General features: G+C 49.9%; 3 protein-coding genes and 2 non-coding genes across 25 annotated transcripts; all 5 read left to right on the top strand.

Annotated features, from left to right (window-relative positions):
• The first annotated feature begins 14,175 nt into the window (after positions 1–14,175).
• Positions 14,176–14,313, top strand: LOC114807490. The gene has a single exon (XR_003755551.1). It is a non-coding gene; the product is annotated as a small nucleolar RNA SNORA7 (small nucleolar RNA).
• Positions 14,314–61,252: 46,939 nt separating this feature from the next.
• LOC114807470 lies at positions 61,253–61,390 on the top strand. The gene has a single exon (XR_003755531.1). It is a non-coding gene; the product is annotated as a small nucleolar RNA SNORA7 (small nucleolar RNA).
• An 11,255-nt stretch (positions 61,391–72,645) lies between these two features.
• TCF3 (transcription factor 3) lies at positions 72,646–210,055 on the top strand. 17 transcript variants are annotated; one of them, XM_029052591.2, is made up of 20 exons: positions 72,646–72,719; positions 101,917–102,033; positions 108,210–108,282; positions 161,350–161,423; positions 163,742–163,838; positions 178,224–178,291; positions 180,612–180,741; positions 182,339–182,388; positions 192,135–192,237; positions 193,522–193,661; positions 194,585–194,711; positions 196,664–196,722; positions 197,942–198,020; positions 199,573–199,646; positions 199,836–200,018; positions 200,495–200,618; positions 201,327–201,474; positions 202,057–202,295; positions 207,237–207,381; positions 209,229–210,055. In XM_029052591.2, the coding sequence occupies exons 2-19, from the start codon at positions 101,944–101,946 to the stop codon at positions 207,377–207,379; spliced, it is 2,001 nt and encodes a 666-aa protein (XP_028908424.1). In that variant the 5' UTR covers positions 72,646–72,719; positions 101,917–101,943; the 3' UTR covers positions 207,380–207,381; positions 209,229–210,055. The 17 variants fall into 17 exon arrangements, with proteins under 17 accessions (XP_028908424.1, XP_028908423.1, XP_028908425.1 ...); XM_029052590.2 differs by lacking the exon at positions 72,646–72,719 and adding an exon at positions 99,288–99,384; XM_029052592.2 differs by lacking the exon at positions 72,646–72,719 and adding an exon at positions 99,696–99,762.
• A 21,008-nt stretch (positions 210,056–231,063) lies between these two features.
• On the top strand, positions 231,064–243,160 carry UQCR11 (ubiquinol-cytochrome c reductase, complex III subunit XI). The gene is given in 3 exon segments (NM_001190803.1): positions 231,064–231,200; positions 236,873–237,013; positions 243,004–243,160. Coding segments are annotated over 2 exon segments (171 nt in total). The 5' UTR covers positions 231,064–231,150; the 3' UTR covers positions 236,994–237,013; positions 243,004–243,160.
• A 12,319-nt stretch (positions 243,161–255,479) lies between these two features.
• Positions 255,480–277,808, top strand: MBD3 (methyl-CpG binding domain protein 3). 5 transcript variants are annotated; one of them, XM_029052776.2, is made up of 7 exons: positions 255,485–255,647; positions 261,764–261,922; positions 269,850–269,988; positions 271,638–271,728; positions 272,387–272,564; positions 275,353–275,559; positions 276,743–276,826. In XM_029052776.2, the coding sequence occupies exons 1-6, from the start codon at positions 255,508–255,510 to the stop codon at positions 275,552–275,554; spliced, it is 909 nt and encodes a 302-aa protein (XP_028908609.1). In that variant the 5' UTR covers positions 255,485–255,507; the 3' UTR covers positions 275,555–275,559; positions 276,743–276,826. The 5 variants fall into 5 exon arrangements, with proteins under 5 accessions (XP_039766395.1, XP_028908609.1, XP_028908613.1 ...); XM_029052780.2 differs by lacking the exon at positions 255,485–255,647 and adding an exon at positions 255,833–255,854; XM_029052777.2 differs by lacking the exon at positions 255,485–255,647 and adding an exon at positions 256,646–256,929.
• The last annotated feature ends 6,651 nt before the right edge of the window (positions 277,809–284,459 follow it).

The following is a 284,459-nucleotide window of genomic DNA, read 5'->3' as shown; positions in this document are numbered from 1 at the left end:
TCGTACTTAGACTGTGAGCCCTACCTGGGAGAGGGACTGTGTCCAACCTTATTAACTTAGAACAGTGCTTGACAAGTAGTAAGCATTTAACAAATACAACAATAATAATAATAATAATAATACTATTAGTGTTGACTTGGAGAATGGAGAAGCTTTTCTATGAAGAGAGACTGAGATTAGGACTCTTTCATCAGAAAAGACAAAGGTTGAGCGGGGATGAGACAGACATTTACGAAATCGTGGAGGGAGTAAAATTCATGGCCACAGGAAGTTGTCCTGGCCACAGGTATCTGTGGGTTCAAGTGATTGGACAAGAAGTTCATCATTGGTTACCAGAGGGGAAAGGGAGGAATATTAGCGGTATTCCCACTGGGGCATGGAGTACAGTGAGTAAGGAGGTGGGTAGAGGGGCAGCACATTGTGAAATGAACACCAAGGATGTTTTTTACCTGCGGGATCTATTTATGGCTGAAGAGTGTCCTTGCTGTGCTGTAGTGCCATGACCCAGCAGGTAGTTGCCATGGTAGCTGCTGCGGTCTCTGCCGCCCACATCAGCCAGCTATTTGTCAGGGTTCCTGTTGGGCCTGTCCACCCTGCAGAAGGCCCTAGGTGATTCTTCAGCCAGAAACCCTTATCACTGATGGCAGAGCCCCAGCAGGCAGAACCGGAACTAGAACCCAGCTCTCCTAATTCCCAGAGCAGGGCTCTTGCCACTGGACAAACTGCAGGGCTTGGGACAGTACAGAGGAAGCACAAGACATTTCTCTGCCCAAAAGGAGCTTACACTCTAATGGGAAAGACATACCCACACAATATTTACAAATGTGGGAACAATTGAAAGAACAAGATCTGACCCAGGCCAGTACCCAAAGACCCCCAGGATCGCTTGCAAAATGGGGAGTGTAATTTGGAGCTTCTTGTGGTCCTGCCTAACAAAGATGATGAATTCTGCCAGTCCTGAACAACATCTCTCAACACCTCAGACAATATACTCAGACATGACTCAGGGAAAAGGGAGGCTTACAGAAAACTATATCCTAACATGCAAATCCAGTTAAAGGACATGAAGGAGAGGTGGGAAATTCCAGAGTGGAAAAGATCCAAGGCAGGGCAGACCATCACCAAGCCTAGAGCATGCACACATGGCTAAAGAAGTTATAGGGCTCACTAGGTGCCATCACAGCCCCTCTGGAGAATAGAGATGGCTCCAGCCTCATCACAGACAAGGTGGGAATCCTGAAGCGATGGCAATAGCACGTCAATATTCTCTTAAACAATCCCTCTAGGATTCAAGGTGAGGCCCTGCAGAGCATAGAAAATCTTCCAACGTGCAAAGACATGGTGGCACAACCCAATTACTGAACAGTGAAAGATCAGGCCTTGACAAAGAGTGAGGCATCTCATAAATTTCCATTGCTGGCAGGATCCTAGACAGAATTCTTCAAGACTGGCTACCGAAGGGCATTGTTTACCACCTGCTCTCAGAACCCCAGCATGACTTCAGAGAACAGCATGACACAGTAGACATAATATTTGCAGTCCATCAGATAAAGGAAAAGTGAAGGGAGCAGCATCAAGATCACCATAAAGTTTCCATAGACTTTGGACACCAGCAGTATATCTAGGCCCTGGAAATTGTTCAGTAAATTTGGGGCCCTGGGAAGTTCATTAAGTTTATGGGACTTAAACTAGCCACGTGGCCTAGTGGAAAGAGTGAAAGCTTGGGAAACAGGGGACCTGCTTTCTAATCCCATCTCTATCACTTGCATGCTATGTGACCTTGGAAAAGTCAATTCACTCCTCTAGACTGTTAAGGGCAGTTTTGGGCAGGGAATGTATTTACCAACTCTGTTATATTGTGCTCTTCCAAGTACTTAGTACAGTGCTCTGTACACAGTAAGTGCTCAATAAATACAATGGATCGATTGATTCTTGTGCCTCAGTTTCCTCATCTGTAAAATGGGGATTTAATACCTGTTTTCCCTCCTACTTCCATTGTGAGCTCCATGTGGGACAGGGACTGTGTCCGACTTGATTATCTTATATCCATCCCAGCACTTAGAACAGTGCACGCCCCATAATAAGTGCTTAACAATGCCATTATCATTATTATTATTATTATTGCTAATATTATTACTTTATTATAGCATGGCTAATCATGTCAAAACTAGGGATGCCATGTCCAATTCATTCCCCACTGCCACTGGGGCAAAGTAGGAAAGTGTATGAGGCCCAGTCCTATTCAGTTCATTTTACCCAGCTGTAGCTTAAACTGTGACTTAGTTTGGAGGAAGTTGGGATTGGAGACGGTTTTCACTTGGATCAGCAAAAAACACTTCATGTTGGATTCACAATCAAGACCACAACCGACAAAACATTCAATTGGATCCCAAGAGGAATCAACAGTCACATGATGGTGCTGTCTGAGTCTACCTTCCTCAGTAGTGACGTTTCGGAAAGCATTCCTATGAGGAACCAAATGGGCAATACCGAAGGGCAGCTCATTATTCTAGGTGATTTTCACGTTAACCTGTGTTGAGATTTTGAGGCCTGGGACAAATTCTTAGTTAGGCATAGTGTAACTAAAGCAAACAAATACGAGTGGTGGTGACAGCTGCTGAGTTCAAACTCTGTATTCCAACTGTCAACAAAACACAAAAAACTATGTGGATGCACCCACACTTCCATCCCTGATATTTGCTAGATTATGGCATTGTAAGGCAGCTTGATAGACAGGGTATTATGGTTATATGCTCAATGAGAGAAACATCCGTGCTGGCTGGCCATCCTCTTGTGGCCCAGCGACTGAGATTTGAGCTGGCATCTTCAGGGTACAGCCACAGGAAGCCACCTAAGCCCTCTTGGCCACCTCGCAAGAGATCTCCTGCCTACTAATGAAATTTACCCCCTCCATCTGCCCCTCAGACTCCATCAGTTTGCAGCTTCTAAAAATGCATATGCCCATTCTTCTTCCCTCCCTGATGGCCATCATCAACCATTCACTCTCTGACAGTTCCTTCCCCTTTGCCTTCAAACATGACCACGACTCTTCTACCTTAAAAAATCTTCCTCTGGGCCCCACTGCACTATCCAGCTACCACCCCATCTCCCTTCTCCCATTCCTGTCAAAATTCCATGGAAGGAGACACTTGCATTCCCTGGCTCCACTTCCTCTCTTCTAACTCCCTCCACTGGTTGCCCTTTCTCCTCCGCATCATACAGAAACTCCTTATGATTGGCAAGCCATCAGCTCTCCCCACCAATACTTATCCTTGCTCCTCTCCCACTATACCCCAGTTCTCAGGCTTCACTCTTCTCAGGCCAACTTACTCACTGCACTTTGCTCTTGTGTCTCTCACCTTCAACCTCTTGCTCACTTCCTCCCTTTTACCTGGAATTCCCACTTCCTCCACATCCAGCAAACCGCTGGTCTCCCCATCCTCAAAGCCCTTCAGAAATCACATCTCCTCCAAGAGGCCTTCCCCTTATTAACCTCTCATCTCCCTACCCTATTTCCCCCCAACTCCTACCACTCTAGCACTTCTGGGTCACTAAAGCACTTGAGTACTTATCTCCTCACATCTCCTATAAGCACTTGCATACATATTTTTAGATTCTGTTCCATTCCCCTGAGTATCTGTCTCCCACTCCACACTGAGGGCAGGGAGTGTGCCTCTTAAAATTCTATTGTAATAATCATTATTATCATTAGGATATTTGTTAAGTGCTTACTATCTGCCAAGCACTGTACTAAGTGCTGGGATAGTTACAAGCTAGCCACGTTGGTCACAGTCTCTATCCCACATGGTTCTCACGGTCTAGAGTCACTCAATAAACAACACTGATTGATTGATATCAAGATAGCTTTGACTCTGTGTGAACTCTGACTCTGGCTACTAAACTCTGAGACCTAGCCAAAAGAATGGATCTGACTCTTGACTCACGCTCAGATTCCAACTGCACACCTCTTGAAACAGCATGATCAGTATTCAAGGGTGCCATGGATAAATTGGCTGCAGATGTTCTAGGTTTCATCAAGAGAAAACACCAAGATTAGTTCAAAGAAGCAGTGTGGTCTTGTGGAAAGAGCCCAGGCCTGGGAGTCAGAGGACCTGGGTTTTAATCCCAGTTCATCCACCTGTCTGCTGTGTGACCTTGGGCAAGTCGATTGATCAATCAATTACTTTTATTGGGTGCTTACTGTGTGCAGAGCACTGTGCTAAGCACTTGGGAAATGTTCCCTAACTTCTCTGTGCCTCAGTTACCTCATCTGTAAAATGGGGATTAAATCCCCCTTCCTCTGACTTAGACTGTGAGCCCCACGTGAGACAGGGACTGTGTCCAACCCGATTAGCTTGTATCTACCCCAGCTCTTAATACAGTGCCTGGCACATAGTAAGCACTTAACAAGTACCATAAAAAAGGAAGATTATAGCAAGAGCAAGTAGCTGCTGGAGACCATGTCTAATCAATATCGAGCATGGATCAACCACAAGAACTGCACTGGAAAAAAAAGTTACCTATGAGCACACTAAGCAGGTGGCATGAACAGCTATTAGGCAGCTACATCAGATGAAGGAGAAGTTGTGGGGGGGTGAAAGCTGAGGAGCTGCAGATGGTAGCTGACCACAAAGACAGCAAGAAGTTTTTCAAAGTGCTCCATGCAGGCTACGGACTGAAGTCCAGCAGCACTAATCCCATCCTAAACAGTGATGAGTTCCAACTGCTGATTGATAGTGTGCAGTCCTGGAGAGGTGGGATGAACCCTTCAACCAAGTTCTTGATTGCCCATCATCGGTCTCAGATGCTACTCTAGATGATCTGGAGAAATTTCCTACAACTAACCGACATGCATTTCTGCCATCCATGCCCTAAGTGCTCAAGCTTTGGATGGAAAATTTGAGGAGAGGCATACAAGTATAGTGGGTACAAGCTTACCAGAAACCTTTACAATCTCCTGCACAGAAAATGAGAAGGGAAAGAAGTGCCAGAGGTATTCAAAAATGTTTCCCCTGACACCCCAAAAGGAATTCAGGCACAGGTTGGAGGGGAGGGGGCGCAAGGAGTAAGACCAGAGACCACCATGAAAAAAAAGAGTGGGTGGAGTGAAGAGAGAAGCAGGAGATGGAAAGGAAGGAGTCAAAGTAAGTGAGAGGAAGGAGCGCAGGAATGGAATGTAGGGCAGTGCTTTCAGGTTTACAAAGATTATGCGAAGGCTTCAAGCTCAAGATTAGATAGAGAAACGCAGGATCATAAATTTGGGGGCTACAGCCACCATGAAAGAGATCAACAAAATAAGATCTAAAAGCAAGTTGCCTGAGATTTCAGGGTTTGTGTTTGGAGGGTAAGATGTCTTGAAAGAAAATCGGGAAGGGAAGCTGGAGGAGACCCTAAGATAGACAAAACCCTGAGAGATGTGGAAGTTGTCAACCAACAACAGAGTGAGGCTAATTAAGCAGTTTTTAATCATAGTGTGTTTACATGTTAGCTATTTATGGTTGACTTTTCAAGCAATTGTTTAAGACCTTTTCAGACATTATGGGAAAGCAGGATAGATATTATCAAAAAAGAGATTACATACCTGGACTTGAAGGAAGGGGTAGAGGGCTGGGCATGTTAAACTGATTTTTATGCATTTTAACCTGTGGAAGGCAGTGAGAGAGGTAGCATGGGAAGGGAGTTTTAAAGGACATCTCTCACAACAGGACAAATGGTGGGAAAGCTCTCTGTCCCACAAAAGTGGGATGGGAAGAAGCTGTGATGGCACTGGCAGAGAAGTCACCCAGCCTATGAAGAAATGGGGGCTATCAGGGCTGACTTGGAAAAGAAAGAAAATATGGAGAGAATATTAAGCAAACAGCAAGTACCAGATGCAGTGTGACAGGTATAAGGAGGAAGAAATTAAAGATTATTTCCACGTTTTGAGTAAGTGAATCACTTTGAATCTAGTGGGAGGCAAGGAAACATAGTATTATTGGAAGCTAAGAGTTTGAAAGAGTATGGAAGTAGGAAACATCAAAGGATTGCATAGGATGAGAAACACAATCACATCTGTTCCCTGAATGTCATGTGGAAAGAGTGGTTGGGCTGACCAATTTGGGGACCCAGGGTTGGGAGTCTGAATGTACAAGGAAAAGGTACATGATCCAAGGTGGCTGGAATGAGGAAGTTAGTAGAAGCAACTGTGTGGGAAGCAGCAGGGCTTAGTGGAAAGAACACAGACCTGGATATCAGGAGACCTGGGTGTTAATCCTGGCTCTACCACTTGCCTCCTCTGAGTCCTTGAGTAAGTCTCTGTGTTTTCATTTCATCTGAAAAATGGGGATAAGACACCTGTTCTCCTTTCCCCTTTGACTAAATATCCCACATAGAACAGGGATTGTGTCTGATCTGCTTAGATTCTATCTATCCCAGTGCTCAGCCCAGTGCTCAGGATTTAGAGTTTAACAAATAGCACAGTTATTAAGTGTGAAGATAAGTGTTAAGTAATGAAGAAAGTCCTAGAAAATTATAAATAGAAGATATGAAGAACTCATGTTGCTCTTTTAAGTATTTTAGTGTAATGTTTTTATGAACTGTTTTTAATGGCAGAATTTTGTGTCCATCAATAGAAAAAAAAATTTCTTGGGGCTTAACCCTAATTCCTTCAACCACCACCCTTTTCCATCCCTTAAAATCATTCCTCCAATTCCTCCACATCCATTTTAAAGTATGATAATTAAAACTAGACACAATATTTGAAGGTGAGAGGTCTGACCACTGCAGGGTAAAGCATCTGGACTCTACTCTTTCATGTTCTATACTTTTGCAATTAACCAGGAAACCGCACTACAAGAGATGAAGGACACCAAAAATTAAGCCTAATGAGGAAAAGTGAAAGAACTGATTCTGTGTAGCCAGGGAAGAGGAAAATTGAACTGGGACAAGAAGGTAGAGATCAGAAGGTAGGCAGAACTTCGGTTAGCTAATCTGAAAGTCTGGACCACATTACCAAGGTACTGATGGGTGGAGTCTCCTATCGGGAATGACAAATAAGCCTCAATCCTGTGACTGAGAACCTGCACTGCGGAATTGATTCTAGTGCTAGTGGTTTGCTCAGTGCTGCTCACGCTGTCTCATCCCTGCCAGTCTTGTTTCCACTAAGGCACGAAATGCAATAAGCAAGTAGGCAAGCAGGGCAGAGCGTGTAGTCCTCATCCATAAGAGCCAGCTACAGGCAGAACAGGGCCCCAAACCAAGGTCCCTTGATTCCCAGAGCAGCAAGGGCTCTTTTCATTGTATGAGCAGCAGATCTACCAAGGTAAGGAAAAGTCTTTTCAATCACTCAATCAATCAATGGTATTTATTTAGCATTTACTGTGTGCAGAGCACTGTGCTAAGTGCTTGGAAAAAGTATAGTGCAATAATGAACAGTGAAAATCCCAGCCCAAAACGAGCTAACAGTCTGGGTCGGGGTGGGAGTGGGGGGTAAACAGACATCAGTACAAATAAACAGACATCAATACAAATAAATAAAATTACAGATATATACATAAGCCTTGTGGGGCTGTGGGAGGTATGGGGGAGAGAGAGTAAAAGGAGCAAGTCAGGGTGACACAGAATGGAGTGGGAGATGAGATGTGAAGGAGATGAATCTTGAGGTGATTGAGAAAATGCTACGACCAAGAAAGTGACTGAAAAGGTAGTAGAATAATTCAGTGGGGGGATAAATCAGGGAATGCCTCCTGGAGAAGGTGACCGTATCACAGGTTTTTGAAGGAACCTAGTTCCTACTTAGACTGTGAGCCCCATGTGGGAGAGGGACTGCATCCAACCTAATTATCTTGTCTCTATCCAAGCACTTAGTACATTGGTTGGCACATAGTAAGCACTTAACAAATACCATTATTAAAAAAAAGAAAACATAGTTGAGGGACATCACTGAATTAAGCTGAAGGGGGAAGGCATTCCAGGCTGGAAAAGGAGCTCTAGCTTGGTTTCTAACTGGAGAATCTGGGGTTTACAGAGGGTCTTAGGCCACCCACAGTAGGATTAGGGAACAGGGCAGCGTCCAGGCTCCTTCATTCTGCACTCAAAGGTCATGATCCCCTAGAGACCTGGAAAGTCTTCCACTCATCATTTGGCAGTCAGGATGGGACATCAAACCTCTCTGACAAAGTAGTATGGTAATCATCCAAAGGCCAGAAAAGCAGAAATGGGGAGTGCCCATTTCCTTTTCAAAGCTTACCCATTAATTACCCCCAAACTCCCAAATCGTAAGGCAGATGGCAAAATCATAAACTATTTAGCACTGAAGGTCAAGCATTAACACATCCACTTATGGAAAATTGAACACCCAGCACATCACAAAACAGCCAAATCAATTTTCCACTTCTAGTCTTATCCCTAATCTAAAATTATAAAGTTAGCCCAAGCCCTAACCTTAGTCATGAAACTAACCAGAATCCTAACTCTAATTCTAGCCTTAGCTCTGGAAGGGACCTAGATTGGTCTGTAGTTATTTTGACAACTGAATTTATGCTTCAGATGCCAATTTTCTTGGCCTTTTGGAATGAGGCTTTTGACAAGTCATCTGAAGGCAAATTGTGGATTCCATGGAGACCCCGGCCAAATCAAGTTACAGTCAGAAGCCCGAAATGAATCAGTGGTATAGATTGTAGACTGCAATCACTGTGGGCAGTGCACTCCCAAGGGCTTATTACAGTGCTCTGCACACATTAAGTGTTCAATAAATACTATGGATTGATTAATTGACTGAGTGCTGACTGTGCACAGAGCATGGTAAGCTCCTTGTCGGCAAGGATCATGGCTACTAATTCTACTGGACTCTGCCAACTGCTCAGTAATAATAATAATAATTATTATTATTATTATTATGGTGTTTGTTAAGCACTTACTATGCACCAAGCACTGTTCTAAGCACTGGGGTAGATACAAGGTAATCGGGTTGTCTCACCTGGGGTTCACAGTCTTTATCCCCATTTTACAGATGAGCTAACTGAGGCACAGGGAAATTAAGTGGCTTGACCAAGGTCATACAGCAAACAAACTGAGATTAGAGCTGGGATTAGGACCCACGTCCTCTGACTCCCAAGTCCATGCTCTTGCCACTAAGCCACGTTGCTTCAGTACAGTGCCTTGCACAGGGTACGAGCTCGGTGAACATGAATGATTGATCAAGTGATTAGAGGCGTCCAGTTGGGAGATTTCCTTGGTCAAATTCCTGCTTCCCAGCCGAAGCCACCTTGGAGACGGAAGCCAGGGTGAGCCGTCATGTTCATCAAGAGCCAGAAGATGGCATCACGGGCTCTAGCATGGGATTCTCGGGGGCTAGTTCTGTTTTTAGAGCTGCAGTCAATGAGTTCCTCCCGCCTGGGTCTCCCTTGAACCAGAGAGGCCCAAAGGGCAGTAGTAGCACAAAGATGGGCCCTGTGCCAAAATCCAGAATTCCCGCCCACATCTCTCTGTTCTTAGATTGCTACCCGAAGTGAAAACACCTCCCACCCCATCTTCAGGGGTTCAACTGTTGGAAAGGGAGGGCCCTTGACATCGAAGATGGTGGATATTTGGACAGGGAGATTCAAGCTGTGTGGCATTGCAAATTATTATGCAGCCTGGCACACAGTAAGCGCTTAAAGAATACCATTATTATTATTATTCAGACTAATACAGCGAGATGCCAACATACTTCCCCCGACAGGGTTTACAAGGGCAACTCAGGCAATGCAAATCCGGTATCAGCCCCTCTCTCCTTCTCATCAACTTCCTGCTCCAGGCCGTTTGTCCAGCTGCTTTGGCCCAGAGTTCTGGTGGCTTCCGCCACCTCTGCTAAGCCAGGAAAAGACCTTGAACTTCCTGTCTGCTGCCTGTTTAACCCTTTCTCTGGTCCTGACCCAAGCCCCAAGCTTTAATTCATCCAGATGGAGAGGTCCTCTCCTGTGGGCCTTTCTGGGTTTTCTTTCGCCAACATCACTTTGCTTTGAAACAGGCAGGAACGAAGTCCCTGCAGAATGGCAAAATCACCTCAACTCAGGACCCTGGGAATTAGCGGAAAGAGGCAGAGTGGGCTAGTGGCACTCACACAGGTCCGGATGTCAGAAGACCCAGTTTCTAGTCCCTGTTCTGCCAATGGCTTGTTGTGTGACCTCAAGCAAGTCTCATAACCTCTGGGGGCCTTAATTCCTTATCTAGAAAATGAGGAAAATAATATCTGCCTCTTATTACTTCCCAAGAAGTTTGGGAGGGTAAAATGAAGTAATTGATGGCAGGATTTAAAGTGTTTTACATTGAAAGTGGATCCATAATTCTAAGTTATTAACTTTCCCCTGGCAGTTTCAGGGACAATAAAACATAAGGCATACAGTATATGGAAAATATCTTGGCCAGAGACAAGACCAAATTGTAAAGGAAATGCCTTGGCCCATTCCTCCCAGCCAGCCCAGAGAATACCTGTGGCCTGGGGTGCCAGCCAGTCTCTAGCACTGGCTTTGGGGTGGGATGCAGGCACTAGGAGGGCTGAAGCCCTGGGGAATGGTTCTTGCCCTTCAGGCTCCACCTCCAGCTTCTGTAACAGAGGTGCTTCTAATCCTGAAATCCTTGTGGCCTTTCCCTCTGGGCCCAGATTTGGTGATACTTTCCTTGGGCCTCTCTTGCAATAAAGAGAACAAGGTGGTTCTTGTACCTACTTTAGAACAGATGCCTGGAAGCATATGCTGACCTTCTTCACTCTGAGGCAGGAGGGATGGGGGGAGAGGGGAGGGGGGGAGGGGGGGGCGGCGCCGAGAGGAGGGACGGGGAAGGGATGGTTGCAAGGACCCCCTGGTCACACCTCTCAAAAGACTGCTGTTCTCTGACCCATTTATCATATTTGATGGTGCAGGAGAGTGTAATTCAGAAGGACTCCCGCTATGGTGATTATCTCTTTAATCACAAAATATTAGAGGAGGATTTTCAACAGAAGGGCATATTATACTCTGGAAAATTTAATGCTAACCACTTCACCTGATTGACAGGCTGGTGAGTAAGGGGTGAGTATCCCAATTCGATTGGGATAGTCAAGTTTTGGGGGTTCTTTCCTGAACAGGCCTTAGGTGAATTCCACTAAAGATCCCGCTTTAGGCTGGAATAATAAATCAGAACACTCTGGCTGCCAAGGGTGTGGCAGAGCCAGAAGCAGTGCTGTTGCTGCTGCTGAAGGAAAAGAGGAAAAATCCCTCTCCTCCATGGCTGCCTTCTACACTGCTTCCTTCTCACTTATTCAGCTGCGGCAGCTTCAAGCCACCACCGTCACTGCCCCCCGCCACCCGGCCCTCCAGGATGTGAAGAGGAGTTTTTGGGGAGACCAGATATGATGGATGTCAGGGAGCAGTTGAAAATACAGTTCCAAGCATGGAGGGCCAGTTAGACAGAGTGAGGTGTCCACAAATACCGCTATCCCCCTGCCACCGTCCCCAGCCCTCGTCATCTCCCACTGCTATCGCCAACTCAGGCAGAAGCACGAGGGCCAGGTGGTTGGCAACAGAGTTTGGAGGAATTTGATGGCAGTCGGCAGCAAGGAATAATGGACACAGTGGAGGAAAATGTCCCCCTTAGCCCCACCAACCCCCCTCCCTGATGCCATCTCTACCTCTCCCTGTTTTCCCCTTATTGCCCCTCTCCTCCCCCCCACCCCTTTGTCCTGTCTCTCGGTAGCCTCTCAATCAGTCATTGTTACTGTGTGCAGAGCACTGTACTTAGGGAGAATACAGTAAAACAGAGTTAGTAGACACGTCCCCTGCCCACAGTGAGCTTATATACTCCTTTCTCCTTTTCCCACTCCCCACTGTCTTCTCTTTCTCCTCTTCCCTTCTCTCTGCCCCATCTGGTCCCACCACTTCTGGGGTCACAAAATCTCTGGATCCCACTCTTGTTCCCTTTGAGGTCAAAACATTCTGGTCACCTTCGTGATGAACCTCCTATGCTTCATATCCCACAGCCTGCTCTTGGGAGCCCCACTAGTAAAGTGGGGCTAATGGAAAACCCTAGAGGCATAGAGGCCTAATGGAAAGAGCAGGGGCCTGGGAGTCAGGAGGCCTGGGCTTTAATCCTGGTTCTGCCATGAGCCTGCTCTGGGGCCTTGGGCAAATCACTTAACCTATCTGTGCCTCAGTTTCCTCATCTATAAAATGGAGGTAAAAGTAATTGCTCTTCCTAACCCATAGACTGAGAGTCTTATCTGGGGCAAGGACTGAGCCTCATCTGATTATCTTGCACCTACACCAGAACTTGGCACACAGTGAGGGTTCATAAATGCCATCATTCTTATTATGATCACACAGTAGAAGAGCCATCTATGTCCCAGGCTGTGGGCTTTCCCTTGATTCCTTAACGCATTGGCTTCTGGTTAGATCATGTCTACAGTCTGATCTCTCTCCACAATCCCTGGGCTCTTGGCAACTGAGAGGAGCCCAAACTGGCCATGTCCTGAGCCCCCTCTGCTTTGGATAAATCTGTATTCTTTCCCACCTCATGTCCACCTCAAGCCCATCTTGCCTTGGCTTACTCCTCCTCCCCACTCCTGCCCCCACCCCTCAAGAGAAGCCATGGCAACAGCAGAACCCCATCTCCAGATTCCAGCAGATCCTTTTGGTTTGGAACATGGAGTCTCTTGAGCTGAACATATAGCCTAGTCTTTCCCTTATTCTCTGGGGCTGCAGTTTGGGGATCATGTCTCTGCACCCCCTTCCCACTTGGCCCCCACTCCGCTGAGGTTCCCAGAAGCTGGAGAATGTAGTAGGTCACCTGCAATTTTACTGTGCACCCCATCACCCCACCCAGCTCTGTGACATGGCAGACCCATTTCAACAGAGACTCATCCCAGAGTAGAACATCTGGAACAGCAAATGAAAACAGGGGTCAGGCCTCTTCTGGAGTCTCTGGGAATTCCCCACTCCCACCTCTGACTCCAAGCACTGCTTAGGAGAGAGAAGCCTTGTTCATCTCCATGGAGGCCATTTTACTTAAGCCAACTCAGAAAGATGTTTATTTCTCTTATTCTTCAAGCTATTTCCCACTCTAGTCTTTAATCTCCTGGTGGGAAGGGAATGTGTCTTCCAACTCTGTTGCACTGTCCTCTCATTCATTCATTCATTCAATAGTATTTATTGAGCGCTTACTATGTGCAGAGCACTGTACTAAGCGCTTGGGATGAACAAGTCGGCAACAGATAGAGACGGTCCCTGCCGTTTGACGGGCTTACGGTCTAATCGGGGGAGACGGACAGACAAGAACAATGGCACTAAACAGCGTCAAGGGGAAGAACATCTCATAAAAACAATGGCAACTAAATAGAATCAAGGCGATGTACAATTCATTAACAAAATAAATAGGGTAACGAAAATATATACAGTTGAGCGGACGGGTACAGTGCTGTGGGGATGGGAAGGGAGAGGTGGAGGAGCAGAGGGAAAAGGGGAAAATGAGGCTTTAGCTGCGGAGAGGTAAAGGGGGGATGGCAGAGGGAGTAGAGGGGGAAGAGGAGCTCAGTCTGGGAAGGCCTCTTGGAGGAGGTGATTTTTAAGTAAGGTTTTGAAGAGGGAAAGCACTCTCCCAAGTGCTTAATAATAATAATAATTATGGTATTTGTTAAACACTTACTATGTACCAGGCACTGTACTAAACACTGTGGTGGGTACAAGCAAATTGGGTGGGACACAGTCCCTGTCCCACACTGGGTCTCCCAGTCTCAATCCCCATTTCACAGATGAGGTTACTGAGGCACAGAGAAATGAAGCAACTTGCCCATGGTCACACAGCAGACAAGTGGCAGAGCTGGAATTAGAACTTACAACCTTCTGACTCCCAGGCCTGTGTTCTATCCACTAAATCATGCTGCTTCTCTTGTATAGTGTTCCACACATAGAAAGTGCTTAATAAGCAGCATGATCTAGTGGAAAGAGCACAGGTCTTGGAGTCAGGGGACCAGGGTTCTAATCCTGGCTCCACCACATACCTACTGGGTGACCTTAGGTAAGTCACTTAACTTCTCTCTGCCTCAGTTCCCTCATCTGTAAAATGGAGATTCAGTACCCATTTCCCCTAAGTTTCGCTTAGACTGTGAGCCCCTTGTGGGACCTGATGATCTTGTGTCTTCCCCCACACTTAGTATGGTGTTTGGCACATAGTGAGCCCTTATCTTCCCTTTCAGCATCACACCTGGAGAGTTTCCAATACTCTACCAGTCTCGACTATGGGAGGGAGAGTCAAGCAGAGGCATACTCATTCCATTCCTGGTTCAACCAGTGGCTAGCGAGTGGAAGGCGACCTGCTACAAGTCAAAACCTTCCTGTGCGGGGCAACCGCAGCATGGGAGAGAGTCGAGGGCAGAGACTCAAGTTTACTGCCCGGAAGGAAGCAATGGTAAATGACTTCCAGATTTTTACCAAGAAAACTCTATGGATACACTACCAGAAAGATAGCAAATGGAGGTGGGGCGTTCTGAGAGAGATCTGTTCATGTTGTTGCTGTGGGATGGTGGCGACTCAATGGCATAAGACAAGACAAGCCCTTAACAAATGCCATTATTATCATCATCATTATTGTTATCATTATTATTGTCATCAATGCTAATAATAATGATCATAATAATAATGAATACCATTGGTTGATCTCCAGAGAGGGTGATGCCAAATCTCCTTCAGCCACCCATTCCAGAGACCAACATCCTTCTGCATGCCTTACCTCTTATTTCATTTTAAGCCCCCTATCCCTTGCCCTAAAAAGCTCATAAACTTAACTTGGGTGAAGGGGAGGGGGTGGGGAGGGAGAAGAGAGATGCACAGGGCTCCTGTGCTGTCTCTGCTGCTCTCAGTACAGGCATAGAGCCCAACAACCTTTTCATCTGCTCGATTCTGTTAAACACAGCTTATTTGCTAGGACACCGGATGCATTTGGTTATTGCTTGTGACTCCTGTTTTGATTTCCCTGGACTCCTTCCAACTTGGGCGAGCATCCTCAATATTCCAGCGAGTAAGAGGGATTCTCTGGCTCTTCTGCCCTACTTCCAACCCAACTTCACCTTCCTTCCCCTATTTTGGGCCCCACTTTGGGCCCTACCTGCAGCACTCTGTCAGGGACAGGCCATGGAAACAGGACTTTTGTCCAGAAGGGGTATCTTCTTCACTGCAAAACAAGACATGTAGGTTGCCAGGTTAAGCCAGACAAAGAATGAAATCCAAAAGGGATCCTGACTGATTATGATTTCTGAGGTCTTCTCAGCCAGGCTGAGCCAATTTTTGGACCCTTTCTAGAGAAGGAGACTAAGTGGGACCTTTCAAAATGGTGGCCAACTCAGATCTTCCCAAGATGGTGATTATCCAGGTGCAACATCAGAAGGGACAGGACTAGCATGCAAGCTTATTTACATGCAGTCCCGGAGTCCCCATCTTTCCCCTTCCCCCTCTAATCCAATCCTGAAATTCTTACACTCTGGCTCTCTCTTTCCCCTGCTTTCTATACCGTTTCTCAGTTTTGAATGAGGTTCTCCGTTCTCCCAGGCGGCCCCTGCAGCTGACGTTTGTTTTTTCACCATTTATTTCCAAGCACTCAACACTTTGCTTTTGTGTATAATTGGTCATGTGTCTCGGCTTTTTGCCCCATCAGGTTGCAAACGCTTCAAGAGCAGGGACGTCTGTTCTATGCTCCCAAGTACACTGCCCCTGTATATATCACCAGAGCTCATGGGATGGGCAGAATGGAGGAGCCTTGGTGGCCACAATGAAGAAAAATCCAGAAGATTTTAAGAAAATCAAAGCCAGAGAGGAAAAGCAAAAGCAGCAAAGAAATTGAAGAGAATTAGGATTGAGGACTGTCTCTTGGGCTATACCAGAAAGAGACCATTAAAGAAGGGCTATTTCTGCAGAGAGGAGGAGAGAAAGGGGAGAGGTAGGGACATCTAATTGAAGGGAGGGTTTACTGAAAATTGATTTTAAATCCAATATCGTGTCAGTAAAATCAAGACCTGATAAGGTTTCGAGGAGGAGGGAATGATCCATGGTAGCAAAAGCAGCCAAGAGGTGAAGAAGGAGAGGATAGAATAAAGCCCATTGGATTGGGCTTCAAGGCAGTTAATGGCAACTTGAGAGAGTGCAGTCCCTGTGAAGTGCAGGGGTCAGACATCCGAGATGCCCTCACCACTGATGGACTTGGCCTGGGGGAAGGAGACATTTGATCTTGTGTCTGCACGACCCACCCACAACCAAAGTTCTTCTCTCAAGCCTTATCCCCGTCCCTCAGCTGCCCCAGAGAACTAGGGGACCTTGAGGGGTTCTTTGCAAACAGACCAGGATCAGGCTCTCGTAATAAGCAAGCTTCCCTCCATCCTACCCTCAATCTTATCGCAAAAGGCAAAAACAGGAACTGGGGAGGCAGCCAACATGATGGCACAGGTGGGAAACAGGCAGGCAGGCAGGAAAGGTCCTAGCAGAGAGTGGCCTTGGGGGTAGGCTTGGGTACCAGAATGGCCAATTGGCCACAGGAGGTGGCCATGGAGCCTGGGGGAGACCTGCTGCTCACTTTGGGGACAAACAAAGAGAAAGAGAAAAGCAGAGAGATGGAGCCAAAGGCACCTCAAGGTAAAGAGCAGGGTTCCTGTGCCTTTAAGAGAATGCAGCAAAATTAACAGTTCTGCAGTCATTAATATGCAAAAATGCAAATCAGGAGATAATTAAGCCACAGTCCTCTGGAGGATATTTCCATCATAATGAATTCTATTGTCAGAGAAAGAGCAGCCAGGCAGATTTATGTTGCTTACATGAATATGAAGTATGAACATCAAAGAGTTGTCCTTGCTACCCGCTCCAACTGCACGAGCCCTAGTGGTAAGAGTGATGAGTGGAGAAGGTGGCAGGCACCATCCCCACCAGGCCACAGGCCACAGGCCGAGCCACTGAACCCAATGGCCATGTAACAGCAGGTCCCAGCAAGGAAAAACATTTTGTGGCTTCTATCCACCCCCGCCCCGACCCCTCCCAGTCCCACCTCCAGCAGCAGACATTCCCAGAAAAGAAAAATAAATAAATGAATTAGTAAACAAAACCTTTAGTGATTGCTTTTCACCACCCATGTCTTCCTTTCCTCCCCACTGAGGCATCAGATGGAGAAGCCAGCCTGAGGCATTCTCGCTGCATTCTCTAAGTAGGGATCCAGGCTGGGAGGCCCAATGGGACCTGAGGTTGTCGGGGCATGGTGGGACGAGGGAGGTGGGCAGAGAGAGAATAAGCTAGAGGACAAGGTGAACTACTCCTCTTCTCTCAAAATCACTGAGTCTGCCTCCCCAACTCCTTGCTCAAACCCAGGAGCCATGTGGAATAAATTTAAGGACTGAGTCAAGATGAAGCCTCCCTCAATTGCTGCCAACTTTCCACTTCCTGAGCCCGAAAGACCCTTATGCCCTCCATGCTATTCTGTCCCTCCCCCCACTCCCTGGAGGCTAGATTTCCTCACTGAGGTGAGGAAGCTAGTTCCCTCTCAGTGGTGCTTGGCCACGTAGGAGGTTGCGGAGGGGTCGTGAGGCCTTCAAGCAGCCTGGCGTAGTGGATAGAGCACAGGCCTGGGAACCAGAAAGTCATGGGGTTCTAATCCCAGCTCTCCCACTTGTCTGCTGTGTGACCTGGGGCAAGTCAATTCACTTTTCTGTGCCTCAATTATCTCATCTGTAAAATGGTGGATTGAAACTGAATCTCAAGTGGGATAGGGGCTGTGTCCAACCTGATTTGCTTGTAACCACCCAAGCACTTAGTACAGTCCCTGGCTCATAGTAAGCGCTTAACTAATTATTATTATCATTATTGTTAAGGAAAGGAAGGAGGTAGAAGCCAGGCAGAGAGAAGGAGGAGGCTGGGGCCTAAACAGCCCCTCTCCCTCTCCTCCAATGGCCTCTGGGGTATTTAACCCAGGAAAGGGAACTGAAAGGAGCAGCCAGCCAGGCCAGAATCTTGGGAACCTGAAAACTCTAGGAGGTCTTTCCCTGCGATCTTGTTTATTTTGGCTGGGGCTCCTCTGGGGGCTGGAGGAGCTGAGCAGGCCTCAGAGTCCAAGGCTGAGGGTGCGCTGCTCCTCTTCTTGATGACAGTGAGGCAGCAAATGAGAAGGCAAGCAGGAGCACAGCCCACTGTGAAGTGTACGCAAGAATCTTACAAACAAAAACTGTGCCTGCTCAAAGTCACCACAGCATAATGCTAACGCTGTGCCATAGGGCTATATAACTGCAGGCAGGGGCCAGGGTAACCCTCTTGTTAGCCATTGCCATCTTCATGCCAACAATAGCCAGGTATTTTCAGGATTCTTGCTGAGCCTGTCCACCATGCCAGACATCCTAGGTGGTTTTTGGGTCAGAAACGTGCACCACTGATGGCAGAGGCCGAGCAGGCAATCCCTTCCTATTTCTGGCTGTTTCACCCCACCACTGTAGTCAGGTGGTGGGGTGGCGTAAGCTCGCCTCATAAATATATGTGGCTTCTCCACATAGGCTCAGTGTCCCATTCTGCCAAACCTCAACACCCTACAGCCCTGCCTCCCCGAACCCAGCTTGCAACAGAGCCCGGGTCCAAGTGGCAGCAGCAGAGGATGCAGGTTAGTAAAATAGACAAAAGGCCCCATTGCAGGGCTTTCCAGGACCCCGAACAAGTGCCCTAAAATGCCAGTGAGTGGGCCAAAACAGATTCCTTCTACAACTTGGAACTGAAACAGCTCAAGCAAAAGTCCTTGTGTTGTTGGGGGGGTGGTGGGGTGGCAGCGGCAGGGAGAATGTTAAAAAAAAAAGCTACTTAGAGGAGAGGAATGAGCTTTGCAGGTAGGGGAGAAGAAATGGATTATAAATGCTTCCCCTCCTCCCGGGGTAGAGTGCTAATTCTGTCCTGGATGGAAGAAAGAAGAGAAAAGAGGGACAGAGGAAGGAGCTGTCAGAGGCTGTGCTGAATGTTCAGTAGTCCTCCACATTGTGAATCCAGTTAGTAGCCTCTCAGCCCCTAGAACTAACCCCAGATCCCAATTCCTGCTGTCGATTTCCTGATTCATGGGTATAAATCTCTTAGTCACTGACTCCTTAGTTTCCCAATTTTTCTGGGTTCTATTCCTGCCTCTCTCTTTTCCTAACCAGGCAATCAACAGTAGCAGCAAATTGCCCTTTCCCATCTTTCCCACCAACCCAAGGAACCAGAGAAAGGAGAGAAAAGAGCTCTCTCCTGAGTAAGTGTGTTCTGATACTGGTGAGGCTTTGCCACCATCAGATCCAGCCCCACACAGTGGCTGAACTGATCCTAGGAGTGGAGTGGAGGCAGAAAAACTACCTCTGAAGGCAAGTGCCAGAACAGAAAACTCCCCACCAGAGTAAATTCCAGAGTCTGGACACTGACCTGCCTGTGAAGGCAGGAAAAGCTCCTACCAGCTTGGATGTATCATACTCTCCTAAGTTTTTCATACGGTGCTCTGCACACATTCAGCACTCAATAAATACCATTAATGATGATGATCTGCTGGGAAGGAAGTCAGAAGATGATCTCTGCTCCGATTTCCCTGAGCCATTCCTGTTTGAGAATCCTGGTGTCGTTTGCATACCCCTATCCTAGGGGTTGAAGCTAGATCCGCTGGCCCCAGGACCTATACTACTAAACCATATCCCCTTACTCTTCTCCTTCTGGAAACTCCACAGGAAAGAGGGGAAGGTGTTCTGTATGAAGTGGGTTGTTTCGTTTAGACTGTGAGTCCATCATTGGGCAAGGATTGTCTCTGTTGCCCAATTGCACATTCCAAGCACTTAGTACAATGCTCCACACATAGTAAGTGCTCAATAAATACTATTGAATGAATGAATGGAAGATGAAAACAAAACTGAATCAATCATATTTATTGAGTGTTTATTGTGGGCAGTGCACTGTAATAGACACTTGGGAGAGCATAATATAGCAGAGTTGGTAGACATGTTCCCTTCCCACAACCAGCTTACGGTCTAGAGGGGAAGGACCGAAGAAGTGAACCTGATGAAGCGTGGAAGAATAGTTATAAATAACCAACAGCAGTGGAGCACTAACTCTTAGTCAAGTCTACTTCCTTCTTCCTATGACTCCACATCAGTGTCGTCTACTAACTAGATCCAGTGCTAGGCTCTCCAAAGGTACTTTCCCTGAATCTGTCCCACATCTAGACTATTCAGTTGCTAATTTCTCCACAACATTCCCCAGATCCATCCCTTTCTCTCCACCCCAATAGTTACCATGGTTAGGCTGTTGAATCTACTTCCTCCCTGGTCTCCCTGCCTCCAGCCTTTCACCCCTTCAGTCCACACAACCGGCGGCTGTCCGGATCATCTTTTTGAAACACTGCTCGATACACATCACTCCAGTCCTCAAAAGCCTCCGATTGCTACTCATCTCCCTTCACGTCAAGCCAAACTTCCTTATATTTGGCTTGGTGACTCTCCACCACCTTTCCCCATCTTACAGACCAGTTCTTTTAACCTGCTACTCCCCAGCTCATCTTATAACTAGTCAGTCAATCAGTCAGTAAGTCAATCATATTTATTGAATGCTTACTGCATGCAGAGAACTGCACTAAGCCCTTGGGAGAGCACAACATAATGATATAACAAACACATTCCCTGCCCACAATGACTTTATAGTTTAGAGGCGGGGACAGACATTAATATGAGTAAATAAAATTACAGATATGTACATAAGTGCTATGGGGCTGGGAGGGGGGATAAATGAGCTAACTTTCTTCCCTCCCAAACCCTGTCCTCTCCCTGACTTTTTCATCACTGTGGACGGCACAACCATCCTTCCCGTCTCACAAGCCCGCGACCTTGGCGTCATCCTTGACTCCACTCTCTCATTCACCCCACATAACCAATCTATCACCAAATCCTGCCGGTCTCACCTTCACAACATCGTCAAGATCTGCCCTTTCCTCTCCATCCAAACTGCTTCCACGTTAGTACAATCACTCAACCTAACCCAACTGGATTACTGCATCAGCCTCCTTTTTGACCTCCCAACTTCCTGTCTCTCCTCACTTCAGTCCATACTTCACTCTGGTGCCCAGATTATCTTTCTACAGAAACTGTCTGAGTGTGTCATCCCCCTCCTCAAAAATCTCCAGTGGTTGCCTATCAACCTCCGTATCAAACAAAAACTCCTCACTATTGGCTTCAAAGCTCTATATCACCTTGCCTTTTCTAACCTCACCTCCCTTCTCTCCTACATCCCAGCCCGCACACTCCACTCTTCTGGTGCTAACCTCTCTGTGCCTTGTTCTTGCCTATCCCGCTGTTAACCCTTGGCCCACATCTTACCTCTGGCCTAGAACGCCCTCTCTCCTCAAATCCACCAAACAATCACACTTCCCCCCTTCAAAGCCCTCCTGAAGGCTCACCTCCTCCAAGAGGCCTTCCTAGACTAAGTCCCCCTTTTCCTCAACTCCCCCTCCCCTCTGCATCACCCCAACTCGCTCCCTTTACTCTACCCCCCCTCCTCTCCCCACAGCACTTGTGTATATATGTACATATCTATAATTCTATTTCTTTATATTGATGCCTGTTTACTTGATTTGATGTCTGTCTCCCCCCTTCTAGATTATAAGCCCGGTGTGGGCAGGGATTGTCTCTCGTTATTGTTGAAATGTGCTTTCTAAGCACTTAGTACAGAGCTCTGCACACAGTAAGTGCTCGATAAATACGATTTAATGAATGAATGAATGAATATAGAGAGCAAGTGTAGGTGTCACAGAAAGGAGTGGGAGATGAGGAAAGGCGGGCTTAGTCAGAGAAGGCCTCTTGGAGGAGATGTGCCTTCAATAAGGCTTTAAAGGAGAGGAGAGTAACTGTCTGATGGATATGAAGAGGGAGGGTGTTCCAGGGCGGAGGCAGGAAGTGGGCAAGAGGCCAGCGATGAGATAGATGAGAAAGTTGAGATAGATGAGATACAGTGAGAAAGTCAGCATTAGAGGTGCGAAGCGTTTGGGCTAGGTTATAGTAGGAGAGAAGTGAGGTGAGGTAGGAGGGGGCAGAGTGATTGAGTGCTTTGAAGCCGATGATAAGGAGGTTCTGTTTGATGTAAAGGTGGATGGTCAACCACTGGAAGTTCTTGAGGAGTGGGGGAACGTGGCCTGAATGCTTTTGTAGAAAAATGATTTGGGCAGCAGAGTGAAGTATGGACTGGAGTGGGGAAAGACAGGAGGCAGGGAGGTCAGCAAGGAGGCTGATACAGAAATCGAGGCAGGATAGAATGAGTTCTTGGATAAATATGGTAAGAGTTTGGATGGAAAGGAAAGGATGGATTTTAGCAATGTTGTGAAGGTTGAACCAACAGGATTTAGTGATGGATTGAAAACATGGTTTGAATAGGAAAGGGGACTCCAGCCACAGTTTTCTTCATTAAAAAAAAAACCCCAGTCGGCAACTCACCGTGCCCTACAAACCGGGGCATGTCAGGGGCTTTCCCCGCAGCAACTGCGAGCCTGCACCACGAGCTCCAGGCCCACCCCCTTCTACCCTGACATGCTCCCTTAGGAGACTAGACCCGCAGGCCAACTTTTTGGTCAAAGCCCTCCAAGGACTTGGCTTCGTTCCCCCTCGAAGGTCCCAAATCAGGGCGGCCGATACAGGGGCAGGATGCCTCTTTAAAGCCCTACTGAGAGGTCACCTCTTCCAGGAGGCCTTCCCAGACTGAGCTCCCGCCTTTCCCTCTACTCCCCCTCCTCCCACCCTCTGCTCTTCCCCCTTCCCCTCCCCTCAGCATTGTGCTCATTTGTATATTTTATTACCCTATTTATTTTGTTAATAAGGTGTATATCTCCTTAATTCTATTTATCTTGATGATGTTGCCTTGTTTTTATTTTGTTCTGTTTTGTTTTACTGTCTGTCTCCCCCGTTTAGACTGTGAGCCCATCCTGGGGCAGGGATTGCCTCTGTTGCTGAATTGTATATTCCAAGCGCTTAGTACAGTGCTCTGCACATAGTAAGCACTCAATAAATACTATTGAATGAATGAGTAAGAGAGAGGAGTCAAGGATAACGCCAAGGTCATGGGGGTGTGAGGCAGGAAGGATGGTGGTGCCGTCTACAGTGATGGGAAAGTCAGGGAAAAGGTATGGTGGGAAGATAAGGAGTTCTGTTCTAGACAAATTAGCTTTGAGGTGAAGGTGGGACACCGAAGTAGAGATGTCTTGAAGGCAGGAGGAAATGTGAGACTGCAGAGAGGGAGAGAGAGATTGGGGTTGGAGGACAAATCTCTCACTTGCTCTCTCTCTCTCTCTCTCTCATTGTCATCCCCCATTTCCCACACACACACATCCCACCACCACCAGTCACTCTTTCTTCTCTCACCCTCCCTTATCTTTCCTAGGGTCAAGCAGTGCAAGGCCGCCATGCTTAACAGTAAGAGCCCTGAGTCAGCTCATTGGACCAATTTCAGATGTTTGGGGAGTGGGTATAAGTGCCATGCCGTAACTAGAGGGCGCCAAGCTAGAAATGGTCTGGAAGCAGCATGGCCTAGTGGATAGAGCACAGGCCTAGAAGTCAGAAGGATGTGGGTTCTAATCCTAGCTCTGCCACTTATCTACCGTGTGACCTTGCACAAGTAACTTAACTTCTCTGAGCCGCAGTTACATCAGCTGTAAAATGGAGATTAAGATAGTGAACCCCATGTGGGACAGGGATTGTGTCCAACCCGATTTGCTTGAATCCACCCCAGCATTTAGAACAGTGCCTGGTACCTAGTAAGCACTTAGCAAATGCCACAGTTTAATTTAATTTTAATTTTTCAAATGGCCCCTTTCAACTGTCCCCCAGTTGCAGTAGTTCTGCCTATGCCCTTGTAGTCCCTTGGCCTGCTGAAAGTCCCAGAGGTCCATGGGGCTATTCTGCACATACCCAGCACTGGTGCTTGGAAATGAGGCTCAGGCTCTCTTCCAGTCACAACTGGAGCCAGGCCATCTGAGAGGGCCATGGTCTGGGTCTCTGCTCAGGCTAGGATAGGAAGGGATCCCGTGTGGTTGGTTGGACTGGGGCCCTGGATTTCTAGCTTTGTAAAGCTCTAGATGTCAGGCCTTTTCAGCGGGCCAAGCCAGGCTGTAGTAGAAAGAGACAGTTCTCACTTGAGGAATGGATTGCCTGAGGGGCCAAGTTTGGGGCTTGGACTCTAAAACCCTAGGTAGGGGAGGGAGGCCTCCGGCTGGGCAGAACATGTGTGAAATGCAACAGCTGCACCCTCCCCTCCTTAGCTCCTGCTCTCTTTTTTTCTTTTATTCCTCTCCCCCAGCAACGGATCTCTGCCCAACTTGAGTTCTCACCACTCTGCTCCATCCACCTCATCTCTACCACCCCTCCCCCGAAAAGTCCACCTCAATTGTGACAGTAACAGCTGCAAGAGCCACAGATTTTCCCCTCCTAACCTCTGGTCCTTTTCCTCCCCCCTAACCATGACTCTCCCTAGACCCTGAGTACCTCTCAGTGGCTGAGGGCCTCGTCCGACATTTCGGAAATGGGAAGCGGCAGCTGCAGGGTGGCACGGGGCCAATTTCTTCATTTTTGGTGAGATTTTTCTTCTCTGCTGGGGATTAAAACAAAAAAAAAAGAAGAAGAACATGGAAGTTCCTGGGACCGAAAGGAAAGAAAGCTTGAGAGCCAGCCCTCACCCCTCCCAGACCCCATCTCAGCCTAGGAAGAAGAGCATGGTTCCCAGTCTGTCTTTCCTGGCCCTGAAATCATTCTCAACACTGATATCCATTGAGCACCTATTAAGTGCAAAGCACTGTACTAAGTGGTTGGGAGAGGACAGGAGAAGCAAGACCCATGATCAAAGTCCTTCAGGAGCTTACAATCTAATGGGGTGGATGGACAAAAATGATTTGAGAAGCAGCATGGCTTAGTGGAAAGAGCACAGGCTTGGGAATCGGAGGTCAAGTGTTCTAATCCCAACTCTGCCACTTGTCAGCTGTGGGACTTTGGGCAAGTCACTTAACTTCTCCGTGCCTCAGTTACCTCATCTGTAAAATGGGATTAAGACTCTGAGCCTCACGTGGGACAACCTGATTACCTTGTATCTACCCCAGTGCTTAGAAAAGTGCTTAGCACATAGTAAGTGCTTAACAAATACCATTATTATTGTTATTATTATTATTTGCAAATATATAGTCAGGAGCAGGAGGAATAACATAGAACAGGAGCTAATACAGATGTATCAGGAAGAAGTAGCTGAATCAAAAGTTGAATCTACAAATAAGTATGTGTGTGTGTCCATAAGTGTTGAGAATAGTAGTAGTAATAATATTTTATTATACACTTATTGTGTGCAAAGCACTGCACTAAGAAAGGCTACATGCATGAGGAATTAGTCACAATCCCTGGCCCACAGGGGTCTCCCAATTTAAGTATAAGGGTGGGAGGGTGAGGTTGGCAACTGGCACAGAAGGAAAGATGAAATAATAAGAACACAAAACATCAAGGGCAGGGATAAATACAAAAGCAGGAATAAAATACACGGGCTAAGGGTGGTGTTGGGTGGAAGCCACTGGAGTGTGATGAATTAATCAGGGAAGACTTTCCAAAGGAAGTGGGATTTTAGAAGGGTTTTGAAAGATGGGGAGACCTGTGGTGTGTTGGATATTGACGGGGAGGATGTTCCAGGCTGGAGTCAGAGGTGTGAGAGTCAAAGGCGAGGCCTAGACTTTTACAACATTGCTAAAATCCACACTACCGCGTTAATCCATGTACTCATCTTATCCTGCCTTGATTTCTGTAACAGCCTCCTTGCTGACTTCCCTGCCTCCTGTCTCTCCCAACTCCAGTCCAGACTTCACTCTGCTACCAGGATCATTTTTCTAAAGAAATGTTCAGGCCCCATTTCCCCACTCCTCAAGAACCTCCAGTGGGTGCCCATCCATCTCAGCATTAAACAGAAACTCCTCGCCATTGGCTTCATAGCACTCAATCTCTTCGACCCCTCCTACCTCACCTCACTGCTCTCCTACTACAACCTAGCCAGCCCACTTCACTCACATAATGCCAAACTTCTCACTGTACCTCAATCTTGTATATCTCATGTCCCACCTCTCACCCATGTCCTGCCTCTGGCCTGGAATGTCCTCCCTCTTCTTATCCGACAGTTACTCTCCTCTCCTCCAAAGTCTTACTGAAGGCACATCTCCTCCAAGAGGCCTCCCCTGACTAAGTCCTCCTTTCCTCCTCTCCCACTTCCTTCTGTGACACCTTGACTTGCTCCCTTTATTCATCCCCACTCCCAGCCCCACAGCATGTACGTACATATCTGTAATTTTATTTGTCTATATTAATGTCTCTTTCCCCCTCTAGACTTTAAGTTCACTGTGGGCAGGGAATATGTCTGTTACACTGTTATATTGTACTCTTGCTTAGTACAGTGCTCTGCTCACAGTAAGCTCTCAATACATACAATTGATTGATGGATGGAACTTCCAGTCATAAATGATGAACAAGCCTCTTCCAGTTTTGAAGACTCCTTAATAAGAAGGGTTGCTCTTTGAGGGCAGAAAACATGTGTCTTGCCACTTTTGTACTCTCCAACTACTTAGTATGTTGTCTAGTACTCAGTAGGCACTCAATAAATTTCATTGTTGATTGATTGCCCAAGAACCTACACAGAAGAATTGATTAGAGAAGCAGCGTGGCTTAGTAGAAAAAGCACGGGCTTGGGAGTCAGAGGTTGCGGGTTCTAATCCCGGTTCCACCACTTGTCTGTTGTGTGACTTTGGCCAAGTCATTTAACTTCTCTGGGTCTCAGTTACCTCATCTGTAAAATGGGGATGAAGACTGTGAGCCCCACGTGGGACAAACTGATTACCTTGTATCTACCCCAGTGCTTAGAACAGTGCTTGGTACATAGTAAGTGCTTAACAAATACCAGCAGTATTATTATTATTATTCTAGTGTTAGTGGCTTGTCAAGGACCACTCATCCTCTCATCCCTGGCAGTTACATTCTTGCTGGGGCTTGGAGTACAGTGAGTGAGTAGGTGGGCCAGGGTGGAAGGCACTGTGCACCGTGGGCCTCCCATGACCGTGTTGCGGATCTCTCCACCAGAAAGCTGCTTGTCACCACTGATACCTGCCTTCCCCCATCGCAGCTCCCGGGACCCTTGCCATCCCCCCGACGCTGGACCGCCACAGTGGTTCTCCAGGATGCCACACCGGCTCTCCTCCATGCTACCCAGGATCTGCCGCCCCAGTCGGCCTTCAAACACCCAGGCAGGATGGAAAGAAGCAGCCGTAGCCTGACATTGCCTCCACAGAACCCGGAAAGAGCAGGCGGCTGCTGCTGCTGTTGCTGGAGCAGTCATTCATTCATTCAGTTGTATTTATTGAGTGCTTACAGTGTGCAGAGCACCATGCTAAGTGCTTGGGAGAGTACAATACGACAATAAACAGACTCATTCCCTGCCCAAAATGAGCGGTCGCTGCAGCCATGGCCGTGACTGTGGATTCCGAGCCGTGACCAGCCCCAAATTCTGCACCTCCAGCCACACTGCCCCACTGACCTTTAGTTTTGTCTTTATGTTCTCTTAGTGTTTTCTTTCATCTCTCCTTAAATGTCTGTCTCCAGTTTCCTCTGCCCCCCTTTTCATTTTAGAAGGTGAGCGCCTGAGGGCCAGGGACTATTTCTAATTCCATCTATATATTCTTTTCCAGCGCTTAGTACAGTGCTCTGCACACAGTAAGGACTTAATAAATACCATTACTACTACTATAATCCTTTCCTTCCTCAAATCTGCCAAACTCCATCTCTCCCTACCTTCCAGACCCTCACACTTTCAGCTCCTCCAAAAGGCATTCCACAATCAATTACCACCTGTCAATCACCTTAATTTGTACATCTGACTATGCATTTCATTTATCATCTACTTTTATTTTTATCATTTGATTCTATGGTCTTTATTGTATGCTTACAATTTGTGTCCTCGGGTCTCCCCCATTTGATCACAAGAGATGTGGCCGGAAACCTGTCTCTTGCTTCCATTTTATGTTTCCAAGTGCCTAGAACGGTGCTCTGCACCAGTAGGTACTCAGTGAATATGGAAGAGGAGGAGGAGGAAGTGGAGGAAGAGGAGGATGAAGAGGAGGAGGAGGAGGAAGTGGAGGAGGAGGAGGAAGAGAAAAAGAAAGAGGAGGAGGCAGAGGAGGAGGCAAGGATGACGATGATAATGACAATGAAAGGGAAGGGTTTGGAAGTTGAAGGTCAAGGAAGTCTATGAGGGTGAGACCTGGGAGAAGACTGGAAGGTGGGAATGAGATGAGCAGATGAAGAGACATGAGAAGACATGCTTGAGCAGAGCAAGTGGGGATGGAAAGGAGCAGGTAGAGACAAGGGGAGAAACTTGGCACCAAGAAGCCACTGTAGGCCTCACCCCAGGGAACTCAAGACATTGTACTGACATTGGTTTGCTTTATTGAGGAATATAATTTGATTTATAAAACAGACCTGAGTCATCAATTCACACACCAGGACACAAGTACTAATTTAAAATCCTTCCTAGAATGCATAAACCAAATCCAACCAGTGAAACCAGCCTTTTATTTTAAAAGTCCCTACCTCCATCAGGAAAAGCTGATTGAGCAAGGAAGGTCAGGCAGGGCTCCCCAAGGATATCCATATGCTTCTAGACTATTATTTTCCCGATTATTAATTGATTTTAATGTCTCTTTCTCCCCCATTGACTGTCAGCTCCTTCTAACAGTGCTTGGCACATAGTAAGAGTTTAACAAATACCATCATTATTACCAACTCTATTGGGTTGAACTCTCCCAAGAGCTTAGTCGAGGGCTCTGCACACAGTAAACGTTCAATAAATACCACTGATTGACTGAGTGATGGAGCTGATGTAGTCCAGGGCCTTCAGGATGCCAGTCTGACTACATCAGCTCCATCACTCAGTCAATCAGTAGTATTTAATCTTCACCTGGGTCTGGACAACCCCTTGTCTTGTGCCCAAACCTTTCCATGTCCTTCTTTCTCTTCAAGTCCAGTCAGCAGGATAGATTGCATGGCTGGTCTTGGCTGTCATGATGGTGACAAGAAAAGCGGGTAATCGTTAGGCAAATCTCTTCCATCCTCTCAATATCACAGAAGGTGGAGAGGAGCTGGGATGAGCCTGCTCATCTGAGAGCTGAAGAAACATGTCCAGAAAAGACAAGCAGGTTGTCCAGGGTCATAGACCAAGTCAGGAGAATTAAGAATTGAGAATTGAGTTTGAATCCACACTGCTTGTCCCATCCAAACCATCACTGCTATGGAGCAAGCCATGGTGTGTCTATGGCTCTGGTGCTGTGGAAGTGAATGGTTGTGGGGAAGGTGGGGGCCGGATGGGGCCATGTTTATATACAGTGACTTGCAGGTCACCCTCCCCCCCACCAACACCCAACACTCCCCCTTCCGTAGGCCCACAGTGCTGCCTGTGGTTTGAGGTGAGGCAGACACGGAGACATCTGGTACAGCAGCTCAGTCTATGAGCACAGGTAAGAGAAACCACAGAGATAGCAAGTGGAGTGGAAGGGAATGGGGATAGGAGGAGTTGGGAAGCAAATTGCTCCTGGCTCACCAACTCCAATCAGTTGAGGTTGGGGGGAGGGAGAGGAATGGGGGCGGGGGGTGGCAGGGAGGCAAATTTCCAATCTCTCAGTTGGTCTGGTGAAACCGGTTCCGGCTGCCTTTCATGCATTCCAGTACGATGACACCACCTGCAGGATCCTGATCTCACCAAGTGGACCCAGGAGTCCTAACTCCAGCTATCTATAATGGGGCCCATCCCCATAAACTGGAAATATAGACACCCCCCCCCCGACACACATACACACTCACACACACTACCAATCCATTGCCAGTGGTGAAGTGCCTTTCTCTAGCCTTCCTTGGCTGGGGTCTAGAGTCCAAGCTCTCTTGAGAAGGGCAAGGACGTCACAATGGTCTAGTTACAGGTAGGTGGAAGAGCAGGGCAGAAGGGAACCTATTGATCCTTATGTTCTTGATGATGATGAGACAGTACTGCAAATATTAACTCTTGGCTCACTCAAAGAGCTCTCATTTAGGTGATCTTTGCTGGATGAAAAAGAAAACCGAGGAGCTGGTGAGACACATGTGCTTTAGAGACCAGGGATCTTGGGACACTGGGGCCTGCAGAGTTCAGGGAGCGGTTTCCTCCTCCGTCAGGGCTCGGGGAAGTCTGGGGCTTGGAGCAGAGGTGACAAAGAGGACCTTTTCAGATGTAAGATCAGAATCTCCCAGCTGCCAGCTCTGCCTTCGTTCTCCATCTTGCTGCCATGTTTCCTCCCCAGGACCCACCCTCATCCCATACCCCTGCAGGGGTTGTGATTTTTGGTCAGTGGTGTCAGTAAGAGGGCCTCAGAACAGCCATTTGAACAGCTCCTGTGGATATTTCTCAGGACCACAGGCCCATGCGCAGGACAGTGGAGTTTCAAAAGGAATTTATAGAACACTCAGTTATGGCAGCCTTGGAAGCAGGTGTGAGTAAAATGCTAAGACCTAGAGCCACGATAGTGAGTAATATCTGGTTATCTCACTGCCCTCTTTGTTCTTTCTCTCCCTGGCTGCTGCACAAAACCACAGACCCTTTTTTGTTGCGCCATTCATGGCAATAAAAGGAAGATGGTAAATAACGTTTGCATCTTTCCATTTTTCACATAATCCCTACCAGCACAACAATAATAATAATAATAATAATAATGTTGGTATTTGTTAAGCGCTTACTATGTGCTGAGCACTGTTCTAAGCGCTGGGGTAGACATAGGGGAATCAGGTTGTCCCACGTGGGGCTCACAGTCTTAATCCCCATTTTACAGATGAGGGAACTGAGGCACAGAGAAGTTAAGTGACTTGCCCACAGTCACACAGCCGACAAGTGGCAGAGCTGGGATTCGAACTCATGAGCCCTGACTCCAAAGCCCGTGCTCATTCCACTGAGCCATGCTGCTTTGATTAAATGGCGGAAGGACTCCCACTCAAAATTGTCCGTGGTCCCCCAGCTCTTGGGTCAGGAAGGCAGGAAGTCCTGAAGGGCAGAAGGGAAGTAACTAATCAGCTGGATGGGTGCTGGTCAGGGCAAGATCAACACAGAGGCTCACCAGGCTTAGGGATGCCCCCTACGATGCCACCCCCAGAGACACTGCTGTCAGTCAGGTTCCTCTTGACCCTACCAACATGGTTGCTGGTGACGGCACTCATAATAGATCTTCCCCATATGACCATTATGCATGGGCAACAGCAGAAACAGTGAGCTGGCCCAGGCATTGGCCTGCAGTCCCTGCTGCCTGGCCCTCCCTCCCCCAACCCCTTTCTACCCTCTGATGTTGCAAATTGGAAGGCAGCCATTTTCAATTTCTCATCTCTGGAAAGGAGAGGGAGGCTGATGGAGAAGCCAGTGGAAGGGAGACCTGGTGAAATTGCAAGCTCGGAGCTCAGCTCCAGCCCACGGGCACAGTTTGGGTCTATCCTAGCTCCCTCACCTTCTCCCTGCTGAGCACAGAGTCAGAGTCAAGGTGGCTTGCACTGGGTAGTACAACCGCCCATCTGCCCGAGCCCCAGCATTCGGCTTGGCTGACTCTTAAAGGGCATGCTCCCCTTTGAGCAAGCCCCCCTCATCTTTGCCCTGTCCCACCCCCTGTAATTGAACTGCAATAATTCCATGCTTACCTAGCCTGGAGTCAGTAGACAAGCTTCGACTGTGGAATCTCCTTAGCTTCCCCTCCCCAACTTGGGTCCCAGTAAAATCTGTCAGAAGTGGAGGGGAGGCCAAGAGGATCCCACAGTCAAACCTCATCTTCTGACTCTGGGCCTGTCATGGGAGCCAACCGAGGTGGGGAGGAGGAAAGGAGCACCAGGAAATATCCCTGGGTTAAGGCAGGAACAGGACAGTGCCCCCACCTTTCCCTTTTCCCCTCAGCACAAGAGTCCTCTCAGCTCCTGCCCCTCTTGTGGACCATCCAGATAGACAGAAGCCTGTTGACACAAGCTGTCCAGCTGGGCACTTGCAGAAATCCTAGGCCGCTCTCAACTCCCTTCTCCCCACCCTCCACCACTGCTCTGGCTAGAGAGGTGCAGCATTATGTGCAAGGAGACATATTAAGTCACACTACGCCTGATGTCGTCTGTGTGACGAATCACATGAGAGGCCTCGCAAAAAGCAAGGCAAAGGATGGTCCATCCCCACACCCTGGCTTCAGTTATTGCAACTCCGGGGTACCAACACAAATTCTGACAAAGGATGGGACTTCTTCAGAGGCCAGTGGGGCCAGAGAGGCATGGGTCAGAAACTCACACCTGTGGTTTCTGGTGTCAAATTTCCAGGACCTGCCTAAGGTTATGTTACCCGCGACCATTGTGGTTCATACATGTGGTCTGTCCCTCAGCCACCTTCCCAGGCCTTATAGGTTGTGGCATGTGTAGAGTTGCCCAACTTCTTGTAAACATAGGTCTGTCCCCCAGTCCATTGCTCCATCCCATTTTCTCAGAAACATCTTGTCAGGAGAGAATGCACAATTGATCTGGATCTGAGTGATACAAGTCCCACCTGTCTGCAGGAGCCAAGGGCAGGTGAAGCCAGACTGCAACTAGGGTCGCAAATTCTCAGAGCTGAAATGTGGCCAACCCAAACATGTGGTCCCTTGAGAGGAGCCGGGGACACGTGACAACCTCCAGATGACACCAAAGTGGCCATTCAAAACTCAGTTAGGAGTGTAGAGGTTTGCTCTCTGATCCCTCCCATACTTTCTAGAGTTCATACCTGGATTTGGAGGTGGGCCTGGATAATCAAGGGTATGGATAGTCAAGTGTTGGAATAGTCAAGGGTACAGAGACATAGGAGGCAACGAGGCTACTTTCTCAAGCGTAACAGTGTCTCAAGGGCAGTGAAGGGAAAGGAGCAGAGGTTAGGGGCCTCAGGGGTTTCTGTGCACTGTGGCATCAAATGTAAATACTATGCAAAAGAATGTGCAAACTATAGCCTCTTATTTTTGAGGTTGTGGCTCTGGGATCCGGTATTGTTCCTTCCAACTAAGGAAATCCTGGGAAGGGAGGTGACATCACGGATGTTTCATCATAGCTGTTGCTTACCAGGCAAGCACAGCCAAGCTCCACCTCCTACGAATCCCCACCTACTCCAGACAGGGGAATGTCTATGAACTGTCAAGGGTCCTGGCACGCTGTCTTCACCTTTCTCCCATGCCATTCTGCTTCCAACATCCTGGTCTCTACCAGGGGGCTACAGCTTAGGTGTCAATTCTGTGGGGGTGGAAGGGGCTGTGGCCCCCTGGGTTTCCAGCTGTGGTATGAAGCTAGTTTTTGCCCCTACTTGTTTGGGCTCAACTCCCAGCTTTGCTCAATCCAGGCCTCTGACAAGATCTTTCAAGCAGGGCTGAAAAGGTTCAAAATCAGGTCTCTCTGGCCCAATAGCCCATTGAAGTCTGCCCTTATTCTCAAGCCTCATATTGCTTGGCCTGCCTTCCTAAAGCTCAACCATCTTTTCCAACTCCCTGCTCTCACAATAAGAGAGAATCTCTGGGACCCAATCTTGTAGCCCCCTTCTTCTTCCCCTCTTTCCCCATCCCCAGCCCCCAACTCCCCTAAGAGACAGAAACCCAGTCTAAAGACCTTGAGGAAGGAATTAGTTTGGATCAATCACTCACTCAGTAGTATTTATTGAGCATTTACTGTGGCCAGAGCATGGTACAAAGTGCTTGAGAGAGCACAACAGAGTAAATAGACATGATCCCAGCCCTCAAGGAGCTTACCATTTAACAGGGAGAGACAGACATTAAAATAAATCACAAGTAGAGGAAACAGAATATAAAGGTATGTACATAAATGCTGATGGGGAGATGGGAGATTAGTCAGGGAAGACTTCCTGGAGGGGATGTCATTTTAGTACAGCTTTGAAGATGGGGAGACTGGGAAGATGGGGTGGTCTTTCAGCTCTGCCTAGACTCTAAGCTCATTGTGGGCAGGGAATTTGTCTGTTTATTGTTGTGTTGTACTCTCCCAAGTGCTTAGTACAGTGCTCTGCACACAGTAAGCGTTCAATAAATATAATTGAATGAATGAATGGATGGATGAAGGCAGCAAGAGAGACAAAATCAAGACAGAGTTTGAGGAGTGAAACGTGCAGGTTGAGCTGTAGTGGGAGAGGAGTGAGGTGAGATAGGAGGGAGAGAGCTGCCTGAGTGCCTTAAAGCCTATAGGGGGTAAATTCTGTTGAATGTGGAAATGGATTGGCAGCCGTTGGAGGGTTTTGAGGAGTGAAGAGACGTGCCACCAGTTGGTGTTTTAGATAAACGAGCTGGGCAGTGAAGTATGGAGAGGGGTGAGGCTGGAGGCTAGGAGGTCAGTGAGGGAACTGTTGAGCCTCTGAGCTAGTTAGACGAGCCACCTGGCATAAAGAAGTCAAATCCCTCCCACCCAGCACCAATCCTTTCTGCTGTCAATTCTTAATGAACTTCTTAGGAAGAGTTTTACAGTCAGTCCAACCCTTAGTTATGCCCTTTCCCCCAACCCTTCTCTTAACCTTCCTCAATGCAACCTTCCCAGATTTACCTTCCAATCACTCTGGCTTCCTGCTGGCACTTATTGAGTTCCCAAGACATGATTAGAGCAGAGGATCTCTCAGGTATATCTCATAGTTCTCCTGGATGAAGCCATCAATGGAGAAGTGCAGAGTCTGAGATAAATCTGCCCAGGCAGGGCCACCTACATAACCTTCTCTGTCCCTGGCATCTTTCTGGGAGGAGTCTAAGCTACCCCCAGTTGAGCCTCCTCCCTGCCTGGCTGCTCCCCATAACACTTGTGTATACATGTACATTTTTATCATTCTATTTATTCATATTAATGATGTGCATATATCTATAATTCTATTTATTTATATTGATGCTACTGATGCCTGTTTACTTGTTTTGATGTCAGTCTCCTCCCCTTCTAGACTGTGAACCCATTGTGGGCAGGGATTGTCTCTATTTGTTGCTGAATTGTGCTTTCCGAGTGCTTAGTACAGTGCTCTGCACACAGTAAATACTCAATAAATACGATTGAATGAATGAGATAGTAGTAGTACTGGGATTTACAGACCACCTGCTATGTACTAAGCGTATGGTACTAAGTGCTGGGGTGATTTCAGTCACCCTGTCCCTCAAGGAGGTCACAATTTCAGTGATCCATCAGCAAATCTCATTGGTTCTTCCTCCACAAAACTTTCAAAATCTGCCCCCTTGTTCTCCATCCAAAGTGCCACCCCCCTGGTCCAGGTGTCTGTCATATCCCTGCTCAACTTCTGCATCAGACTCCTTGCTGACTCTCCTTCCTCAAACATCTGTCCCCTTTCCATTCCATATTCTGTACATTTTTCTACAGAAATCTCCTCTGCCTGTTTCCCCACTCCTCAAAAACCTCCAACGGTGGTCTATCCATCTCCTCAGTGACCAGAAAATCCTCACTATTAGATTTAAGCCACTCATTTAGTTCTTTCCTTCCTACCTAGACTGGCTCCTTTCCCTTTACATTCCAGCTTGCACTCCCTGGGCCTCGAGATTGCAGGTCCTCACAGTTCCTGATTTCAACAATCAGGGGAGGGTGAGAGACCTGGGCTCCTGCAGTGACTGGTTGGTGGAAAGAGGCTGTTCAGGGACCTGAGGAGGCCCATGCAGAGGCCAGAGCACATGATGACATGGCAGCACAGTGACTGTAGGTCTCCAAGTGGACATCTGTGCCAATGAGAGTTTCCCTCTGGAGGATCAACCCTGCTCCTCCCTGGCAGGTCCCTGAAAGCGAAGAGATGACAGAGAGCGTAAGGCCCGGGATGAATGCCCTGACAGACCATCCCTGAAGGATGACCTGGCTTCCCACCCTGTGGAAGTGGGTTAATGGCATAGAGAAAAACTAACATGTTCTCTGCTGCAGTGACTTCCCTACTGTGTGCCCCCTGCCCACCTCCTCCCCCCTCCCCCACACAAGGAGGAAGATGAGGCAACAAGTCCATGAGGATAAAGGGATCTTGGTGAACTGTACCTCTGAATGGGTGTCAGTCTGGCCTTTTTAACTACACCTATCCAACTCAACAAAACATCGTGTCCTGATCAGAGGTTACTCAATTCTGTTTGTTGGTGGTGGCACTGATGAGGAAGTAAGCTGTCCCGGTCTCTCAGCTAATGTGTGGCGACCTAGAAAAGAAGACTCAGGAGTCAGGAGTTCCCGCTACCCTGCAATCAATTCCACAGGTTGGTCCCACTGGTCACCCACCCAGGCTGCAAGCCTCCACTGCCCCCTCCCACTCCCAAGCTACTTGAAGAGGCCAGGAGCCCCTCATGAGAGAAAGAGAGAATGAGAGAGAGGGAGAGAGAGGGAAAGAGAAGGCGGGGGGCGGGGGGAAGGGGGTAGTGGAGGGGGGTGGTGGGGGGGAGAGAAAGCCGATTGGAGGTGCAGAGAACAAACACACATGTGTGGGCAGGTAAGCACAGGGGAGTTCTCCCGCCCCCAGGGAGGCCTTTTCTGCTGCTACTGCTTCTCTGTTGTGCTGAGCTGAGGTGACATGAAACTGTGGGGTTGCCGAAGTCTAACTATAAAGTCAGGGTTGTGTGGTTAACTCCCCCACCCACTCAGTACCCTCCGCCTGACAGGGAAGCGAGAAGTCTGGGTGGGCAAAGAGGGGCAGATGAAGAGGACACTGGGGAGCGGGCAGGAATACCACCTGGTCAATGGACCCTGGATTTCCCCCACAGGCTATTCTGCTCCTTCTCCTCAGCCTCCGCCCCCCCCCACCTCTATGATTCCTCTCTCCCCCATCAGTGCCCCTCTCACCCCATTTCCACAGCCAGCCCTCTGTCTCTGCTCATCCCCCACCTTCCACAGGGCAAACAGGGCAGGGTTGGTGAACCACTGGGTCTTGGGAGAGAATCAGGGATTAGAGCAGCTGCCTTCCTAGCCAGTCAACTCAAGCTTCAAATTTGCCTCATCTCATCCTCCCCATCTTGATTTTGAGGGAGAGCTCCTGGAAGGCAGGTTTGTTTAATGTAACACCCACAGCATTTCTTTGGGTGTAACAAATGAGGGATAACAAGGAACTGATGATCATGATAATAATCATAACAATAAGAAGAATAACAAGAGCACCAATTCCCTCCAGGAAGTTGGAGGGTTGGGAGCCTGCTCAAGAATGCTGACTGCTTCACAGTTAGGAGATATAAATTCTAATCCTGGCCTGACCCACGATCTACTTGGTGATCTCAAACAGGATCACCAATGAATGTGAAAGCAGCGTGGGAAGCAACGTGGCCTAGTGGATAAAGCATGGGCCTGGGAGTCGGAGGACCCGGGTTCTAATTCTGGCTCCACCACTTGTCCGCTGTGTGTGACCTTGGGCAAGTCACTTCACTTCTCTGTGCCTCAGTTTCCCAATGGCAAAATAGGGATTCAATACCTGTTCTCCCTCCTACTTAGCCTGTGAGCCCCGTGTGGTACAGGGATTGTAACCAGCCTGATTAACTTGTATCTATCTCAATGTTTAGAACAGTGCATGACACCACGGTAAGCCCTTAACAAATAACATTTAAAAAAATCTTTCCCACCTGGGTCCCTCAATCAATCACTCAGTTAATTCACAGCATTTACTGTGGTCCTATTGATGTGTGCAAGAGGTTGGGGGCAGACAAGATGAGAACGAAGTACAGTGAGAGGGAAGAAGCATGGGCTAGTGAAAAGAGCCTGGGCCTGAAAGTCAGAGGACCTGGGTTCTACTCTCAGCTCTGCCATTTACCTGCTCTGTGACCTTGGGCAAGTCACTTAACTTCTCTGTGCTTCAAGTTACCTCATCTATCAAATGGGAATTCAATACCTGGGAGCCTGTTAGACCATAGACTGTGAGCCCTAAGTTGGACTGTATCCAATGTGATTATCTTCTACCTACCTCAGGGCTTAGAACAGTGTTTGGGAGTTAGTAACAAATCCATCATCATTATTATTATTATTATTATTATTATTAATACCATCATCATTATGAGGAATACAGATTGCAGGGCGAGATGTAATGGAGAAGACAATGGATGATTAGGAGGTAGAAAACTGACTGAATGCCTTAAAGCCTTAAGTCAGGAATTTCTGTTTGAAGCAGAAAGCCCTGAGCAACGTTTATAATTTTTTGAGAAGAGGGGATTGGAGATTTTTTGAAAAATGATCTGGGCAGCAGAGTGATGTAAGAACTGAAGATGGGAGAGATTGGAGGCAGGGAGACCAGCAAGCAAGAAGGTTCATACAATAGTCGAGCCAGGATTTGACAAGTGTTTGGACTAGCGAGGTGGCAGTTTGGATGGAGAGGAAGGGGCAGATTCTGGAGATGTTGGGTAGAAAGAACCAGCAGGATTTGATGACAACTGAATGGAAGAGTTAAAAGAGAGGGAGGAGTCATGGATAACATTAAGGTTGTGGACATTCAATAGTATTTATTGAGAGCATACTATGTGCAGAGCACTGTACTAAGCACTTGGAATGTACAAATCAGTAACAGATAGAGACAGTCCCTGCCCATTGATGGGCTTACAGTCTAATCGGGGGAGACAGACAGACAAAACAATAGCAATAAATAGAATCAAGGTCATGTACAACTCATTAACAAAATAAATAGGGTAATAAAGATATATACAATTGAGCGGTAAAGCACAGTGCTGAGGGGAGGGGAAGGGAGAGGGGGAGGAGCAGAGGGAAAGGGGGGAAAAGAGGGCTTAGCTGAGGGGAGGTGAAGGGCGGGTAGAAGGGGAGCAGAGGGAGCAGAGGGAAAAGGGGAAGCTCAGTCTGGAAGGCCTCTTGGAGGAGATGAGCTCTAAGTAAGGTTTTGAAGAGGGGAAGAGAATTAGTTTGGCGGAGGTGAGGAAGGAGGGCATTCCAGGACAGCGGGAGGACGTGGCCCAGGGGTCGACGGCGGGATAGGCGAGAATGGGGGATGGGGAGGAGGTGGGCGGCAGAGGAGTGGAGCGTGTGGGGTGGGCAGTGGAAAGAGAGAAGGGAAGAGAGGTAGGAGGGGGCAAGGTGATGGAGAGCCTTGAAGCCTAGAGTGAGAAGTTTTTGTTTTGTGCGGAGGTCAATAGGCAACCACTGGAGGTTTTTAAGAAGGAGAGTGACATGCTCAGAGCATTTCTGCAGGAAGATGAGCCGGGCAGCAGAATGAAGAATAGACTGGAGAGGGGAAAGACAGGAGGAAGGGAGGTCAGAGAGAAGGCTGACACAATAATCCAGCCGGGATATTATGAGAGCCTGTACCACCAGTAAGATAGCCATTTGGGTGGAGAGGAAAGGGCGGATCTTGGCGATATTATAAAGGTGAGACCGTCAGGTTTTGGTGACGGATCGGATGTGTGGGGTGAATGAGAGAGCTGAGTCAAAAATGACACCAAGGTTGCGGGCCTGAGAGACGGGAAGGATGGTCGTACCATCCACAGTGATAGTGAAGTCAGGAAGAGGACAGGGCTTGGGAGGGAAGATGAGGAACTCAGTTTTGGACATGTTGCTCAGTTTTGGACCACTACTCTCCCCGCCCCCCAAAGCATTATTAAGGTGTCCTCCAAGCAGCCTTCCCTGATTAAGCCCTCTTTTCCCCAGCTCCCTCTGCCTTCTGAATCATCTATTCACTTGGATCTGTGACCTTTGGGCATTTAATGCACTTGGATTTGCTCTTTTTTCACCTCTCTCTCAACTCCTCAGCACTTAGGTATTCACCCATAATTTATTTATTTATATCAGTGTCTGTCTCCCCCTCTAGACTGCAAAATCGTTGTGAGCAGGGAGTGTCGACCAACTCTGTTACACTGTATTCTCCCAAGCACTTAGAACAGTGCTCTGCCCAAAGTAAGTGCTCAATAAATATGATTGATTGATGTTCACTCCATCAACCCCATATTATTTTAAATCATATATTATAAATTATTTCTTTCTAATAACGTCTGTCTCCCCATGTAGGCTGCATGCTCACTGTGGGCAGGGAACGTGTCTGCCGACTCTACGGTACTCTCCCAATTGCTTAGTACATTGCTCTGCACATAGTATGAGCTCAATAAATACCATTGATTGATGGATAGAATGCATATGCTCTCTGTTCCTAGGAAATTCACTCTAATGCACATCCCTTGGCCCATGTATGAAGAGAAGTAGCATGGCCTATTGGTTAGATCATGGGCCTGGTAGCCAGAAGGACCTGGGTTCTAATCCTGACTCCACCACTCATCGGCTGTATGACCTTGGGCAAGTCCCTTCACCTCTCCATGCCCCAGTTATCTCATCTGCAAAATGGGGGTGAAGACTGGTAGGAAGGGGATGTTGGAAAAATAGGTGGTGGAGAAGATTTGGGAGAGAAGATGAGGAATTTGGCTTTGGACATGTTGACCTTGAGGTGCCAATGGGACATCTATGAAGCAATGTCCTGGATGCAGAAGGATACACAAGACTGTGGAGAAGGAGAGAGTTTGCACATAGCAAAAGTGGATTTGAGAGCATAAAGGTGGTAGTTAAAGCAATGGAAGTGGACGAGCTCCTCAAGGGAATAAGTGTAGAGTGAGAAAAGACAGGGACAGGGACAGACTCCCACAGGTAGGGAATGGGAGACAGAAGAAGAGCCAAGAAAATATATTGAGAAGGATCATCCAGAGAAGAAGAGATCCAGGGGAGAACTGTGTCAGGAAAACCAAGGTGGTCCACAGTGCCAAAGGCAGTGGAGAGGTCCAATTGTAGGTAGGTCGGAGGAGAAAACAATTAGATTGAGCAAGAAGGTAATCGGTGACTTTGGAAAGAGCAATCTCTGGTAGAAATCAGGTTGTAGAGGGTTAAGAAGGGAGGTGGAGGAGAGGAAATGGAGGCAGCAGATGTATATAGTCCATTGGAGTAGTTCGGACAAGAATGGGGGGAGGGAGACGGGACCATAGCTGGATGGTGCTGTGGGATCTAGGGGAGGTATTTTTAGGATAGGGGAGACATGGGTGAGTTTGAAAGCAGAGAGACAGGAGCCATCAGAGAGTGAGCAGTTGAAGATGGTGGTCAGGGTGGGAAGAAGCGTGGACACAGGTGTTTTTAGAAGGTGAGAAGGGATGGGGTCCGAGGCACATGTAAAGGGTGTCAATTTTGAAAGCGGGCAAGAGACTTCCTCTTCCTCATCTCTCTCAGACAGCACTCTTCCCTTGTAAGGTGTGATGTTAAGGGGATTGATGAATGAGGTAGAAATTAGAAAACAATTTCAAGACCCTCCATTAGCTGGTTCCCTCTTAACTATTGACTCTCTTCTCCTACTGCTCTTCATGCCTCCCATACAAATTTTCTATCTGTACCCTGTTCACAGCTCTTCCATTCACAATCCACAGCTCACTGCTTCCTCCTGCCTGGAGCATCTTCCCCACTCAGCTTAACCTAATCACATCCCTCCCCTCCTTCAAAGCTCCTCTAAAAAATCACTTTTTTCCAGAAGAAACTCCCTCACTAAACCACCACCACCCCCTCCCCTCCACAATGGCCTAGTGGCAGGAGTACGGGTTTGGGAGTCATAGGACGTGGGTTCTAATTCCAGCTCCACCACTTGTCTGCTGGGTGACCTTGGGCAAGTCACTTCACTTCTCTGGGCCTCATCCATGAAATAGGGATTAAGTCTATGAGTCTCATGTGGGACAGGGACTGTGTCCAACCTTGTGTCTACCCCAGTGCTTAGAACAGTGCTTGGCACATAGTAAGCACTTCTGTTCTCCATATTATCTCACTCCCTCGGTGAACTCATACACTCTCGCGGCTTCAACTATCATCTCTATGCAGATGACACATAGATCTACATCTCTGCCCCATCCTCTCCCCCTCCCTTCAGGCTCATATCTCCTCCTGCCTCCAAGAGGTCTCTACCTGGATGTCTGTCCGACACCTAAAACTCAACATGACCAAAACTGAGCTCCTCATCTTCCCTCCCAAGCTCTGTCCTCTTCCTGACTTCCCTATCACTGTGAATGGTATAACCATCCTTCCTGTCTCTCAGGCCCGCAACCTCAGTGTCGTCTTTGACTCGGCTCTCTCGTTCACCCAACACATCCAATCCATCACCAAAACCTGCCAGTCTACCTTTATAATATCGCCAAGATCCGCCCTTTCCTCTCCACCCAAATGGCTATCTTACTGCTACGGGCTCTTGTAGTATCCCGGCTAGATTACTGAGTCAGCCTGCTCTCTGAACTCCCTTCCTCCTCTATCTCCCTGCTCCAGTCTATTCTTCACTCCGCTGCCCGGCTCATCTTCCTGCAGAAACGCTCTGGGCATGTCACTCCCCTTCTTAAAAACCTCCAGTGGTTGCCTATCAACCTTCGCACAAAACAAAAACGTCTCCACTCTAGGCTTCAAGGCTCTCCATCACCTTGCCCCTTCCTACCTCTCCTCCCTTCTCTCTTTCTACTGCCCACGCCGCACGCTCCGCTCCTCTGCCGCCCACCTCCTCACCGTCCCCCGTTCTTGCCTATCCCGCCATCGACCTCTGGGCCACGTATTTGTTAAGTGCTTACTATGTGCCAAACACTGTTCTAAGCACTGGGGTAGATACAGGGTAATCAGGTTGTCCCACGTGAGGCTCACAGTTAATCCCCATTTTACAGATGAGGGAACTGAGGCACAGAGAAGTTAAGTGACTTGCCCACAGTCACACAGCTGACAAGAGGCAGAGCCAGGATTCGAACCCATGCCCTCAGACTCCCAAGCCCGGACTCTTTCCACTGAGCCACGCTGCTTCACATCCTCCCGCTGTCCTGGAATGCCCTCCCTCCTCACCTCCACCAAACTAATTCTCTTCCCCTCTTCAAAACCCTACTTAAAGCTCACCTCCTCCAAGAGGCGTTCCCAGACTGAGCTCCCCTTTTCCCTCTGCTCCCTCTACCCCCCTCTTCACCTCTCCGCAGCTAAACCCTCTTCTCCCCCCCTCCCTCTGCTCCTCCCCCTCTTCCATCCCATCCCCTCAGCACTGTACTCGTCCACTCAACTGTATATATCTTCATTACCCTATTCATTTTGTTAATAAGATGTACATCACCTTGATTCTATTTATTTGCTATTGTTTTAATGAGATGTTCTTCCCCTTGATTCTATTTATTGCCATTGTTCTTGTCTGTCCGTCTCCCCCAGTTAGACTGTAAGCCCGTCAAAAGGCAGGGACTGTCTCTATCTGTTACCGATTTGTACATTCCAAGCGCTTCTCTTGAAGACAGTAGTAATGGAGGGGAGAAGAATGGGAGTGAATGCTTTAGGAGGTGAGAGAGGTTGGGGTCAGGGTAGAGGAAGAATAGACAGGCGATTTTCTCTTAGGAGCCAGCCTGGAAGGAGAAGAAAGAGGAGGGGTAGCAGAGCAATGAGAAAGTGAGTGAGGGACTGTGATCAGTTCACACCTGATGCTTCAGTTTTATCTACAAAGTACTTGGCAAGGTCATCAGAGATTAGCGAGGGTAATGGTGCACTGGGAGCTTCAGGAGGCGGTTGAGAAACAGTGCGGTTTGGTGGAAAGAGCAGGGGCCTGAGAGGCAGAAGACCTGGATTCTAATTCTGGCTCTGCCAGCTGCCTGCTGTGAGACTTTGGGCAAGGCACTTCACTTCCCTGTGCCACAGTTACCTCATGTGTAAAATAGGGAATAAACCTGTGAGCCCCATGTGGGACATGGACCCTGTCCAACCCGATTAGCTTGTATCTACCCTAGCGCTTAGTGCAATGTCTAGCACACAGTAAGCACTTAACAAATACCATTTTTAAAAAAAGTTTAAACTTTAGAAGAGTTGGTGTGGGTTGTGACTGTAGAAGTCACTGAGGGAGGAGTAAAAGAGATGCCAAGCAGGAGACCTTAAGCACACTGTGGTTTCCCAACTCTGTTACACTCTCCCAAGTGCTTAATACAGCCCTCTACACACAGTAACACTCAATAACTATGATCGATTGATTGGCTGCTGAATGTGGCAGGAGAGAATGAATCTGAAGGGGCCAAAGCAGGCTGGCTCTTTGTCTTGCTGCCAGCTGCATTCAGCTCCAAGAAGGCAGATGAGGAGGAAGCAGACCCCGAGGGTGATCTACAGTTGGGGGGTCATTGGTGCGAGAGCATCAGATTTGAGTTGGGAGGGTGTTCCAGGCAAGGGGAAAGATGTGACAAATGGATCAGAGGCAGACTCTGCCCTCCCGCTGACTTTCCCATCACTGTAGACAGTACCACCATGCTTCCTGTCTCACAAGCCCATTACCTTAAGCGTTATCCTTGACTCCTCTCTCTCACTCAGTTCACATATTCAATCCATTACTAAATCCTGTCGGTCCCACCTTCACAACATTTTCCGCCCTTTCCTCTTCATCCAAACTGCTACCACAGTAATACAATCACTCATCCTATCTCACCTGTATTACTGCATCAGCTTCCTTACTGACGCCCCCAACCTTCCTCCCTCTCCCCACTTCAGTCCATACATCACTTTGCTGCCCAGATCATTTTTCTACAAAAATGTTCAGGACATGTCACCCCACTCCTCAAAAAACTCTAGTGGTTGCCCTTTCACCTCCACAACAAACAAAAACCCCTCACCATTGGCTTTATAGCACTCCATCACCTTTCTCCCTCCTACCTTAACTCGGTTCTCTCCTTCTACAACCCAGCCCACATACTTCGCTCCTCTAATGCTAACCTTCTCCTCACTGTGCCTCGATCTCACCTATCTCGCCACCAACCCCTCACCCACATCCTGCTTCTGGCCTGGAACGCCTTCCCTCCTCAAATCTGAAAGACAATTACTCTCCCCACCTTCAAAGCCTTATTGAAGGCACATCTCCTCCAGGAGGCCTTCCCTGACTAAGCCCCCGCTTTCCTCTTCTCCCACTCCCTTCTGCATTGCCCTGATTTGCTTCCTTTGTTCTACCCCACTCCCAGCTCCACAACACTAACGTACATATCTGTAATTTGCTCATTTATATTGATGTCCGTCTCCCTCCCTCTAGACTGTAAGCTCTTTGTGGGCAGGCAACGAATCTGTTTATTGTTGCAGTGTACTCTCCCAAGCACTTAGTACAGTGCTCTGCACATAGTAAGCACTCAATAAATGTGATTGAATGAATGGCTGACTGATTGAAAGTGAAGCAAATAGATAAAAAGCAAAGATTGAAACTTGAAGTCAATGGTTGATAGTTTTTGTCTTAGGAGAAAAGCATCCTTGGACTCCTCAGTGTAGGGAGTCCAAGGAGAAGCAGAATGGCCTAGTGGAAAGAGCATGAGCCTGGGGGTCAGAGGACCTGGGTTCTAATCCCAGACAGTTGCCTGCTGGGTGACCTTGGGCAAAGCACTTCACTTCTCAGTGCGCCATCAGTTTCCTCATCAGTAAAATGGTGATTCAATGCCAGTTCTCCCTCCCACTTAGATTGTGAGCCCCATGTTGGACAGGGACTGTGTCCAACCTGATTAATTTGTACCCATACTAGAGCTTAGGACAGTACTTGACTTAACAGTGAGCACTTAAATACCATAATAATAATATTAATCATATTCGTGCAGAGAAGCAGCCAGGCCTTTCCGATGTTTCTGTGTCTCAGTCTCAAGCATTTAAATATGTTCCTTCCATGGTTCCCCTTTGTGCACATCATCAGGGCAGGCAGTCCAGAAAGGAACACTTGTGACTTTTGGGTAACAGCAGCTGGAGCTTCTCTTCTTTCTTCCTCCTACTCCTGCTGTTCCTCTTTGTGCTGCGGGGTTCCTAGTGGAGCCAGGCAGCAAACAGAGCAGCAGTGGCAGGAGCGGGAAAGAAGAGAAACTACAGCTGTTGTCATCACTGCCTCTCCCCGCAGTGGGGAACTATGTCAGCTTCGGTGAGTACGTGTCTCTCTGTTCCTGTGACTGGCTCTGTTGCCCTCTTCCTAACCCCATCAAAGCCCAGTCAATTCATGCCAGTAAGGCCAATAAATGTTATGTCTTACCCCTACCCCCACCCCATTAAATTGGATGCTCTCTGAGTAGTAAAAGAATTTAGAAGTCAAGCGCCTACTGGAAGCAGAGCACCGTGGTAAGCCCTGGGAAATAATACACAAGTGGGAACTAGTCTTGGTCTCTGGCCTTCAAAAGGCTCACAAGCTAAGAACACAAGGAAGGAGAGAGGACTGGCAACAGACATATAAGGAGAGATGAAACAATCAGATACTAAAACATCATAAATGTCTAGGACAAATACAAAAAGGCTCAGTAGGGTACTGTGGCTAGAGGAGCAGAATTTCAGACTCCTTGTGGCTCAGAGTCCAACAGTCACAACCGTAGCCACAAGTGACCACTCCAGCAGCCACCACAGCCTTTCAATCAATCAATCAGTGGTATTTTTGGAGTGCTGAGGTTCGGGGTGATGTCTTTTGCTCTCCTTTTAGGTCACTTTGATTCCTTACTCTGAACTGTGACTAGATTGGACAGTCACTGGCTAGGAGAGTCAGAGAAAAGGGAAATTGACAGACAAAGACAAAGACATCATGGAGGAAGAGGTGGGTGGATTTGAGCATTTTTCTGGCACGGCTCAATCACTTGCCTGGGATTCAGTGATGTCTGGGTCTCTCTCCTCTAACTCTACTCATCTACCTCTCTTTCATCTCTCACAGCCCAGATTCAGCAGAGAGGCCAGTCATCAGGGTGGGAAGCAGATAGGAGAGGCGGATGCACTGACACTTATAAACTGGGCTGCCAACTCCTGACTGCACTTGATGTGCAAGTTTGATCATTAATCAAGACCTTGGAGAACATTCCCACCTGCTTAGGTTTTGGGCCAAACTGGGCTGACAATGCTGCTTTTAGATCAGGCAGGTCTCCTTCATTTTCATCCAATAAGAAATGTCCCAGGAATTCACTGTTGGGAATCAATACTTGGTGTCCAGTCCTTAGGAAAGTGATTAAGTCAGTGACATTTTAAAAAGGAAAATTACCTCTCCATTACCTCTATAGGGAATCCATCTCTCTCCCAGTGGGTGTGCGGGTGGCTCCCTCTCTTGTTCCTTTCCTATTGGGATGGGTGTCTCTTCCTCACTTCTGCTTCTTTCTCTCTCTCTCTCTCTCTCTCTCTCTCTCTCCCTCTCTCTCTCTCTGTGTCTGTGACTCCCTCCCACCTCTTCTTTCTTTCTTCTCTGTCCAGAGCACACCTTGTTCCCTTAGCCAGGCCTCAGGCAGTCACTCACTCAGACCCTGGTGTGATTTTGTGATTTTTCTCTGATTTGACTTCTTGCCTTTCTTCTACCTAGGTTTGTGTCTCACTCTCCCCTGGGGGTGAGAAGGGAGGAGAAACCAAAACAGAGAGAGGAGCAGTGAAGGAGCAGTAAGAGAGAGAGGCAGAGAGAGAGAGAGACTATGTATTATCTCCCCTCAGCCTCCTTCTGGTTCCTGAGCTCCTCTCTGCTTTAAGCTCCTGCAGCTCTCTTTAACCATTTCAAGCCCAGATCTTGTTTCCACAGAGCAAATTGAGGCCCAGAGGGATGGTGCCCTAGATAGTCCAAGAAGTTGGGGTGAAGGGGGTAAGGGGGTGCCCCCGGCTAACCACACTGCAGGTTGTGAAGCCATCAACCATTGATGAACAGGAAACCCTGTTCTCTCAAATTACAGAGGGGGCAAGAAAGGAATCTCCTCTCAGTGGAAAACGCCCCCCCTCCCACCCCTAGTCTGTGATTGGAAGAAAAGCCCAGGTGGGGGTTTTTCTATTCTACATTTGGGGTCAGGGGGCTCATACTGCCTAGGCAGGGACGCCTAAGGGCAGAGCAGAGCTGAGTAGCTCAATCTCCTCTGCCATGAGAGAAATAGCACTCATTAGATCCTAGGTTTGCCCAGCCCTCTGGGACACCTAAACAGCAAGCAGGGTTAAAGGTCTCCTCTGCAAGAGAACTGATGCACCACAAACTGGGGGCAGTGAAGAGGAGGAGCACAGAAGAGTTCTTTCCGCTGAGATACGATGCCCCTGCCTGCCCGCTCTGTAGTTTGTGAGAAAGGATCAGAAGGGTTTCCTGTTCATCAGTGTTTTCTCCAGCTGTCCCACTCCTAGTGTCAATGGAGCAACAGAGGGGAACTCCCTCAGGTCACAATAAAGGACAGGGACACCCTCCCAGTCAGCTCTGAGCAACCCCCTGGGGGTGGGGTGGGGAGAGAGTGCAGTGGAAGGAGCCAGGGCTGAGGCAGAGGAAGCAGAGGAGTTCAAACCAAGTGACACTCACCCCAGCAGAATTTCACTCTGAGACGTCTGGGGGCTGAGCGGAGGTTCCCACTCTCTGAAGTGGATGAGGACGTGCCCAGGTTACCGAACAGAGAAGATCACGAGATTACGCGACTAAACTCTGGACCCCTGGAAGTGCGTGACCTGGCCCTGTTGTAAAAGCTGGTAGCTGATATTAAACTCAGGTGAGTGACTATTAAGTTCCCAAGAACCTAGCCCAGCGAGGGCCTTAATACTTTAAAAAAGAGAAAAAGAAGAAACAAATGGCCCAGTTTCCCAGTTTCCTTTTGACTCCTGAAGTCCTCTATCTCTCTCCCTCTCTCAAAAAGGTGCGGGTCCTTAGGAGTCAGACACCTAGCCATTAGAAAATCCGATGCCTTTTCCCCTTCCCCCTAGGCTAATTTTCATACATTTCACGCCCTTGAGCTCTGTTCTCCTTCCTGGTTCCTCCTGATCTACCCCCTCTTTCCTGCCTCAGAGGGAACTGTCCCATCCCAGGTGTGGGTTGGGTGCCCCACGGGGACCCAAAGGGGGATTGGGTCTGTAAATCAATCAATCAATGGCATTTATCGTGCACTTGCTCTGTGCAAAGCACTGGACTGAGCATTCAGGAGAGTACAGCGCAATAGCGTGGCTGGATGTGATCATTATCCTCAAGGAGCTGCCAGCCTAGAGGAGGAAGGGATGTGTGTGGGAAGGACAGAGGTAATGGAGTGGGTCCAACTCAAGCTCCACTGTGAGCAGGGGAATCCAACCCGACTGGGCTCCTTGAGGTAGCAATCACGTCTACATACTTTATGGTGCACTCTCCTGAGCGTTTAAGTCCAGTGCTCTCTCTCCATCCTCAGTTTGGTCCGATGGATCTCCTGGCTGCAATGAGGCCTCAGGCTGTGCCTCAACTCCAAGCGCTCAACTGGGTAGGCGGTGGATTCTGAAATCCTTCCATCCCTGCAGCCTTTAGGGGAAACTAGGCAGGGCGGGGAGTGGAGGGGACACCAGAGGAGGAAATCCAACTGCAGAGGAGGATGGGGGAGAAGGGCAAGGGAAGTAGGTGTTGCCGTTCTGCACAGACAACCTAGAAAAAGTTCACTGTGGGTAGGGATCATGCCTACCATGTTGATGCTCTGGGGCTGGAAATACAGTGCTCTGCACACAGTAAGCGCTCAGTAAATAGGATTGATTGATTGATTGACTGATTGAAAAGAAGCCCTGGTCCACATACCCTGGGCCTAAGAGAAATTATGACAAGGTCCAATGGCAATCGGGTAGAGGGCCAAATACATATCAGAAAGAAGGCCGAAAAGGAATGTATCATCTTCTGCTTCTCCTTTTCCATACCTACCCTTTGGTGTTGTTTGTATGGGAGTTGGTGCCTAAGGGGTCTTGTGGGTGTTTGTTGCAAGGAGACATTTGATCTCTTTGGGCCTGGGCTCCCTGGGAGTAGAAGAAGGAGGCAGAAGAGGAGGTCATGATTCGGTGGGTGGGGAGATTGGGAAATACATTTACTCTGGTAGAATAGACTTTTTGTTGCCTAACTCTTTTGAAGGGTGGTAAATCAAGTACACTGGAATGTCTCCCTCTCCTCATCATCGGTGGAGTGGAGAGGAGGCCTGCGCAGGGCCCTGCTGGTGGATCCCCCGCCCCAGACAGCTTGTCTCCCATTTGGGGCTGTGACACAGCAGCCGGGCACCACCCAACCAGAAGGGCCCAGGACTGGCTTCCAGGGGACTGCTCTATTTCGAGCTCTGGGCCGGACTGCCCACCAGCAGGGCTGCGGAGGCCTGGGTTGAGCTCCAGCTTGCCAACCCAAGCTGGTTTCTTTCATCCAGGAGAAGTGGAAGCACTGAGAGCAATTTTCTCCCAGCCCTGGCAGAAGGCTGGGGCGGCGCACGGGTTTGTGTTTGAGTGCCCAATAGCTCAGGGGCAGGCAGGCCACATGCAGGTCCCTGTACTCGGGTCTGTGCGCATGAATGTTGTATGCACATCTACATGCGTAGGTGAGCTTGAGGGTGTCTTTATCCATGTGCAGGCTTGCTTGGAGGGGGAAGAGAAGGGTGGGTCCTGCACTCTTACTGACCACCTGATCAGCAGAGAGAGTTGCATTACCTAGATCCCACCCAGAGACGAGCTTTTATTTCTGACCCTTCCCCAGCCCCCACATTAATCCCCTACCCTGTTCACCCAGCCCCAGTTTCCCCCACCCCCCACCCCAGTTTCCATGCCACAGTGCTCCTCACCTACTGCCACATTTTAGCCTGGGCTACAATTAGCATGTTGAGAACATCTGGGAGCTTCCGGAGCTCCTCCCATTCCTCTCTTTTATCTGTCTCCTCTGATCCCTGCCTCTTCCTCTCCCAGCCCCAGATTTCCTGCCCCAGTCTCCTGTGGACACTGTAGCCTACCCAATTGGCAATGGTGTGTGGAGAAAGCTAGGCAACTGAACAGCCCCAGTGGGAAGACCCAGCCTAGGGCTGGGCATTATAATGGGCCAATGGGCAAATGTGGGTGGCATTAAGCACAGTAAAGGAGCTGCACAGGCCCTTCTGTCTGCACAGGTCCCGAGCGGCACCCAGTCCAGAGGGTTGTCTCAGTGGCCATGGAAGTTCCACTTCTGGCTAGGTCAAGGGGTGGGCGGTGTCCCCTGGGGATCTGATGCAACTCTTCTTCCCTTCCTCACAGCAGTACGGGGCAGTCCCTATGCCGGGCTCCCTGCTGCTCGGACTGGAGGAAGCTCCACTTCTCTCCTCCCTCTGCAAGCAAGACCTGAGGGTCACGAGTCCCATCACCTAGGCCTGAGCATTCACTGCTCCCTGCTCACTCAAATCCAGAACTGAAGGGGGAAATACCTTTGGCCCCACCGAAGAGTCTCCCCAAATCAGATTTTGCCCTAGGTGTGGAGATGACCCTAGAGCAGGGAAGGAAGAAGAACTCAGGCCCCCGGATGAATCTAAGTATTGAATAGAAGTAAATGACTGGGGAGAGGCGGTGGTGCTGAGAGGGAGGGGAAGGAGGAGGTGGGGGAGGAGGAGGGGAAGGAGGAAAAAGGGGAAGGAGTAGGGTGGAGAGGTAGGGGAAAGGGAGGTCAAGCTAGGGAGAAGGGGGTAGTGAGAAGGATGGGGGAGAGAGGGGACAGTCCCCTGAATAAGCGGTTTCCATCTCAGCCCAAGGGGTGGAGTTACCCAAAAAAGCTTCTGACTCTGGGTGGTTAGGGGGTAGAGAGGGGAAGCAGAGGGTGAAGCGGAGGACCGTGGACTCTCACAGCCTCCAAGATTCCCACAGGTGCACCTCATATCCATTTCTACATTCAGTCCTCAGTGGCATTGGAGAACTGTTGGCTAGTTGCAGAAACAAAAAGACCATGATTAGGCTGTCTCAGTCCTCTCTTCTCTGAGATGAACAACACAGTTCCTTTTTCATAGGGTTGACTTTCTAATCCTTTAATCAAGAGTGTGTGTTCTTGTTGCACCTGGAGGAGTTTAGTTTTGGCAGGAGGGAGAAGGATCAGGTTAGCTGACGTTCCACCCTGCCAGGATCCACTCAACTCAATGGCTGCAATTATGCTATTGATTAAGCACTTACTCTCTGCCAAGCGCTGGGGAAGATGCAAGCCATTCAGGTCAAACACACCACTATTCCATTCAGGGCTCAATCAGTCAATCAATCAATGTTATTTACTGAGCACTTATTGGGTGCAGAGCACTGTACTAAGCTCTGGTTTTGAGCCCCAACAGCCTCTGCCCTTCTTCCACTCAGTGGTGTCATTCATTCATTTCATTCAATAGTATTTATTGAGCGCTTACTATGTGCAGAGCACTGTACTAAGCGCTTGGAATGAACAAGTCGGCAACAGATAGAGACAGTCCCTGCCGTTTGACGGGCTTACAGTCTAATCGGGGGAGACGGACAGACAAGAACAATGGCACTAAACAGCGTCAAGGGGAAGAACATCTCATAAAAACAATGGCAACTAAATAGAATCAAGGCGATGTACAATTCATTAACAAAATAAATAGGGTAACGAAAATATATACAGTTGAGCGGACAAGTACAGTGCTGTGGGGATGGGAAGGGAGAGGTGGAGGAGCAGAGGGAAAAGGGGAAAATGAGGCTTTAGCTGCAGAGAGGTAAAGGGGGGATGGCAGAGGGAGTAGAGGGGGAAGAGGAGCTCAGTCTGGGAACGCCTCTTGGAGGAGGTGATTTTTAAGTAAGGTTTTGAAGAGGGAAAGAGAATCAGTTTGGCGGAGGTGAGGAGGGAGGGCGTTCCAGGACCGCGGGAGGACGTGACCCAGGGGTCGACGGCGGGATAGGCGAGAACGAGGGACGGTGAGGAGGTGGGCGGCAGAGGAGCGGAGCGTGCGGGGTGGGCGGTAGAAAGAGAGAAGGGAGGAGAGGTAGGAAGGGGCAAGGTGATGGAGAGCCTTGAAGCCTAGAGTGAGGAGTTTTTGTTTGGAGCGGAGGTCGATAGGCAACCACTGGAGTTGTTTAAGAAGGGGAGTGACATGCCCAGATCGTTTCTGCAGGAAGATGAGCCGGGCAGCGGAGTGAAGAATAGACCGGAGCGGGGCGAGAGAGGAGGAAGGGAGGTCAGAGAGAAGGCTGACACAGTAGTCTAGCCGGGATATAACGAGAGCCCGTAATAGTAAGGTAGCCGTTTGGGTGGAGAGGAAAGGGCGGATCTTGGCGATATTGTAGAGGTGAAACCGGCAGGTCTTGGTAACGGATAGGATGTGTGGGGTGAACGAGAGGGACGAGTCAAGGATGACACCGAGATTGCGGGCCTGCGGGACGGGAAGGATGGTCGTGCCATCCACGGTGATGGAGAAGTCTGGGAGCGGACCGGGCTTGGGAGGGAAGATGAGGAGCTCAGTCTTGCTCATGTTGAGTTTTAGGTGACGGGCCGACATCCAGGTGGAGACGTCCCGGAGGCAGGAGGAGATGCGAGCCTGAAGGGAGGGGGAGAGGACAGGGGCGGAGATGTAGATCTGCGTGTCATCTGCGTAGAGATGGTAGTCAAAGCCGTGAGAGCGGATGAGTTCACCGAGGGAGTGAGTGTAAATGGAGAACAGAAGAGGGCCAAGAACTGACCCTTGAGGAACTCCAACAGTTAAAGGATGGGAGGGGGAGGAGGCTCCAGCGTAGGAGACCGAGAATGATCGGCCAGAGAGGTAAGAGGAGAACCAGGAGAGGACAGAGTCCGTGAAGCCAAGGTGAGATAAGGTATGGAGGAGGAGGGGATGGTCGACAGTGTCAAAGGCAGCAGAGAGGTCAAGGAGGATCAGAATGGAGTAGGAGCCATTGGATTTGGCAAGAAGGAGGTCATGGGTGACCTTAGAGAGAGCAGTCTCGGTAGAGTGGAGGGGACGGAAGCCAGATTGGAGGGGGTCTAGGAGAGAATGGGAGTTAAGGAATTCTAGGCATCGATTGTAGACGACTCGTTCTAAGATTTTGGAAAGGAAGGGTAGTAGGGAGATAGGACGATAACTGGAGGGGGAAGTGGGGTCAAGAGCGGGTTTTTTTAGGAAGGGGGAGACGTGGGCATGTTTGAAGGCAGAGGGGAAGGAGTCCTTGGAGATTGAGTGGTTAAAAATAGAAGTTAAGGAAGGGAGGAGGGCAGGGGCGATGGTTTTAAGAAGGTGAGAGGGAATGGGGTCCGAGGCGCAGGTGGAGGGGGTGGCACTTGCGAGGAGGGAGGAGATCTCCTCTGAGGATACTGCAGGGAAGGATGGGAAAGTAGGGGAGGGGGTTGTTGGGGGGGAGGGGAGCCCATGCCCTGCAGATGTGCTGTTGCTGAATCATTGGCTTTTCTTGTCATTTGGGCCCCCCTCCCCTGGGGGGCCAGGGGGACATGTAGAAAATCCTGAATAAAACTGATTATAAAGAGAGAGTGAAACAAATCACCCAGTGTCAGCCCTGGGGAGGGGAGAGAGACTAGGGCCTCCTCAGGGTCTGGTGGCAGGGGTGGGAGGGTGGGGGGGGAATGTAGATGGGGAGGGTACCAAGCAAGAGCTTGGGTTTGGGAGTCAGAGGATGTGGGTTCTAATCCCAGCTCTGCCACTTGTTTGTTGTGTGACCTCGGGCAAGTCACTTCATTTTTCTGTGCCTCAGTTATTGCATCTCTAAAATGGGGATTAAGACTGTGAGACCCACGTGGGACAACCTGATTACCTTGTATCTACCCCAGAACTTAGAACAGTTCTTGGCACATAGTAAGTGCTTAACAAATACCATAATTATAATAGTTATTATTATTACAATACAACAGAGTTGGTAGACACATTCCCTGCCCACAATGAGTTTACAGCCTAGAAGCTCCCAGTCTAAGATGGAGGAAGAGCTAGGATTTTAGCCTCCTTTTTACAGCTGAGAAGACTGAGGCCCAGAAAGATTAAGTGACCTGCCCAGAATCCCTCAGCAGCTCAGTAGCAGTGCTGGGATTAGGACCCACATCTTCTGACTCCCAGTCCCATGTTCATGGCACCTTCCCTCTGCCCAGCTACTACACCAATAGAGAAGGCCAGCCTTAGCTTTGCATAAATAACGGCGCCTAGCTGACGCAAGGGTGGCACCCATGCTGAAGAGGGGAGAGATGGATTCAAAGAGAGATCAGTCAAGGAAGAGGCTGATAGGTCTGATCAGACAAAAGGAGGTAACAGGTAGGAAGCTCAATGCTCTCCTCCCACTCCCCCAGCTCCCCAAAGTCATCAGTCAGTCAGTTATTGAGCACTTACTGTGTGCAGAGCACTGTACTAAACACTTGAGAGAGTACAATACAGTACATTCCCCACCCACACCGAGCTTACAGTCTAGAGGAGGAGAAAGATTAATATAAATAAATGAATTACAGATATGTACATAAGTACTGTGGGGCTGGGACGGGGGATAAATAAAGGGAGCAAGTCAGGGTGATGCAGAAGGAAGCGGGAGAAGAGGAAAGGAAGACTTAGTCTGGACCTACTGGGCACCCATAGGGGTGCCAGGCAAAGTAGCGGACACTCTGTGGAAAATGGGCCACATAAGTGTGGAATCTGACACACCTGGAAAGAGCCTGAAGAAACTTTTCTTTGCTTGTAATTGCAAAAGGCTTCCATTAAAAACAGCTTCTACCAACGTAATTCCTTTAAAATCAAACAATGCCATTTTTTCGTTTCTACTCTCTTTGCAAATTTACCATCACTTTCTTCATCACCACGTAGCCACCTTCAGGTTTGTCTCTAAAAGCTTCTTTGTTCCAGCTCTTGGTTTTTCCTTATACATTCAAACTCACAACTCTGGGTCCTCCAAAAGTCTCTCACCATATGACATTCAGGGAACAGAGCTTCTTTTGTCTCTGATCCTCCACACTTTTTCTTGGCCAGGACCATTCCATGTTTCCCACCTTCATATTCTTGGATCTGTATCCTTTGAATACTTTGATTCTCACCCTACCCCAGCACCACAATGCTTATGTACATTTCTGTAATTTATTTATATTAATGGCTGTCTCCCCCTCTAGACTATAAGCTCCCTGTGGGAAAGGAATGTGTCTACCAACTCTGTTATAGTGTACTCTCCCAAGCGCTTAGTACAGTACTCTGCATGCAATAAATGCTCAATAAATATCATTGATCGATCCATCGATTGATTCTTTCGAACGCTTAGCTTCCAACTATGCTATATATCAACCTCCCACTTAGATTCAGCTTAGTAAAGTTATGGAAAGTTTCTTTTATTTCTCCCTCCTCATACCCTTCCCACTGTCCTGCATCTGGTACTGCTGTTCGCTTAAAATCTCTCCATATAAACAAGCCCTTCCTTAACATTCTAAGTCAGCCCTGGATAGCCCCCATTTCCTTAGCCACTGGACAGCGCATCCGTAGCAGTAAGAACGTTTACTGTGTACTCACTGGGTGCAGTACACTGTATTAAGCATTTGTAAAGTTCAAAACCTAGAAGCGTCACATTCCCTGTCCACTAGGAGCTTACACGGTAATGAGACAGACAGAGAAATATTTACAGGGTAATCCAAACAAATAATTGAATAAACATGAACACATAAAACTGCTGATAGGTATAAGTACATAAGTGCTAAAGTCAGTCAATCTTATTGATGTACACACTTTCTGTGTACAGAGAACTGTACTAAGCCCTTGGGAGAATATAATATAAAAATATAACAGACACATTCCCTGCCCACAATGAGCGTACAGTCTAAAGACAGCTGATAAGTTTCTGAGTCAGGGAGGGCCAGTGGGAATTCATTGTGAAAGACTTGCTAGAGGAGATGGGATTTCAGGAAAGCTTTGAATATGGAGAGGGCTGTGGTCTCTTGGATTTGAGGAGGGAAGCAATTCTAGGTTTGTGAAAGAGCGGGGTTGAGGAGAGAGGCAGGAGAGTTAAGAGTGAGGTAATAATAATAATAATAATGATGGTATTTTTTTAAGCACTTACTATGTGCCAAGCACTGTTCTAAGCAATGGGGGGGATACAAGGTAATCAGGTTGTCCCACATGGGGCTCACAGTCATAATCCCCATTTTACAGATGAGTTAACTGAGGCACAGAAAAGTGACTTGCCCGAAGTCACACAGCTGACAAGTGACAGAGCTGGGACTAGAACCCATGACCTCTGACTCCCAAGCCCTTGCTCTTTCCACTGAGCCACACTGCTTCTGCAATTAGAATTAGGTACAATTAGGTACAATAATTGGACAGCTATCCAGGGAAGAATGAGGAGAGTGGGTCTGGGAATAGAGGGCGAAAAGAGCAAAAATGTTAGGTGTAGAGTGAACTAGTGGGGAGCCCAGAAGCCAATTGTCAGCAGCATGGTCTAGTGGAAAGAGTACGAGTCAGGAAGTTAGAGGTCCTGGGTTCTAATCCCTGCTCTGCCAGGTGCTCTGCCAATTGTTTGCTGTATGACCTTGGACAAGTCACTTAAATTCTCCATTCCTCAGTTTCCTCAACTGTAAAATGGAGATTCAATACCTGTTCTCCCTCCTACTTAGACTGTGAGCCCCAAGCAGGACAGGGACTGTGTCCAACCTAATTAACTTAACCTCACCACTTTGAACAGTGTTTGACACATAGTAAGCGCTTAACAAATACCATTAAAAAAAAAGTTTTTGTCTGACATGGAGGGACATGGAAAATCAGTGGAGGGTTTTTGAGGAGCAAATTGAACTTGCTTGCCAAGCGATGCTTTAGGAAGATAATCCATGGAGCAGTGTATAATAGTAATAGGGATTATAGTATTTATTACATGATTATTATATGTTAAGCCTTGGGGTAGATATAAAATGATCAAATTGAACACAGTCCCTGTCGCACAATGGGCTCACAATCTCAAAGGTTGCAAGAGCAGATAACATCCCCATTTGACAGATGAGGAAATTATAGCACAGAAAGGTTAAGTGATTTGCCCAACATGACAGAGCGGGCCTGATTCTAGTCCTGGGTCTACTGACTTCCAGTCCTGGGCTTTTTCCACCAGGCATGAGAAGCAGAGTAGAAAGAGCACGGACATGGTATTCAGAGGTCCTGGGTTCTAATGCTGGCTCCGCCACTTTCCTGCTCTGTGACTTTGGGCAAGTCACTTCACTTCTCTGTGCTTCAGTTCCCACTTCTGCAAGATGGAGATCCAATACTTATCCTCCCTCCTACTTAGACTGTGAGTACCATGTGGGTCCTTGTCTCTACACCAGTGCTTAGTACAGTGCTTGGCAGATAGTACTTAAATATCAAAATTATCATTGTTATTATTGTTATTATTATCAGGCCACCCTGCCTCCCAGGGAATATAGATTGGAGCAGGGAAAGGTTGGAGACAGGGTGGCCAGCGAGGAGGTCGACACAATAGTTTAGTCACGTTTTGACCACAGTTCATACCAGAGTGGTAGCTGTTTGAATGGAGAGGATTGGAAGGATATTGGAGACGATGAGTAGAAAGAACAAGCAGGAGTTGAAGGACAAAAGGAGTCAGAGATGATGCCAAGATTTCAGGCTTAAGGGACAGGGACGTTAGTGGTGTTATAGATTAAAATGAAAAACTTAGAAGTAGGAATTACAAGGTAATATAACTAGTTCAATTGTAGGCATGCTAACTTTGAGGTAAATGTGCTGATGTAACAATTGCCACAAAAATACAAATTGTCAACTCTAAGGTGTTTCCAGTGACAATGTATGGATCCGAAAGCTGGACTGTGAAAAAACAGGATAGAAAGAACATCAATTCTTTTGAAATATAGTGTTGGAGAAGGCTTATGAGAATATCACGGACTGCCCGAAAAGCAAACAAATGGATTTTGGAGCTAATTAAACCAAAGCGGTCTTTGGAAGGCCAAATGACTCGACTTATATGAGCTTATTTTGGACATAGAGTCAGGAGGACTAATTCTCTGGAGAATAATAATAATAATGTTGGTATTTGTTAAGCGCTTACTATATGCCGAGCACTGTTCTAAGCACTGGGGTAAACACAGGGGAATCAGGATGTCCCACGTGGGGTTCACAGTCTTAATCCCCATTTTACAGATGAGGGAACTGAGGCACCGAGAAGTTAAGTGACTTGCCCAAAGTCACACAGCTGACAAGTGGTCCAGACGGGATTCAAACCCATGACCTCTGACTCCAAAGTCCGGGTTCTTGCCACTGAGCCACGCTGCTTCTCCTGGCTCACTAATTAGAAAACACTAATGCTAGGAAAAGTCCAGGGAAAATGTGGAAGAGGCCGACTGGCAGCTAGATGGATAGAGACCATAACAACGATAATGGAAGAACCATTAGAAAGGTTGCGGATTATGGCAGAGGACAGGAGGTTCTGGAGAAAGTATATCCCTGGAGTCGCTATGAATCGGAAATGACTTGACGGCACTTAATAATAAAAAACTTGGAGGTGCCAGTGAGATGTTCTAGGAACAAGAGATGTGGGATTGCAGGTTAGAATGAGCGGTAGGTCTGAGAATCGTCCTCAGGTGAAGGGATGAGCTCCCTGAGAGAGTGGGTATAGAGCGAGAAGACTAAGGGACCCGAAACAGCCTTGTTGGGTGCCCACAGTAAGATGAGAGGTAGAAAAGGAGCCAACAAACAAACCTGAGAAGGAGCAGTCAGAGAAGCAGGTAGAGATCAATTGAGTATCGTGTCGGTAAAATTCAATGGTATTTATTGAGTGCTTACTGTGTGCAGAGCACTGTACTAAGCACTTGGGAGAGTACAATACAACAATAAACAGACACGCTCCTTGCCCACAACATCCACTCTTTATCCCTGTAAAGCATAAAAACAATCTTTTAAAAGTTGCATAGAAACAGGTCCAGAGACCAGTCAGTCATGACTGACATTTAAAACCATTGGACAAAAACTGCTCAATCTGTGGTCCACCAGCCGTTTCCATTTCCTCCATGGCTTTGTCCGTCTTTGGACTTCACTCCCCAGTTCTCATTTGCCTTATCTTGCCTTCTGAACACAGGCTCCTAAAACCATGGCTGGCTCACTTTCAGTTCTTATCCTTCTGATATCTTCCATGCCCCAAGCTAGCAATTTAGCATGGCTCTGCATTCAGCCTGGGGCCCGGCCCCCTCTCATCATCTTTGTACTCCTCAATGCGGGACCCCCTTCTGCTCCTCCACTAGCTTTGGGACATTGTCTGCATAGGCCAGGACCGGCTCCAAGTGGTATTTGGTCCTGCTCCCCTCCTCCTCCTCATAATAATGATAATAATGATGATAGTATTTGTTAAGCACTTACTATGTGCCAGGCACTGTACTAAGCACTGGGGTGGAAACAAGCAAATTGGGTTGGACATAGTCCCTGTCCCACATAGGACTCTCAGTCTCAATCCCCATTTTACAGATGAGGGAACTGAGGCCCAGAGAAGTGAAGTGACTTACTCAAGGTCACAAAGCAGATAAGTGGCGGAGCCGGGAGCTTTATGCCCTCCTCCCACCAGGATCGGTGGCCAAACCTATGGCTGAGGCAGGGGGGTGCCCACCTCTCCCCCACTTCACCATGATCTATTCCCCGATCTGCCCATTCAGCTTGGAGAAGCTCAAAATGTCTTTATATACTGAGGCTGCAAGTCTGCCCATTCCCTCTGGCATGCCGTAGGCCTCCAATAACTTAATCTATCGAAAGCCTTCTCCCAATCCAGGCTCACAAGGTACTGCTCCACTTCCCTTTCTTCTCCAGGGCAAAGACGGCCCTAATGTCCCCCAGGCAGTCCACGGTCTCCCTTCCTTGGCCCACCCAACCCTGTGTTCCGTAGGACAGCTTGTCCGCCAGTACCTCCAGCCTCCGCGGTACGATGCCCACAGAGATCTACCTTATGGTCTGTGCTCATCCGAGCCAGCTGCCTTCGGCTCCTAAAGTCATCCTTGTCACCCTTTTTGTGCAGGAGAGGGAGGATGCCTCCATTTTACCCTCCCTCCAGACCCCATTCAAACTCTGGCCAGCAGTTGCAGGAAACTTCGGTGCACCCTGAATAAAATTCTACCCTTGGTCCATGTGAACCTGGGACATGGTTGCATTAAACTCCTTTCCCACACCAGCCCTGCTGTTTCTGCGATCTCTCCTTCTCATCCAGCAGTTTAGCTTGGGAAAGATGCCTTCCCAGCCCACCCTGCGGCAGCGCCCCCTCATTATAAAGTTTCACATAAAAACCAGTGATGCTGCTCACGGCCTCCTTCCTGTCTCTCTTCACCTGCTCTTGGTCCTCCAGGACCGCCATCTTTCTTCCTTCTCCAAGGTCATTCTCAAATATGGTGCAGTCAGCCCTTCCCTCTTTGCTCTTGGCCTCCTTCTATTCCCTTTGTAGACCACCCTCAGTTGTTTCTTGAGGTCACTTATCTGGTGGCCTTATAGCATCCAGTATCTGTTTCCTTATAAATACATATTTACACTTTCCCTTAAAATGCCTAGTTTCTTCTCTCCCTTGGATGAACTTCCGAACCTCCTTTAAAATCAATCAACCATTCAGCCGGCTTCTAATGCTTTAATAAAAACCCTCTGCCCTTTTGTCAGTCCTACTTCATTCATTCCCCTCTCAGGGTCTCTCCTGGAGAGTTTCAAGTATTCTATCAGTCTTGGCTATGGGATGGAGAGTCAAGCAGAGGCATACCCATTCCATTCCTAGCTTGGGCAGTGGCTAGGGAGCGGAAGGCAATCTGCTACAAGTCAAAACTCACCCATGCTGGGCAGCAGTGGCATGGGAGAGAGTCGACGGAGGAGACTCGAGTTTACTGCGTGGAAGGTAGCAGTGGTAAACCACTTCCAGATTTTTACCACGAAAACTCTATGAATACCTTACCGGAATGAATGCATATGGAGAGCGGAGTGTTCTGGGAGAGATGTGTCTGTGGTGTAGCTATGGGTCGGAAACGACTCGACGGCATAAGACAAGACTTCATTCATTCATTCAATCACATTTATTGAGTGCTTACTGTGTGCAGAGCACTGTACTAAGTGCTTGGAAAGTACAATACAGCAATAAAGAGCGACAATCCTTGTCCACAGTGGGTTTACAGCCTAGAGGGAGAGGACAGTGTCATTGAAGCCAAGGTTAGATAGTGTTTCTAGGAGAGGGAGATGGTCTTCAGTGTCGAAGGCAGCTGAGGGGTCGAGGAGGATTAGTTTGAAGTAGAACCCATTGAATTTGGAAAGAAGGGCTTCATTGGTGACCTTTGGGAGGACCATTTCCACTGGGTGAAGGGGACGGAAGCCAAATTTCAGGGGGACAAGGAGAGAACTGGAGGAGAGGAAATGGAGGCAGCAGGCCCTTGAGGAGTTTGGAGAGGAATGGTAGGAAGGAGATTGGGTCAAGGAGGGAGATGCAATATAGTGTCTGTACTCATCCTCTACATCTGTCTCCCAAACGTAGAGGCATCCCCAAAGCTTATGGAGACTGCCACTATCTAATGGTTGGAGAGAAGTTTTCTCTCTCCTCCTGCTTGATGACAGTCACTCTCTCCTAGTTATATATTCCCTCAGTCCTATTGGTCCATTTGTCCTTTTCCTTTTCCTTTGTCAGTCAGTCAATCGCATTTATTGAGTGCTTACTGTGTGCAGAGAACTGTACTAAGCGCTTGGGAGAGTACAATATAACATGTCAACCCCCTCTTAAAAAATCTCCAGTGGTTTCCTATCAACCTCCATATCAAGCAAAAACTCCTCACTATTGACTTCAAAGCTCTCCATCACCTTGCCCCCTCTTACCTCACCTACCTTCTCTCCCTTCTACATCCCAGCCCGCACACTCCACTCTTCTGGTGCTAACCTTCTCACTGTACCTCGTTCTCACCTATCCCGCCATCGACCCCTGGCCCACGTCCTACCTCTGGCTCAGAATGCCCTCCCTCCTCAAATTCACCAATCACACTTCCCCCCTTCAAAGCCCTACTGAAGGCTTACCTCCTCCAAGAGACCTTCTCAGACTAAGCCCTCCCTTTTCCTCAGCTCCCCTGTTATCAACCCGACTCTGTCCCTTTGCTCTACCCCCCTCCTTGCCCCACAGCACTTGTGTATATATGTACAAATCTATAATTCTATTTATATTAATGCCTGTTTACTTGTTTTGATGTGCATATATCTATAATTCTATTTATTTATATTGGTGCTATTGATGCCTGTTTACTTGTCTTGATGTCTGTTTTCCCCCTTCTAGACTGTAAGCCCACTGTGGGCAGTGATTGTCTCTCTTTAATGCTAAATTGTACTTTCCAAGTGCCTAGTACAGTGTTCTGCACACATTAAGCACTCAATAAATACAATAGAATAAATGAAAATAACACACATTCCCTTCCCACAACGAGCTTACAGTCTAGACGGAGACAGACATTAATATAAATAAATTACAGATATGTAAGTAAATGCCATGGGGCTGGGAGGGGGGATGAATAAAGGGAGCGAGTCAGGGTGGCACAGAAAGGAGGGAGAGAAGAGGAAAGGAGGGCTTAGTTGGGGAAGGCCTCCTGGAGGAGCGGTGCCTTCAATAAGGCTTTGAAGGAGGAGAGAGTAATTGTCTGTTGGATATGAACAGGGAGAGCAACCTAGGCCAGAGGCAGGATGGGGGCGAGATGCTGGCAGTGAGATAGGTGAGGTGGAGGTACAGTGAGTAGGTTAGCATTAGAGGAGCAAACTGTGCAGATTGGGTTGTAGTAGGAGGGTAGCAAGATGAGGAGGGAGGGGGCAAGGTGATTGAGTGCTTTAAAGCTGATGGTAGGGCGTTTCTGTTTGATGTGGAGGTGGATGGGAAAGAGCACGGGCTTGAGAGTCAGTGGTCATGGGTTCTAATAGCAGCTCCGTCACTTGTCAGCTGTGTGACTTTGGGCAAGTCACTTAACTTCTCTGTGCCTCAGTTACCTCATCTGTAAAATGGGAATGAAGACTGTGAGCCTCATGTGGGACAACCTGATTACCTTGTATCCCCCAGCACTTAGAACAGTGCTTGGCACATAGTAAGCGCTTAACTAATACCATTATTATTATTAATAATAATAATTAATTGGATAAATAAAGAAATGAATAAAGAAATTGCAGATATATGCATTTGTGCTGTAGGGATAGGAGGGAGGATGAATGAAGGAGCAAGTAAGAGCAGCACAAAAGGGAGTGGGAGAAGTGGAGAGGAGGGCTTAGTCAAGGAAGGTTTCTTGGAGGAGATGGGCCTTTGATAGACTTTGAAATGGGGGAGAGCAATTATCTGTTTGATATGAGGAGAGTGAGCATTCCAGGCCAGAGGTAGGATGTGGGTGAATGGCTGGAAGTGAGATAGACAAGACTGAGGTACAGTGAGAAGGTTAGCATTAGAGGAACGAAGTGTGCGGGCTGGGTTGTAGTAGGAGAGTAGTGAAGTGAGGTAGGAAGGGGCAAGGTGATTAACTGGTTTAAAGCCAATGATGAGTTTTTGTCTGATACAGATGTGGATAGGCATGGTATGGCATGGTATGAAAGTTTTTGAAGGAAAATGATTCGGCCTGGAGATTGGAGTATGGACTGGAGGGGGGAGAGACTGGAGGTAGGGAGGTCAGCAAGGAGGCTGATACAATAATCAAGGAGATATAGGATAATGTTACCGGCTTGTGAGACAGGAAGGATGATGATGCCGTTTACAGGATTGGGAAAATCAGGGGAAGGACAAGGTTTGGGTGGGACGGGTTTTAGACATGTTAAGTTTGAGGTGTCAGTGGGTCATCCAAGTAGAGGTGTCTTGAAGGCAGCAGGAAATGTGAAACTGGGTGAGAGATCAGGGCTGAAGATATAGATTTATCCACCACTGTCTTTTAAAAGTGTCTTTTAGTCCTGTTTACAGCAAATTCCCTCCAGCATCTTTGTGGACCTTCAATGGTGTGATTTTGATTGTTGATGGTGCAATAAAAGTTGTGACCCATGCAAGCCTCCCCCTTGCATCCATAAAAAGGGATATTCCACTTTAAAATGTCCACATGTCCCTCTACAGGTCTGCAGTACATACAAGTTTGTAATGGTATTTGTTAAGCGTGTACTGTGTGCCAAGCACTGTCCTAAGCATTAGGGGAGATTCAAGATCCATTTATAACCATGGGTCACCTCCCCACTCCAAAGCTATTAAAACGTCTAATTCTCATTTGTGTAGTCTCCTCAAGTGCTTAGTACAGCGCTTTCCTCACAGTAAGCACTTAATACTGTTTCTACTATTACCATTTAAAGTCTTCTCCCAGACCAGTTTCACTATCCTCTTCACTTTGAGAGAATGTGTCTTAAAAAGCAGCCCCACATTGTCATAATTCTCTTCCCCCATTGACCATCATGGCACCCCTCCCCCTCCAAACCCTCTTCCTCTCCTAGATCTCCAATCCCATTTCTCCTTTATCATGCTCCTTTTTCATGCTCCATCTGCCATGGCTCACACCTGTCTGGATCTAATCTGGATCTGCATTTATCGTACCAATTTGCAAGTTTGGCCAAATCCATTTCTGGTGTTAATTTTCCTCCTTTCTCTCACTTACTTTAACCTCTGTCCTCTTCCTTTCCCTCTCCTGCTTCTCTCCTCACTCTCTCCCTCACTCTCCTCACTCTCTCCCTCACTCTCCTCACTCACTCCTCACTCTCTCCCTCCCTTTCTTTCTTTCAGGGTGGCCTCTGATCTTACTCCCCAAACTGTGCCTGAACTTCTTCTGGGGTGGGAGGGGGCAGGAATGTCTCAGCACCTCATCCCTCTCCTCTCCTTTCCTTTTTCCTCTTGATCCTTTCCTATATGATTTTTGTTGGCTTTATTAGCCTCCACTTTAATGAACTCCTCCTCACCCTTTTACTCCCTTTCAGGTCATTTTAGCTCCTTCTGCCTTCTTCTTTATCCTCTGTTCCCCTTGCCCTGTTGTCTTAAGTGCTACCTCCTCCTTCTCTTGCATTTCCTCCTCCCCACCCTCTCAGCTGGAGTTCTCTAATTGGGGCCTCTCCCAGCTGCAAGTCATCCTCCTCTCTCTGCTTCTTTCCTCCCTCTAGGTGTTGCTCTCTCTCTCCCTCTCTCTCTCCCTCCACCCTCCTCCCTCCATTTCCTCCCTTTTCTCCCTCTCCCACTCCCCCTATCTTCCTCTGGCCTTTGCTTCTGGAGTTCCCCATCCCTGCTCTTCTCCATCCCCATCCCCTTCATCACCAGGAACCCATTGTAACCAGACTGTGGACACTCCCTATAGACATGGCTGGTCTCCCCAACAGAGGTGGCAGCAGACTGAATGGCTGCATTCTGGGCTTTCATGCTCCTTCCCCCCACATCTCTAATCCATGACTATATTACATTCATATCATTACATTCTCCTCTTATCCCTCTGGCCATTCATTTTCAGTCTCCTTCGCGGGCTTCTCTGCCTCCACACCCTAACTGTGGGGGTCCCTCGTGGTTCAGTTCTGTTTCCCCTTCTATTCTCCATCTATACCTATCTATCCATCTATCTATCCATCTATCTATCCATCTCTCTCTATATATATAGGTAGATATATCCATCTATCTATATATCTATACACCTGTCTATCCATCTACATCCAATCCCTTGGAGAGCTCATTCACTCCCATGGATTCAACTACCACCTCTATGAGGATGATACCCAAATCTACATCTCCAGCCCTGATCTCTCTCCCTCTCTCCAGTCTCTTCCCGCCTTCAAGAATATCTACTTGGATGCCCTTCCATCACCTCAAGCTTAAATATGTCCAAAACAGAGCTCCTTATCTTCCCACCCAAACCCTGTCCTCCCCCTGACATTCCCATCACAAGCCCTTAACCGTGGTGTTATCCTTGACTCCTCTCTCTCATTCAACCCACATATTCAATCCATCACTAAATCCTGTCGGTCCCACTTTCACAACACTGCTAAAATCCACCCTTTCCTCTCCATCCTACTACGTTAATACAATCACTTATCCTTTCTCATCTGGATTATTGCAACAGCCTCCTTGCTGATCTCCCAACCTCCTGTCTCTCCTCACCCCAGTCTGGATCATTTTTCTTCAAAAACATTCAGGACAAATCACCCCATTCCTCAAAAAACTGCAATGGTTGCCCATCCACCTCCGCATCAAAAACTCCTCACCAATGTTTTTAAAGCATTCCATCACCTTGCCCCCTCCTACCTCACCTCACTCCACTCCTTCTACAACCCAGCCTTCACATGCTAGTGCTAACCTCACTGTGCCTCGATCTCATCTATCTCACTGCTGACCTCTAGCCCACCTCCTGCCTCAGGCCTGGAACATCCTCCCTCCTCAAATCTGTTAGACAATTACTCTCCCCCCCTTCAAAGTCTTATTGAAGGCACATCTCCTCCAAGAGGCCTTCCCAGACCAAGCCTCTCTTTTCCTCAACTCCCACTCCCTTCTGCATCTCCCTGACTTCCTCCCTTTGCTCTTTCCCTCTCCCAGCCCCATAGTACCTGTGTACATATCTGTAATTTTATTTTATTCATTAGTAGTGATCTCTATCTCCCCTCCCAGACTATAAGCTCATTGTGGGGAGGGAATGTGACTGTTCATTGTTATAATGTACTCTCCCAAGAGTTTAGTACAGTGCTCTGTTGTTTATCAACATATTTACATTCGACCCACACTTGAAGCCTATCAGTGGCTGCCCCCAGGTCTTACAGCCCACCTTTCTGTCCCCAGACAAAACCCACCAAAGAGAAGCATAAGCTCACTGTGGGCAGGAATCGTGTCTACCAACTATGTTGTATTCTACTCTCCCAAACAGTACAGGGGCACCCCCTTTCCACCTCAGGTCATCCTCTCCCCATGTGCTGATCTCTATTTCTTCCATCCTCAATTCATTAATCAATAGTATTTATTTAGACTATGAGCCCCATGTGGGACAGGGACTGAGTCCAACCTGATGAATCTGATCTATCCCCATGCTGAGACCATTGCTTGACACATAGTAAATGTTTAACAAATACTATAATCATCATTATCATCCCACTTGGAGAAGAGAAACCCGAGCAGCAACTTAAACAACAGCTCTCAAATCCAAGAAGGGTTACCCTACTGAGGATGGTGAACAGCTTTTCCAGCTCGACTGAGGACAAGACGGAAGGACATAACATTAGACACCAAGAAGAACTGTCTGACACAAAGTGTTATTAAACTGTAAAATGGAAGTCTGTGAAGTGGTAGTCTAGAATCTCTTTTCCTGGAGACCCTGAAGGACAGAATGGCCTCACCTATCTGCCCAGGATGATTTAAAAGCTTCCTGTGCAGAGGTAGAAGGATGTCCTAAATCACTTCTTGAGCCTTCTTCCAAGCCCCAGATTCTGGAGAAGGACCCAGGGGAGCCAAGCAGAGGGAGGTATAGAAGAGAGAGGAGAAAAATGAGGTAGGAGAGAGTTACTCCCCGCCCCCCCCCCCAAACCGCCCTTTCCCATGCTCCTTATCTCAGTCCAGGATTCAGACAGAAGAAAGTTGCTCTTATCTATGAATGGGCTGAGGCTGGTCATCAGTAGGAGGAGGAAGGAGAGAGTGAAGGGGGAGATGTGAAAGGAAAATCCAAATGCAAGGTTTTAAGACTCAGGTCTATCAGCCTTATTGCATGCTGGCTTTAAGGAGAGATTCAGTGTCATGATTCATTTGGTAGTATTATAATAATCTCAAGCTATATATATATCTGTAAATTATTTATTTATATTAATGTGTGTATCCCCTTCTAGACCATAGGCTTGTTGCGGGAAGGGAATGTGTTTGCCAACTCTGTTAAATTGTACTCTCCCAAACACTCTGCCCACAGTAAGAACTCAATAAATACAATTGATTGATTGATACTCTCCCAATTGCTTAGTATAGTGCTCTGCACATAGAAAGCACTCAGTAAATACCACTGATCGATTGATTGGAGGAGCTTCCTATATGGCAGTGTTTGGTGATATAAACAAACAGTACCCAGTGGAGGCCCCCGCTGAGCCAGTCCAGCTATCACTCCTGGAAAATGCTCCTCATGATGCCACCTCCCCTTCTGCCTTCTGCCATTCCCAGTGCAAAATTGTCCATCCCCATCCCAGGAGGAAACAGAGCTGTCTCAATCAATCAATGATATTTATCAATTGTAAATTGATTGTAAGCTCGCCTCTAGACTGTAAGCTCATTGTGGGCAAGGAATGCATCTGTTTATTGTTGCTGTGTACTCTCCCAAGTGTTTAGTACATTGCTCTGCACACAGTAAGTGCTCAATAAATATGATTGAGTGAATGAATATTTACTGAGCACCTAATGTGTGCAGAACACTATATTAAGTGCTTGGGGGAGAAGAATTGAGTAAGACATGTGGATTCTGTCCTCCAGGAGCTTGCAGTCTAATGGGGGAGACTGATAGACATAAGCCATTTACAGACACTACAGCTGTTGATAGAAAAGGTTCAGGTGGATGAACAGATAAACAAGTGTAAATTAATCTTAGTCCATCCTATGTAAAAATTTTAAGGTGTATAAATGGAAGGGCTACGGGCAGCTACTGGATGATCTGGGAAAGTGGGCTTAATATGGGAAGGCCTCCTGGAGGAACTGGATTTCTTGGAAAGCTTTGAAGTTAGGGAGAGCTGTAGACTGGCATTTTAGAAGGGAAAGGGAGTTTCAGGCAGGATGAATGGCTTTAGCAAGTAGTCGGAAGCCAAAGAGTCGAGAACAAGGCACATGATGAGAGGCTGATCTAGCCAAGAATGAAAAATGTAATGTAATGTTGGGGTGTGGTGGGAGAAGAGAGCTGATAAATTGTGAAATAAAATGTTGGGAAGGAAAAAAACAGCAAGATTTAGTGACAGTGTGATCACTGAAAGACAGCGAGGGGTCAATGATAACACCAAGGTTGTGGGCTTCTGGAACAGGGAGCAGCAGAAAGAGCATGGGGCTGGGAGCCAGAGGACGTGTGTTCTAATCCCAGCTCTGCTACATTTCTGGTGTGTGGGTCCAGTGAAGGGAGTAGGTCCAAAGCGTCAAAGGCGGCCAAGAGGTCGAAAAAGATTAAGATGAATTTTGCAAGGAGGAAGTCACTCGTGACCTTGGAGATAGCACTCTCAGAGGAGTGAAGGGGGAAGAAACTAGACTGAGGTAAATCCAGAAAGGGAGCTGAAGGAAAGGAAGCAGAAGCAGTAGCCATATACAAACCCATTGAGGAGTTTGGACAGGAATGGGAGCAGAGAGATGAGACGAAGCTAGAGAGGGTTTTTTTAAGTATAAGGGAAACCTGAGCATGTTTGAAGGCAGAGAGGAAGAAGCCATCAGAAAATTAGGGTTTGAAGATGGAGGTTAGGAAAGGAAAAATGATGGAAGTGAGTGCTTTCAGAAGGTTGTGGGGGTGACACAATCACTCAAGCACTCAATCAACTCACCCCCTCATATCTTACCTTGCTGATTTCCTACTACAACCCAGCATGCTCACTTCATTCCTCTAATGCCAACCTACTCACTGTATCTCAATCTCATATATCTTACTGCTGACTCCTCACCCATGTCCTGCCTCTGGCCTGGAACTCCCTCCCTCTTCATATCTGACAGACCACCACTCTCCCCATCTTCAAAGCCTTTTGAAAATCCCTTCTCCTCCAAGAGGGCTTCTCCAACTAAGCCCTTATTTCCCCTACTTCCTCTCCCTCCTACTTTGCCCTTGAACTGAGCTCTGTACCCATTACTCACCCCACCCTCAGTCCCGCAGAACTTAGATACATAACAGTAATTTATTTTAATGTCTGTCTCCCCCTCTAGACTTTAAACTCCTTGTGCCCAGGAAAGATTTTTTTGTTTGTTTGTTTTTGTATTTAAGTGCTTACCACGTGTCAGGCACTGTACTAAATGCTGGGGTAGATAGAAGTTAATTAGCTGGACACAGTCCATGTCCCACATGGGGCTCACATTCTTAATTCCCATTTTACAAATGAGGTAACTGAGCCACAGAGAAGTTAAGTGACTTGCCCAAAGTCACCCAGGAGACAAGTGGTGGGGCCGGGACTAGAATCCAGGTCCTCCTGACTTCCAGGCCCATACTCTATGTTATATTGTCCTCTCCCAAATGCTTAGTATAGTGCTCTGCACACAGTAAGTGCTCAATATATATGATTGATTAATGATTAAAATAACGATGATGTACAGTGCTGCTTGGCACACAGTAAGTATCCAACAAACCCCCCAACTATCATTATAATTATTATTAGTATCATTACCCCTATGCTCCTACAAAAACCAAATACACACATGCATACACATGCCCTCTCACCCACTCACTCATCCACACATAGATCTATCTGCTTCAGACATCCCAGGAAGTTGAAAGTGTGAATGAAGGGATTAAGCCAGCAGCCAGGTCAACCAGACACCAAGTGACACTCCTAACTACTTTGAGACCACGAGAGTGAAAAACCCTACGTTCTCTCTCCCTGGAATCAGAATTCCAGTTATTAAAACCCCATATTCATGTGGAGTCAAACAACATTTAGATGAAACAAGACATGGTACCTGCCTATGAAGTTCTCAGCAAACGATATAGAGATTATGAGACCTGGATGCCTACAGAGCAGGACATCCAAGATCTCAAATCTGGGACTGGGTTTGAAGCGATACAAGAAGGGACTGGATATCAAGCCCCCAGCTGGCAGCAGAGAATCTGACAAAAGAAGGTGGATCCTCTCCTGACCCAACAGGCTTTGAAGCACAGGGACTAATGGGAGGGACTTCTCTCTGCTCCTCTCACAGCTTCTCTCTGCTCCTCTCCCAACACCAGAGGTAGTTCCCTGAGGAGAGAACAGCTGCAGGGAAGGAACAGAGCTCCCCAGATAGGAGGATGAGGAAGAGGAGGAAGAGGAGGAGGAGAAGGAGGAGGATGACAAGGAGGAGGAAGACAAGGAGGGCAAGGAGGAGGAGGAGGAGCAGCAGCAGCATTTACTGAACACCTACTTCATGTGGTGCACTGAAAAAAGCAGTTGGGAAGTGCAGATTGATAATATGACATGCTACCTGCCCACGAGGAGCTTACAATCTAACTGGGGAGACAAACATAAAAATATTTACAGTTGAGTAGACATGCCCAAGAAGAGACCATTCCTTTTGCAGGAAGGACTGAATCACAGGGCTGGAATCAAGCCAATGTAAGAAAAAGCCCCAGAACAGTTGGTCTAGGGTGTTTTTTTTGGGGGGGGGGGTGGTAGGTAGTGGGTTGGGAGGAGCCACAGTAGTGGTGTCCCTTCCCCCATCCATCCCCCAGAAAGCCCACTCACAGCCAGCATGCAGTGGGGATTTATTTTTTACTTCCAGCACAACTGAATCCTGATCCTCACCTGCTTCCATTCACCTCTCCCTTGCAGCCCTCCAAAAGTCTACCCTGGACATTCTTTCCTTCTTTGTTTTTTTTTTTTTTTATTTCCCTGTGATTCGTGGATTTGAAAAAATACAATTGCCTGCTGGAAGATAAAAAGTCAGAGCTGAAGCATTTCAGCAGCCTAGTCTTGGAATGTGTGACTCACAGCCAAAACTGAATGCAAATATTAACTCTCTAGCATACATCAGGGCTCTCCACACAGAGGGTCAGTGTGAACCTATTACCTTGAGCACACCCAGCTCCTCAGGACTGGGAAGGTTTCCTTCTAAGAATAGAGTACAGCTCCTTCTTCCCTCCCGCTGGCCTCAAAGCCACTTCACTCCCTACCGCCCACATATCCCTCCCCACCCTTCACCAACTCTTGCCAGGTTCCAGGACATTTAACCTGCCGGGGTTACACACTGTCCTTGGGCTTTAGACACAATTGGTTCCTGAACACTGCATCAAGTCAAAACGCTGTGAGTAGGAACTAATTTTTTCATAGGAACATTGGTATAAATAGGTGCTTGGCTCCTGAACTCGTCAGTTACCCTCTTTTTCCAAAAGTATCCAGAACTGGGTATGCAGTCAATTGGAGAATTGTAATAGCTCTATATTGAGTCAGAGAGGTTCCACGAGAGGGTAGCTGACTTTTACTTCCTTGGAAGTCAAATAAGCCTGTGGACCCTCCCTGGTGACCCCACTCAGGTAATTCCCCTACTTCCTGCCCACCACCTCCCCCCAGCCTCTTCTGCTCCCTACCCACAACCTTTTTAAACTTTCCTTCCTTTTCTTCCTCCAGTCACATCCCCATTACCCCAAAGCTCTCTTGTGCTTCCTCACTCCTGTGCCTTAAATCTGCTCCCTTATTCCCATGGTCCCCTGTGTGCCCTCCCCACAACCGCCCCACTTCTCGTGTCCCATCTGGAGCAATTTGATTGTTTTTTTAAAATTGTTTCACGACCTGGTAGGTCCCTTCCCCAGCTGGCCCTCTCCCCTACCCCCTACCCTCAGGATCACTACAGTCACATGGCCTGGGCCAGCCTGGCTAGAGTGAGGAAGGAGGCCTAGGAGGGGACCTCCACCACTTTCTCCTAAGGCTGTGGTGGTCTCCGGGCTGGAAGTAGAGAAGAGGGGGAAGGACAGTGGCAGTGGTGGTCCCCTGATAGGTCTCCACCCTCACCCCAGTTAGTCTGCCTCAGCCTAGTCCATGCGGGGACCCAGTGAAAGCGAGATGGCAGCTGGAGAAGGATCCAGACCGGCCAAGAAACAAGTATGTGCTGTAAAGAGAAAACTCAAAAGGTGGCACTGGGGTGGAGGCGAGAGGGGAGAATCACAGGAATGAGGCAGGGCATGGGACTGGGAGTCAGGAAACCCAGGTTCAAGTTCCAAAGCTCTGCCACTGGCCTCCTGTGTGACCTTGGGCAGGTAACTTAACCTCTCTGAGCCGCAGTTTCTGCCTCTGTAAAATGAGATAAGATTACTTGTGAGCACTGGGAGGGACAAGGGACTGAGTCCAATCTCATAGCCTCATATCTATCCCAGACCTTAGCACATACTGAGCCTTTAATAATACTAGAATTACTATTATCACGTGCAGTGGATAGAGTATGGGCCTGGGAGTCTCAAGGTCATGGGTTCTAATCCTGGCTCTGCTACTTGCCTTTGTGTGACCTTGAGCAAGTCACTTCCTTCCTCCATACCTCTGTTACCTCACCTGCAAAATGGGGATTGAGGCTGTGAGCCCTACATGGGACCGGGACTGTGTCCAACCTGATTTGCTTGTATCCACCCCAGTGCTTAGAACAGTGCCTGGCCCATAGTAAGCACTTAACAAATACCATGATTTTATTATTATTATTATTGATGAGGTGGATTTGGAGGCGTGGGGGTGTTCAGGAACTGCAGGAAAATGCTGAAACAATTTGAGGGGAACAAGGAGGGAATGCTTCAAGAGAGACGGGGTATAGAATGGGAGATTCTGGGGAGTGAAAAGAGTGTGGGGAAAGGATGGGGTTTTCTGATTTGGGGGTGGAGTATTCAGGGTGGGTTAACATGTCCGTCTTACCTCTGACGAAGTACTATAAGGTGGGCAGTAAATAGAGCCAGTGCCATAAAGGAGGCCAGTGTTGTATAGTTGAAAGCAGTGCACTGTAAAGCTGAAAAAGGGTATCTTTAGAGCTGTTGCCAGTCGAGATCTGCCTGTGTATGCTGGGTGGGGGAATGGGATGCCCCACAACTAATTCCCACACACCAGGAAATGGGACCCTAACTTGGTCATGAGGAGAGATTTTCATGTGGTTTGTTCCATTTCCTAAAGGGATCTCAGCCCAAGTGACATACAGACCTCTCTTCTTGATAGCCTGCAAATGATTGGTCTGAGTTAGCACCAGCTACTATCAGACCGGGGCCCCTGCTTATATCTAGCTGTCTACTGGGCAAGGCTGATTTAGCCATTTGGCCGCCCTGAGGCAGGAAAAAATTTGCCATCCCCACCCATTCCTATGACGTCATACCCAACATGCTGCAGAAATCCGTGGGAAGAGGGTTTGTTATACTGTTGCATTTCTTACCCACGGTGCCTGGTAGTTTTCATTTCTTCTCTCTGTGTTGTGATCTTCCTGAAGTCTCTGCTCCAAGGCAGCCACTCCACTTCTACTTCCTGCATACCAGATTAATTTGTCTTCTGCTGCTGTCTCCCAACTGTCCGTGGTTATGCCACACTGAGGTTTTCATTCATTGGCTTTGTTCTGTCCTCCCTGTTGCTCTTTTCAGCTCTCCTGAGGGCAGTTGCTTGGGTCTTCTGCCATCATCCATTCTACTCACATGTCCTTATGCATCCTGCCCAGTGAAAGTGAGATGTGATGAACACTGTTTGAATGCTCCTGGACTGATTGCGTTCCAGGACCTCATTTTGGGGGATCGTGTCTTGCCATTTGAGGTTAGAAGTGTTGCACGTAGGTGGCATTTGGAGGAACTGCGTGAGAAGTCAGATGTGGTGACTGTGGTAGGTCCAGATCTCGCAGTCGTAAAAGAAGTCGAATGCTACAATTGCTCTGTAGACATTCAGTGTGGTTGATAAGTTGGAGTGAGTGGTGCCTTGAATTCAATGGTTAGGAGTTTCCATTTAATGTGGAAAGGTATGGGCAATTCTTGGAGGTTCTTGAGGAATGGAGAAACATATGCTTTAATGACTTTATAGAAAAATGATCCAAGTAATAAAGTGAAGTAGGGACTGGAGAGGGAAGAGGCTGAAGGCAGGAAAACCAGTGAGGAGGCTGATGCAGCAGTTGAGTCAGGAGAGAGCAAGAACCGGGACCAGAGTAGCGACTGTTGGAGTGGAGAGAAAGGGGTAGATCCAAGAAACGCTGTAAAGGAGAAACAGGCAGAATTTAGCAACAGGCTGAATGACAGTGAGGAGTTAAGGATGAATAAAGGGTAGTGGGCTTCTGAGGCTGGAAGGATGGTGCCACTGTCGACCATGATGTGGGAAAGTTAGGAGAAGTGGACTGGGGAGGGAAGTTGAGTTGAGTTATAGCTACGTTGAATTTAAAGCACCAGAGAGCCATCGCTGTGGCAATACCTTGGAGGCAGGAGGAGACACAAGATTTTAAGGCAGTGAGAAGTTGGAGATGGGAGTATAAATTTGGGGAGCCATCTTTCTAGAGAGTAAGTGAAACCATGTGAGTGGATGAGCAGCTCAGGGGAGTTCCTGGACTATGTCCCTATAGCTGGAATATCAGGATGGCCTAAGTGATAAATAACATCACTGTTCACTAGAGCCAAAAAATGGCCCCGAGAGATCTGAGTTCTCTGGGGTCAAGTCAAACCGGAACCTCGCCAAAATGGGCTGGCTTCAGAGAACATCTACTGGTTCTTATTTCCAGGACAGAACATTGTTTTCTCCCAATGACTGCCACTCAGTCCATCAGTGGTATCGATCGAGCACTTACGGTGTGCAAGAGCACTGTACTTGCAAAAGTGCGAACTCTGCCCACGAGGAGAGATCTACATGGGGAGACAGACATTAAAATGAATTACAGCTAGGGGAAATAGTAGAATAGAAGGATATTTACTTAAGTGCTGTAGGGCTGGGGTGAGTATCAAAGTGCTTTAAGGGGTATGTTCCTCTCCCCCATATCTCTGAGGCCCTCAGAGAGGTTGCCGATACCTCTGGAGGAGATCGGACAAGGAGCACCCTTCAGGCTAATCCGTTGGCTGGCTTCATTCCCCATCTCCAGACCTGGAGGTGCTGAACAGGTGAAAATTTTCCACGAGGTGCTACTGAGCTCCACCCCACCAGCCTTTTGTCCAAGTCCCAGTGACTGTGGCTCTGCAGGCTGACTAGGTGGCTTCTGGGATACAGAAACCCTTTAAGGCCAGCCAGGAGGAGGCCCGCCCCAGCTGGAGGGGGAGACTGCAGAAGAAGTGTGGGGAGGCAGGATGGGCTGGTGCTGGTTGGAATTTCGACCTGGACACCGCAGCAATTATCATTATCATCATCATCATCATCATCATCATCATCATTATAACTATTGCTCCCATTAACAAAGCCAAGATAACAGTAATAAAAGCTCCTTGTATTCACATCCATATTCTCACAAAGAACCCAAGGAAAACAGGAAGGCAGATGTGGAGGGTGTGGGGGGGGAGGATTGGCACACAGAGGGGACCTTCCCTTTCTGTTCCTGGCCCCCGCGGCCATTTCCAAAGGAGGCAGGCAAGAGACTGAGCTGTTGCCACCCAGATCCAATCTTGGTCAGCTCTTCCATGCCAACCCCTGGCCCTTGGGCCTCCCACTGGCCTAGATTCCTCCTGGGGGCATGCCAGCAGAGAGCCAGGCAGGAAAGTTATTTTCCAAAACCTCTCACTGTTGCTTTACAAATGAATTTTTCCCAACAGTCCAGGAAGGTGAGTTGAGGGCAACTGGGAGGACTAGAGAGTTTTAAGGGACCCTTGGTCTCCAAAGTTCTCCTATGAGTCGATGGCAGTGGCCCCGGTGTCTCAATTCTGCTCAGTGATCGCTTCAAAGACACCCCAACTTAGGCGGGTGAGGAGGGGGCAGAGAGAGAGAAGGGGAGAACAAGAGAGAAAGAAACTCATCTACCCCTTCCTGGCAGTCTTCCTGGAAGGCCCCTCCATCCAAGTGTTAATACAGTCCAGCTCAGCTTGGGGGAAGATGGGAGATAGCCAGGCCTGGGAAGAGGAAGTGCCTGAGACATGATTTAAGCATATTTCAACTGCACTTTCAAGGACATCATGGTTTCTGTTTCTATTTAGTGAAAAATTCAGGGGGAGAATTTGAAGGGGGTGGGGGGGTGCCAAAATCCCCACACAGTCCTCAATTCCTAAAAGAGAGGTGATTCCTAGCACCATTGTCCTTCCACACTACTCACCACAAAGTCAGTCGATAATACTTAACGAGCACTTACTGTGTGCAGCACACTATGCTAAGCACTTGGGCGAGTACAATACAACAGAGGTGGTAAACATGATCCCTGCCCAGAAGGAGTCGACAGCCTAGAAGGGGAGCTTACAGTCTATAGGGGGAGACAGATATTAAAATAAATTACAGATATGTACATAAGTGCTGTGGAGCTGAGGGTGGGCTGTCTATCAAATGCTTAAAGAGTACAAATTCAAGTGCAAAGGTGATGCAGAAGGGAGAGGGAGTACCGGAAATGAGGGCTAGATCGGGGAAAGGTCTCTTGGAGGAGATGTGTCTTCAATAAGGCTTTGAAGGTGGGGAGAGTAATCGTCCGTCAGATATGAAGGGGGAGGGGGATCCGGGGCAGAGGGAGGATGTGGGCAAGGGGTTAGCAGTGAGAAAGATGAGATGGAGGTACAGTGAGTAGGTTGGCATTAGAGAAGTGAAGTGAGTAGACTGGGTTGTAGTAGGATATCGGTGAGGTAAGGTAGGAGGGGGCAAGGTGATTGAGTACTTTAAAGCCGACGGTAAGGAGTTTCTATTTGATTGGCATTAGAGGAGTGAAGTGAGTAGGCTGGGTTGTAGTAGGAAATCAGTGAGAAAAGGTAGGAAGGGGCAAGGTGATTGAGTGCTTTAAAGCCGACGGTAAGGAGTTTCTATCTGATGCAGAGGTGGATGGGCAACCACTGGAGGTTCTTGAGGAGCGGGGAAACACGGATTGAACGGTTTTGTAGAAAATGATCTGAGCAGCAGAGAGAAGTATCAACTGGAGTGGGGATAGACAGGAGGCAGAGAGGTCAGTGAGGAGGTTGATGCAGTAGTCAAGATAATAATAATGATGGTATTTGTTTAGCGCTTACTATGTGCCAAGCATTGTTCTAAGTGCTGGGGTAGATACAAGGTAATCAGGTTGTCCCACGTGGGGCTCACAGTCTTAATCCCCATGTTACAGATGAGGTAACTGGGGCATAGAGAAGTTAAGTCGCTTGCCCAAAGTCACACAGCTGAGGAGTGGCGGAGCCGAGATTAGAATCCACGACTCCCAAGCCCACGCTCTTGCTACTAAGCCATGCTGCTTCTTTGGGATAGGAAAGGATAGGATAGATAGAGAAAATGCTTGGATCAACCTAGGAGCAGCTTGGATGGAGAGGAAAGGGCAGATTTTAGTAACGTTGTGAAAATAAAACTGCAGGATTTGGTAACTAAATATGTGGGTTGAATGAAAGAGATGAGTTGAGGATAATAATGACAAGGTGATGGGCCTATGGGAAGGGAAGATAGTGGTGTTGTCTACAGTGATGGGAAAGACAGGGAGAGGACAGGGTTTGGAAGGAAAGATGAGGATTTCTGTGCTGTTAAATTTAAGATGTTGGTGGGACATCTAAGTAGAGATGTACTGAAGGCAGGAGGAAATGTGACACTGCAGAGAAGGAGAGAGGCCAGGGCTGGAGATGTAGACTTGGTAATCATCCGTAGAAAGATAGATGATAGTTGGAACTGTGAGAGTGAATGAATTTGCCAGGGGAATGGGTGTAGATGGAGAATAGAAGGGGATCCAGAACTGAGCCTTGAGAGACTCCCACAGCTAGGGAGTAGGAGGCAGGGGAGGAGCCCACAAAAAGCAGCTGAGAAAGGGTGGCCAGAGAGATAGGAGGAGATCCAGGAGAGGACAGTGGCAATAAAGCCAAGGTTGGATAACGTTTCCAGGAGAAGGGGGTGGTCCACAGTGTCAAAGGCAGCTGAGAGTTTAAGGAGAATTAGGATGGAGAAGAGGCCATTGGATTTGGCATGAAGGAGCTGAGGTAAACAGGCAAGGAATCAGAAACCAGGATCCGAATGACTTGTTGATGAGCAGGCCTGTCTTTTTTTCTCCTCAGAACTCTCACTGGTCCTCCCAATGAGCTGAGCCTCTGGTTTTCTTCTCACTTTCCCAGTGGGAATTCTGAGACTAGTCAGTGGTGGGGATGAGACTGGAGCCAGTTCCCCTGATTCTCTGCCTCTCAACTTCTCCATTCCCATATGGTTCTTTAATGGGTTAAGTTGCACCTCTGATTGGTGGGGCCCCCTAGACTTCTATTGGCCATGAGTCACCTTCAGATCTGACTTGGGAGTGGGGCTTCAAGATCATGCTCAGCAGCCATCTCTTCCTAATAAAACCTGAGAACAGGAAGTGGATAGAGAATGGTTTAGAGGCAAGGCTCAAGCCCATCACTTATCTGAGGCTCTTACCTTTTCTAACCTGTGGAAGCCTCTTGGGAAAAGCACCATGGCTATGGGCCATGGCCATGGGCCTGAGGGTCAGAGGACCTGGGTTCTAATCTCAGCTCTGCCACTTATCTCCTGTATGACCTCGGGTAACTACAGCGCTAAACATCTAGTACACTGCTTTGCACACAGTAAGCCCTCAATAAGTACAATTGAATAAATAAATTTAACTTCTCTGTGCTTCAGTTACCTCATCTGTAAAATGGGAATTAAATCCTCCTCCCTCCTACTTAGACAGTGAGCCCTATGTGGGACAGGGACTGTGTCCAACCTGATTGTCTTGTCGCTACCCCAGCCCTTAGTACAGTGCCTGGCACATAGCAAGCATTTAACCAATACCGTTAAAAAAACTCAGCTATTCTAAGGGTTGAGGTAATGGGGTATATACAAGCTAGTTAGGTTGGACACCATCCATGTCCCACATTCATTCATTCAATAGTGTTTATTGAACGCTTACTATGTGCAGAGCACTGTACTAAGCGCTTGGAATGAACAAGTCGGCAACAGATAGAGACAGTCCCTGCCGTTTGACGGGCTTACAGTCTAATCGGGGGAGACAGACAGACAAGAACAATGGCAATAAATAGAGTCAAGGGGAAGAACATCTCATAAAAACAATGTCAACTAAATAGAATCAAGGTGATGTACATTTCATTAAAAAAATAAATAGGGTAATGAAAATATATACAGATGAGCATACAAGTACAGTGCTGAGGGGATGGGAAGGGAGAGGGGGAGGAGCAGAGGGAAATGGGGGGAAAAGAGGGTTAAGCTGCGGAAAGGTGGGGGGGGTGGTAGAGGGAGTAGAGGGAGAAGAGGAGCTCAGTCTGGGAAGGCCTCTTGGAGGAGGTGAGTTTTAAGTAGGGTTTTGAAGAGGGGAAGAGAATCAGTTTGGAGGAGGTGAGGAGGGAGGGCATTCCAGGACCGCGGGAGGATGTGGCCCAGGGGTCGACAGCGGGATAGGCGAGACCGAGGGACGGTGAGGAGGTGGGCGGCAGAGGAGCGGAGCGTGCAGGGTGGGCGGTAGAAAGAGAGAAGGGAGGAGAGGTAGGAAGGGGCAAGGTGATGTAGAGCCTTGAAGCCTAGAGTGAGGAGTTTTTGTTTGGAGTGGAGGTTGATAGGCAACCAATGGAGTTGTTTAAGAAGGGGAGCAACATGCCCAGATCGTTTCTGCGGGAAGATGAGCTGGGCAGCGGAGTGAAGAATAGACTGGAGCGGGGCGAGAGAGGAGGAAGGGAGGTCAGAGAGAAGGCTGACACAGTAGTCTAGCTGGGATATAACGAGAGCCCGCAGCAGTAGGGTAGCCATTTGGGTGGAGAGGAAAGGGCGGATCTTGGCGATATTGTAAAGGTGAAACCGGCAGGTCTTGGTAACGGATAGGATGTGTGGGGTGAACAAGAGAGATGAGTCAAGGATGACACCGAGATTGCGGGCCTGAGAGACGGGAAGGATGGTCGTGCCATCCACGGTGATAGGGAAGTCTGGGAGCGGACCGGGTTTGGGAGGGAAGATGAGGAGCTCAGTCTTGCTCATGTTGAGTTTTAGGTGGTGGGCCAACATCCAGGTGGAGACATCCTGGAGGCAGGAGGAGATGCGAGCCTGAAGGGAGGGGGAGAGGACAGGGGCGGAGATGTAGATCTGCGTGTCATCTGCGTAGAGATGATAGTCAAAGCCGTGAGAGTGAATGAGTTCACCAAGGGAGTGAGTGTAAATGGAGAACAGAAGAGGGCCAAGAACTGACCCTTGAGGAACTCCAACAGTTAAAGGATGGGAGGGGGAGGAGGCGCCAGCGAAAGAGACTGAGAATGACCGGCCAGAGAGGTAAGAGGAGAACCGGGAGAGGACGGAGTCTGTGAAGCCAAGGTGAGATAAGGTATGGAGGAGGAGGGGATGATTGACAGTGTCAAAGGCAGCAGAGAGGTCAAGGAGGATTAGAATGGAGTAGGAGCCATTGGATTTGGCAAGAAGGAGGTCATGGGTGACCTTAGAGAGAGCAGTCTCGGTAGAGTGGAGGGGACAGAAGCCAGATTGGAGGGGGTCTAGGAGAGAATGGGAGTTAAGGAATTCTAAGCATCGGTTGTAGACGACTCGTTCTAGGATTTTGGAAAGGAAGGGTAGTAGGGAGATAGGGCGATAATTGGAGGGGGAGGTGGGGTCAAGAGAGGGTTTTTTTAGGATGGGGGAGACGTGGGCATGTTTGAAGGCAGCGGGGAAGGAGCCATTGGAGATTGAGTGGTTAAAAATAGAAGTTAAGGAAGGGAGGAGGGCAGGGGCGATGGTTTTAATAAGGTGAGGGAATGGGGTCCGAGGCGCAGGTGGAGGGGGTGGCACTTGCGAGGAGGGAGGAGATCTCCTCTGAGGATACTGCAGGGAAGGATGAGAAAGTAGGGGAGAGGGTTGGTGGGGGGAGGGGAGAGGCTGAGGGGTGACTTTGGGGAGCTCAGACCTGATTGTGTTGATTTTCGTGAGGAAATAGGTGGCCAGATCACTGGGGGTGAGAGATGGAGGAGGGGGAGGAACAGGGGGGCCTAAGGAGAGAGTTAAAGGTCCGGAACAATCGGCGGCGGTGACGGACATGGGTGTCGATGAGGGAGGAGAAGAAGTTTTGCCTGGCGGAGGAGAGGGCAGAGTTAAGGCAGGAAAGGATAAATTTGAAGTGTGTGAGGTCGGCTTGGTGCTTGGACTTTCACCAGCAGCGGTCAGTAGCTCGAGCATAGGAGCGTAGGAGGCGGACAGAGGAGGTGATCCAGGGCTGTGGGTTAGTGGAGCGAGAGCGGCGGAGGGAAAGGGGGGCGAGAGATTCGAGATGAGTAGAGAGGGTAGAGTTGAGAGCGGAGACCTGATCATCAAGAATGGGAAGTGAGGACAGGGCGGCAAGGTGAGGAGAGATGCTTTTGGAAAGACGGATGGGATCAAGAGAGCGGAGGTCTCTGTGGGGCAGTAGCGAAGAATTGCAGGGGGAGGGAGTGTGAGAGATGAGGCAGGTGAGAAGGTTATGGTCAGAGAGAGGGATTTCAGAGTTGGTGAGGAAGGAGATAGTGCAGCGGTAGGAGATGACGAGATCAAGGGTGTGACCAAGTCGGTGAGTGGGTGCGGTATGGTGGAGGAGGAGGTTGGCAGAGTCGAGGAGGGATAGCAGGCGGGCGGCAGAGGAGTCATCGGGTACATCCATATGGATGTTGAAGTCTCTGAGGATCAGAGTGGGCAGAGAGAAGGAGAGAAGGAAGGTGAGAAAGGGGTCAAGGTGGTTGAAGAAGTTGGAGGTGGGACCAGGAGGGCAGTAGATGACAGCGACAAGTATCTGGAGGGGGTGGTAGAGGCGAATGATATGGGCTTCGAAGGAGGGGAAGGAGAGGGAGGGGGGAGGAGGGATAGTGCGGAAGCGGCAACGGGGTGAGAGGAGGAAGCCGACACCTCCTCCCTTACTGGTGAGTCTGGGGGAGTGGGAGAAGGAGAGGCCTCCGCCGGAGAGAGCAGCGGCGGAGACCGTGTCTTCAGGAGTGAGCCACGTTTCTGAAAGGGCGAGGAGGAGGAGAGAGCGGGAGAGGAAAAGGTCATGGACGAAAGGTAGCTTACCTGTAATAGAGCGGGGGTTCCAGAGGCCACACTTGAAAGTAGCTGTGGGTGCAAGGGGGGGGAGGGGGGAGAGGGCGGGGGGAGGGGAGGGTTTGGATGGGAAGGAGGTGGCGAGCCCCTGGACGGGGAGAGGGGAATGAGGGGTAGCGGTGGGACAGGAGGACCGGGATGGGGCGTGGGTGGGGAAGAGAGAAGGGGGGAGGGGGTGAGGAGGGGGTTTGGTGGGGGGGAGAGTAGGGGGAGGGGGAAGAGGGGTAGTGCTGGTAAAGTGGGGTTCTAGGGCGGGGGAGGGGAGAGGGGAGGAGGCAGAGGAGAGAGCGGGAAAGAGCTGAGCGAGAGAGGGGAAGGGGAAGGGGAGGATAGGAAGGGGCGGGAGGGAGGAGGGGGGAGGAGGGATATGGTGAGGCCGGAGAGGTGGGTGGCAGCACTGACAACAATAAACAGTAACAAACGAAATCGGTAATGTAGCAACATGATACAGTATGATACAATACAGTAGTGTTAATAAACGGGCGATGACCAAGGTCGGGGTAGGCTCGATTAAGGGGCGACCTGATCAAACTCAAAGTCAGGCGGCTGGTGAGGCCAGAGAGGTGGGGGGCAGCACTGACGACAATAAACAATAGCAAGCGAAATCGCTTATATAGCAACATGGTACAGTAAGACACAATACAATAGTGTTAATAAGCAGGCAATGACCAGGGTCGGGGGACAACCCGACCCTACCCGATCAGACTCAAAGTCAAGCAGCCAGTGGCCGAGAGAGTCCCAGAGCTCATGACCAAATGTCCCTGTGGCGGCGGGGGGGACCCCGAGGTTGTCCGGGATGGGTTGTGGCCATAGGCAGCGGCTAAGGTAAGGTGCAGCCATGTGCAGCCACATGGGGCTCAAGATCTGAATCCCCATTTTACAGATGAGGTAACTGAGGCACAGAGAAATGAAGTGACTTGTCCAAGGTCACAGAGCAGACAAGTGGTGGAGCCGGGACACTTGGTAACAAATATCAATTTAAAAAACAATTTCCTTCCAGTCCCTTCCCCCACCTACTGTTTCCCACTTTGCAGGGTCGGGAGTAAAAAGAGGTCTCTGCTCTGTAGAGTACCGTAGTTCAGAAAACCTAGCTGGGCCCTCGGAAATGTAAGGGTCTCACCACACCCCTGGAACCTGATGGGAGTTGGAGTGAAAACTTCTGCCTTTCCTTTGATCCCCTCACCACACTCCTTTCCTCTCATTTACTTCCCCGCTTAGCCTGTCCGCCATTGTCATTTCTCTTCCTTTCCCCACCTCCACCCTAAAGCACCATGAATCCAAGCAAAGAGCAAAAACGGTTCCAGGTATGTGTGTACTATAGACTCCTCCCCTCCTCCACCTGACAAATGTCTCTCTGGGATCTGGACCATCCATTTGAAGTCCTGAGTAGCTAAAGGGCTGGGTAGCACTCTTTTCCTGCAAGCCCAGCAGAGAGCTAGTCTGAATCCCCTGTCCTTGCTTCCACAGAAGCAAAGTCAGTTTGAGAGGTAAACCTGGAGGGAACCAATGCCTAGAAGAGAGACCCAACTAGAGATGAGTTTACGCTATGGCTGTGACTCCACCCTGACCTGGAAGCAGAAGCTTCTGGAGTTGAAAAGAGGCCAGTGCCTCCTGGTCATATCTGTTCATCAGGCTCTTAGTGACTGGAACACAGGACGACAGGAAGCTGGCCACTCATTCCTGAAAGGTCACTGACACTCTCTGATGGAATGTTCTCTGGCTGCTCTTGACCTGGCCTGGATTCCACCTTGGGTGTTGCTTCCAATCTGCTCTAAGTCCAGTAGCAAAATGCTCTCACTTCTCGGTGCCACAGTTTACCCCTCTGACAAAGGGGAACAGGAGGCAGAGTCGAAAGGTCCTCTGTTGAAGTCGCTCAAGTGTTTAGTACAGTGCTCTGCCAAGAGCAAGCACTCGATAAATACCATTGATTGATCGCTCAATCGATGGGTCGATTGATTCATTGGACCTACTTTGCCTCCACGAATCAGAAATCCCAAGATGAAACCCCCATTGTCTAGAAATGGTGACAACATCAAGTTCTTCTTCATGTCCCTTTCCATGAAGATGCAGCCAAGCTACTCTGGATGTCACAAAGTGGAGAGAGGAGAAGATTTATTTTTCTCTTTTGAGCCTGTCAAGGGAGTTTGAGAAGCCAAAGTCAGCCTTTTGGCCGGAAGTGTGTATTTCCTCAATGCTGCCAAAGCCCTTGCCTCCACCCAGACGGAAGCTTCAGTTTCCAGACTTTTGGAAGCCATTGGGTGCGTCTGTAGCTACAGGGATGTCCTCTCACACAAACTGTGAAGCAGCCAGAACAATATAAAATGGCTCAGTTCCTTCTTCTGGAATTTCTGCAGAATAGATCTGGGTTTGAACCAACAGCAAAACCTGTCCATGAGCCTTGGCTGGTGGAAAGCGACCTAGACCTTGGGGAGGCTTATTTTATGTTAGAACAGTTTGCAGTCCTGATTTTTGCTCTGGCACCTTTGTTTCCAGTGAGGTTTATGCTCTATCTGTTTAGTGCCATTGTATCTGTTTGCCTTCGCCCGGCTCAGGACAGCACTGGATTTATTTACGTCTTATTGCTTTGACTTCCTATTGCTGGAAGCTGCCCACGTGAAACTGTGTTAAAGGCTCAGGTGGGAAGATAGAGGACAAAATCCATCTGGCACAAGCAGATTTTCTTCCTTTGGTGGAGGTAGGGTGGTTGACTAGGGCCACTGATCCTCCCTGTAGACTGGAGAGCATAGAGCCAGGGAATTGGGTATCCCTAGTCCTGACTTCCCTTCTCCTGCTTACCAGGCCTGGACCTCAGTTTCTTCCTCTGCCCAAGGAGAGAAAACACTCAGGGGCGGCCTATGCAGCAGCATCCTTAGTGGAGCGTGGGGGGCCTGTCATTCCAGGAGAGGGATTGGCTTAGCCAAAGTTCAGCCCTTAAACCTCCCCCAAGCAGCGTGGCTCAGTGGAAAGAGCATGGGCTTTGCAGTCAGGGCTCATGAGTTCGAATCCCAGCTCTGCCACTTGTCGGCTGTGTGACTGTGGGCAAGTCACTTAACTTCTCTGTGCCTCAGTTCCCTCATCTGTAAAATGGGGATTAAGACTGTGAGCCCCACGTGGGACAACCTGATTCCCCATGTCTACCCCAGCGCTTAGAACAGTGCTCGGCACATAGTAAGCGCTTAACAAATACCAACATTATTATTATTATTAACACTGAGACATCGCTTCCCATCCCTACTGTTGAGATTCAAGAGGGTCCTGGGCCCTGCTCGCTAAAAGGCCCTTGCCCCTCCTGGTGAGTGGGATCCTGGAGAGCTGCCCCTGGACTGGCTGGGTCGAGCCAGGGGTGGGTATTGGCCAGGCATCGATAATGTGGGGGAGGGGCGGGGGGGTTGAGTTAGGACCTGCTCCTGACCTGACCTCCGCACACCAGACAGTTGAGAGAGGGAAGACTCTAGGGTGGGGGGGGGGGGGGAGGTCTAGGGCAATCACCCCAGTAGATTCAATCCTAGAGACAGTCTAGGGGAATGTGAGTACCTACCTGTAGGGTCCTTCAGGGGGGACATCCCTGGACAGAAACTGTGTCCCCTTATGGGAAAAGCCTCATCACCAAGAGGATTTCCCTCTTCCCCACCCAGCCAGCCTCGACCCGCCCCACCCCCCCTCCCCACCCCCCCCACCCCCTACCCCCAGTCACACATTCTGCCTGCACCAAAAAGTATACAGGCCTAGGGGAAAGAAACAGAGGCCACTCTTTGGAGTACCGTCCATGCATCCTTGTGCCTGTGTGTGCCTGTGCCAGAAGGTGGGTGTATGGGTGTGTGCGGCTGTCCCTCTGCCCGCGTGGCAGTGGAGGCTTCTGTGTTTTGTGTGTGTGGCGGTAACTTTGTGGGCAGGTGTGTGGGTGTCTTGTTTTTCTTGTGTATTGTGCTTGAAATTTTATTTGTGTGGCCAATTGTACAGGTGCCAGGGGTGTTGGGTGGGGCTGCCCCAGCCCTTCTCTCTGCTTGGGAGTGTGTGTGCCTTTGTATTCGGGGCCTGGCTTGGGTAGGGGTGTGGGACCCAGGATTTAGAGAGCAGGGCTAGGGTCCCCCAATCAGATCTTGGCTCTATTGTTGCCAGGCTGTGTGCCCTGGGGCAAATTGCATCACCTCACTAAGCCACAGATTCCTCCCCGCTAAAGCCAGGAGAACAATGCCGGCTTGTAAGGTGCTTTGAGATCCTCCAGGCTGTGAAATCAGCCGGCAGGAGGCTTACAGAGGCTAGGGTCTTTCAGGATCTCAGATCCCACACTTTCTCCTTGGGGGCAATGAGGAGGAGAGGCTGGGAAATGGGCCGAAAGGCAGCCCAGGGAGGAAGATCTGGAGTCTTTTAGCTCAATTTCTCCAGGAGGCCTTCCCAGACTAAGGTCCCCTTTTCCTCTGCTCCCCCTCTCCTCCCCATTGCCGCGACTCGCTCCCTTTGCTTTAACCCCCTCCCCACCCCACAGTGCTTCTGTATGATGTACATATCTATAATTATAATTCTATTTATTTTCATGAATTATGTGTATATACCTATAATTCTATTTATTTATAATGATGCTACCGATGCCTATTTACTTGCTTTGATGTCTGTCTCCCCCCTTCACACTGTGAGCCCCTAGTAGGCAGGGAGTGTCTCTATCTGTTGCTGAATTGTATTTCCCAACTAATAATGTTGGTATTTGTTAAGCGCTTACTATGTGTCGAGCACTGTTCTAAGCGCTGGGGTAGACACAGGGGAATCAGGTTGTCCCACGTGGGGCTCACAGTCTTCATCCCCATTTTACAAATGAGGTAACTGAGGCCCAGAGAAGTGAAGTGACTTGCCCACAGTCACACAACTAAGTGACTGATCTGGGATTCGAACCCATGACCTCTGACTCCAAAGCCCGTGCTCTTTCCACTGAGCCACGCTGCTTCTCATCTACTTAGTGAAGCTGCTTCATGCTGCTTCAACTACTTAGTACAGTGCTCTGCACACAGTAAGCACTCAATAAATACAATCGAATGAATGAATGAATGAACCCTGAGAGCACTGAATGTGGCGACTAGGGCATTCACCCCAGTAGATCCAATCCTAGAGACAGTCTAGGGGAATGTGAGTACCTACCTGTAAGTAGAAGCAGCGTAGCTCAGTGGAAAGAGCACGGGCTAGGGAGTCAGAGGCCCGTCAAAGGGCAGGGGCTGTCTCTATCTGTTACCGATTTGTACATTCCAAGCGCTTAGTACAGTGCTCTGCACATAGTAAGCGCTCAATAAATACTATTGAATGAGTTCGAATCCCAGCTCTGCCACTTGTAAGCTGTGTGACTGTGGGCAAGTCACTTAACTTCTCTGTGCCTCAGTTACCTCATCTATAAAATGGGGATTAAGACTGTGAGCCCCACGTGGGACAACCTGATTACCCATCTACCCCAGTGCTTAGAACAATGCTCTGCACATAGTAAGTGCTTAACAAATACCAACATTATTATTATTATTACTACTCAGAGAAGGGGGTCCTGAAACCTGTCTCTCCCTAGAATTCTGTGAGGCCAGGGCCCTGGACCTTGGGGAATAACTCAGTGCGAAATCAGGACTGAGGGAAGATGTGTGGGCAGCGGGTCAGGGCTCACTGGAATCTAGAATCAGGCACCTAGTTATGGGTGTTTGTACAAGAAAGGGAATCATGAACTTGGGATGCACCAGGAGCCGGAAGCACTGGCGAACACGGCTCCTCCCATTTTCGGGGCCTTGGCTGCCTCAGGGTCACTGGAAGGCAACCCCTCATTTGTGGACACGGCCAACCAAAGCGTCATCCATGAGTAGGCGATCCTCCCTGAATGGTGCCACTTCTTGCCACTTCTCCGAACAGTACCACCGTCAGCCCTGGCACAGGAGAGGGGCACAGATCCTGGGCTGCCGCAGGTAACACCAGATCCCAGCACGTGAAGGAGTGGTCAGAAGGATCCAGAGAATCCAACAGGGATCCTACGTGGGCTTGAGCCTCCCCGGGACTCTTATCTTGAGCCTGGACTTCTGCTAGGCAGTAACCTCCTTGAGAGCAAGGATCGTGTCTACTGATTCTATTTTACCCTCCTGAGCGCTTAGTTAAGTACTCTGCCCCCAGAAGCACTCGATAAATACCACTGATTGTTTGGCCTTCAAACTTAGAACGGATATAATAATAATAAAAATGATGGTACTTGTTGAATGCTTACTATGTGCCCAGAGCTGTTCTAAGCGCTGAGGTAGATACAGGTTAAACAGGTTGAACACAGTTCCTGTCCCACATAGGGCTCAGAGTCCAAATAGGAGGGAGTAGGGTTTAATCCTGATTTTACAGGTGGGGTAACTGAGGCACAGAGAAGTGAAGTGACTTACCCAAGGTCATGCAGCGGGCATGTGGCAGAGCCATCACTAGAACCCAGGCCCTCTGGCTTCCAGGCCTGTGATCCTTCCACTTAATAATAATAATAATGTTGGTATTTGTTAAGCGCTTACTATGTGCAGAGCACTGTTCTAAGTGTTGGGGGAGACACGGGGGAATCAGGTTGTCCCACATGGGGCTCACAGTCTTAATCCCCATTTTACAGATGATGTAACTGAGGCCCAGAGAAGTGAAGTGACTTGCCCACAGTCACACAGCTGACAAGTGGCAGAGCTGGGATTCAAACTCATGACCTCTGACTCCAAAGCCCATGCTCTTTCCATTGAGCCACGCTGCTTCTCACTTGGCCATGCTGCTTCTGCACAGGGACACTTCCCACCCGCACAATGGCTTTTTCCCCACCCCTCCTACCCCCCCAAAACAAAAAGGTCCCCAGAGACTTCCACGCTAAGCCACTTCACACAAAAGGGCAAGAGGAGGCCAAGTGTGTGGTGTCACCTGGGTGTAGAAGTGTGATCCACAGAACCCATGGACGGGCCCATCGGAAGATCTTTCCCTGAGACCTCTTAGCCTCAGTCCCCCACTGCTTCCACTGACCCCACTCTACTGACAATTGTGAACCAAGACTGTGTCTTAGTCTGGCGCGTTCCCCAGAGCAGTCAATGCCATTAATATTGAGAGTGGCCCACGGTTGCAGTCTTTTGCAGGAATCAAATCCCTGAAGTGCAAAGTGGATCTGGAAAGCATCGGGCCTGACTGAAGGAAGAGCAGTCCTGCCCAGTGTCCCTAGAGACTCATGCCCGTCGGTAGCTTCCTGAGAGGTCCAGGCAGCCTCATAATAATAATAATAACGATAATTGCGGTATTTGTTAAGCGCTTACTATGTGCCAGGCACCATCCTAAGCGCTGGGATGGATACAAGCAGTGGGGTTTAGTGGGAAGAGCCCAGGCTTGGGAGTCAGACGTCGTGGGTTCTAATCCCGGCCCTGCCACTAGTCTGCTGTGTGACCTTGGGCAAGTCACTTAACTTCTCTGTGCCTCAGTTGCCTCATCTGGGGATTAAAAAATGTGAGCCCCATGTGGGACAATCTGATTACCCTGAATCTCCTCCAGCGCTTAGCACAGTGCTCAGCACATAGTAAGGGCTTAACAAATACCATAGTTATTATTATTATTATTACAAATAAATCAGGTTGGTTGGACACAGTCCCTGTTCCATATGGGGCTCACAGTCTTAATCTCCATTTTCAGATGAGATAACTCAAGCCCGGAGAAGTGAAGTGATTTGCCCAAAGTCGCAAAGCAGACAAGTGGCAGAGTCAGAATTAGAACCCAAGTCCTCTGACTCCCAGGGCGGTACTCTAATAATAATAATAATAATAATAATAATAATAATAATAATAATACTGGTGGTATTTGTTAAGCTCTTACTATGTGCAAAGCACTGTTCTAAGCACTGGGGGTGGGGGGAATACAAGGTGATCAGGTTGTTCCACGTGGGGCTCACAGTTTTAATCCCCATTTTACAGATGAGATAACTGAGGCCCAGAGAAGTGAAGTGACTTGCCCAAGGTCACCCAACAGACAAGTGGCAGAGCCGGGTTTGGAACCCAGGTTCTTCTGACTTCCAGGGCTGTATTTTATCCACTAGGCCATGCTGCTTCTTCCCCATGGATCACAGAGAGACTCCTCGAGGTCCCATAAACCAGATGATTCCCTAGGAAGTCTGAACCAACCTAGACTCTCTACCCCAGCTCAGGCCCAAACCCCCAAAAATGCTCCAAACCAGCCTCTCTCCAGGATCCTTGGGACTGGGGATCTTCAGAGAGCGGCCTGGCCCTTTTGGGATGCACTGCGCTGCCCACAGGAGGACAAGAGAAGCAGCGTGGCTCAGTGGAAAGATCACGGGCTTGGGAGACAGAGGTCATGGGTTCGAATCCCGGCTATGCCACTTGGCAGCTGTGTGACTGTGGGCAAGTCACATAACTTCTCTGTGTCTCAGTTACCTCATCTGTAAAATGGGGATTAAGACTGTGAGCCTCACATGGGACAACCTGATGACCCTGTATCTACCCCAGTGCTTAGAACAGTGTTCTGCACATAGTAAGCACTTAACAAATACCAACATTAATCTCGGTGTCATCTTTGACTCGTCTCCCTCGTTCACCCCACACATCCAATCCGTTACCAAGACCTGCCGGTCTCACCTTTACAATATCGCCAAGATCCACCCTTTCCTCTCCACCCAAACGGCTACCTTACTGCTACGGGCTCTTGTTATATCCCGGCTAGACTACTGTGTCAGTCTTCTCCCTGATCTCCCTTCCTCCTCTCTCGCCCCGCTCCAGTCCATTCTTCACTCCGCTGCCCGGCTCATCTTCCCGCAGAAACGATCTGGGCATGTCACTCCCCTTCTTAAACACCTCCAGTGGTTGCCTATCAACCTCCGCTCCAAACAAAAACTCCTCAGTCTAGGCTTCAAGGCTCTCCATCACCTTGCCCCTTCCTACCTCTCCTCCCTTCTCTCTTTCTACTGCCCACTCCGCATGCTCCGCTCCTCTGCCGCCCACCTCCTCACCGTCCCTCGGTCTCGCCTATCCTGCCATCGACCCCTGGGCCACGTCCTCCCGCGGTCCTGGAATGCCCTCCCTCCTCACCTCAATCTAATTCTCTTCCCCTCTTCAAATCCCTACTTAAAACTCACCTCCTCCAAGAGGCCTTCCCAGACTGAGCTCCCCCCTTTTTCCCTCTGCTCCATCTACTCCCCCTTCACCTCTCCGCAGCTAAACCCTCTTCTCCCCCCTTTCCCTCTCCTCCTCCCCGTCTCCCGTCCCACCCCCTCAGCACTGTCCTCGTCTGCTCAACTGTATATATCTTTATCACCCTATTTATTTTGTTTATTTTGTTTAATGAGATGTACATCGCCCTGATTCTATTTAGTTGCCATTGTTTTTATGAGATGTTCTTCCCCTTGATTCTATTTATTGCCACTGTTCTTGTCTGCCTGTCTCCCCCGATTAGACTGTAAACCCGTCAAAGGGCAGGGACTGTCTCTATCTGTTGCCGACTTGTACATTCCAAGCGCTTAGTACAGTGCTCTGCACATAGTAAGCGCTCAATAAATACTATTGAATGAATGAATGAATTAAATACCAGTAGAAATACCCCCATCAGTGGAGCCTGAACTAGACTGGTCCTGACCTGAATCCAGGAGTCTGGGGAGAATAGGATTGGCCTCAGGCTGCAGGGAGCCCAACGGCCAATTGATGGACATTGCGTTCCTGCTACTGGCTTCTAACTGAGCACCGTTTTGGCTCTGACCAAGAGAACCAACAGGATGGCACAATATGAGCAGGTAGCAAAGAGTAGGTCAATCCATATTGTTTTTTATAATGGTATTTAAGTGCTTACTATGTGCCAAGCACTGTTCTAAGCACTAGGGTAGATACAAGGTAATATTGCATAGTACCTTGTAATACCAAGGTATTATGTATTACTCTGCCCCCCTTCAAAGCCTTATTAAAGGTACATCTCTTCCAGGAGGCCTTTCCAGACTAAGCCCCATTTTTCCTCATCTCCCACTCCCTTCTGTGTCATCCTGACTTGCTCCCTTTGCCCTTCCCCTCTCCCAGCCCCACAGCACTTATTTACATATCGAACTTTATTTGTATTGATGTCTGTCTCCCCACTCTAGACTGTAAGTTCGTTGTGGGCAGGGAATGTCACTGTTTAATGTTGCACTGTGCTCTCCCAGGTGCTTAGTACAGTGCTCTGCACACAGTAAGAACTCAGTAAATATTACCAAATGAATGAATGCGTGACTGGATTGATTGAGCGCTTGCTGTGTTTGGGAGAGCTGATCAAGGAACCTGTTGCATTGGGAGTCGGTGCCAAAGCCAGTACCAAAACTCAGAGGTCCAAAATTCTGCTTTCACTCCTAGTTAGTACCTCCCCGGGCAGAAGTTCAATCCCTCTCAACCTGCCAGTGCTCTTCACCCCAAGCCTGAGGGCAAAGTTTAGATAGGGTTTGTTCAGAGGAAGTTTCAGGACTCCAATCTCAATGAGAAGGGACCTCAGAAACCTCCCGATTTCAGGCTACTTTAGAGAGGACCAGCTGGGGTGGGGATGGGTTAGCCTCTGGACCTGTTCTTTTTAAGTTTTTAAAGACTCTCACCATTTGGAATGGTCCGAATCCTCAGGAATTAATCAATCGCTGAATTTGTGGAGGGCGTAGTGCGTGCCGAGCACTGTACTAGGTCCTTGGCAGAATACAATAGAAGTAAAAGACACTGTCCCTCGTTGCTCTCAAGGAGTCTACAATCCGAGCAGCAAGACTATTCCCCACCATGCTCAGGGCCAAGGGTTTCAGCAGGGCAGAAAGGCAGGCCTTCTCCATCTCAGAACAGTGTCCCTTACTTGCAGAGGCTTAGGGCATATGAAGCACCACTCTTCAGTGTTAAAGCATGACCTGGTGGAATGAGCCTGGGGCTGGGAGTCAGAGGACCCAGGTTCTAATCCCAGCTCAGTCAATTGCTTGAGGTACAACTTTGAGCATGTCACTTAAGTTCTTTCAGCCTCAGTTTCTTCAGTGGCAAAATGGGGATTCCATCCCTGTTCTCCCTCCTCCTTCGACTGTGAGCCCCATGCTGGTCAGGGACTGGGTCCAACCTGATTGTCTTGTATCTACCCCAGAGCTTAGAACAGGCTCATCACATAGTAAGCACATAACATATATCATTAAAACAAAAACCTGATCTGCTGCCACTTTTAGCAACCTGACATGACTGTGGGAAAGAGCAGCACTCTCTACACCCAAGGAAAGAGCCATGGGAAACTAAGTGCATTTTCCCGATGGATTTCAGGAAACTCAACTTAGCTAGAAAGGGGCGACTGCTAGCAAGTAACTTTTTTCTGCCCTTGTTCTATAGCCCCAACCCATAGCAAAGGGATACTGCAGTTTTAACCAAATTCACCTAGTTCCTCCCCTCCCTGTCTATTTTTCCTAAAGTAATCCCACATCTTTTTTCCTTTCTTCCTTTCCTTTTTTCTTTCCTTCTTTTTCTTTTTTTTTTCTTTTTCTCCACCCAATTTGTATGAATCAGCTCCAGTCAGACAGACGGATTGGTTTTCTGTTTGCCACTGAGGACAGCTGGAGACGAAAGCAAGAGAGTGGGGGGAAGGGAAAAGGATCTGTTAAGAAAACCTCAGGGACTCTGTCTGACCCAATTAGCTCAAATCTACTCCAGTGCTTAGTACAGTGCTTGGTACCTAGTAAGTGCTTAATAAACACCACTCTTCTTTTTCTTAAAATCTAGCATGAGAAAATCTGTTCGCAATAAGACCCTTAGAGAGAAGGGTGGGGTGGTTTGTGGGAGGGCTATTTCCAGACAAAGTAGGAGGAACAGTATTGTCCTGATTCGCAAAGACAAAATAATGAAAGAGCTCTTAGTGTCTCCCCTTCTTTTTTTGCTAGCATAGATTACCTCCTCCAATTCCACCACCCCCAGCCCCGACCCGGAGAATGCCCTCGGTATAAGGGCTAATCTCAGAGTCTCGGAGGGCCTTGAAGCTTTTCATCTACTTTTCCTTCCCTAGGACAGTGTCAGGATGCCCAAGGGGCACCCTTCTTGGCCACAGACTGACTAAGAGGAGCCGAGGGCAAGCCGTGGGCCTCTGCTGATCTTCACCACCTGTCTTAGAGTGTCTGAGAGAGGGAATCATCCTGGCAGGAGTGCAGGCTAATGGAAAAGACTGCACAGGACTGAGGGGCCCTGGGTCCCAGTGCTGGATTGGGCGGGGATGGGCTGAATGACCTTGAACAACCCATTTAAACCTGGGCCACTGTTCTTGCCCCTAAAAGGCTAGCACAGCTTTGCAAATACTTTTCAAAAGTTATTCAACCCACAAAATCTCTACTTGGCACAATGCATGCAGGAGTAGTCTAGTTGCCACAGGCACCCACTCTCTGTGGGGTATTATCACAGCACCCCACCCCCCCTTCACCACCCACCCCGATTTAGGGCCGCTATCCCTCCCAGCTATTCTTTTCTCACTCCCTCTGCCCAGTAGGAAAGGGCCCAGCCATGCGTGGATCCGATAATCAGGGGTGAGCACTCATGACTTGGGCCCCTCCTCAGGGGGAAATTGTTCAGCTGCTTCTGCCCCTCAAGACCATTCCAGGTAGGTGGAGGGCATCCAGTCGAGTTTCTTCACCAGGGATCTGCTGCTTAGCCCATGTGGGTGGCCGCTAGTTTTAATTTTGAGAGGTAAAACTCGGAAATACGCCTATAGAAGGCTTCCCCTTTTGCTCCCTACTGCCCATTATTTCTTGAACAATAAAATAGACTTTCAGTGTCCCAAAGACCCAAGTTAGTCAGTTGTGGTATTTATTAAATGTTTACTATGTGCTAAACATGGTGCTCAGTGCCAAGGCAGGTACAAGATATTCAGGATGGACAGAGTCCCTGACCCACAAGGGGCTCACGGTCATTGAGACAGGAAGCGCAGATAGCTTACCCCCAATTTACAGATGAGGAAAGTGAGGCCTAGTGGTAAAAAAAAAAATTCAGAAAAAATAATTCTGAGGCTTGGCACCTATGCAGTGAAGCAAGCAAAATGCTTTTTTAAGCAAAAGATCTGAATCCAGGTATAATTCCCATTTTACTGTTGAGGAAAATGAGTCACTGGCTAAACAATTTGTCCAGACTCACACAAGAAGTCAAGGATGGAATGGGGAACATAACCCGTGATTTAACTCCCCCATTTCAAGAATAAAAGAAATGCTACCAACGGCTCAGAGTAATGGTCCGTCCTAGGAACTTCAGTGACATTCAGAATATGTGAGAAGGCAGAAAGGAAGCAGCCCCAAACTGACTCCTGGATGCGCCCAGTCCAAAGGATTCTGAAGAGGTCAGACTTTCTTTTAGGATACCATGGGCATCTAGGGCTGCTCTAAAGTTACCAGAGAGGGAACGTGAGTGCACAGACCTGGGTAGAGAGCAGGGATACCCAGAGATTGTCTATTAACCTCAAGGGATTGTTCGATGCCTCCTATTAACCAGTTGTCCTCTCCCCAAGGGCCAGGGCCCATGTCTAATTCCCACTCGTGTATTCTCTCCCAGCACTTAGTACAGGGCTCTGCACACAGTAAGTGCTTAGTAGATGCTATTACTACTTGTAAGGTATTTGATAAGTACTCACTATGTGCCAGGCACTGTACTAAGCGCTGGGGTAGATACAAGCTAATCAGGTTGGACACAGTCCCTGTTCCACATAGAGCTCACAATCTTAATCCACATTTTACAGATGAGGGAACTGAGGCACAGAAAAGTTAAGTGGCTTGCCCAAGGTCACACAGCCAAGAGGCAGAGTAGGGATTAGAACCCAGGTCCTCTGACTCCCAGGCTCGTGCTCTTTCCTCTAGACTGTAAGCTCATCGTGAGCAGGGAATGCATCTAGCAACTCTCCCAATCAGCACAGTAATAATAATGTTGGTATTTGTTAAGCGTTTACTATGTGCAGAGCACTGTTCTAAGCGCTCGGGGAGATACAGGGTAATCAGGTTGTCCCACGTGAGGCTCACAGTCTTAATCCCCATTTTTCAGATGAGGTAACTGAGGCACAGAGAAGTGAAGTGACTTGCCCACAGTCACACAGCTGACAAGTAGCAGAGTACTCTACACACAGTAAGCATTCAATAAATACGATTCATCGACTAGGCCACACTGCTTCTCTAGACACAGCGAAGAACTGTGTGTGTGCATACGTGCGTGCACACACAAGCAAATGATGTGGTTGAGACTGCAAGTCCCTCCTTTTCAGTTGAACACAACTCCATAGGTGAACTTTTTTATGGTATTTGTTAAGCACCTACTATGTGCCAGGCATTGCACTAAGTGTTGGGTAGATGCAAGACAATCAGGTTGGACACAGTCCCTGTCTCACATGGGGCTCACAATCTTAATCCCCATTTTACATATGATCCAGAGATCCAGAGAAGTCAGTCAATCATATTTATTCAGCACTTACCATGTGCAGATCACAACACTAAGTACTTGGGAGAGTACCATATAACAGTAAATACACACATTCCCTGCCTACAGTGAGATTTTTGTCCAGAGGAGCAGACAGACATTAATATAAATAAATTACAGATCGGTACATAAGAGCCGTGGGGCTGGGAGAGAGGATGAATGAAGGGAACAAGAAAGGGTGATGCAGAAGGGAGTGGGAGAAGAGGAAAGGAGGGCATAGGGAAGGCCTCTTGGAGATGTGCCACTTTGTCTTGTCACTTCACTAAAACAGAAGTGACTTGCCAAAGGTCATCCAGTAGACAAGTGGCAGAGGCAGGATTAGAACCCAGGTCCTTCTGACTCCCAGGCCTTGCTCTATCCACTAGGCCTTGCTGCTTCTCCTTAACTTCACAGTTAGGAGTGCCATCTGCAAGAACAAAGAACTGTCTAAAGAGGGGCTGCACCCACCAAGTCAGACAGCTTTGGTTTTCTCCAAGCACCGTCTAGGGGCAGGCCTGGTGCCTGGCCGGGAGGGAGGTTTTGGGGAGGTGTGGGGGGGGCTCTTGAATAGGGTTCCAGGGTAGTCATGGCCATGGGCCAATGCCCTGAAACCCCAAGTGCCCAGATGATTCTCTTCCACTTCCCTCTCCAGGGTCAGAAATCCAACAGCTTCCCTCAGTCCCCCCTTTCGAGTTCCACAAACCTAACCACCAGGTCATTCTTAACTTTTTCCTGATGGCCTAAACTTTTCTTCCTGCAATGCTGAACCGTTAGCCACCTGCTCCTTAGGTCCTGGCCAAAGATTTGGGCTTAGCTGGGTTTGTGCCTTTTCCCTCTAATGCGTTTTCCAAATCTTTTCTCTCTTCCTTCCTGGCAAGGGATATGAATTCTCGCAGGGTTACGGATCACAGGCTAATGGAAGCCGTTGAAGGGGGGGGGGGGGTTGGGGGGTGGAGGGGCTCTGTCCCTGAAAAGTACAGGAAAAGTTCAGCTAGAGTAGCGGGGTAGCATGCTCTGGACTGCAGGAGGGTGACGAGGACCCCAAAATCCCAACCGGTTCTCGCGGCCTCGCGCGTCTTAAACTCCAGCCTCCTCGAGCTGTAGCCGAAGGGCTCAGGGAAGAGGGCCGGGGGGCGGGGAGGGGAGGGGGGGGTGGAGGGAGGGAGGGGGAGAAGAGAGGGAAGGATCGGGGCGGAGAAGGGAAGGAAGGAACGGGGGGGGGAGGGGGGAGGGGGAGGGGGAGGGGGGGAGGGGAGGAGGGGGAGGGGGGAGGGGGGGAGGGGGGAGGGGGGAGGGGGGGAGGGGAGGGGGGGAGGGGAGGAGAAGAAGGGAGGAACTCGATCTCTGATTGGATGTTCTCTCTGCCAATCTCGGCGGCAGCGCCCTCCCGTTGGACAGTGCCCTGCGGGTTTATCATTCCATCTCCTGGTCCTCCCATTTCGTCATGTTTTCCCTGCCTACCAACTCCGACGTGCATGCCCCTCCGCCAAGAAACATAGTCCCCCAAGCCCACTCTGCGCCGCTTGCCCGCCCCCCCCCCACCACACACACACTTTTTCCTGGAAGGACAACTTTCCCACTCCTAGGTCACCCATAGAGGAAGACTGGGAGAGAGCCTGAGGGCAGGGGAATCAGCCTGGTGACAGCAGGAGACGGTTTCAGCGCAACGGGGGTCGGCAATTTGTTCACTTTTACTGCATAACTCTCTTCCGCGGGAAAACAACCGAATCGCCCTTTCTTCTTTTCCTGCCGGGCCTGGCGCGAGGAAGAAATGAGGGAAGGGGGGCGGGGGGGGGGGGGAAGGTGGGGAGTTGCATGGGAGGTGGACCGAAAGACCGGGGTTGCCTCCTCCGGCGGGGCCGGTGGCGGCGACTGAAGCCCCGGCGGAAGGATTCGGGTCCAAGGCGGAGCGGTGACAATGTGGGAGAGGGAGGGGGGAGGGGGTGTGTGAGGGGGGAGGTGGGGGGGGGGGGGGGCGAGACATGTCTCCTGCTGCAGGAAGATGAAGCGGTTACATTCGTAGCGGAGCCCCCGGTTCCGGAGGGTGGATGTGAGCGGATTGGACGTGGCCCGGGAAGCTTCGCGCCCCTCTGCCCCCGGGGCCCGGGGAGCACGGAGCAAGGGGCTGGGGGGGGGGGGGGGAGAGGGGATCGACCCCCATTCATACACAGGGAGCAGCCCGTGGCGGGGGATTCCGGACAACTAGCCCCCGCTGCTTTTGTCCCTCTCGCCTTGGGAGCTGAGGAGTGGAACTAAGGGGGGGGGGGTAGTGGTGGGTGGGTGCGTGTGTGATTGGGGGGCGGGGGGCTGGTACACCGCCACCGCCGTTTCATGCCCCGACCCCTGCGATCCCGGCTCTTCTCCCGCGCGGTGGATGCTTTTTCTTTCGGAGAAGGTAAACAGCCCGGTCCGGGCGGGGAAGAGGGACGGGGGGCTTTTGGGGGGTCCGGGCGGGGGGGGGTCTCCTTTTCCGCTTCCTGCGTGCATTGTGTCCCTCTCACCCCGGGACGGCACTGCAAAGTTAAGCTTAGTTCTTCTCCCCCCGCCCCCCGCGGGGTAGGGGTGAAAGGAAGCTTAGGAGCGTGTGTATGGAAATGGAGGGGAGGTGGGGGGGGACGCAGTATTAGGGAGAAGAGCCCTTAATCCCAGGGTCTGACTCCTTTGGTTTCCTCGGGCGGGGACCTGGGGACTGCGTGGTGGCAGCGAGGGACTTGGAGCTGTTGGGAGAGGGTCTGGCTCATTGTTCCTCCTCTTCGCCAAGTTGTTTAAAGGGCTGGGGGAGGGGTCAATCCGGAGGATTGGGGGTTCAGAGCGCGATCCGAAGAAGGGGAGGGTAAAGGGAGGACCCCGGCCTCCAGTTTTGGGGGCCCTCGGCGGTGGTCGAATGGGCCCGCCCGCTCCTGCAGATATGAGGACACTTTCTAAACTTTTCCAAGTTCCTCACTTTCCCGGAGGATCGGCTGGGACGCAGTCGTGGTTGGTCGGAGGGATTTTGTGTTTGCTTTTCCACCCCCCACCTCCTCTCCCCCGACCCCCCCGCCCTTCTCTGACCTCCCCCCTTTCAAAAAAAAAAAAAACTCTCCCGAACCTAAATAATGCATTTAGTCTAAGGAAACAGCAGCCCTTGTAGGCCTCGTCTGGAGTTTGGGGAAAAGGCTTCGAAGGAGAGGAGGGGCGGGGGGGCCCTGGAGAGCTGGGAGGGATTGGTGGTAAGGAGCCTTTGTCCAAATGCAAGAAGGTGCAGCTCCGCGCTGGTGGTAGGAACCCGAATGTCTCAGGTTGAAGTGCATGGGGGGGGGGGGGGGGGCGTATGGGTTGAGGGGGGGAGGGGGAACATCTGCTGCGCGTTAACTCGGGGAAAGGCTTTCTCTGCTGGCATGCAGCGGAAAAACTGCTGTGAATGATTTCAGATTGAAAAATAACACTCCCCAGCAGCTCCATTTGCTTCAAAGGGATCCCCTAGGCCGGCCTTCCAGTGCATAGGCTGCTGCTGCTGCTGTGGAGGAGGGGAGGGCGAAAGGGGGCATGCTGGCAAAGGCTCAAGTGGTCCATTTCACTTGTTCGGCTAGCTCTCCTTCTGCCCCCCCTCCCCCAAAATCGACTTTCCGCCCCTTCCTCCCCATCCTCTCCTCCCTCTCTCCCCCGTCCCACTCCTCTCTGTCTCCCCACTCCCCTCTTCCCCCCTCCCCCCTCAAAATTTTCTGGTTTTTGCCTAAATGAGACTTATTTAATTCACTGAAATTTGACTCCCTATCTCCTTTCTCATTTTAGGTGAATCCTTCTTCCTTTTTGCCACCTGCTTTGTTTAAAAGTTAAATTGATTTTCAGAAAAGGGGGGGGGCGCTGAAGCCCCTGAAGGAGAGCTGAGTGATAACTGTCCTGAACCTTCTGATAAATGAATTGTTGTCTTTTGCCCCTCTTTCTCATTTGCTGTGCTCCTGGAGAAGGGGGAGAGGAGGTAGAGAAGCAGCGGAATAGGTCTGCACTAGGGCACTGGCAGCCAAAAACAAACATCTGAGAGTGCCTGCTGAATAGGGAGCTTGTTTCTCTGGGTGCAATGAGAGAATTCTGACTACATCCTAGACACACACATTGGATGCTGAGGATTTGCAAAGATTTTTGTGCTTTTTAAATATTCATCATCTGGGTGGGTAGTTTTGCTGAAGTCATTAAAATCTCTCCCCTCCCCCATGGTTTTCTTTAGGACTGCCACTGTTGAGTCTGTGGGAGTATGAATCAGCAGCAGCAGCAACAACAGCAGCAGAGAATGGCTGCAGTTGGGACAGACAAAGAGCTCAGTGACCTGCTGGACTTCAGTATGGTAAGCAAGCTCTTTTGGGGGCTTTTTAAAGGCACAGTAGCCCTATTTCTGAGCTCCTTCGAAGGGAGCTCAGACGCTCAAAGCTGACTTTTTGAGGTCCCTGGTTCAGTTGGTTGATTTTTAAGTCGAGTAACAGGAGATCTCCAGTTGAGCGGTGGATATCAAGAATTCCATCTTAAGGGGGTATGGGCTCATTGAATCGCTCACGTGGACAGAACACTCCATTTGGACTTCTGAATTCCAGTCACTTTGCTCGGAGAGTGGTGACTTTATCTGACTTTCATCAGAGTTTGTTTCCCCGGATCCTGCAGTTCAGTTTTGTTTTTTTCATAGCTTGCTTTTTTGAAAGAGTGCACTCGACTATGAAGGACCTTGGTCAACATGAAAACGAATGAGCGCATCCGACAAAATCAGCTAAATGTTTACATCACTTTTGCCCAGACAGAAATCATGTTCTCCCTTTTCCCTTCTGCCTCCATCTCCTCTTCCTCCTCCTCTCATCATCATCATCATCATCATCAAATTTTGAAGCTTACAAAGTAAATCAAGATTTAAAAAATCTGTTGTTTGTAACCTGAGAGTCACTTGGAAGAGGGTAGCAGAGTCTCTTAAAATGAAGGAGAAAACCCTTTTGATTGAACTGTTCAGATATGCATCATACTTGTAACTTCTGAGCCAATCCAAGAAAGTGCAGGAAACAAGAATGTCCCCTGAGAGGTTCTGGAGCCTTTTTGTTTGAAGTTAGCCATAATGGGGCCCACCGAGTCACAAAACCCCACAGGAGCCATCAACCCATTCCTGGATTCCCTCTTAGCGGTTACAAATATCGCCTATAGTTTCAGGGATTTTCCTTCCGTCTCCTAAAGCCAAGGTTAGCTAGCACCGGGTTGGCGCTCACCTGCTGATTTATTCTAGAATCTGGGACTGAAAGAAAGAATACCTCCTTGCCTCCTCTCGCTAAGGTTTCCAAGTTTATCTCTCTGGATTAAAGAAGGAGCTCCCTTGTTGTCTATTTCTTTCGGTCAGAAATTTGACCGGTTAAGAGTTGTAGGCTTTCACACCCCCCAGCAAACGGTGCCTCAACTTCACTCCTTTCTGTCGAAACAGAAGGCGTTAGCACGCACACACACCCCCACACACACGTTCCTAGAGCTTAGAAAGAACTGTAGGGCTTCCCTGGAGACCCCTTGCTATTAAGCAGAACCGGGTGACATCCTGAATTAGGAGGTTGCTTACTTTGTCCATGCAGTTGAGCACAGCATCTCTTTGCCATTAAATTAACGGGTTTTCCCCCTGGGAATTATCTTTGCAAAAATGAAATGCCACCCAGTTGAGCCCTCTCTTGCCGTGGATTCTGACACTCCCCCCCCCCCCCCACCAAGCAGGGTATTTGAACTGGCATGACGAAGGGCTTCAGTTCCCGAAGCCTCTCTTGATCAGTGCCTGCCACCGCACTGCAAATGCCCATGTGTTTTGGGTGGAGGGATTTGAGGTAAATCTTTGGAAAGCAGCAAGGTCATGGTGCTTTGATGTTTTTTCTAGTGTCCTGTGGTTTGGCTCTGGTGAGCATTTGTTTCCATTTTCCCTTTTCAGGGCAGTGCAGAGTTCCCCTTCCCGTGTCCAGTTCTAACACACTCCTGGGGAGAGGGCAGGGGGCCGGGAGCAATTCCAGAGCTGAGGTGGCCTCTTGCTAAAATCTCATCCCTGCCGAGTTCTCGGGACCAGTTCCGCTCCCATGGCAACTGCAACGTCCCATTTGTCACTTGCAGAGAGTTCAAAGCAGGCTACAGAACGGTTACATTTTAATGGATTGGTGTTCTTTTCCCGGAACGGTGCCCTCAAAGTAGGGGAGGTCCAGGCCAGCTAAGGATTTAGTAGGAAAATTCATCCCAGAAATCTTCCTGATCAGAAACCAGTCCCAGTGTCCCTTGCAGGAGCCTGGCTCCTGAATTTGGTGGCTCTTCTCATTCTAAGCACCTGTGAGTAGGAGTAGAAGTGCATTCTCTTGCTCTCTGCTTGCTTTTATGGTATTTGTTAAGCGCTGACTATGTCCCAGGCACTGTACTAAGCTCTGGGGTAGATTCAAGCCGATCAGGTTGGACACAGTGCATGCCCCACATGAGCTACACAGTCTTAGTCCCCATTTTACAGAGAGGTAACTGAGGCACAGAGGTGTTAAGTGACTTGCTCAAGGTCACACAGCAGTCAAGTGCCAGAGCCAGGACTAGAACCCAGGGACTGCTGACTCCCAGGCCCCTGCTCTATTCACTAGGCTGAGCTGCTCCTCCAAATTTTGAGTGGATAGATTGGATTAACCCCGTGAAACTTAAATTAGCTGCAGTGGGAATAAATAGCTGTTAGAGCTGTGTTTTTCACCTCTACGCTAGAATGCTGTTTTTGTGTAAACCTAGGAAGGGATATTCACAAGCAAGATTAAACTTGATTTGTCAGCTATCCAAAGCAAGTCTTCCCTTTTTTAAAAAAATAAAAAGAATAAGAAACTCACCACATTGAAGCTTGCGGGAAGGGATCAAAATCAGCTTCTTTGTCTCAGTATTTTAAGATGCTTCTTTGTGCTTCAGTAACTCAGGTTGCTGTTGGGGTCTTTTTTTTTTTTAACTGAAATTTTTCAGGCCATTAGTCCACATCGTGTATGTTTGAGAAGTTTGAAAATAACTTTGGGTGCTTTTGTTTAAAAAATATTAGTGTGTACTGGCTTGGTGAGCCCAATCAGTGTACCTGAGCAAGCAATTAAATTGCATTTCTGGCCAAATTCTTGGTTATGGATGAACGGGTGGTAGCTAGATGGACAACAGAACATAATGACCCCTTTGTTATGGTTTGGGAGAGTAGGGGGACACCTCCCCGTCCCCCACCCCCACCCCCCTGCCCCACACACTTACTCTTGGCCTACTGGGTAAAGTGTTCTTGTTCTCAAAAGTAGGATGTGTTTTTACTGATTATTGCCCAGGATGACAGTAGGTTGGAATACATAAAACTGGATAAGTATCATCAGCCTCAGAATATTGGAAGTTTTTGCCATGCCAAATCTTCTTGAGCTCTTAATTTTTTTCCAATTTCTGTGAAAAGTTAAAATATCACCAATCAAAACATTTGAAGGCAGTGGAAAAAAGTGGCGCCAGGAAAATTGCCATGTAATATTTGACATAATTTGACAGAGCCAGGAGGAAGAGATGGTGTTTCAAATCAAGTCGCCTTGTTCGTGGGAGGTTGTTTGGAGCCGCTTGAGATGAAGATGCTATCAGTTCTGACAGATCTCGGTTCTGGCTGGGGAGACGAGGATCTGGGGTTCATTTCTGTCCACGTGAGAGGAAGGCACAAAATAAATGCTGGAAAACCAGAATGGGATGCGCTCTGCCTGAGGCTGCGCCAGAATCTTGTTGAGTGGAGGCTGGCGAGCCCACCTCATCAAATTGAAGTAGGGGGAATAGAGGAAGGCCAAGGTTGGCTTGCTGGTGCTTTTTGTTTTCAAACAGAACAAACCAAACCAACAAACTCACATCAGTAGGGTACACTGCACTCTTCTGCTAGCACAAAGCGTTTGCTTTTATACTGAACAAGTCAACTTGAAGAGTGAGAGTCTCACATGTGTGTGTGTGTGTCAGGGGAGGAGTGGGGGGAGAAAATCTAGGGCTGGTGGGTAGGGTGTCTTCCTGGACCGCACATGTTGGATATGTGGGTGGGCTGAGACGAAACTAAAAATAGTGATTTGAAGTCCCCTAATGCAGAACTAGACAAAGAGATGATTTGAAATGGCATAAACAGACCAGAGCGGGTCCCTGTTTTCGATTTGACGTGGATTAATTACGACCTCAGGTCCGACAGTACGAGCGACTGTGAGGGGACAAACTTTACCCAACTGACAAGCAAGGTGGCTCCGGGACGGTACCATTTCACTTGGACGCTTGTCTTGATTTCATCCTTTTCCCCCCTCCCTCTCTTCCCAAAATCAAAACCAGAGAGTGTAGAAATGGGAGGGAAATAGTTCTGCTGAGGAAGCAACTAGAGGTGTTGAGTCGCCGTCACTTTCTTCCCAATCCATTTTGAACCCCCAAAACTTCCTTCGGTTTGGAAGAGGCCCAAGCTGTTGCCACGGGACAGCTAACTGGAGAGCACGATAGAACCATTACTGCTCTGTGAATCCCCTCCCTTCTGGTTTGGAAACTTTCACTCTTGGTTTTCCAAGGGGGCCTGGATTTAGAATCCACGCCGGTCTTCTTTCTCTTAGCACAGGAATTGCATTCTTGTAAAACTCAGACTTGTAGCAGCCTCCTGTTCTGACACCAAGGACTGTGCTAAGCACTGGGTAGATACAGGATAATACAATGAGAGACAGATCCCGTCCCTTGCAGCCAAATGGGCTCACGTTGTCCAACAAACAGTCCCAAATTTCCTAACGACGTTCTAGCCAAAATGCCTAGTTCCAGCACGCAACATGGCTGAATCGAAGGTCTTATTTCTCAAAAACAAAAGCACAAAATGGGACACCTCTTCTCCTTTGGGTTAAGTATAGTAGAGCTGGAAGTTTCCCTGCTAAGACCTATATGGGGCCATCAGCATAATCTTCAAAATTCAGGGCCTGAGAGAGGGGCTCCATTTCTGTTTTCCAGTTTGGTGCAACTAAGTTGCTGATTGATTAAGAAATTAAGTTTGTGGGGTGGTTAGACACTTATCAGGGAACCAGCAAAGTGTGGCTTGGCCCTGAAGGGTCAAGAGCACGAAGGACCAAAGTGTGTGTAGTTGCCTGTTGCATTCGATGACGATACGCAGACCAAAGTACCTGAAAATCAACTTCAGCGGGTTATGTAGTCCATACCCCTGCCTCCAGCTAGGCCTGCAGTACATTTGTGTCTGGGATGTGGGCATCCTGGAAAGAAGGATTTTTCAGAGAAAGAACCTTCACCAATCACTTGATCAAGTCTTTCAGAGTCGGTGGCGTGGCTCAACCCTTGGGGGGGGGGGGTGAAGGCTGGGGGCGGGGGGGGGGGGGGGCGGGAGGAATGTTTTCTGATGGCTAACCTAAGTATTTCCCGCTGTCCTTTAAAGCCCAGATTGATCTGTTCACAAACAATGTCGTATGGGGAAGGGAAAGAAGCTTAAAGGCCCCATTTCCCGTCCATACATGCCGAAAGACCTAACATGTACTGTTTTGAAGCCTGTTGGCCTTTTGTTGAAAATATTTTTTCAGGTTGCCTTGTTTGGGTGTCCAGTGTTTTTGAGGAAGCTCTATTCCAGGGGAAGATTAGCAACAAATGTATAGCAGAAGGCCCCTTGCCTAAACAGCGAAAACTAAGCTAGAACTCCAAAGTAAATTCAGCTGACTGTTTGGATGTTATATAACATTGCGGTTCCCCCCACGCAGACATTTGGGTCCTTTCTCCAGCTCTGAATTTTGGCAGGGGACAGCTGTAGAGCTGGCCATTTCCTGCCCGGTGCCTGGCAGTAGGCTGAAAAATGGGTTTGGCCTGAGGAAATGGCACCCCAAGAAAAGCCATGTGGGGCTGGAGGGAACAAGGGAGTAGAAGAGATTTTGCTAGCCATCCTGCCCCCTAGGCTGAATCCAGAGCTGGCTGCTACTGGACAGTCTAGCCTAGTCTGCTCTATTGGCTGGAGTCGGTCACGCTACCTGGAAGCCCATATTCTGGAACCCTGGAGGCACTTATCGAATGAACAAAGAACTTTGGGTATGGGGGTAAGAGTAGCCAGAAATGTAGTTGGTGAGCAATCACATGGTTCTACTGTGGCAAGTGGGAGCAGCTCATAGGGATGAAGAGAAGGACTAAAGCTATAGCTCGCCCTTTGTCAGAGCCTCTGAGGGGGAAGCAGGGGAGAGGTTGCCGAGACATGGCCCTCCAAGGGGGAGAATTTGACACCACCTCCCTATCTCCCCCACCCCTGCGGCTTTCTTTGAGCTCGTCTCTGCCGCCCCCCCCCCCTTCACTCTCTGTAATGCAGATCAGCCAGGATCTGCCATTGAAATATGTATATGTGTATATATATATTTTCCCCCTACTCCAAAGGTCAAGCAATGCTTCTTCCCCTTGCCCATTACTGCACAGCACAACAGAACTAACACACTGCAATCTGTCTCTCTGTTTCTCTTTCTCTCCACACCCCCCCCCCCCGGCCCCTTTTCTCATCTTCTGTTTTTATAGATGTTCCCTCTGCCAGTGACTAATGGAAAAAACAGACCTACGACCCTTGCAAGCACTCAGTTTGGAGGATCAGGTATTGTATTTATTTTCTTACTGCTTTCAAAGACCACCAAATCCAAAAGCCATAAAAAAACCTCTTTACAACCTGCCATATCTTCCTCGTAGTCATCATCATCACCACCATCATCCTTGTCCTCATCCTCCTTCTCATTCTGACTTAGACCTGGGTGAGTGGACTTGCCTGTGGATGCTAATTTCTTTTATCTCCTGAGTTCTTTGGCTGTGAGGTGTTGTGTGACTGAAGTGAGAAGTGGGGGAGAACTGCAGCTCTAATGCCAGCCTTCCGAAGCCTAGGTGAGTTTTGCTGCTTCTGGGGGAGAACGCTTGACCAGTTAAATCATCTGGCACAGAAAGGGACCTCCCTTGAACATTTTGACCCACCTCAAGTGTCAGGCCTGAGCGTGTTCTGAAACTGGGGGAGTGGAAAAGTGTTTATGGGAGATGTGATGTCGTTCTTATGACAATAATCCCTCAGCTGCCGTGGGCAGTTTGAATGAAAGGAGGGTATATTTGAATGTGGCCTGTGGCTTTTGAGAGGTTAAGTTTTGTGTGTGTGTGTGTCTTTTTGCTTGTTCCTCCTGATGTCCTGGAAGAGTCCCAGAAAAATTTTGAGTGTCTTGTTCCAACCCCATCCCCTTTTAGGGGGATATTTAATTGAATAATAATAATAATGTTGGTATTTGTTAAGCACTTACTATGTGCAAAGCACTGTTCTAAGCGCTGGGGTAGATACAGCCATCCAAGTTTTGGGGGACTCTACTTCCTGTGTTCGTTCTTGTCCTGAGGTCTTCAGAGATGAGGACTCAAGCTCTCCTCTGAGTGTCTTGACTTCAAAAATGCAGAGTGATTGGGTATTTACAGGATAGCTGGGAAAATGGGTGTAAGAAACAGGGGTTGTTGGAAACTCTTCTGTGTGGTGATCAGGCTGAGGGTCTGTGTATTTCCCTCCCTTTATCTGAACGATGTAAGGAGCAGGAAGCTGTGTGGGTACTTGGAGGTGATATTCTTTGAGAGATTTGGGAAGAGGATCAGGAAAAGGAGGAACTCTCTAGAATGAGATCCTCACTCCTTAAAAGAAAGAGTCCCCCTTTCTAGGCTCCGATTCTTCATTCTCTCCATCTAGACATTGTTTAGTCACAGAGGCATGAATCTCCAGTCAGTTTTCACCACCCCTGCTCCCACAGCATCAGTCCTTGTAGAATGGAGATGCTCTTTGACTAGGCCCTCATACAGCCTGTCTAGCCTGATTGGATGCGTGGAGAGGTCCCCAAAGGAGCTAGAAGCTGAATGTGGTCAGAGTCCTTCGCTTTGGTAGTGAAAACAAATTGATCTACAAGACTGGAGAGACCGGGGGGGGGGGGGAGGGGGGTGGGGGGGGGAGGCGGGGAGGGGGGAAAGATGGGGTGGTGGGTTTCATAAGTCCAAGCAGGAGCAAGAAACTCTAAGTTGTGACCTCTAACTCCACCAATATCTTGGGTAACGTGATTAATTTTCCTGAGCCTGAATTTTCCCATCTGTCAGATTGGGGAAAGCTAAGGTCTGTGGCGTCTTCTCTGGAAAACGGACAGGACGGGAGTTAGTTAGGGACCGAGTCACAAAGAGTGCTGTTGAATGAGACTGGGCAGGGAGAACAGTGATCTGTGGTACCGTTCTGGAACTCATGTCAGAAATGCTCAGAGAATACTTAGCAGACTCTGCCACTTCTGCAGACCTGTGAGGCCCCTTGGGGGCTGGTTTGCGGCCTGCCATTTTATAAAAAAATGGAGGTTACCCTCCCATGGGGTTCACCCGGGTTCGTACAGCAGGTAGGTCACTGGCATCAGCAGCAGCAACAACAGGGGCCAGAAGTCCTAACTCCCTAATGAAATCTTCACTACTCACCGCTGCTCATCACAGCTAATGGCTAACCCTCTCTTTCAGGTCAAGTGTCTGGGCCGGGTTCCTTCTGGGCATTTCCCCCTGGAAAGCTCCCCAGCAAAGGGAGTGATTATCTTCCCAGGTGAATTGACTAATTGGAGGAGTGTGGTGAAGATGGGGGCTACAACACTTGCTTATTTTGTGCTGTCCTTATAGAGGCACAACTTTGGGGCTTTGGAATTGTCGAGGTAGAAGTGGAGGTGGGTCAGAGGAAAATGGTAGGTCTGTTCCTCCACAGAGCTGTCATTTTAACTGAGATGTCTTTTGTCCTGTCTCCTTGCCACTAGTCAATCAATAGAGTATTTATTGAGTATCCTCTGTGCTAAGCACTTGGGGGAGTACAATAGAATCAGAAAACACCATCCCTGCCCTCAAGGAGCTGGAAGACAAAAAAAGAAATAGAAGAGAAGTGGATGTATGGATCAGTAATTGCTTAAATAGCAAAGTAGAGAAGGTAAGTTGATATGTACAGCAGGTAGTTGTGAGCGCCTTGTGGTGCCAAAGAGCAGAGGTGGGAGTTGGGAGGCCAGAAGAAGAAAAAGGAGTCTGGGAAGGCCTCTTGGAGGAGCTGGGATCTCAGGAAGGCTTTGAAGATGGAGAGAGCTGCCGTCTGGTGGATTTGAAAGGGAAGGGAGTGCCACCTAAGAGGAAGGGCTGTAGACTAATCTTGTTGTGGGCAGGGAATGTGTGTACCAATTCTGTTATATTCTACTTTCCCAAGCTTAGTAGAGTACTCTGCACGCAGTAAGTGCTCAAAAAATACCACCGATTGATTGATGGATTGATGAAAGGGTGAGAGTAAGGAGGGACAAGACTGAGGCGCAGTGATTAGTTTGAGGGGAACGAGGAGTGTGAGCTGGGCTGAGGTGGGGGGAAGAGAGTGGATCAGTAAGAGGAAGGGAGCCGAGGGAGTGCCCTGCAACAAATGGTCAGGGATTTCTGCTCTCTGCAGAGAAGGATGAGTAACCATTGGAGGTTTCTGAAGAAGTAGGGATTAGTGCCCAGTCAGAAAAATAATCCGGGGAAGGGAGAGACTGGAGGTAGGGAGACCGGCTAAGAGGCTGACCAGCATGGTTGCATCAGGATATGACAGGCTTCTGGTGTAGGGTGGCGGCCGTTTGGATGGAGATGGAAAGGTGGATCTAAGAGATGTCGTGGAGGAAAAACCTAGAGGATTTAAATGACAGACTGAATGTGGGAGGTTATTTTTTTTTTCCGGGAGGGTGGGGGGGGGTGATTGCTGTTATTTTTCCTTTTTTATGGTATTTGTTAAGTGCTTACTGTGTGTCAAACACTGTTTTAAGCACTGGAGTTAATAAGGTTGGGCACAGTGCCTGCCCCGCATGGGGCTCACAGTCTAGGTAGGAGGGAGAACAGGAGAGCTGAGGCACAGAGAAGTCAAGTGACTTGACCAAGGTCACACAGCAAGCAATTGGCCAAGCCAGGATTAGAGCCCAGGTCCTCTGACTCCCAGGCCCATGCAGTCAGGAGACTGCCAGTTCCAGCTCTGCCGTTTGCCTGCTGGGTGACCTGGGGTAAGTCACTTAATACCTGGGGTAAATCACTTAATCTCTCTGGTCCTCAGTCTCCTTGTCTGTAAAAATGGGGACAAGAAATCTGCTCGCCCTCCCCTTTGGACTGTGAATCTGGGTAGGGCAGAGAGGCCGTCAGATCTGATATCTTGCATCTACCCCAGGCCTTAAGAAATGCCATCCTAATTACTATAAGAGAGTGGTGGTACTGTCAGTTTTGTGTTGGGAAAAATTTGAGTGGTGGAAAGGATTTTGCGGGGAGGAGGGGTGGGAGAGATGGGTTCAGTTTTAGGCATGTTGAGCCTAAAGTGTCAACTGCCCGCAAGGAGCTTGAAAGCTCTGGGAGCTCTTTCCATACTCTGACACTTTGCTACCAGTGTCTGATTGGGTCCTCTATGATAGGCTGCAGTGGGACTTGGAGCTTTTCAGTAGACTTTTTCTCCTTCCTCTTTCAGTCCCCAATCCTTGGGGGGGTATGAGGATTGCTCTGCCTCCTCATGTGCAAGGAAGGGGTCTCCTGTGACCCCGTGCCTCCCCCTCTTCTGCAGGTAATAGTTAACAGTGTTGAATAAGCATGGACTGTAGGCAGAGTACCATAGTAGGCCCTGGGAGAGAATACACAGGTGGGAATTTGACATGGTCCCTGGCCTTCGGGGAGTGATGTGTCTATTTTCCACCTGGTTTTGTAAGGCAGATCAGCTCCATTCCCCTGTGGCTTAAAGAATTATTGTGCTTGAGATAAATGACAATTTGGCTGAAGTGGGTTTGCCGTTTTTGAGTAATGAAATCTGATTAATTGGCTTGCCTTGTTGCTCTGTACTAAAAATGTTCCTGCCTGAAATCTGTAAAAGGGATTTAGGGGTTTTTTTTCCCCCCTCCTTTTTTTTTTTTTCCTTTGGGCCAGCACTCTGGGGGGTCACACCCACCCCTGTCCTCCACCCTCCCTAAAATTTGGTCTCTTATTTGTTAGCGGGAGTGTGAGATTAATTTTATTGTCAAAGAATTTGCTTTGATCAGGGCAAATTCGCAAAACATTTTTGAGGCTAGCTAACCAGGGAGTTTTCAAAGAGTGACAAGCTGGTGCACGTAACACATTCTAAGCTATAGTCTGCTGAACAAAGTGAATTTATTCTCCCTGAAGGGAGGTGACTGCCTCTCCTTTGAAAACTTTTCTTTAAATGTTGTTTAAAGTTAGATCCCTGTGGCAACTATACTTGTGGTAATAAATTCTGTGAAAAGATGAGAAATTGTCTTTTTTAATTGGTGCTACAGGTTTGCAGTTTTGAAGGTTTTATTATTTTGCATGTATGTATAAATAACACAAGTAACCATTTGGCTAAATCCAAAATATGGAGGGGCACAGTTGACGTGGCAGGGTTCCTTCTCTCCTCTCCCTTTACTGGGAGGGAGGGAAGAAGAGAGGAAAGCATTTTTAGCTTTTCTCTAGTCAAAATGGCTGAGGGGATTTTTTTGGAATTTTTTATTGCAATGATTGCTTTTGGTCCTGAACCTCAAGCTACTGAAATCATCAGCAAAAAAATGTGAGAAACTACAGATGAAGATATCCTACCTGTGTCGTTTACCTAAGTAAATGGCAACTAAGGGGATTATGTGGGTGGCCAAATGGAAGCCTAATAGGGGCAGTGTGTCCCTTTTTCTTTTTGATTGCAGCTTCTGCATATCTGGAGAAGCGGGGTGGTCCTCTGCCTGTCTTTGGGAAGGTAGAAAAAAAATCTTCTGTCGGTGAATTAAAAAACAACAACACCATACACGTGCGCACACACACTTGTAATCGTCTAGCTGGAATGTAGTATGAATCAGACAGTGAGCACCAACGTAGAAAACAAAACCACTCGGTTTTGGGAAGAGGGAAAGGGCAACCCCAAGCTTTGCCTCCCCACCCCCCTCGAGAAAAGAAGACCAATTTGTAGGAGGAAGCAAACAGCCGAGTTGGTTCTAGGGTTTGTTGGACATTCTTCAGTGACCCCCAGGACTGACTATGGGGTAAGAGGGAAGAGAAGGAGATACATGAGAGATGTTAGGATCTGAAGGTGGGGGAGGGGGAGGTGGTGTGCAGGAAGTAACAAGCTGTGTTGAAACACAGATTAGAGTAATAGTTTGACACTTATCTCTTAATCCCCAGTAACACCTCAGTTTGGGCTCCTTATCCCATCCTCTGCTGTGTTTCAGAGTAGGCATTTTTGCTCTTGCTCGCTCGCTCTCTCTCTCTCTCTCTCTCTCTCTCTCTCTCTCTCTCTCTCGCAACTGTATTTTCCACTTCCAGTGGAGAGCACATAGCTTTTGGGAACAGGCTTCTTTCTGGATCTTGAGATTTTAAGCCAGGGAGCCTGGGAAAGACAGAAACAGAAGCTAGTCTGAGACGGCTCTGAGAAGAATTCTCCAAAGGGGGAGATTTGGGGAAAAACCAGAGGCATGTTGCGCAATTGGGCCTTTGGTGATTGTGGCAAATGAAATGCCTTCATCCTCTCTCTCTCAGACCTGCTGATTGGGGCTGAAGCCGGGCACATGCTCTGACCGAAGCTAGTGGAAAGAGCTTGGGCCCTGGAGTTAGAGGACCTGGGTTCTAATCCCTGCTCTGCCATTTACCTGCTGCGTGACCTTGGGCAAATCACATAACTTCTGTGCCTCAGTTCCCTCATTTGCAAAAATGGGGATTCATTCATTCCTTCATTCAATTGTATTTATTGAGCGCTTGCTGTGTGCAGAGCACTGTATTAAGCACTTGGAAAGTACAATTCGGCAACAGATAGAGACAATCCCTACTCAACCACAGGCTCACAGTCGTGCCTGTTCTCCCTCCCTACTTAGACTGCAAGGCCCTTTTGGGACCTGATTAAGTTTTATCTACCCCAGTGCTTAGAACAGTGCTTGCTTGGCACATAGTAAACGCTTTAAAACCACCATTATCATTAATAATAATTAATAATAAATACCATAATTATTTCCAGGACCCTGGGGTGGAAATGCTCAGCTTTGGGGGATGTCAATTTTGGCACGATCTCCTGTTCGGTGAGGTTTGGTACAATTCATTTGTGAGGCAGAGCAGAGTAGTAAAGCACTGACCGTCACCAGAAAGAGCACATTCAGATTTTTCTTGGAGGGGGAGATTTGGAAAACCTTTTGGAGTACCGTAAAAATGGGCCCAGAGCTCATTTCTCTGCCAGGATGAGGGCAGCTGGCATATTAGCATGTTTGGGTATGAGAAGCAGCATGGCTTAGTGGAAAGAGCACTGGCTTGGAAGTCAGAGGTCAGGGGTTCTAATCCCGGCTCCGCTACTTGCCAGCTGTGACTTTGGACAAGTCACTTAACTTCTCTGTGCCTCAGTTACCTCATCTGTAAAATAGGGATTAAAACTGTGAGCCCCACATGGGACAACCTGGTTACCTTGTATCAGCATTTAAAACAGTGCTTGGCACATAGTAAGCACTTAACAAATACCATCATTATTATTATTATTATTAGTCAACTAGGATTTAATAGTCCTGTTAGATTGCAAGCTCCCTGAAAGTAGGGATCACGTCTCCTAGATCTCCCATATCTCTCCCAAATGTTTAGTACAGTGCTCTGCACAGAGTAGGCACTCAATACATCCTCTTGATGGTTGGGCATCTGGAGGGCATGTTCCATTTGGGGTCAGGGGTGTCAACTCTAAGTTCTGAGCATGGGGGTGAACTTGGTGCTCTCCACTGGAAGTGGAAAGTACAGTTGCTTGAAAGAGAGAGGTTGCGATTTTCAGGGCACAAGAACCCCCACAGTGGCTCCTTCTGGGACCCATCCAGTTCCAGCTCTCTGTGGTGGCCCAAAAAGTGTGAGAGCAAGCCTAATGGCTCCCCTCCCTACTATGGAGCTGGTACCCCTGCTTGGGGTCCAGGCTAGATATTAGATATTGTTTCTGCCTTTAGAGGCCTCATACTCCAACAGGAAAGGCAAATCAGATGAACACTCAACCAGCATAAATATGAGCAAGTGGGTGTAATGAATGAAAGGGAAAAAGGGAATTGGAGAATGGGCGGGGATAGGCCAGGAAAGCTTTCTGGAGGAGAGGGCTATGAAATGGGGCAGGTTTGTCTTTTTTTAAAAGGAAAAAAACTCCATGCTGAAATGGTTCCTGAGCACACCTGAGCATTCTTTCCCTAGAATTGCATGGATGCTAGTGGATGGCAACAGCTGAACGGCATCCGGGTCTGATGAGGTTAGAAAGGGTCCTCTCACCCCCTCCTCTTGCGACAGACAACCAATCAGTTTTTTTAAGGTCTAGGATCCAGTAGTAACACCAGTAATTTAATGCCCACCACTTCTTGCAGCTGGGGTAGGGATGCTTTCTGGGCTGCCTCACTACCGTAACCCAAGTTTGCCCCATTAGTTTGCTGCCACCATCCTGGATTTTAGATTTCATCCCTAAAGGTCTTGGAATCTTCAGGTGGTTCAGCCAACCTGTCCCGCATCCTGGGAGCTAGCTGCTGAGACTGGGAGTAAATGTCTAATGCACAGCCCCCTCCCGCCCTGTGATAGCGAGTTTCTTAGAATTAGCAAATTCACCGCACACCGACTGCTTTAGGTCCTCTCTTTAGCTGGGAGCAGGTAACCAGTATTTATTTTCTAGAGAAGCTTCAGCATCGGCAGAAGTTGTCTAGCAGAGTCTCAAACCATATCTGCAACCAAACACAGTGTCCCGGATATTGCATTTATTCTTAATGTAAACCCAGGAATTCCCATCCCCCAGGAATTCTCCTATGCTTCCCTGGCAGTGCCTCTGGGGGGTTTGGATTGGTCTGTACCAACCAACATACTCCCTTTATTCCGTAAGCCTTCCAGCTCTGGGGGTTTTCTCCCCGCCTTTAGCCTCCACCTCCACTTCCTTGCTCAGTTCCTTCCTTGTAGTTGACTGTGCTCCAGCTGGGGTCAGCAGGTTAGTGATTGGCATCCTATGGAAAATAGCTTTCCCTCTTTGAAGGGGCCTGAGGGGTGAGCTGTTTCCCTGATCCAGAATCTTCTGGGCCTTTCCCCCCCATATTTATGTGAAGGACTAGCTTACTGGATCGCCACCTTCACCCCTTCCCCAGCCTCTACCCCTCTCGACTTCCCCATGTTTAGTATTCTTCAGATGACCCCAACTGGACTAATCCAAAGACAATAAATATATTAAATCAATGAATTGTACTTTCCAAGCACTTAGTACAGTGCTCTGTGCACAGTAAGTGCTCAATAAATACAATTGATTGAATGAATGAATAAATGAATGAAAAGCTCCCTGCCCCCTCTGGGCCCTTGGCTTCCACCACAAGGCAACATGGTTTAGTGAAAAGAGCATGAGAGCATGAGACTGAAAGGCAGGAAACATGGGTTCACGGTCCCAGTCAATCGATGGTATTGATTGAATGCTTATTACGTGCTGAGCACACTGTATTAAGCCCATGGGAGAGCTCGATGCAATAGAGCCTGCTGTGTGACCTTGGATGAGCAACTTAACCTCTCTGGGCTTTAGGTTCCTTGTGTCTAAAATGGGGAAAATAATACCTGCCTCTCCCTGCCGGCCAAGGGTGCTGTGAAGATAAAATGAGATCACCAATGTGAAAGCAATTTGGAAAAACAAAAGCACTATACAGGACATCCTCAGACTTGAGGACACAATTAGTTCCTGAAAACCACTTACCAAGTGGAACTGGAAGTCAGGGCCTATTTCCTATAGGAATGGCGTTAGAAATGCAAGAATGGATTCCTGAACCAATATCAGTTGTAGATGAATGACGGAGCTACATTGATATATTTCTGTTGAGCTGGCGAGGTTCTCCAGTAGAGAAGCCATCAGCGGATCTGTCGACCACCCCCCAGGGTGCTGACTTCTCCTGGAGATCAGGTAACCTCCTCCCTGCCTCTCCTACCCTCTTCACACTTCTCCCCCTTTCCTCCCCCGGACCCTCCATTGCGGCTTTTAAAGTGATTTCCCCCTCCCCATTCTCCTGTGGCCCCTATGCGCCGCCCCCTCCCCCCCAGCCTCCCCTGCCTCCAGAGCTATAGGAGGCTAGGATTGTAAAGTCAAAACCCATATGTGGCTGAAAGAGGGTGTAAATTCTGAAACCTAAGTGCTATTCGTCTTAAGTCGAGAACTTGCTTCCTGTACAAAAACCAAGGCGCCATTATTCTTTTTCTCTGTGCTGTTTGAAAATGCTAACCCTCTCTTCCCTCCTTTCATATTCTCCTTCCCCTAATCCATTTGCCCTCCCAGGGTCTCGCGTTCAGTTTGGCCAGAGGGTCTGCAGAGAGATCAGGGAGCCCTTGCGTCTTTCTCCTGGATATTGTAAACAACAAAGTGGGGAGAGCCCCCTGCTGTCTGGCCCACACACCCACACGCTACTTCTTTCTTCCTAAACTGTCCAGGGCTGAAGGCTCTGGCTCCAGTTTGGGGGAACTGGGTTGGGATAGGTGATGCAGATGGCACTCTTCTGACCTTGCAGGCCTCAGTTGCCCCAGTATTATATTGGGTTCAGAGAAGCCCAGAAATCTATTTGGGGTTTAATCGTGGCAGTCGGTTCTGCTTTCCTTCTAAGATAAACTCCCCCCCTCCCTGGCATGTAGGCATGTTGCAGCATAGGAGTGCTAGGGCAGCTTTCAGGGGCCTGCTATTTTTGGCTTTTGCAGGGAGGGGTAAAATTGATACCATGGCTCGGCAAGTCCAAAGGCTGGCTGCAAATACGTCAGCCAGGAGCCAAGAAACGCCACATTTGCGTCAGTGGCCAGTGTCACGGTTGCTATGGGAGCTGCAGTTTGAATTTGGCGTGTGTGTGCGCGAGCACACGTGTCTGGAATTGAGGCATCCCAGAGGTGGGAAGCTCACCCAGCCTGTGCAGTCTGAGAACGTGGCTCGAGCCATCTCTGATTGGAGCTTCTCTGAGGTCAGTGGCAACGTAACTGAAAGAAAGAAGTGCTCTCTCTCCCCTCTCAGCCTACCACCTCCAAAAGAGCACTTGCTAGTGTTTTCATTCACGTTGGTCAGTACTTGATTCTGCTGGGAGAAATTTCTTTCTGGCCCCCTTATAGGGGGTGGATAGTGCTCTTCTGCAGTTCTTGAGTAATGTCTTTAAGCTGAAACAAATCTAGTTGAAAACTCGCGGGGCAGAGTGTCGAGAGACCGGGGAAAGATCTGGACCCTCTTTGAAAGTTGACATAGAAATTTCATGGACTTTGGAACCAAGTGAAAGTTGAAACACAGTGTGTCATGTCAGGCATCGCGACATGTTTAATTATCCAGCGTGGGTGACTCGCTCACCTGAGAATCTTGGGGTGGAGCCAGTACCTGTCCTGGTGACCTGGACCTCTCGCTCTTGTCCAGTGCCTCAGCAGAGTCATCTGAATGTTTACTGAGCACTTATTGGGGCTGGAAGGAGGGGACTTAGGGCAGGTGACCTGATTAGGCCTCCTTTAGGGACAGCGCTGGTAGGCGCTGTCTCGAAGAGAGGATTCCTGCTCTCCAGGAGCCTCCATTCTGGGGGCACTTTGCTTGGATGGAATTGCAGGCTTGTGGTCGATTCCCAAACTCACACGTCCATTGTAAATCTTCGGCTCCTAGCACCAACCCCGTTTCTACCTGCCCTGCAAGCAGTGACCCTGTTTCTCTGGAGGAGTCCTATTTGAAGGGCTGCCCTGTATGACCAGTTTATGATTTACATGTATTCAGCTTCCTCACCTGACTCCTCCTCATCAATGGGTAAATTGGCACGGAGCCAGGATCAATCAGTGGTATTTACTGAGTGCTTACTGTGTGTAGAGCACTGTACTAGATGCCTGGGAGCATACAATACAGTAGAATTAGCAGACAGGGTCTCTGCCCATAATGAGCTTACAGTCTAGAAGGGGAGACAGACATTAATAGGAATAAATAATTTGTAGTATGTAATATAAAGATTTGTACGTAAGTGCTGCGGGGGTGGCGGTGGGGTGAATATCAGATGTTCCAAGGTCACAGATCCAAGGGCACCGATGACGTGGAAGGGAGAACGAGCTGTGGAAAAGAGGGCTTAATCGGGGAAAGCCTCTTGGAGGAAATGTGACCTTAATAATGTGTTGACAGTGGAGAGAGTGGTGGTCTGGCATATGTGGAGGGGGGGAAGGAGTTCCAGGCTAGGAGGAGGACGTGGGAAATGGGTCAGCGGTGAGATAGATGAGATTGAGGCACAGTGAGTAAACTGGTACTTGAGGAGCGGAGTGTGTGAGCTGGGCTGTAGTAGAGAAGAGGAGCAGCATGGTGTAGTGGAGAGAGCACAGATCTGGGAGTCAGAAGGTCATGGGTTCTAATTCCTGCTCCTTCACTTATCTGCTCTGGAGCCTTGGGCAAGTCCCTTCACTTCTCTATGCTTCAGTTACCCATCTGTAAAATGGGGATTGAGACTGTAAGCCCAGCGTGGGACAGGGACTGCGTCTGTGAGTCCAATGTGGGACAGGGACTGTGTCCAACCCAATTAGCTTGTATCCACCCCAGCGCTTAGTAGGGTGCCTGGCACACAGCAAGCGCTTAACAAATACCACAATTATTATTATTATTATTATTATTATTATTAGGGGATCAGTGAGGTGAGGTAGGATGGGGAGAGCTGATTGAATGCTTTAAAGCCGATGCTAAGGAGTTTCTGTTGGTCAGAAACTCAGTTCCTAGAAGACCCCCCCGGGTCCGTTTAGCCTAACTCATCCTATGCAGGTGGCCAACCCTCGAGGTGCTTACAAGCTAATGGGCGAGGCTGGTAGGCACAAGTTGTTTGGCAAATGGTGGGAGTGGGAGAAAGACCAAGCTATTGATAATAGGAATATGGAGTGTCAAATAGAAAAGTAAATGCTAAAATCATGTCCTAAAGGAGGCTGTTGGATGGGAAGGACCTGGGCAGGCATAACTTAAGCAGGGAAGGCCTCCTGAAGGGGGTGGATTTTCAGAAGGGCTCTGAAGATTGGGAGAGCTGGGGTCTGGCGGATTTGAAGGGGAAATGGGAGGGCTTGAGTAAAGGGCTGGAGACCGGAGAGTCAAGGATGAAGCCCAGTGAGAAGGTTAGTTTGGGGAAATGAGTGCAGGCTGGGGTGTAGCATGTGAAGAGTGCTGATGGAGGTTACAGAGCATGATGGAGAGCCTTGATGCAAATAGGCAGAGTTGCTGCTAATGTGGAGATAAATGAGTGAAGATTGGAGACTTGTGGGGGCAGGGGAGAGGCGAGAGCCAAGGGACACGTTAAGAAGATCATCTGGGCCCCAGAGTGCAGTCTGAAGACCAGAGAGGCAGAGTCATGCTATGATGAGAACTTTGGCTGGTCTTTGGGGTAGAGGGAAAAGGGTGGAGCCGGGAAATAGTGATATTCTGAAATGAGTTGATAGCGAGGGGTCAGTTGATTACTGAGGTTCATGGGCTTCTGAAATGGGAATGTTAAGAGTGGGTATGGGAAGGAAGATGAAGAGTTTGGTGTTAGTTGTCTGTGAAACACCCCTGGGCGGAGGCCATAGAAAATGCAAGATTCAGCTAATGAGGTAGATTTGAGAGCTGTCCACATAGAGGAGGTGGTAGTTGAAGTACAGTGAGCCAGTGAACTCCCCGGGCAAATCACATATATGGCGAGAAGAGTGCAGCCCCCAGAACTGAGCCTGGTGGATGTTTGCATTTTGGGGGTGAGAAGCTGAAAGGGAACCAGCAAGTGAAGCTGAGGAGGAGCAATCAGAGAGGCAGGGGGAGAACCAGTCCAGAGTCCTGACTGCAGAACCAAGGCCTTGATATTGTTTCCAGGAGAAGGGCCGGGTCGACAATGTCAAAAGTGGCCGGGAGGGCAAGGAGGATTTAAGATGGGTGAGAGAGTCTGTTGGATTGGGTCTGGAGGTCATTGGCACTCTGGAGACTGCAGACTCAGTGGAGTGAAGGAACTAAAAACCAGATCGAATTGTCTTCAGAGGAGAGTTGATGGAGTAGAAATGAAGACAGCAGTGTGTGCAAACCTTTCAAGGAGTTTGGACATTAAAAGGAGCAGGGAGAAGGAAGGGGTGATAACCACAGGGACTTGGGGGGATCTTGAAGGCTTTTTTGTAACCTAGGGAGATTTTGGGGTGTTTGAAGGCAGGAGGGAATGAGCCATCAGAAAGTAAGAGGTTGAAGATGGTATGAGGGGCGGGAAGGTGGATGAGAGCAAGTGGTTTGTAAGAGGTGAAAGGGCATGAGATGGCACATGGGCTTAGGGGGTGGATTTTGAGAGCAAGCGGAAGATCTCCTGAGATGGCTGGGAGAAAAAGTGAGGGGGTAGAGGGTGGGAGGGAGTTGGGTAGGTTATGGGGAAGTTCACATCTGATGCTGTCTCTTTACCTAAAATTGTTGGTGTTTTTACTGGGGGCTTAGAAAGGTTGGAAAGCTGGGGACACCAGAGGCTTCAGGAGGGGGTTAAAGGTCTGGAATGATTGATGGGGGAGGAAGGCCTCCTGGAGGAGTTGGGGTTTCAGGAAATTTTGAAGGTGAGGAGAGCTGTGGGCTGGCAGAGTTGAAGGGGGTGGGGAGGAATTCCAGAGGGTAGGAGGGAGGGCATGAGCAGGCATCTGTGGCGGGAGAAGCTAGAGTGGGCCACAGTGAGGAGGTTTGCTTGGGAGGAGCCAAGATTTAGAGGGGAGTAGCTGGTGGATCAATCAGTCATGTTTATTGAGCGGTTACTCTGTGCGGAGCACTGTGCTAAGCGATTGGAAGAGCACAGTACAACAGAATTAGCGGGCGTGTTCCCTGCCCATAACGAGCTTAGACTCTAGAGGCAAGAGAGCAGCTAGATCAATCAGTGGTATTTATTGACTGCTTACTCTATGCAAAGCACTTGGCAAAGTACAGTACAACAGCATTGGTAGACATGGTCTCTGCCCACCAGGAGCTGGCAGTCTACAGGAGGAGACAGACATTAAAAAATAAATTACAGCTAGGTACGTAAGTGCTGTGGGGTGAATATTATGTACAGCCCCTCTCAGAGTCACACCTGGAGAGTTCCCAGTACTCTACCAGTCTCCACTACAGGAGGGAGAGTCATTCCATTCCTAGCTTGGGCAGTGGCTAGCGAGTGAAAGGCAATCGGCTACGAGTCAAAACTCAGCTGTGCTGGGCAGCAGCGGCATGGGAGAGAATCAAGGGTGAAGACTCAAGTTTACTGTGTGGAAGGAGGCACTGGTAAACCATTTCCGTATTTTTACCAAAAAAACTCTGTGGATACACTACCAGAACGATTGCAGATGAAGGTGGGGTGTTCTGGGAGAGATGTGTTCATGGCATCGCTATGGGTCGAAGACGACTCGATGGCATAAGACGAGACGAAAGAGTACAGATCTAAGTGCATAGACACTTAAGGTATTCAGCCCATCCTCAACCCCACAGCACTTACATACATATCCTTGAAATGTTTACTTAGATTGATGCCTTCACCTCTCCTCGCTATTTAAAAAAAAAAAAGGTAAATAAGTACTTGCTATGTGTCAAGCACTGTTCTAAGTGCTGGGGTAGATAAGTGTATCAGTTTGGACACAGTCTTCTGAGTGCCACATAGGGCTTACAATCTAAGTTGGAGGGAATAGGATGAAATTCCCATTTTACAGTTGAGGAAACTAAGGGACGGAGAAGTTAACTCAACTTGCCGAAGGTCACACAACTAGCAATTGGCAGAGCTGGGACTAGACCCCAGGTCCTCTGACTCCCAGGCTCAGCCTCTCTTCCCTAAGCCATGCTGCTTTTCTTGTTTGACTTAAGCCGGCAGTGGTTGCCGATACCCTCCTGGTTTTGTCAGGCTTTCTAGCAGAGGTCCTTGCTGGTTTGCTCAACTGAGGTAGAGAAAGAAGCGTGACCCACTGCCAGCATCCTCTGCTTTGATCATGACCCTGGAAGCCCCGTACCTCCCAAGCCTACTTTCTCACTCTGCCATATTCCTGCTGCCCCTGTCTCCGGCTGCTGGCTCATACCTTTTCTCCTGCCCAGGGAGTTCTCTTCCAATAAGCTAGACCTTGACTCTCCCCATCTTCAAAGCCCTTCTGAGGTCCCGCCTCCTCCAGTTGATCAGTCAGTCAGTCGGTGGCATTTATTGAATATTGTGTGTGCAGAGCACTGTACTAAGTGCTTGGGGTTGAGGGAGGGGATACCTTATAGTTGGTAGGCATGATAGCTGCCCTCAAGGAGCTGACCTCCTAGCCAAGGAGCCCCAATTTGTTTCGATTTTCCCCATGTTACAGCTTTCCAACAATCATCTCTGCAAATCCTCCGTAGTGATTTACAACTCTGTTTAAGCACTTCTTCCGCCTCTCTGGAAATTCATTCATTCAGTAGTATTTATTGAGCGCTTACTATGTGCAGAGCACTGTACTAAGCGCTTGGAATATACATTTCGGCAACAGATAAAGACAGTCCCTGCCCAATGACGGGCTCACTGTCTAATCGGGGGAGATGGACAAAAACAAGACAACATAATCACGATAAATAGAATCAAGGGGATGTACACCTCATTAACAAAATAAATAGGGTAATAAAAATATATACAAATGAGCAGAGTGCTGAGGAGGGGGGAAGAGCAGAGGGAAAGGGGACTTAGCTGAGGGGAGGTGAAGGGGGAGGGAGCAGAGGGTGGAGGGGGAGCAGAGAGGGAGCAGAGGGAAAAGGGGAAGGTCAGTCTGGGAAGGCCTCTTGGAGGAGGTGAGCTCTCACTAGGACTTTGAAGAGGGGAAGAGAGTTAGGTGGAGGTGAGGAGGGATGGCATTCCAGGACAGATGATGTGCTTGTGCTTTAGATTTCTAAACGCTTTGAGGGTAGGGATTGTGTCACTTCTATTCTACTTTCCCAAGTACATAGTTCAGTAGTCTGCACCCAGTAGGTGCTCAATAGATACTACTGCTTGGACCCCAAGTTTTGCGGGAAGGGGGTCTTTTGAGTGCCTTCTTCCCCAGAGCAGAAAACAGGTAATGCAAGGCCGTGTTTTCATGGGGTCCGAATGGTCTGCGCTGACAGAGGATTTGGAGCAGTTCCCTGCCCCCTGCACTCCCCCAACCAGGGCTCAGTTCTGCTTCACCCAGCGAGTGACATTGAGCTCAGAATCCCTCTGATTCTTGTTGAACTGTAAGATGCTCTAACCTTTTCTCCTGTATACTTCTTCTGAAGTTGATTTGCTTTCCCCAGTCAGCCATGGCTTGGTCCCCGACCCCACCCACCCTCCTTCCCTTACGTCTTCTCAAACACGCACACCCCCTCTGGCCTGAAGCCCTGCAAGGACCTAGAAGCCTACAGAGGTCCAAAACATGCGGCTCGGCCGAAGCAAAACCCCAGACCCCCAACCCAAACAAGCCAAATTTGACTTCTCGGAGGGTGGATTGGGCATGAGTAATGTATCATACATGTGCAGTTTTCCCTCAGGACTGCTGGGACCAGTTCCAGCCTAGGATTCGCTACATTGCAGTGGCATGGCAGCACCACAGCTGTCGAGCTTTTATCCCCCTCCCCCGGCCAGAAAAAAGGCCCAAGATCGGTGGGAGGCAAATGAAATTCATCTCCACAAGAAACCTTGAGGCCAGAAATAGCTGCAGGTTCCAGGGCCGGGCACCTGGATAGGTGCATGGATAAGCAGTCCACAGTAGGTTCCTAAAGGAGAGGAAGTTCTGAAATCAGACTGGGCACTGCTGAACTGTCCCCCTAACTCCTCCCACAGACAGGAGGTGGCATTGTTTTGTGGGTGCTTTATTCTGTCCCTGCCATATCTACCTACTGATCCAGAAGGGCACCCATGGAATGGTCAGCGTGACAGGCTTCTGCCTTCCTTACTTTATCCCTCACTCCCCTTAAGGATATCAGGCCCCTTTCCCTTCCAGAACCCAGAGAGGGCAGAGTTGTAGGGCATTAGTTCACCCCGAAGCCTGAGGATAGATGTCCAAGAGGGCAGCCACCACATACTAATTCCAAGCATCTTAGCATTTCTTGTCGGAGATGGTACCGGCTGGGACAGACCTGCGGTCTGACCCAGGAATGGAAGTGCTGGGGGCCTTATGTTATGTTCTTCAGTAGGGGAGGGGAGCCTGGACCTACCTGTAGGATGGCCCAGTTTTCTGCTACCGGGTCCAGCCCCGCACAGCGCCCTCTGCCTTGCAGGGAAAAGGGAAATCAGTGTTGGTTTCTTGTTTCTCAGTAGAGGTCAGATGGTTTGGGGAGGGTGGGGGGAGGTCATTGTGTGTGTGTGTGTGTGTGTGTGTGTATGTGTGTCTAAAACTAGGACTGTGAAGCTTCTCTCCTCTTTAAAAAAAGAAAAAAGCTATATCTTGGTCCTTTCTCAGTTGGCAAGGGGAACAGTAGAGAAATGTTTCGGGGAGGGAGTTAAAGAATACACAGCCCTTTGTAGTGAAGTTGTCCGTCTCCCTGCCTTTTTTATACTTAAACTGAGGTGGCCAGCTTTCCAAAGGCTTGTTAACACCCTATTAACATTGTTACACCAAACAGCCATATACCATTTAATTAGGAAAAATAAGTAGTAACCTCTACCATATGTTACTCTCTTCCTGATATTTGCATTTGAAAGTCCAGCTGAATTTCAAATGTGGTATGGGATTTGATCCAAATGAGTGGTTTCCAAATCTAAGTTTCCATGGGAAGATGACTGTCCTTTCCTATCAAATTTGGTATCTGAATTTATTTTTTTCTTTTCCTTTCCTGATGCTGCCATCCAATTTTCTGGCTCTTTTAGCCCCAAACTGCAGGAAATTCTGTGAGAAGGTTGTAAAGGTCAAGCCTTTTTTTCTGTTTTAATAAGTACACAGGGGCAGGGAGGAATCTGTGGGCATAAGTAATGTTGTAAAGTGTGTTTTTGAAGATCTTTCTTATTCCACCAACTTTTGGGTACCTCTAGCAGTCAAGGCCATTTTCAGTTCCACTCCCACCTCAACTCCACTGCTGGGGGTTGGAGGTGGGGACAGGGAATGAAGGTCAGGACCCGTGGGGGATTAAGGGAGAATAGCAACAGTTTTTTGTTTTTTTTTCTTTTTGGCAGAGAAGAAGCCGCTATTGGCCTGGGGGACTGGAGGTGCTGAAAACAGGCTGGGCACTGCTGAAATGTTTCCCTGCTCCTCCCCTAGACAGAAGGAGTTAGCAGTGTTTTGTGGGTGCTGATTCTGTCTCTGTCATATCCAGAAGAGCACCCATGGGGATGGTCAGCATGACAGGCTTTTGTCTTCCTTACTTGATCCCTCACCCCTCTTAAGGATATGAGGCCCCCTTCCCTACCAGAACCTGGGGAGAGTTAACTCTCCACTGTGGATGCCGTGATGTGGGAGTGGTGAAAGCAGCCCTGGACCCGGATGGGGCTGCTTCCTGCTGGCAAAGGGTAAAGAATAGAGTTGCCACTTGGCTCCACCTCCTGCCACTTTCCCACTCCAAGGGATGGGGTGGGCTAGCTGCAGCTACTCTTTTCATCCAAATGGCGTTGCTCCCATGGTGCCAAGTCCATAGGGGCCCTCATCCCCTTGGAGTGGGTGCCTGTGAGTGATAGCTAATTTACTGTTTCCTGAACAGCCAGCTGCCTCCTTCGGAGGCCTAAGTTGGGCAGGCAGACCTGGTAACTCCACTCACTTCCTTTCCAACTCCAGAGGGTTTAGGTGGCTGACTGAAGCCTCTGCAGGCCAAAGACCTTGCTATGCCCAGCTGAAGTTGGCCTTCTGAGCACTCTAACCTTGCTTCCACAAACCTCCCCATGGTTCAGCTCACCACGGAAGAAACCCTAAAGACTAACTTGCCAGGATGCCGCTCGTGTGTAACCTTTTTAACCCGATGATGGGATTGGAGAGTAGAACGGTAGAATGCTCTTGCATCCATCCATCTTCTGCTCCCCTCTGCCTCTCCTTACCCCTTTGTAGTTCCATCCCTGTCAAGGAGGCCTGTCATTCCTAGAGTGGACCATGGTATCCAGCTGCTCAGGGAATAGGAACGTAATGTCAAAGTGCAGTTGAATGTACCTCGTTCTGTGGCTTTGTGCCTAGGCCACATGGAACTGGAGGTGTCGAGAGCATCGGCTTCGGTGACCTTATAGGCTAGCTCCCAGACATTTTAGGGAGTGGTAGGGGTTTGGCAGGGGAGGCTCATGAGGTGGTGTCTAGTTGGGAAAGGGATTAGGGGGCAGGGAATGAGGAGTTGAAAGGGGACAGGGATGGGGAGCTGAGTAAATACATCTGACTTTGGGTGTTTGACTAAAGTGGCTGCCATTTTCAAGCCATGGCTTTTCTTACTCTGCTTGGACCTGGCAAGATGTCATCAGATTCCCAAACCATTAAGCTAGTTGAGCCCAAGTTTGGAGCTCAAGAGGCTTTCTCGGGCCTTATTATCCTGGGCCGCCATCTCTTTTTAGCAGAGCGTCCACCAGATCCATGGGGAGGGGGAGATGACCGGAGGGGGTGTCTGAACCTGCCTAACCTCAGGGGAGATTGCTTTATATGCCCTGCTCATCGTGTTTGGATCAGCTGGCTCACCTGGTAGTATCAGTTGGAGCCCAGACAATTCCAGGAGACGATGAGGACAAAGGAGAAGTCAGAAGAAAGAGGTAAATGAAGGAGAAGCACAGAATGGGGATCTCTTTCCCCCACCCCCTCCGCTGCCTCCCCCCTCCGCCCAACCACCTCTGAAGGATCTAGGGCCAAGGACGCAGCCACGCAGAGGACTTTCTGTTGAAGAGAAAAGATAAGTAAGTGGCCATTGGTAAATTCGGAAGTAGCCCAGGTTAATTTAAGGACCAATACCAAACGTGGGTTAGGGTGCTGTTAGGCCAGGATTTTGTTTAGCATCCCTATGGGCCTATATTTACCAATGCTCTTGGTTTCTCCATGCCCAGCTAAGAACATTTAGGAGTCTGCCTCTGATATTTGTGTATGTAAAGCAAATAGTTTTATTTCTCTCTCTTCTCTAAAAAGGGATGTCTGTGAAGTCTGTGTGAGAGAGAGTGCACTCACTACCCCCGGAGATCATGTTGTTGCTTTGGAAAGGGAGCTGAGGCAGTTGGTTTTCTCCTTAGGCTGGCTGCTGAATCCACAGGGTTCTAGTTGACAAAAAAACACCCCTCAGCACGGTCAAGCCTATCCAGTCACAGGATGATGGTGGCAAATTACCTGAACAATTTGGGAGAGCCCTGGTTAGAGCTGTTTCCTAACGAGATAGAGAGGGTGAAGCAATCTGAGGGCCCTATTTTATTTTCCTCTGGGACAGTTCTGATCGGGGAAGTTTGCCTTTGCAGAAGCTTCCACTCTAGCATAGAATAGGTAATGCATCTTGGAGCTTTTGGGTCGAACCCCTTTCCCTCCACCCACCAAATCCCCTCTGTCTTTTCTGTCCCGAGCAGCCCCACGGGACAGCAGGACCAGGAGCAGTTTCAGCCCAGTTTTTCCTTGCAGGTGGCTGCAAGATGCCACCTGCCTCAGCCCTGGAACGAAAACCAGGGCAAAATCTCTCAGGTGATGGTTGGGGTACATCAGACAATCAGTGGTATTTATTGAGAGCTTACTGTGTGCAGAGCACTGGGGTACATGCTTGGGAGAGGACAGTGCAACAGAGTTGGTAGACACATTGCTTGCCCACAAGGAGCTTACAGTCTATAGGCATATCACAGGGTCCGTCACCTTTGACTTCATTGTTCACGCTTTGTCTCCCCTCCTCTCCTTTCTTTTATTCCTGGGCATTTTGACTTCCCATGAGAGCAGCAGGTCTCTCCTGTCCATGGTTCCAGAACAGCAAAGAAAATGGTGTCAGGGTGACTTTCCCCTCTGACTCTTCCCAGATTTTCTAGACTGTAAGCTTGTTGTGGGCAGGGAACATGTCTACCAACTCTGCTATATTCTACTCTCCCAAGCTCTTAGTACAGTGCTCTGCACTCAGTAAGCGCTCGATAAATTCATTCATTCAATCGTATTTACTGAGCGTTTACTGTGTGCAGAGCTCTGTACTAAGCGCTTGGAAAGTACGATTCAGCAACAAGTAGAGACAGTCCCTGCCCAGCAACGGGCTACCACTGACTGATTGACTGATCCATCCCCACAGTCCTAGACCATTGCCAAATACACTGGAACAGACTTTGGCCCATGCGAGGCAGCCTGATCTTTGAAACAGCGTGGCCTGATGGAGAGAGCCCGGGCCTGGGAATCAGAGGACCTGGGTTTTCATCCCAGCTCCATCACTTGCCTGCTGTGTGACCTTGGGCAAGACACTACTCTGTGCCTCATTTAACTCAACTATAAAATGGGGATTCAGTTACTCCATTCTCCCACTTGGACTCTTGAGTCCCATGTGGAACAGGGACTGGGTCCAGCCTGATAAATGTGTATCTACTCCAGCACTTAGAGCAGTTCTCGGCACATAATAATAAAAAAAGTTTTGAGGAATTTTTTTTTTAACATTCTAAGCATATGAGCATTCAAGTTGTTGACTCTCACCATCATCCCTCTATGTCTACTTGACTCCCTCCTGTACTCCAGTCTCACGTCCTCCTTGTCCGAAAGGATTGTGTCAAGAGGGTAACAAAACTCAGGTTGAAAAAAAGGAAGAGGGTTTTGGAATCTTTTTGAAGTTTAAGAAAAATAATTTTCTATTTACTTTGAAAACGTTTCGATGGAAAGAAAATATTTCTGGGTATCTGTTTGGAGACCTTAATGACCTTGGATGCTTTTTTCCAAAAAAATAAAAACCCAAAGCCAGTCTTTCATACATGGTGGATTGAGAAATGTTTTTAGAATGTTTTAAAAAGGTGGAGGATTTTTTTTTTCCTGTTTTAAGTAAGACACTTGAAAGTCTAACCTGCCTCTCCTTTCTCTCCTTTGGGCCTTTCAGCTCCTGTTTGGGATATGGGGAAAGATTGGGGGGGGGGGGGGCATTGTGTGAGATTGTGAGCTTAGCCTCCTGAAGACCTCCCCTTTCTTCACCCCCGCCTGCCTGCAGACTCTTCCTGGAGGGGAAGGGGGGCCCAGGGGGTTGTTGTGTTGGGTTTGGAGGTTTGGTGGTTTTGTTTTTTTTGTGTTTTAATGTAGCTGAACTAATATGATGACATTACCAGACTCAGATAATGGAATTACAAGTCAGGAAGTTCTGCTGCCAGGAGTGTGTTGTATTCTTTTGCCCATTTTTCTAAAAACACAATTCAGCATCTGCCTTTCTGGGATGGTATTTTCTTCTCGTTCTTCTCCCTAACGTATCTGGTGAGAACTTGGAAACTTCAGCTCTCAGCAGCAGCAAATCAGAGGGAAATGCTGAGTAGCATTGCCTGCCCTTCAAGGAAGAAATAGGGGAGAGCAGTCGACGTTCCTGAGGGCTGGGGAGGGGGTGTCAGCCTGGAGCTGGGTTGGGGTAAGGGTGCCAGGTGCCGAGGGTGACAGTTTTTGCCTTGGCTGTGCCATGACTTGGCTGCCCAGCTCCCAAGCTAATCCTTCCCCCTCAGCCTCCCACAGCACGAGGTTTCCCCTAATCCGCTTTGAAATTGTGGGGGCGGGGGAGGCCGCCAATCCAACCATGAGAGGCATCACTGGTGTGGGCTGAGGCAGGATTAGTTGAGCCTGGCTCTGGCCAGAGCTGGCTTCCTAGTGATTGGTTTTTGCCAGAACCCTACAGGATTTGGGTTTTCAAATGTGTCCTTGTTTGGTTAACTTGTCAGGGCTATGAGTCACTTGCAAGTAAGTGGGGTTGAGAAGGAGCAGCGTATTTGTGTTGAGTATCCAGAGTAATTATTTATAGCCTAGCCTGTGTTCCGGGGTCCATTGTTTCAGTAAAAAGAATGACTGAATGACTTCCTGAGACTGTTTCACCACCCCCTTGTGCACACTCCCCGCCCCCCTCCTCTCCCCCCCAGGGGAAAAAAAAAACCCAAAAAACAAAAGCTTAGCAAACCAAAAGCAGAATTCTTGGCTTTTCCTCCAACTATTATATTCTGCAGTCAGATGCTTGGATTGCGTTTTTCGTGCTGGTTTGAAAATCTCATTATTGAGCTGTTTAATTTGGAAGACAAGTAGGAGGATGAAGGTGGGGGTGGGAATCCCCTCCAATGTGCTGCAAATACATCTGCCCAAGCAGACTGGCAGGTGCGAGCAAAATAATACGAGGAGTCTCCCGCTTGAGTTCTCAGGCTGAGCTGCTAATTGAGGGGGAAGTAAGCATGAAAGTTTTCTTTCCTGGTGTGTGCTTGGTTTCTTTGTGCTTTAGAAGCAGCGTGGCCTATGGGAAAGAGTCTGGGCCTGGGAGTCAGAGGACCTGGGTTCTAGTCCTGCTCTGCCTCTTGTCTGCTATATGACCTTGGGCAAGTCACTTCACTTCTGGGCCTCAGTTACCTCATCTGTAAAGTGGGGATTAAGACTGTTAACCTGTAACCTGTTAACCTGGTTAACCTGTATCTACCCCAGCATTTAGCACACTCCCTGGCATATAATAAGTGCTTAATAAATACCATTAAAAAAAGAAGAGGAGTTCTACACGAGGACCGATTTCCTGTGCCACCTGCATACCCCTTGATGCTTTATTATGTTTCAACGGTGGTGTGGCTTGGCTATTTGTCTGGGTGAATGTGATGTGTGTTGGTCAAGGGTAGCGTCTGCACGATTCACCTGGTGTGATGGGTATGGGACAATCATGACAAGCCCAGGCCATGGGAGTGATGGGAGGTGATTATATTGGTAATTTATTTATATTAAGGTCTGTCTATCTCCTCTGTATTGTAAGCTCATAGAGAGCAGGGAATGTGTCTGTTATATTGTTATATAGTACTCTCCCAAGTGCTTAGTACAGTCCTCTGCACACAGTAAGCACTCAATGAATATGATTGACTGACTAATGGCCCCCCTCAGCTGTTTGGGCTGTGCCACTCCCAGCCTCACTGCTTCCCAGACCTCTGACAAGGTCTGCAAGTTTCCCTTCAGGGCTGAAAAGACCCAAAGTGGAGGCTCTCTGGTCTCATCGCTCTCCGGACCCTGTCCCCATCCTGCCTTCAAATGCCTATCACCCTCCAAATGCACAGCTGGTACCTCTGATGGCAAAAAAAGAGCGGAACCTGTAGCCAAGTAGAGACTTTTGAGGGATTGCTTTTTTCTAGTGGGCGAATAATAACTTGGAATCTTTTTTCTCTCTCTCTCTCTCCTTTACCTTCCTTGATTTCTGTCCCTTGGCAAGCTCTTGACTCCGCCTCCCATGTCACCATGACCTTGTTCCCGGAAGGAACATTGATCTGACATGAGGAGCAGAGTGGGACACGGGGCTTAAAGTGGCCTTTCATCGATCCCTTTTCTGCCTCAACTTTTTGGGGTTATTTGAGGTATTGTCTAGCTATGCTCGGAAGCTGTCCTTTCACCGTATCTCCAGCTGGGAACACAGCTGCCTTGCATAACTAGACGACACCTCAAATCACCCCAAAAAGTTGAGGCGAGAGCTCAGGCTTCAAAGTCCAACTCGTAATAGAGCAGTCTGGTAAGAGAGCCCGTCTGGGAAGGCAAGGAGGCCCGGGGTTCCAGTCTCACTTCTGCCACTGCCCTGCTATTTGACCTTGAGCATGTTGATTCACCTCTCTGGGTTTTTTTTGTTTGTTTTTTATGGTATTTGTTAAGCATTTACTATGTGCCAGGCACTGTACTAAGCTCTGGGGTAGATTCAACCTAATCAGGTTGGACACAGTCCATGTCCCACGTGGGGCGCACAGTCTCCACCCCCATTTTACAGATGTGGTAAACTGAGGCACGGAGAAGTGAAATGACTTGCCCAGGGCCACACAGCAGACAAGTGGTGGAGGCAGGATTAGAGCCCAGGTCCTCGGACTCCCAGGCCTAGGCCCTTTCCACTAGGCCATGCTGATTTTCTGTGTGTTTCCTCTTGAAGGAAATGAGGATAATAATAATGCCTGCCTCTCTGTGTCTTACTGGGATATAGTGAGCATGACATGGGGTAATTGATGTGAAAGGGCTTTGGAAAAATAAAAAGAAAGCACTCTGCCAATTCAGGGAACCTGGAGTTGGTATTATGTCAAGCCCTGCTGTTGGTCCAGTAGATACAAATTCATTGAAACTGTAGTGTCTTGATTAGCCTTGCTGTTGGTCCAGCGGAAAGAAAGCATCTTAGCTCCCGGGATCAGGAGACCTGGGTTCTAGTTCAGGTTCTGCTTGTTGGGGCTCTGCGATTGGTGGTGAAGGTTTCTATCTGAAGAAACACCCAGGGTATTCTAGGAAGTGGGCAGGCCTGGCAGGAATCCTGGAAAGCAGCTGGCCAATTTGGGTGGCCAAGCCCATGGGGACTTCCAAGGCCACTGCCTTCCGGGTCCCAGCACTCCAGCACTATGCTGTGGGTAAAACAAAAAACCTTAGAGTGCACTTGGCAACATCCTACACCCCAGCCCGCCTGCTTGCCCGTCACCCTCCCAGCTCTCGGCGGGGGAACGGAACTGGCTGGGAAGGGAGCACGTGAGAGGAGCTGCGCAAACGAGGAGCACTAGAGCCGATCCCTTCTCCCGATGGGCGGCTCCATCACCAGTAGTCGTCATTATTGCTACCAGTAACGTTGGCACTCTCCCATATGACTTTCCAAACCAGGTGGGCAGAGGTGGTGGTGTGACGAAGCCCCACCACGAGTCTGTCTTGAGACCTCGAGGTGGAAAGGGCTGAAGGTGGAACGGCTATGAGCATCCGACTCCGGAGGGAGAAGCTGAGATTCTGTTTTGGTTTGGAAGGAATGCTGGGCCAGAGCCGGGGGTGACAGATGGGAGGGAGAAAAAAAATAAGTGCTCTGCCTTTGAAGTTTCTTGTTGAGTAAACTGCTCTTCCCCCTAGAGATGCCTAATAGTGCACAAAATCCCTTCTGTGTGGGCTACGCTTTGATGTCAGGATGGTTTGGAGAGCCGAGGTGCAAAGTCTTAACAGAGAAGAGGGAAATTGTACTCTTAAGGGCCTGGTATTGCTGGTTGCTTTTTATTTTTTTATTTAGCTAAAACAAAACCACTCAAGTGCATTTGAAAACTTCGACCCTCGTGGGCATCTTTGATACTTTTGGCTCAAAGTCCTGGGTCTCCAGCCTGCCCCTCGGTTTCGGTCGAAACCCTTTTGTACTGTAGTTTCTTTGGTCTTGGGTGGGGGAAATTACCTGGGTGTGTCCATCTGTACCCATAATAGGTACCCAGGGAGGAAGAGAGAAAGATGCTGCTTGGTCACTGCTACTTCTGCCCCGAACTGGGCTCTCGGTTTCTGTTGGCTTGGAACACAAAACTTCTGGCGAAGTTTTCGGTTTCTCATCGCGAAGAATGAATTTACTCCTCTGGGACTGTGGCGGGGGCGGGCAGAGGGAGAGATCTGAATTTGGGGGAGGGCAGGGGGAGGAGAAAGAAGTTTCTCCTCTTCCTCAGTAGATGCTAGTGGGTCCAGACTTTGGCAGCCAGAGTCCCCCTGAGTCCCTGAGATGGCCCAGGATCTCAGGGAGGCCCTTGCACCCAGCCGGAGCACCCTCCACCCCACACTTGTGATCAGTCACCTGCTGCTAGACCAGTTGGATCCTCTTATGCAACGAAAATAATGATAGTAATAATTTTGGTAGTGGTTAAGCGCTTACAGTGTGCCACGCACTGTTCTGAGCGCTGGGGTAGATACAAGGTAATCAGATTGGACACAGTCCACGTCCCTCATGGGGCTCACAGTCTTCATCCCCCATTTTACAGATGAGGTAACTGAGGCACAGAGAAGTTCAGTGACTTGCCCAAGGTCACACAGCAGATAAATGCAGTAGAGCCAGGATTAGAAAATGCTCCAGTAGCTCCAGCATACCTTCAAGGTGGTGGCGGATTGAGTTGTCCCAATGTTAACAGACTGAGGCTATGTGGGTTGGGTTGGGCGGGGATTCACCTAAGGCTGTCTCGCCCTCTCGACTGCAAGCCCCTCGGGGACAGGGAACACGTCCACCAACTCTGTTGTATTGTATGCTGAGAAGCAGCTTGGCCAAGTGGATAGAGCATGGGCCTAGGAGCTAGAATAATAATAATAATGGTGGTATTTGTTAAGCGCTTACTATGTGCAAAGCACTGTTCTAAGCACTGGGGGGATACGAGGTGATCAGGTTGTCCCACGTGGGGCTCATAGTTTTAATCCTCACTTTACAGATGAGGTAACTGAGACAGAGAGAAGTGGAGTGACTTGCTCAAAGTCATACAGCTGGCAAGTGGCGGAGCCGGGATTCGAACCCATGACCTCTGACTCCCAAGCCCGAGCTCTTTCTACTGAGCCTCGCTGCTTCTTCTAATGCCATTCTGCCATTTGACTGCTGTGTGACCTTGGGCAAGTCACTTCACTTCTCTGTGCCTCAGTGACCTCATCTGTAAAATGGGGATTAAGATTGTGAACCCCATGTGGGACAGGGACTGTGTCCAGCCCGATTTGCTTGTATCTACCACAGCGCTTAGTACAGTGCCTGGCACATAGCAAGTGTTTAAAGAATACCATAATTATTATTACTATTATCATCATTATTAGGATGGATCTATGTCCCCGGGACTGACCGAACATTTGGGAGCAGGCCCTGGGCTGTGCCGTTTGGGGCACATATAGAAGGAGCATAAGATGTGATCTCTGCTCTTTGGAAACTCCTGGTCTAACAGTGGAGAGCTAGCCGAAGAAGCTTGATGTTTGTAGAGCTTCTTGGTGGGTGGTTGGGGTTTATTATTCCACCTATGCCCCTTATTGACTTGTTTTCCCCTCTGGAACGGTAGCAGCTCCTCTTAGATTTTTTTTTTAACCTCTAAACCCTAACTCAGAACTGCAAACAATATTTCTGATCCTGGAGTCGCTTGGTAGGTTTGCCACCTCCTCTCTTACTCCTTGTCAGACAGCCCCCTTCTGCTCCAGGAGAGAGTAACAGAGCCCTCGCGGGAGTCCTTCGGTAACTCAGGGAGATCCCCAGGCTGTTTTCTGAAGAGCGGCTGTCCTCGGAAGGAGTTCTGCTTTAGAAAAGGGGTGGCATCCGTGCTGCCGGAGGGAGTTCGTGTTTGATTTCCATTCTCTCCCCACAGTGTTTGAAGGGAAGGCAAAGGGTCGATCTTGATCCCTTTGTCCGAATGTTGCCCTTCCCTGTGCCTGGCATTCCTCCCAGGGCCTGGGCCAGGCAGATGAGGGCGGAAAGAGTTACCAGTCTGCACTCCTCCTTCTGCTGAGAGTAAGTTGCCTTCCCATGGGTTGGCCTAGAGGCTCTTCAGGCGTTCTCGGTTCTACCTCCTCTGCAGTCTTCCCGGTCCAGGCTGTCCACTGAACAAACTACCAGTCCCCGGGGAGCAGTCACGAACGTGCCCATGAACAGTGCTCATGAGGCACGGCTGTTTGATTGTAAGATCCTCCAAGGTCAGGACTGCATCTTTTACTTCTGACGTATGTTCCCGAGGGCCCAGTTCAGGGTTCTGCCCACAGAGGTGGAGTCTCCCATCGAGAAAGACACGCAGGCCTCAGGCCCGAAAACCTCTGTGAAGGATTTGATGATGATGAGAGTGGTTTGCCTGGCTCCACTTGCACTTTTTGTCCCTGCCACGCGTGTTCCCGTTGGGTGGAACGCCATACAAAGGACATGCAGAGGTCTTGTGGACGTGCCAGAGATGTGTACAGCCGAAGTGATTGCAGCTGATGCCGACACCCTGTCCTGGCACCATAAGCCAGCCGGGGGTCACCTTGGTGGCCACTGCGGTCTTCTCCACCCACGTCAGTCAGGGATTTTTCAGGATCCCTCCTGCACCAATCCACCTCATCAGGATACTCTAGGTGGTCCGTCAGTCATCCAACACACTCCTAACTCTCTGAGCTGGGCCTAGAAGGCACGTCTCCTGATTCCCCAAGTGAGTAATGTTCTTTCCCCTGGGCAAAAGCAGATGATTGAATCCCAGGGCTGTGGGAATTAGATTGAACAAGACTGGGCCCATTCCACAACCCTGCTTTATTCCACTTGGCCTAGGAAAAGGTTCAGACTAAAGTCCTTTTGGTTGCATTAATGGGCTGAACCATTTTGGACTAGCCTTTGAGATCTTGATGACTTTTTTAGGGAACCCAGATTTGCTCAGGAGGTGCCAGAGCTCCAGTTCACTGATGGCATCAAATGTTTTTGTCAAGTCTGCTAACACCGGGAGAAATGGTCCCAAGGCCCTTCTCCTGTATCTCTGTGTCTGCCAGCCCCCACTGGGGTCTGACGCCACATGGTAGTTATGGGTGGACGTGGTTAGCAGTGTTCTTAGGAAGCTGGCCTGGGAGAATCCTGGCTGGACTCTTGCCGGCAGTGGAGAGTAGGGGGATGATGCCATAGTTTCTGCCGTCTGTCGGGGGGCTTTTCTTGGGGATGATGGGAAGTGATGGTGGGGTCTTTGAAGTCTGGCCGTGTGGCCCACCTCCTTGCTCTAAGACCTGAGCAACACCTGGAAGCTGTAGTAGTTTGTAGGCTTGAACGACGGTTCTGATCATTTCCATGCTGGATCTTTCCTTGCTACTGGAGAAAACTGGGGCTTCCCACCCTCTCTAATGCCAGAGCAACAACAAAGTCACTGACAGGTGATTGGGATGCCCATTGGTGGGGGTGTCACCTTTGGGAAGATGGCCCTTTCTGCAGGCTCTGTCCGGGAGGAAGGTGGGGGCAGAAAGGCCTTTAGAGAAGATGGAGCTTCACCCAAGAGGCATCTGGGACATCCTCCCGCGAAGCGGGGTGACCCAGGATTGGATTGGTGAGCAACAGAGAGCGTGAGATTGGAGAGTGGGCTGCATCCCTTCTCCTTGTGGTGTCAGTTGAACCTGGGGAGGCCGCTTCCTCTAACTCATGGGTTTTATGTGCCTTTAATCAATCAGTCCATCATTCAATCAGTATATATAGAGAGAGACCGCTCCAAGCACATAGATGACACACAAGAACGAGTAAGTAGGAGAAATGAGGGCTTAGTTGGGGAGGGCAATACCAGGTCTCTGTGTCCCTCTCTGGGATGGTTCCACCTAATCCCCTGCTCCACATTCACCACCTACCCCTTCTCTACCCTCTTACGTTCTCTGTTTCTGCCAGGCTGAACAGTTACCATATATAAGTGGTTTGGATCGGGAAGCCTCCTTGCTGCCGTCTCTGAAGAGCAAGCCCTGAAAGAGGAAACGTGTGCACCCAAACCATAGCCCGGCTAAGGGCTATGTGGTTCTGAAGTGGCAGGATTTAGCAGGAGGTGGACTGGGCAGGAATCAACCCTCCCAAAATTCTAAATGGATGGACTATCAAATTCCAGAAAAGCTTGGCAGCCTTGGAAATATGTCTGTCATCTGGCCTCTACAGGCTGTTTTATGGATTTCCAAAAACCTCTGCCCTACCATATCGTTCCTGTTCCTCCATGCTGAAAAGAGTCCAGACAGAAAATGCCCACATACTTCTAAAGCCAAAGTACGTGCTCGCGCTGAGCTTTGTCTCGGCCGTGGCCACCGGCAAGATTGTCCTGGGTGTCCAACCGTACCTCTAAGGATTGCTGTCATCTTTGCGACTCAATCCACCCATCTCCCTCCCAAGCTCCAGTGGCCCGGTTGAACACTGGGTGCTCTCCACTTGCCCCTTGGCTATCTACCCGAAGTGAGGCCCTGCAAAAGAGTCTGGCTATCACTCATGGCTTGGGCAGGACGGCGCTCAGGCCACCTCCCTCTCCTCCTGAGCTTAGCTTCCTGACTGGGTCTTGATCTGAAGAGGTGCTTACCATCTCTGAAAATTGGAGCCAAAAGGCAGCATCTTAAAGTTCTGGGGAGGTCTGGGGAGACATACAGGCCATGGTCCCCTGAGGAACGCCCCCCCCCCCTTTAGCCTTTCTCACATTTTGTGGGGCGGGGTGGGGAGGGTGGGCACCCTGATTCTAGAAATGATTGCAGATGCAGGATGGAGCAGAGAGCTGCCAAGACTTCTTGTGGGGACAGCTGGAGTTGCCAGAAACTCAGCAATGTTTTCCCTCACTGTGAGGGGACTGGCCCTCTCAGACGGTCTTTTTTCTAGAATTAGGTCACCCGCCATCTTTCTGACACACTAGTTACCCTTCATCAACTAGCCACTCCCTTGTTGGGCCATTTTCTCTCCTTCCCCTGCACAAGGCCATGAGCTGTTTTTTCCTCTCTTCTGGAGGAAGTTTACAGTGCCCGTGATGAATTGTTAGGAATAATTAGACAATCTGATCCACGGAAACCCCCTTCGGCCCCTCAAAGCCAGTGGTAAATATTTACCAAAGTCAACGGAAGGATGTTATGATACCCGTGCCGGAGTGGCGGGGGGAACCACCGGGCCATTTTTGGAGTGACTCTTGTGTGGCTCCACCTCATCGGGATGAAATTGTCATGTAATGGCAGCATTCTGGGTCCTCTAGGCCAGACAGAAGAAGGCTGTTGGTTTTTTCCCAACAGCTTTGGGACAGAAGTGCCGATTCCGTTGAGCGATTACAGCAGGGGTGACGCCCCCACCCTCGGACAAACTGTTCTTTGTCCCACCAGTACAGGGTCTTAGGTTGAGAAGCAGCCCGCCCAGCCCATATTGTACTCTCCTGAGGGTAGTGAATGGGCATAATCTCAGCCCCCAAGAGATGGCAGAGTCTGAGGCCCCAGGAGTCTCCTTCTGCCCTTTGGGTTCTGGCAGAGGAAACCTCATTTCACTCTTTGCTTTCCAGGGATGCCGGCTGAAACTTCCTATCGGGGATCTGCTGGAGGCCGGTGTCCCTGTCACAACTCCCAAATGCCTGGTGAACTCAGTGGGAAGGGTTCGTGGTGGGACACATTCTCTGGCTCCTAGCGTCTCTGGAAGTTGACTCAGAAGAAAATGAGGATGGACAAGCTCGGCACCTGTCCTCTTGAAGCCTTTGCTAGATCGTCTCCAGAGTTCTCGCCTGCAGATGCTTTTCCTTTCGAACTGTCAGGCAACACCCAAAGCGGGTTTGAGGGAGGAGGAGCTGGAGGAGATATTACAAATGCAAGCAAACAGGCTGGAAATTTGCAGATGATGTCCCCCTTGCTAGGATTTTTCCACCTTAGTCCCCTTCTGCCCACCCCCAGGAGCCCATAAGCTTTGGGGTTAGCGCAGGCAGGTGGATTTAAAAGCAGCACTGAGTGAATGCCGGACCTCCTGACATCACAGCCGAGTGGGGCGGTGAGGTCGTGGGGGTGCTGGGTGACTGGGGAGAAAAGAGCTGTGACCAAGTTGGGGAGAATCAAGATTTCTCCAGTTTGACTAGTACCTTGTGATGACAGAGCATATCCTCCTAACTTTGTATGTTTAAGGAGGTGTCGAGTCCCAAAATAAAAAAGGCTTTTGAGGGTTTTTTGGTTTAATTCAGCCATATCTCACCATCAGTCCAGCATGGTCACTCCCCTCGTGGTGGGCAGCCTGAAGGCTAACTAGTGTGACAACAGGGATTATTCATTAGAGTCTTATTCATGGGCTGGCTGTAAGAGACCTCTCCAAATTGGGGCAGTCCAGCATGGTCACTCCCCTCGTGGTGGTCAGCCTGAAGGCTAACTAGTGTGACAACGGGGATTATTCATTAGAGCCTTATTCACGGGCTGGCTGTAAGAGACCTCTCCAAAGTGGGGCACTTTCTCCTTGGAAGATTCCACCGACTGCCCCTGGAATCACTTCAGTTCATTTAAAACAAAACAAAATCCCTCATTCCCCAGTGGTATTACTGCACTGAAGTGGCAGCAGTGAGATTTGGCAGATTTTGCAGCCAAAAGAGAGTCCGTGGTTGGTCAAATTTGCCACTCAGAGATATATTCCAGTTGGGTTTGAGAGATTGGCCAAGTCACGCCTTGTTCTTGGCTCCGCATTTCCTGTCCAGGACCATTTGTTGCATGTTGGAAGGGCTCCTGGGCCTTCCTCCAGCAAACACATGCCTCCCTCCCCCTCCCCCCCATCCCTACCCTTGGCCCTACTTGGAGCCCAATGATAAAGATGAAGTTAACCTTCCCTGAAGATTTGCCACATACTCTGGTTTCCTTGGGTTTTTTTCTGCCTCTTTATGTTCCTTCCCTCACCATCACTGTCAACAATTCATATTTCTCTTTATTAAGGCTCGCCTAAAATCACATCTCCTCCAAGAGACCTTCTCTGACTAAGCCCTCAATTTTCCAACTGCCCTCCCCTCTTTTGTTGTCTGTGCTCTTGGCTGTGCCCCCTGTAACCACTCTCATCTCACCCCAAGCCCACCGTACTTATGCACAAAGAAGCCTTCTACCTTACCATTTCCCCTATCTGCAGTCTATTTTAACACATCTCCCCCGTAGGCTGTCGGCTCCTCGTAGGCAAAGATCATGTCTGCCAACTCTATGGTAGCATTTAGTACAGTGCTCTGCGCACCCTAAGCCCTGTAGCCTAACTCTGCTACTGTTCACCAGGCATTTTAGCTGAGGTAAAAGAAATGACCGGTAAAGAAATAAGTTGTCGTCGTGCATGGCTTCCTCGATCAATACAGTGGCATTTCTTGAGTGCTCCCTGTGGGCAGGGGAGTGTACTAAGCGCTTGGGAGAGTAAGACAGAGTCGGTGGACACAACCCCCGCCCTTGGCAGATTCATGATGAACGCAATGGGGAAACTTAGATGCAAGCCCTAGCCCCACGATTACCAAGTCTTCCCTGCCGGTTTCTTTCAGTTGGACAGAGGTCTGCTTTTGAGCAGATGGCCATCTGAGGATACAGTACTGATCCCCAGTGGGAGATATTGGGATGCTTTTGGAGAGCAGCAACCTCCTGCACTAACAGGAATACTCTGGAGAATGGTTGGGCTGAGGCTGCTGAAGTGTCAAGTTTTGGGGGCCGTATGCTCCACTCTCTCCGCCTTCTCTTTAGAGAATGCACTTTCCTAAACGCGTTCCCTAGCCTGCTTCCTGAGTAGCTCTCCAAAGACAAAGAGGAGGTCTGGTGGGGTGACCCGGAGATTTTAGGGCTTTGTTTTTGCCCCCGCTGAAGTGTGTAGGAGAATCCTGGCCCTGGCAGGCTGTGTTTTTAAAGGCCTCTTACTGACTCACAGTCTCACAATCTGCTTTTTTCAACCCACCTACAGTTGAGTGTTTTCTGTAATCTGCATGGCTAGCGACCATTTCCAGCCAGATTCCCCCCAGCTCTGTGTGGCTGCTCCGGGGCCTTCAGTCAGGGGAGGAGGGATTGAGCAGGGAATGGGGAGTTGTTGGAAGACCTGTATTCTGTTTGAAGCTAATCCATTGGAATCTTTTGCATGTGGGCAGGGAAGTTGGCCTACCTCTGGCCTCCGTTTCCCCATCTGTCAGGAAAGCCGGCACATTCGCCTCCTTGCCTCATAGGGCGTGGCCCTGGTGTTTTGGAAAGAGCACTGGTCCGAACAAAGCTGTTCAGTAGCCAGCGGTACTCAAAACTTCTTGGTTGGGGGTGGATTGGGCTTTGGAGTGAAACTCTGTTGATCCATACTTCCTCTCTTCCCTCTTCCCTCTCCCCTTCCTCCCCATTTTTAAAATGGTCTGACCTTTCCTCAAATTTGTCCTGGTCTTTTGGTCAGTTCTTTTCCCACATGTCTACTGGGACTCTCATCGTAGATTCTAAATGTCAAATTCACTGGAAAAAGCAAGCCCCCAAAAGGTGGATTTTGTGGATCTGTCCCCCTTCCCCCAAGAAAAGATGGTCAAGGTGGCCAGGGGGTGGCCCTGCTCGGCCTTTCAGGGCTTAGCCACCTGCAGATGGCAGGAGAGGAGAATTCTGCCCAGTTAGGAGACCACCTTGGGGGCCAGTAAAACAGAAGAGAAGACTGGAAGCTCAGAGTGATGCAAGAGTCTCAGCGGAGGGGAGAGAGAGAGAGAGAGATGTGATTTGTTCCTACTCGAAACTAGCCTGTGACGCTATAGGCTAGTGCGGGCGGAATCACGATTCCACTGGGAGTCGATGGGGATCCAAGTGTGTGCTTGGCTTTGAGGTATGGCTGGACCAAAACATCTTCTGGGTTCAGTGGTGGGTCCTTTCCTTCCTTCCAGCGGAACCGGGTTAAGCAGATGAGGAAGATTATTTGTGACTTCCCTAGATCTCCCAAGGAAACTCAACTACCACTCAACTTCCTGTCCTGCTCCAGAGGGTTCACAAGCTGAGGAGCTAGCTTCTGCGTCGAATCCCAGTCATCAAATCTGCTTTGAAATCCATTTTGTCCTTAAATCTAGGACCTTTCTCTTCAAGAGGTGGTGATAAATCAGTCAGTTTACTTGGTGCAAAGCACACTGGCAGAGAAAAAAACAAAAACAAGCACATGGTCCCTGCCCCCTGCTTGTATTTCAGAGATGAGCATGCCTCATGAACTGAAGGGCCACAACCCAAAACAAAGTGTGGCCAAGAGTCACAGATCCGACGGTGGGTATGTGTGTGGTGGGGTGGTGGTGACAGTAAGTAATGAGGAGCAGGCCCTCTTGTAGGGGCAGGGGACAGGTGCTGTGCCCCTGCAAGAGCCACAGCAGCAGTAGAAGTGCGTGGCTTAGTGGCAAGAGCCCGGGTTTGGGAGCTAAAGGTCATGGGTTCTGATCCTGCCTCCGCCACTTGTCTGCTGTGTGATCTTGGGCAAGGCATTTAACTTCTCTGTGTCTCAGTTACCTCATCTGTAAAATGGGGATGAAGACTGTCAGCCCCATGTGGGACACCCTGATTACCTTGTATCTACCCCAGTGCTCTAAGCACTAAGCTCTAAGCTCTAAGTTCTAAACAGTGCTTGGCACATAGGAAGCACTTAACAAATACCATCATCGTCATTATTATTATTACCTGGGTCCACTGCTACCACAGTGAAAAGCAATCAGACTGCCGCCTGGCAAAAGAAGAGCTGTTTTGGCCATCCCTGTTGTAGTCTAGTGGAATATTTGCAATTAATGAGAGCAGTAGGGAAAATTGAAGATACAGCCAGTAATAGCAAGAGTAGAGAAAGATGCATAGGTGAGGAAATGGGGTTGACAGGGGCTGGATGAGCGGGGTGGTATGTACATATATGTCCAGAACCCTAAGTGCTGAGAGTGACTACGGTCTAATTGTTAAGATATCTCCCCGTTTGAAAGGGTGGTCAATCAGGGAATGCTTTCTGGAGGACGTGGGCTTTGAGGAGAGCCTTGAAGCAGGAAAGAGTTGGGCCGGCAAATTGGAAGCGGGACAGAGTTTCAGGCAGGAGGAAGGGTGTGAGCCAGGAGTCGGAGGCAGGACAGTCAAGAGCAAGGCACAGTGGGGAGGCTTGCTTGAAAGGAGTAAAGAACCCGAGTTGAAGAGTAGTGAGTGTGTAAACCGGTTGTGGGCAGGGATTGTCTCTCTTTATTGCTGTATTGTACTTTCCAAGCGCTTAGTACACAGTAAGCGCTCAATAAATATGATTGAATGAATGAAGAAAGTGGACAGGTGAGGAGGAGAGAGCTGGTGGAGAGTCTGGAAGCCAGGGGTCAGGGAATTCTGCTTGAGGGGTTGGGAGAGGGGTAGTCGTCAGCTGGTAGGGATCAGGTCTACTTCCTCTGTGGTACCCTCCCAAACACTTTGTCAGTGAGCGCTCAGTAGATAGCATTGGGTGAAGTTTTTGAGAACCAGAGAAGCAGACCAGAAGACTAAATTATTCATTATTATTATTATGGTATTTGTTAAGCGCTTACTATGTGCCAGGCACTGGCACTAAGTGCAGGGGTGGATGCAAGCAAATGGGGTTGGACACAGTCCCCGTGCTGCATAGGGCTCACAGTCTTAATCCCCATTTTACTGCTGAGGTAACTGAGGCACAGAGAGGTGAAGTGACTTGCCCAAGGCTACACAGCAGACAAGTGGCAGAGCCGGGATTAGAACCTATGAAACCAGCCAGGGTTGGGGACAAGGGGTGAACTCCACAGACTGATTTTCGCCTTCTTTGGCTCTGCCCTAGACCTCCTCCCCCATCTCCCTCCACTCCCCTACCCACAGACTCCCTTAAGACTGGAACCCTAAAGAAATTGCCAAGCTAGAACACAAGTGCCAGAGCAGGTGCAGAGCCCTGGAATAAATCATCCCAGAAGTGGTGGCATTGGCTTTTCTACCTCTTTCATTCTATCTCTTTCTCCCTCTTTCCTCTAAAGTCAAAAGGCATCACTGAATGTGCCGGGCAAATAGGAGCACTCCTGGAGGGCCAGGGCAGCAGGTTTGATTGTTTATTCCTTTGGGTCCGAGTCCCTCGACGAAGACCAGAGGAAGAAGTGGTTCTTAATCCCCCTTCTAGGCCTTTTGTCGGGGGTTGGATTGTCAGCCATGTAGATTTGGTTCCAGCGGGTCCTAGATGGCTGAAATGTTTGTTCTGCCAGGGAGCTTCATAAGCAATGCTGTGGAAATTCATGGCTCTGGTTCAGAAAGGAAACCCCTGGGCTCGTGTCTTCAGAGAGTGTATTTATAGTCACTGCCGACAATAATAGTTTAAATGTGGAGCGTCGCCGAGGGTTGTGGGGTGGAGGGGTGGGGATTTTCAAGAGCTGACAGTAGTCCCTGTGCCCAAGGATCCCAGCAGCTGATCCCCCTTCCCTTCATTGGGCCAGCCTAGGGTGAGGGGAGCTATGCCGAGTCACTGCCCTTAACATGTCTTATGTTACTCTCAGCACAGCACTGGATGTTAGAAACTCCAAGTGCTAATCCCTGTTGAATCACTGACTCATTCCCAGACCTGGGGGCCAGACAGTAGAAGCTTTTGTCGAAACGCATCAGTTTCCTCATCTGTAGAATGGGAACGATCTTGCCAATTTACCGCATGGTGATGCTGCTGTGAGGATTAAGCAACTGACTGTTGAAGGAATTCCATCAGGAGGTGGAAGTGCTGTGACTGCTGCTGTTGTTCTTGTTGTTGGCCCATATTGTCCCCCAGAAGGTCACCTACCCCAGATGACACATCCGGACGGATACACACGTTTCTTTTTAGAGGCTGAATTTCAATAGGGTGGATGGAGCTGTGGGGGGCGGGGAGGAGGTAAGTTCCAGTAGACTCCGAAGAAGGAGGTAAAGCTAGTCTGAGTGGATCCCGAGCTCACAGTAACAAGTGTTAATTTCCCACTTGGCTATTTATTCGTCTATTCGGCCACACCCTGGGCACCTACACAATAATAATGACACCTTGACACCTATAGTGCTTTTGAAAAAAAAAAAGGCCCTTTTGCATCATTTTACTGGCAAAATAAGCCTCTGGGATAGGGAGGGCAAATACTATCATTATTCCTGTTTTACAGATGAGGGAACTGGGGCCCAGAGATTAAGTGACCCAAGGCCCCATAGCAGGCCCTGTGGGAGAGAAGGGATTTGAACCCAGCTCACCTGGGGCGCCTTCCCACCATTAGCTTCGGCCCCTCAGCAAAGAGCTGATAGGGCATCGGTGGCCGGGCCCTCTGAGTGGGAAAGAGGCAGCGGGGAGCCAAAACAGTGGCTCCGCTCCTCACCGGATGGGTCGGGGTGAACTGGAACCATTAACGCTGCCCTACCTGTCACCACCAGCCAAGCTGGGCAGCTAAGGGGACCTCCCACCCCTCAGATGTGCCAGGGACACAAGTGGCCTCTTTGCCGGGCACCAGGAGCACTTATCCTAGGACCCCTTGGGATCCCCGCCAGGTCCAGGAACAGATGAGTTAAGCAACAGAGGATGAGGATGAAAACAACCAGATATGTTTGCTTTCTCCCCTGTCCCTCTCTCCCCCGCCCCCGATTCTTCCCTTCATTAACAGAGTAGGACATATGTCAGCCTCATCAGATCTCCTTGCTTAGCTTCTGCTGGTGGAGGGTAGTTCCCCTCTCTGTTATTTCTTTTCATGTCTCCCCATGTAGACTGAAAGCTTCTTGAGGGCAGGGATCACGTCCACCCACTCCATTGTATGGTATTCTCCCAAGTGCTTAGTCCAGTGCTCAGCACACGGTAAGTGATCAGTAAATACGATTGATTGAATCTGCCCCACAGTAAACTGCCCCGTGGGCCAGTCTCTGGGGAAAGCGAGTTTCGATGACAACCCTGCTTCTCGCTGGGGTAGGGTGCGATTCCCCTCACCCCTATCCCGAGAGTGCGGAGCTGCGACCCAGGCGAGTGAAGCTGGGTTGTGTCAGAGAGGAAGGAGAACAAGGGCTGTGCCTTCCAGGTTGGAGCTTCCAGGTCCATTCAGTTTGATCAATCATGGGATTCACTTCCCGAAATGAAAATACACTCTCTCTCTCTGTCATCTTATTAAAAAATGGCAATGTAAGTTCAATATTAACATTAAATTATTTTAATCATTAAGCTGTGTTAATGTGTGGTTAAATAGCACGATTGGCTCTTTGTGCACCAACTGCTCGAAGATTTCCCTTTTTTCTTGGCTGTTGGACACAAACAGGTTGCTTACCCCTTTTATATCTTTTGGGAGGAAAAGCTGGTGGCTGGTACTTGGTTACAGATCTTTTTTTCTTTCTTTTTTTTTTTTAAAGGCCTCTGTCTACTGTCAGGGTCCTGCTGGCCACCTTGATGAACAGCTACCATCCCCTTGGAGGCAGGACCTGGGAGGGGATTCTGCCCTCCATGATGAGTTCAATGAATCTTAAGTTCTTGCGGCCTTGTCTGGGGTCTGGTTCTCTCGCTCCTGTCTTTTTCCACAAGAGGAAGTGGGCAGGTTTGCAGGCGCATGCCTCCCTCTGGGGATGGGATCCCAGGAATCCGATTCCTGGACTATGATGCCTGTGACTGAGAGTCAAACAGGCCTTGTTTACAGCCACGACCGTGGAGGAGATCTAGCGGAACCTGGCTAGTTCATTTCCCAAATGACAGCCACTTATGGGATTTTGCTCTGGGGGATTGCTCGCCACCTCCCCCGTTTTTATGACCCAACCACCCCCTTGCCCAGAAGTGGTGGGTGTAGGGGAAGGGTCTGCGATGGGGCAGGGAGACCCGGATACTGCAGCAGGCCTGAGAGAGACCAGGGCAATTTCATTTGTTTGCCCAGGTCTAAAGCTAATTACTAGTCAACTAATTTTATTGATTTCAAATCCCTTTTAGCTGAGATTTTGCTGTAAGGCTGATTGCCAGAGTGATTAGGCTACAAGGCTGCTTAATTTGGAAGTGTTTATCAAGCAGCCTTCTGCCACCTCGGTTTCGAATCAAATTACAGTCGCACCAGCTTTTATTGAAGATTCAGACCACTAGCTCGGGCTGCTGGCAGAAGGCTCTGGTGTCGGGCTGCATTCAGTAGGTTCTCTTCTCCTCCCCTTGGGCGTCAGAGGGAGAGTGGTGAGGGGAGAGAGAGGTTAACTATATTCATAGATGTGACGATAGGAGATTGTTGAGTGGAGGGGTTCCCCCCCCCCTTCCCCCCCACCCCCCTTCTGCTCCAAGAGAGCAACCATTGTGTAACCGTCCTGCTGTGATGTGTGTACCCTCAGGAAGTAGCCAAGCAAACTGCCACTGCTGCCCTCCTTTTTGCCTCAGTTCTGGAAATCAGGGTGCCCACCCACAGTGTTCCCAAGGTTGGCAGACTGCCAGCAGGGGCCCGGAGCCTGGACACCTCTCCTATTCCCCTCCCTCAAACAGGATCGAGAGTACTTTCTGGCAGCACTGCCAGCCCTAGCTTGCGCTTAGTCCCGGGTGCCCAGGGAGGGAGGTAATAAACCAGCATGCTATGTGGTTATTTGGGTTTGTTCTCATTCCCTCCCTCTCTCCCAACACCCCCCCCCCCCACCCGGGGGCAGACCCAGCTATTCAGAGCCATTAACTTGGGGCCTTTGTGAGCTGGGGGTGTGGAAGCCATGCTGGGCCTAAGGACACCTGGAGGTTTCTTTCTGTTTCTGGTTCCACAGCCACCCTGCAGTGGGGGCCTTCTTCCTTTGATTTCCTCATCCCCCAGCTCTGCACGTATGCCCCAAAATCTTACCAGCTTGCCCCATCACATAGGAATTCATCACTCCCTCCATCCATCCATCCATCCCTCTCTCAGTGGTATTTAAAATGAATACGGTTGGTGCTCTTCGTTCCTTTGCCGGGGATATTTTGTCACTTGCTCTGGCCAAGAGACCATTAGCCAGGCTGCCGTAAAGTACTTGGAGCAACTGAGAAGGCTCCTGCTTCCCTCTTCAGCCTTGGTCAACTTCTGCGGCCAAGGATCTTGCTGATCCCTCTGGTGAAGGGGCCACATGGGGGGGTGCCTTTGCAGCTTGGTGGAATTTATCATGGGGGAGGGGGGTGGGAGGGGTGGAATCGGGGTCAGCCCTGGCCTTTCCGCTTCACAACTGGGTGAAAGGGGCTTGAGGAAGGGTTGGAGAAGGAGAGATGGGGAATGTAGTGGGGAAGAGGAGAGTTGAGTGAGGTGGGGAAAATCTGTCAGACCTCTTCTCCCCAGAAAACACAGAAGAAGCAGTTACCCAGTTGTTTTGTGCCAAGCACTGAATTTAAATGCTGGGGTAGATACAGAACCATCTGGTCGGACACAGTTCCAGGGCCACCTAGGACTGACTCAATCAATCAATGGTATTTATTGAGTGCTTACTGTATGCAGAGCACTGTACTAAATGCTAGACTCACAGTCTGGGGGGTGGGAGAATGGGCTTTCAGGCTTCCTTTGGGTTGCTGGCAATTCACTGGACCGTATATTTTTGCTTCCATGCTTGCTGAGCGGGAGTGACTCCTGCCCTGCCCAGAAGCAAGGTCAGGTGCCCTCTGGGGTCTCCAGGTGGTTGGAAGCTTGAGAGAGCACCGGGGAGGGGTGTGTTTCAAAGGATGGGACTTGCCAGCTCTTATGGCTCAGAACCAAGACATCGGGACCAGTTGGGAGTCTCCCTTCTCCACTCATTGGATGCAGCCCCCAAGTCTGTGCTTCCTGCTGGTTTCTGGACCTAACCAAGCCCGGCTCCTCCTCCTTTTCTTCTTTGTTCTCCTCCTCCACCCCCAGATTGACTTATCAAGTCCACTGCTCATCCAACTGACATTACCTTGTGAGCAGCTGGCAAGAAGGGGGGCATGTCTCTATGCCTCCTGCCCGGTGGTGGTGGTGAGTTCTGAGTTGAGAATCTAGCAGAACTGGGCAGGAAGAATTGTTCTCTGGCTTCACCAGGGCCACGCTTGGGGTGGAGGGGAGGCTCTGGTCTACAGTTGCATCGACCAGTTGTCATGTTTCCAAATGGGACAGGATCAGGGAATTTATTTGGATGATGCCAAAGCAAAGCCTAGTTCTCTTTTTTTCTGAAGGGCAATTGCCGCCTCCTGCTTGCCCTTTCTACCCTATCCCTGATCCACTTAGCTGTCAGCTGCAAAGCCTAGAACCCTGGGGAAGCCAAGGGAGGATGGGACAGGCAGGCCACCTCTCATTGGATGGGAAGGCTTTCTCGAGATGCAACTTGGACTAGTTTGTGCAGTTATAACGATGATCGTAGATCGGCCCTTTTTAGCTCTGGCATTAAAAAAAAAAAAAAGTAAAAAATATTACCCACTGACAGCTACATCTTATTCTACTAGTTCATTTTAATTAGAACATGAACAAGCAGTGCATCATGAATATTCATGATCTGGGTTATTAAAATGCATAATTAATCTTTGGTGGTTTTGATTTTAATAACTATTAATAGAAGAGGGGAGAAGAAGTCCCTGTTTTGGAAATTTCTGTATCAGGATTCAGTTTGGAAATCTTTTCCATTTAAAGGGAAAGTTGGGTTCCTTGAATTGTCGACCTTATGGGTGCTTAAGGCTGTTGCGGGTGTGTGTGTGTGCCTTTGTACAGGTGTGAGGCGGGATCCCCAAACTGGTGCATTTGATATCTCCCCTCTTCTTTTCTGAATTAAGAGTGTTCTTCAAAGATTGAGGGGAGCCCCCCCCCCCGCCCCCCTCATACCTCCTCCTCCTGCTTCTCCTCCCTCCCCCCAAAGGCAAGGGTGTTGAAACCTCGAGGAGTTCCCTGTTCTTAAACCTGTCCCCTTCTTGTCAGTGAACTAGCCTCTTCCAGATTTTCTAGAGGCAGTCTGGGAGCCAGCCGATGCCAGACGGAAGTAGGAGGAGCTAGGTGTCAAGCACGGAGGGCAGTGTCTGAAACATGGGTGGCCTAAGGGAGGAGGACTAGGATGAAGACTCAAGGAGAGGACATCACTCGTCTCTATTTTGAGATGAAGGATGGACGCTTTGACTCCAGGCCATCCCACCATTGACTGTCATCCCATATCGGAACCAAGTTGGGAACCAATATAAATAGATCAATCAGTTGTATTTATTCAGCACTTCTTGTGTGCAGAGCTCTGTACTGAACTCTTGGGAGTGGACAGTACAATAGAACTGATAGGCATGGTCCCTGCCCACAAGGAACTTACAGTCTAGAGGGGGATATAGATATTAAAATAAAGAAATTACAGATATGTGCATAAGTGCTGAGGGTTGGGTGAATATCAAGTGCTGAGTGCATAGGCGACACAGACGGGAGAGGGTGTGAGGAAAAGAGGGCTTAATCAGGGTGGACCTTTTGGAGGAGATGGGATTTTATTAAGACTTTGAATGGAGGGAGAGTGGTGATCTGTCACATAGAAAGGGGGAGGGAGTTCTAGACCAAAGGGAGGACATGGGCCAGGGATTGACAAGGAAATACACAAGATTGAGGTGCAGAAGAGGAATGAAGTGTGCAGATTGATTGATTTACTGGGCTGTAGTAGAGCTTCAGCGAGGTAAATTAGGAGGGTGTGGGCCTTAAAGCTGACGGGAAGAAGTTTCTGTTGATGCCAAGGTGGTTGGACAACCACTGGCGGTTCTTGAGGAGTGGGGAAACATGGAATGAATTTATTTTTTAGAAAAATCATCTGGGCAGCAGAGTGGAGTATGGACTGGAGTGGGGAGAGGAGGCAGTGAGGTCAGCAAGAAGGCAGGTGCAGCAGTCATAACAATAATAATAATGATATTAATGTTGGTTTTTGTTAAGCGCTTACTATGTGCAGAGCACTGTTCTAAGCCCTGGGGTAGATACAGAGTAATCAGGTTGTCCCATATGAGGCTCACAATCTTAATCCCCATTTTACAGATGAAGTAACTGAGGCACAGAGAAGTTAAGTGACTTGCCCACAGTCACACAGCTGACTAGTGGCAGAGCCGGGATTCGAACCCATGACCTCTGACTCCCAAGCCCGGGCTCTTTCCACTGAGCCATCCTGCTTCTCTGTTTGGGTGGGGTAGGATAAGTACTTGGATCATCATGGTAGTTTGGATGGAGAGGCGGGGTGGACTTTAGCAATGTTGTGAAGGTTGAGCCTTCAGGATTTGGTGATAGATCAAATATGTGGGTTGAATAACACAGGTGGGACAAGGATAATGCCAGGATTGGATTTGGCAAGAAGAAAGTTATTGGTGACCTAAGAGAGGGCTGTTTCCATGGAGTGAAGGGGACAGAAGCCAAATTGCAGGGGGCTATGGAGAGAGAGAGATTAGACATCAGTCGAATTTATTGAGTGCTTACTATGTGCAGAGCACTATACTAAGTGGTTAGGAGAACGCAATACAACAGAATTAGCAGCCACGTTTGTTGCCCATAGCGAGCTTACAGTCTAGAGGGGGAGATAGACATTAATATGAATAAATAAGTCATTTATAATATATAATTTAAAGATATGTACATAATTCCTCTGGGGTTGGGGTGGGGCAAATATCAAATGCCCAGAGATCACAGATGCAGAAGGGAGAGTGAGCTGGGGAAAAGAAAGCTTAATTGGGGAAGGCCTCTTGGGAAAATGTTCATTCATTCAATCATATTTATTGAGCACTTACAGTGTGCAGAGCATGTGACCTTAATAATGCTTTGAAGGTGGAGAGAGTGGAGGTCTGGTGTATATGGGGGGGAAGGGAATTCCAGGCTAGGAGGTGGACATGGAAAAGGGGTCTGCAACAAGATGATAATACCATTATTATTATCATTATTGTAGACGAGATCGTGGCACAGTGAGTAAGCTGGCGCTAGAGGAGTGAAGTGTGTGGGATGGCTGTAATAAATTAGTGAGGTGAGGTGGGAGGGGGCAGCAGATTGAGTGCTTTAAAGGCAGTGATACGGAGTTTCTATAAGCAGCCATTGGAGATTCTTGAGGAGTGGGGAGAGGCAGGCTGAACATTTTTGTTGATAAATGATCCGTGCAACCAAGTGAAATATAGATTGGAGCAGGAAGAGACAGGAGGCCGGAAGGTCAGCAAGGAGGCAGTTGCAGTAGTCAAGGTGGGATAGGATAAGTGCTTGGATCAGCATGGTAGCAACTTGGATGGAGAGGAAAGGGTGGATTTTAGCAATTTTGTGAAGGTAGAACCGACAGGGTTTGGTGATAGATTGAATATGTGGGTGGAATGAGAGAGACGAGTCGAAGTAATGCCAAGGTTATGGGCTTGCGAGGTAGGGATCAGAGTGGTGTTGTCTGTGTGATGGGACAGACGGGGGGAAGACAGGGTTTGGGTGGGAAGATAAGGAATTCATTTTTGGAAATGTTTAATTTGAGATGCCAGTGGGACATCCAAGTAGATATGTCTTGAAGGCAGGAGCAAATATGAGATTGCAGGGAAGGAGAGAGGTCAGAACTGGAGATGTAGATTTGAGAATCATCTGTGTAGACATGATAATTGAAGCTGTGGGAGTGAATGAGTTCTCCAAGGGAGTGGGTGTAGAGGAAGAATAGGAGGGGACCTAGAATGAGCCTTGAGGGATGTCCACTGTCAGAGGGTAGGAGGTAGAGGAGGAGCCGGCAGGAGATTGAGAAGGAACAGTCAGAGAGATAGGAAGAGAACCAAGAGAGGACAGTGTCAGTATATCCAAAGTTGGATAATGTTTCAGGAAGGGGGTGGTCCCAATTGTCAAAGCCAGCTGAGCGGTCTAGGAGGATTAGAATGGAGTAGAGGCCAGATTTGGCAAGAAGGTTATTGGTTAACTTAGAGAGGGTTGTTTCTGTGGAGTGAAGGGGGCGGAAGCCAGATTGGAGAAGATTTAGGAGAGAATTGGAGGATTGGAAATGGAGACAGCAGGTGTAAACAACTCTCTCAAGAAGTTTGGAGAGAAATGGTAGGAGGGAGATGGGGTGATAACTGAAGGGAGCCATGGGGTCAAAGGAAGGTTTGTTTAGGGTGCGTGTTTGAAAGCAGTTGGGAAGGAGCCATTGGAAAGTGAACATTTGAAGGTGGGCATGTGAGGTTTGAAGTGTCAGTGGATCATCCGGGTTCCTGATAGCAGAAGGAAATGTGAGACTGCAGAGAAGGAGGTAGGTCAGGGCTGGAGAGGTAGACTTGGGAATCATCTGCATAGAAACGGTAGTTGAAGCTGAGAGACTGAATAGGTTCTCAAAGGGAGTGGGTGTAGATGGAGAATAGAAGGGGACCCAGAACTGAGCCTTGAGGGACTCCCACAGATGGGGTCGGAGGGAAGGCATTCATTCATTAAGTCATATTTATTGAGCGCTTACTGTATGCAGAACACTGTACTATGCACTTGGGAGAGTACAGTAAAACATTGAACAGACGCATTCCCTGCCCACAATGAGCTTACAGTGTAGAGGAAGAGAGGGGGACATTAATATAAATAAATTACAGATGTGTACATAAGTGCTGTGGAGCTGGGAGGGGAGATGAGTAAAGGAAGCAAGTCAGGGAGATGCAGTAGGGAGTGGGGGAAGAGGAAAGGGGGACTGAGGCAGAGAAGCCTGTGAAAGAGGCTAAGAAGGAGTAGCAAGAGATATTAGATAGGAAGAGAGCCAGGAGAGGACAGTGTCAGTGATGCCAGAGTTGGATAATGTTTTCAGGAGAAGCGGATGGGCCATAATGTCGAAGGCTGCTGAGAGGACAGGAAAGATCAGGATTGAGTAGAGGCCATTGGATTTGGCAAGAAGATCATTGGTGACATTAGAAAGGGCTGTTTCTGTGGAGTGAAGAGGATGGAAGCCAGAGTGGAGAGGGTCACAGGGAGAATTGGATGAGAGGAAGTGGAATCAGCGCGTGTAGACAATTCACTTGAATTTGGAGAGGAACGGAAGGAGGGAGATGGTGATAACCGGAGGGAGCCATGAGGTCATGAGAGAGTGTTTTGGGGTTAGGGGAGACAGGAGCATATTTGAAAGCAGTGGAGAAGAAGCCATTGGAAAGTGAACGGTTGAAGATAGTGGTCAGGGAGGGAAGAAGGAAGAGGGCAGGCATTTTCATAAAGTATGAGGGAATGAGGTCAGAGGCACAAGTGGAGGGGATAGATTTTGAGAGGAATTAGGATATCTCATGAGATACTGCTGGGAAAGATGAGAGAGTCGAAGATTGGGTAGGAGGAGGGAGGAACTGGAGAGGAGCAGGGGACATTTTAGGGAGAATATGCCTGATGGTTTCAATTTTGATCAATAAATCATGTGGCCAAGTCATTAGAGGCCAAAGATGGAGGTGTGGGGCGTTTGAGGAGGGAACATCTGGAACAGCTGGCACCGGCAACAGGCATGGGAGTCAGGAAGGATGGTAAAGTATTGTTGCTGGGCGGAGGAGAGGCTTGAATTAAAGCCGGCGGGGATGAAGTTGAGTTGGACAAGGTCGACCTGATATCTGGACTTCTGCCAGCAGTGCTCCGCAGCTCAAGCACAGGAGTGGAGGAAGCATGGTGATCCAGGGTTGTGAGTTAGTGATATGAGATTGGCAGAGGCACAGGGGAGCGAGGGAGTTGAGTTCAGGGGAAAGGGCAGGGTTGAGAGTGTCAGCTTGTACGTTGAGAAGGTATTTTGGGTGGGGAGGGCAAATGGGGTGATGACTTTAGAAAATTGGAGGGAGTTGAAAGATCAGAGGTTTCTCTAGGGAACTGGACAGATTTGAGGGGCGGGGGAGTGTGGGAGAGAAGGCAGGTGAGGAGATTTTGGTCAGGCAGAGGGATTCAGGGTTGGTGAGGGTAGAGATTGTACTAGACTATAAGCTCATCGTGAGGAGGGAACGTGTCTGCCAATTCTGTTGTACTTTCCCAAGTGCTCTGTACAATGAGTGATTGATTAGTAACTAATGATGAGATAGAGCGTTTGTCCAAGTTGATGAGTGGGTGAGGCAGAATGGAGGATTCATTCATTCAGTCATACTTATTGAGCGCTTACTGTTTATGGACCACTGTAATAAGCGCTTGGGAGAGTGCAATACAGCGTTCATTGGATTTGGGGAGTGGTAGAAAGAAGGCAGCGGGAAGCAGCGTGACCAAGTAGAAAGAGCACAAGCCTAGGAGTCAGGGGACCTAGTCCTAGTCCCGGCTTCGCCACTTGTCTTGTGTGACCATGGGAAAGTCACTTCACTTCTTTGTGCCTAAGTTACCTCATCTGGAAAATGGGGATTAAAACTGTGAGCCCTATGTGGGACAGGGACTGTGTCCAACCTGATTCTCTTGTATCTACCTCCAGCGCTTGTTAAAGTGCCCGGCACGTAGTAAGCGTTTACAAATCCATTATTATTATTATTATTATCCTCATTGATATCGAAGTCCCCAAGAGTCAGTGGAAGGATAGAGAAAGAGAGGAGGAATGTGAGAAAGGGATCAAAATGGTTGAGAAAGTTGCAGGAGGAGCCTGGGAGGCAGTAGGTGACTGTGACTAGTAATTGGAGTGGATAGCAAAGGTGGATAATGTGGGCTTCAAAAGAGAGGAAAGAGGGGGATTGGGGAGGTGGGTTGGTGTGAACGTGCCATTGGGAGCAAGACGCAAAAGTCTTGGGAAGAGGGAGAACATGAGGCCCAGTCTGGGGAGAGCAGAAGGGGAGACGGTGTCATCTAGTCCCCGCTAGACTGTAAACTTGTCGTGGGCAGGGAATCTGTCATAGTGTTGTTGGTACTCTCCCCAACGCTTAGCACACTGCCCTGCATACAGTAAGGGATCAAAAAAACCCATTGATTGGTTTAGAAAGAATACCATCGAGTGATCTGTGGAGAGCCAGGTTTCAGTGTTTGTTGAGGGTTTACTATGTGCAGAGTTAACAAACACGTACCCTGCTCGTAATGAGCTTACAGTCTGTAGGGGGAGACCAACATCAATATGAATAAGTAATTTATAATAAATAATTTAAAGATATGTCCCTAAGTGCTGTGGGACTGAGGGGGGAGCGAATATCAAATGCCCAAAGGTCACAGATCCAAGTGCATAGGTGATGCAGAAGGGAGGAGGAGCCAGGGAGCCATGATAGAATGGGAGTTCCACAGGCTGTACTTTGCTGAGGCTGTTGGGGATGTGGGGGGCGGGGGGGTGAGGGGGCGTTGGATGGGAGTGGGCTGTCCTGGGAGGAGGGGCAATGAGGGGTGGCTCTGGGGATGAAGGAATGGACGCCGTGAGAAGTAGGAAAGAGTTGGATGGAGGAGGGTGGAAGGAGTGCTAGGAAGGAAGGGCAGGGATGGGTTTTTTATGGTATTTAAGTGCTTACTATGTGTCAAACACTGTTCTAAGCACTGGAGTAGATAGAAGTTGGAGTTGATTAGAGGGAGGGGATTGAGGGGACATGGAGAGATCAGAGAAGTTAAGGGTTACGGGAGAGATTGTCCGTAGTTATAACTGCTTGATCTGGTGATTTCATTGACCAGCTGCCTGATTTGAATGTAGGTCCCTGGGTCCCTGAGAGCAAAGAGGAGAAGCAGCATAGCCTACTGGAAAGGTCAAGGGGCCTGGGTTCTAATCCCAGCTTTGCCACTTGTCTGCTGGGTGACCTTGGGCAAATCACTAAATTTCTCTGTGCTTCAGTTTTCTGTAAAATGGAGATTAAATCCTAATCCCTCCTACTTAGACTGGAAGTTCCATGTGGGAGAGGGACTGTGTCCACCCTGATTATCTTGCATCTACCCCGGGGCTGAGTACAGTGCTTAGCACAGAGTAAGCACTTAACAAATATAAATAGCAAATACAAGTAATTGAAGAGGAGGATGTTCAGGAGAACCAGCAGCTGAGTTGATATGAAGGAAAGAGGGGCCTTTGTCACCAGCAGATCAGACAGACACACCCATTCGTTGTTCCCCACTGTGCCCCCAGGTCTGTGTGTCATGGTGGCCAGTGGGAGCAGGGAGACGTCAGATGATTGAATGGTCACTTCTCTGTTCGGGAGTGAATTCTTTGTGTCCCAGCAAGTGGCCGCCCGGCAGTGGTTCCGAGGTTAGTGGGTACAATTTTTTAATCAGCTGAGTTATGTTTATTTGAAGCTTGGTATGTTGGGTCTGCTGGTGCTCTTGCTGAGTACTTAGGAGGGCTTGTGTTCTGTGGGAGGTCCAAGAATAATATGATCATTCACATAATATCCAAGAGAGAGCTGGAGCAGGAGCAGTTGTTGAGGTCCAAGGAGAAATGACAGTGAAGGGGCACAGGGAGGAAGTGGGTGGGGCCTTTGAAAACGGCCCTCACAGCATTCCTGGGTTGGTCTTGGTCTTCCTCCATGGAGCAGGTCTCAAAAACACCAGTTCCAACTAGGGTTCTGGCTTCTTTGAGACTTCGGCCTTTCAATCAGTGGAGCACCTTCCTTCTTCTTTTCTTCCATCAAACATTCCTCTCCTAGTACTCCTTGACCTTCCGCCCTTCGCTCCTTCCCCAGCAGTGGTGGCCCACGATCCCTTGGGCCTCCCAAGCCCGTTGACCTGGAAGCCGGGGCTGAGTCCCGGGGCCTGCGGCGGGGATGGATACAGTCAAAGTGCGGGCAGACTGGTGACAGAGTCCGCTTTGCCTCTCCAGACCCTTGGATCCTGGCTGCTCTGTCACTGACCAGGGAGGGAGCAATGGGTTGAATGATTTTGGTCCATGTGTTTCCAGGGGTCTGCAGATGAGTGGCTTGGAAAATACATCGACATAACAGAAGTTTATTCTGGGAAGTCGGAGGTGGGAGAATTGGCAGCAGTTCTCCCTAGTACCCAAGGTCTTATTAGGGGCTTATCCCTGCTTTGCACAGTAATCACATTGGAAATTTTTGATTAGAAAACAAAATCTAAATGAGAACTATGAATATTCATTATGGTAGAGATTAATATGCATAATTATGCAAATTAGACAGCAATTAAACACCAATTCTCCAGGGAAATGATTAACACAAAGGCCCAGAAATAGAAGGATGTAATTTGAAAGAAGTTTCTGGTTAAATGAGCAGTAAGGGGGGCAGAGAAGACAAATACGGTGTGTTTGCCATAATAATCAGCTCTGCTACAGTGAAATTGTTCCGAGCATCAAGCTCTCTCTCTTCTCTCGCTACCCCATACCCTAGTCTCTAAAGATACTGAAGGTTCAGAATGCTTTCATCATGACCCAATGTTAGAAAATGACTGACAACTGACTCAGGATGAATTGGATGTGTTCTTCATACTAGTGGTACAAGTGATCATTTTGAAGCTGCAGTGATAGGGGAGCTTTCAGAGCTGTTTGACTTGAGAGACTTCCTTCAGGTGCTGGGGGCACAGCAGGGCCTCGGGGGGCAGGGGGCCCCCGGGGGATGACTCTCTAGGTTCCGTGGGCAAGAATGCATCCCGTAACTTGTGAGATGTGACCTCGAGCACTGGGGGGGAGTCCTCCTAGTGGCCAAGGACGGCCGTAAGCCCCCGTGATGCCATTTGCTCCTGTCGGAAACTCTAAATTTGGCATCTCCTCCCCTTCCCACGAGAGAACTCTTGCCCTTCCTCTGTGATTTCTCTGGGCCTGGGCGGCTGCTGTGGTGGAAAAAAGAGCCAGAGCTTGTTTTTTGTTGTGCTGTGTTGTAGGTTGGATTTCTACTGCCCCCATTGTTCCCCGGATACCATGGGTATTGCGAGCACTAGTTGGGTGAGAGGAGAATCCTCAGGTCCCCTGCCATCCACCTGCCTTTTCATGGGAAAGGTTGCCTTTGGTTCAACATTACATGCCAAGCGGTGGCCGCGAAGCCTGGGGTTTGGTTGGGGGGTGGGGGGAAAGGGGTGGCAGAGGGGAGAGACTGGTTCCTGAGGCTTCCTGAGCAGAGATTTGGGAAATTAAGTGGCTAATTTGATTGTGGCAGCCGGGTGCCCTGCTAGATCTGGGGAAAAGAGGAAGCATGTTTTCTCAGTAAGTTTGGCCGCACAGTCGGAGAACAGAGGGTATTTTGACACATTAGGGCCGGGCTGTCTCGCTCCCTCGTCCCTTCTTGTCATCTCCTCCCCCCTTTACCCTTCCAGCCCCTGCCTGCGTGGGGGAGGTGAACAGAGCAGCCCGGGGAGGATGTAGGATTGGGGTGGGGAAGTGAAGTGAGGGCTTAGGTGAGAGAGAGAAAGTAGAGGGTGGGAATGACACTCCGAGGCCCACACCCCAGAGATTTCACTGAGGAAGAGTACCCATCTGACTGAAATTAGACCGTGGAGTTCCCATAGGATCAGCTGGTGTGTGGACAAGGAAACTGTCCCAGATTCTCTATTGGTTCGTTCAAAAGTAAGGAAACACCTCGTGGGGAGAGATCACGGAGCGAGCCCTTTTCAGAGGAACTCTGATACAGTCTGCTTTTCACTATCTTCACATCTCAGAATCTTCCCAAACAGCTGGCTGCAGATTGAAGTGCTGCTTGCTGAGAGCTCTGTCGTGGGTAGGAGGGAAGGGGCTGGCTGAGAACAAAGTGGAATGGGCTTGGGAATCCAAACACAGTTTTGTTTTTGGAAGGAAGAGTCCGATTTGAGATGACACCTTCAGAGGGGTTGGTCCGCGGAGTAACCTTTGTTCTTCCTGTTTTTCTTCCTCCTCTTCTTCCCCCCACCAGGTTTGGAGGAGAGAACAGGATCGGGGTCCTGGGGAGCAGGCGATCAAAACAGCTCTTCGTTTGACCAAGGAAGGGTAAGGACAAAGTTCAAAGCTGCCGTCCCCCCTCTGAACTAAAACAAACAGACATCACCCTGAGTAACTTCAGTCCCGGTAAACAGTTCTGACTGAGTTCCGGACAGAGATGCTGTTTACCCAACATTTGAACAGGGACGGACTGTGACATTCCCAGGATGGCAAAGCCTTCCCAGGATCGCCCTGGTCCATCTCTGTCCTTCAGACCTGACTGCTTATGAACCATCCCAGGTCCGTGGAGGGCAGAGAGCGTGGACGCAGGTGAGGAAGGGCCGGTCTGCTTTTAAAAAACCTTCAGAAAGAAGAAATCCCACAGTCTCTTCTTGCTATAACCCTCTCCGGACCCACACAGTCTTCCAGCCCAAGTTATCCTTAATCATTCAGTCACCGGGATTTATCGACCACTGTACTTAGTGCTTGGGAGAGTATCTGACTTCAGTCCCTTCAGCTTTATTTCCAGTCACCCTCCCTTTAGATCTGAGGCGGGTTTGAGGATTGAGGTTTTGATGCCGGCTCCATCGAGGCCTCTTCCACTGTTCCCCCTCCGGAGGCCTTAGCCAGGCAGGATTTGTTGGCCCTTGTGGCTCCCAGTCATAGGGCTAATCAGAGAAGGGGTTTCCCGAACAGAAGGGGCTGGACTGAGTGGATGCAACGCTCTGCTGTAGTTGGAGATGGAGAGAAGGGCTGTGGATTTTTCCCATAAACACCCTGAAGGAAGGGCTTGGATGTGGCACTTGGTTTCTCATCACTACTCCACCCTCCCCTGGCTACTCTCAGGGGCTGTGCACTGGAAACTCTGCCAGTCACTCAGGCCAAGATGACTCCTCCAGAGCTTTCAGGAAGCAACTTGGCCTAGTGGAAAGAGCACAGGTCTGGGAGTCAGAGGCCCGGGGTTCTAATCCCGGCCCTTCCACTTCTCTGCTGTGTGACCTTGGGCAAGTCAGTTTACTTCTCTGGGCCCCAGTTCCCTCATCTGCAGAATGGGGATTCAATTACCTGTTCTCCCTCCTACTTAGACTCTGAGCCCCATATGGGACCTGATGATCTTGTATCTACCCCAGTGCATAGTACAGTGCTTGGCACATAGTAAGCACTTAACAAATGCCACAATTATCACTACTATTAATAGTAGTATTGTTATTCTTATTATTACTCAGGAGCTTCTCTTTTTTCTTTTCATATGGCTAACCTGTTCCTCCCAGACTCTCTGCTCTGGTTGTTTCCCCCGCCTGTAAACCTTCCTATCGAAGGTTTAGACAAGCAACATGGCCTAGCGCTTAAAGCCTGGGCCTGGAAGCCAGAAGATCTGGCTTCTAATCCCGGCTCTGCCAATTGTCTGCTGTGTGACCTTGGGCAAGTCACCTAACTTCTTTGCCTCTGTAAAATGGGGATTAAGACTGGGAGCCCTATGTGTCCAACCCGATTATGTTGTGTCTATCCCGGGGCTTAGTGCAGTGCTTGGCACATAGTAAGCACTTAACAGATACCATTAAAAAAAAAAAAAATTGGAGGCCTGAGCTTTACAGCTTAGTTGGGGCTGAAAAAGAGCCATTTGTCAGACCCCAATTCCACCCCAGTGCCATCCTATGATGCACTGCCCATCCTGAGACATGCTTGTCCTGGAATTTCCCTTCCCCACTCAGGCTTCCACTCACTCCCAACTCCCCTCCTGCCTTGGCCTCGGTGAAATCAGCGGTTTATGTCTAATTGTGTGTAAAGGGGAAAACTTAAGGACAGGGTCAGGAGGCAGGACCAGCTCCTTTAGCTGGGGCATGTCAGCATTTCCAGTCCCCTTGGATTTTTCAATCAATCACCCAATCGATCGACCCTTCTGTCAGTGGTATTTACTGGGCACAGAGCACTATATTAAGCGCAGAGTTGGTAGATCGGATCCCTGCCCACAAGGCACTTACAGTCTACAGGAGGAGCTTGCAGTCTACAGGAGTTTTCCCATTTGCCCTCTGATGCCTTGAATCCTCAGCAGGTAGCCCTCAAAAAAAAGAGCCCATATTTCATGGTCACCCTTCTCCGCTCCTTCAACCAATACTGGCAGACTGGATCTAGCAAACTGGTGGTTATGGGAGTGGAGGTTGTGAGGCTGGGGTGGTGGCCTGAGGGGACCCATGCTTATTCTAAAAGATCCCAGGAATGAGCTCAGACATTCTGCTGGCGGCCCCTTTGAAGTGGAACCGTTTTGTGTCAAGCAGCTTGTTTTTTTTTTGGTGGGGGCAGGCGGGGGGCCGGGGAACTGCCCTGTATGAGGGGAAACCTGGGGCAGCCTTCAGGCTTTGACTAACTCTCCATTTCTTTCACTCCAGCAGGGCTATGGGGAAGGGTCTCATTATGGGGAACATCGGGATCTTGCATCCCACAACAGCATATCTTCATCATCATTCCTAGGATCTGGACTTGTCGGTAAGTACCACCAGCTCTCCCCTGCTAGGGCAATGCAGGAATCTGGCTCCTTACAGCTAGAGCAGCCCTCCATTCAGGGGAAGCAAGAGCTTGGTGGTCCCTTTACCAAGCCAGCTGCTTGGTCCACTGTCTGTCTTGCAGAAAAAATGAGGTGGCGGTGAATCTATGATATTTCCATCATTGGACACTCAGAATTTGGGGAGGAGGGTGCTAGGAAAAGTCGAGGGAGTGGTGGAGATTTGGGATTAGCCCCAGAAGTGACATTCTCATCTCCCCGATTCCCAGCCCCTTTCCCCTCACCTCCACCCCTTTGCTCCCCAATCCAGCGGGGCATGAGGCCTGCGACTCGGTGTTTTGCCTGTCAGACTCGTTCCCTTGAGGGGGCTGAGGGGGCAGAAGGCCAGAGAATGAAGCTCTGACCACCTTTGAAGTTCTTCTAAAACCCCACCTCCTCTAACAAGCCTTCCCCAATGTGAACTCCCCAATACTCTAAGTCACGTTGACTCATTGGCCCCCTCTAGCACTAGCATCTTCCTTTCTATCCTCCCTGAGCATTTAGGTTGCTATAGGATCGACTGTACAGAGTCAGTTTATGTGTTCTGATTCTGCTGTTGGTGGGTATTTTGTATCTCTCCTTCTCTTTCCTCTATGCTTCCCTCGTACTTTCCTAAGAACTCAGAACAATACATTACACCCAAAGGGTGTTCAGTAATTATCTTCACCACCACCACCACTACTATACTACTGTTACTTCTTGCCTTGGATCATCAGCAAAATTGGGAATAAAACTCAGAGGTCCTGAGACCTGGACCTGCATGTTAATAGAGTAGCTCCCCCCGTTGGGAAGCAGCATGGCCTAGTGGAAAGAACCCTGGCCTGGGAGTCAGAGGAATTGGGTTCTAATCCCAGCTCTGCCACTTACCCACTTTGTGACCTTGGTTAAGTCACTTAACTTCTGGCCCTCAGTTTCCTCCTCTGTATGTTGGGGATTAAATTCTACTCCCTCCTACTTAGACTGTGAGCCCCATGTGGGACAAGGACTATAATTCAACCTGATGATCTTTTATCTACCCCAGTGCTTAGTACACTGCTTGGCACATAATAAATACTTAACAAGTTCCATTATTAGTAGAAACAATAGCCTTCTTTGGGAGATAAGTAAATGCTGTGCCTTGGGGGAAGCCTCTTAAGTTGTTAACTTCCTTCTCCCTCCCCCATATTTTCCCACCAAAACATTCCCCCCTCCCCAAGACACACAAGTCTTGGAAACTGTTTGGACATGGGGTAGAGTACTTGATTGGGTCACTGGAAACTGCTGTTTCTTTTCAAAGAAACCATCCTTCTCCTCTCAGCTTCACCTTGTTGTCTGTAGAAGGTTGGAGGGAGCCTGTGGGTCTGGATGGTGAGATTTTAAATAAGGGCTCTGAGAACCTCTTTCCCAGCAGGTGTCCTGACAAAGGGGACATCACTGGGAGGTGGTTTGGACTCTGATGTTAACTCCCACCATGAGCCGATCCTCTTCCATCAGATCACCTCCTGGGTCCGAGTAAAGGGGAGAGCGATGAGTGACCGTGCCTTTGGGGGTCCAGGTCTCAGAGAGATTGAGGTGGCCTTGGGCATGGGATTAAAAGCAGAAAATACATCTTCCTGAAGGGTTTGTATGACTCCTAACTGTATTTTCCCCCTCTAGACTGTGAGCTCGTTATGGGCAGGGAACATGTCTCCTAATTCTGTGGTATTGTACTCTCCCAAGCACTTAGTACAGTTCTCTGCACATAGTGAGTGCTCAATAAATATGATTGATTTTTGTAGTTAAGTAGGGTGAGGCTTCCAGCTGCCCTTTCCCTCTGCCCAATGATGGTTTGGCCTAGGGGAGTTAGGGGACCTGAGGTCTGATCCCGAGGCTGCCCCTCCCTGCGCCTGGCTTTCGCCCTTTGTGAAATGACCGAAATTCACTCCAGACCTTAGAGGGCAGCTGTGGGCAAAGAAGAGTACTGGATAAGAGACAGGTGTAGATGAAGAAGAAAAGAAAAGAAGGGGGAAAAAAAGGGTTAGTGGTACTATTATTCAGTGGCTCAATAGTAGAAGGGGCCTGACGGCTCTGCTCATAGCAAGTAGATTCGCTCTCCCGCCCTATCCCCTCCTTGTTTCCGACAATGAGAAATGTCACCAGCCATTCTTTCCTCTCCTCTTATGCTGGGGAGCAACAGGCATGGTGTTGTCCCATGCCACATGGAAGCAGATATTCAGAATGGGTTTATTGCCCCACTGACACTCCCTCCCTCTTCCCCTGTCCCCCCCAACATGGTCAGAGGGGCATGCCTTTCCCGAGGGCTCCTGGATGTGAGCTTGAGCCCGAAAAACCCAAGAGCACCTCTGAGAAAAGCTACCCTGCTGGCTGTAAGAAGGAGGCTGCTTGACTGACACCAGGGAGGCTGGCAGTTCACAGGGCGGGAGAAAGCCACTCAGGAGATAACAGCGGTGCATGTTGGTCAACAGAGAACTCCTAGGATGGCAGAAGGAGGGCCCCTCAGCTCTTCTTTCTGGAGCAGTAGCCCAAAGAGGACTGTGAGAGAGCCAGAGAGATTCAGTGGCCTGCTGGCTGCGCTCATGATCCAGGCTGGCGTGCACTGACCGCCATCTTGTCTCTCTAATGGCATTGAGAACTCCAGCTTAACTGATGACTGCAATCTAGCTGCCGCTTCCAGGTGTTCCTGCGAAGTGGGAGGCAGCCCATGGCAGTGGGAACAGAAGCAGTGGACGAGGAAGTTGTAATGGATCTCCTGAAGGGATGCTGATTACCACTTTTGAGATTGCTGTTATTACTGCTACCCTTTTATGCCGGTAGTCGCAATAGCGACCCCGGCACCACTGGGTGATTGGGTGTGGAGAGCCAGTCTCCCCCGGGACAAGCTCCATCCAGTAGGAGACTTCCCTCTTAGGGACCTGGGTCAGCTCTTCCCCAGAGGCCAGGATGGCTGCTCTATTAGGCATGCCGAGAAATGGCCAGAGTGGGTTTAGGATGCGGTCTGGAGTGATGGGTGGAGTTGAGGAGCGCAAGCACGCCTCATAGATTGGGCATTCTAGGAAGCAGGGCCACCGTTTAACTGCGGCCCCCCCCGCCAATCCCTCACCCTACCCTACCTTCTTGTGGTCCCCAAATCGGCTGGGAGGCCGGGCTGAGGGGTAGGTAGAGGAATGAAACACAGAGGATCATTGAACCATGTCTGTCCAGAGGTGGATTGATCACACACACTCTGGGTATTGATGATTCCAAGGCCCCCTGCGCTCAGAGAAGGATAGGGAAAGAGGAATTGGAAGCAAGACTGGAGAGGGGAAGGCTAGACTGCCCATAGCACTCCTCTGCATTGCTGTCCTCGACCCAGTGGCCCTTTCTTCCTGAGGGAGGGCAGGCTGGTGGCCACACAGCCTGCAGCTGGAGCAGTGTCTCTGCCATCTCCCTTCCCGCCCTGCTCACGCCATCGGATCCCACAGTAGCTTGACTCGGTAGCAGCCAGTGCTCTGGCCAGGTTTCCTAGAGGAATCCCCTGCTCAGGCAGCTACTGGTGTTGGGAAGGCTCACAGGGGCTGGGTCCTGCCTAGGGAGAGCTGCGGGTATAGTGGGAGACGAGTCAGCCAGGTCAGGGAACAGCAGCTGACATGCTTCACGTGGGGTGGAGAGCCACGTCTCTTGGTGTTCAATCCTAGCTCTTCCACCACCACTTCTACCACTGCTCCCTCTAGCCTCCCTGAGCCTCAGTTTCCTTGCTCTGAAATGGCCTTCATCATGGGGCCCTGACAGGATGTGCCCAGGTCTGCCTTGAGGTGGCAGTTCCTCAGAGGTCATGGTGGTGGTCCTGGCAAATTTCAGTCACCGGTGTAGCTTGTGGGAGAGATGCGGTCTGGGGCTGAAGGCTGCACAGCAGAAAGCCTGATGGTGCACCAGATGGGGCATTAGGCTTTGGGTCCCGCTTGATAGAAAGTGAGATCTGTGATCCTGTACTCAGAGGGGTCTGAGGAAGTAGGAATTAGAGGTTGGGTGAAGGGGAGCCAGAGTATGTGATGTGTGCGTTTTAGGAGTGAAAGATAGTATTTATTGAGAGTCCATCTGGGACAGTGCACTGTGTTGTTTGGAAAAGTACAACGCAAAGAAGCGAGACGCTAGCTGCCTACAAGGAGCTTAGACCCACACTCTGCAAAGACAGTGTTTCCCTCCATGAGTCTATGGAATTCTCCTGTTTCTTTGGTAGGGGAAAAAAATTGTGCAGAGAACTGAGCTTGGAGAGCTTCAGGAGCTACATCCTGATGTCACCTCAAGTGAGTCAATCCATTGGTCCATTATTTTTATTGAGTGATCACTGTTTTCAGAACACTGAACCAATCAGTCAATCGATCATATTTATTGAGCGCTTACTCTGTGCAAAGTACTGTACTGAGCTCTTGGGAGAATACAGTGCAGCAGAATTAGCAGACACATTCCCTGCCAATAAGGAGCTTACAGAAGAGTCCAAAAAAGCAGAGTTCATTACATTCATTCAGTCATATTTATTGAGCACTTCATGTGTGCAGAGCTTGGGAAAGTACAATATAACAATACATAAGGACATTCCCTGCCCACTACGAACTTACAGTCTTGCGGTGGGGGTGGAGGGAGGGGGCAAAGAGACATAAGTACAAATAAAGTTACAGATATATACATAAGTGCTGTGGGAGGGGGGAAAGAGCAAAGCGTTCAAGTCAGGGTGACGCAGAAGGGAACGGGAGATAGGAAAAATGGGGCTTAGTCTGGGAAGGCCTTTTGGAGGAGATGTGCCTTCAGTAAAGCTTTGAAAGGGGACAGAGTAATTGTCTGCCGGATTTGAGGAGGGAGGGCGTTCCACTCTAGAGGCAGGATGTGGGCTAGGGGTTGACAGCAAGATAGTCGAGATTGAGGCACAGTGAGAAGGTTAGCGCTAGAGGAGCAAAGTTGGTAGACATGCTCCCTGCCCACAACAGGCTTACAGTCTAGAGTCCTTATGGTTCCTTCTGCTTCCCAGGATTTTTGGAACATTCTCCAAGGCCCAGTACCATGGAAGAACAGTGAAGGTGATAGGCAGCTCCCTAAGAATAACAGTAATTATGGTGTTAACTGCTTACTATGTGCCAAGCACTCTACTAAGCGCCGGGGACAGATACAAGATAATCAGGTTAGACACAGTCCCTCTCTCCTCTTGGAGCTCAGAGTCTAAAGGTAAAGGGGAACAGGCATTGACTCCCCATCAGATGAGGAAACTGAGGCAAAGAGCCATGAAGTGACTTGCCCAAGGTCCCGCAGCAGACAGGTGGCAAGGCCAGGATGAGAACCCAGGTCCTCTGACTCCCAGGCCCGGGCTCTTTCCATTAGGCCATGCTGCTTTCCCAGGCTAGTTCAGGCAACCTGACTGTGAACCCGAGTTCTACCATTGTCATCAAAATGTGTTGATTAAGCCCCCACCTGCCGATTGACTCTTTCTTCCTCAGGCTTCCCTTGTGGAGCCAGGACTGTGTGTGACTCGGTATCCCAGAAGGGCATTCCAGCTTGGCTGTTCCGAAGAAATCCAGAACAGTATTCCTCTACCTTTGCGTTTTCTGACAATGATTTGTTGAGCTCCTGGGCTTCTCACCAGGAGTGGGGGAGACCTAGCTGTTGACGTCTCAACCACCCCTTTCCCTTCTGCTGCTGCCACCATTTTGATGCGGTGGAGAGAGGGAGCAGGAGAAAGAGCTGTGTGTCCCACCTCTTGCTAGTGTCTTAGGGTACAAGACAGAGTCTATATGTATGTGTGAGAGAAGTGTGTGTGTGTGTGTTGGGGTAAGATCTCCAGAAACATTGAAGTAGGGAAACAAGGAAAGTGTTCTTTGGCTGTTGGGATAACATAGCTCCCCAGTGAGCCAGTGTAACCCTGTCCTTCAAGTATGCACATATAGGTCCATATAGAAGTGTGCCCCCAAACCTAGACACACCTCTGTGATGTGTTATACCAGCAGCCTTTGCCATCTCACTCACTGAGGGATCTTGTCTCCACTCCTCTGCGGTGGAAGGGGGGGAAGGGACTGTTCAAACAGCGGGGAAACTGAGAAGCCGTCACAGACTTCTTTCTCATAATTATTTTTGTAATTGGCTTCCTTTGAGAGAAGTCTTTCTGATCTTGTGTGTACTGTGTGCTACTATGAGTTGTGCTCTTTGTGGACAATAGTTTAATCTGTCAATAGAGTCAATGTTGTCAGTGGTCCCGTCTTTACATTCACCCACTTTCTGTAAGTGGGTGGAGTGGCATGGATCCAGATTCCAGTTCCACCCTCCACTCTTCCCCTCCTCAGCGAAATGCATTGTCCCAGAAAATGTGTACTCCTTTGAAGCTGTGGAGCAGGCTTTACGCAGGTCTGAGGTCCGTTAAGTAGTGCAGGGTTCATCCTGGGAGTTCAGCTTGTGGTGGGTTCAGGCCCGTGTGGAGGATAGCAGTACAGGAGGAAGAGATGGGAAGAGAAGCCCCTGAGGGGAGAACTGGCTCCGGCAGACGGGATGATTTGAGAGGTCCACGCGTGACCTTTCAAGGGGGCTAAGAGTGCAGCAGGATGTGGCCGCAAAGTTCCCCTGCGCCTGCTTGCCAGTCGAGCGATGCATCAGCAAATTCATATAAAACATAACTTGCTTTTTGGGAGGGTGGAAGGTTGGGGGACACTGGGGAAAGCTATTAAAACGTGAGCCGCTGGTTTCTTGGAAAGACCTGATGAAACAGAAAGTTTACCAATGCTCAGAATCCAGATGTTCCACCCCAAAGTCCTGATGTTTCTCTGGGCTCTGGTCTTCCTCCCCTTCCTTTCTCTCAGGGCAGATGGGAAAACGGTCCCAGAAGTTGGTCCTGTCTCAGAATGCCCCTATTTTCTCCCACTCATAGGGCCAGGCAGTAGCATAGCATGGGTTAGAAGATTGAGGGGTTTCTGAGGTCCATTTTTTAGAGACCCCTGAGAGAGACCCTAGCAAATCGAATGTTAAGGTCAAGCCAGAAGACTTTTTAAGACCCAGACTGGGAAATTGTCCTTCCCCCATTATGTTTCATCGGAATTGTTGTGTATGTGTTTGTGTATGTGTCTATGTCTCTGGGTGTGTCAGTACTTTCAAATTGTTACGAGTAAGATAAAAGAAAATCATGATAATGCTGTAGATTTCTGTAGCTCCTTTCTTCCCAAGAACCCAAACGGCTCTTTTAGCTGTTAATTTTTGTGTGTTTTTGTTTTGCTTTGTTTTTTTAATCCTGGTCATCTCTGGAAAATTCAGGAATTTTTACCCCCCCCCCCCCCCCCACACACACACAGTTTGCATGAGTTACTAGAGGGAAGAGTTAGAGGCAGGGGAATTGCAGGGGTTTGGAGAGGAATAGTAGGAGGGAGCTGGGGGAATAACTGGGGGGAGCCATGGGGGCAAGGGAGGGGTTTTTTAGGGTAGGGGAAAATGAGTGTGTTTGAAAGCAATGGGGAAGAAGCCATTGGAAAGAGAACAGTTGAAGGTGGTGGTCAGAGAGGGAAGAAAGGAGGGGGCAAGTGTTTTGATATGATGCCAAGAAATGGGGTCAGAGGCATAGGTGGAAGGGATGGATTTTGAGGAGGCAGGAGATCTCCTCTTGAGATACTGCTGGACAAGTTGGGAGAGTCAAAGAAGGGGTGGGAGGAGGGAAGGACTGGAGAGGAGCAGGAAAGATTTGGGGGAGATCATGCCTGATGGTTTCAAAAAAAGGGAAAAGGTGGGGAGGGAGGTGTGTGTCCCATATGTTCTTAGTGTGGGATAGACCTGAACGTCTCCCAGAAGGCCTCTGTGCTGAAAGCTGCTTATTTGTGTCAGAGTCAGGCCCCCAAATCCACAGTTCAGTGCTGGACAATTAGCCAGGCTTTGCCCACAGCCAGTATGTGTATATGTGTGCATCTTCCTCTCTCTCTCTCTCTCTCTCTCTCACCTCCCTCTTCCCCATCCCCCACAGATTCAGAAATGCAAATGCATCAAGTAATTTTTAAACACTCTGTTGGTTTCCAACTTCCGCGATGGTTTTGTAAATTTGCTTCCCTCCCTTGTAGGGATGTTTTTGAATGTTTGGCATATAGGCGATTGTCCATTCCCCCCCCCCCCCTTTGCTATTTTGAATTGATAAGATAAAGTGATGGCTGGATTATTATATGTATAATATAGTAAAATATAATTAGTAGTAGTATGTAACTCTTGTTAAATCTTCACTTCCTCATGTACATGGCTGCTACCAGGGCAGGGGGACTCATGACCTGAGCCATCTTACTTGAAGGAAGCCAGCAACAGAGGAGATGGGAAAGAGAGACAGACAGTCACGGCTCATCAAGAAAAAGTGCCCTGGGCTTGGCGCATAGTAGGAGTAGTAGATCGATAGCTATTTACCCTTCTGGAGCTCTGGCTGCTTCTCTGTGTTTCTTTTTCCCATTCCTGCCGCTAACAGAATCGATGCTATAGGTGAACTTGGATTCACAAGGTTCTTGCTGCTCCTTCATTATCTGTGGTTTATAAGCTCACCACTCCCTCTGAGTTGGCTTCTGAGCCAGGGGAAGAAACAACTATCCAAGAAATAATGGAGTCGAGGCCAAGGGCTCCAGCTTAAAGGAGGTGAAACTTAAACTTTTGAGCTCCTTCTCAAACTTGGTGCCAGTTGAACTCCACTCACTTGAGCCAGGTTTTGGCTTGGACTCCTCAGCCTACCCCGTAGATCCTTAGGGGGATCCCAGGCTGTGAGTTTCAAGGTCTGGGCCTATTAATGTAAGACATCTCTGGGGAAATCCAAGTGTCTTCTTAGAAGCCTAGAGAATATTAATTTTTAAAAGCTCAGAGTGGACCTTTCCTGATCTCTGGCCTTCTAATGAGGGGCTCCTTGGAGGGGCCTAGGGATCTTTGGAGGGTGATGGGGGTGTAGAAGAAAATCAGTGGAAATCCATTTCTGTGGGACTTCCCAAGCACTTAGCACATTGGATCTAATGGGTTCTCAGTAAATACTAGTTGGCACTATCAGCCTAGCTGAAAGAGGGTGACTTTTCTTATTTAGGGCTCACCGGGGCCCAGGGGACTCGACGGCCTTTCTCAATTCCTTCAGGAAAGGCCCAAGAAGTAGAACAAACATTACTCCTGGCCTCTTTAGAAAATGGGGTCATTTAAGAGATCTGTGCTAAGCCTTTGGTCCAGAATGGCCCCTCTTTGAGGATACCTTTCTTACCTCCCTCAGTCTTAGGCAGAGGGCTTTACTAAAATCCTCCGTCTGCTCAACTCAATCTCAGTGGAAGGCTGTGATAGGCAGGCAGCTTCCAGCAGAGAGCGTTTCACTTAGGTGGACGGTCGGTCTCCACTTAAGGGCTGTGTGAATTGGTCCTGGCGAGAGCCCCCATGGAGCAGTTGGAGTTGCAGGAAACCATCGTCACCTTCTCCGTACACGTCCCCTCCCCCTCCCAGGCCCCTTCTTGCATTCCTGTGGAAGCAAATCTACTAAATGCCTTGGAGTTTACTCCAGTCTGAAAAAAGATTCAAACCCTTAACAATTTTACTGGCCTCTTCACATGATCTCCTTCCCCAGCTCCTCTTCCCTGGGGGCAGCCAGGAGAAGGGGCTGGTAATGGGTAATGGGGTAGTGGATCCTGTAGCATGGTGTCATCAAGGTGATGCAGGTGAGGTGAGTAGAAGACTGCAAAACCTTGCAAAATATAGCATTGGTTCTATAGCTAGAGGGCTGAATTCTCTTTCAAGGTTTTCAGGACCCAGTGTTAACTTTCACGGCTGGCTAATCCAGGTAAGTGTCGATGAAACACTCCTGGCGGGCCAGTTTAAAGAGCACTGGTTTGGGGAATCAGGAGACCTGCGTTCTAGGCCCAGTTCCACCTGCTGGGACTCTGGCATCAGCGATGAAGGAACCACCTGGGTGCTCCACAGGGTGGACAGGCCCAATGGGGATCTTGACAAATAGCTAACCAATGTGGGCGGCCAAGACGGAAGCAACCACCTACCGGGGCATGGCGATCCAGGTCAGCATCAGCACCGGGCTGCTGCAGTCACTTCGACTGCTAATGTCAAAAACCTCCGTGTGCCCTTCATGATGGGCGGCACGGGGCCCTGCCCGCCTACCCATTGCCTTTCGGCCACGGGAACAGACCGGCAGAGAGGAGAGCGTGCAGGCGGTGCCCGCGCTAGTCACTGGCATCGGCATCGATTCCTCCGCACAGATTCTTGGGCCTGAGGTCTCACAGTCAAGCCTCAGTCATTTGTGACTGAAGATGCTGTCATCGTCCTCAAGGTGAAATCAGATATCTTCTTTGAAGCAGGTTTCATGAGCACATGGTGGGAATGGGTAGGGGTTCCCTACCACCACACCTGCCTCTGGGTAAGGATTTTTGGAATCGGGCAAGTGAGAGACCTCACTCAGGCCTAAAAAAGAGCACATCTCCCCTCCCACTCGCCCTCCACCCGCCCTCTGCGCCCACTTCTTCAGGTTCAGATCTCCCAAGACAAGAAGTAGATTCATTCAGCACTGCTCTCTCTGGCGGTGTCTTGTGGTTACCCACTCTGGATCATAGCAGTAATATTTGAAGTATTGGTTAAGCACTCACTGTGTGCCAAGCACTGTACTAAGCACTGGGGTAGATATGAGAGCATCAGTTTGGACACTGACCCTGTCCCACATGGGGCTCATAGTCTAAACAGGAGGGAGAACAGGTATTTATACAACTCCAGTTGGCAGATGAGGAAACTGAGGTGGCCCAGAGAAGTGAAGTGACTCGCCTGAGGTCACACAGCAGGCAAGTGGCGGTGCTGGGATTAGAACCCAAGTCCTCTTCTCCCAGGCTCAGGCCCTTCCCACTAGGCCACACTGCTTCTCAAGCCTGTAGTTTACAGATATATAGATATGAAATTGCTGTGAGGCTCTGGGCCAGTCCCAGCACCCTGAGGCAGTGTGTGTTCCCCACGTCCCAAGGAATGGGACACACCAACTCAATGCCTACATGTGCAGTGTTTCTCTGATTCCATCGCGGCCCATTTCTGTGCCCTGATTAATTGGGGTGAGGGAGCAGGTCCTTCAGCTCTTCCCCTAACTCATTTCAAGTCTCTTCTGGAGTTGAGAGGGTTGGGGAAGGGTAGGGGGAGTGTTCATAATCCCCATTCGAGTGGGCCAGAAAGTTTTGTTCTTTTTTTTTTATGGTATTTGTTAAGCGATCACTGTGTGCCAGGCACTATACTAAGCACTGGTTGGGTTCAGACGCCTCACCGAGCACACTTGGATTACCTGGGCAGTTCCTCTGGAACCCGGTCCCAGGATTTGGGTTTCCATGGGCCAGCCCCTCTGTTCTTCCCATCCTAGTGGTCTCAGAAATATGTTTCCTTCATGGTTTAATGAGGCAAGAATCTCTACTATTTCTCTCATCTCCTAGCCCCATCTCTTCTGAAATCCCTTCCCTACTCACCCAGCAGAGCTACCACTCCCATCTTTGAGGTCCTTCTAGAGAAACGGCCGTCTCGGGGAAGTCCCTGTTCGTAGATGTCCCCAGTCTACTTTCCCAGCCCCACTGCCCCATTCTTCAGAGCGATTGAAGAGCCTGCGGCCTTTTCCTCATCCTTTATGCTATTGGGCTCTGTTGGTTTTTATCCCACTCGAGCAGATGGGAGGCACCTCTGTCAGGGATAGAATAGTTGGAGGGGCCTCTGTCCCCTGTTGGGTTCCACGGAGCTGGGTGCTAGAGGGCGGACAAGGGGACGCGCCTGTGCCCCAAGTAGTTCTGAATTTCATATTTTGGGAAACTCCCGGTGCCACAACTATTGCCCAAACACTGTGGGAACGGTTCAGTTAGCGAGGGAGTGGCCGGCCTCCTGGATGGAAATGGCAGAAAAAGTGCCCACTTCAGGTGCCTGGACTCACCGTCTCCACTTGTTTTATCTTACCTCCACTTCAGCCATGGCTGGCTGGACTAAAAGTAGCCCTGGCCACAATGGGGGGGGGGGGGGAAATCATCCTGAGGCAGGGATAGACGTATGTGCTTCCAGGAGGGAATATGCTTTGGCTTTCCTGGATCCCAAAGCCCATAGAGTCTTCCTCTCTCCCTGCCTGTGCATGTACAGCTTGGACCCTGGGTTTGGGGAGCTCTGGGCAACCGGACATAGAGGATCTAGCTATTTAGGGGTTGTACCCAAACCAAAGCTTTTCTTTACAACTGAGCATCTTCACGGTCCTTCTGCATTTCAGACTGGGATTTCGGGAAGGTCTGGCCATTTTTCAGTGAGTCATATTTTCTTCTAAGGGATTTGCCACCACCTCACTCTGTGAAGGCTCTAGAATTTCACTGAGCCACTGGTCCAGTGGTCGGTTTTTGACGATCTCCCGGGTGAGGGTCATCTTCCTTCTCGCACCAGCACAGAGCCCCCATCACCAAGCCGAGACCTGAGTCTTGTTAAGTTTGGGACTGACCGACATTGGTGACTGATACCGTAAATTAAGCAAGCATGCTGTAACATATCCATACTGATAGGTAGCTGTGGTGCCAACTGTTCACTTTAACCATTAGCATGACTTTCTGATGCCAAAAAGGAGCATTACTTCTGCTGGCCATGCAAGGGATTGTATCTGAATCACTATCAGAGGTGTGGGTATTGAGCTCCTGCTCTGCACAGATGGAAGAGTACACCAAAAGTAGAAGACATGGTCCCTGCCCTCAGAGATGAAGTCTTGAAAATGTAGATGCGATTTTTTTCTGTTTTTATCAAAAAAAATAATAGAAACCTGATCTCACCTCAAATTTTTCTTGAAATTTCAAAATCCAGACCTAGCATCTATTGTGCTTACCATGTGCTGAACGCTGCAGTGAGCTCTGGGAAAAGTATAGTCATGATTCCTGCCCACAAGAAGCTTATAGTCTAAATGGAGGAGAGAGATGTGAAGTCGTATAAATAGGAGGAAGAAGTGGTGCTCAGATAGGAGAGGACGTAAAATGACATGTCCAAAATTGCACTGGAAAGTAAAGCAAAGGGAACATCTGACCTGGGGAGAAGAAAAGGTGAATTGGGGAGGGCTACCTGGAAGAGGTGGGATTTCAGAAGGGCTTGAAAGAGAAAGGAAAGAAAGAAAAAAAAAACGTGGCCTAGTGGAAAAAGCACAGGCGTGGGAATCAGAGGCCCAGGGTTCTCATCCCAGTCTGCCACTTGTCTGCTATGGGACTATGGGCAAGTCATTTCACTTCTCTGACTCAGTTACCTCATCTGTAAAATGGGAATTAAGACTGTGGGCCCCGTGTGGGACGTAGATTGTGTCCATCCTGATTATCTTGTATCTACCGCAGAGCTGAGTACAGTGCCTGGCACATATTTAAACACTAACAAAAACTGTTTTAAAAAAAAAGCTGTGGTCTGGTGGATTCAAAAGGTGAGGGAGTTCCAATCAGTATGGAGGACATGGACTTAATTAATCAGTGGCATTCACTGAGTGCTTACTGTGTGCAGAGCACTGTACTAAGCGCTTGGGAGAGTACAATATAATAACAGAATTGGTAGACACGCTCCCTGCCCACAATGAAGGCAGTCTAGAGGACTTAAGTGCTTAGTACAGCACTCCCAGGAAGTGCTCAGTAAATACCATTGATTGGTTGATTGAGCAAGGGGGTCTTGGATGGGTGGGTCGAGAGCAGGGTACAGTGAGGTGGGCTTGGGAGGAACAGGGAGTGCGAGCTGGAGTGCAGTAGGTGGAAGCAAGGGATAGGTAAAGAGGGGGAAGAGTCGAACAGCCGACAGCCAGGGGTTTCTCTTTGAAGCATGCCTGGAGGATTGGCCATCTCCTGCTGCCATCTAGAGAAATCTGCTTCTCTGAAGTTGCTGCTTGCATGATGGCTTGAAAGGTGGAGTTGGGAGGCCATATGGATCATGAGTCAGTTGTCCAGGAACAGTGATCACATTTTGGTCATTTCTGGGTGTTCATTTCCCCTCACTGACTGACTCTGAGCTCATAGTGGAGAAGATGGTTGAAGCCTGTCCGTGGGGTGGGTTTTGTTCTCCACTGGTGTGTGCATCTGACACTGGTCATCTTGTCATTATTATACCATTTTGTAAGCTAGGGGTTCTGTTAGAGACTTTGAGTTTCCAGAACCCCAAGTTTTCCCTTGTACCATGGCAAATGAAGACGCCCCCCTCTCCCCCCCCCCCTTCGCCAACTGATGGTGAAAGTGAAAGATCTACTCTTTTCCTGGGAAACAATTATCTGCTTCCACCAGCATCCCGATGGGGAACAGGAGCGGAATTCGAAGATGGCTCCGTGCTCAGCCAAGAAGTTGATTTCTCTGGGCCGGGTCGGCGTGCGTATCCCCACAATGGGCTTCTGTTTCCTCTTTCAGGAAAGAGCAGCGAAAGAGCCCCTTACTCAGCATTTGGAAGAGACCCTGGGATGCCGGGACTTAATCAGGTAAAGAGAAGAAACAGGTGGATCCTTTTGGAGAGGTGAGGGAAATAGGGGACAGGTGTCGGGGCGAGGACTTGGAGATGGCAAAACTAAAAACTCACCTTGGCTGCCAGAACCCCCTGGGCAAGGAGGAACTGCTGGGCTCTGCCTCCAGCTCTTTCCCTTGTCACTCTCCTGGGCCTCAGCACCTCTGACTCCCTCTTCACCAACCTGCCCCCAGCCCCCCTCGACCCTTTGAAGACATCACCTGGGGTCCACAACCTAATCTGTGTGGCGCCTCTTGTTGGCAAAACCATCAGCATTAGAGCACTTTGTCATCGAAACAGTTACACTATTTTCTTCACTTGAGTAGGTTTTGGCTGGATGAGTTTCTTTTTAAAACCGTGTTTTAATTTTACCCAAATTTGTCATAATTTCCTCTTCTCTGAACTGAGGATGTTTCCTTTGCTGAAACAGCTGTGCTGTCTGCCTGTGCCAGAGTGGATTTAATTTACCACCAAAACTGCTAAAATAGAAATGGGACAGGTGCCAGACCCTGCCTTTTTTTTTTCTCTGTCCTTTCTTTTTTTCTTTTTAAATTATGATTTTTGTGGAGGTTTTCATATGGGGGAGTGGGCGTGAGCACATGGGTGAGGGAAGGATAGTAGTGACAGAGAGTATGTGACATTGTGGGGGCTGGGCTCTCCAGGAGTCCAAGCATGAGCCCAGAGTCCCCGGGCCTCGGTGTGGAGCTACAGGGACAGGGTTTGAGTTTACAGTAGGGAATCCTGATGGAGACCTGCCTCTTGGAGACCAGTTGCAGTTCCATGGCCCTAAAGACGGCCCCCAGCCACATGAGAGCCTGTAGGCTGCCTGCTTGCTTCTCCCTTAGTCCCCGAAGAATTCACCCGTGGGCTGGCCAGCCGTAACTAGACTGATTATCACTGAGCTGACGTAGGGCCATCATAATCTCCGATCCCGCTTCCGTGTGAAGTGAGCAATTAAAGAGCCTGGCGTATGGGGAAGTCGCCATTGGCGTTTGGTCTAATCCGTTCTCCTGACAGCAGTTTACTTGTTCATTTGACCTCATGCAGCGTTAGAGAGAAGTGCGATCATTATTGTCAGCGTCTCCTGCCAAGCGGGTCAGTGGTATTTTTTTCCCATTTTACACATGAGGCGATTCAGACTCATTTGGTAGGGGGCTACTACTTTTTCCATGGCAGGATCAGAATCTCAACTCCTAGCCCCAGGGTTTACTAGCTGTGGGGTAGCCTGCTTCTGCCTCACTTACCCCCTCGCCAGTTCTGTCTTTATTGGGGTGTCGGCTGTTGTTCTGGGACAGGGTTTAGAAGGAAAGGAGTGATTTGCAGTGGTTCTGCCTTGAACTCTGGTTCTCCTCACTCCCTGCCATCCCCCCCGCAACAACCTTGGGCCCTGAGATCCAAGTGAGCGGCTCAATTACCTTAGCAACCCCATCTAGTCTTTAGGCATTTCACTGATAGATCTTCAGAGGGGCTCCTGTTCTCCAGTTCAGAGAGTGAAGGCTTAACCCTCAGCCAAGTGGGTACTCAGAGGTAGCAAAGGATGGGGCTATAAGGCAAAAACGATTCTGAGCCTTCCTCACTCCAACAGAAAACATGTGATTCCTCCACCAGGGTGGCCAGAATGGATCATTTCCATTTCCAGCACAGGTGCTCCCCTATTAGTTGCCCTTAAAGTTAAGAGGTTAAAAGTGTTCAGAAAAATCTCATGTCAGCCTTCCAAGGGGCAGACTGTATACGTTTGGGCTAGGCGATAGGGCTCCTCTTCTCTCGGATGGAACTAAGGGCATCTGAGATGGAGAAAGATGGCGTATTTATCTGGCTATAAGCTAGACAGGGTCCAGAGCTTGTCACAATGTCTCTTCTCCTCCCTCTTTAGACTGTGGGCCCCATGTGGGGCAGAGGCTGGGTGTGATCTGATTACCTGCTGTCTGTCCTGGCATTCAGCATAGTGCCCAGCACATAGTAAGTGCTGAACAAATGCCATCATTAATTCTGCTTCTTTTTATAATATTCACTTCTTCCTTTTTACTGGCACACATTTCCATTTTCAAAAGGCAAGAATTCTTCCCCGTTTAGTCTGAATTTTTTGCCCTTATGATGCTAAAGCCCAAATAGAAGATTGGGACTCTGAGTTGCAGGTGAGTTTGCCTTTAGTACTAGAGAGAAAGGGTGGTGCCTCGATGCTCCTATTGAGGTTTGGTATATTCAGCTTGGGTCAGAAGAAGTAACCCGGGCAGCCCCAAGAATTTTCTGCCCCACTTACTTTCTGGGAAGGCCTTTCATGTGTCCTTGTTTTGCAGGCTGGTTTCCTGTCCGGCGAGATGGGACTCACCAGCCCGGGCCCACTCTCCCCAACGGGGGTGAAGGGAGGATCCCAGTATTACTCGTATCCAAACAACCCTCGTAGGAGACCGGCCGACAGTAGCCTCGGTGAGTGTCAGCTGACTGGCAGGGAAGAGGGGGAGGGTGCCTTGTTTGCTTTCCCCAGGGAAGAGGGAGGTTCACCTCCCTCTTTTGGTTTTTCTTGTAACCTGATTCAGGTGCCCGTATGAGCTGCCAGAAGATTAGATTTTACTTTAGCTTCATATGTAGCAGATTCTGGTTTCTTAAAGTTAAGCTCTGTGTTCAGAGATTCAAGTTCTGGAATTTTAGACTTCCGTTAGGGGATTTAGCTGCGGAGCAGTAGAATTTCTCCCCGTTGGAAGGGGTGGGATCAGGGGATTTCTTTGTTTTATCCCCTCCCTGCCTTTTGGGTTTGTTTTTTGGTTTTGTTTTGTTTTCAGGGAAGGGGAGGATCCCCCCACCTGAGCAGTTAAAGAGCCTCTGTCAAGGACTCTACACCCATTCTCCCATCTCCCATGTGCACTCGTTCCACATGTTCCGAGCCTCTCAAATTTCAGTTCCTCCCTACATATTACACCGAGTAAACACTGCCCAGCCACAATAGTATATTAAGTATCAAAAATGTCCCAAGGGATGTGGTTATCATCAGATAATATGCATAGAGAGTTGCTAGGGCCTATAGGGTTTCGTCTTTTTGAATCTTCTGGCTCCGGAGAGGGTGTTATCTAGTGATAACCACACCTTTTGAAAATTGCTTCACTACTATCTTTTCTTTCTTCCACGTTTTCCCCCGAACCTTAACCATGCCCTCCCCTATCCCTGCCCCACGCCACTCCCACCTCTGCTACGAATGAAGCCAGTTGCAGCGCACCATACCGAATTTCTTCTCCAGGGATCCGAAAGCATCGGATCGGTAGCATTGCCGTGCATGTGACATGCTGAGGCCTGGGAGCAGGTGGTCTTTCTTGGGTGCACGATCAACCACGCATTAGGCTTTTCAGGAACCCAAGTGCACAAGAATGGTGATGGTGTCAAGATTAGCTTTGACTTCGGAACATAAATGAAGTGTGGCCCTGTATTCCAACTGTAATTCTGAATCCCCAACCCAGCTAGAATCAGCTCTCCTTAGTAAGGAGAGAGAGTGGTGCCAGGTTTTCTAGTTGTTTTAAGCATCAAGTCAAATGTACACTATCTCTCTTCACCTGTGCTTTTCTCCAACCCCAAAGAGAGGCCAGCTGATTGGTGGATTTAGATGAGGAGCTCTATTCTCCAGAATTAGAAAATAAATAAACAACTGGCTCATGCTCCTGGGATAGGGATTGCCGGGAATGGAGCTTTATTTAACGGAGAAGTTGGGGAGTAGGAATGTCAGTGGTTACACTGCCAAGAATTCTCTTCCCTGCTGCCAGGCCAGGTCCTTCGGGCTCCGGCTTCACTGCTTAGGATCTAACGTTGCAGAAAGAACACGGGCCCCAACTCTTGGTATTCCTATCCCGAGTGGCATTTGTCTGGCTACACCTCTTAATGTCAAGTTGCAGACCCAAGGGTCCAGCCCCAAATTCACTCTGGTTTCATATAGTCATTCATTCTTTCTCACGCTCACTCTCTCTCTCTCTCCCCCCCCCCCCCCGTTCTCTGTCTCTCTCCCCCGCCTCCTCCCCCTGCCCCCTTTTCACACGGTCAGATGGGCAGCCTAAGAAGGTTCGGAAAGTGCCTCCGGGGCTCCCGTCATCGGTAAGTTGTGGACCCAAGGACGGACCAGCTGCCTGGATTTTAAAAAGGAAAAAAATCGCTCTGATGTGGCATCACCCCAATTGCTGATGGAAATCTTCCTAAATTCATTTCCGTCCTGCCAGCTTTTCAGTTGCTTGTGTGCCTGATTCCCTTCCACCATGTCCTCCCCTGAAAACCAGGCAGAAAGGAACTCTCTTGGCCATCTTAGAGAGATTGGAAGTTCTCGGTTCGTGTTGTCCCTTGGGAAAGGATGTGGATGAGTGGCTGGATAAGTGAGCGAATGAACGAGTCCTGGCAAAGAGCACTACTTAGCCAAGGTAGCACTTGGTATCCCCTTTACCAGCAGAAATTTCGGATGACTGGTTGGTTATCCGAGCAGAGGCCGTAGATGAGGTCGGCTCTGTCCAGCTTGGTTGAAATAAATAGCCTTTGCTGCTGAAGCCATGGATTTCATCGGTCATCTAAATCGTGGAAGCCAGAGCCAGCTTTTAGCACCCCTCATCCTTAGCGTCCTTCTCCCAGAGCCCTAGGTGCTGGCTGGGCCTATGAGAGGCCGGCCCAAGGCGCTCGGATTTTTCCAGTAGAAGCCCCAGATAGATAGAAGCGACCCTCAAATGGCAATGTGGCCTGGATGGCCAGGGAAGCAGCCTACCCTGCACCAGATTGCCTCCCTTTCTCCAGAAACTTAATTTTAGCCCTTTTCCCCCCTTTCCTCTCCCCTTCAATTAAGCCTGTTTTGCAACAGACTAGAGCCAGGTAGCCCCCCACCCCCACCCCCCCCCGCTGGGAATCAGTTGTAGATCCTCTCCTGCTCTCCTCTCCCGAATCGTCTAGGATTTGCTAGAGATAGTGTAAGCATTCTGTTCTTAGCTGCCCAGAGGTTATGTAATGCTTAGCAAAGTGTGTCAGTGAGAGAACAGAAGCATGCACATGACTAAGAGCCTCTCCTGTGTGTGTGTGTGTCGGGTGAGGCGGGGTGGGGGGGGCAGGGAGGGGCTGTGCATTCTCCCCTCCTTCTCCCCACCCACCCTCTGTTGCAGTCCCTTGGGCCGTAAATGGGTCCTGCCCATTTGAGACCTTTGCGCTCACTCTGCAATGTGCTGCATCCCTGCCCGCCCACTGGACATTGCACACTGGGCCCCGGCAGGGATGAAAGTGTGGGAGTGACGCTGCGCAAGCTGTGAGCATGAGAGCTGGCAGCTCTGTGCAGGTTCTTGGTCTTGAAGTCTCAGGAGTGAGGCTCATGCTTCATTCCCGATGGGACTCTCTAGAATATTCATTCATTCATTCATTCAATAGCATTTATTGAGCGCTTACTATGTGCAGAGCACTGTACTAAGCGCTTGGGATGAACAAGTCGGCAACAGATAGAGACAGTCCCTGCCGTTTGACGGGCTTACAGTCTAATCGGGGGAGACGGACAGACAAGAACAATGGCACTAAACAGCGTCAAGGGGAAGAACATCTCGTAAAAACAATGGCAACTAAATAGAATCAAGGCGATGTACAATTCATTAACAAAATAAATAGGGTAACAAAAATATATACAGTTGAGCGGACAAGTACAGTGCTGTGGGGATGGGAAGGGAGAGGTGGAGGAGCAGAGGGAAAAGGGGAAAATGAGGCTTTAGCTGCGGAGAGGTAAAGGGGGGATGGCAGAGGGAGTAGAGGGGGAAGAGGAGCTCAGTCTGGGAACGCCTCTTGGAGGAGGTGATTTTTAAGTAAGGTTTTGAAGAGGGAAAGAGAATCAGTTTGGCGGAGGTGAGGAGGGAGGGCGTTCCAGGACCGCGGGAGGACGTGACCCAGGGGTCGACGGCGGGATAGGCGAGACCGAGGGACGGCGAGGAGGTGGGTGGCAGAGGAGCGGAGCGTGCGGGGTGGGCGGTAGAAAGAGAGAAGGGAGGAGAGGTAGGAAGGGGCAAGGTGATGGAGAGCCTTGAAGCCTAGAGTGAGGAGTTTTTGTTTGGAGCAGAGGTCGATAGGCAACCACTGGAGTTGTTTAAGAAGGGGAGTGACATGCCCAGATCGTTTCTGCAGGAAGATGAGCCGGGCAGCGGAGTGAAGAATAGACCGGAGCGGGGCGAGAGAGGAGGAAGGGAGGTCAGAGAGAAGGCTGACACAGTAGTCTAGCCGGGATATAACGAGAGCCCGTAATAGTAAGGTAGCCGTTTGGGTGGAGAGGAAAGGGCGGATCTTGGCGATATTGTAGAGGTGAAACCGGCAGGTCTTGGTAACGGATAGGATGTGTGGGGTGAACGAGAGGGACGAGTCAAGGATGACACCGAGATTGCGGGCCTGCGGGACGGGAAGGATGGTCGTGCCATCCACGGTGATGGAGAAGTCTGGGAGCGGACCGGGCTTGGGAGGGAAGATGAGGAGCTCAGTCTTGCTCATGTTGAGTTTTAGGTGGCGGGCCGACATCCAGGTGGAGACGTCCCGGAGGCAGGAGGAGATGCGAGCCTGAAGGGAGGGGGAGAGGACAGGGGCGGAGATGTAGATCTGCGTGTCATCTGCGTAGAGATGGTAGTCAAAGCCGTGAGAGCGGATGAGTTCACCGAGGGAGTGAGTGTAAATGGAGAACAGAAGAGGGCCAAGAACTGACCCTTGAGGAACTCCAACAGTTAAAGGATGGGAGGGGGAGGAGGCTCCAGCGTAGGAGACCGAGAATGATCGGCCAGAGAGGTAAGAGGAGAACCAGGAGAGGACAGAGTCCGTGAAGCCAAGGTGAGATAAGGTATGGAGGAGGAGGGGATGGTCGACAGTGTCAAAGGCAGCAGAGAGGTCAAGGAGGATTAGAATGGAGTAGGAGCTATTGGATTTGGCAAGAAGGAGGTCATGGGTGACCTTAGAGAGAGCAGTCTCGGTAGAGTGGAGGGGACGGAAGCCAGATTGGAGGGGGTCTAGGAGAGAATGGGAGTTAAGGAATTCTAGGCATCGATTGTAGACGACTCGTTCTAAGATTTTGGAAAGGAAGGGTAGTAGGGAGATAGGACGATAACTGGAGGGGGAAGTGGGGTCAAGAGCGGGTTTTTTTAGGATGGGGGAGACGTGGGCATGTTTGAAGGCAGAGGGGAAGGAGCCCTTGGAGATTGAGTGGTTAAAAATAGAAGTTAAGGAAGGGAGGAGGGCAGGGGCGATGGTTTTAAGAAGGTGAGAGGGAATGGGGTCCGAGGCGCAGGTGGAGGGGGTGGCACTTGCGAGGAGGGAGGAGATCTCCTCTGAGGAAACTGCAGGGAAGGATGGGAAAGTAGGGGAGGGGGTTGTTGGGGGGAGGGGAGAGGCGGAGGGGTGACTTTGGGGAGCTCAGACCTGATCGTGTTGATTTTCGTGAGGAAATAGGTGGCCAGATCATTAGGGGTGAGAGATGGGGGAGGGGGAGGAACAGGGGGCCTAAGGAGAGAGTTAAAGGTCCGGAACAATCGGCGGGGGTGACGGGCATGGGTGTCGATGAGGGAGGAGAAGAAGCTTTGCCTGGCGGAGGAGAGGGCAGAGTTAAGGCAGGAAAGGATAAATTTGAAGTGTGTGAGGTCGGCTTGGTGCTTGGACTTTCGCCAGCAGCGCTCAGCAGCTCGAGCATAGGAGCGTAGGAGGCGGACGGAGGAGGTGATCCAGGGCTGTGGGTTAGTGGAGCGAGAGCAGCGGAGGGAAAGGGGGGCGAGAGAGTCGAGATGAGTAGAGAGGGTGGAGTTGAGAGCGGAGACCCGCTCGTCGAGAGTGGGAAGAGAGGACAGGGCGGCAAGGTGAGGCGAGATGCTATTGGAAAGACGGATGGGATCGAGAGAGCGGAGGTCTCTGTGGGGCAGTAGCGAAGATTTGCAGGGGGAGGGAGTGTGAGAGATGAGGCAGGTGAGAAGGTTATGGTCAGAGAGAGGGATTTCAGAGTTGGTGAGTGAGGAGATAGTGCAGCGGTAGGAGATGACGAGATCGAGGGTGTGACCGAGTCGGTGAGTGGGCGCGGTATGGTGGAGGAGGAGGTCGGCAGAGTCGAGGAGGGATAGCAGGCGGGCGGCAGAGGAGTCGTCGGGTACATCCGTATGGATGTTGAAGTCTCCAAGGATCAGAGTGGGCAGAGAGAAGGAGAGAAGGAAGGTGAGAAAGGGGTCAAGGTGGTTGAAGAAGTCAGAGGTGGGACCGGGAGGGCGGTAGATGACGGCGACAAGTAACTGGAGTGGGTGGTAGAGGCGAATGATATGGGCTTTGAAGGAGGGGAAGGAGAGGGAGGGGGGAGGAGGGATAGTGCGGAAGCGGCATCGGGGCGAGAGGAGGAAGCCGACGCCTCCTCCCTTACCGGTGAGTCTGGGGGAGTGGGAGAAGGAGAGGCCTCCGCTGGAGAGAGCGGCGGCGGAGACCGTGTCTTCGGGAGGGAGCCACGTTTCCGAAAGGGCGAGGAGGAGGAGAGAGCGGGAGAGGAAAAGGTCATGGATGAAAGGTAGCTTGCCTGTAATAGAGTGGGGGTTCCAGAGGCCACACTTGAAAGTAGCTGTGGGTGCAAGGGGAGGAGGGGGGGAAGGGCGGGGGGAGGGGAGGGTTTGGATGGGAAGGAGGTGGCGGGGCCCTGGACGAGGAGAGGGGGATGAGGGGTGGCGGTGGGACAAGAGGACTGGGATGGGGCATGGGTGGGGAAGAGAGAAGGGGGAGAGAGAGCTGAGGGCTTGGGCTAGTCGGAGCCTCTGAGCAACACTCCTCACCCAGTGGGGTGCCGGCCCCAGAAGTGCGCCCGACTAGCTTGGCACAGTAGATCTAGACAGTTGGGAGGCAAAAATGGAGGTCTCTGCCTCTTCATTCTGTAAAAGCTTTGAATGACTGAAAGCGGTGAAAAGGGAGAGCATGGATTTGCAGGCGGTGAGAGACAGACAGCCCCCTCTGCTCCCTGGGGCTGAGGTGATGGAGTAGGTATGTCGTCTCCCCGCCCCCCCCCCAACCCCGCCTGAAGCTGGGGTCCCTCAGGCCTGTTCTGAGTCTTAAAACCCCAGATTACTGTGCACCAACTTCCTCTGGAATGTTGGAGTTTAGTGGGATTCAGCTGTCGTAAACTGGGCCTGGGCCATGGGACCCTATGTCTCATTCCAGCTGGGAAGCATCAGATGCTGCTCTCCCTAAAGGCCGCCACCCGGCTCAGGGTAGCCTCTCCGCTAGAGGGTCAGCCTTGACGCTGTGGATCAGAGTGGCACCCTGTCGGGCTTAACCCTGGGACTGGGGAAGCATTTGAGCTTGGCTTCCTTTTCTGCAGGGTCTCTCAGTGCATGCCTTCCTGGGTTCCTGCCTCCATGTCCATAGTTCTGTGAGAAATCCTCTTGGGTGGGGGCGGGCCTGAGCATGATTGCTGCAGGACAGTTGTTCTCAGTCCAGGCTTGTCTCTCTCCCCTCTCCCAGCCCTCCCACCCCCACCCCTAAGAGCCCCCCTGTTGTTTCTTTGATACCACTCTGAGCAGCCCAGGAGAGACTCAACAGTTATCGGGAGGTGTTTTGCTTTGAAAGATCTGAATTTCACAGCAACCCAAGACTCCCAGATCTGTCCAGGTCCCCAGCAATGTTGTTCTTTGCCCCTTCACTGCTGGAGCACTTGTAAGCACAGGAAATGATCTCACTTGGGAGTCCTGGAGGTGTGACTGTCCTTTGACTGAAGCAGGAGGGTGGGAGGGGGGAATGCCCAGCTGAGACTTATTGTTTCTGGTGAGGGGAGGAGGTGTTTCTGCCGGGACACTGGAGTCAAGCCCAGCAACCTTAACATCAGTCCTCAAGAGTTCTTAATAGGAAGCTATTGTCTTTCTTTTCCCCTTCCCCTAATGAAGGGTTCTGCCCATGGTGTGGAGAAAGCTCTCCTTTTGCAAGCTTCTAAAGGGCAGAGATCTGTTCTCTTTATTGTACTCTCCCAATCACAAAATACAGTGCTCTGCCCAGCCCAGGAGGGGCTCCTTGAAATCTACCAATTGATTGAAATAGGGAGCCAAAGGATGCTCAAACAAGTTCCATGGGGCTGGCCACAGGGGACTCTGAGTGGATGAGGGGTGGTCTCTGGACCTCGGGCCCTCCATCTGTTCGTCCGGGCAGCTTCTGAGCATCCCTGGAAGCCCCCAGCCCTAACTCCCAGGAGACCCCAGAGCCCCCGGGGCTTTGGCTTTCAGGCAGGAACCACCTCCCCAGAGCTGAGCCTAGTTTGCTTTAGGGAAGGACTGAGGAAAGGGGCCGGGAGTTGGGCCTTTGACCCCAGTTTCTCCCGTCCCCTAGCTCCCGAGCAGGCAGGGGAGTTAGAGGAGCCAAGAGTACTCAAGATGGTGAAGTGTTAAAGGAGCGTAGCTGCAGCCTGAAATTTGATTCCCTGAAAGTGGCGTCTTAGTACAGCTCAGGAGTTCAGTGCTCCCACTCCCTATCTTAGTGGGAGGAGGAAATGGCAGCGAAGATTGGGGGACTGGGGCAGGGCAGGGGGTTGGGAGGAGGGGCCCCGAGAGGGTATACTCCAACCCTGAAAAAAACAGCAGATTTCAACTTAGCTTTCTAATTCCCCTATTGAGCAGTGCAGGCAGGTGTGTGTTGGGAACGAGTACTGTTTTGGTGCTCTCACTAGATTGATTCAATATGCCAAAGCCTCTTTTTATATGCCCCTGCTGCCTCCCCTTCCCTTCCCCCCCACCCCATCCCTCCTCCTTTCTCCTCCTCCCCTTCAGTCCTCCAGTGCTGCCCAGCTGCCTGGAGTGTTGGCCAGATGCCAGGGGCTGGCAGATGGTACCAAGCTATTAGATGTGCTTCATTCGATTCCCTCTCCCAGCTCCCGCTATTTAATCAAATTATAGGAAAAGTCAATTTACTGGATTCTTATTCTTTGTAGCCTATTTCATTCCTTTCATTTCTCTCCCGGCCCTCTCCGTTCCAATGCCCTGGCCCCTCCCAAAGCCTGCCGCAAACGTGCACCGGCCGTGGAGGACTAGGAGATTCTGTGTTGGCTGCCCCTTTGGCTTTGGTTCTCCGTGGACTGGCAAGAGATCTTATAAAGAAAAAAAAGTAGAAAGGTTTGGGGTGGAGGAGCGGGTGCAGTGACCCATCTGTCAGGTCATCGTCCCCACCGTCGCCTACTCTTCGGGGAGACTTTTAGTAATGCACAATCTAAGGATGGGTGCCCAAGTCATTTGGATGATCTTTCCAAACAAGAAGGACCACATGAGTGAACTGTGACCGCCACCCCGACCCCTCGCCCTGTGCCCTCCCTCCCCTCCTCAAACCGGCAGCTGGCAATCCAGGCTCTGGTCTTGTCGTAAAGCAGGCAGGATCGGGGGAGGGAGGGGAAGGTGGTTCTTTTGGAGAACAGAGACTTTTACAGCTCCTCCCCCATCTACAGGACCAAAAGGAGAGTGTTTTATCTTGGGGTGAAGAGGGGCCAAGGGAAAGAGGCTCAGGAAATAAGGGGTTGAGTGGGAGGGGAGAAGAGGTCTTTCTTTGGAGAGGGTGAAAGGCAGAGGAAGCTTTTGATGGAATAGGGGAGTGAAACAGCAGGATCTCCAGTGTGAAGCACACTACACTGTGCCAGGCCTTGAGACGGTCCTGGCATTGCTTCCTGCCACACGATTGGTCGAATGCTCGGGCCTGGGGGTCAGAGGACCCGGCTTCTAATACTGGTTTTACCATCTGCCTGCCATGTGACCTTCACCTCACTGGGTTTCCTCTGCTTCCTCATCTGTCATAGAGGGATCCAATACCGGTTCTCCCTCCTGCTTAAACTGTGAGCCCCAGGTGGGACAGGGACGTTTCTCTACTGATGATCTTAGAACAGTGCTTGACACAGAGCAAGCGCTTAACAGGATGCCATTATTATTTGATCTGCAGTCAGTGGGAGCTTAGGATAGGAGCGTAAGGGCCCGAGGCCTGACCTGAAATGGATTACTGACTCAGGCCTATGAGAACAACGGGAAGGGTGGCGGTGACCGCCTCCATCTTCTCCCCTGAGAACTGTTGCCCACTGGTTCTGATCCCTGCCCCATGTCCAGCTTTTCTCTTCCAGGCTCTTAGTGAGACAGAAGTGAGGAGCCGTGGCCTCCAGTTCCACCCTCTCGGCTCCCTGGCCATACTCGGCCCAACTCCTTAGGGCTTCAGAAGGGGAAAAAAAAAGCATTCAAAGTGATCTTGGAGCCAGGTAGCCAAATTTTGCTTGGTTGCGCCCTTTCAGTTGTTTTGGGTGGCATGGGCTAAAGCTGTCACCCACCCATGAGCCTCCCGGGGCAGCCACCGCTATTGTTTGGGATTTTTGTCCCACGCCCACCCTTCCTCCCCTCATGCCATGGCCCGCGGTTCCCAAGAGGTCACCGAGACAATGAGGGGGGCTTGGACAGGGCCTGCGGAATGCAAAGTAGCCGCCAGCGGAATGTAACCAACTGACCACCATATCCTCTCCACGAGGCCTGGATTAACTTGATACTTTCCCCGCTTCCCCTCTCCGAAGGTGTCCGTTGAGTGGGTGTCCAGTTGCCTTGAGGACATTGACACAAGGAAACACATTGAGGCTCAAGCAGAGCCATGCTATGCAGATGGCCTTGTCCCAGAATGCACCCACATATGCTTCACGAGTTTGAATTCCAGTTAGACTCCTGACTGCACATTTGGTGCTGAAGGTCTCACTCCCAACCAGGCCCCCTACCCCAGCAAGACAACTGCCGAGGGAGGCCGCACCCCCGCCCCGTCCGCACAGCTTGATGTTCCAGAGGGATGGAAGGGGTGGAGAGCAGGAAACCTTATGCTGGAGATGGGCCTTGGCCCCAGGTGCATCATCCTTCACCTGTGGATTGCCAGGAAATGAGAACCAGTATCAAAGGTTTCTTTTGGGGTTTTTTTGTTTTTTGTGGTATTTGTTAAGCACTTACTATGTGCCAGGCACTGTACTAAGCACTAGGGCAGATACTAGGTTGGTCATAGCCCCTTGTCGCACATGGGGCTCACAGTCTTAATCCCCATTGTATAGATGAAATAACGAAGCACGGAGATATGAAGTGACTTACCCAAAGTCACCCAGCAGGCATGTGGGAGAGCCAGGATTAAAACCCTCCTTCTTCTGACTCCCAGGCCTGTGTTGTATCTGCTAGACCATGCTGCTTCTCAGGTGCTTGCATGAGACAGTGCTGGGGTTGGAGACCCAGAGCACCTGGCTTTTTTTGCCTAGCCCCTACCGTGACCTTGGAGAAAGCCACACTCTTCTGTGGTTTTCCCTACTTTCCAGTGCTGCGGTGCCGGCTGGGGAAAGCCTCGATATGGGCTCCAGAAAAGGAGGTGAAGGAGCAACTTCGAGTTCCCACAGGACTTCTCCTTCCCTCCCTCCTTCTTTTTGTCACCTTCTTGAGGAGAGAGGGGAACTGGAATGTAACATCCAGAAATAATCTGTTTTTATGGTTACCCAGAAAAAGCCATAACTGCCAAAAAGGGAACTGCAAGGGAAGTTGAAACTTCTCAGGATGGGGCACTTGAGTTGAAAACCCTGGAGGAATTCAGAATTCACTTCTCCTTTTTCGCTGCAGCCAGAGACCCTCTTTCCTCCTGGCTTCCCCACAAGAGGTATATGGTGATAGCCCAGAGTCTCTGGAAAAGGTGTTGGTTAGAGGTGAGAGGGCTTGGAGAGTGGGGTGGGAGGATGGTGCCAGGAATGGGGAGGAGAGGCTAAGTGGCAAAAAAAAAAACGGTGAGGCCTCAGTCGGCCGGAGGCTAGCGGGGCCTTTCTCCTGACCACGTCTGTCTCCTGACCACGTCCCCTCTCTTGGCGACGGTAGGTGTATCCAGCCAACTCAGGTGATGAATACAGCAGGGATCCTGCCGGATATGCTTCCTCGAAACCTCCCAGTACCGTGTATCCCGCAGCCTTCTACATGCCAGGTACTCCCCTTCGTCCATCCACCTCACCTTCCCCAGTGAAGAAGCTGAAGAGATCACCCTTCCCCCCCACCCCGCCCCCAAGTGGGGATGGATGTGGAGCACAGGAACGGGGCCTGGGGAATTAGACTGGGGGCAGGGTAGGGAGTGTTTGGCCCCGAGGTGGGGAAGGAACTTCCCCCGCTCTCCCCCAGAGCTATTTCTTCCCCGTGCACCCCCCCAAGTGACTCCTTCCGGATGTCGCTTTGGAGAGCTAGGCCATAGGTCCCATTTCAACCCCATAGTAGGTGCTCTCCCTACTGGGAGAGAAATGGTACTTGAGAACACCAAGACCTGAGCTGAGGGAGGGGGGGAAAGAGCAGGGAGAATAGCCCAATGGAGGGATTGTAGCTTTTGCAAGAGCCAGCTAATTGTGTTGAATTGGGCATACCCGGGCAGAGGCTCGCCACAGGTCCAGGTGGAGCCTTCGAAGGTGCAAGTGCTCCCAAGCCAGCCCCAGCAGAGCCCCTGAGCTGCCCGGTCCGTGGGGTGCAGCAGGTCCTGGGCAATCAGGCTCTCTCTGTTTTCCATCCCTGCCATGGGCTCCACTGGTTAGTGTTCGTAACGGGGCCTGGTTTGTATCTTCTCCCCCACCCCACAAAGCAGAGCTTGACCTGGCCTTGTAATAATAATGATGGTCTTCGTTAAGCGCTTACTATGTGCGAAGCACTGTTCTAAGCGCTGGAACTGATGTACGCCAGATTTGCAAACCCAAGGCTCTCCCCCTCGCCCCCAGAGACCCAGATCGACCTACGCAAAGAGAAAAAATAGACCAATCAATCGACAGCATTTGGCTGTTGGCCTCCCGTCCCTGATACTGGTCACGGACACGGGACTGTCGACCTGGTTGGCTGAAGTGGCCATGGTTTCCCCTTCTGACTCCTTTCCAACCTGTCCTCCCCCTTTGTTTTACCATGGCTTTGGTGGGCCTCCGGGATTCATTCATTCATTCAATAGTATTTATTGAGCGCTTACTATGTGCAGAGCACTGTACTAAGCGCTTGGGATGAACAAGTCGGCAACAGATAGAGACAGTCCCTGCCGTTTGACGGACTTACAGTCTAATCGGGGGAGACGGACAGACAAGAACAATGGCAATAAACAGCGTCAAGGGGTAGAACATCTCGTAAAAACAATGGCAACTAAATAGAATCAAGGCGATGTACAATTCATTAACAAAATAAATAGGGTACAAAATAAATAGGGTACAAATAAATAGGGATTGACCAGCTTGGGTTTCTCCCCCAGATGGACTTCACAACTCAGCAGATATCTGGAGTTCTTCAGGCCCCTTGAGCCAGTCAAGCTACGGAACCATGCTCGGCAGCTCCTCCTCTTCTCTCCCTCCAACTGGCGGCTTCAGCAGCTTGCATCAGCACGAGCGGATGGTAAGGCATATCTGCTTGGGTGGGCAGAACTCTGGACCACCATGCAAGTCCTGTTTCCCAGGGCACCTTCCCCGGACCCTCTCTGGAGCCGCTGGGTGAGCCATTCCGCTCTGCTGGGGTCTGGGGAGAGAAGGAACCCCTGTGTGGTTCCTGTGCCCATCTTTATATAAGTCCTTCTGATGTGCTTGTTCCTAAAATGGATCTCGGGCTTTTTGGTCAGCCCCGTGGAGGGTGCTGAACCGAGCCCAGGAGAAAGAGAGAGAAAGAGAGAGAGAGAGAGAGACCATCCATGTTGACCGTAAAATGGGGTCGTTTCCATTATTGTAACTGGGTGTTCCAATCACCCTCGCTCTCCAACAGAACTTGGCAGCTCTTGTCACTATATATATGACACAGGCTCCTTTAAACGAACCCAGACTTCCTTCCATCTTGGCTAAAAGGCATCCGCACATATGCATATGATGTCCTCGGTAGCTAGTGCCCCCCTGCCAGGCCTCCAATTCTAGGGGCTACCTGGGAAACGATGCCGCCCCCCCATGCCCACCCGGCCCCCCAGACCCCGCCGCCTACCCCTCCACCCCCATCCCCTCTCCAACCTCCACTGGTGTTGGACTGACCATGAATCAGGATGGTTCATGTGCCCAGCGGGGGCCGTTTTCTTCCAGTGAGTTATGTTCTTTTCCCACTGGGAAGGCCAATCTGCCTTCCTAGTGTGCCCACCCCACCCCTGCTGGAAGCTGGTTCCGACCTCCCCTCCGAGGTCCGAGCCTCCTCGGGAGCCAGGGCACAAGGTTGCCCCACCGTGAGCTCTTCTCTGGGAGCAGCTGGCTTGCCCCACCAGCCTTTGTGCCCCCAGGGAGGCTCTGAAGTGCCACCCCTCTCATCCCTGCCTATCCCCTCCATTGTTTGTGTACCTTCCTCAGAACTACCAGATGCATTCGGGAGAAGTGAACGGTGGACTTCCCTCCGTGTCTGGGTTTTCCTCAGCCACCGCCCCCTACGGTGTTTCTAGCCATACGCCCCCGATCAGTGGGACAGACAACATGATGGGTAGGTAGCAGTATTGACCCGGTGATGGAGCTTTTCAGCTTGCCTCTTCGTTCCCGTCCCACTCAGCACGCCAGCCCGGGAGCCTGACTGATCCAGAGAGGGCCGTGTCCCCTGAAGGGCCGTGTCCCCTGGGAATGTCGTAACACCCGTGCCGGGCTCTATTTGGCTCAACCTCGGGGTAGATTCACCCTCTTCCTTGGGTCTGTTCTCCAGCCCCAAGGTCTTGGCCGTCTCGGCGGGTCCAGGAATCGCTTCCGCCCCAGGTCTTTTCCCACTCCAGCTCCGGGAGAGTTGGGGGCTTGAGCTGTCCCAGCTCAGAAGGGTGCCTGCAAAAAATGCTCAGGCCCAGCCAAGAGTTCGGCCTGAGATTGATCGGGGCCAGAACATAGGTGCCAACTCCACGGGGGCGATCGTCCCCACAGCTGTTTCGAGCTGGGCTCCCGGCCCTGCTCGGCCCGGGTCTCCGACTAGACCCGAGAGCAGCGAGCCTCGACTGAAAAGACCCCGGGGGTGGCTTTCCGGCTGGTTGGCTGGCCACCTGGCTGTCCCCTCCCGGGCCCCCGCTAAAGCTCCCTGACCCCTTTCAGCCCCCCGCACCCAAAGCAAAAGTTGGCACCTATGGTCCAGAACTCCCACGTCTGGGCCGAGCCTGGCCGAAAACCTACTCCGTGGTGTCCGTTCGGTGAAGTCCTCTCAGATCTGGGAGAGATGACTACACACACATGTGATACTGGGGTCGGGGAAAGAAGAAGTGGCCATCTAGGGTATGACTGTTCGGGGTTTTGCTAACCAGAGACTTACCAATGTTTTCACCCCCTCATCGTGTCTTGGACGTTGCCATATAGGCCAGGGCCTGTGCAGGGCAAAAACCTAATGGATTCTGCCCCTCTTAGGTACTCTGACTTGTTAGTTGGCTAGTTCTTCGCCGCAATTCAGTGCAGTAGAGCTGAAGATGTTCAATTTGACCTCATGGAACTGAGATTTGGACTGGGAGATTATGCTCACCAGTCTGCTGCAGCCCTGCTCCACTCTCCCCCCTCCCCCCCGCCCCACTCCTCCTCCTCCCTCCCTAACCCCTCCCCTCCCTCCCCCGTCCCCCCCAACACACACACACACACACACATTCTTCGTGGCTAACCAGTTTGGACTCTGCACTTGCTGAGTCCACCAAGGGTGCAAAACCTGAATTGCTCTGTCAGTCAGTCGGACATGCTAGCACTGAGGTTCCTGAGACAAGTTTAGGGGTCGCTATCTCTCCTCTCTTCCCTTCCTCTCCCCCTCCCTCCAGTCTTTCTTCCCCCCGCCCCCTTTCCTTCTTCCCCCACTCCGGTCCTCTCCCTTTCTTTTTCCCCCTTAGTAGTCAGTTTCCTCCCCCTCTGGTCCCTCCCTTCATCCCTCCAGTCTCGTTCCCTCCCCCCCGCCCCATACCACCCTGTTGTCTCGATCCCCACTTCCCTTGTCACGTCACCCTCCTCCCCCCCCACCATCAGCCATCCTTAGCCCTTACGTGGCTATCAGTTTATAGATTCCATTTATTCCTTCATTTCTTGCTTTCGTTATTCCAGTTGAGGCTATTTTCCCTTCTGTTGCCACTGTCTGTAGACTCTTTGTGTCTGCCAGTTTCCCCTCGTTAGATTGTGAGCTCCTCAAGGGCAGAGGGACTGTGTCTTCTACTTTAATTGAATGTTCCCAGGCACTTAGTACGGCGCACTGCACCCAGGCAGTCGGTGAATGTCGATGACTGCTGTAACTCTGGTCCGTAGGCTGCGATCCCTGCTACTGGAGGTTCAGGCTGGGAATGGGCAATTTCCAGGTCGCTTGGGTCTAGAGCTCCTGAGCCCGTGTCCCAGTTGAACCCCAAGTGAACGGAGGGTAGGAAGAGGGGCTCCTGGCCTGCTGGCTGTGAGGGTGCATGGGTAATGGTTTTCCTTGTTTGTCTTTCCTCCTGGCAGGAAACAGAGGGACTACGGCCGGGAGCTCAGGAGATGCGCTTGGGAAGGCATTAGCTTCAGTGAGAGCAACTTTCTCTGGCTTCTCCCTCCCCCTTCCGTCCCTTCCCTGCCATCTCCAGAGGGTGCCGCCTGAACTGTCCTCATTGAGCTGGCTGGGATTTTCCCTGCCTTGCACCCCTGTTCTCACTCAACCGACACCTTCCTCTCCTGTTTGGAAGAAAAAGAGAGACCCCAACGGCCTCTGCCCCCTACCGCCGCCCTCCCCTCCCACCCACCCCTAGCGTGAACTGAATTCTGACATGGGTAAAGTAGAGCCACAGTGCAGTGGGGAGAAGTTGGGACAGGCCTGTGGGGCAGACCCACTTTTTTAGGTGGGAGATGGAGTTGAGAGTGTCCCTGGATTCCCCTGCCTTGGCTTTCCCCATACCACAGCTGCCATTTTGTGCTGCAGTTCCACGATCCCACCTACTGCGAGAAGAATCAGTGCCAGGACTTGGCACCCCTGCTCCCCACAGCTGAGTACAAAAGCAGATTTTTCCCGCAGCAGCAACAGCAGCAGCAGCTCACCCGGGCTGCCTTTGAGCTCTGTTACCTCGTATGTAGCCCCCCTCCTTGCTTCCCCAAAGGCTCCACCACCACAGACTCCTCACGTTGGGCAGAACCGAGAGCACCGGGTGTGTGGGCGCTGGGAAGCGAAAGGCACGTGGCTAAGGGTGACGTCAGAGGCACCACAAAATTTCACCCGAGGGTCACCCTTCTAGGGTCCTGTCTTTCACCGGCATTACCAACTCTCCACCCCTACCCCTCAAGGCCCATTGCAACAGTCCACGGTGTAGGACCACTGTCATTTTCTCTCCACCTTTCAGAATGAGCCATGGGCCCCACCCACTTGCCCCAGTCTGCCCCCCAACTCCCGCTCATCCCATAGAGCTCATGGGAGCTCTATCCCTGGGTCTTAGGCAGCAGCCTCCATGAGCTCCCCGAGGCCGACCCTGGCATGCCCAGCCAGGTTTAAACAGGAATAGAGGAGATGGGGTCCTGTATGGTGATTTTTAGCATGCCTGGCCCCGATCTCGTTACTCCCCCCATGGCCCCGCATATTCCCCCCTCTCAGCAGGGAACGTAGGAGGGGCAGGGGGCCGGGGGCTGGGGTGGAGAAGAGCTCAGTTGAGCTCCCTACCTGCCGCCCTCGGGAGTCTCAACGGGGATGGGTTGGTCAGGGTTGGGACACCTACTCAAGATGTGAGGTTTGCTGACTCTTGTCTCCGTTTGCTTTAGATTTATTCCCCAGATCACTCGAGCAATAACTTTTCTTCGAACCCCTCCACCCCGGTGGGCTCCCCTCAGGGACTCACAGGTATGTGGAGCCACAGTTACCCTCTCCGGAGGTATGGTCTCAGTCGAGTTGGAGGGAGGGATTTTGAAGGGCCACGCTCGGGAGTTGGACTGCCTGGTCCAAGTCCCAATCGGGACTCGCGGGAAGAAACCACTAACTGGAACCCTACTTTGTCGGCAGTGACAACTGTGCTTAGCGACCCCATTACATCTGTGATCTGATTTCTTTGCCTCATCTTCCTGGGAGGCCAGGATGGGTCCGAGATACCGATGCCAATTTTCTAGGCTAGGAGGCTGAGGGCCAGAGAAGTTGAGGGGTTTGCCCACCCCCACCCAGGGATCCAGTGGAGAAGCTGGGCCTCGGATTCCAGAGCCCGGTGGCCAGACCACTGTATTTTCCCCCAGGCCTCCTTGCCTCCCTCCCTCCCTCCCTCCCTTTCCAGAGCCATCCCCATGCAAACCCTCATGAGGGCATTCGAGGAGGAGGGAGGGAAGGCGGCTTCCCCAAGACCTCGGTTCCGTTGGCGGCGGGCTTGGCAGTAGCAGGCTTGGCGAGTGTGCGTGGTCCCTTCGAGGACCAGTGGCTGGCTGACGGCCACGTGTTGGACTGACCTGGGGAAGGTCTACTTCTGGGCCCATTAGCCAGGAAGAGTAGCTTCATTCAGCGGTAGGGGAGGAAGGGAGAGAATATCTGGTCCTACCCCTCCGAAATGAGAAACCACCCTCAGATTGCCCAGAGCAGGTAGCACCTCTCGCCCGTCTTCCGGGAAACTCTCCCGGGGTCCTCCATGTCTGTGGGAGAGTCTAGCGCTCTCCCCGGTGCCCCCAACCCCCCAAGCCCTGGACTTCCCCTGAGGGGAGAGAGGCCCCGGAGCAAGCGTATGCCATGTCGGTCTTCTGCTCTGCTGCCCCAGGCCCCTCAGTTGAAATCAGCTGTCTGGGGAGGGAAGTGAAATAATCAGCTTTCTGGAAAGACAAACAGTCGAGTTAAAAATATCAAGGGTCTCAACGGCCGGGGCTGCCTACCAGGCGGCCCCAGGTACCCAGAGCCTTTGCCACCGACTCTCACTTCACTAAACTTCAAACCCTTTGGAGCCCCCAGAACCGACTTCCCCTCCCTCCCTCCCCGAACCCCACCCTAGGGCCCTGCCACCGCTGCCCCCAGCAGCTTGAGAGGAGCCACCGGCGGAGCCCGTCACCAGCCACCAGGGGCCTGGCCAGCAAGGCCCCAGGTTCCCCCGAGATGACCGAAGGCCCTCCGGGGCCCAGAGAGGAGAATCGGGCCGGCGGCCACTCCACCCACAGGTCTCGGACCTCCCATGGGGCCGGGGCCTTGACGCTCCCAGCAGCCCAGAGGACCATTTCAGAGGCTGTAAACTGGCCCCTTGGATGAGCACCTCTCGAGCAGCCAGGAGGGAATGCCCCAGATGACACGGGGCGCCCGCTGCCCCTTGGCAAAGTTGGGCTTCCCAGGACGGGCTAATGGTAGAGCTGCTGGTTTTGTCAGCTGGTGCTTGGCGCCCCCGCGTGGCCAGTGCCGCTACCGTTCCTCACCCTCTATTCTGCCGTTTCAGGCACATCGCAATGGCCCCGAGCGGGTGCACCTGGTGCCTTATCTCCTAGCTATGAAGGGACTCTACATAATTTAGTAAGTACCTATCCTTCTTCCCACTCTCTCCGGGCTCTCCCTTGCCCCCCGGCCTCACCTGGCGGGGGCCGGGGAGGGGAGGGATTCAGGAGAGCCAGTCGCGACTGACTGGAGCCAACTGGGCTCGCCCTTGGGGCCTGACCCTTCCACCGCTTACTCCCCACTCCCTCTTAATTCTTTTCCCTGCAGCAGAACAAAATGGAGGATCATCTGGATGAAGCCATCCATGTCCTGAGGAATCATGCCGTAGGTCAGACGAGCGACATACATAGCCTGCTGGGCGCCACCCCTGGCCACAGCGGGGCAGTGAGCGGGCTCGGCCAGGGCTTCCCTGCCTCTGTCATGCCTCTAGGCAACCGCCATTCAAGCCTGGTGAGCACGAGCGGGGGCCGCGTCACCCTTGGAACCCCCAGGGAGTAGAGTAGAGCCAAACCCACATCAGACCAGAGGGATCCTGGGAGACTCCTGGAACCCTGTCTCATCCCAGCAGTCACCTAGCTCTGCCTGCCTTCCTGTTGGTCTCGGTGCTCCCTCGGGAGGATTGCCTTGATCAGCTCATACTCTCTGCTCGTCGCAGGCTGCCCATTATGGGATCAAAACTAGAAACTCCCCAGCAGAGGCAGTCCTTGTTTCCCCAAGCCCAGGGGCAGCCAACACCTGCCCAGCCTCACCTGCTCACAGTATCACAGTAGCGAAGGAAGAAAGGCGGCAAGACAGGAATAGGGCTTTCCCCCTCCACCCTCCGTGCACACACACGTTTTCCATAAATAAAGAGTCAGACTGTGGGGAAAGGGAACCTTGTCAATCCGCACAACCGACCCTGCCCATCTTTGTGTGTCCTTGCACAGGTGGGGAGTGGCCACCCAGAGGATGGCCTTGCCAGCAACACCGGCCTGCTGCACAACCACGTCTCTCTCCCCTCCCAGCCCGGCTCCCTTCCCGACCTGACCCGGCAGCCAGACACGTACAGCGGTAAGTCTGTTGGGGAGAGAGCCTTAGTGATGGTGCTTTCCCAGTGCTGGGTTGAAGAGATTTTGGAGGGTGCAGCCCCTCTCCACTCTCCCCTTGCAGAGGTGGCAGAGCCATTTGTCTCTGGCTCCCTTTCTTCTCTAAGCATGGTGCGGGGTGGGAAACACCCAGGGGTCATCTCTTGCATTTCGTGCTCGTCAAAGGAAATAAGACCACAAGCACCGCACTGCCATTGGTGGGCTGGACCTAGGGTCCGGCCGGCCCCGGGCTCTGGGTCCCTCAACGACCACCCGCGGGCAGTTGGAGGACCCGGGTTATGGTTGTCTTTGGGGAACACCCAGCCTTAGAGCTGGGGAATGACTAGGGCTATCGCCTCCAGCGTCTACCCCCCACCCCCTACCCCAACCCCTGATGCATCACCAGCCACCTGTCTGCTAACTCGGCCTGGGCTGCTTTCTCTGTGAACCTAGCCAGACCCCGCTGGAACCAGCCAGTGATTTCTGCCTCCACAACTTCCTGGGGGAACAAAGTCTGGATGTTTCGGGTGCAGCCTAGACCACTCGGGGGCGGGGGACCCCACTCCAGTCCTCCAGGCCACCCCGGAAGGGAGGGTTGTCCCCAGATTCTATGACCTGGGGCAGGGAGCCGCCACTTTCAGTCACGTATCATTCCCCCCCCCACTTCTTATCCATCTCCTGTGGGAGCTTGCAGGCTTGGCAGCGGGGCTGGGCAGAGCAAGTGTCTCTTCAGGCACAAGCGAAATCAAGCGGGAGGAGAAGGAGGATGAGGAGAATATGTCCGTGGCCGAGAACTCCGAAGAGGAGAAGAAGGAGATGAAGCCCTCTCGGAATCGAACAAGGTGCCCCTCTCCCTTTGGCTAAGATTTTCTGTTGATGGGGGTTGGGGGTTTGGGCATGGGGAGGGGTTCCTCCCAGGGGGCAGGAGAGGATTGATGTGCTAGGGAGGTCTGGCTTAAAACTTTCTTCCTGGGGCTCACCGCCAGCCAGCTGGATCGTCTCTGCAGCCCCCTGGACCCCTCCCCTGCCCCCCCACCCCTCAACCAACCCCCCGATGCCCCTTCCAGCTCCCTGCTCCCCCTCCACCCCATGGAGCCCTGGAGAGGGCGTGGGGTAAGCGTTCCCTGTAAGTAGATCCAGGCGGCGGGCATCACTACCCGGTGGGTAACTTGGAGGGGCGGAGGGAGGGGGCCACGTGCACGCGCTCTCTCTCTCTCTTTCTCTTTCTCCCCCTCCCCACCCCCACATCTTCCTTGTGCCCTTCCCCCACCGCCCCTCCCCACTCAGACCTCTGGGGGCATCCAGGAGAAGCCTGGGAGGGTCAGGCGGAACCCGTGGATCCCCTAGCATGGTTAAGTGGCTGGGGCCGAGACTGCACACAGAGCATATGTCCCTGTTCTCCTTCTCTCATTTCCAACCATTAGTCAAGATGAGGATGAGGAGGACGACCTTCTTCCTCCAGAGCAAAAAGCCGAGAGAGAGAAAGAGAGGAGGGTCGCCAATAATGCCCGCGAGCGCCTGCGCGTCCGCGACATCAACGAGGCCTTTAAAGAGCTCGGACGCATGTGCCAGCTCCACCTTAACAGCGAAAAACCACAGACCAAACTGCTAATCCTCCACCAGGCTGTCTCAGTCATACTGAACCTGGAGCAACAAGTCCGAGGTCAGTGAGGCTTACGGGGTGGTGACTTCTGGACGTAGTAGCCGATCGGCGTGGGCTGTCTGTCTGTCTGTCTATCTCGTGCCACCTGCCCACACTTTGACGCCTCCCGCCTTCACCCGTCGTGGCTTGGAATTCTCCCAGCTGCTCTGCTTCTCCTGCTCCCCTCCCAAACCCCCCTCAGCACTGTCTCTTCCCTTCATTCTTTGGACCTGAAGCCGTTGCCTCCGCTCCCCGGGGTCGGGGACAGGAGGCGGGACAGCTCCGGAGTCCGGGCCTGGCGCTGGGGCTCCTGCTGCGGTCCAGCTCTTGAGCCACCCAGCAGGGGTGCCCACCCACCTGCCCTTCTGGCCCTCCTTTTCTCCCTCCTGTCCCTCCCTACCTCCTCACAACCCTCTCCTTCATGTCTCCCCTTCCCGCTAAGCCTTTTCCCACTTCAGGCTCCCAGCTGTCTTGGCGCCAGGTGTCTGGAGAAGAGAATCGTCCTTCCCTCCCCCTTCAGGTGGGGTGACTCTCTGCCCTCGGTGGCACCAAAATGGGGCTTTACTGGACACGTGAGAGAGCTTCGGCCAGAGCCCCAGCGGAGGGGGAGGTTTGACTGCGACTTGAGCCGGGTGTAGGCCAGGAAGCTCTCTGCCTCTAACAGTAATAATAATAATCATAATAATAGGGTTTTTTGTTGAGCTTTTTTTAATCGTATCTGTTGAGCGCTTACTATGTGCCAGACACCGTACTAGGCACTGGGGCAGATACAAGCTAATCAGCCCATGTCCCACATGGGGCTCCCAGTCTTAATCCCCGTTTTACAGATGAGGTCACCAAGGTACAAAGAAGTGAAGTGACTTGCCCAAGGTCACACAGCAAACAAGTGGCAGGGCCGGGATGAGAACCCAGATCCTTCTGACTTGGAGCCGGTGCTCTGTCCGTTAGGCCACACTGCTTCTCTATGTGCCAAGCACTGTTCTAAGCACTAGGGTAGATACAAGATCATCAGGTCCCACCTGGAGCTCGCAGTCTAAGGAGGAAGCCCAGGTGTTGAATCCCCATTTTACAGATGAGGGAACTGAGGCATAGAGCAGTGAAGTGACTTGCCCAAATCCACACACCAGACGAGTGGTGGAGCCCAGATGAGAATCCAGGTCTTCTGACTCCCGGGCCTGGGCTCCTTCCACCAGGCCACGCTGCTCCTCTAGCTTTCCAGGAAGGGATTTGGACAATAATCCCAGACTGTAAATGGGGCTACAGTGGTGGCGTAGATCCCTTTCATCATCACCCCTGCAGTAGCTTCCTCTCACCCCCTCTGAATCGCTTGAGAGGTAGCGCCCCCATCCGATCTCATCCTCCTGCTAAACGACAGCACCAAGGCCGGTTTGGAGCCTGAGCCTAAGCCCCAGCCCCGGAGCCCGCCGGACTGCTTTCCTGGCCATTGGCCTTGAGTGCTCTCCTGAGTTCTACATCTGCTTCTCCTACTGCTCTGCTGGGCCCTTCTCCCCCCAGCCCCCACTCCCTTCCCCCAGCCAGAGATTCAAGACCTACCCTGTCCTCTCTTCCCTTTCCCCTCTCCCTTCCCCCTTCCGTTCCACTTCCCAAACCAGCCATGGACTCTATCAGGGCAATCGTTGGTCTGGGGAGATTGGTGGTGGGTCAGTCAATCCATCAATCAGTAGGATTCCTTGAGCACTTACTGTGTGCAGAGCCCTGGATTAAGTGCTTGGGAAAGGACTGCACAACAGATTTGGTAGACACGCTCCCTGCCCCCAAGGGGCTGATGGTCAACCCCGTTCCCTGCCCTTCCCTTATCCCTTTGATCAGGAAGGAGGCCTGGGGCAGCACTGTCGGTCAATCAGTGGTATTCATTGAGTGATGATGGCCAACCCAATTTGGGCTGGGCTCTGTGGGACCCCTGAGTTACTGGCACATCAGTCCCTCATCACGTGTCCCCCCCCCCCACCGCCCCCGTCCCCTGCCATGCTTCCAGCCCATTAACCCTGTTCTTTCCTGCAGCGCTGTTGCTTGGACTGGAATGAGTCGTGGAGCTTGCTGGGCTGGGCTGTGCTGTGCTGTGCTCCTCTCTGTCTGCTCTCTGCTCTTGCACTGTGGCATTTTGACTCTCCTTGTACCTCTCTCCAGTTTTGTAATTTTGCATCTCTTAACAGTATGTGTTTGGTTATTTTTCCCTTCTTTCTATCTCTCTCACACTCTCTCCCCCCCCTTCCCTTCCTTCACTTTCTCCCTCCTTCCCTCCTCTTTTCTTTCTTCTTTTTTTTTTTGTTTCTTTCAGTCTCCCACAGACAGTCCCCAGCCGTGACCTTCCCCCAACCCCGCTGGCCCCACTCTCTACCTTGTACTTGCTGATCGCCAATCAAAGCCCAGGAGGAGGAGAGAAAGGGCTAACCTCAAACCAAAAGACCCATTGTCACCCTGGTCACTTTGGTCTCTTGCGCTTGTCCTTTTTTAAAACCGAAGCAAAGGGGGCAGACCAGCCCCAGGTCCTGAGCTCAGGGCTAAGGCCCAGGACTAGGCCGAGGCACTCGATCAACATACTGGCGATACTCTGATGCCAACTAGGTAGCCACAGCAGGAAAGCCAACTGGGAGAGCTCGGGGACAGAGGCACCATTTGCTCTCCCCACCCTCTCCCCACACACACCTGTGGATTACAGTGGCAGCCGGCGCTCGTGGGGGAGCCTCGGGTCTCCACTGGCCAACGAGCATGGAGTGGGGAGCTGGCACAGAGGCGGAGGAAAGGGACTCAGACTTGGATGGATATTAAACGGAGAGAGTGAGGGAGAGTGAAAGAAAGGGGGAGAGAGAGACAGAGACAGGGACTCGGCAAGGAGGGCTCTAACAGGGAGCTCCTGGGTAAGAAGAGTTCAGGTTTCAGTGTGACCAGCGTCAACACCAGCGGCTCACAGGCCAATGATATCGGAGAACACCGCCTCCCTCCCTTCCCAGCACTACCCCTCTCCTGTCAGTGCATCGTCTAGCAGAGCTAAACACAGGCTGCTGCATAATAATAATGATGGCATTCGTTAAGCGCTCACAGCGTGCCAGGCACTGTACTAAACACGGGGGTGGATACAAACAAATCAAGCTGGACCCAGGCTCTTTCCCTTGTGGAGCTCACAGTCTCAACCCCCCTTTTACAGATGAGGTAACTGAGGCACGGAGAAGTGAAGTGGCTTGCTCAGGGTCACACGGCAGACAAGTGATTAGAACCCATGACCTCCCAACTCCCAGGCCTGTGCTCTATCCACTGCGCCAGGCCGCTGTGCCTCCCGGTCTGCCTGGTTTCGGGGCGGGGAGGACTGGATGCTAGGACAAGGTGGGGACAGGGACCGGCATTTGTTCATTAAGGTGAATCAGAAGAGCAGAAGTGGTAGCTTATAGGAGGCGTTTTGCTCTGGCATGAGAAGGTCGTCCGGGGAAGGATCTGGCAGGAGTAGTTGGCCCCGGCTTGAAGAAACTGCCAAGGTGTTCCCTGCCCCAGGCTCCTGCCCTTTTGTGGGTGGCGGTTGATCCCTTCCCTCTACCCTCCTTTTCTGACCCCTCCGCACCCAGCCCGGGCAGGAGGGATGGAGACGTGTTTCCGTGACCACAGGAGAATACACCTTCAAGGGAAGGTCCAGGGTCACGCCCCAGTGTTAACCTTGATGCATCACGCATTCTTCCTCTTGCTCGCTCACCCTCTCTCACTGTCACTTTCACATGCAGGCTGGCATGCACTCACTCTCACACACACCCATGCGTGCAGCAGGTTACCCCTTCTTTAAAGATCCAGGCTGACCTCCTGCAGTTGTTTCCTTCCTAGCCTCCCCCTTTCCGCCTCTCGGGCCATCCTGTTCAGGCCAGGGTTTCCCCAGTGCCCTTGCAAGGAGATCGCCTTGCTGTCGGCAGTGCCTTACCCTCACCTCTCCCCTGATGCCCAGACCCCACCATGAGGCCCTGACGAGGCCGCTGGGGTGCCCAGGGAGAGAGCGTGCGGCCGGCAAGCCAGGCTGAGGTGTCCCCGGCCTCCCGCTGTGGACAGGACAGTGACCCTTCCAGCCCGGCAACCGCTAGAGCTCCTGGAAGCGACACTGTCCCTGACTAACGCCTGTGGTGCTGTGAACCCAGCAGTACAGATGAGGCCCTGTCACTGGAGGACAAAGATCTGAGGGACCGGGAGAGGCGAATGGCCAATAACGCCAGGGAAAGGGTGCGTGTGCGGGACATTAACGAGGCGTTCAAAGAGCTGGGACGCATGTGTCAGATGCACTTAAAAACGGACAAAGCACAGACCAAACTGATCATCCTCCAGCAAGCAGTGCAGGTCATTCTGGGCTTGGAGCAGCAAGTACGAGGTATGGTACCCAGCAAGGAGTTTGTCACTGGGAGCTTTCTGTGGGCGAGTACTCGTGTGCCAGGGTGGGGGGAAGGGGAGGGAGGGGCGGGCAGGGGGTGTGTGTTTGTGTGTTTGAAATGCATTGGAAATCTGGGATTTGGGTTGTTCGACACTCGGGCTCAATTCGGGCCCTGGACCCATCCCCTCTTCTCCCCTCCCCACTTCACCAGAGCATATTTTAAGTGATCATCATCGTGTTATTTAAGTGCTTGCAAAGTGCCAAGCACTGTACAAAGCCCTGGGATAGCTACGAGATCATCAGATTGGGCACAGTCCCTGTCCCACAGACAGCTTGCCTACAAGTGGGTTCCTCCTTACTCCAGTGGCAAACCGATGATCTATGCAGACTTGTCCAGGTCCTCTCAGCAGCTGCGGCGGGAAGGTGTGGGAGGGACTGCTTTTCTTCCAAGGCTCCTGATTTTAGGGACTCCCTTTGGCTCTCTCTTCACCACACTCTTGCCCACACCTCACCCCTCCAACCCCAGGTCCCCTTCGTCTCTCGCCACCCTCTCCGAGTGCTTTTCATGGGATACTTGTCTTCTCCCCCCTCCCCTTGACTAGAGCGCAATCTGAACCCGAAAGCTGCCTGCTTAAAGCGCAGGGAAGAGGAGAAGGTGTCCGGAGTGGTCGGGGACCCCCAGATGGCACTTTCAGCTGCACATCCTGGCCTGGGAGACGGCCACAACCCCACTGGACACATGTAAAGGTACGCAGCTCCTCTTGCCTAGTTTGGGCCTTCATTCCCTTCCTGCCGAGAACCACGACCAGACTTCCCTAAGCGAAGCCAGCCTTGGCCTTCCTCTTACCTAAAAAAGCCACCTGGGTCTTAAGCACATCTGAGGTACCTAAAGGCACTCGGGATTGCCTTCGTACCCCAGCCGGTGTGGGTGCTTTGGGGTCAGTTGCCTTGTGTTCATCTGCCCTCCGATCTCGTGATCCGCCCTCAGTTTCCAAAGCTGGCTTTGATCCCAATCTAGAAGAACCTGGCCCCGCTCTCCACAGAAATCCAAACGAAAAGAAGTGGGCTCAAGCAGGGGGAGTGATTCATTCAGTCGTATTACTGAGCGCTTACTGTGTGCAGAGCACTGTACAAAGCCCTTACCGAGGGGGTTTGGTTCGACCTGTGGAGATTCCTCGTGGCTGTCAGGGTGATCAAACGGCGGGACGGAGAGGTTGTGAGGGGTGTGGTGGCGGGGATTGCAGGGGCCCGGGGGGCCGTCTTCACTCCTAGATATTGTCCAAGTGGGAGAGACCACTTTCTGCCATGCTGCGTCTTCGCCCTGCGTGGGCCCAAAATTCCCAGCTCAGGAGGACCACTGGCTTCCCAGAGTCAGTCCTCCTCAGCCCTCAGGCTCAGAACTGGACCCAGAACTGGGCTGGACTCTAGAGCCGAGACTCATCCGGAGGCAGGGTCCAGGTGACCCCTGGAGCTGCCTTCCAGTTCTAGGGAGGAATGGTTTTTCCTCACTGAGCCATAAGGAGGGTTGGAGGCCACCTCATCAGTCCTTGGTGTTTCCTAGGAGCCAGTAAGGCAGAGAGATGTTCTACCAGCTGTGCCCCCCAAACTGCCCCTGCTTACACATGCTCTCCCTCGCTTTCTCTCTTCCCTTCCCCCTCCCCCCATTATGTTCCCATTTTTGGCTTTATGACAAAGGCAGCTTCTTGCAAGCTTCATAGACCTTGAGTGCCCTCCCTCGCTCCAAGATCTTTCTTCTCCTTCCGCCTTCCCCCATGTGGATTCTCATTCTTTTCTCGCGCCTGGAAGGTGGGGGAGAAGGGAATCCACTCACCCTGGGAGCCGCAGATGCTCTTTCAGAAGTGTGAGAGCCAGGAGACCCAAGTCGCGGGAGAGAAATGCTCCTTCGTGAGTCTCTCTCTTCTCCTCCCCCGGCCACTGTGGCCGAAGCTCCCGGCTTTTTTTCTTGCAGTCCTCAAATTTGAAAATGTCTTGCTGGTGGGAGGGAGGCAGAGCTAATTTTGGAGGGGCTGTCAGGGTGGGAACAGGAATAAAAATAGTAATGGTATTTGCTAAGTGCTTACTATGTGCAAGGCACTGTACTAAGCACTAGGGTAGATACAAGCAAATCGGGTTGGGGACAGTCCCTGTACCACGTGAGGCTCACCGCCTCAACCCCCATTTTACAGCTGAGGTAACTGAGGCCCAGAGAAGTGACCTGCCCGAGGTCACACAGCAGACGTGTGGTGGATCGGGATTAGAACCCATGACCTTCAGACTCCCGAGGCCCAGGCTCTATCCATTACGCCATGCTGCTTATCGATGGGCTGCAATCAGAACAGTTGAAAGTGGCTCGAGACTGAGTTTAGCTTGCTCAGACTGGGCACCCCGCTGACTGACTCAGTTATTCCTCCTCTGAAATGGAATGGCGGCTCCCCTGCTCCCCATATCTCCCCCCCCCCCCCCCCCCCCGCCAGCAGGGGATGCTGAGAGGAGAAGGGGCTGGGGATCGGAGCTGTACCTCATTTGAGAATCCTGGAGTAAGAAAACCGTGCTCTCGCCTGATGTCACTGGGTTGGTCCTTCTGTTTCCTTTAGGTCTGGGCTTTCCCGGGTTCTGAAGACCTGCTGCAGGAAGCTTCCTGAAACAAAACTTTCATCTTGCTCACAGTGAAGCCCAAATGGAAGGGGACTCAGCAGGCCGTAAGGAGCATTTTACAAAAAAGAAAAACACTTTGTCAAAAATTGCCTTAAGTATAAAGTCCGGAAGAGTCAATACATATCACTCAGTTAAGAAGGAGAGACGCTGTGTTAACATGGCTTGTTCACAAGCAGCCAGCAGCAAATTGTGCCTAAGCTTAATATTTCTTTTTTTAGAAAAAGAAAAAAACATTAGTTATGAGATTTTTTTATGTAGAAAAAAATAGCGATGCCTTTGGGTTTTTTTTTTAGCTTCTTTTGCATATGTTTTGTAAGCAACAAATTTTTTGTATAAAAAGTCTTGTGCCCCATGCTTTTCTGCTGCTGTTTCTATAGTTAAACGTTGCATCTCTACGATTAACCAGAATATTAAAAGTTGTATTAAAAAGAGACTGGATATAATAACAAGGCTTAGATTCCGCTCTGAAAGCCACTAGATGTGAATGTAGCCAGATTGGTGGGTTGTTTTTTTTCTTTTGGTTTTAGTCTTGTTTTTGGTTTTCATTGTTTCTAGGGAGTTTCCAGAAAGGGAGAAGGTGGAGGAGGGGGTACTTTGTTTTCTTCTTGTTTCCTTTGGTTTTTGTTGCCGTTTTTGGTGAGGGGGTTTGTTTTTGTTTCCTTGCCTCGCTTGTTCTTTCATATAGAAGTCACATGAACTCATCTCTCTGGTTTGGGCCACTTCTGGTTTGGGAGAAAGAGGAAAAAAATGAATGAGCCACCCGGCAGCTTATTTTGTCATTTTCTTTTTCTTTTTCCTCCTCGGTGTGTGTTGGGGGCGGGGCGGTGCAGGCAGGGATCCCCGTTGCGATGGGCAAGGTGGGGTGTCAGGGTACAAGAAACAACCTGGAGAGGGGAAAGCTTCATACTTTGCTGCTTGTGTCCCTCCCCGCCCCCTTCCCCCCCTGACAAAGATGTTACTGATCATAAGTCACTATAGCTTGGACGAGAGACACCACGTTGCACGGACCGTCGGAACTGATCCAGAACAAAACGGAGGGTCGGGGGCACTGCTGTGCCCAGACTTCAGCAAGCAAAGGGAATGACTCACTGTGACCCCTGAGCCGATTCCCAGCCCCAGGCGGAGAGGCAGTCAGGGCAGGAACCAGCCAAATGTCAAACCAGCAAATGAGACCCAGAACAAAGAGAGAGATCTGCGGAAGACTGAACAAAACCACAGGAAGTGGGCCGATGGTGGCAGACCAAACAAAAAGCAAGAAGTCGGGGGACCTGGGGGGGAGGGGTGGGGAAGTTCCCGATGGAAGAGACGGCCAGTCCGGAGACCGAGGAAAAGAAAGTGGCTCACTGGGGAGTGGAGCCACGTGGCCTTTTCCTCTTGAGAATTGCAGCTGACCCACCACCGGGGAACAAAGCCAGGACCTAATGCCATAGCAGAATTCTGTCTTTCTGTCTGTCTCTCTCTTTCTCTTCTTCTCGGGCATTCCCCTCTGGAGAGGCCTTTAGTGGCTTGTTATTGAAAAGCAAGTCCTCCATATAGGGCCCGAAGAGGGCCCCCGGGGTCACTGCTCCTCTGGGCTGCTGCTACTGCTTTGGATTCCCGATGTAGGCTCTGCAATGAATTCAGTCTTGCCTGCAGCTTTCCCTGGGGTGAGCTCTATGGGACACGCTTCTTTCATCCAAATCTCCTTTCAGCTCCTCTCTGTTCTCTCAGCAACTCAACCCCCAAGAAACAATTTCCACCAGGACTCAGAAGCGCCTCCTCCTTCAGCATCCCCACTCCCCACCCCCGCCCCCTGCTGTCAAGATTGCCCCACGGAACTGACCATCTGGGCTCTGATGTGAAGGCAGGACCTGGCTCCAGGCCCTTCGTAGGGGAGAGCGGGGAGGGAGGGTCTCCCCTAGTCAAGGGTCTGGGGAAACCGCAGGCCCAGACCCCCACAGCTCCCACTCAGGAGATGGAGTCTGAAGCAGGAACCTGGCTGGCCCTCTTGCCTGGCTCAGCTCCCCACTGAGCACCCATCAGGGTGGATGGGAGAGGGGTGAAGAAGATGGGGATCCGCAGGGCTTACAGGAGCTTGGCCTGGGGTCTGGGGCCTGAGCCACACGCTCAAGTGAGACTTCCAAGCTTTGACCTCCCGAATCTGGCCCTGCAAGGTGAGCAGGAGAGGCCCCAGCTGGAAGCGCTACCCATCGCCACCCCCTCGAGTGTTGAACTGAAAAGCAGCCTCGTCCTACTTGCCAGTCAGCTCCCCGCCTCCTCCCTGGCCTCTCCAGCCGAGGACGGTGCCGAGGGGCGGGAGTCGGGGATCAGAGGAGGAGCCAAGCCCAGAGGGAGAGAGACCGTGGGATTGGCCAGCATCAGAGCAAGAGAGGAGAGCCAGGCTTGGAGTAGCTTCCACCCCTGCCATGTGTCGGGCTGGGAGGACGGCCCAGCCAGCCCTCTGGGAATGGTGCTCGGAACCTCAGCCTCCTAAGGCATTTCCTCTCTTACCACCTTGATGTCTGGGCTGCGGGCAAGAGGCTAGCCGGCCCCAACCACCCTCCCTGAGAGAGACTATGCCACCCCTGAGCCAGCGGAAAAACCCAAGGTGCCAGCCTGGCACCCGTCGAGTCTGAGGCCTCTCAGCTTTTGGGCAGCAGGACTTAGGAGGGGAACTGGCTTTTCCTTCCTGCTTTCTGCTGGAACCATGATGGAGTGGTGGGGGGTGGTGGGGAGGGGAAGGGTCCGGGACTGACCGAGCCTGGAGAATACTAGTGAATCTCAGAACTTGTCAAATGTCTGCAGAACGAAGCCTGTCAACTTTCTACTTGCTTGTGGTAGCTGGAGAGATCTAGCCACATTTCAGGGCCCCGAAAACAGCCCAGCAGCAGGCAGGGAGAGGTGCAAAGGCAAAGGGCTTCTCCTCGTGTAGTTCTTCTTGGAATCTCCGTTTGGTTTGGGCCCTCCTCTTGCCCTAGAAGGTACCGGGCTTATATCAGTCCCCACCCTGGGGAACACCAAGCCCTGCTGCCCTACAGCGTATCTCTCCTTCCCTCGCCCCAAACACACACACCTCCATCCCTACACTCCAGGAAGTATGTTGCCCAGCCAAAGGAGGTGGGGACCTGAGAGGACTTGGAGACTCCAAAGGAAGGGGAGTCAAAAAGGAGACTGTACTTCAGGCTAGGAGATCCAAGACTGGCCCAAGCCCTCGTGTTTGGATCCTATTTCTGGGCTCCTATGACTGCCTCTTCCCCCTCCCCTCACAGGAGTATTCAAAGAGCAGATGATTTCGATGTCCTCTTGCATCTCTAGACACTGAGGGAGGCCTGGCTAGGAATTGCTGGCTCCACACCTGCCACCTCGCCCCCAAGCCCGGAAAGATGCTGCTGAGCCGTTGCTTTTCATTACAGCTGCGAAAACGGGGAGCAGATTCCCCCTGCTGCCCCCTCCGGAGTGCTTACTGGATGGCCGAGAGTTGCGGAAACTTGCTTTCAGAAAAGAGTGGAGGAGGTGCCAGCTGGCCAGAAAGGGAGACTGTCCCAGACCCACGCCCTACGAGACAGGGCAGATTGAAGGGCAGAGTTCAGACAGCTGGGAGAGTGGCTGGGTCCAGGAGTGTTGAGAGAGGGTATGGGCAAAGCCATATCCCATATGTCCCAGCCAGAGGGACAGCAGCACTCCTGCAACTCCTTCGGCTGAAAGTGTTTTCCTATGAGGAGGCTCGTCTCCCCCCTCAGGCCCTAGTGAGTGGGGCTTTACCCCCTCATCGGGGTGGGGGCAAAAAGAGAGGCATGGCTTCATGAATCTTGGCTTCCTCTGACACTGATTCTCCCCTCGACCTGGCCTCCCATAACCAAAGCCCCCCATTCCCCCCCACTGCTGGACAGATCTAAGGTAAAATACTCCCCTTGGGTGCCAGCGGTATTTTAAAAATTGGAATCCACCCCCTTGCAAGAAACTCCTCTAACTCTGCCCGCCTGCCCGTCCGTTGATCTGTGACTGCAAGGCTGATTTAATCCGTTTACCCATCAATGGAACAGCGTGGCTCAGAGGAATGAGCATGGGCCTGGGAGTCAGAAGACCTGAGTCCTAATCCCGGCTTTGCCAGTTTGCTTGCTGTGTGACCTTGGGCAAGTCACAACTTCTCTGTGCCTCAGTTTCCTCAACTGTAAAATGGAGATTAAATCCTACTCCCTCCTACTTAGATTGTGCGCCTCACATGGGACAGGGACTGTGTCCAGCCTGATATACTTCTATCTGCCATAGCGCTTAGAGCAGTGCTTGACACATAATAAGCATTTAACAAATTCCATTAAAAAAAAAAAAAACAGAACCCTCAAATCAGCTTTAAATGGGGAATAGAAGGGTGGGGCTTCAGTGTGGAGACAGAAGCCCAGGGCTATTTGATGCAGGCAAGTGAGGGAGTGGGGTGGGGGCTTGGGGGGTGGGGGGGGCGGATCAGAGCAAAGACAAAGTTTGCTGAAAGGTAGTGACCTTTTCCCCCACCCTAGGAAAATAACCAGTTTTCACAAAGACTCGAAGCCACACTGGTGACTGACTCCCCATAAGAATTCCCAGAGAGAGGGATGTGGAGAGAATTGCCTGTGAAGTTTTTCCCTTTTTAGGATTTATCATTTGTGTCTTTTTTTTCTTTTTTTTTCCTTTACTTTGGTGTTCTTGCTGCCTACCTGTAAATCCAGATGTACTTAGTGGCTGACGGTCCTTGTTCTTAAATCAGATACACATTATAGTTTTGAACTATATATATATATATATATATATATATATATATATATTATATATAGTGTGTATATCTATCGATCTATATGTATAGATGGATGGATATATACACACACGCCTAACCCAGCAAAAAAAGTATTGGTGGGGGGGGAGGGAGTACATTGTTCTTTCAAATGAATCACAATTGGGGGAAGAATTGTGTTTCTGAGTGCCTCAACGTGAATGGTTTTCATTTTTTTTAAAATAATTTTATACAAGTGTCAAAACAGCTGGCTGGATTATTTGGAATTTTTAAATAATCCTAACTTTTTTAAGTAGATTTTGAGAACTGTCCTGTATATAACAGTAATGTAGCAATAAATGTGACATTTTATAACAATATTACTTTTTTCCCCATATCTGTCTTTCAGATGTTGTATACCTATGAAAATGAAAAAAAAAAGTTGTAATAAAGGTTTTACCTTGTACTAAAAAAAAATACAGACATATATACTGTCTTACCTCTGGGGAACATGGTTTTTTGTTGGGCAAATGAAGAGATTTGGTCATTAACCATTAACCTGCCTGAAGGAAAGAGCCAAGAGCAGGCTGGATCCCCACAGCGTGCGGTGTGGAGCCCTGGGGCCAGGAGTGGATTAAGTGAGGCCCAGGCAGGGTGGCCACTGGTCCGGCACCAGACTCCTTCGCACCAGACTCCTTCGGAAGGCCCAGCTGCCTCCACCTCAGCTCCTCCCTCTGGGTCCAGCAGCCAGGCAGTCGCATTTGATCTCATGGGAACCTGTGGGTATGGGTGTGGTGGGGGGCAGGGAGGGCATCTCCTGGGAACCCTCTTGGGACTCTCCAGGTTTCCATAAAATGTATGACATCATTACATCTCGCTGCGGGACCTACGTAACATTTGCAAACGCAACCTGGGTCTGCTTCTTCCGGGCCAGCCGAGTTGTCTGCTTCCTACTGGAGCCATCGGTGGCTACCTGAGCCTCAGGTCCCCCGGTCGTGGGAACCCCACAGGGAGAGGCACCAGCTCCATGTAGACCTGGCCTATAAAGCTGTGGGGGGCCCCTTCTCATTCATTCGTTCATTCAATCGTATTTATTAATAATAATGTTGGTATTTAAGTGCTTATGATGTGCAGAGCACTGTTCTAAGCGCTGGGGTAGATACAGGGTAATCAGGTTGTCCCACGTGAGGCTCACAGTTAATCCCCATTTTACAGATGAGGTAACTGAGGCACAGAGAAGTTAAGTGACTTGCCCATAGTCACACAACTGACAAGTGGCAGAGCCGGGATACGAACCCATGACCTTAAGCGCTTACTATGTGCAGAACACTGTATTAAGCGCTTGGGAAAGTACAATACAAGAACTCCCTTTCTCAACTCCATAGTGTGGTCCTGCCCCTTGGGCCTCTAGTGAAATGGAGTCCTCTGGTGGCAGACTGGCTGGCCAACCTCAGAGTCCACAGGCTTCTACTTGCCCCCCGCTGGCCCGGGCTAGGCTGGAGGCTCCCAAGAGAGCGCCTTTTGGGCAGTCTGGGGCCCAGGTGAGTGCCTGGGCCCTGACTTTGCTGCACAGCAGGGTTGCCAGCTGCCCCGTGCCGGCCCTCGAGAGCGGAGTCGCCATCCTCTTCCGAGCAGCGGCGGCTCCATCTCGGCCGGCTGGTCCCGAGCTGGCACTGCTGGGAGGCTGGGAGCAGGGGCAAACACAGTTACACAGCGGCCTCCTCCTCTTCCTCTTCCTCCTTTCCTTCTCCATCTCCTCCTCCTCCCTCTTCCATCACCTCCTTCCACCATTCCCTTAGTCCTTTCTCCCCTTACCCCGTTCTCTCTCCCCATACCCCTTTTCTCCCTCCTCACTTTCCCACTCTGCCCTCTTCTCTGTCAGTCAATCAGTAGTATTGAAAGCCTCCTATGTGCAGGACACAGGACACTCGAGAGTGTAATGGAAGTAAAAGTCATCCTTACTCTCAAGAAAGTTTCAATGTAATGGAAGAGATAGACGGGCACATTCTTTACTAATACAGAAGTAGCAACAGGAGAAAGAACAAAGATACAACTGGCGATAGCAAGAGTCCAGAAAGATGAGTAAATAGTAAATAGACCATTTTATAATAGTCTAATAATAGTCTATAATAGACTAATAATAATTATGGTATTTGTCAAGCGCTTACAATGTGCCGAGCACTGTTCCAAACGCCGGGGTAGATACAAGGTAATCGGGTTATCCCACATGGGGCTCACAGTCTTAATCTCCATTTTACAGAGGAGGTAACAGGCACAGAGAAGGGAAAAGACTTGCCCATGGTCACCCAGCAGACAAGTGGTGGAGCCGGGATTAGAATCCAGGTCCTCTGACTCCCAAGCCATGCTCTTTCCACTAAGCCACTCTGCCTCTCTTAATAATTATGGTATTTGTTAAGCTCTTACTATGTGCCAAGCACTGTTCTAAGCGCTGGGGTGGAGACAGGTTGGCCCATGTGGAGTTCACCATCTTAATCCCCATTTTACAGATGAGGTAACAGATGAGGTTATATACATCAGTGTGATGGTGACTGCCAGGATTACAGGTGGTGGAATGTAATCCGGGGGTGATTCCTGAAGGAGGTGGGGTTTCAGGAGGGCTTTTGAAGATGGGGAGGGCTGTGATCTGACAGATTTGAAGGGGGAGGGAATTCCAGGCAGGGGGAAGGTTCACTTGGGAAGAGCCAGCTGGGGAGTAGCGAGGGAAAAGAGCAGATATGTAAGGAGGAAAGAGCTGATGGAGTGCCTTAAAGCAAACCGTGCAGGGGAGGGGCGGGGGCAGGGGGCGGGAGGAGTTTCTGCTTGATGTGGAGAAAAATGGGCAGGCTTGGGAGATTTATGAGGAATGGGAGAGGTGTGTGTGCCGGGCGATGTGTGGAAGAAGACCGAAGCTGGAAGAGGCTGGAGACACCACTCAACCCCCAGTTTCAGGATGAAGAGATAGAAGAGCCAGTGAAGGAGAAGCAATCAGAGAGGTAGGAGAACCTTCTAAGTCCTGGGTTAATTCAACCAAGGCTGGGGTGGGCTGGGGGTGGGGAGGTAGTTTTTTCAGGATAACAGTGTCGGACCTGCTTAAGCCGAGCTGTCAGGAAAGGATCCGGGCAGCGTAGAGCCCATTGGATTTGGCTTCTGAGGAGCTCCTTGGTGACTTTGGAGAGTGCAGAGGCAGTGGAATGAAGGGGGTGAAAACGAGATGAGTTGGTGGAGACAAAGTGAAGGCAGTACAAGGAGTTTGGCCCGGAATGGGAGCTGGGAGATGGGCCAGTAGGATCCAGAAAGGGCTTCTGTTTTAGTATAGGGAAGACTTGAGGTATCTTTGAAGGGAGAGAGAGCATAGAGAAGCAGCATGGCCTAGCGGAAAGAGCACGGGCCAGGGAGTTAGGGGACTTGGGCTCTAATCCTGGCTTCCCCACTTGCCTGCTGTGTGACCTTGGGCAAGTCACTTCACGTCTCCGGGCTTCAATTTCCTCATCTGGAAAATAGGGCTTAGGTATCTGTTTTCCCTCCAACTTAGACTGTGAGCTCCATGTGCTACAGGGACTGTGCCTGACCTGATGATCTTATATCTGATCCAGTGTTTAGTGAAAGCACTCAACAAATACCACAGTTATTACAAAGGAGAGCAAGAGGTTGAAGATGGTAGTAAGGGAAGGGAGAAGGGTTGGAGCTAGTGTTTTTGAGAGCTGAGAAGGGATGAGGTCCAAGGCCCAGGTCGAAGTGGGAGATTTGATCTCTGGAAAGGAGGAGAATGAGGACCTGGGGGTTTAGCGAGTGTAGAGGAGGGGGAAGTTCACACTTGATGGATTTTATTTTATCAACAAAGAAAACAAGAGCAGCATGGCCTAGTGTCAGTCAGTCGTATTTATTGAACGCTTACTGTGTGCAGAACACTATACTAACCGCTTGGGAAAGTACCATATAACAATAAACAGATATTCCCTGCCCATAACTAGCTTACAGTCTAGAAGAGGAGTTAGACATTGATATAAATAAGTAAATTACAGACATGTTTATAAGTGCTATGGGGCTGGAAGGTGGGGGATGAATAAAGGGAGAAGGTCAGGGCGACGCAAAGGGAATAGGGCAAGAGGAAATGAGGGTTTAGTCAGGGAAGGCCTCTTGGTGGAGATGTGCCTTCAGTAAGGCTTTGAAGGAGGGGAGAGACTGTCGGATAAGAGTAGGGAGGGTGTTCCAGGCCAGAGGCAGTACTCTAGACTGTTAGCTCGTTGTGGGCAGAGAATGTGTCCGTTCACTGTTGTATTGTATGTCATTGTTGCATTGTATTCATTCATTCAATAGTATTTATTGAGCGCTTACTATGTGCAGAGCACTGTACTAAGCGCTTGGAATGTACAATTCGGCAGCAGATAAAGACAATCCCTGCCCATTGACGGGTTTACAGTCTAATCGGGGGAGACAGACAAAAACAATAGCAATAAATAGAATCAAGGGGATGTACACCTCATTAACAAAAATAAACAGGGTAATAAAAATATATACAAATGAGTGGACGAGCACAGTGCTGAGGGGAGGGGAAGGGAGAGGGGGAGGAGCAGAGGGAAAGGGGGGGAAAAGGGGGCTAAGCTGAGGGGAGGTGAAGGGGGGGACAGAGAGGCAGCAGAGGGAACAGAGGGAAAAGGGGAAGCTCAGTCTGGGAAGGACTCTTGGAGGAGATGAGCTCTCAGTAGGGCTTTGAAGAGGGGAAGATAATTAGTTTGGTGGAGGTGAGGAGGGAGGGCATTCCAGGACAGCAGGAGGACGTGGGCCAGGGGTCAACGGCAGGATAGGAGAGAAAAGGGGACGGTGAGGAGGTGGGCGGCAGAGGAGCGGAGCCTACGGGTGAGCAGTAGAAAGAAAGAATAATAATAATAATGTTGGTATTTGTTAAGCGCTTACTATGTGCAGAGCACTGTTCTAAGCGCTGGGGGAGATACAGGGTCATCAGGTTGTCCCCCGTGAGGCTCACAGTTAATCCCCATTTTACAGATGAGGTCGCTGAGGCCCAGAGAAGCGAAGTGACTTGACCACAGTCACACAGCCGCCAAGTGGCAGAGTCGGGATTCGAACCCATGACCTCTGACTCCCAAGCCCGGGCTCTTTCCACTGAGCCACGGTGCTTCTCTAGGGAGGAGAGGTAGGAGGGGGCAAGGTGATGGAGAGCCTTGAAGCCTAGAGTGAGAAGCTTTTGTTTCGTGCGGAGGTTGATAGGCAACCACTGGAGGTTTTTAAGAAGGGGAGTGACATGATGAGAGCGTTTCTGCAGGAAGATGAGCTGGGCAGTGAAATGAAGAATAGACGGGAGCGGGGAGAGACAGGAGAGATCAGAGAGAAGGCTTACACAGTAATTCAGCCGGGATATTATGAGAGCCTGTACCAGTAAGATAGCCATTTGGGTGGAGAGGAAAGGGCGGATCTTGGCGATATTATAAAGGTGAGACCGGCAGGACTTGGTGACAGATTGGATGTGTGGGGTGAATGACAGAGCTGAGTCAAGGATGACACCAAGGTTGCGGGCTTGAGAGACGGGAAGGATGGTCGTACCATCCACAGTGATAGAAAAGTCAGGAAGAGGACAGGGCTTGGGAGGGAAGATGAGGAGCTCAGTTTTGGACATGTTGAGTTTTAGGTGGTGGGCAGACATCCAGGTAGAGACGTCCTGGAGGCAGGAGGAGATACGAGCCTGAAGGGAGGGGGAGAGGACAGGGGCAGAGATGTAGATTTGTGTGTCATCTGCATAGAGATGATAGTTGAAGCCGTGAGAGCGAATGAGTTCACCAAGGGAGTGAGTGTAGATGGAGAACAGAAGAGGGCCAAGAACTGACCCTTGAGGAATTCCTACAGTTAGAGGATGGGAGGGGGAGGAGGCGCCTGCGAAGGAGACTGAGAATGAACGGCCAGAAAGATAAGAGGAGAACCAGGAGAGGACGGAGTCCGTGAAGCCAAGGTGAGATAAGGTGTGGAGGAGAAGGGGATGGTCAACAGTGTCAAAGGCAGCAGAGAGGTCAAGGAGGATTAGGATAGAGTAGGAGCCATTGGATTTGGCAAGAAGGAGCTCATGGGTGACCTTAGAGAGCGCAGTCTCGGTAGAGTGGAGGGGACGGAAGCCAGATTGGAGGAGGTCCAGGAGAGAATTGGAGTTAAGGAATTCTAGGCAGCAGGTGTAGAAGACTCGTTCTAGGAGCTTGGAAAGGAAGGGTAGTAGGGAGATAGGGTGATAACTGGAAGGGGAAGTGGGGTCGAGAGAGGGTTTTTTTAGGATGGGGGAGACATGGGCATGTTTGAAGGCAGAGGGGAAGAAGCCATTGGAGAGTGAGCGGTTGAAGATAGAAGTTAAGGAGGGGAGGAGGGAAGGGGTGATGGTTTTTATAAAGTGAGCAGGAATGGGGTCCGAAGCACAGGTGGAGGAGGTGGCACTTGTGAGGAGGGAGGAGATCTCCTCTGAGGATACTGCAGAGAAAGATGGGAAAGTAGGGGAGAGGGTTGGGGGGGGGGAGGCAGAAGGGGGAGGGGTGACTTTGGGGAGCTCAGACCTGATTGTGTTAATTTTCGTGATGAAGTAGGTGGCCAGATAGTTGGGGGTGAAGGATGGGGGAGGGGGAGGAACAGGGGGCCTGAGGAGAGAATTAAAGGTCCGGAACAATTGGCGGAGGTGACGGGCATGGGTGTCAATGAGGGAAGGAAAGAAGTTTTGCCTGGCGGAGGAGAGGGCAGAGTTAAGGCAGGAAAGGATAAATTTGAAATGGATAAGGTTGGCTTGGTGCTTGGACCTTCGCCAGCAGCTCTCAGCAGCTCGAGCATAAGAGCGTAGGAGGCGGACAGAGGCAGTGACCCAGGGCTGTGGGTTAGTGGAGTGTGAGAGGCGGAGGGAAAGGGGGGTGAGAGAGTTGAGATGGGTAGAGAGGGTTGGGTTGAGAGTGGTAACCTCATCATTGAGAGTGGGAAGAGAGGACAGGGGAGCAAGGTGGGGAGAGATGCATTTGGAGAGATGGATGGATCAAGAGAGTGGAGGTCTCTGGGGGGGAGTAGTACAGATTTGCAGGGGGAGAGAGTGTGAGAGAGGAGACAGGTGAGAAGGTTATGGTCTGAGAGAGGGATTTCAGAGGAGATAGTGCAGCGGTAGGAGATGACAAGATCGAGGGTGTGACCAAGTTGGTGAGTGGGCGAGGTGTGGTGGTGCTTAGTACAGTGCTCTGCACACAGTAAGCACTCAATAAACACAAATGAATGAATGAATTGGATGAATGAATGCAGGACATGGGCGAGAGGTCAGCGGCACAATAGACGAGATGGAGGTACAGTGAGAAAGTTAGCATTAGAGGAGCCAAGTGTGCAGGCTGGGTTATAGCAGGAGAGTAGCAAGGTGAGGTGGGAGGGGGTAAATTGATTGAGTGCTGTAAAACCAATGGTGAGGAATTTCTGTTTGATGCAGAGATGGATGGGCAACCCCTGGTGTTTCTTGAGAAGTGGGGAAACACGGCCTGCTGGCGGATAGAGTGCGAGCCTGGGAGTCACAAAGATTTGGGTTCTAATCACAGCTCTGCCGCTTGTCTGCCGTGGACCTTCACCAAGTCACTTCACTTCCTCTACGCCTCAGTTACCTCATCTGTAAAATGGGGATTAAGACTCTGAACCCCATGTGGGACAGGGGCTGAGTCCAACCTGATTAGCTTGGTAATCAGCACTTAGTACTATGCCTGGCACACAGTAAGCACTTAAATACAATAAAAAAAGGGAGGAGGTGGGCATCTCGCTTCCATCCAATCCATCCCAGCACCTCACGCAATCCTCATTCCTGTCCCCCCTCCCACAATCCCCTCAAAACATGGCCTGAAGAAACCACGGAAAGTATTTCAGCAGAAGGGCCCAAGCTCCCCTTCATAACTCAACTTGTTCCTAACCCAATCATGTCTCCTCCTCCGCCTCACTGTCACCAGTGAGAGCAGTCTTCCCTACTGCTCTCTCACAAGGGGCCCTCCCCATTTACGGAGAAGGGAAAGAAAGAGGGGTCAGCCTTTTGTTTGCCCCCCAGTGCCACTTTCACACATCCCACCCCCTCCATCCCTCACTTTCTCTTCCTTTCAAGCCCCTGTCATTCACCTCTACCACTCACTAATAATTATTATTATTGTGATCATCATGGGACTCGGTAAGCACTTATTACGTGCCAAGCACTGTACGAAGGGTCCGGGTAGATACGAGATCATCAGGGTGGATGCGGGGACCGAGGAAACTGAGGCACAGAAAAGTCAAGTGACTTGCCAAGCTCTGCCCCTTGCCTGCTGTGTGTCTTTAGGCAAATCACATAACTTCTCTTTGTGCCTCCTCATTCTCTTAGTTGTAAAATGAGGATTCAATACGTGTCCTCCCTCCTACTTATACCGTGAGTTCCACGTGGGACAGGGACTATGGCCAACCTGATTAACTTGTATCTATCCCAGCGCTTGGTGTAGTGCTCGGCACATAGAAAGCACCTAACAAATACCATTATTAAGGGTGGAGTCAGTATTAGAACCCAGGTCCACTGACTCCCAGACCCGTGTTCTTTCTGCTAGCCCATGCTGCTTCCTAAGTAAGGCTACTAGTCAGAATCATCTACTGGCCACCATTTCCGCTTTTCTGAGTGACTGCCCATTTTTCTCCTTTCTCTTCTCTCCCCTCACCGGACACCGAGCCTTTGGGATTTCAAGATTCATGTGGATGCTCCCAATGACTCCCTAGCTGCCCACTTCCTCTTATTTCTCAATGCCGCACACCTCCAGCTTCACCCCATCCCATCCGTCCATCAACCCGAACCCTCACTGGTTAATAATAATAATAATAATAATAATAGTATTTGATAAGTGCTTACTATGTGCCAAGCACTGTTCTAAGCACTGGGGTGGATACAGGTGATCAGGTTGTCCCACGTGGGGCTGACAGTCTTAATCCCCATTTTATAGGTGGGGTAACTGAGGCACAGAGAAATTAAGTGACTTGCCCAAGATCACACAGCAGACAAGCGGTGGAGCCAGGATTAGAACTCACGATCTCAGACTCCCAAGCCCATGTTCTTGCCTCTAGGACATGCTGTTTCTCTTGCACCATTGCACTGTTGTTCATCATCACTGTCATTTTAGGATTCACCCAGTTAGCTTCCCCGAGCTAATACACAATCTGTGTTAACACTAGGCCATGATACTTATCATCATCATCCACCTCATCGACCATCCATCACTCCCATCCACTTGGATCTGTACCCTCTAAGCACTTGAAATTCACAGCTCCACAACACTTGGGTACATATCCCTGTTCTTTGCCATTTCTCCCATCTATTTTAATGTCTTTTTGCCCCTCTAGACTGTAAGCTCCCGTGGACAGGGTCTATGTCTACCAACTCTGTTGTATTGTACCCTCCCAAGCACTTGGTAAAGTGCTTGGCTCATGGTCAGTGCTCAATAAATACCACTGATTGATCGATTACTCATTGCACCATCTCTAAACCTCACCAACTCTGAAATCCTACTTTCAAACCAGACCATCTTCACCTGCCATTTCAGCCGGAAACACCCTATTCTCAAAAACATTCGCCCCTCCCTCTCCCCCGCGACCCCACACTCTCTAGGCTCCCTCCACTTGCCCCAGGCTAACATTCCCAACTTGACTCCCTTTCCAACCTCTCTTCCTTTGATTCACAAATCCATGTCATCAGCACCGCTCTCTCTAGTGAATTCAATCCGTCACTCCCCTTTGCCTCTGTCAGTCTCTCACTATCAATCAATGAATCAGTGATTTGTATTGAGTGCTTTGTGCAGAATACTGTACTAAGCTCTCGGAAGAGTTCAACGGAGTAAGTAGACAGGATCCCTGCCCTCGAGAAGTTTGCAATCTAGCAGGGAGAGAGACCCTAAAATAAATTGCAGATAGGGGAGGCACACAAGTATAAGAACATGTACAAGAATATGTATATAAGAAGAAGTGCTGTGGGGGTGGGACTTTAGATAAGGGCATAGGAACTCAAGTGCCTTGGTGATGCGGTAGGGTGGAGAGATGGGAGATTAGTCAGGGAAGGCCTCCTGGAGGAGATGTGATTTTAGTAGGAATTTGGAGAGACCTGGGAGCCTCTGAGCAGAGCTCAACAAGACTTTCACTCATAAAATATGGGTGTCCTCTCCCTCAGGGCTCTCTTCCTGGTCTCTCTCTCTTCTCGCTTTAGTCACCCCTTTTTTTAAAATGGAATGTGTTAAGCACTTACTATATGCTAGACACTGCACTAAGTCCTGGGGTAGATACAAGTCAATCAGGTCGGACACAGTCCGTGTCCCACAGGGGGCTCAGTCTTGATCCCCCATTTTACAGACAAGGGAACTGAGGCACAGAGGAAGCGAAATGACTTGACCGAGGTTACACAGCAGACAAGCAACTGAGCTGGGAGTAGACCCCCGCAAATCCTTCTGACTCCCAGGCGGGCACTCTGCCCACTGGGTCATGCTACGTCTCATCAGCTCCCACGGCTTCATCTGCCACTTCTATGCGGATGACTCCTAAATTTATCCTTTTAGCCTGGACCTCTCTCTCTCCCTCTGCAATCTCACATTTCCTCCTGCCTCCGAGACATTTCCGCATGAATGTTCCATGTCCCACCAGCACCTTAGGTTTGTGTCTAAAATTGAACTTCTCATTTTTACTCCCAAAACTTTTCCTCTTTCGAACTTTGACATTGTTCTCCTTCAACTCCTGGATTCAGTCTGTTGCAAAATCCTGTCAGTTTTTCCTCCACAGCATTTCTTAGATCCGTCTTTCCTTCGCCAACCAAACGGCCACCACCCTGATCTAGGTGCTTGTTGTCCCTTCCCATTGGTCTTTCTGCCTCCAGCCTCTCTCCTCTCCAGTCCATATTCACTCTGCTGCCTGGGTCATTTTTCTAAAATGTTGCTCTTCGTATGCCTCCCCACCCTGCAAAACCTTCACTGGTTAGGCATTCCTCTCTGCGTCAAGCAGAAATGCTAACCATTGGCTTTAAAGAGCTCCATCAGCTTTCTCCCTCTTATCCGTGTCTCTTCTCCCACCAGACCTCACCGTGCCCCAGCTCACACTCTTGGTTCCACTCAAGCTCACCTCCTCACTGATCCTCATTTTCAGCTCTCCACACTTCTAGCCTCTCACCCTTCCTCCAGACTGAAACTCTCTCCTCCAGGAGGCTTCCTCCAATTCATTCATCGTCTTCCCAGATTACCATCGTTGCTATTATTATTATAATATTTGTTAACCACTTACTATGTGTCAAGCACTGTTCTCTAAGTGCTGGGGTGGATACAAGTTAATCAAGTTGAACACAGTCCCTTTCCCCAGTGGGGCTCACAGTCACATCCTCCCAACTCCCTACCATCTCAGCACTTCTGCACTCACACCCACCGATAGTATTTTGGAATATATCGACTTACCGGTGTTCCTATTTAAACACTTACTCATCCATGTATCCATCTTTCCATTCTTTTTCTTCCTATCTGTAATTACTTTGATTCTGTTTCTCCAACTAGACTGTAAGCAATTTGAGAACAGTGATCATGTCTTCTAACCCTATTGTACCCTATCCAAGCATTTAGTATGTGCGCTTAGTACTGCACACAGCAAACCCTCATGAAATATCATCGATCGATTTGGAGGCAGAAGGGCTCGAGGGAGTAAGTTAGTGATAGATGGCGGGGGAGTACAGCAGTTGATGAGCGAGGTTTAAAGCTGAACAGATAAGAGGGCAGACTTCACCCAGGCCAAAGTGAAAATTCACTTTGAAACTGCTGAAGTCAGCCTGGTTTCCGGGGTTTTGCCGACAATTCTCAGCTGCAAAGAGGGCAGGACGGTGGTGACCGTCCCCCTCTCCTCCTACTTTACCTGTAGCTTCCCTTCTCCCTTCTTCCCTGTATTCACTTCCCCACTCTCCTTCTCCTCAGTCAATCGGTCGGACTTATTGAGCACTTACTGTGTGTAGAACACTGTACTGAGCACTTGAGAGAGTTCAATATAACAATTGGTAGACATGTTCCCTGCCCACAGGAGCCTAGGATCTAGAAGGGGAGACTAACATTAATATAAATCAATAACTTATGGATATGTACCCAAGTGCTGTAGGGCTGGGGGGGAGAGGGTGGATAAAGGGTACAAATCCAGATGTATGGGTGACGCAGAAAAGAGAGGGTGTAGGGGAAGCGAAGGCTTAGTCGGTGAAGGCCTCTTGGAGGAGATGTGCCCTCAATAAGATTTTGAAGGTGGGAAGAGTAATTGTCGGCTTTGAGAGGGAGGGAGTTCCAGCCAGAAGCTGAACGTGGGCTGGGGTCAGCAGCAAGATAGGATGGAGGTACAGTGAGTAGGTTAGCATTAGAGGAGCAAAGTGTGCAGGCTGGGTTGTAGTAGGAAATCAGCAAGGTAAGACAGGAGGGGGAGAGCTTGACTGAGTGTTTTAAAGCCAGTGTTCTTCCCTTCTCCTCATTTCCTTTTCCTCTTTCTCTCTTTTCCCTTGAGAAGTAGCATGACCTACTGGAAGGGGCCCAGGAGACCTGGGTTTTAATCCTGGCTCTGTTATTTAGCTGCGGTGTGACCTTGGGCCAGTCTCTTAACTTCTCTGAGCCTCAGTTTCCTCATCTGTAAAATGGGGATCGGATGCATATTCTTCCTCCTCCTTAAACTGTGCCGATGGGGGACAGGGAGTGTGTCCAACCTGATTACCTTGTATCCATTCCAGTGCTTAGTACAGTGCTTAGCACTTAGTGAGCACATTTAACAAATGCCACAGAACTATTTTTATTACTTTCCCCTCTCCACCAGTTGCCTGTTCCTCTCATCCCCTCTTTTCTTTCCTCTAGAAAGTCCCCACCAAGTCTTAATCTGGCCCCAGATGCTGGCAGTTCAATCTGAGCCTTTTGGAGCATGTGAGGGAGATTATAAATGTGTGGTGGGGAGGGGTTGGGGGGGAATTAGAGGGGTGAGAGAAAATCTCAAGCTTTTTATAAGAGTCCACTAGTGCAGATCTGTGCAAGAAATTTCAAAATGGCATCAAAAAGAGACTTGAAGGGGCGGGTCTCCTGGGCTAACCTATTTCACTAGTAAGAGAGGCCCTTAACCCATGAGGTGGACTAAAAGGACCAGATTTTATTACAATCAGAGACCTAAGAATGTTCCCATCATAAATATAACATTCTACTGTCCTATGTTCTCACTTCAGAGAACCACAATTCTGGTTTTTTCGAGCTTAAATTAAGGGGAGATGGTGGAGTGCAAACTGAGAAGTGAAAAGCCCAGTTTTCACTGTACCCATCTAAGTAGCAGTCTAACAACTGTAAATCAGAGACCACTATCAAAGTACATTCAGTTCTGCTCTAACGCATGTTTTCAACAATAGCCGGTATGGCACGGTAGGAGAAGAAACTGCTTGGGTGCGGCCCCACTATGGCAGAATCGGTGAGTGCTAGTGTATGACATTCTGCTCCTCTAAAACCAACCTAATCTCTGAACCTTGATCACAACTGTCTCAACCGCCATTGTCCACCTCCTCCCTCTGGCTTGGAACTCCCTTCCCCTTTATTTCCATCAGATCACCACTCTCCATATCTCCAAACCCCTACTGAACTCATATCACCTTCAAGAAGCCTTCCCTATTCACCCTCCCTTCTGCATCACCTAAGCACCTGGCTATGTAGCCCTTAAGCATGTGAATACTCAATCCACCCCCAGCACTTAGGTACATATCTGTACACTCTACCATTTCCTCTATCTGTTCATTTATTTTAATGTCCATCTCCTTCACATAATGCAGTGCTCTGTATCCAGTAAGCACTCAATTAATACCACTGATTGATTATTGAGTGGGGACAAACAGCGAGTGGGAAAGGAGGAATAAGATGACAAGGTTTTTCTTTCTTGATCAGATCGAGGCCCACCTTCCTTGGGTTTGATGGAGCTGTTTACCCAGAGATCATGGTCTATTTTCCTGCAAGTGAGTTGGACCTGTCAGGCTCCTACCCAGCATGGGGGGTGGCACAGTGGCTGCCAAAAATGGTGTATTACAAAGTCACTCTTGAAAGGGTTCTGTGGGTGGGACAGAGACAGAGTCAGAGACAAAGAGGAGTTTTCTTATTATCGTGGTATTTATTAAGTACTTGCTATGTGTCAAACCCTGGAGTAGATGCAAGATAATCAGATCAGGAAATTCCTGTCCCACATAATAATAATGTTGGTATTTGTTAACCACTTACTATGTGCAGAGCACTGTTCTAAGTGCTGGGGTAGATACAGGGTCATCAGGTTGCCCCATGTGAGGCTCACAATCTTAATCCCCATTTTACAGATGAGGTAACTGAGGCACAGAGAAGTTAAGTGACTTGCCCACAGTCACACAGCTGCCAAGTGGCATAGCCGGGATTCGAACCCAAGACCACTGACTCTCAAGCCTGTGCTCCTCCACTGAGCCACGCAGCTTCTCAAACTCACAATCATCTGAGAGGTAGAAAGAATGGGTAACTTATCTCCATTTTACAGAGGAGGAAACTGAGGCGCAGAGACTCTTAGTGGTCAGTGGTAGAGCTGGGGTTGGAACCTGGGTCTATTCATTCATTCAGTCATATTTATTGAGCGCTTACTGGGTGTAGAGCCCCTTACTAAGTGCTAGGAAAGTACAATTCGGCAACAATTAGAGACAATCCCTACCCAACAATGGGCTCACAGTCTAGAAGGGGGGAGACAGACAACAAAACAAAATGAAACAAGTAGACAGGCATCAATAGCATCAATATAAATAGAATTATAAATATATACACATCTTTAATAAAATAAATAGAATAATAAAATAATAAATATGTACATATATATACACAAGTGCTGGGGGGGGGGAGAGGGGTAGAGCAGAGGGAGGGAGTAGGGGCTATGGGGTGGGGAGGAGGAGCAGAGGAAAAGGGGGCTCAGTCTGGGAAGGCCTCCTGGAGGAGGTGAGCTTTCAGGAGGGCTTTGAAGGGGAAAGTGTGCTAGTTTGGTGGATGTGAGGAGGGAGGGCATTCCAGGTCAGCGGTAGGATGTGGGCCAGGGGTCAACGGCGGGACAGGCAAGAACGAGGCACCGTGAGGAGGTTAGTGGCAGAGGAGCAGAGTGTGTGGGCTGGACTGTAGAAGGAGAGAAGGGAGGTGAGGAAAGAGGGGCAAGGTGATGGAAAGCTTTGAAACCAATAGTGAGGAGTTTTTGCTTGATACGTAGGTTGATAGGCAACCACTGGAGATTATTGAGGGGGGTAGGGTGACATGCCCAGAGCGTTTCTGCAGAAAGATAATCCGGGGAGCAGAGTGAAGTATAGACTGAAGTAGGGACAGACAGGAGGTTGGGAGGTCAGAAAGAAGGCTGATGCAGTAATCCAGTCAGGATATCATCATATCCCTTGTCATTGTACTAACAAGGTAGTGGTTTGGATGGAGGTGAGTCCTGGACTCTCCCTGCCATAGAGAAGGAGTGAGGCTCCAGTGGAAAGAGCATGGGCTTGGGAGTCGGAGGACGTGGTTCTAATCCCGGCTCTGCCACTTGTCAGCTGTGTGACTTTGGACAAGTCACTTAACTTCTCTTTGCCTCGATTACCACGTCTGTAAAATGGGGATTGAGACTGTGAGTCCCATGTGGGACAACCTGATTATCTTGTGCCTACTCCAGTGTTCAGAAGAGTGCTTGCTACATAGTAAGTGTTTAACAAATACCCTCATAATTATTATTATTATTATTACTATCATTACTAGTCCGCCCTGGTCCTTGCTTGGTGATCCCATCTCTGCAGGACTGTATTGTACTCTTCCAAGATCTTAGTATAGTGCTCTGCATAGAATAAGTGCTCAATACATACCATTGATTGACTGACTGATTGCAGGGGCCACCTCCACAACCCCTCGTTCGGTCCCCTAAAGAAGGTGCCTGATCTTGGACCCAGAAGAGATTGCCAGCTCATAGGGCAAATACTGTTCTACCTCCTGATGCTGAGGGGCCCGACCCCAGAAGCAGCTGCATCTCAGTGAGCCGTGAGATGATCCTCCTGTTCTGCACATTAACACGGGTTGCGTATTACCTCGGGGAAGCTAAGAGGGCAAATCCTAAAATGACAGTGATGACGAACAACGGTGCAACGATGCAAGAGAAGCAGCATAGCCCAGTGGCAAGAACATGGGTTTGGGAGTCAGAGGACTTGGGTTCTAATTCCGAGTCTGCCTCTTGCCTACCGTATGACCTTGGGCAAGTGACTTAACTTCTCTGTGCCTCAGTTACCCCATCTGTAAAATGGGGATAAAGACCATGAACCCCAGGAGGGACAACCTGATGACCTTGTTCATTCATTCAGTAGTATTTATTGAGCGCTTACTATGTGCAGAGCACTGTACTAAGCGCTTGGAATGTACAATTCGGCAACCGATAGAGACAATCCCGGCCCAATGACCGGCTCACAGTCTAAACAGGGGAGACAGACAGCAAAGCAAAACAGAACAAAACAAAACAAGACATCATCAAGATAAATAGAATCAAGGAGATATACACCTCGCTAACAAAGTAAATAGGGTAGTAAATAATGTGTGTTACCCCAGTGTTTTGAACAGTGCTTGGAACATAGTAAGCACTTAACAACTATCATAATTATAGTATCGAGAAGCAGCGTGCCTTAGTGGAAAGAGCCCAGGCTTGGGAGTCAGAGGACGTGGGTTCTAATCCCGACCGCGCCACTTGTCAGCTATGTGACTTTGGACGAGTCACTTCACTATGCCTCAGTTCCCTCATCTGTAAAATGGGGATGAAGACTGTGAGCCCCACGTGGGACAGCCTGATTACCTTGTATCTACCCCAGTGCTCAACAAATACTATTATTATTATCATCATCATCATTCTATGTTCGTGATGTTCCGCTTCTGGCTCAAGAGGGAGGACACTCCTCTCAACCACCTCAACATCTACTTTGACTCTGCCACGACGCTTGTTGTCAATAAAGTTTTTTGAGAAAAAAAAAAAACCACCAGACGAGGCGCAGCCGCAGTTGTAAGGTGTGGCGCCCTGGCCCGGAGGCGGACCGTGACGCCTGCGCACGACGAGCTCGAGGGTGACTTTGTGGCTGGCAGCGCGGCCGCGGAGGGAAGATGCTGAGCAAGTTGGTAGGGCTGCGTTACTTGGAGCTGGCCAAGTCCTGGTGAGATGCCGGCCCCGAGGGCCTCCCCCTGATCATGGCCTCCACTTCCGTACCTGGTCGACTAGGGGTAACTGCGCCCCCCGCGCGCGCGCAGCAGCAGCCGCGCGTTGACCCCCTTGACCTTCGTCCCGCCCCTTAGGCCTGCCCTTGGCGGCCCATGTACCTGCCAGGTCCCTTTCTTCCTCCCTTCATTCGTTCATTCAGTCGTGTTTCTTGAGCGCTTACGGTGTGCAGAGCACTGGACTGGAGTACAGTTCGGCAACGGAGATCATCCGTGCCCAACAGCGGGCTCACGGTCTACGAGGGGCAGGGCCCTAACAGGGCTTTCCCTATCCTCCCTTCTCCCTGAGCCCCACAGGCAGCCATTCTTAACCCATTCTCCTCTTTCTGCTTCACCACCATCTTTCCTTCCTCCGCACCCACCCCCCAGTCGGCATTCCTCACCGATTCCTCCAAGATCCCCCACCCACCCGTCCCTTTCAAGGCCCCTCGGTCGGACACCCGTGGATTCCCCGACCAAGCCCCTGCGTGTGACAATTCCCATTTTGTACATACCCCCCCCCCGCCCCCAGGGCAGTCCCCCCCCCCCCCCCCCCGAGGGCAGTTCCCCTCCGGCCTTACACTCGGTAGCCGGAGTCGGTAAGCAAGGAAAAGGTGGCGTATATGGGGAGAAAAAAAATCTTCCCTCTAGCCCTCATGCTTCCTCGTTCGCCTTTCCTTAGATTTTATTTTTCAGTTTTTTCTCTTCCTTCTCTCCGGGCGGTAGGAGCAGAAGCCCAGGTTCTGCAGATAATACAGTAATATGAATTGTGGTATTAAGCGCTTACTGTGTGCCAAGCACTGTACTAAGCGCTGGGGTGGATACAAGCAAATCGAGTAGGACCCAGTCCCTGGCCCATGTGGGGCTCACAGTCTCCATTCCCATTTTACAGATGAGGGAATTGAGGCCCAGAGAGAGAGCCCATGACCTTTCGACTCCCAGGCCTGTGCTCTTTGCAGTAGGCCCCACTGCTCTCTCTGACTCCTCCCTGGCAGCTCTCCTTTTCCTCGGCCTCCCTCTGTAGAAGCAGCGTGGCTCAGTGGAAAGAGCACTGACTTGGGAGTCAGAGGACGTGGGCTCTAATCCCGTTCCGCCACTTGTCTGCTGCGTGACCTTGGGTGAGCCACTTAACTTCTCCTTGTTACCTCCTCTGTACAATGGGGATGAAGACTGTGAGCCCCATGTGGGACAACCTGGTTACCTTGTAACTACAGCAGCGCTTAGAACAGTGCTTGGCGCATAGTAAGCGCTTAACGAATACCATCATTATTTTTATGGAGGACCTGAATGATTTTTATGAAGAAGCTTGTGACTTGGTGTCTCCATTCAAAATCATGATTGTTGCGTTTATTATTAAGTGCTTATTATGTGCTAAGCACTGGGGTGGATACAGAATGATACATCCCTGAGCGTGACTGCTGCATTTTGACTAATGCGCCAGAGATTGAGCAGGCCCTTTTGAACTCTGCTTAGACTGTGAGCCCCGTGTGGGACAGGGGCAGCGTCCGACCCGATGAACTTCAATTAATTATATTTATTGAGCAGTTACTGTGTGCAGAGCACTGTCCTAAGCACTTCGGAGAGTACCATACAACAAAGTTTTTTCCCCCCCAATGGTACTTATTAAGAGCTCACTAAGCACCAGGCGCTCTACTAAGCGCTATGAGTCGGAAGACACGTTCCCTGCCCACAGAGAGCTTAAACAGTCTTGCGGGAGACAGATATTATTAATAAAGTACCTACCCTACCGCTTAGTGCTTGACACATGGTATACACTGAACAAATACCATAATAATGGTATTTGTTAAGCCCTTACTATGAGCCAAGCACTGTTCTAAGCGCTGGTAATTAGGTTGTCCCACGTGGGGCTCACAGTCTTCATCCCCATTTTACAGATAAGGGAACTGAGGCCCAGAGAAGTGAAGTGACTTACCCAAAGTCACACAGCTGCTCAGTGACAGAGCCGGGATTAGAACTTGGAACCTCTGACTCCCAAGCCCGTGCTCTCCCCACTGGGACACTTGATTTAGACCTCTTGCACATTTCGGGGAGCCCGTTCTTGTCTTTTTTGTCCTTGGGTTTCAGTGGCTGGGACTGTCTGTGGGCAAGGGAATGCGTCTTCCAACTCTATTGAAAGCAGCATGGCCCAATGGATATGGCGTGGGCTTGGGAGTCAGAAGGATCTGGGTTCTAGTCTCAGATCCACCACTCATCTGCCATGTGGTCTTGGGCAAGACACTTAACTTTGTGCCGGTTACCTCATCTGTAAAATGGGGATTGACTGAGCACCGTGTGGTGCAAGGACTGTGTCCAAGCTGATTAGATTGTATCTACCCCAGCGCTTAGAACAGTGCTCGACACACAGTAAGTGCTTAACAAATCCCATTATTATTAGTACTGTTATTGTCCTCTCCCAGTCGCTTGGTACAGTGGTCATAATCTTCAATAAATACCACTGATTGATTGGAAATCGGGTTTTTGAACTTGTAGCACATTTGTTTCTCATCTTTCTCATCCCATCTGCCATTTGATCATTTTAGTGCTCATTAATAATAATAATGTTGGCATTTGTTAAGCGCTTACTATGTGCCAAGCACTGTTCTAAGCGCTGGGGTAGATACAGGGTAATCAGGTTGTCCCACGTGAGGCTCACAGTTAATCCCCATTTTACAGATGAGATAACTGAGGCACAGAGAAGTGAAGTGACTTGTCCACAGTCACACAGCTGAGAAGTGGCAGAGCCGGGATTCGAACCCATCTCACTAGAGGCTGACTGAGTTGATTGCTCCGATTGGCATGCCTTAAACCCAGTCTGTCTTGGCCAAGGAGGACTCTGTCATCGCTGTGCTGTAGCACAGTACGCGGCCAGCAATCCAGGGGCAAAGTGGATGCTGGGGGAACTGTAGCTCGCAGCTCTGGAAAGGGGTGCTTAAGGAGCCTGCCTGCCTACCCCCTTGGACCTTCTCTCACGCCTTTGCTGGATCCATTCGGGACTCAAAGAGAATCAAGACAAGAGATGTGTTCTTTTGGCTGGCCCTTGCTCAGGCCCAGGGAAGCTTCCGAGCCCTGTTTTCCATGATAGAATTGCTGAGCAGTTTCGGCCTTAGGCAGGCTCCTTGGCCCTTATGACTTTTAGAGCTTCCCCTTATCTCAGGGATTTTGCCAGGAAGAGAAAAGTACTGGAATTTTTCACTCTTCAGGGAGGCTGTCCTGGGTTCCCCTGCCGCTCCCTCACCCCTAGGGTGCTGTAGAACTGTGCTGGTAAGAGATTCCTGTTGTGTGGGTGAAGACTTTTGGTAGGTGGAGTGACCTAATGGCTAAAGTTCCTGACGTGGAAATGACGGTGCGGTTATTGTTCAACATCAGGGCTCTGACGAATTCCGTTAGTGTTGCAGCTTCGAAGGGTCTGGACCTGGAGTCTGTTGCTTGATAGCAGAGGCAGAAGCAGGAGGAACGAGGCCTCCCCAGCCAGGATCCCCTTGCAATCACAGAAAATGGCTGGTCTCCGTGGGATCACGCCTCCCCACGTCCTAGAAAGACCTCTGGATCCCACTACACCCTGCAGCTGTCACCCCATCTCCCTCGTTACGTTCACCCACTTTTACCCCCCGCTTCCTCCCCTCCGACTCAATTCTTGGTCCGCTGTGCCATCCGGGTTCCACCCCCTTCATTCCCCTGAGATGGCTCTCTGCAAGGTCACCAATGACCTTGTCACCAAATTGAATGGATTCGACTTCTATCCCCTAATCCTCCGCAACCTTGGCTGTCTTTGACCATGTGACACCTACTCCCTTCTCCTGGAAACGCTGTCTAGCCTCGGTTTTTCTCACTCCGTTTTTTCCCACTTTTCCCCTCAACTCTCTGGCCAGTTCTTCTCAATCTCTTTTGCCGGCTCTTCTTCTGCATCCTACTTCCAATTTGTGGGTGTCCTTCAAGGCTCAGGTCCGGGTCCTCTTCTCTTCTCAATCTGTAGTCCCTTGGGGAGTTTATGACTCTCAAATCTCCCTTCCTGGTACTCACCTTTTCTGCAGTCTTGCATTTCCTCTTCCTCCCTCCCAAATCCTCTCCTCCATTTTACTTTCCCATCACAGCGGAGACCACACCACTGTCCTCCCTGTTTCTGGAGCCCTCAGCTGTGGTCCTTGATTCCTCCCTGCCTCTTGAACTCCACATTGTTTCCAGGATCCAACTCTTCCTCTCCGACCTAACGGTCACCGTGGTGGTCCAGGAACTTGTCATATTTTGGTCGGCTTGACTACTCCCTCCGGCCTCTCCCTGTTTCAATCCGTACTCCACGCTGCTGCCTGGATCATCTGTGTGCACCTCCCCACTCCTCATAAATCTCAGCTGGCTTCCCATTCATTACCGCGTCAAGCAGAAACTCCCGACTGTTGGCTTTAAAACCACCGACCACCTCTCTCCCTTCCCCTTCCTCAATCAGTGGTATTTACTAAGCCTGTATGTACCGACTATATGCAGAGAACTGTACTAAGCACCTGAGAGAGTACAACAGAGTTGGTAGACATGATCCTTGTCCTTGAATTAACAGTCTAGCGGGGCAGATGTGCGTAAATTACAGGTAAGAGAAGCAACCAAGTAAGTCCTGGGCCGGGGAAGTGTACCTGTCCTTATACTCAGTTGCTTCCCCTTCAGTCATTCCGTCTTCCCCCCTGATAGACCATAACTCCCGGAGGACGGGGATCACATCTACCAACTCTGTTGTGTGTCCTCTCCCAGGTGTTTAGTACAGTGCTCTGTGCACAATAAGCACTCAGTAAATGCCTTTGATCATCAAAACGTTTAGGGGATAGGGACCCAAGTGAGTAGATGATGATGATGCAGAGGGTGGGGAGATCCTTGCTCTTCCATTACAGTCCAGCTCACGCTCTTCATTCTTCTCACTGTGCCCCATCCTCATCTCTCCTGCTGACAGCTTCTTATTCCCCACTGCCTAGAGCTCTCTCCCACTTCCTGTCTCACAGTCTACGACTTTCTCCAATCCTAAAGCCCTTCTGAAATCATATCCCCAGCAGGTCTTCCTCAATTTCTAAGTTCCCCAACTGCCACTTCAGTAGCGGGTATTCACACCCCCCGCCCTTGCCCACTGCATTTACTTACCTTCCTCATTTACCCTATTAAGCACTAACTCATGTGTGTATCCCCTTTTCCTCCTTCCTCCTATCTGCAATTTCATGTCGATTGTAAGCTCCTCAGGGGCGGGGATCTTGTCTCCTAACTTTCGTCCTCTCCCAGGCTCTTAGCATGGTGATCTGCATGTAACAGGTCTCCTAGAAATACAATCGACCGGTCACGACGGAGAAAACCTGCTCAAAGCTACTTCTCCAATAAGACAGGGGTCTGAATTCTTGCAATACTGTGCATTGAGGGAAAACCTCTGCTCTAGAGCTGTCATCTGTTCTGACTTCGGGTCCCCTACGCCCAGACAAAAGTGAAAACGGGTGGTGGTAGAAGTGAGTGTATTACGTTACATTAGCCCCCTCCTTCAGCCCTGTCCCCCTTGAAGCTCTGTGATTGGAAGGAGGGACATAGCTTAAAACAGAGATGATGCACTTGTGCTAATAATAGCTATGCAATTGTGAAGCGCTTATTCTGTCCCATCTTGGTTCCATAGGCTTCCCACTGCTGGCACCTGGGGTGCTGTTGGTGCCGTGGGACTAGTGTGGGCTACTGACTGGCGTCTGATCCTGGACTATGTTCCCTACATCAATGGCAAGTTTAAGAAAGATGACTAAGCCAACTCTTCGTATGCTCAGTAAGTTTGGTAATTTTCGGTTTTTATCGGGTCTCTTGTCGGGATCATTGCGTGTCATTTGGTGCGAGGCAGAATCCAGGTATGCTGAAGATATCTACCTGCCTGCTAGTTGGATTCTAATCCCCCACTTGGCAGCTGTGTGACTTTTGGTGAGTCACTTAACTTCTCTGTGCCTCAGTTACCTCATCTGTAAAGTGGGGATTGAGACTGTGGGCCCCACATGGGACAACCTGATCACCTTGTTTCCCGCTCCCCAGCAATTAGAACAGTTCTTCGCACATAGTAAGCGCTTAAATGCCGTCGTTATTGTTATTATTTTTAGTAGTGATTGGTGTAATGGTTTTTATTACTGTCAGCTCATTGTGGGGCGGGAATCCATCTCTTTATTGTTTTATTGTACCCTCTCAAGCGCTTAATACAGTGCTTTGCACACAGTAGGCGATCAATAGATTCAACTGAAGGAAGGAAGAAAGGAAGGAAAGTGTATGTGGGAATTGGACGTGGTTCCTGGCCCTTGAGTGGCTCACGATCTAATAATAATGTTGGTATTTGTTAAGCGCTTACTATGTGCCGAGCACTGTTCTAAGCGCTGGGGTAGATAAAGGGTAATCAGGTCGTCCCACGTGAGGCTCACAGTTAATCCCCATTTTACAGATGAGGTAACTGAGCGACAGAGAAGTGAAGTGACTTGCCCACAGTCACACAGCTGACAAGTGGCAGAGTGGGGATTCGAACTTATGACCGCTGACTCCCAAGCCCGGGCTCTTTCCACTGAGCCATGCCGCTTCTCTGACGATCTACAAATGTAAGCCGGGAGAGGGGGCTGGCGGTAGAGACATAAGGAGCGATGAAACACTAAGATGGCATAAAAGACAAGCACAAATTCACAAAATAAAACCAAAAATCAGTAGGGTGCTGTGGGGTTGAGGAGAAGAGCCTTACCCGGAAATACCTGGATCAAAGGTTATCCAGTCAAGATTTTGGAAAGCAGCTAAAAAAGAGTTATACAGCTGTGGCTTGCAACTCTTAAGTGCCCTGCTGCCGTAAGATGATTGGAGATGGGAGGGGAAGGAACCGATTAGAGTGTAGCATGAGCATTCTTCTTATCTGTGCTCTTCATCATCACTTTACCATCACTGGGTTCAGTAGGAACGAATGAGAGGGGATAATATTTGTAAAACTGTGTTAGAAACTTGGTCAGGTTCTTCCAGAGAGTGAGAATGCCAGCCAGCTGTTCCTTGTCCGGGAGTGTTCTGGCCACATGGGGTGAAAATCCTTCCGTGAACATTGACGGGAACCTTGAAAAAGGTCCACTTGGGAGTTACAGGGGCACTGTGTGGTTAGAGGCAGACTTGGAAGTTACAGGGGGCTTGTGTGTTCACGAGTCAGGGTGACAATAGAGCTGCCATGATTTGTTTTCTGAAAGTATATTTGCTTTGAACGTAGGCCTTCTTCCTGCGGGTTTACTTGCCCCATACCCAAACCTTTGGCAAAATATGTACCCGGTGACCACACAGTCAGTTGACCCAAAATGCGTATTTCTATTACACGTTTGGGATAGAAAACACCGTTGGGGAAATCAGGAAACGTTAGTTTAGCAACACGCCTCAATGTCGAGCACGCTGTTGGGAGAAATGGCATTTCACTTTCATTCATTCAGTCGTATTTATTGAGCACTAACTGTGTGCAGAACACTGTATGAAGCATAGGGAGAGTACAATAGAACAAAAAAAGGACTCATTCCCTGCCCACGAGGAGCTCACAGCCTAGCGCTCACTTGATTATGGCATCAGTTTAAGGCGTCAGTACCATAAATGTGAATCCTCTTAAAGGTGGCTTCACCCAGAACAAAACCCTTATCGAGTGAAACTTAATTCATTCCCAAGGAGGTTTGTTGGGGGAGAGCTAGAAAGCGCAAAGCCGGCGACCGAAAAAAAAAAAGCCCCAAACAAATCGTCTCCTGTGTGCCTTGGCCTCTCTCTTCAGCTGTTCTCCGCAGTTCCCACCATCTGTCCTCACTGACATTTTGATGTATTTCCAGGGGCTCTCACAACTGGGTCAACCACCTTTGCCTTTTTGCAAGAGAATGTACATTTAGGAAAATGGCCATGTCCTGAGTCACCTGGCTTGGAGTAATTTGTGCTGGTGAACAGATAGACTCTTCTAGACCCTAAATCTTGATCTAATAATAGTTGTGGAATTTGAGCACTTACTGTGTGCTAAGCATGGTACTAAAACACTGAGCTTTACAGGATCATCAGGGCGGACAGAGTCCCTGTCCCACGTGGGGTTCCCTGTCTAAGTGGGAGAGAGGTTGGGTGGCCTAGTGGATTGAGAAGCTGCAAAGCCTAGTGGATAGAGCACAGGCCTGGGAATCGGAAGGACCTAGGTTCTAATCCTGTCTCTGTCACTTGTCTGCTTTGTGACCTTGGGCAAGTCACTTCACTTCTCTAAACCTCAGTTATCTGTAAAATGGAGATTAAGACTGTGAGCCCCATGTGGGATATGGATCGGGTCCAACCTGATTTACCTTGTACCTACCCCAGTGCTTAGAATAGTGCCCGACACATAAGTGCTTAACAAATGCCATAAAAAAACCCATTTTACAGATGAGGAAACAGAAACACAGAAGTCAAGTGAGTTGTCCAAGGTCACAGAATAGGCCAGTGACATCGGCTTAGTTGATAAAATTTTACTACATTTCGCAGTGGTGGACCAAATGCTTAGAACTAAAATGTGCTGCAGAGGAAGAGGTTTCATGTCCTGGGACTGGAGAAGAGGCTAAAATAAGGAGTAAGTTCTGAAGGGAATGGAGAAGAGACTGGTTTTTGAAGAGAGAAGAAAGCAGGGATATTGGGAAGCTAAAGAAACAGTGGTTTGGGGGCTGGAGTAGAGGACAAACTGAAATGCAAAAATTGAAGACTTGATTGGCCTAAGGAAAAGTTGGAGGACTCCATCCATCGAATGGGATATAGAGCCGGAAATATCCTTGTAAAACCCTAGCTAGTACTCATAAAGAAATGAGGCAACTGGCTGTAGGAAAAATTGACTTACATTTGAGTATCGGGACTTGACATCCGAAGGGCTTCAAAGCAAACTTTAGAATCATTGGTCCCGAAAAATCCAGCCAAATGTTGGGCATCATTAGGAAAGGCAAAGAGAACAAAAGCTTGAGGGCATCGTTTTACCACTCTGCGAAATACTACTATTACTGGTACGTATTGAGCGTATACACAGAGGCGTCAGATACTTTCCCTGCCCATGAAGTGCTTACACTCTAACGGGGGGAGACCGACAGAACAATATACGCGAACAGAGTAACCCAAAATAAATAATTAAATGTGCAACGATGCTGAGGGTAGGTACGGATAAATCTGTACGTGCTAGAGATGGTTTTTGGGTTGACACCGATAACCGAGCTGCCAGACCAGTAACCCCGCCTCCCACCTACTGCATTAGCCCGGGGCCTCTATCCCAAGCCGCCTTGCCCTAACCCACTGGATGGCTGAGCTGCCCCCAGAGCATCACCTTGGGACCACCATCCCAACGTGCCTCACTCCACCCCAGAGAGACTAGGGGAAAGGAGGGAGTTCCAGGTTGGGAGTAGCAGTGTAAAGTGAGGGTTCAGCAGTGGGGGAGTTGAACAAGCTTAGCTTGAGGGACGGAGAGGTGAGTTGGGAAGTAGCGGGCAAAGAGGGCTGATTTCTAAGTTAGAGAAAACTGGCGGAGAGCCTTGAAGCTCTTCCATCCGTGAGGGTTTTTTGCCTAGGGGACATGGGAAGCCACTGGAGCGTTTTTGCGAAGGTGGTTCACGCAGCAGCCCATGGTAGAGACTGGAGGGGGCTGAGACACGAGTTTCACCGCAGTATGACGAGCTCGGACCATGGTGGTGGTCGTTTGTGAGGAGGAGTGGAATGTCAGCTCCCGGGCAGGGAACGTGGCTACCGCCTCTGTTATATTGTACTCGCCCAAGTGCCTAATACAGTGCTCTGCACACAGTAAGCTCTCGATGAATACCATTGATCAATTGGATCCAGGAAATGTGTAGGAAGACCCGGTAGGATTTGGCACTAAATGGGAGAGTGGGAAGACCGCGATGAGTCGAGAACGACCCCAAGGTTGTCCGTTTCTGGGACTGGGAGGAGGGCGGTGGTGCTAGCAACAGAGATGGCAAAATCAAGAAGAGGTTTAGGTTTAAAAGGGAAGGTGAGTAGTTCCCTTTCGACCAGGGATGTCCGAGGGGCCGGCTTGCAGTTGATCCATATGGAGCTGTCCTGAGAGTGAGGGGGCTGCGAGTTTCTAGATGGTAGCTGGAGCCACGGGAGCGAATGAGCATCCTGAGAGAGTGAGTGTACGGCGAGAAGAGTGAGGGGACCCAGGACAGAGCTTGTGGGGCACCAAGAGTTCACACACGTACCTGAAACAGCATGCCCGTCTGGTTGTCCCAACTTGGCTAGGACAACCAAAATCAAGAGCTGGAGTGGCTCTGGGATGAGAGCAGACTGAAAGCGTTAGGATTCTTCAGACTGGAAAAATGAGACCGGAGAAGGGAGCCCTATTGAAGTTCACAAAGGCGTGGAATCGGTCACCAAAATCCCCGTCAGGCCCAGGGGACTGCAGTGCCAAACAAAAGGAAACATTTCTTCACCCAGCAGGTGGTAACGATATGGTACACGTTACCTTAGCTGCCATAGATTGCGGTGCAGGCCAAAACTATTGGTCGAGTTCCAGAAAGGTTGGCATAAAGTGGTAGTGGTTGGTATTAATTGAACGCCTACGGGGTGCAGTGCATTGTACTCAGAAAAGCGCTCGCTAGGGAGATAGTCGTGGACTACAAGGCCTCGTCCTCGTACACTCTGGTGGGAGAAACAGGTCTATGTTTGTGTGGGTACACAACTGCAAGAGGCAGCTGGAGGGTTTATAAGGATCAGGTTCCGCAAACTAGCTGGGAAAGGCTTGTTGGAGGAGGTGGGATTTTAAGAGGACATTGGAGGTGGGGAGGGAGACAAATGTGGGCAAAGAAAGGGTTGGGAGCAGGGGTATCACCAGAGAGAGGCTTGAGAGAAGCAAGAGTGTGAGTGGAGGGTGAGGGGGAGCTGATGGGCGAGGCGGAGAGCCTTAAAGCCAGTAGCAAAGTCTTGGCTTGATGTGCAGGGAGACGAGAGGAATCACGGGGGCAGGGTTTGGGAGAGAGGCGACATGGCGCTGAATGTGATTTCTGTCACGTGATGGGGGCAGCCTCGGTTGGGGATGGTGGGTGTGGTGCATTCCAAGCGCTTAGTACAGCACTCTGCACATAGTAAGCATTCAGTAAATAGTATTGAATGAATGAATGGTATGTGAGGGCGCTGCTTTGGTGGTCCAGTCACGAGGGATGACCAGCACTTGAATCGGGGCAGTGGCTGTATGGGGGTGCTGAGGAAGGGGTGGGTCTGCACGATGTGCCTGAGGGAAAACTGGCAGAAATGGGGAAAGGCTAAACTAGTGGACAAGGAATCCGTACTGGGGTCTTAAAAAGGCAAAGGAGGCCTCAACAACCACACCGATTGAGTGCCCCTCTGTGATGAGGGCACTGTAGTACACCATAGAGGAACCTTTAGAAGAAGAGGCGATCCCCGCCTTTGAGGGGCCACTCGCAGTACAGTAGAGAGCATGAGGGTGGTATCTAGATGGCCGGTGGGACTGAGAAGCAGCATGGCCCGGTGGAAGGAATACCGGCCTGGGAGTCAGAAGACGTGGGCTCAAACTCCGGCTCCACCACTGGTCTGCTGCCTGACCTTGGGAAGTGATTTAATTTCTCTGTGCCTCAGTTATCTCACTGTGAGCCCTGTGTGGGACAGGGACCGATGTCCAACCCAATTATCTTCCATCTACCCCAGTCAGTGCTTAATACAGCGCCTGGCACATAGTTAGCGCTGTAAAAGAAAAGATGCCAAAATCAGTGTAGAAGCGATGCTCTAATTGGCCCTTTTGTTTTTATTTCACGCCAGGTATCTCAGGATGGAAAGACTTTGGAACCGCTTTCTTCGGCGATCCTCCTTACGCCTGGATGTGAAATGCTAATGATGGATAGCAAGAAAAGCTGTGGGGTTGCTTGGCTTCTCTGATTGTGAACCACTTCAATTTGTTGTATTTCTGTGAAAAAAGTAGGCCTGACTCTTGAGCAGACTGGCTGCCGAGGTTCTGATCAGCTGGAACCTTGATTGCAACAGATTGTGTCATTTCCAGACTTGCCATGCGATGTACCGAATTAAAAAAAGGTTGATCTGATTCACATTCTGGGCTAGTGTCTGATAATCTTTGGGCAGGAGGAGTGTGGATTCCCTGGAGTTGATCTTCCCGAGGAAAGGGAGCCGAGTCAAGTGGGACAGCATGGGTTCCGGTGGGGGCCCCGCTGCTGATGGTGACTTGGCTAAGTCATGTAAGTCCTGCCCATTTCTCTGTCCATAAAAAGGAGGCTGGCGATACTCAAATAATCTCACTGTGTAGGGATGTGATTATTTTTTTAAAAAAGTGTAAGTAAGGGCTTTCTGCCATACGCTAGAAGGTGCTTCATAAATTGAAGGCATTATAAGACTTTTAAAATGAGGCTAGAGTGGGAGGGTGCCCTTTTTCATTAATTAAAACTCAAAAAGTCATCAAAAGCCCTGTCAGACAGCCAGAATGATTAACAAAAGGTTTAGAGAGGTACAGAACAGTAACCTCCTCACCACGGGATCAGGATAGAGCAGCCGTTAAAAGACAGATCCTGCACTGCGTCCCCGTGCCATGTCGAAATCCGGCTTGGCTGCGTCTCAATAGAGAGGACTCCTAAATTGGGTTTCTTCTAAGAGGAGTAACTCCGGGGCTGCCTTTGTCCGTGGAACCCCTCGGCTGTTGACGGTTCCCTCTCTGCTCTGGTGGTGGTGGCGAAGTAGTACCTTTGCCCCTCAATGGCTGCAAACTAGGAGGCAAATTATTCTGAAGTGACTTGCCAGCTCTGGCTAAAATTGTAGGGGCCGGGAGTGATGATAACAACAATAACTGTGGTGTTAAGCACTTACTGTGTGCCAAGCACTGTGCTGAGCCCTGGGGTAGACACGAGATCATCAGGTCCCACATGGGGGCCTGCAGTCTAAGTAGGAGGGAGAGCAGGTATTGAGTCACCGTTTTACAGGTGAAGGAACTGAGGTTCAGAAAAGTGAAGTCATTTGCACAAGGCCACACAGCAGATAAGTGACGGGGCCAGGATTAGAACCCTGGTCTCTGACTACTGGACCCGTGCCCTCCCCGCTAGGCCACGCTGCTACTCGGGAAGTAAAAATTCAAGAACAAGTTCAGTATCGTGCAGTGGCCGCAAATTTTGCATTCTGCTGTGGCTCTGTTAGTTTAGATATGGCAGTCTTGCAGGTACAAGCAGAGTCCCCTTCTAAAAGTGATATTTGTTAGGTGCTTACTATGTGCAAAGCACGGTTCTAAGCGCGGGGGGGATACAAGGTGATCAGGTTGTCCCACGTGGGGCTCACAGTTTTAATCCCCATTTTCCAGATGAGGGAACTGAGGCCCGGAGAAGTGAAGTGACTTGCCCAAAGTCACACAGCTGGCAAGTGGCGGAGCCGGGATTAGAACCCATGACCTCTGACTCCCAAGCCTGGGCTCTTTCCACTGAGAACCCCTTGGATTGAGTGACCTACAGGGACCAGTGGCCAGTCCAGCCTACCTTGCAGAAAGAGTTAACGTCTTCAGCTTTTCCAGTTGAAAGGGGCCCGTCACCTGTATTGTGGGGATGGTTATTGGCAGCACAGCTTTCGAAATAGAGACGCACTGTGGCCTAGTGGAAAGAGCCTAGCCCTGGGAGTCAGGGGGACCTGAGTTCTAATCCCAGCTCTGCAATTTACCTGCTGTGTGACCTTGGGCCAGTCCACTTCTCTCTCTGTTAAAAAGAAAAAAAGTTTCAGGAAATGAGTGAGGGAGAGGGTGCTCCCCTTCAAAAAAATAAAATAAAACATCCAGATTTCAATGCTTCCAGCGAGTCCATAGCTGTGCGCATCAGCCCAGTGAAACCCGCAGTCTGGGGCTTGCAGGCAGGAGGTGATGGGCAAAGGATAGGACTTCAACAAATTGCTACCCCTCGTTGGTCATTTAGCCGGTTTGGGGGTGGCTGGGGGAGTTGGGGAGTAAGCAATCAACAGATTGCTACCCCTTGGTCATTTAGCCAGTTTGGGGGTGGCTGGGGGAAGTGGGGAGTAAGCAATTGATCATACTCATTGAGCACTTACTTTGTACAGAGCACTGTACTAAGTGTTTGGGAGAGTACACTATAATGCAGTCCTGTGGTGCATTCACTCGACTTGTTGCCCAAATGTACTTTACAAGTGCTTAGTACAACGCTCTGCCCACGGTAAGTGCTCAGTAAGTACGACTGAATGAATGAATGAATGAATTCACAAGCGTGTTCGCAAGTAGGCCAACGCGTTTCCCGCCCTATGCTATTGAAGTGCCAGACTGAAATTTGGAGTGTGGTTTTAGCCAAACTCTCACAGCAACCCACCGGCGGAGCTGGAGATGAAATTCACTCCTGCTTTCCAGTCTAATGTCCGTTTCCACTAGGCTTGGGTTTCCTAAAGTCTGGAGTGCCTGCGGGGCGTCTTCCGGAGGTTCTTGGGAGCGGGGACTCTAACTGGGGGGGGTGGAAGGTATAAGGGAGTGGATAGAGGGTTTTCCAAAGGGCAACCCAAGTATTACTGGTCAGATCTGTTGTGGGCCCAGCCCAGCAAGCTGGGAGGAACAAAGAAATCCTTCGCTTTCCCTCTAGGAACCCATATGGTTCCTATGGTCCACATCCATAGTCCTTGAGAAGCAGCGTGGCTCAGTGGAAAGAGCACGGGTTTAGGAGTCAGGGGTCATGGGTTCTAATCCTGGCTCCACCACCTGTCAGCTGTGTGACTTTGGGCAAGTCACTTAACTTCTCAGTGCCTCAGTGATCTCCTCTGTAAAATGGGGATGAAGACGGTGAGCCCCACGTCGGACAACCTCATTACCCTGTATCTTAGAACAGTGCTTAGAACAGTGCTCGGTACATAGTAAGCGCTTAACAAATACCAACATTATTATATGGGTTGCTCATTCAATTAATCTAGCCAAATCTCTCTTGAAACCAACCTGCACAGGAAAATTCCATGCGCTGACCATCCGCATAGGGGTTAGGAGTGGGGCTTTTCTGTGAGGTTTTGAGGGGCTGGAGCTACAGCGAAGGTAAGGGCACCTTGGCTGAGTGGTCAATTAGAGAGGGGTGGTGTGTCTAATTAACCCCAACCCATGGTGAGCATTAAACTTTTGGGCAATAGAATTACCCCGCCCTATTCTCTCTCTCCTCCCTCTCCCTCCAATGCTATTGTTCCCTAGATTGAGGGTGGGGGGTGGGGGTGGGACATAACACATCAATCACTTGTTGGGTTGGTTGTAAAAACTTTTAGAATAATAAAAATATTGCCACACTGATGCAGCGGGCTTATGTAATTTAAACCTGTCTTCGTGCATTGCCAGTGGTCAGATGTCCATAGAGAAATTTTCACTGCTACTCTCAATATCCTGGCTGCCCGATTGCATATATTAATAACCTTCGGGATTGTGCTGACATTGATCCCAGCACTGATCTGTATCTTCCTGTCAGTGAAGTCCTTTTAGAGTCTCAAATGAAAGGGGCTAAATAATAATTGCATATTTGTTAAGAGCTTAAAACCTATCAAGCACTGTACTAAGCACTGGGGTAGAGACAAGATCAGCAGGTCCCCCATGGGACTCACAGACAAGTAGGAGGGTGAACAGGTACTGAATCCCCGTTTTGCAGATGAGGGAACCGAAGCCCAGTGAAGTGACCTGCCCAAGGTCGCAGAGACGAGTGGCAGAGCCGGGTTTAGAAGAACCCAGGCCTGTGCGCTTCCCACTAGACCATGCTGCTAAGATATGAATTGGAGGATTTTTCTTCAGAAAGAGAGCACTTGTGTTGGGTTAGGACTTGAGTTTCCATTATGCAAATGTCTTTTCCAGGATTTGTATTAAATGCCTTCTCATTATTCTGCCGTTCCTGGAACTACCCTTCCCTTTTAAGGTTTCAAGCGTTTCCCCGTTACTATAGCAGAAGCAATCACCCGTTCTCCAGTGAGCCTTGTTTGAACAACCTATGCACCCGGTGTTATGCCGTGGATTAGAAAACATGGGAAAGGGAGAACTTTGGCTAGTCCAGGGGAAATTGGGGAACCCCCAGAAAGACAGGATGTCTGATCAGTAGTCTTGAGACAGGATGCAATTTTTCAAATTAACAACTCCCCGGTAAACTAGAGGCTGTCTGGATTTTCTCTACTTGGATTCTCACAGATCAATCTCAAAGGAAATGAGTGATTCCAAAGTGTTGGGGCAGGAATTGAAAAGAGAAGACTACTGGGATTTGCTAACCCCCAAACGATTTCTTGGGGTCATAAAACAAATTATTCAAAAAAGGGACCTGCCACAGAAGCTTGACCTTCTTAGAGACGAAGTAGACAGATCATATTGCATATAATGATGATACTATTTGTTAAGCACTTACTGTGTGCCAAGCACTGTTTTAAGCACTGGGGTAGATACAAGGTAATCAGGTTGCCCCACATGGGGCTCACAGTCTTAATCCCCGTTTTACAGATGAGGTAACTGAGGCACAGAGAAGTTAAGCGTCTTACCCAAAGTCACACAGCAGACAAGTGGCAGAGCCGGGATTAGAATCCCCGACCCCCGACTTCCAAGCCCATGCTCTTGCCCCGAAGCCACGCTGCTTCTCTGTGGTGCTGAAGGAAATGATAGGCTTGGATCCCAATGATTAGATTATGATGTAGTGAATGCTGACTTTCTACAGGCAGAGCAAGTTGTCTGCAACGTCACCAGAGAGAAGAATAGACCGGAGCGGGGTGAGAGAGGAGGAAGGGAGGTCAGAGAGAAGGCTGACACAGTAGTCTAGCCGGGATATAACGAGAGCCCGTAATAGTAAGGTAGCCGTTTGGGTGGAGAGGAAAGGGCGGATCTTGGCGATATTGTAGAGGTGAAACCGGCAGGTCTTGGTAACGGATAGGATGTGTGGGGTGAACGAGAGGGACGAGTCAAGGATGACACCGAGATTGCGGGCCTGCGGGACGGGAAGGATGGTCGTGCCATCCACGGTGATGGAGAAGTCTGGGAGCGGACCGGGCTTGGGAGGGAAGATGAGGAGCTCAGTCTTGCTCATGTTGAGTTTTAGGTGGCGGGCCGACATCCAGGTGGAGACGTCCCGGAGGCAGGAGGAGATGCGAGCCTGAAGGGAGGGGGAGAGGACAGGGGCGGAGATGTAGATCTGCGTGTCATCTGCGTAGAGATGGTAGTCAAAGCCGTGAGAGCGAATGAGTTCACCGAGGGAGTGAGTGTAAATGGAGAACAGAAGAGGGCCAAGAACTGACCCTTGAGGAACTCCAACAGTTAAAGGATGGGAGGGGAGGAGGCTCCAGCGAAGGAGACCGAGAATGATCGGCCAGAGAGGTAAGAGGAGAACCAGGAGAGGACAGAGTCCGTGAAGCCAAGGTGAGATAAGGTATGGAGGAGGAGGGGATGGTCGACAGTGTCAAAGGCAGCAGAGAGGTCAAGGAGGATTAGAATGGAGTAGGAGCTATTGGATTTGGCAAGAAGGAGGTCATGGGTGACCTTAGAGAGAGCAGTCTCGGTAGAGTGGAGGGGACGGAAGCCAGATTGGAGGGGGTCTAGGAGAGAATGGGAGTTAAGGAATTCTAGGCATCGATTGTAGACGACTCGTTCTAGGATTTTGGAAAGGAAGGGTAGAAGGGAGATAGGACGATAACTGGAGGGGGAAGTGGGGTCAAGAGCGGGTTTTTTTAGGATGGGGGAGACGTGGGCATGTTTGAAGGCAGAGGGGAAGGAGCCCTTGGAGATTGAGTGGTTAAAAATAGAAGTTAAGGAAGGTAGGAGGGCAGGGGCGATGGTTTTAAGAAGAACTTGCAGAACTTGCCTCATGCAGGGCTCACAGTCTAAGAGGGACGGAAAACAGGAATTAAAGCCCCACTTGGCAGATGAGGAACCCGAGGCCCAGTGACGTTAACTGACTTTCTCAGGGTCGCGTAGCAGGCAAGTGAGGAGCCAGGATAAGAACCCAGGTCCCCTGACTCAGTCCTGCGCTCTTTCCACTGAGCCGAGCTGCTTCTTTAAAAACCTTCGGTGGTTTCCGCATTAAGTGGAAACTCACTGTGGGAGGGGACCGTGTCTACCAAGTCTGTTGTATTGTACTCTCCCAAGCGCTTAGTACAGTGTTCTGCACCCAGTAAGTGCTCGATAAATACCACCGAATGAAAAGGAAACTCCTGACTATTGGCTTTAAGGCACTCAGCTCTCTGTCTCGCTCTCTCTCACCTAGCCACTCTTTTATCCCATTATATCCCAGCTCGTACTCTCCGTTCCTCATAAACTCATTCTACCTCATTCTAAATATTCCCATCCTGACTCCTTGCTCACACCCTTCCCCGGCCCTGGAACTCCTTTTCCCTGCACATCTAGAGGTCTCTGGTTCTCCTCATCTTTAAAGTCCTTCTGAAATTCCAAGAAGCTTTCCCCGATTAGCTTTTCTTCTTCCCAGGCCATATCCACCCAACTACCACCTCCGCACCTCTGCACACGCAACTCAGCCACAGCATTTCTGTTCATATCAACTTACATACTCTACTATTTAAGCACTTACTCATCACACACCATCTTCAAATAATCCAAATCAAGCAATCATCAGCAGGTGTCTGTAGTTAGACTGCTGGGCTGACAGAATAATTTCTTTGGCAGTCAGCATAACTTCTGAAACCCACCATTAAAAAACAAAAAGTCTAATAGCCATGACATAAAAAAAAACCTTAATCTACTCCCCACCTTTACTAATGTCTCTGACCCCATCCCCTCTCACCTTCTAAAAACACGTGTTCCCATTCTTCTTCCTTCCCTGCCTGCCATCTTCAACTCTCCGATGTCTCTTTTCCCTCCCTCTTCCCCTTATCTTAAATAAAAAAGCCTCTGGATCCCAATGCTCCCTCCAGCTACTGTCCACTCTCCCTACTCTCCTTCATATCTAAATTCCTCAAATGGGCTGTGCACCCCCACTTCCTCTCCTCCAATTCCCTTCTCGATCCCCCCAAGTCTGGTTTCCCCGCTTTCACTCAATCAATCAGCCAGATTGATTGAGTGCTTACTGTGTGCAGAGCATTGTTCTGAGTGCTTGAGAGAGTACAATATAACAGAAATGGTAGACGTGTGCCCTGCCCACATCAAGCTCACAGTCTTAGAGGGACTAGTGATTTCACTCCACTGAAACTGCTCTCTCCAAGGTCACCAATGACCTCCTCCTTGCCAAACGCACCAGACTCTATTCCATCCTAATCCTCCTCAAGCTTCGATACCATAGACCGCTTCCTTCCTTCTCTTAGAAACACGATCTACCTTTGATGTTTCCGACACGGTTCTTTCCTGGTTTTCCTATTACCTCTCTGATGGTTCCCTCTCAGTCTCTCCCTGGCCCTTCTTTCGCTTTTCACCCCCTAACTATGGGAGGTCCACTGCTCTTCTCATTTTACCCTCACAAAGCACTTGATAAATACTATGGCTTGACGGATTGATCTAGCCCCAAGGCCTCCATGCAGTGACCCTCAAATCTCTACCTTGCAAGCCCAGGCCACTCGCCTCCATTGCAAACATGCATCTCCCCTTGCCTCTAAGACATTTCTAATGGGATGTTCTGTTGGCACCTCAAACTCAATTTGTCCAAAACCAAACATCCCATCTTCCAACCCCAAACCACTTCACCTGTCCCGTCACTGTTGACAGCACCACATCCTGCCACCCCCAACACTGGAGTTCATAACCGTGGCCCTATCCTCGACTCCTCCCTCCTCTCCCCACCATTTCTAGGGAATGGTGCCCTTTCCTCTCCATCCAACTGGCCATCGCTCAGTCAGTTGGTCATTCAATCGTATTTACTGAGCACTTCCTGAGTGCACAGCACTCTATTAAGCACTTGGGAGAGTTCAGTATAACACGATTACAGAGACATTCCCTGCCCACCATGAGTTTATAATCTAGAGGACTCCAGTCTAGAAACTTGTCACATCCCACCCAGCTTGACTACTCCATCAGCTTCCTCACTGATGTCTCTGCCTCTAGTGTCTCCCCTCTCCAGTCCATACATCATTCTGCTGCCCAGCTCACTTCTCTAAAATTTCATTCTGCACCTGTCGTTTCCCTTCTTAAAAAGTTTCACCGGTTGCCCATTCCTCTCTGCATCAAGCAGAAACTCCTAACCGTTGGCCCTAAGGCACTCCACCAGCTCTTAGCCACTCTCTTCTTCCACTACACCCCCAGCTCTTTCCTCTCAAGCTAACCTACTCAACGTGGCTTGCTCTTGGCCACTCCCATCTTCCAGCCCTTGCTCACTCAGTTTCTTCTGCCAGAATCTGAGTTGGTCATTCCACAGCTCTCCCCATCTTCAAAGCGCTTCTGAAATCACTTCTCCTCCAGGAAGTCTTCCCCAACTCCCTTTTCTTCTCCTTAGGTTCTATCGCCCCTACTCCCACCTCAGTGCTTCGGCGCCAATTTCCCACTTGTGTTTGGGCAACCACCTGTACCACTGCTGGATATATCATTTAAGCACTCACCTATGCATCCATTTTTCTCTCTTCCCCACTCCAATCAATCAATCAATGGAATTTATTGAGCATTTGCTGGGTGCAGAGTACTTGACTAACTGTAAAATTATTTCAGTGCCCCCCCCCAGTAGATTGCAAGCTCCTTGAGGTCAGTGAGGTCAGGAGTTGAGAGACACAGCGTGGCTCAGTGGAAAGAGCACGGGCTTAGGAGTCAGAGATCATGGGTTCTAATGCCAGCTCTGCCACCTGTCAGCTGTGTGACTTTGGGCAAGTCACTTGATTTCTCGGTGCCTCAGTTACCTCCTCTGTAAAATGGGGATTACGACTGTGAGCCTCACGTGGGACAACCTGATTACTCTGTATCTAGCCCAGCGCTTAGAACAGTGCTCGGTACATAGTAAGCGCTTAACAAATACCAACATTATTATTACCTACTAACTGTCCTACTCCCCTAGGCATTTAGTAATTTAGACTGTAAGCTCCTGTGGGCAGGGAACATGTCTAAAAAGTTCTGTTATATTGTACTCTTCCAAGCACTTAGAGCAGGACTCTGCACACTGGGCTCAGTATATACCACTGATTGATTAGTACAGTGCTCTGCATAGAGTAGGTGCTTTATAATTATGGTTTAATTGCCGTATTTATTAAACACTTACTATGCGTCAAGCATTCTACTAAGCACTGGGGTAAATGCAGGGTAGTTGGGCCCCACATGAAAATCTCTTCGTTGCCACTGATGGTGAAGAGTCATGGAGAAGTGTCCCCCACAAGAAGCCGGCCTAACTAGTTAGAAACCAAAGAGTTCCTCAAAGGAGAAAGGCTATGAGAAATCCATAGCGGACCGTCAATCAGTCAGCCATATTTACTGAGTGCTTACCTTGTGCAGGGCACTCTACTAAGCGCTTGGGAGAATACGACACAACGACGTAACCGACAAATTTCCTGGCCACCGCGGGCTTATGTTCTAGAGTGGGAGACGGACGTTAATATAAAGTACAGATATGTAAAGAAGTGCTGTGGGGCTGGGAGGAGAGATGAATAAAGGGAGCAAGTCAAGGGGTCACAGAAGGGAGTGGGAGATGGCAGAGAGGAGGGCTTAGTCAGGGAAGGCCTCCCGGAGGAGATGTGCCTTCAATAAGGCTCTGAAAGAGGGGAGCATTATTGTCTGTCGGCTACGAAGAGGGAGGGCGTTCCAGGCCAGAGGCAGGACGTGGGTGAGAGGTCGGCGGCGAGATAGACGAGAAGGGGGTACGGTGAGCAGGTTGGCGTTAGAGGAGCGAAGTGTGCGGGCTGGGTCCTAATAGGAGAATAGAGAGGTGAGGTAGGAGGGGGCAAGGCGATCAAGTGCTTTAAAGCCGTTGGTGAGGAGTTTCTGTTTGATGCAGAGGTGGATGGGCAACCACTGTAGGTTCTGGAGGAGTGGGGAAACACGGACTGAACGTTTTGGTAGAAAAATGATCTGGGCAGCAGAGTGCAGTATGGACTGGAGTGGGGAGAGAGAGGAGCCAGGCAGGTCAGCAAGGAGGCTGGTACGGTCATCGAGGCAGGATGGAAGCGGTTAATGGACCGTACTCTCCTAAGTGCTTAGTACAATACTCTGCACACAATAAGAGCTCCATGAATACCACTGATTGATTGCTTAGACCCTTCCAAATGCTCTTTCTATTTCCCCAATATGGAAAAGAACCAGCAACCCTTTGAGAGAACAGTAATATGAGGCCACGGTCCTGCGGTCCTTTGGCAGACTGAATTCCCATTGACAGGATCAAGCTCTATACATTTCCCGTCTCGCAGGCCCGCGACCTCGGTGTCATCCTTGACTCTGCTCTCTCATTCACCAGATCCTGCCTGTCTCGCCTTTACAACATCGCCGAGACCCGCCCTTTCCTCTCCATCCAAATGGCTACCACGTTAGTACAATCGCTCATCCCATCCCGACTGGATGACTGCATCAGCCTCCTTTCTGACCTCCCAACCTCCTGTCTCTCCCCACTTCAGTCTATACTTCATTCTGCTGCCCAGATTATCTTTCTTCAGAAACGCTTCTAGGCATGTCACTCCCCTCCTCAAAAATCTCCAGTGGTTTGCCTATCAACCTTTGCTTAAGCAAAAATTCCTATTGGCTTCAAAGCTCTCCATCACCTTGCCCCCTCCTACCTCACCCCCTTCTCTCCTTCTACATCCCAGCCCGCAGGCTTCGCTCCTCTGGTGCTAACCTTCTCACTGTGCCACCATCGACCCCTGGCCCACGTCCTACCTCTGCCCCGGAACGCCCTCCCTCCTCAAGTCTGCCAAACAATCACACTTCCTCCCTTCAAAGCCCTACTGAAGGCTCACCTCCTCCAGGTGGCCTTCCCAGACTAACTCCCCTTTTCCTCAGCCCCCCCCCCTTCCGTGTCACCGACTCGCTCCCTTTGCTCTTCCCCCCCTCCGCCCCGCAGCACTAGTGTTTATATGTACATATCTATAATTCTATTTATTTATATTAATGCCTGTTTACTTGTTCTGATGTGTATATATCTATAATTATCTTCGGTTATATTGATGCTATCGATGCCTGTTTACTTGAGTTGATGTCTGTCTCCCTCCTTCTAGACCATGAGCCCGCTGTGGGCGGGGATTGTCTCTCTTTGTTGCACGTTCCAAGCGCTCAGTGCAGCGCTCTGCACATAGTAAGTGCTCAATAAATACGAATGAATGATTTCTAGGCCCAATGACCTCAACACAAGAGATCGGGAACATCTCGAGTGTGCACACCAAGCCAGTTCTCTTCGCCTGAGAAGCCTTGGGGTTCGGTGGCCTGGGTGACGGGCCGAGGACCCTGCCACTGACTTGCCGTGGGACCAGAGTTAAAGGGTCCCTCCTCTCCCGGGCCTGCTATCTGCCGGGTCACCTTACCGTGGGAGAGAGTTCAAGAAAAATGGCCTGTGAAAAGGGGGAAGGGGGACATCTTGAGTCTGAAAACCTTTCAAAGAGCCATTACTCTGCTCTTCCAGGAGATGAACTCACTGAACCCCGCTGCCCGTTTAGATGCTTTTGATTCCCAGGGTTGACCATCCTGAGCTTTCTTGGAAGGCAGTCAGTCCCGAAAATTTTGGGAATTGAAACTTCCAGCTGCCCTCTCCTTAAGAAGAAACGTTCCTTTTACGGTGCGTCGAGACTGGTGCCACCTCCGGCTTCTGCTGGGTCCCGGAGGCCCCTGGAAGCCATGAGCGCCCCCCCCCCCCCAACTCTGGCCAGGATCTTAAGCCGCGGTCAACTCGCCTGGCCCCTCTTGGCCGCGTATCATCGCTGTCCCGGACCCCTCCACCGAGGCTGCCTTCATTCGTTCTGTCAGTCGTATTTATCGAGCACTTACTGTGGACTGAGCGCTTGGAGAGTACAACTGGGCAACCAATGGAGACCCTACCTGCCCACGGCGGGCTCGCAGTCTAGAAGGGGGAGGCGGGCATCGAAAGAAGTAAAGGGGCATCAATATAAATAAAGAGAATTCTCCAGAGGTCCATGGAACTGGGGCCGCCTGTCCCCAGCTTACTTCTGGGAGGGATGGCAGTCGCGGTGAGCTGACCTCTGGGCTGAGGTTAGTTTAAAGGAGATGGGGGGCGGGAGGGGGGTGGGGGGTCGCGGTTGTTGTGCCAGCGATGCAGCGCTGGGGGGCGCGCTTCACGGTGGGAGTGAGAGAGGTTCCTTGCAAGGGAGGGGTAAGACCCCCGGGCCAGCAGGGGGCGTCCCAAGGGGCCCCAGGCGGGCAGGAGAGGAGGGGGAGGGGAAAGAAGAGGAGGAGGAGGAGGAAGAGGAGAGGAGCGGAGAGGAGCCCAGATGCCTGAGGTGCCTCGTGGTGGTGGGGGCCCGCGCCGGCGAAAGGGCCCAGGTGGGAGCGGGAAGCGGGAGACCATGTCCAAGGGCTGGAGCCTCCGGGGTCTCCTCCCGGGAGGAAGGAAACACTGCACCGCTCAAGGGTAAGAAGGGGACGGGGAGGATGAGGGCAGCGGGCAGGTGGGGCGGGGCGGGGGGTGTTCCCCTCTGCCGGCCCTCCAGTGAGCTGGGACCCCAGGGGGAGGAGGCCGACTGGCGTGGGTGGCGGGGGAGTGAGGAACGGACGGTCGGACCGCCGGTTGAGCCGGAGGGGAAGCGTGAGGGAGGCGCTTCCCCCGCAGCGAGCTGGGGTAGGGGAACCTACCTCTCCCTCCCGCGCGGACCTGCCTGCGTGTGAGGTGGCCGGGGGGGGGGGCGAGTTAATGTGGGGGCGTGCGCCTAACTTTTCTACCGAGCAGGAGGAGAGAGCGGGGGGGGGGGGGGCGGCGGAGTGGAAGGAGGGGCATCGTCCTCCGGGCTGCCCCCTCCCCCCCGCCATCATTTCCAGCTGTCCCCTGCCGTCACGCTGGCCAGGGTCTCGGGTGCCTCGCGCCTCCTCTTTCTTTCGGGTTGGAAAAAGTGTGTCGTGCACAACGGGACTCGGAAGGGGGCTGGCTGTGTTGCGGTGTTCCTGCGCCGACCGCCAGTCATAAGTCTTGGCGGCGGAGGGATCTTCGTGGGCCTCAGCTCCCCCCTTCCCCCCCTCCCCTTTCGTCTCCTTCCCGGCGACCCCGCGCTCCGAGGGGAGGGGGAGGATCGAAGGCCGCCGTCGCGCGCCGAGCGGGGGAATCCACCGCGAGGGAAGAGATGGCGGGGGGCGGGGGGGTCCTCGGAGGGATGGGAAGAGGAACGATGGAAAGCGCGCCGAAGGGCTCATAGTAGGGAAGCGCGCTCGTGCCCCTGCCTCTCCCGGGCCCCGCCCCCCGCCATCCCCTCGGGCGCGAGACGAGGGGCGGAGTAACGACCGCAGCGCAGGCCGGGAGCCAGGGCGGCGGGCGCGAGACTGCGGGAGGGGGCGGAAGAGGAACGGAGGGAGGGAGGGCGAGAGGGAGGAAAAGCTGGAGCGCGCCCGGATGGGGCCGGAGGGCGGGCACCGGGACGGCGGAACAGCCGGGGAAAGTAGATTCGGCCGCAGCTGGCGGAGGCGACGACGACGACTGCGGGGACGACGACGACGACTGGGGCCGCTCCTCGGCTGCCGACCGCGGAACCAGGGGGCCCCGGGCAAGGACGGCGGCGGTGACGGTGGAGGAGTCCCCTTCCTGCCCGCGCGGAGATGGAGCGGAAGAGGTGGGAGTGCTCAGCTCTCCCCCAGGGCTGGAAAAGGGAAGAAGTGACCAGAAAGTCGGGTCTGTCAGCCGGCAAGAGTGATGTCTATTACTATAGGTGAATGTGCCATTGTACCGGGGTGGGGGGGGTGGAGGCGGGGGGACCCCGGGGCATCGTGCACACGGGCTCCCCGCCCCCCTCCCCAGCCTTGTCGCCCCGCATGCCGCGCAAGAAACTTGCATTGCGCCGCTGCAGGCCCGCCGCCCCCTCCGCCCGCAGTCCGGGCCCCCTCCCCGGCCGGTTCCGACAGCCGCCCTTTAATGCAAGCGGCGCGTTTTGAGAGCCAGCCTGCGCAGCCGGAGCTGCCTGCCGAGGAAGCCCCTCACCGCTGCCAGGGACTTGCAGGGACTGCTGGAGCTGCGTGGGGAGAGGGGGTGGGGAAGCCCCTTAGTAAAATCCATGTCGAAGAAAGCCTCTGGAGTTGCAGGAGGGAGCTCCGGTAGTGTTTGAGGGGTGCGTGCTCTATGAGCGTGCGAGAGAGAGATGCCGTGTATACGGCAGAATCAAAAAAGAAGCTGGGGCGTGGGGCCCGCCGGACCGCCCGGGGTTCTATGTGGGAAAACGCAGCGACCGGGCCCCAACTTTAATTCTTTTCTAGAGAGCTGCGGTGAGGATAGGGCCCTTTGTTTAGCGTAGGGTATGTAGTGCAGGAAACTTGACTGCGTGCCTGGGTGCTCCCAGACGGAGGCAGATAGTAGGGGATGCGAAATCAACGGAGGATTTCAGGAGCAGAGGGAAGGCTCTAAATCAAATGCACGGGTTTTCATGTGAAATCGGGAGACCATTCTAGAATAAACTCATGAAGCTTAAATCATTGGGAAGATTTTAAATGGGGGAGGTAGTTCCGGTCACATTTTTTTTCTCCAGGTTACTGTTTCTAGTGGTTCCATAGAATGAAGACAAGGCCGGGCTGTCTGGTGTACTTCTCTTTCCATCCACTCCCCCCCTCCCCCCCTTTTCCCTTTTTGTTTTTCAAGTTCAAAGGAAATCTGGTGGGTCTGTACTTTCATTGGGAAGGAATGGGAAGGGGAGGTCGCTCCTTCTCTTATAACCTAAAAAGAATGGAACAAAGAACTGGCTGCCCATTGAGACCAAGCACCTGGCAGTTGGCTGGCTCTCTGGTCTTTAACACATCTGTTTGTCTTTCCAAAAAAATGTTCTCACTGGTAACTGAGACTCTGTTTCCAAAGAGGCACCTCACCACACACACACACACACACTTCAAGCTGAGCCACCAGAGGCAAAGAATGAAAAGGCCTTTTGAGGGACAACCAAAGCATGGATAACTCATTAATCACTTTTCATTCCTTGACTAGGAATAACCAGATTGCAAAGACCTGAGGTCAAATCGAGCACTGAGCTTGTATTTTCATATATTGTTGAGGAAGGACGTTACTTCTCTTGATCTTATGTCGGACAAATCGTGTGAGCTGGTCATCCTGTGTAGCAGTAGGTTGAGCTTATAATTTCCAGGTTGAAATCTCCACAGTTTAGAAGGAATTCAACCCTTAGGCCGTGTTATCCCGGTACAGATTGATTTTCCTCACTCGTAATTGAAAACCTACAGAGCAGAATTTCTGAATCATAGGTGAGAGGGGTAGAGCTGGTGGTAATATTTATTGGTCTTTTCCGAGTGCCTGTTGGATCCCGGGCATTCCGCACTGAGCACTTGGGAGATATGATGCAAGCTCAAGGCATGTTCTTTGCCCACGGGGAGCTGACTCGCCAAAGGACCGGTAGCATTAGTTAGGAGGTAGCCACTTGCAGCCCTCTTACAGTTAAAGAAACTGAGGCACAGAGTAGGCATTCAGGAAATCCTGAAGGCTAGGGGTGTGGTCCTCTACCAGGGGGTCAGGCTACTCGGAGAGACCATCCCAGTCTTTGTAGATTAGTTCTTAATGCCTTAGACTCCTTCCTCCAGCCCCCATTCCTTTCCCGCTCCCTGGGCAGTGTAGTTCTCTGACCTTGACTATCCGTCCATGTACCTCGGAATCTCTGGGGACCCTCACACTGTGCTCAGGGCAGGATGGTTCTACTTGCCAGCAGCCTCTGCCGGTTTGGAGGCCGGAAAGGCACTGCTATAGATAAAAGGCCGTCCAAGTTTTGTTTCCTCGATAGCAAGGAACGGTTTCGGCGGAAGGTCCGAAGCACCGAAGTGAATTTTACGTTCCCCTTGTTCTCTACCTGTCCTCTGCATTACTGCTCCGAAGTTGGTGCCAGAGGGCTTTTCAAAAGAGTGGTTTTCGCTGATTCTCAGGTAAAATGAGAGTTAGGCACCCTTAAGCTTCACTTGGCATCGCACGCAGACATCTTCAGATGCAAAGTAGCTTTCCTCCTTTGATCAGAGTTGTCATTGACCTGTCCAGATGCTGCCCTTTCAATCTCCTGAAGTGGTGAATGAATCATGTGTGTGAGTTCAGCTAGAGTTGTCCATTTTAACTTGTGCCTATCAGGATGGGAGACTGGTTATATAACCGCTGTCAGACCTGAGAGGTTCGAGGCCAGGAGGTGGTGGTATCCAGTTAGGTTTATGAAACTGCCTTCTACCAGGAGAAAATATGAGGTGTATGTGGTCTCTTGTGATGTCTTGGGGAGACGTGGGAAGAGGGAAATCTCTGACATTAAGTGTAAAATGTCTCCATCTAACTCAGTGGTTCCCAAATACACAGGGGGTTAATTAAATAATTAATTCCTGAAGAGAATTAAGAAGTGACTGGGAACTATTTTAAGGTCAGGAAAAGACTTCTTTTCAAATCAGTCAATCAATGGCATTTGCAGAGTTCTTACTGTGTGCACAGCACTGTACTAAGAGCTTGGGAGAGTACATGACAACAGAGTGGGTAGACAAGTTCCCTGCCCGCGAGGAGCTTACGGTTCTGGAAGGGGGAACGGACATTAATATAAATAAATTAGGGATCGGTACGTAAGTGCTTTGGGGCTGAGGTTGTGGTGGATAAAATGCCAAGGTACAGATCCAAGTGCAGAAAGCAGAGGGAGTGGGGGAGAGAGGGCTTAATCAAAGAAGACCTCTTGGAGATGTCAATTTAATGACAATAATGATGATAGGCTAAAGATCTTTATTCTGTTAGGATCGATTGGCTCTTCTGAAATAATGTACCTGTATATTGATCCTTTATATCGAATTTCAGTATTTTTCAAGAATTTGCCCCCGTTCAACTGCAGCCAATGATTTGGGGAGTTGAATTTTCATTCTCATAAACTGATGGAGTAAGAAGTCTTACTGATAGTGAATAATGTGCTTTGCTAAAAGACATTTGAAAATGTCCTTAAACTCATGCGTGTAAAATGGATTAAAAAAATGTCTAATCTGGTTTTCATTGGTTCTTATTTGTTGACTTTGTAGTCCTTTGAAAATGACTACTTTTGGTATGGATCTTTGAAAAATGGTCTTTGAAAGACTATATGGAGCCCATCAGCACTTTACAATTTTGTGGCCTCGTTTATTTGAAATAGTCTGGATTGTTCAAAGTCTGTCATGTTGAAGAATCAAATATTACCCCAGAGTGACGGTCAGTTGTGTATCAGAATTGCAGGCCCTGGAGTTTTGACCAGCGGGCATTCAGGGTAGACTGTGAGCCCGTTGTTGGGCAGGGACTGTCTGTCTCTGGTGCCGAATCGTACATTCCAAGCGTTCAGTACAGTGCTATACACATAGTAAGCGCTCAATAAATACGATTGAATGAATGAGAAGAGGTAGTAGAGCGACTGGGGGAAGGCCCGATTTCTCCCCTCGCCATCTTTCTTCCACTCGTCCTCCAGGTTGAGAAGCAGTGTGGCCTAGTGGAAAGAACGCGGGCCTGGGAGTCATGACCCAAGTTCTAAGTCCGGCTTCGCCATTTGCCTGCTGGGTGACCTTGGGCAAATCACTTCACTTTTCTGTGCCTCAGTAACCTCATCTGTAAAGTGGGAGTAAGACCGTGAGCTCCCTGTGGGACATGGACTGTGTCCACCTGGATTAGCTTTCATCTACCCCAGTGCTTGGCACACAGTAAGTGCTTACCAAATGCCACTTAAAAAAAAAAAAAATTACCCGTGTCTGGCCGCAGCTAAATCCATGACTCCCTCCAAGGCTCTTGTTTGAGGAGAGCTGTGAGGACAAAGCATGAATTTAGGGTGCCTCTAGTCAAAAAGAGTTAGAACCGCTTCAGTTACTAGAGACAAATTGGGATCTCTGTTGATGGAATTTGTGGAATCTTGCCATGTTATTCACAATTATTTTGCTCCCTAAACAATATGTAGCATTGGAATGTCCAAGGATTAAACAGTTTCACCCAATACTGGCAACTTGTGCCTTTTTAAAAAAACTAAATCAGGTGAATGGCTTTTCTTTTAGGGAGTAGAAATTAATCCATTTGTCAGACGATGAACAAACCTGCCTAGCTCTTGCACCCTCTCCAAGCAAACATTTAAATTGGGGTGCTTTCCTGTGTAAAGAGAAAATGGTTCAATGCCCCCTTGTGTGGGATTCTCAGAAGCTGCAACGGGGAAATGAGGTGTCTTCCTGGAACCCACTGTTGGCTTGGTGTGGTGTAGTTGGTAAGAAGGGGCCAGGAAGATACTGCTCTTTGGTTCTCTCCTCTTTGCCCTCTACCCTCCTCTGGAGATAATTCAGGTATGTCTGACAAGCAGAGGCCTGGAGTCCTTACTTTGTAAGTAATATCCTCTTCGGTACAGAGCAGATGATTTATCGAATCAGAATATCTTCTTCCTGGAAGTGTTGGTAGAATTACTCTTGTTTAAGCACTGCGAGAGCCCAAGATGGAAAAACAGAATGCTCTAATGATCAAACGGGAGGCTCCCCCTTCTCTACCCCCCGCCCGCCCACCATCCCAGCCCCCCATCAATTGACCTTTCTCTCTTTGTATTCTAGCCCGAGTGGGAAGAAGTTCCGAAGCAAGCCTCAGCTAGCCCGCTACCTAGGGAGCTCCATGGATCTGAGCACTTTTGATTTTCGCACAGGGAAAATGCTGATGAGTAAAATGAACAAGAACAGGCAGAGGATGCGCTACGACTGTTCGAGCCAAGCCAAAGTAAGGACAAAATGGCACAGGTTCGCCTTCATCTGTCGGGCAGATTGTGGCTCAGGAGCCTAGCTTGGGTTGGCAGTTGCATTTCCAGGTCCAGGGTTTCCGGGATATTTTCCTGACTCTGGTTTGTTTTTCCCTTCCAAAGGTTTCCTAAGGGGGAAACAGTGACATCTGGGGCCAAAAATGGTTGGGACCAGTAGTGCACGAGTGGTGTGTTGCTTGCTAAATGTAATGGAGTGGAAATCAATCAGTCCCGTAAGTGCTCAATAAATACGACTGAATGAACGAATAAGTGGTTGGGAGAGGATAATATAATAATAATAATAATGTTGGTATTTGTTAAGCGCTTACTATGTGCCGAGCACTGTTCTAAGCGCTGGGGTAGACACAGGGGAATCAGGTTGTCCCACGTGGGGCTCACAGTCTTAATCCCCATTTTACAGATGAGAGAACTGAGGCACAGAGAAGTTAAGTGACTTGCCCACAGTCACACAGCTGACAAGTGGCAGAGCTGGGATTCGAACTCATGAGCCCTGACTCCAAAGCCCGTGCTCCTTCCACTGAGCCACGATGCTTCTCGATAGAATTGGTGGCCACGATCCCTGCCTTCGAGGAGCTTAGAGAACAAGATGGGGACTGTAGACCCTAAGCTCCTTGGCAGGGATTGTGTCTCCCAACTGTGTAATCCATACATTCCCAAGCGCTCAGTACAGTGCTCTGCACATGGGGAGCACTCAACAAATAGCACTGATCGACTCTTAGGTCGTGAGCCCTCTGAGGGACAGGGGCCAACGTCTAATCCCCACATGTCAGTTCCCTCTCCCAGTGTTTGGTTCTTCAGCTTCTTTCTTTCTTCTTTCCACTTTCTTTCTTCAACTGTTCAGACAATAGCCCATTTTCTATGTTTCCTTCTTTGGATGACTAGATACCCGGATAGGATACCAGAGACAGTTCAGTCAGCCAGTGTGACTCGATGGTGGTTGAACTGCAGGCCAAAGGATTCCCCTGTTGATTGCCTCACCGCTCTGTTGTAAGTAATTGTCATAAAGGAGACATTTCTGACTTAGGATAGTAGTCTCCTACTGAGGCCAAGTGTCAAAACCCCGTGACTTCGCAGCTTACGGGGGGTTAGTTTAGTACCGTGGCCGGCAGGCAGACCGCACTTCTACAGAGCCTCTCCGTTTGGCCTCATTTCCCCATCTGTCCCCCTCAACCCCATCAGTCAGTGATACTTACTGACCCCTAACCGTGTGCAGTTCGGGAAGTATAATACATTAGAGTTATTGGACACAATCTCCGCCCACCAGAAGCTTACAGTGTATGGGGGGAGACGGACGTGAAAAGAAATGACAGGTCGGGGGAAACAGTAGAGGAGAAGGGTACGGACAGTAGGGCGGCCCTCGGTCACCTGGTCGCCTAACTGGGCTGACTGTCTCGACTCATCTGTCCCCTTCCCTCCGTAGCCCAGATTTTGTGAAATCTCTCTGTAGTATTTATGAGATGGATCTTTCCCTGTTGGTGAAGAGGTTTGAGATGTGTTACCACCTCCACTCTAGTTTCTCACTCCTCACGCGTCTCTCTTCTAGGTCACTTGGATCGCTGTATTCATTTGCCATTTCTGCGGCCCTTTGTGATTGACTTTTTTGATCTCTGTAACAGTCATCTCTCTTTTCCGTTGAAAGTTTGACCATCCAGTAAGCACTCGATAAATGCGATTGACCGACTGTATTTCCTCCTGTGCTAAATGGGGGTAACGGTCCACCCTTACGTCACTCGGGTGGAGGAGGTTCAAGCAGACGCATGGTAACGGGGCCGTTGTCGGCTTTGGAAAGGCAAGGACTTTTTTTTTTCCTGCTCTGTTCTTTTCAGCCTCAAACGAAAGGGCGTTTGTCTCTTTGCCCAGCATGGTACTTCATTCGTTCATTCATTCAGTCAGTCGTATCTATTGAGTGCTTACTGTGTGCAGAGCGCTGTACTAAGCGTGTAGAAAGTACAATTCAGCAACAAATAGAGACCGTCCCTTCCCAACAATCCAGGACTACTTTTGGCTTCGTTGGCTGTTTGGGATTAGCGGAGTTGCCCTGGCAGAATCTCACTCTGCACGCTTCGAACCTGTTATCTTTTACTCCTTCCCCAGAGAGACCCTCTGGCCCCAGTTTCCAATCCATCTTTCCCTTCTTCGATGTGGCTAGGCACATGCCAGCAGCAGGGTGGGTTTTGATTCTTTGTATGTCTGTCTAGGACTATAAAACTTGTTGGGTATGGGCTTTAGTAGAGTGGATGGCATTTTCATTTTAAAGTACAACATGTCAGGGTGTTGCCTTAAGGCACATCTATGGGTGTAGAGGGATGTTGCGTGTTTTTCACATGGCACTGAACTCAGGGTGCTTCAGACTAAATAAATGGAATAATGATACTTTGGTCTTTTTGAAGCATTCTCGTTCATCAGAGTTCAGAAGTGCTTTATATCATTTACTCGTCTCTCTCTGATCCCCGTGAGGTAGGTGGGGGAGAATCAATCAGTCAAGCGAACAGTGGTATCTATTGAGGGTTTCCTGTGTGTAGAGCACTGTGCTAGGCACTTGGGGTAGTGCAGTAGAGTTGGTAGATACTGTCCCTACCCACAAAGAGCTTACAGTCTAAAGGGGGAGACAGACATTAAATTACAGGGAGGGGACACAGAGTATAAGGATATGTACTTCAGTGCTTCGGGGCTGGGGTGGGCCAAATATCAGGTGCTTAAGGGGTACGGATCCGGGTGTGTAAGTAATGCAGGAGGGAGGGCGAAAAGAGGAGGTGAGGGCTTAGTAAGGGAGGGTTTCTTGGAGGAGATGTGATTTTAATAAGGCTTTGACGGTGGAGAGAGCGGTGGTCTGGCGGATACGGAGTTCCAGGCTAGGGGCAGGATGTGGGCAAAGGGCCGATGGTGAGACACATGAGGTGGAGGTACGGTGAGTACTTTGGCATTGGAAGAGTGCAGGTGGGTTGTAGTGGGAAGTCAGGGAGGCGATATAGATGGGGGCATTCTGATTGAGTGCTTTAAAGCCAATGATAAGGAGTGTCTGTTGGATGTGGCGGTGGATGGGCAACCACTGGAGGCTCTTGAGGAGTGGGGAGACGTGGACTGAAGGATTTTGCAGAAAAATGATCTAGACAGCGGAGTGAAGTAAGGACTGGAGGTGGGAGGGACAGGAGGCACAGAGATCAGCAGGGAGGTTGATGCGGTAATCCAGGTGGGATAGGGTGAGTGCTTGGAGCAGTATGTCGCCGAATTGTACCTTCCAAGTGCTTAGTACGGTGCTCTGCACCCAGTAAGTGCTCATTAACTACGATTGAACGAATGAGTGAATCAGGGCCGTAGCAGTTTGGATGGAGAGGGAAGGGTGATGTTTAGAGATGTTGTGAAAGTAGAACCAACAGGACTTGGTGATGGACCGAATATGCGGGTTGAATGAGTGAGATGAGTCAAGGACAACGACAAGGTTACGGGCTTGAGAGACAGGGAGGATGGTGGTGGTGTCGACAGTGATGGAAACGTCTGGATGGGGACAGGGTTTGGGGTGGAATGGTGAAGAGTTCTGTTTTGGACATGTGAAGTCTGAGGGGTCAGTGGGGTGTCCGAGTAGAGATGTCCTGGAGGCAGGAGGAAATGCGAGACTGCAGAGGAGGAGACTTGTCCCATTTTAGAAATGGAGGACCAAAGCTATTGTAAAAGATGCAGGCCTTCCCGGGATCCCATTGTTTAAACTGCTGATCCAGCAAGTTTTCCTGTAAATATACTTTTAGTCTATTAAATCCGTCCTTTGCTAAAAAGCAAATTGGTAGTGCTTGTCATAATGGTATTTGAGCACCCACTGGCTACACTCCACTGTCAAGCACTTGGGCAGCTACAAAGAAGCAGGAGACAAGTAAGTTCTTTGTGGGCAGGGAAAAAGGGAAAGCAGAGTAGCATGTGCTGAACCAGAATGTTCCCAGGGCCTAAGCTACCTAGATTTGTTTTGGTTTCCTAGTAGCTGCTGAGCTGCCTACTCAGTGCCAAGTCCAGTACTGAGAGCAGGAAAAGAGAATACTGAAGGATCCATGGCCCTCAGCGGTCTCAAAGCAGGGGTTGGGAAGCTGGCGATGGGCGCCCGAGGGAAGACCAACCGCATAAAGACCCGAGGACTGAGCGCTGTAGGAGGTCCAGAACACTGCATTGGAGTTGTTTTCGGGCTCCTCGCCGCTCTGGCAGGTCTGTCCAGAGCCCAGCGGTCTCCCTGGCCAAAGCCTTCCCAGTGATCTCTATCTGGGGGAGGGGGTTGGCAGCGGAGCCACTGGATGGTGCAGGGTTGAAAATGAAGCTCCTTTAAATCTTTTAAGATTACCAGTGTCTTTTTTTGCTAAATTGCTGCTGCAAGTTCTTAAATAGTATCCTTGTAGCCTGAAAGAATCCATACAAGTTGCTAAAGATGACATTTTGGAGGGGGCATATTTGTCAAGCACTTTCTGTGATGATGATGAGGTGGCATTTGTTAAGCTTTTACTATGTGCCAGGCGCTGTACTAAGCCCTAGGCTAGATAGAGGTAATTGGGTTGGATCACAGTCTTAATCCCCATTTTACTGACGAGGTAACTGAGGCCTAGAGAAGTGAAGTGACTTGCCCAAGCTTACATAAGACAAATGGCGGAGCGGGGGTTAGAAGCCAGGTCCTGAGTCCCAGGCCCGTGCTCTATCCATTAGGCCACGCTGATTTGTTAAGCTCTTACTCTGTGGCAAATACTGTACTAAACATTGAGGTAGATGCAAGATCAAGTCGGTAGCTCATTGTGGGCAGGAAATGTGTCTGTTTATTGTTGTATTGTACTCTCTCAGGTGCTTAGTACAGTGCTCTGCACATAGTAAGTGCTCAATAAATGTGATTGAATGCATAAATGACATGGTCCCTGTCCCCACATGGTGCTCGCAGTCTAAGTAGGAAGGAGTAGAATTTAATTCCCATTTTACAGAGGAGGAAACTGAGACGCGTAGGAAAGCGAAGTGACTGGCCCAAGGACACACACACATCAGACAATTGTGGAACTGGAATTAGAACCCCGGTCCTCTGACTCCGAGGCCTGAGCTCTTTCTGCTAGGCCACCCTGCTCCTCTGCTGAGCAGTGAGGGAACGGCAACCTTTTGTGGGTTGACGGGGGTTTTTAATGAGATTATTGCTCGTTACACTCTTCGTTTCTACAATGAAGTTTATATTTACTGGGCTTATGCAGCAGCCTCAAGCATTTTACTTCCTCTTCTCTGTCTACAGTTTGCATTCACCACTCATGTATAGTCCTCTCTTAGGCTGGAAGTGTAGTACTGGTCAAGTGAGGCATACAGAAACTGATGGAAACTTGAGGGAATTAGTTGGGTCAACAGAAAGCGATTACCAAAGTTGGAATTGGGCCTGGACAGTTGGCAAGACTCTCATTCCTTTGAGAAATGTTGGAGGTGGATGTGTTTTAATTTTACTCTGTTTTTTATCATCAGTGATTTAATGTTCATTCGACAATTGCTCTCACTGATGTTTGGGTTGCAGTGATTCATTTTCAGATAGTTTTGGGTCGACAAGAGTCACCCTTAACTCTCCAAGTGGATAAAAGAATCCATTCAAAACCCTGACCGGATTGGGTTGTCATTCTTCTCATTCTTAGGGATAGCGTGGAAGCAGTATAGCCCAACGTTCTGACTTAAGTCGTACAGATTTCAAAACTAGATGTTAGGGAATAGTTGGAGGGGAAGGGAGTTGGACCATCCCTTAGGCTGGTCTCCCTCTAAGTGTTCTCAGGTAGGTGAGAGTCTCTCTGAGTTGGAATTTTTTTGTCCAGGAAATCTACAAAGTTTTGCCATCCTTATTGTTCAAAAGCTCTTCCTTCTACCTATCAAGGAGCAGCGTGGCCTACTGGAAAGAGCACGGGCCTGGGAGCCAGAGGATTTAGGTTCTAATCCCAGCTCTGCCACATACCTGCTGTGTGACCACGGGCAAGTTACTTAACTGCTTTGTGCCTCAGTTTCCTCAACTGTCAAATGGGGATTCAGTGCCTGTTCTCCCTCCTACTTAGACTAGAGGTCCCATGTGGGACAAGGACTGTGTCCGACCTGATTAACCTGTGTCTTCTCCAGTGCTTCGAATGCTGTTTGATGTGTAGTAAGGGCTTAACAAATACAATAATTAATCTGAATGTTTTCATGCTGGAATTCAAATCTTAGGCTAATACGGATTTTATTTGAATTCCACTTCACTTAAAATTTGATCCAAACCTAAGGAAGGAAAAACAAAATTTCCTCCCCTGATCTTTATATTCGAAGGCTCTGTGAAGTTAAAAGTGACAGCCCAGAGGTATTAGTTTCCTATACCACAAGCATTCGTACAGTTCGGCATTGGAATCCCGTCAGAGGCTTCAACCTCTGTCTGGCCCCAGTCTAACTACCAGCAGGATCTGGGCCATGAGGGCGGTTGCGAATGTAAAGTGGTTCCCCAGATGTTTGGACTTGCGGGGGGCCTTGGATCCTCTTCCCCCTGGCCCCGAGAAGGCCTGAAATGGGGATGAGCGCTAGGCCACGTGGGACTCTACTGGCTGGGTGGGTGTTATTACCATAGCATTGTCTATAACTCTATCATTAATGGCTATTAATGCTGGAAGAAGACCAGTTATACGACTGTAATTACTCTGAAATGTGGACAGTGCATTTCCTATCTCTCGTTCTAGATTCTGCTCCTTTTACTTTGCTTCCTAGTCCTTCTTCACCTCAGCAATTGTTTGGCCATGTACCACTTCATCCACTTGGTCCATTGTTTCCCGAGTTCTTTGCCGTTCGGGGTCCTGGCGTGAGCCTGGACCAAGCCGCCGAAAACAAGTCTAGGCTTTGGGATGGGTCGGGGGTGCCTCTTGGTTCTTCTCTTCCTGTGCCCCCCTAAACCAGCGTTGGACCTCCCTGGCCCTGGGGTGAGCAAAAACTCCATCAAGTGCCCCTTGTTTCCCATGAGTGGGGCTATGCTAGGATTTTCTACCCAGAGCCAAATGAGAGTTACCTGTTACTTTTGACTTTCCATAACTGCACAGCAAGTTCAATGTTTTCCTCTCTGCTCTAATAAGGTATCGGCCAACTCATTGAGCCAGCTAACTTTAGAAGAATTTGGTGCTGTTGCTCTGTCACATTTCAGCCCGGTGGGATTCAAGGTTCAAGAATTAGGTTGAGTTGATGCAGAGAAGGTTTCTTGCAGTGAAACTCGGTCCTCGTGAGTGCTTTCTGGTTGGCCAGTTGACAGCAGGGATTTCTGACTGCTCTGTGCTGCATCCCTTATTTTGCTGCCAACTTGCCTGAATTCTGGAGACTTCATCAAAGCCCCCTGAGGTGGTAGCAGGGTGGGGGGGCCGGGGTCAGGGCCAGGGTCTGAAAATGGGAAGCGGTGTGGGCTAGCAGGAAGAGCTTGGGTCTGGGAGTCAGAGGACCGGGGTTCTAATTCTGGCTCTGCCACTTGTCTGCCATGTGACCTTGGACCAGTCACTTCACTGCTCTGAGCCTCAGTTTCCTCATCAGTAAAATGGGGATTCAGTACCAGTTCTCACACTTAGAATGTGAGCCCCATGTGGGAAAGGGACTGGGTCCAATCTGATTGTCTTGTATCTACCCCAGAACTTGGTACTTGGACCATAGTAAGCATTTAATAAGAACTCCCCTCCCCCCCGCCCCCAAAAAAAGAAATTTAAAAAGTCTGAAATGCTAGCTTTCATTCAGGTGGACATGCTGACCGCTGGATTTCCTGTAGAATATGACTCTGGGTCATTGGCTCCAAAAAAGCCGGGGCCACCCCAGCTAACCTCGGGGGCGGGGGGATTCCATTGCTGGTCAATACTGGGGTGTGGAGTATAATCCCATTTCCATTTTCTCTTTTTTTTTTTTTTTTTTTTTTTAGGAAAACCTGATTTAAATACTGCACTCCCTGTCAGACAGACAGCTTCCATCTTTAAACAGCCAGTCACCAAGATTACTAATCATCCTAGCAATAAAGTGAAGAGTGATCCACAAAAAGCCGTGGATCAGCCTCGCCAGGTGAGAGTCGTGGACCCTCGGTGCCATTTCCTCTTCCCATGTGATGCGGTTGGCTGTTTGGCCAAAGAGGCATATTTGTATTGAGAGAGCCATTTAGGGTAGCGGAAGGTCTACGTGCATACAAGTAGGGAACTGAATTTCCGGCTTACCGTTTCCCGTTTGCAGCTGCAAATTTGTCTCAGTTTTGAATGTCAGTCCGTAAATTTAAGATGGTTGGCTAGAAACCTAAAATCCTAGGGGTTTTGGTGGAGATGGAGTGTGGAGTCCCCCTCTGTCTTGCCTGTGCCAGGCAATTTAGAATGAATAGATAGATGTTAACTGCACATGCTTGCTAGGTTATGGCTTCATCCTAAATCCTAGTTTGAACCATATCTGCCGAGTTCCACCGAAATGAGGTGTCTGTTGCTGTCAGAGCTAGCATCTGTTGGGGTTCACATTTTAATTTTTCACACTAAATTGTCACCCTATCTGGGGAATTGCATTAACCAAGAATTGGCAGATTTTGGAGTTTTCATCCCTCTGGGGTTTTGGGGGGTTTTTTTGGGGGAGGAGGGGAGGCGGATTGTGTTTTGGGTTGCTTGTGTGTGTGTGTGTGTTTTTGGGGTTTTTTTTGGTCATCTCCAAAGGCTGAACTTGGCTCTTCCCTTTGTAATCTGATACCTGGCTTGCTTTTCCAATCCCTCAGGTTGATCTAAATGGGGAGCTGCTTTGGAGGGGAAGTAAATAGGTGTGTTCTTTGGCTATCCACACTGGTGAAGTTTAAGGGCCTTAATTTGGAATTTAGTCAAACGAAATGGAAAACTTTTGGACAGAAGCATGTGAGGTGATCTCTGTGAGGTGAAAAATAAATTCTCTAAAACAGGGGTGTGGTGCTGTGGGTGGGTTATGTGACTAGGGTAGTATATGAAATTATAGAGTAGCGGGCTCAGGTGCCAACTCCAGGAGTGATCAGGTACCCTTAGATGACATTATGCCTTTGTCTTTGGGGGCTGCTGCTAAGATCACCGGTGCCAGGTTAATGTCCGAGAGCCCCGAGTTCCTCCCTCTCTTAAGGATGAATATTAGTAATAGAATTTGAGGGGAAGGGTGGCGGCTTGTGGGGCAGAAGGCAGAGCAGCAAAACCCTGTGCCCATTCAAAGCACTGACAATCAGCTAGGTGCCCCAGGTGCCTGAAAGTCCCTTTGCCATATGCTTCTTCCCTGATAACAGGTACTTGGTAAATTGCGGGATGGGCTTCCAGAACTGCCTGTGATAAAACCGGACTGGGAACTGGGTGGGAGTTAGGTCTAGAAGTTTAAAAAAAAAAAAAAAAAAATCCATCAAAACTTCCACCAGCACAGGCTCAATTCCTTTCCAGCTCCTCCCTATTCTTTAGGGGGCTGTCAGTTGGGTGTGGTAGCTTTTCTTAATTGCTCATGGAAAAAAAACCCAGAACATTTTTCTTGGGCAATAAATATTCCTGGTGGAAAAATAATTGTTGCAGCCACTTGGTTGGATCAGCCCACTGATGGTCATGTTCTAGCCACTCCTTCCCCGGGACCTTCCAATTTCCATCTCCTCCATAGCATTTAGGTCATGTAGGGAGTGTGGTTAAGTCTCACCTGGATCGTTCACGTGACTAAATTCATTTAGCTGTTTTGTCTGGTAGCTCTTTTGGGAGAAGAAACTAAGTGGACTGAATGCCTTCGACATTGCAGAAGAGCTTGTGAAAACAATGGATCTTCCAAAGGGCTTGCAAGGTAATTAGTAGGTCAAGACACTGGGTTTTCTGATTGCATTTAGCCCTGTTTAAAGTTTGATGTTGGGGGAAGTTCATACTTGGCCAGAAACAGGTATGGATCACACCTGATCGAAGGAGCTTGTTTGTGGCCTTTATTGAGTTCAAACCGATATTTCAAAATGGAACAGCAATTACTGCAGATGATGAAGCCGAACTGACCTAAGGTGAAGCAAGTTTCATCTGGTTCTTTCCTGGAAAGACGGCTCCCCTAAAGCCAAGGGCTGTCTGCTTTGAATTTCAATTGCTCCTGAACTGTGAAATCAGCATAATCCCTTTGAGTGAGTAATGTTGGAACCTTAAATAGGCTAAGATTTCATTTACATATGGCCTGCTGATTGAGAGAGACTCCTTAACTTCTTGATCACACCAGTTTCAGAGGACCTTGCGTAACTCTGGTTACTTCAGGTTTCTGAGCCGGTTTTATTTTGGTTTAAAATCATATTGGAGGTTATTTGGGCTGCAGTGTAGAAGCTGTTGATTTTTAAAATAGCCGTATGCCATTTGTCATTCTATTGGCACCAAAATTGGTGGGTGAAGATCCTATCAGTGACTAATCAGTGTGTGTGTTTTTTCCTCCTCCCCCCCTCCCCCACCCTATTTTTTTGGGGACTTGGTAGGGGTTGGCCCGGGTTGCACAGATGAAACCCTCCTTTCTGCCATTGCTAGTGCTTTACACACAAGCACTATGCCCATCACCGGACAACTTTCTGCAGCTGTGGAAAAGAACCCTGGTGTGTGGCTCAACACGTCACAGCCTCTCTGTAAAGCCTTTATGGTGACAGACGAAGACATCAGGTACCCGAACACTTTGGTTTTCCTTTCTAGGCGGTCGAACCCTTAATCCACCAGTGCATAGAATTTGCTTGCTTTACCAGTAACGAGGTGGAAGTAAGACCCGAACGGTCGGGAATGCGGCCGTGCCCGAGCATTTTCTTTCGGAGGCTTGGGGGCTGGGCTGGGCTGGGCTGCCCCTCGCCGGCTTGGGGATTGCCAAGGAGCAGGCTTGGTCCAGGCCTGGAGCCAGCCCTGGGCCAGGGTGGCACGTCAGGGGCTGCGGGTTCTGGGCCACGGGTTCTGGGCCACGTGTGCCAGGTGGCCACCGTCAACTCCATCGGCTCCCGCGGCAGGCTGGTCTGGCTTTGGGCTGGGGCCGCTCGGAGGTGGCACGGGGACAAGGCAGCCCAAGCCGCTGCTGCTTCTGCTCTTTTAGCCCCATCCACCTATCTGTGGTGTGCCCTTCGTCTGCACCGTTCCGCAGGGGGAGCTGGAGTCATGCTGCTACCCTGGCAGTAGTAGAAGTAGTAATATTTATTAAGCGCTTACTGTGAACAGAAGAGCAATGTGCTACGCGTTGAGAAAGAGTATTCAAGGGGGAATTGGACCCGGGCCCTTGAAGGGCTCGCAATAAAGGTCTGGGGGAGGACTGGAAGCAGAGGCATCAGGATCAATGAAACAGTAGAACGTGAAACCGGCATATGAGACCGGCTCAGATGCACAATACCCAAAATAAAAACCCGAGTCAATAGGGAGCGGTGGATGGAGGAGCCGATTTCTGCATTTCTCGTGATCCCTCGTCCACGGCATACCTGAAGCCACAGCAACGGCTCCCGCGGCCACTGCATTGGTCTTCCCGGGGCGGGCGGTGCTTGAAGGTGACGGCCTCACGCAGCAGGTGCTCAGTTTGAGATTCCTTGCTTGCCCCCGCCCTACCGGCACACAACACCCAGTCTTATCCAGACAGCCAGGCACCTTTAAATGCCTTGGCCCACCTACCATTCAATTTTCCTTTCAGCTCCTCCAGAGGCAGTAGTAGAAAAAAATGAGCTTGGGAAGGACATGTATGCCTAGAGCTACTGCTATCAGGTGTGCCTTCATCAGGAGGAGCATGGCTTGTTTCTGTCCACGCTGACTTCCTGGGTCCCCTGGCCAGGTCTTCCAGCTGTTGTGGCACCACCAGCTGGCCCCAGGCATTCCGAATTCCCTCTTCTGGCTTGCTTGCTCTTTCACAGCACCTCAGGCTGGGCTCCGAACGTGACCCTGGACTGTGCTCCATCAGGGCACCTGTTTGTTAAATCTGGATCCCGTGGCAGGAGGGCTATGCCGGCTCGGCCTCAAGCATTCGTGGCTCCGCCTCGCCAAGAGAGACGAGGAAGTTAGAAGGCAATCAAAGAATCAACTAGGTATCAGCTCCTCCGGCTTGAGGGCCTGCCAGCTTCTGGTCATAAATGGGCCATCAATTCTCATGTCGGCTGCTGTGCTGTTTCTGTAGCCATTTTGGTCTGCCCCTGCCACGTTCTGGGTGCTGTTCCTGAGACCCAAAAGACAGGCCCACTCTCCTTTGTTCACCTGCTTCGGTGGTTTGAGCTATAGGTGCTGTTGCCTGGTCTGGACAGAAGAGTTCCCGGTCAATGCGTGTCTTCTTCCGCCCCGCCCCGGCAGAGTGTACTTGAGTTTCCTACCTTATTGTAGCTTCTGTGGTGGCAAACAGACCCCTGGAGAAGTGGAGCGCCTTGCCAGTGCTTCTCACTCTACCTTCTTCCCTCTTTCCCCACCTTGGGTATTCTTATCCCGGTCCGGGACAATATACGTTGCCGGAGGGGTCGGGAAGAGGTGAGCTTTGAATTCTTGGGGCTGGGAGCAGGGGCTGCTGATGGGGGTTCCCGTCTCTCTCCCTCTGTCCTTTGCTCCCCCCCAAAACATTGTGGTAGTAGAAATAGGGGCAAACCTCAAAGTGAGATGGAAGACACCTCGTTCTCCTTGTTTGTGACATTTCCTCTTCAGGTGCGCGGTTCTCCCCCCACCTCCCGCCATGGTTCTATTTTATATCTGTAGAAAATGAAAGGGGATTGGGGAAAAGATGATTTAGGACAAGTGAGCCAGATTACCTGAATTCAGGTACAGCGCTCTGCGTACAGTAAGTGCTCAATAAATACCATTGCTTGATAAGTAGGCGTGACTAGTAACAATCGTACTGGGCTGGTGAAAACAGCTCATAACCTGTTCTGAAACCAACTGCAGGGATGTTTGGATATCTCAGGTTAAGCTTTCAAGTCTGGGAATAGTTATGGCTTACTTATCTGATTTGGCTGCCTGCTGAATTAATGCCTCACAGATGAAAATATGTCTGTTGGCAAGCAGGAAAATACAAAAGTGTTTAGACAAGGTGTGTGGGAGCAGGGAGGGCCTTCCATGTTATTTTGAAGGAAAGTCTGCCATGATGCTTCAGGTAGCCACCACCTCCGTATGCCAAGACGAGGGCGTTTGAGGAAATAATGAGTTTCGGGCCTGCGTTCGGCAGTAATCGGTGTACTCCATAAAGGTGAGACTTGGGGGCACCCCCTGAATGTCAGGGCCCGTGACATTTTCAGTTAGGCCAGATGATGAGAAGCACGAACTCCATGAAAATCCCAGGGCTTTCTCGAGTGTAGTGCGACGTTCATCACCTTGGCCAGAGTGACGGCTGCCCTGATTTTTGAGTGTGTCGTAAAGAGTCAAATGTGCATGAGCTAAATGGAGTGATTGCAATCTGGCCCCGAGTTTTCAACTCTGGCAAATAATGTCTGCTTACCCATTGATTGGTCAGGAAACAGGAAGAACTGGTGCAGCAAGTGAGGAAGAGACTGGAGGAAGCGCTGATGGCTGACATGCTTGCTCATGTGGAAGAGATAGCAAGGGATGGGGACGCTCCAACAGAGAAAGATGGTGGTGGAGAAGAGGAGGAGGAGGACGAGGAAGAGGAGGAGGAGGAAGAGCAGGACCAAGATCAAGAAATGGAGAATGTATAGTCCAGGTAATAGAGCGACTCTCTCTGTGTACCCCAAGTGTGTTTTTCCTCACCTTTTGTGGGCCCGGGAAGCGTGTGCCTCTGGATCAGAGAAGCAAATGCAATTGAGATGGTCAAGCCAGGTTCCAGTGTACGCTCCAGAGCAGGGATTTGGTTTTCACAGGAAGGTTCTTGTTGAATTCCACACGCACCCATTTTTGTAGGCATCCGCCTCGAGCTCACCGGTCGTCCTTGGATCGCTCACTGATGCCCTTGACAGCCTGGTGCTTTTGGGTGCCCAGTGGCAGTGGCCCCTTCTCCCCCTCCAAGACCCAGACTCCCCCAGGGTGTGGATGTAAGTTACATCCATCTTAAGGTTCTTACTTCTTTTCAAACCCAGAGAAAGAAGGTGGCCGACAAGGCCTCTCCTCCTGTTCCAGCGCTGCGGTAGGGCAGTACCTTTCAACCAGTGCCCCCTGGCCCTCTTGGTGCAATCTCACTGTGGTGTTTACTGGGGAGGATAAGGGCTGCCTCCTTGTTTGCTTTCGATAAGTTGGGTCTCGAATGTGAAAGGGAGGCTTTCTGTTAGAGTTTGCAGGGTCTCTGAAAAGAGAGGTCACAGGGCCATTTTAGTGCTCCATTCTGGATCGATTAGCTGTTCCCGCCTCGTACCACATGGAGTGGTGGTTCGCTCCAGAGAGAGAGGTTGAAAAGCGCTCGGCTCAGCGTGCGAGCTTTCTGGACGCACGATCTCGGCGACGGAGTTACCTTGCCAGAACGGATCACGTTTTCCCTTTGGCTGGTTGGTGAGCCAAACCTCAGAAATAGTCCTCGACCAGCCCAACGGGCTGCTAGTGAGCCTCTGGAGGATGCAACCCATAAGGGAAGCCAGGATGGAACCTGAACAAGAAAAGGAAAAGCCCGGGCAGCAAGCTCGTGGTGGGGTTTTCCCCGCTGTCCAGAGATTTCGAGGCGTTTGAGCCCCTAGGATTTCTGGACAAAAAGCGGTCTCTTCGCTCCGGAACCCCCTCTGTTAACAGCAGGCTTGCCTCTGCGCTCTGAATGCTGGCTCTCCTTTGGGGACTAACGCGATATTGATGATGGTCTGGAATGAAACGGGGACAGGAGAGGAGAACGATGGGCCGGAGGCCACCGGCTCTGAGCAAAATCAAATTTACTGAATGTGTTTTTTTCTATTCTTGTTTTCCAGGGGATTCCATCCAAAAATTCCCCGTGAAACAGATCAGCAGGGCCAGCACAACCATTTACAAAGCCAAGAGGGTCTGAGGACTAAATTGCACCAACCATACTTGTGAACGAGCTCAGTGATCACTAGAGGAAAAAGTTGGGAGCCTTAGACTTTACAAAGACAGTTTCTGCCCCCCTCTCCCCCCCACCTTCCCCACCCCCCTCCTCGTCCCCCCCCACCTTTTTTTCCTGCCCTACTTTAAGGTGGGGAGGGACTGAGAGGCTTTATATTAGAAACACAAATCCCCATTTTACTAATGGGTCATTGGTACAGTATGGTGAAACTTTCCCAGGCCTTCCTTTCAAGTACCTTGAAACCTTCCTTGACCTAGACTCAACATTTCTTTCCCTCTTTGTTCTGGGTCTCCTTGGCATCTCTGCTGTAGCCTGCTTGTCAATACCCAACTCTAGGAGACCATTTTGTGTTTTGGAGTGTGGTTTCATGTGTGAATTCAAGTCACTGAACTTCATGTCCAATCCGATCTTGGGAAGAAACAAAAATGGAATTGGTGCTCTCTTCCTTCTGTCCAGCTGGCTTCCTCTAATGCCAGATCCTTTGCAAAGTGCTCAGAGGGCCAAGACTGGGATGAAGAGGGAAGATTTGTAGGAATCTATCTCACCTGTCATACCGACTTGCTCTCACAAATCTCAGTGTCACATTGCACTCGATAACTGCATTTGGGGGAGTTAAAAGCTGCCGGAGGGGAAGATGGAATAGTGACCCCTTCAGGAGTTTGGGGGGCTCCGGCCACGGGGTTGTCGTGGGGAGTGATGTGCAGAATTTTGTGTCAATGTGTCTTAAGTAAAATGGAAGACGTATTTTCTCAGACAAAACAGGAGGTCCATTTGAATAAGAAAGGGAAACTTTATTCTGGTGCCAGGATCCCAACCCCTGCTGAGAGGGGTAAGAGGGTATTTCAGCGGTGTGCCCACCTACACAGTATGTGAAAACTGTGATATTCTGACCCCATTTTTTTAAGAAACCTAGAAGTTGACTTTTCTTTAATAAATTGAGAACGAAAGCTGAATTGAATCCTTTTTTGGGGGCTCGGGGGCGGGACGGGGATATTTTGGACTTTTTGCTTCTGTGTGCGCACTGATCTGATCTTTGGCCTTTAGCTTGTGGAACGTGCCTTAATGTTGCTCTAAATATTCAGAACCAGGTGGAGGAACTGACAGTTCTCTCCCCAGTCTCTCTAGCCAACTAGTAGAAGAATTAGCCCAAAGAGAAGTGAACAACAGAAGCCCCCTCTTTGGTGAGGTCAGGGGTAAACACCCAGCTTGAGAGCAGCTTTCTTTTACATCAAAGGTTTCTGTCTGGATCCGGTTGGACAAACACACTCAATTGGGGGAGTTCTGTTGCATGCCACTGAAGGAATCAAATAATGTTTTTTGTAGGCTCTTTCTCTTTGAGGAGGAGGGAGAGTTGAATTTGATCGGCAGCTGTTTGAGGCATTGCTGCGGGTTGGAGCTGGGGCCTATGCTTCTGTGGGGAAAAGGGGAGCTCTACACCACGACGATTTCCCTTAGGAGGAAAAAAATGAATGGTAAAGTGTCTTTGAGAGCATCTGTTTCCTCTGTAGTCAGATAATGCTACTGATACAAGTTCCTCCTTCCTCCTTATCCTCTTGTCTTGGTGATGGGAATATTTTTCTACAGGTGAGCTGGCTTTCCTGCCTTATGACCGTTAGAGTCGAGCGAAACAGAATTGGGATATGAAATCAGTTGTCCTAAAACATTTAAATGAAGCAAGTCTTTTGGAAAGATTTGAACTGTACTCGACCGTTTCCTGTCTCTCCCTTCCTTCCGTTATATCTCTGAGTTTCTTCCCTCGTTTACACCAGTTCCAAAAACCAGATGTCAAAAGGCCCCGTCAGTGAAGAGGGGTATTTTCCCAAATGCCTGTGACTCTGAATTTGGGTTTTCTCACTGCCCATCAGGGTTGGTTGGCGAAGACACTTATGCACAAAGAACCTGGTTGTTCCTTTTATTCCCTAACGTTCATCTGGCTCAGGTTTGGCCGTAAAGAGAAAAAAGCGCCCCAACTGGGGCATCAGTGATGACAGATAGGAACCCCGGATATAGACCAAAAAGGACCTGAGAGACAGGTTACTGATTTTTGATGGTAAAAAACATTTTCTTAGGTTGTTTTTTTTTTTTTGAACTCTCTAAGGATTGACTGTGTGCAGGGCCCAACTCCCCAACTCTCTCCAATCCCGGAGATGGCTTAATCTCAAAGTTAATTGAAGACATGGCAGTATACCCTTCATTTCCCCTGCCTTCCCTCCCCAAATTGAGGAACTCAGAAGAAGAGTGGAGAGCTTGGGTTGAAGGTTTTTGTCTGGTCATGTCCGAGTACAAGCGCCAACTAGATAGACTAGCAGCTTGAACTCACGGTTGAGGAACTGCCTGCCTTGCTATGAAAAGGACATCAAGGACATCGCAGCTCCCCTGACTTTCCTAGCTGCCTGACTTCTCTGCTGTTTTAGGACATCTTACTGAATGGGCGTGAGTCCTTCCATCTGTGAAGCCACCAGCTCTGAAACCACTTTCCTCTCAGGAGAGGCCTTAGCTTGGGAGAACTCACAGTGATTTATGCAGATATGACTTGCTTGTATCCACCCCAGTGCTAAATACAGTGCTTGGCACATAGAAAGCGCTTAACAAATGTCACTATTACATGACCAGAGAACAGGTATGCCAACATTTTTAACTTGGTGTTTTTACGGGGGATTTAGTTACAAGTCAAGTTGTGTCCAGCCGCACGAAGGCCGCTGGGTGCAGCAAGCAAGACGCCATGCTGATTGGGGTGGGAGCTGGAGAAAAGTGTAGCGGTCAGCTCCCCTTTCTGCTGCTTGGGTTTTCTTTAATAGTCTAATTGGGAGCGATGTTGCGGCTGGAAATCCAGCTGCCTGGTGTCCTGGTTGGGGGGAGATGGCAAGGGAACAGTGGAAAAGCTAGGTAACCCTCTGCAGGGCCGCACGGTAATTCAGGGCTTTTCAAGGGGTGTGTGTAAAGTGAAAGCTTTCATCCTGCCATTTGGAATTCCGAGTGTGGTGCTGCTACCCTGACAAATATGACGATGGTCGTGGTTCTTTGGGGGTTTTTTTGTTGTTGTTGTTTCTCCCTCCTCCTGTAATGTGTGGGCACGTATCCACAAGCAAACTGCCTGAATAAACCCAAATACAGGAAGGTAGGTCAGTGAGGCACAGTTTACTTTTGAGCTTATGCGCGCTGGTCAAGATAAATCTCTTTTTCAGTATTCATGGCTTCGTGTCTCGCAGGTCTCTGGAGTGAGTGAGATCACATCCTTGGGTCTGTAGACCCATCCTAGACAGCAGACCTACCATCCCGTGGTAGCTAAAGAAAAAGGGGCAGAGGGCAGATGTCCGAGAGGCCATTTGTCTCGGGGATGATGCTGCTTTGCTTATTTTTCATCGCCTAGTGATTTGGGAAAGGAGATGGGGGTTTTATGTCGTTACCATTTGGAAGCTGGGGCCAGGGAGAGAGCTGCTAAGCTTCATTCCTAATAGAAATGGAGACCGGAGCGGTTCCAGTTTCTGCATGTGCTGGTTCTGCAAATCTGGTAGGTTTTCTTGGGCTGCCTCCTGGGGTGGTGGGGAGGGACAGAGGGATAGCAAGAGCCATTCTTTATTGTCTCTGGGAAAGGAAACCCCTCACTGACCATTTCATTGTTCATTTCCCTGTCAGACTAGGCAGTTCTTAAAATGGTTGCCATGGTGAAGGGTTTGCAATGAGTTTAAAAACAAAAAGGACTTGCTAAAGTAGGAACAAAAGCCCATCAAATATGGCAAATCCTCCCCCCCTTCTCCCTCCCCCGCCCTTCTCTCCCCTCCCCTCCCCCCACCCCCCAAACACACACATCTCAAAGGAATAACCTCAGTTAAGGAGGAGGCCAGATCCTGATTTCAGTAACGTCTCCTTTTGGAAAGAAAGCAGGACGTGTTCCGAGGCAGAATGTAGTGAGTGTGCAGACGGCAGTAACCAGTGGGGAGCAAGCGAGTGGCTGTTCTGGAACTCTTGTCATATGACGGACTCGGGAGGCACGAGGAAAAAGTACAACCATCTGTGGGATACTAGTTGTTGGCCACAAAGGCACAGAGCAGTAAAGTCTGAATTGCCTTTTTCCAAATACCTTGCCATCTTGGTGAGAGGAAATGATGGCGTCATGAATTGCTTTATAAACGTTCTGGGGGTCGTAAATGAAAGGGTTTGAAAAATAAAGCCCAGGGGATGGGATGGTTGAGGAAGGTTTGGTTTATCACCACAAAGGTGAGGGAAGTAACTGTCTGTTCTCTGCCGTGACTTACCTTCTCAGGACAGTGTCCTGTTTTTTCCACTGTATGTTTCCCTTTAATCACTGTATCTTGTAAATGATCAGATTGTATAGATGCATTTGGTAAAGGAACTGCAAGGAGAGCATTATGGCAGACGTTAGCCTTCCCCCGCCCCAAAGCTCTTCAGGAGCTGCCGCACTCTAAAACTACCAGGTCCTTGTTTAGCTTCTGTCTTATCTCAGCAACCGTTAGGAAAACTCTATGACTAATTACAGGCCTCTGGTATAAATACTGTTCTGACTTCCAGTCCACTTCTGCAACGCTTTCCTCCCTCTTTGGCCAGGTTGGGTTTTGGGTTTTGTTTGAACAGGCAGCTTGGTAGTTTTTCCCCCTACCAAGTAATTGAGTGTCAGTCCCCCATTCCTCAGTGCAGTGGAGGGGTGATGGGGCAGGAATCGTGTCTGCCAGCTCTTCCAAGAGCTTAGTATGGTGCTTTGCGAGAAGCACTCCGTGAATACCATCGGTTAATAAAGCCCAGTCTCTTGGCTACCAGCCAGTCTGCAGTGGAACTCCAGCATCGCAGGTGGGTTCAAAAAAAAGTACACTGCCTGTTCCATCCACCCTGATCAATCCCGCTCTTTGAGTTTTATGGCCATCTTCCTCTTGGTCTCTGCCTCAGTAGGCTGAGATTAAAAACATCTGTTTGTGGCCAAGTATAACACCCCTCCTCCCCTCCCCACCGAGAAAAAAAAAAAAGGAAAAAGTGAACAAAAAGGAGCTTATTGAGTTTCTGTAGGCCTGTTGCTTGATGTTTTTCAGACCCGGACACATGGATGTGTTTCACAGTCCACAGGCAAAATTTCCTTAAGGTTACAGGCAATCTATTTTTTTCCCCCATTTCAGAGGGTTTTACTGCTTCTGTCTTCAGAATCGCAGGGAGAAAGGTTAAATAAAGCAAGGAGGTTTGCCCAGGTTTATGATTTAAAGTGGAAACCCAAGAACAGCAGGAGAGGCACAAGTGTTTTTAAACAGACCTCTTGAATTTCTTGCTCTGTGGATGTATGTTTTCTGCTGAATAACAGTAAAAAAAACTGCACTTATTTGGTATTTCCTCTTTCAGGAGCTTTTCTTTAGTGGTAGCACAAGAGTTGAGATGGCAGGTTATGCTTTCTGCTGTAGTTGGCCCTTGTTCCCTTCTCCACCCCTGCCTCCCTTGTTTGGTGTTTTCTACATACATAGTTAAGAGGGCTTAGGAGATGGCACACTTTGATAGGGAGCAATGGAAATACGCAGGTAATCCCAAAGCCCCCGTTAGCAAACATAAGGGCCTCTTTCACTGAAGTCAGCTGTCCAAAATGTACAGAGGTTAGTATGAGGCCCTGCCTAGTCAGAAAGGAAAAAGGAAGATACGCCTTTGAGTTTACAGTACTAACGTGGGGGAGATGGGACAAATGCACAAACGTACAGTTAAGACGTAAAGTCACGTCATAGGAGTGGAACAAGAAAGAAAGGGTACAAATAAAAGACAGTAACTGGAGTGACCAAAATCAGTTGAGATGAATCTGAGCAGGCCCCGTGGAAGAGGTGAATTTAATTCAATCATATTTATTGAGCGCTTACTGGGTGCAGAACACTGTACTAAACTCTTGAGTAGAGTTAGTAGTAGAGTTTTCCAGGTGCAGGGAGTGGCGGTGGTTCAGATGGGGGAATGTGTGAGAGACAGGACTGACACCAGGTTGATTTTTCATTTGAAACAGACCCTGGGCTCATAAGAGGCCTCCCCCACAGGTAGGGGGTGGGTCCCCTAATGCAGCATGACTGAGGTGGGGAAACTGGCATTGGTGGGGAGTTGGGATGTGAGTTCCTGTTGTTACTGCCCCAAGCATTTCTGGGATGTGTAGACCTGGCAGTGGCCACCAACCAGGCAACCTGATTCTGGAGATGGTGTGCCCTTTCAGATTGAGCTCGTCGTGGGCAGGGAACATATCTTCCAACTCTGTTATATCATACTCTCTCAAGTGCTCAGTACAGCCCTCTGCACACAGTGAGCACTCAATACATACATTGAATGGAGAACTCACTAATGGGATTTGGTGACAGACTGAATATAGGGGTGGGGGGAGAGAGGAGTCAAGGATATTTACCAAGGCTATGGGCTCAAGAGATGGGGGAAGTTCATGAAACTGTCAGCTGTGATGGGAAAGTTAGTAGGATGGAAGATAAGGAGTTCAGTTCTGAACATATTGAGCTCCCCGTGCCGGCGGGACATCCATGAAGAGATGTCCTGGAGGCAGGGGGAGATCTGAGGTAAATTTGGGAGTCCGTCCTCATAGAGGTGGTAGTTGAAACTGGAGAGCTGATGAACTTCCTAAGGGAGCATAGGGGGCAGAACAGACAGCCACAGGCGGTGAGAGGCAAAGGAAGAGCAGTGGAAAAGAAAATGAGAGAGGTCAACCAGAGAGGGAGGAGGGGAACTGGGATAGTGTCAGGAAAACAAAGCTATTAGAATAGTGATTCCGGGGAGGGGGAGCGGGGGTGGTCCACACGAAGATGAGGATGGAGGAGAAGCCATTAGATTGGCTAGAGTGTTGTCTCGGAGTGAAAGGAGTGAAAGCAGGATTATAGAATATAGAAGGTTGATGGGAATGATAGTACTACCATTTATTGAGCACTCAATTGATGCAGTGCACTGTGCTAGGCCCTAGGGAAGTGCTTAATAAGAAGCTAGACATTATCTGCCCACGAGGTATTTATATTCTGGCAAGGGGAGACAAACAAATGTTTACAACTAGAGAGTCAGAATAGAGTGTACATCTGTAGACATGAGTGCTGAGGAAGGTAGAAATGAGCTAAGTTCTAGAGTCGGCAGAAGGGATGCTATTAGGGTGTCGGGAAATAAATTGAGGAAGACTGCTTTTAGGAGGGCTTGGAATGTGGGGAGAGCTGTGGCCTGTTGTGGGGTGGGAAGGAGGGAATTCTAAGGTGGGGAATGATGTGAGCAAGGGGATAGAAGTGGGAGAGTAGTGATTGAGGTTCAGATAGAAGGTTGGCTTGGGAAGAATGAAGACGGTGAGTTGTGGAACAGTGGGAGAAGGGAGCGGATGGGTAAGGGGGGGCGGGCAGGTGATGGACCGCCTTGAAGCTGATTGTTAGGAGTCTTGAGTTTGATGCAGAGACACAGGAAGCCAGTGGAAGATTTTGAGAGGAGAGTTGTGGTCTGAGCAGTTCTTTGGCTTCAGGAAGAGGGTGCGTGTGGTATAGACTGGAGTGGGGAGAGGTTGGAGGCTGAGTGATCAGCGAGGAAGTGGAGGCATTGGGGTTTGAGGTTCATTCATTCAATCATTTATTGAGCGCTTACTGTGTGCAGACCACTGTACTAAG

The sequence above is a fragment of the Ornithorhynchus anatinus genome, chromosome X2 (genome assembly GCF_004115215.2).
Source record: "Ornithorhynchus anatinus isolate Pmale09 chromosome X2, mOrnAna1.pri.v4, whole genome shotgun sequence".
Classification (NCBI taxonomy): Eukaryota; Metazoa; Chordata; class Mammalia; order Monotremata; family Ornithorhynchidae; genus Ornithorhynchus; species Ornithorhynchus anatinus.
This window is presented reverse-complemented; position numbering and strand designations above follow the sequence as displayed.

What these genes read in the sequence shown, in the direction of transcription:
- TCF3 (XM_029052591.2), top strand. Translation starts at nt 101,944, where the DNA reads ATGAATCAGCAGCAGCAGCAACAACAGCAGCAGAGAATGGCTGCAGTT. An exon ending in TGGGACAGACAACATGATGG is followed by an intron (nt 194,712 to 196,663) that starts GTAGGTAGCAGT and finishes TCCTCCTGGCAG; the next exon opens with GAAACAGAGGGACTACGGCC. An exon ending in TTGGGAAGGCATTAGCTTCA is followed by an intron (nt 196,723 to 197,941) that starts GTGAGAGCAACT and finishes CGTTTGCTTTAG; the next exon opens with ATTTATTCCCCAGATCACTC.
- MBD3 (XM_029052776.2), top strand. Translation starts at nt 255,508, where the DNA reads ATGCCTGAGGTGCCTCGTGGTGGTGGGGGCCCGCGCCGGCGAAAGGGC. An exon ending in AAACACTGCACCGCTCAAGG is followed by an intron (nt 255,648 to 261,763) that starts GTAAGAAGGGGA and finishes TTTGTATTCTAG; the next exon opens with CCCGAGTGGGAAGAAGTTCC. An exon ending in GTGACAGACGAAGACATCAG is followed by an intron (nt 272,565 to 275,352) that starts GTACCCGAACAC and finishes TTGATTGGTCAG; the next exon opens with GAAACAGGAAGAACTGGTGC.